General features: G+C 46.9%; 5 protein-coding genes, 1 long non-coding RNA gene and 2 pseudogenes across 7 annotated transcripts; 6 read left to right on the top strand and 2 right to left on the bottom strand.

Annotated features, from left to right (window-relative positions):
• Positions 1-18,664: 18,664 nt before the first annotated feature.
• Positions 18,665-21,332, top strand: LOC125545152 (trans-cinnamate 4-monooxygenase). The gene is made up of 3 exons (XM_048709031.2): positions 18,665-19,567; positions 19,753-19,889; positions 20,458-21,332. Exons 1-3 carry the CDS (start codon positions 18,783-18,785, stop codon positions 21,054-21,056), a joined length of 1,521 nt encoding a protein of 506 aa, XP_048564988.1. The 5' UTR covers positions 18,665-18,782; the 3' UTR covers positions 21,057-21,332.
• A 3,657-nt stretch (positions 21,333-24,989) lies between these two features.
• LOC147980568 (uncharacterized) lies at positions 24,990-25,436 on the top strand. The gene has a single exon (XM_087515663.1). The coding sequence runs from the start codon at positions 24,990-24,992 to the stop codon at positions 25,434-25,436; it is 447 nt and encodes a 148-aa protein (XP_087371789.1).
• A 12,209-nt stretch (positions 25,437-37,645) lies between these two features.
• On the top strand, positions 37,646-49,487 carry CTEXP (kinase family with ARM repeat domain-containing protein). Its single transcript, XM_048709029.2, has 21 exons — positions 37,646-38,092; positions 38,616-38,714; positions 39,068-39,219; positions 39,862-39,934; positions 41,142-41,264; positions 41,457-41,565; positions 43,279-43,358; positions 43,511-43,592; positions 43,725-43,864; positions 43,981-44,091; positions 44,204-44,320; positions 44,398-44,487; positions 44,737-44,790; positions 44,893-44,967; positions 45,457-45,532; positions 45,630-45,729; positions 46,347-46,416; positions 46,952-47,025; positions 48,223-48,332; positions 48,516-48,764; positions 48,879-49,487. Exons 1-21 carry the CDS (start codon positions 37,670-37,672, stop codon positions 49,241-49,243), a joined length of 2,772 nt encoding a protein of 923 aa, XP_048564986.2. The 5' UTR covers positions 37,646-37,669; the 3' UTR covers positions 49,244-49,487.
• Positions 49,488-50,022: 535 nt separating this feature from the next.
• Positions 50,023-52,875, bottom strand: LOC125545151 (putative pentatricopeptide repeat-containing protein At3g11460, mitochondrial). The gene has a single exon (XM_048709030.2). The coding sequence runs from the start codon at positions 52,827-52,829 to the stop codon at positions 50,691-50,693; it is 2,139 nt and encodes a 712-aa protein (XP_048564987.2). The 5' UTR covers positions 52,830-52,875; the 3' UTR covers positions 50,023-50,690.
• Positions 52,876-52,912: 37 nt separating this feature from the next.
• LOC125545149 (uncharacterized) lies at positions 52,913-55,089 on the top strand. Its single transcript, XR_007299919.2, has 3 exons — positions 52,913-53,137; positions 53,209-53,551; positions 54,761-55,089. It is a non-coding gene; the product is annotated as an uncharacterized LOC125545149 (long non-coding RNA).
• A 10,594-nt stretch (positions 55,090-65,683) lies between these two features.
• Positions 65,684-67,077, top strand: LOC147980567 (uncharacterized; annotated as a pseudogene).
• A 24,306-nt stretch (positions 67,078-91,383) lies between these two features.
• LOC125546979 (putative pentatricopeptide repeat-containing protein At3g11460, mitochondrial) lies at positions 91,384-238,105 on the bottom strand (annotated as a pseudogene).
• An 11,091-nt stretch (positions 238,106-249,196) lies between these two features.
• On the top strand, positions 249,197-251,817 carry LOC125545135 (uncharacterized). Of its 2 annotated transcripts, none has more exons than XM_087513392.1 (3): positions 249,197-249,360; positions 249,633-249,980; positions 251,211-251,817. In XM_087513392.1, the coding sequence occupies exons 2-3, from the start codon at positions 249,641-249,643 to the stop codon at positions 251,273-251,275; spliced, it is 405 nt and encodes a 134-aa protein (XP_087369518.1). In that variant the 5' UTR covers positions 249,197-249,360; positions 249,633-249,640; the 3' UTR covers positions 251,276-251,817. The 2 variants fall into 2 exon arrangements, with proteins under 2 accessions (XP_087369518.1, XP_048564969.2); XM_048709012.2 differs by having other exon boundaries at positions 249,207-249,360; positions 249,638-249,980.
• Positions 251,818-288,358: the final 36,541 nt, after the last annotated feature.

Raw genomic sequence — 288,358 nt, 5'->3', positions numbered from 1 at the left:
AGTAGAAAAAGGGTTAAACGTGAAGCACATTAGTGCCGGTTTGAATTAGAGCCGGCACTAATGTGTACATTAGTGCCGATTCGTGGCGGCGATCAATAGTACCGGTTCGTGGCGAACCTTTAGTACCGGTTCATGCCACGAACCGGTACTAAAGAGGCTGCATCAGCCTGCGGTCAGGCTATGGCCCCACCATCACCATTTAGTGCCGGTTCTTACCACGAACCGGTACTAATGAGGTTATGGCAAGCTGTTTTTAGTCCCACCTCGCCAAGAGAGAGGCAGTATGAGCGGTTTATAAGCCGTGAGTGCACAGACAATGACGAAGAGTTGCAATGCTCACCTACATGTTGATTAGCTTCAAGTCTTGCGGAATAGCATAGATTGCACTAAGCTATGTGCAGTGCAGTCTACACTATTCCGAATGGCTTGAAGCAAATTAACCAGCATTGCACCTCTTTTTTATTTTTAATAACTTATTTAAACTCCGGACTTCTTTTGTGTTCAGTATGCAGCATTTAAAGCGACCTCATCAATTTCCAACATGTTCTGACATCATTTGTTATTTTTCGGTCATTTACCTAATTGTTTAGAGAGCTAAATGACCGTGAAATTGAAAATCACTACAAAATGAATTCTGAAAATGTTGAAACTTGGCATGGTATCATCATATCACCCGCATAGCGTGCGCGAAAGAGTAGAGAGGGTCACGGCAAAAACTGGACGCACTTCGTGTACAAACTGGACAAACTCTTTCCGAGTATCAGGGTTTCGGAGTCCGGAGTGGGTACTAATGTGCATCCCACCAATCAGGAAGAATCACACGGATCGTGTGTTTCTTTCTAGCTCTTGCGAGTCGTTGGATCAAGGGTGTGTTTCTTCCTAGCTCATGTGAGTCGTTGGATCGAAACTACCACAATCACTTTGTGAGCCAGACGACCCTATATATAGCTAGCCCACCTCTCGCCTTCCTTGCATAAGTCTTTCAGTTCATCGACTACATACATCTACCAGTTCATCGACTGCATACATCTACCAGTTCATCGACTGAATACAAATCATTCGGATTCGTCATCATACGTCCAACCGTGCATTTGATATGCATATATATGCATCACGAGCCACGGTTGGGCTGTATGATGACGATACCGATTGGTTTGTTCTAGATCCGACATAAAAGGTTTGATACAACTTCTTTTTTGTGACATAAGAGCTATCTCTCCTCCTACCTATTTTAGTTACACAACTACCTATTTGTGCCAAATTTTCACTTTTGCTGTTTCTCTTGCATCATAAGCATCCATGTTAACTGGACTTACAAGTAATGCAATTTAACCAAACTATCTTGTGATCTTCGCCAAGAGAGAGGCAGTATGAGCGGTTTATAAGCCGTGAGTGCACAGACAATGACGAAGAGTTGCAATGCTCACCTACATGTTGATTAGCTTCAAGCCTTGCGGAATAGCATAGATTGCACTGAGCTATGTGCAGTGCAGTCTACACTATTCCGAATGGCTTGAAGCAAATTAACCAGCATTGCACCTCTTTTTTATTTTTAATAACTTATTTAAACTCCGGACTTCTTTTGTGTTCAGTATGCAGCATTTAAAGCGGCGTCATCAATTTCCAACATGTTCTGACATCATTTGTTGTTTTTCGGTCATTTACCTAATTGTTTAGAGAGCTAAATGACCGTGAAATTGAAAATCATTACAAAATGAATCCTGAAAATGTTGAAACTTGGCATGGTATCATCATATCACCCGCATAGCATGCGCGAAAGAGTAGAGAGGGTCACGGCAAAAACTGGACGCACTTCGTGTACAAATTGGACAAACTCTTTCCGAGTATCAGGGTTTCGGACTATACAAAAATAAATAATGCAGAAAATAAAAAAAACTATACAAAAAAATTACTCAAAAATAAATAGAAGAAAATAAATAATGCAGAAAAGAAAAAACTATATAAAAACTACTCAAAAATAAATAAAAGAAAATAAGTAATGCAGAAAAGAAAAAACTATATAACAAATTTGTTGGCACACTGCCCTATGGGTCTACCAGACCTAGGGTGTGCAAATGCAGGCCCAGAAGGGTCAGCAGACTCACAGGGCAGCGTGGCATAATTAATTAGGCCCAGAAGCCTGCTATATAGAGGAGTTCAAAGAGGTAGCCGCGGTTGGGTTTATAAACCAGTGCGGCTGCCCTTCGCCGGGCGAGGTGGGACTAAACTTTGGGGTGGCAGCGCAAGGCCTTTAGTACCGGTTGGTGGCTCCAACCGGTACTAAAGGCCCCCCTTTAGTACCGGTTGATGGCTCCAACCGGTACTAAAAGCCTTCGTTTCCTGCCGCTTGGCCTGGCGAAAATAGGCCTTTAGTACCGGTTGGAGCCACCAACCGGTACTAAAGGCCCATCCTATATATATAGCTCTTACGAAAATTTCAGTTTCATCCCCACTTCGTCTCCAACCTCCGCCGCGCGCGCCGTTCGATCCCGTCGTCGCCGCCCGTCGTCCGTCGTCATCGTCGCTGTCCCCGCCGCCGCCCGTCGTCGTCGTCGTCTCGCGCTGCCGCCCCGAACGCCGCCGCCGTCCGTCGCCATCGCCGCGGCCGTACGTCTCTCTCTCGCTCCCGCACACACATACACACACATACATACACACACACACCGGCGCCCCCGCTCGTACGTACGGGGCGGCGGCGTACGGGGCCGCACACACACACACATATACCACACACACACGCATACACACACATACACACATACGTACACACATATACGTATATATACACACACATGCATACACACACACATACACACACACACATTTTTTTACTTATTTTCTGTTTTTTTAGAAAAGTTAATTAGATGATCGAATGTTAGATTAATGTCGAATGTTAGATGAATTAGCTAGCTAGATAGAAAAATTGTCGAACTAGAGATTAGAACTAGTTGAATAATTAATATAACTAGTTTATTTTCAGTAAGAAAATTTAGGTATATGAGATTAGAACTAGTGGAATAATTAATATAACTAGTTTATTTTTAGTAAGAAAATTTAGGTATATGAGATTAGAACTAGTTGAATAATTAATATAACTAGTTTATTTTAGTAAGAAAATTTAGATATATGAGATTTGATGATCTAATTAAAATATTATTTGTTAATGAGTTTTTCTGTTTATTTAATTTTTTATATATTTTGAGTTTATATAAATGTTAGATTAATGTCGAATGTTAGATGAATTAGATAGAAAAGTTAAATATATAGTAATGTCAATTGAATATATAGTTAGATATATTAATGTCAAATGTTAGATGAATATATATTTGGCTAGATATAGGTGTTTAATGTTTCACCTATATGAACATAAGAAATGTCATCTGACGACGAAAAAGATTTTATTTTGTGCGAACACTGTGAAGACCAGCGCGGCCTGTGCAACCAAAATTTCCTTGTTGATGGTAGGCGCTTCAGTATCAAGCTGGATGAGACATTCGAAGTTGATACAGTAAGTCACTTTGTCAATTATTATTTGAATGCAAAACTTATGCTTCATTTGCTTCAACTTATAATTTTAAATTTTCACTATTCTATTAGCGCATCCCCTGCAATGCAAGAATTTTTGTCTTGGATAAGATAGGTTTTAGTGCTATAGATGATATGGAGTTAAAGAGAGTTTACTTGAAGACGGAGCATGGGTATACTTTCAACGTCAAATTATATAATGGAGACACATACACCCATTTTGAATGCAAAACTTGGCAAGCACTATGCAAGGCTTATGCATTTGAGCCTGATATGGTTATCACCTTTGATATTCGTCCGAAAGATAATATTGAAGGTAATATAGACATCTGGGTCGATGTGCAAACGCCTCCAGTTCTACCATTTGATGAGTTTTTCTCAACCATGCATGCATATGTTTATGTCTTTCATACAGTTTATTCAAAAATAGTTGACAACTAATTTGTATTGTCAGCTTATTTCGGTTCAAGCAAACATGTCCGGCGCTTGGTAGACAGGACCTACTACTGCCCCGGGGCTCAACTAAACTGCGAGGAGATAAGTCATTATGTTTCATGGCTTGAGGATCTTAATACTGTCAAGACAAATTTTTTCCCTAAACTTAGAAATGTTAGTACTCAAAACGTGCGACCAATGGTGATCGTATTGAACTACGGTCACATCTATAATCAAAAGATGGTAAGATTTTAAATATTTGTCCTTAATTAGTGCATCTTTTACATACATTATTTTTGAAGCTAAACTTTCATTGCTTAGTATATTAATTACTATACGATGTTGTTCAACAGGGACTTCCGATGACAATTGTGCCTCAGTGGATCGAGACAAAAGGTCGCATGTCAATGGTTAGCTTACGACCAAGATTTCCTACATTGCACATGAGTGCATTCAGGATTTCTGAAAGCGAAGAATGCTTAATAGTGAAAGATTGGAGCAAAATTGTTAACGATCGCAGAGAAGTACTAGGGGGCAGTAAGGTGAAGCGCAACCCAAGATTAGGAGACAGATTCATCTGCATGCTCCAGTATGATGAATCAGGAGAGCTATACATGTTCTATGCTATTCTACCTGAGAGGGAGCAGCAGGATCAGTAGCTACTAGTTCATGCTCTTAATTAGTACTTGTCTCATGTCCGTGTCCTGAACTTCGATCTTGGTGACGATTATGTTGAACTTGATGATATCTTTGCTTCTGTTACAAAGTGAATGTTTCCTCTTTAAGCTAGCCAGCATTGATGATGATTAGATAGCTAGCGCGGTAATGACTATGATGATTAAATAGTGGTAATTAGAAGACTACGATGATTTTTAGTTAGCTAGAGTTTATTTATTTATTAATATGCAATGATGATGATGATGATGATGGCGACTACAACTCATTATAACGTAAAACAATCCTAAATTAAATTGATAACACAAATTTAATTAAAAAATACAAAATAAAACAAAAACCCACAATCATTTAGTACCGGTTGGTGTTACCAACCGGTACTAAAGGGCTCCCGGCCCCCGGAGCTGGCTCGTGCCACGTGGTTCCCCTTTAGCACCGGTTCGTGCTGAACCGGTACTAAAGGGGGGGGCCTTTAGTGCCGAAACGTTAGTGCCGGTTCCATAACCGGCACTAAAGGCTCTTACAAACCGGTACTAATGGCCCGTTTTCTACTAGTGCCATCCTCCCCAAGGCATCTAGGAGGTGCCTTCCCCTTTTAGGACTCTTCCTTTCCCTCATCTCTTGGCGCATGGGCCTCTTGGGGCTGGTGCCCTTGGCCCATATAGGCCAAGGCGCACACTCCTACAGCCCATGTGGCCCCCCGGGGCAGGTGGACCCCCTTGGTGGACCCCCGGACCCCTTTCGGCACTCCCGGTACAATACCAATAATGCGCGAAACCTTTCCGGTGACCAAAACAAGACTTCCCATATATAATTCTTCACCTCCGGACCATTCCGGAACTCCTCGTGACGTCCGAGATCTCATCCGGGACTCCAAACAACATTCGGGTTACTGCATATACATATCCCTACAACACTAGCGTCACCGAACCTTAAGTGTGTAGACCCTACGGGTTCGGGAGACATGTGGACATGACCGTGATCGCTCTCCGGTCAATAACCAACAGCGGGATCTGGATACCCATGTTGGCTCCCACATGCTCCTCGATGATCTCATCGGATGAACCACGATGTCGAGGATTCAAGCAACCTCGTATACAATTCCCTTCGTCAATCGGTATGTTACTTGCCCGAGATTCGATCGTCGGTATCCTAATACCTCGTTCAATCTCGTTACCGGCAAGTCACTTTACTCGTACCGTACTGCATGATCCCGTGACCAGACACTTGGTCACTTTGAGCTCATAATGATGATGCATTACCGAGTGGGCCCAGTGATACCTCTCCGTCATACGGAGTGACAAATCCCAGTCTTGATCCGTGTCAACCCAACAGACACTTTCGGAGATACCCGTAGTATACCTTTATAGTCACCCAGTTACGTTGTGACATTTGGTATACCCAAAGCACTCCTACGGTATCCGGGAGTTACACGATCTCATGGTCTAAGGAAAAGATACTTGACATTGGAAAACTCTAGCAAACGAACTATACGATCTTGTGCTATGTTTAGGATTGGGTCTTGTCCATCACATCATTCTCCTAATGATGTGATCTCATTATCAATGACATCCAATGTCCATAGTCAGGAAACCATGACTATCTGTTGATCAACGAGCTAGTCAACTAGAGGCTTACTAGGGACATGTTGGTGTCTATTATTCACACATGTATTACGATTTCCGGATAACACAATTATAGCATGAATAAAGACAATTATCATAAATAAGGAAATATAATAATAATGCTTTTATTATTGCCTCTAGGGCATATTTCCAACAGTCTCCCACTTGCACTAGAGTCAATAATCTAGTTACATTGTGATGAATCGAACACCCATGGAATTCTGGTGTTGATCATGTTTTGCTCTAGGGAGAGGTTTAGTCAACGGATCTGCTACATTCAGGTCCATATGTACTTTACAAATATCTATGTCTCCATCTTGAACATTTTCACGAATGGAGTTGAAGCGACGCTTGATGTGCCTGGTCTTCTTGTGAAACCTGGGCTCCTTGGCAAGTGCAATAGCTCCAGTGTTGTCACAGAAGAGTTTGATTGGCCCCGACGCATTGGGTATGACTCCTAGGTCGGTGATGAACTCCTTCACCCAAATTGCTTCATGCGATGCCTCCGAGGCTGCCATGTACTCCGCTTCACATGTAGATCCCGCCACGACGCTCTGCTTGCAACTGCACCAACTTACTGCCCCACCATTCAAAATATACACGTATCCGGTTTGTGACTTAGAGTCATCCAGATCTGTGTCGAAGCTAGCGTCGACGTAACCTTTTACGACGAGCTCTTCGTCACCTCCATAAACGAGAAACATTTCCTTAGTCCTTTTCAGGTACTTCAGGATATTCTTGACCGCTGCCCAGTGTTCCTTGCCGGGATTACTTTGGTACCTTCCTAACAAACTTACGGCAAGGTTTACATCAGGTCTGGTAGACAGCATGGCATACATAATAGACCCTATGGCTGAGGCAAAGGGGATGACACTCATCTCTTCTATATCTTCTGCCGTGGTCGGACATTGAGCTGGGCTCAATTTCACACCTTGCAATACAGGCAAGAACCCCTTCTTAGACTGATCCATATTGAACTTCTTCAATATCTTGTCAAGGTATGTGCTTTGTGAAATACCTATGAGGCGTCTTGATCTATCTCTGTAGATCTTGATGCCTAATATATAAGCAGCTTCTCCAAGGTCCTTCATTGAAAAACTCTTATTCAAGTAGGCCTTAATGCTGTCCAAAAGTTCTATATCATTTCCCATCAAAAGTATGTCATCTACATATAATATGAGAAATGCTACAGAGCTCCCACTCACTTTCTTGTAAACGCAGGCTTCTCCATAAGTCTGCGTAAACCCAAACGCTTTGATCATCTCATCAAAGCGAATGTTCCAACTCCGAGATGCTTGCACCAGCCCATAAATCGAGCGTTGGAGCTTGCACACCTTGTCAGCATATTTAGGATCGACAAAACCTTCCGGCTGCATCATATACAATTCTTCCTTAAGGAAACCATTAAGGAATGCCGTTTTGACGTCCATTTGCATATCTCATAATCGTAGAATGCGGCAATTGCTAACATGATTCGGACGGACTTTAGCTTCGCTACCGGTGAGAAAGTCTCATCGTAGTCAACCCCTTGAACTTGTCGATAACCCTTAGCGACAAGCCGAGCTTTATAGATGGTCACATTACCATCCGCGTCTGTCTTCTTCTTAAAAATCCATTTATTTTTTATGGCTCGCCGCTCTACGGGCAAGTCAGTCAAAGTCCATACTTCGTTTTCATACATGGATCCTATCTCGGATTTTATGGCTTCCAGCCATTTGTCGGAATCCGGGCCCGCCATCGCTTCTTCATAGTTCGAAGGTTCACCGTTGTCTAACAACATGATTTCCAAGACAGGGTTGCCGTACCAATCTGGTGCGGAACGTGTCCTTGTGGACCTTCGAATTTCAGTAGGAGCTTGATCAGAAGTATCCTGATCATCATCATTAACTTCCTCTCTAGTCGGTGCAGGCACCTCAGGAACATTTTCTTGAGTTGCGCCATTTTCCGGTTCAAGAGGTAATACTTCATCAAGTTCTACTTTCCTCCCACTTACTTCTTTCGAGAGAAACTCCTTCTCTAGAAAGGATCCATTCTTGGCAACAAAGATCTTGCCTTCGGATCTGAGGTAGAAGGTATACCCAATAGTTTCTTTAGGGTATCCTATGAAGACGCATTTTTCCGACTTGGGTTTGAGCTTTTCAGGTTGAAGTTTCTTGACATAAGCATCGCATCCCCAAACTTTTAGAAACGACAGCTTAGGTTTCTTCCCAAACCATAATTCATACGGTGTCGTCTCAACGGATTTCGACGGAGCCCTATTTAAAGTGAATGTGGCAGTCTCTAAAGCATAGCCCCAAAAAGATAGCGGTAAATCGGTAAGAGACATCATAGATCGCACCATATCTAATAGAGTGCGATTACGACGTTCGGACACACCATTACGCTGAGGTGTTCCAGGCGGCGTGAGTTGTGAAACTATTCCACATTTTCTTAAGTGTGTGCCAAACTCGTGACTCAAGTATTCTCCTCCACGATCTGATCGCAGGAACTTGATTTTCCTGTCACGTTGATTCTCAACCTCACTCTGAAATTCCTTGAACTTTTCAAAGGTCTCAAACTTGTGTTTCATTAAATAGATATACCCATATCTACTCAAGTCATCAGTGAGGGTGAGAACATAACGATAGCCACCGCGAGCCTCAACACTCATTGGACCGCACACATCAGTATGTATGATTTCCAATAAGTTGGTTGCTCGCTCCATTGTTCCTGAGAACGGAGTCTTGGTCATTTTACCCATGAGGCATGGTTCGCACGTGTCAAATGATTCGTAATCAAGAGACTCTAAAAGTCCATCAGCATGGAGCTTCTTCATGCGTTTGATACCTATGTGACCAAGGCGGCAGTGCCACAAGTATGTGGGACTATCATTATCAATCTTACATCTTTTGGTACTCACACTATGAACATGTGTAGCATTACGCTCGAGATTCATTAAGAATAAACCATTCACCATCGGAGCATGACCATAAAACATATCTCTCATATAAATAGAACAACCATTATTCTCGGATTTAAATGAGTAGCCATCTCGAATTAAACGAGATCCTGATACAATGTTCATGCTCAAAGCTGGCACTAAATAACAATTATTAAGGTTTAAAACTAATTCCGAAGGTAAATGTAGAGGTAGCGTGCCGACGGCGATCACATTGACCTTGGAACCATTCCCGACGCGCATCGTCACCTCGTCCTTCGCCAGTCTCCGCTTATTCCGCAGCTCCTGTTTTGAGTTACAAATGTGAGCAACCGCACCGGTATTAAATACCCAGGAGCTACTACGAGTACTGGTAAGGTACACATCAATTACATGTATATCACATATACCTTTCGTTTTGCCGGCCTTCTTGTCCGCTAAGTATTTGGGGCAGTTCCGCTTCTAGTGACCACTTTCCTTGCAATAAAAGCACTCAGTCTCGGGCTTGGGTCCATTCTTTGGCTTCTTCCCGGCAGCTTGCTTGCCGGGCGCGGCAACTCCCTTGCCGTCCTTCTTAAAAGCTTTCTTTCCCTTGCCCTTCTTGAACTTAGTGGTTTTATTCACCATCAACACTTGATGTTCCTTTTTGACTTCTACCTCTGCTGATTTCAGCATTGCAAATACTTCAGGAATGGTCTTTTCCATCCCCTGCATATTGAAGTTCATCACAAAGCTCTTGTAGCTCGGTGGAAGCGACTGAAGAATTCTGTCAATGACCGCGTCATCCGGAAGATTAACTCCCAGCTGAGTCAAGCGATTATGCAACCTAGACATAGTGAGTATGTGCTCACTGACAGAACTGTTTTCCTCCATCTTACAGCTGAAGAACTTGTCGGAGACTTGATATCTCTCGACCCGGGCATGAGCTTGGAAAACCATTTTCAGCTCTTCAACATCTCATATGCTCCGTGTCTCTCAAAACGCTTTTGGAGCCCCGGCTCTAAGCTGTAAAGCATGCCGCACTGAACGAGGGAGTAGTCATCGGTACGTGCCTGCCAAGCGTTCATAACGTCTTGTTCTGCAGGGAGAACAGGTGCGTCACCTAGCGGTGCTTGTAGGACATAATCTTTCTTGGCAGCTATGAGGATGATCCTCAGGTTCCGGACCCAGTCCGTGTAGTTGCTGCCATCGTCTTTCAGCTTGGTTTTCTCTAGGAACGCGTTGAAGTTGAGGACCACGTTGGCCATTTGATCTATAGTACATATTGTAAAAAATTTAGACTAAATTCATGATAATTAAGTTCATCTAATCAAATTATTCAATGAACTCCCACTTAGATAGACATCCCTTCAGTAATCTAAGTATAACATGATCCGAGTTAACTAGGCCGTGTCCGATCATCACGTGAGACGGACTAGTCAACATCGGTGAACATCTTCATGTTGATCGTATCTTCTATACGACTCATGCTCGACCTTTCGGTCTTCTGTGTTCCGAGGCCATGTCTGCACATGCTAGGCTCGTCAAGTCAACCTAAGTGTTTGCATGTGTAAATCTGTCTTACACCCGTTGTATGTGAACGTTGGAATCTAACACCCGATCATCACGTGGTGCTTCGAAACAACGAACTGTCGCAACGGTGCACAGTTAGGGGGAACACTTTCTTGAAATTATTTTGAGGGATCATCTTATTTACTACCGTCGTTCTAAGTAAACAAGATGCAAAAACATGATAAACATCACATGCAATCAAATAATAATAGTGACATGATATGGCCAATATCACATAGCTCCTTTGATCTCCATCTTGGGGCTCCATGATCATCTTGTCACCGGCATGACACCATGATCTCCATCATCATGATCTCCATCATCGTGTCTCCATGAAGTTGCTCGGCAACTATTACTTCTACTACTACGGCTAACGCGTTTAGCAATAAAGTAAAGTAATTTACATGGCGTTTCTCAATGACACGCAGGTCATACAAAAAATAAAGACAACTCCTATGGCTCTTGTCGGTTGTCATACTCATCGACATGCAAGTCGTGATTCCTATTACAATAGCATGAACATCTCATACATCACATATATATCATTCATCATTCATCACAACTTTGTCCATATCACATCACAGAACACTTGCTGCAAAAACAAGTTAGACGTCCTCTAATTGTTGTTGCAAGTTTTACGTGGCTGCAATAGGGTTCTAGCAAGAACGTTTTCTTACCTACGTGAAAGCCACAACGTGATTTGTCAACTTCTATTTACCCTTCATAAGGACCCTTTTCATCGAATCCGCTCCAACTAAAGTGGGAGAGACAGACACCCGCCAGCCACCTTATGCAACTTGTGCATGTTAGTCGGTGGAACCGGTCTCACGTAAGCGTACGTGTAAGGTTGGTCCGCGCCGCTTCATCCCACAATACCGTTGAAGCAAGATAAGACTATTAGCAGCAAGAAAGTTGACAACATCAACGCCCACAACAAATTGTGTTCTACTCGTGCAAGAGAACTACGCATAGACCTAGCTCTGATCCCACTGTTGGGGAACGTTGCAGAAAGCAAAAAAATTCCTACGGTTTCACCAAGATCCATCTAGGAGTTCATCTAGCAACGAGTGATCGGATTGCATCTACATACCTTTGTAGATAACGCGCGGAAGCGTTCAAAGAACGGGGATGAGGAAGGCATACTCGACGTGATCCAAATCACCGGAGATCCTAGCGCCGAACGGACGGCACCTCCGTGTTCAACACACGTACGGTCAGCATGACGTCTCCTCCTTCTTGATCCAACAAGGGGAAGGAGAGGTTGAGGAAGATGGCTCCAGCAGCAGCATGACGGCGTGGTGGTGGTGGAGCTGCAGTACTCCGTCAGGGCTTCGCCAAGCTCTACGAAGGAGGAGGAGGTGTTGGAGAGGGAGAGGGAGGCGCCAGGGCTTTTTTGTGGCTGCCCTCCCTTCCCCCCACTATATATAGGGCCAAGGGAGAGGGGGGGCGCAGCCTTGGCCCTTCCTCCAAGGAAGGGTGCGGCCAGGGAGGAGTCCATCCTCCCCAAGGCACCTAGGAGGTGCCTTCCCCTTTTAGGACTCTTCCTTTCCCTCATCTCTTGGCGCATGGGCCTCTTGGGGCTGGTGCCCTTGGCCCATATAGGCCAAGGCGCACACCCCTACAGCCCATGTTCCCCCCCGGAGCAGGTGGACCCCCTTGGTGGACCCCCGGACCCCTTTCGGCACTCCCGGTACAATACCGATAATGCGCGAAACCTTTCCGGTGACCAAAACAAGACTTCCCATATATAATTCTTCACCTCCGGACCATTCCGGAACTCCTCGTGACGTCCGGGATCTCATCCGGGACTCCGAACAACATTCGGGTTACTGCATATACATATGCCTACAACCCTAGCGTCACCGAATCTTAAGTGTGTAGACCCTACGGGTTCGGGAGACATGTAGACATGACCGTGATCGCTCTCCGGTCAATAACCAACAGCGGGATCTGGATACCCATGTTGGCTCCCACATGCTCCTCGATGATCTCATTGGATGAACCACGATGTCGAGGATTCAAGCAACCCCGTATACAATTCCCTTCGTCAATCGGTATGTTACTTGCCCGAGATTCGATCGTCGGTATCCCAATACCTCGTTCAATCTCGTTACCGGCAAGTCACTTTACTCGTACCGTACTGCATGATCCCGTGACCAGACACTTGGTCACTTTGAGCTCATAATGATGATGCATTACCGAGTGGGCCCAGTGATACCTCTCCGTCATACGGAGTGACAAATCCCAGTCTTGATCCGTGTCAACCCAACAGACACTTTCGGAGATGCCCGTAGTATACCTTTATAGTCACCCAGTTACGTTGTGACGTTTGGTATACCCAAAGCACTCCTACGGTATCCGGGAGTTACACGATCTCATGGTCTAAGGAAAAGATACTTGACATTGGAAAACTCTAGCAAACGAACTATACGATCTTGTGCTATGTTTAGGATTGGGTCTTGTCCATCACATCATTCTCCTAATGATGTGATCTCGTTATCAATGACATCCAATGTCCATAGTCAGGAAACCATGACTATCTGTTGATCAACGAGCTAGTCAACTAGAGGCTTACTAGGGACATGTTGGTGTCTATTATTCACACATGTATTACGATTTCCGGATAACACAATTATAGCATGAATAAAGACAATTATCATGAATAAGGAAATATAATAATAATGCTTTTATTATTGCCTCTAGGGCATATTTCCAACACAATGCAAGCTGCGGGGAAAGAAAAGTTGAGATGTGATATCTTCAGACCAAGAACTACAGTTACAGGTTCAGATTTGCTTCAAATCATTTAGGCGCAACCAAAAATACCGAGATTAAATGTTCGCTTGTAGCCCTTGATGAATCTCTGGATCTTCTCGTTGAAATCGAAGTCGGGGTTCCAGATCAGGGACCCATACCCGAAGACCCGCACCACCATCTTGTTGTTTGTTTCCCCTGCAGACAACAACAAACTGAGCGCACAAGAAGCCATTCCCCTTCCTCGAATAATAATGTCAACATCGCCCCCAAACCAAAAGCCCCAAAACAGTTCAACAAAATCCCCCCAAAAAGGTACGGGTAGGGGTAGGTGGATTCGGTTACCTAGCACACCAGAAAGAATGCCGCTGGTGGGTCGGCGGCGCGCGGGGAGGAGCATGATGGGGATTTGGCTCCTCTTACCTCACCCGCGTCTCCTCTCCTCCGCCTGCAGTCTTCTCTCGTCGGATGGATAGATAGGGGTTTCTGGTCGGAGAGGGGGGAGAAGAAGACAGTGGCCTTCTCTCATCTCCTCCGCCATGGTATCCTCTCCCCGGTTCACGCCCACGCCCATCGGCTCCCTTGCGGCGCTCGTCCTTGCTGCCCGCGCCGCAGCCGTGGCCACGCCCTACCAAGATGATACAACAATAAGAAGCCAGGGGGTGAATCATTATCCTTTAGCATGGACACCATGATGTTTTAGCGTCTTGTCATTGCATTTAATAGGAAAGAACCTTCTTAGCAAAGGTGCATTGCTATTACCTTCGGCGGAGCGAATATTGCCACTGAACAACACTCATGGTGCAAGATAGAAATATTATTAAACGGTAAGCTAGTTCAAGTGATCATGAATAGCAAGGGAAACGGCGTGTTTTATCACTGATATTATATAGTTGAAATCTCAGTGCACATCACATATATATTTTCTAGCAATACCAAGCTTGATCTCAAATAGAACATATCCACATTACCCTCAGGATAACTGAACAACAATACCTGACTGTGGGTCACCCAGTTGAATCCATCCATCTTGGCACCAAAATTGAAAGTTCCAGGTAGCTCCAGCTTGCCAAATAAAAACAGAATGATTATGATTTATGCACCTAGGTGATATCCCTCTGCAGATCATGATCGTTATACTGTACCTGTTGCCAACTTTGCTAGCCACATCATAGAAATTAACACCTAAAGGGTTGAAGCACAAAATATTCAGTACTTACTATGAGTAAAGGAAAATCATAAGAAATTATATCTATGGACTTGCAAAGACAATCAAGAGCAACGGCTGATGTGAAAGCTTACACTGGGTGTATATACGACTCATCTTTTTCCACCAAATTGTCAGTGATAGCACAAACATTTGTAATTTGGAACTAACTGGACAGAAAAATAGGATGCAAATTTATGTCCTCTTGCATGAAACATATTGTTACAGCTGCAAAAATCATGTCATGGAATAGAAGCTACCATTAATCATGTTAGTGCAAGAGGCCACAAACATGCTACCTAGATACACCCTTTGGATCACCCTGGTAGCAGCCAAGCCCTCTGCCATTCCGCCAGAAGGAGATGAGATTCTTATATCTTTTATGCTTCTGAAAAAATATATAAAAGGCCAACAGATCAAACCATCATATATATGACCATTTCAGTTTCAATAATTTATTGATTCTCTTAAAATTAAATGATGTCTCGTCATCTTGTGTTTGCTTAAATATATAATTAATAGCCAGGGATTAGAGGCGGGATGTATAAAAAAATTAAAGCTTGGCTCTTGCACAGTCATTACCAATTGCATGGACAGCAGTGGACAGAAAGCTAGATAAGCAGGATGCCGCTTTGCAAGCTTACTCGTGCATCAATGAACCGTTGAAGAAGTGAAATCTATCCACATACCCAGGTCGCAAGCTTACTCGTGCATCAATGAACCATTGAAGAAGTGAAATCTATCCACATACCTAGGTCGCAAGCTTACTCCTGCATCAATGAACCGTTGAAGAAGTGAAAACTATCCACATACCCAGGTCGCTTTGCAAGCTTACTCGTGCATCAATAAACCGTTGAAGAAATGAAATATATACACATACCAAGGTCTATGACAGGAGCCTAGAGAGGCCATCTAGTACTGTCACCAAGGGGAGATCACTTCTTGTCGAGATCGATTGAGCCTCTTCTCGAGCTCCCGGGTCCCGATGTGTCCTGTCTTCCTCAATCTCACTGCACCATTTCTCTCCCCTTGCGGCATCCTCTCTGCTGCATAAATCATATATTGCATTTGCAGCAATATAAATGCCATTCTCAGTACTCCACGGCTTACAGTAGTAAAATATCTAGCTGATTCTCTATGGTTCATTTACTTGAGAACTGCTGACAGAATTGAATACTAGAGAGTAGCTAAAATCGAAAGAAGAGAAGGAACAAGGATGTACACGCCTGCTGGAAAGTACCTAAAACTGAAAGAAGAAAAGGAGCATGGATGTACGCACATGTTAGGCTCCCTCTTCCCCAAGCTCGCACCTGCACCTTCTTCTCTCTACCTCTCCTCCTCCCTGAATCTTCCTCTTTCTCTCTTTTCTACCAGGGAAAACTAAAGCCCCACCATGGCTTGGAGCTCTCCCTGCCAGCCATGGAGACCCGCCTCTACCTGCAAGGAATTCACGCCGCCGCACCAGATCACTCCGTCTCACGCGCCCGTCCGCCGTCGCTCAGGTCCGGGGAGCTCCTGCCTAGGTCGCTGGATCCCTCGATCCGGCCTTCATCGTCGTCACCGACGACCCCCGCCTGGATACCTCGCTCGGTGAGCCCCGCCTCGCCGCCCGCCTTCAGATCAACCAGATCCGTGGAGAAGGCCGAGGTGAGCTCCTCCATGGAACCGACAGCATCGGTTGTGGCCACGGCCAGATCCGTGGAGAACGACGACGGGAGGTCGGGGAGGAAGAAGAACGGTGACGGTGGAGGTCTCCCTTTGTCGATCTAGGAGGAGATCGATGGAGGTTGAGGGTTGGCGGCAGCGATGGAGAGGAGGGCATCGATGGTGGCCATGGCCGAATCACGGAGGAGGGGCGGCGATGGTGACGTCTTGTGGAGGAGGACGGAGAGGGCAACGGCGTCGTCGTGAGGTGGAGAGCCAGATCGGGGATTGGGGTGCGGCGGCGGGTGCAGCTGGAGGCGGGGAGACGAGGGGTAGCTAGGAGGCTGGAGGCGGGGAGGGACGGAGCCACGTTCGTGCGGGCAAGCGCATCGAGCGCATCGAGGGCACGAGGGATCGATCCCAGGGACGAAAAAAAAACAGAGGTGGGAGGATGACGAAAATAAACCAGCAAAAATAAACCGTCTCGGCTGAGCGGGAGGTGGGAGCAAGTACCAAAGAAGTACCAAAAAAGACCGGATGAGGTGGGACGAAAATAAAATCCGAAACGCGACCTATCAACTGAGACATTAGGAGTAGAGAAAAGCTAAAAAAAAAAAGCTTGCAGGATAGATGCACCAAACATGCGGGGGAAATGGTCAAAAATCAACTCCCTAAACCTCACCTACCCAGAGCACCACCAGCGAATCCTGCGTTTTTTCTCTCCGCTCAACAAACACCCCGAAGACATTGCGGCCGCAGAAGCCTCGACGCAAGCGCACGCCTGCGCACCCGCCACACCCACCCTTCAAAGTTCAGACCACCCATTGCGCAGGAGCGCCATGAGATCAGACACTGCCTGCGGGCCGCGGTCCCCGACTCACCTAACGCCGTCACCACTCGTGGTTCTTTTGCACGTGCTCTGTTGGACAAAGTCAAACAATGTTTTACGTCCGTGCTGCTCTTTGTTATTTAATCGAATCGTTTCTTAAACATTGAATGATTATAACGTAGACATACACACTCACATCATCACACACGTGCACTCACACACTACCATTGAAGACCGGATCATATTTTTTTAACACAGTACAAACGCAAACGCTCATATTATTTTAAGATTTTATGACAGGAACGTCTTTTTTCATTAAACGTGCATCGTCGAAAATTCTGAAATAAATTCACGATAAAAAATGAGAACCATGATTTAAACCCCGATGAGCTGAGTATATCACTGTCCTCCTAATCATCCAACCACGAGTTGGTTTGCGACCGAATCAAAGTTGCAGGGTATCGAGATTGATGAAGCCATCACATGCGTCTTACTAACGACGTTGTTGTTTCTTACCGAAAAATATTTTGTATTCCCTCCGTCCACAAATATAATATGTTTTAACCTTTTTTTAAAACAAATGTATATAGAAAAAATTAGGCCTTTTTTGGTTCATAGAATAGGATTATCATAGGAATAGGAATTTTGTAGGAAATGAGATGGCATGTATCCCAAATCCTATGAGTAGGAATAGGAAATGAGATGTCATTTGGTTGACACCAAAGGAATTTTTCCATTGAGTCTAGGCTCATTTTTATTTTTTTATGAAAAGTGAAGGATAGAAACCAATCCTATGTAGGAATAGGAATCTATTCCTATGAACCAAAGGGCTCTAAAGAAAAAAATCTTATAAGAATCCTATCCTCTAGAATTCTTATGAAATTCCTCCAAACCAAAGGAGGCCTTAGTGTGTTTGTTCGATCATTGCAGTTTGTATGTAGTCTATGCTGAAATATTTAAAACATCTCATATTTACATGTGAAGGGAGTATTAGTGAAACGCCAAAACATTGAACTAGGGCTTGATTCCTAGTGGGTTGAAAGTATCATTGCACTTCAACCATTCAATCACTTTGATTACCTATTGGTCTGTTTGTACATAATCGTGGTAGCTATTTTTCATATTTTTTAGGAAGTGTCGAACATATGTGCGTTATATAGTTCCACTTCCCCGCAAAAAAGAAAATGTTTTGACTACACCAATTATACGCACTGCTCCTTCCGCACTAAATTAGACTTAGTACAAAGTTGTATTAAATCTGTGATAAAATTAATATGGATCGGCGGGAGTCGCACCTTTTCCCTTGTCAACACCGACAGGAGAAGGCAGAGGCGAAAGTGAGTAGGAGTGATCTCGACCAAGAAAGGACGGCCTCGCCTCTCCTCTCCTCTCCTCTCCTCTCACCAAACTCACTCCGTCTGCCTCCCTACCTACCCGCCGCCGTCAACTCTAACGGCGGCCGGCTACTCCAACTCTGCCGCGCCCGTCCTTATTTAAGCGCACGGTGGCACGGTCATCCCCCAGGGACAAAACACAACAACCCAACCGCAACCGTTCCAGAGCGCCAACACACAACAGAGCGGCAGCAGTTCCCGGGCCGTTCCCGCCCCGGCCGGCGCCATGGACTTCGTCTTCGTGGAGAAGCTCCTCGTGGGCCTCCTCGCGGCCGTGGTGGGCGCCATCGTCGTGTCCAAGATCCGGGGCCGCAAGCTGCGGCTGCCGCCGGGCCCCTTCCCGGTGCCCATCTTCGGCAACTGGCTGCAGGTCGGCGACGACCTGAACCACCGCAACCTGGCGGCGATGGCGCGCAAGTTCGGCGAGGTCTTCCTCCTCCGCATGGGCCAGCGCAACCTGGTGGTGGTCTCCTCCCCGCCGCTGGCCCGCGAGGTGCTCCACACGCAGGGCGTGGAGTTCGGGTCCCGCACCCGCAACGTGGTGTTCGACATCTTCACCGGCGAGGGCCAGGACATGGTGTTCACCGTGTACGGCGACCACTGGCGCAAGATGCGGCGCATCATGACCGTGCCCTTCTTCACCAACAAGGTGGTGCAGCAGTACCGGCCCGGGTGGGAGGCCGAGGCGGCCTTCGTGGTGGACAACGTCCGCGCCGACCCCAGGGCCGCCACCGACGGCGTCGTGCTCCGCCGCCACCTGCAGCTCATGATGTACAACAACATGTACCGCATCATGTTCGACCGGCGGTTCGAGAGCATGGACGACCCGCTGTTCCTCCGCCTCCGGGCGCTCAACGGCGAGCGCAGCCGCCTCGCGCAGAGCTTCGAGTACAACTACGGCGACTTCATCCCCGTCCTCCGCCCCTTCCTCCGCGGCTACCTCCGGCTCTGCAAGGAGGTCAAGGAGACCCGCCTCAAGCTCTTCAAGGATTACTTCCTGGACGAGAGGAAGTAAGCTCTCCACTAGTCTTAATTAATTGAGACATCTTTCTTGATCCATGTCTTCCTAACTTTCCATGATTAGCTGGGCCATTTGGCTGAAAGCGAAAGGCCAACCATGAGAAATCATGGGGATGGCATGATAGATTTGCTGATATGTTGAGGCCCCTTGTGCGTGCCTGCTTGTGTGTGTGCAGGAAGCTGGTGAGCACCAAGGCCGTGGAAGACAACGGTGGGCTCAAGTGCGCCATTGATCACATCCTGGAGGCGGAGCAGAAGGGGGAGATCAACGAGGACAACGTCCTCTACATCATCGAGAACATCAACGTCGCAGGTACGCTTAAATTTCTCTTCATTTCTTTTATTTCTGGCAGAGATTGCGTTGCATTGGCATTTTCGTTTGTGAGATAGCAACACTGTACCATCGCGTCACATCTGTGGTTGGAGTATAGTGCTGTCCTAGAAGGTTGGTGAAGTGTCTGGTCCAGAAGCACCAGGACTATAGAGGCATTTGTCAGTTGTCACTGTACACCTGGTCAAAAATACTCGCCTAACCTCAATTCGGTGTTCCAAACTACACCGGCCTTTTTTTCTCCGGAACTTACTACACCAACCTAAATAGCACCGGCACCAAACCCTGTACTGTACCAGTCGCTTCTTCAGCAGTAGTGCCACCAATTATCTATCTATCGGGGAACAGCTAGCAGGCACCACTCTCCCAGAGTGGTCTTCGATTGGCCCTCGTGGATTTGGCCCCATCCCTTCCAGGGGGCCGCCCTCGTGGAGGACGGTCAGACCGACGGCAATGCACCACCATGTCCGTGAAACTATGTCGTGCTATGAGTGTTGAATTGATCGGCTGTTGAAAATGATCTCTGACGTGTTGCCTGTGAACCATGCAGCGATCGAGACGACGCTGTGGTCGATCGAGTGGGGGCTGGCGGAGCTGGTGAACCACCCGGAGATCCAGCAGAAGCTGCGGGACGAGATGGACGCGGTGCTGGGCGTCGGGCACCAGATCACGGAGCCGGACACGCACAAGCTCCCCTACCTGCAGGCGGTGATCAAGGAGACGCTGCGGCTGCGCATGGCCATCCCGCTGCTGGTGCCCCACATGAACCTCCACGACGCCAAGCTCGCCGGCTACAACATCCCCGCCGAGAGCAAGATCCTCGTCAACGCCTGGTTCCTCGCCAACAACCCCGAGCAGTGGAAGCGGCCCGACGAGTTCCGGCCGGAGCGCTTCCTGGAGGAGGAGAAGCACGTGGAGGCCAACGGCAACGACTTCAGGTACCTGCCCTTCGGCGTCGGCCGCCGGAGCTGCCCCGGCATCATCCTCGCGCTGCCCATCCTCGGCATCACCATCGGCCGCCTCGTCCAGAACTTCGTGCTCACGCCGCCGCCCGGCCAGGACAAGCTTGACACGACTGAGAAGGGTGGCCAGTTCAGCCTCCACATCCTCAAGCACTCCACCATCGTCGCCAAGCCCAGAGTGTTCTAAGCAGTCCCGTACCGGACGTACGTGCTCTGGAGTTTGGACTTCCAGCATTTTGGTTCGGTGTTGTACTTTCATGATTGTTCGCTCGTCCTAAGTATACTTGATTATAGTATCTGTCACAGAGTAGACGCACGTTTCGTTAATGTTATCCGCAAGGAACAGAGGAGCTGAAGAAATGTCGAACGGGGAGGAAAAGACTGGACGATTTCCATCAGATGTACTCCTGATGCTGCCATAAATTAAATCCTCAAAATATTGATGATTTTTTCACAAACGAAATGATCCTCCATTTGTTTCTTGTAAATTTGTGGACTCATTTTGTAACGACCACTTGTGTGGAAAACTCGCCATGGGAAGCAACGCCTTTCGTTTTCCTCAAAAATTCCATAGTACTGACTATTTCTGCATTGCAAATTGCTTTCGGTTCAAGCAAAGCTATTGAAGGCATAGGTTGCATTGGTTGTGATGCTTCAGTTTCCACTAACTCTACCTTTTTGCTTCTGCTTGTTCCCCAATTGGTTGTTGCACCAAACTTTTGGTGCTTAACCAAGCCAATCTGGTCTAGGATCGATAGGATATAAAGTCCGTCTATATAGACTAGGCGTCATGAAAAGTTAAGTGCCAAATCTACCATTCGGTTTTCTAAAATCAAACTGTCTAAAATAGATGAATTATGCTATCATTTTTTTAAAAGAATCACATTTCTTTTTTTTATCTCTACTCCTATAAAAAGCTGAGATGATGATGATAGTATGTCTGTCATCCTTCATTTACAACTGTTCGATTTGCATCCAACGCATCTAAGACAAACTATATCAGTTTTGCAAAAAGACCCCACACCCCACTCCTTCTTTATAGATAACCCCTTGCCTCTCAGCTCGTCTAGCCATCTCATGAAAAAATAAGAAGGATCTAGAGAGGTCGCTGCTCTGGTGTTGTCTGCCCTCAACGCCTCTCATGCCTTCTCTTAGGCCGCATTGCCGACCACCACCATGACTCCATCCTCCTCGCCATCTTCTTCGCCCCCTTTCAAGTCATCCTGAGTTACATTCATGGCGGTCTAAAAAAAATAAACAAATCTATACTTGAAAAATATTTTTAAAGATCATTTTTTTACAAAGCACAATAAGTGTTATTTCTTCATGAAGTTTTGATGCAGGTTGAACACTTGAACGCTTTTGTTTGCAAAAGATATTTTTTTATCTATTTTCCCTGCATTTACTCTTGACCCGGATGCATGTGAGCTCTAGAGAAGAATGAATGTCTGAAGAAACCTATCAATATTTGTTAAACATGAGATGAACCGGATCAATGCATTTCGGTGTTACGTGCAATGCACGGGCATCTTACTAGTGGTATGAAAACATTACAATTTGTGTAGGAGTTCTTGTACGAAAAGAAAGAAGGTAGATTAACTATATGAAAATCATAACCATTCACTTAAACCCCCAAATATTTTAAAATGGCAATGCTTAACCCCTTAGTCTCTGCTTGGATTGGGTGCAAATTTTGTGTGCATCCAAGCAGTAGATATTTTAGCAGTAGTTTTCCTAAGAACATACAAATTTACAACTCCAGTCAATCACCCCAGTATTTGAAATCCTCTAGTTATTCAAATCCAATTATTCACCTTCTTTATGAGAATGATCTCATACGTCTACTTATAGTAAAAAGTGACAATTGTTGATGGTGGCGCGAGGGTTGTGTATTGACATGTGACTATTTATAGTATTGAAATGCTTGTGTGGTTATATGGTGCATATGCTCCAACAAAATCACCTACAAAATTTAAATAAACTACTAAAACTTGTCTTCAAAAAAGACAGAAGTAAACTTGCCTCACCGCTGTATAATAGTATAAAAATGTTAAGTACGTGTAGCATAAATTGCTGGTGTATCATCACGATCATCAAGAGCAAAAATAGTTGAAGAAAATATCTGTGGACTTCTCATTATCCTTTTTTTATAAATATTGTTTAGCATTGTCTCACTGGATTATATATGTTCTATATTATGGACTTTAGATGTCAAATCCTTACAAAAATGGTTGGATGGCACCTCTGTTTTTTCCTCAAACATTTGTGATAGGTGGAATAGATAATCCAATCTATTTAGTGCACCAAAAAATTCAGACATGGAAAGTTCATAACCACTGGACCCAATAATTCCATCGTTACTGGACAAGGTGCTCACGGTACCCATAATTGTTATACACGAATAGGAGATGTCCGAGACAAATGAAAAAAGAGAACCACCTCTTCATATTGTACTAAAATAGTTATGGACAATTTTATGCACTAAGTTTCAAATCCCGATGTTCATAGATAAAAGACATACACCCGACTTTATATTAATAAAGCCACCAGAAACCAAACAAAAGGTTCATACAACCCACATAAACAACCAGCTAGGCAAGTTAACGTAGTCAGTACAGAGGGGACAACCGCCAACGGGAGTTTAGGGCACAGAACAACTAACATATGAGACAACAAAAAAGAATAAGCAGAACACCGCGACCCTCCTAGGTATGTTGAGCTTGATCCCCACTCGAGATAGAGTTCGCCGTAGCCCTTATACGGCAGACCAGCAGCTCCGCGACATCCTTATCGCCCTCCTTAGTCAATGATTTCCACTGCCGCAAAAGAATTGACATTTTGAAAATGCAATTAGGCGACTTGACTGGAAAGCAGTGCTCAATGGTAAACTTGTTCATGATAGTCCATAGGACCGAACACATGGCCCAAAAACAAACCAAAATAGATGTTTATGCTGTCAAAGGCCTAAGATCATTGAACGATGAAGGGGCCCAATACACACCCACCCACGATGAGGTGCAACTCCAAAACAAGCTAGCCAGAGGGCAACGGAAAATAATATGATCAGAATCTTCACGAGCCCCACACAACGTACAAAACTCAGAGCCTGGCCCATTACGTACAAGGAGGGGAAGGAAGGAGGAAGGGGAGAGAACTATGTAGACATGACCGAGATACATCTCCGGTCAATAACCAATAGCGGAACATGGATGCTCATATTAGTTCCTACATATTCTACGAAGATCTTTATCGGTCAAACCGCATAACAACATATGTTGTTCCCTTTGTCATCGGTATGTTACTTGCCCGAGATTCGATCGTCGGTATCATCATACCTAGTTCAATCTCATTACCAGCAAGTCTCTTTACTTGTTCCGTAATGCATCATCCCGCAACTAACTCATTAGTCATATTACTTGCATGGCTTATAGTGATGTGTATTACCGAGAGGGCCCAGAGATACCTCTCCGACAATCGGAGTGACAAATCCTAATCTTGATCTATGCCAACTCAACAAACACCATAGGAGACACCTGTAGAGCATCTTTATAATCACCCAGTTACGTTGTGACATTTGATAGCACACAAGGTGTTCATCCGGTATTCGGGAGTTGCATAATCTCATAGTTATAGGAACATGTATAAGTCATGAAGAAAGCAATAACAATAAATCATAGTGCTAAGCTAACGGATGGGTCTTGTTCATCACATCATTCTCTAATGATGTGATCCCGTTCATTAAATGACAACACATGTCTATGGCTAGGAAACTTAACCATCTTTGATTAACGAGCTAGTCAAGTAGAGGCATACTAGGGACACTCTGTCTGTCTATGTATTCACACATGTATTAAGTTTCCGGTTAATACAATTCTAGCATGAATAATAAACATTTATCATGATATAAGGAAATATAAATAGCAACTTTATTATTGCCTCTAGGGCATATTTCCTTCATCTACATGCCTAGAGTCCCTGTATAAGTTCTGCAAAGCTGTTATTGCTGTGTTTGGCCGTATGCCTAGAGTCCCTGTATAAGTTCTGCAAAGCTGTTATTGCTGTGTTTGGCCGTGAGTACTTGAGAGAGACGACAGCTGAAGATACAACCCGTTTGTTGGCGATGAATGCCAGCAGGGACTTCCTAGGGATGCTTGGCAGCATAGACTACATGCACCAGGAGTGGAAGAACTGCCCTTCTGCTTGGCAAGGGCAGTATAAGGGCCATGTCAGGGCTTGCATTGTCATACTAGAGGCCGTGGCGTCTCAAGATATCTGGATTTGGCACTCTTTCTTTGGCATGGCTGGATCACGCAATGATATCAATGTGCTTCAGCGCTCGCCGGTGTTTGGTAGGCTTACCAAAGGCAACAGCCCACCGGTGAACTTTACTGTCAACGGCCACAACTATGACAAAGGATACTACCTGAGTGACGGTATCTATCCTCAGTGGACCACTATTGTCAAGACAATACCCAACCCTGTCGGAGAGAAGAGGAAAAGATTTGCCCAAGAGCAAGAGAGTGCTAGGAAGGATGTCGAGCGTGCCTTTGGTGTTTTGCAATCTTGATGTGGCATCATTCGGTATCCTGCTAATACCTGCAGCACGCAGAAACTTGGGAGGTGATGACTGCTTGTGTGATCATGCACAATATGATCGTAGAAGACGAGTGTCCGGAACGTCTGTACGATCAAGGGTTTCAATTTCAGGGTGAGAATGTTGTGCGTGAGCATGGAGTAGCGGCAACGTTTGAACAGTTCACCCAATTTTATCATGACATGTGATACGTCTTCGTCGTATATACTTTTCCAAAAACTTTTGCCCTTGTTTTGGACTCTAACTTGCGTGATTTGAATGGAACTAACCCGGACTGACGCTGTTTTCAGCAGAATTACCATGGTGTTATTTATGTGCAGAAACAAACATTCTCGGAATGACCTGAAACTTCACGGAGCAACTTTTTGGAAAATACAAAAAATACCTGCAAAAGATAAAGACCATGGGGCCCACCACCTGTCCATGAGGGGTGGGGGCGCGCCCCCTACCTCGTGGGCCCCCTGGAGCTCCTCCGACTCCAACTCCAACTCTATATATTGTGTTTCGGGGAGAAAAAAATCAGAGAGAAGAATTCATCGCGTTTTACGATACGAAGCCGCCGCCAAGCCCTAAAACCTCTTGGGAGGGCTGATCTGGAGTCCGTTCGGGGCTCCGGAGAGGGGAATCCGTCGCCATCGTCATCATCAACCATCCTCCATCACCAATTTCATGATACTCACCGCCGTGCGTGAGTAATTTCATCGTAGGCTTGCTGGACGGTGCTGGGTTGTATGAGATCTATCATGTAATCGAGTTAGTTTTGTTAGGGTTTGATCCCTAGTATCCACTATGTTCTGACATTGATATTGCTATGACTTTGCTATGCTTAATGCTTGCCACTAGGGCCCGAGTGCCATGATTTCAGATCTGAACCTATTATGTTTTCATCAATATATAAGAGTTCTTGATCCTATCTTGCAAGTCTATAGTCACCTATTATGTGTTATGATCCGTTAACCCCGAAGTGACAATAATCGGGATACTTACCGGTGATGACCGTAGTTTGAGGAGTTCATGTATTCACTATGTGTTAATGCTTTGTTCCGGTACTCTATTAAAAGGAGGCATTAATATCCCTTAGTTTCCGTAAGGACCCCGCTGCCACTGGAGGGTAGGACAAAAGATGTCATGCAAGTTATTTTCCATAAGCACGTATGACTATATTCGGAATACATGCCTACATTACATTGATGAACTGGAGCTAGTTCTGTGTCACCCTAGGTTATGACTGTTACATGATGAACCGCATCCGGCATAATTCTCTATTACCGATCCATTGCCTACGAGCTTTCCATATATTGTTCTTCGCTTATTTACTTTCCCATTGCTATTGCTATCATCACTACAAAATACCAAAAACATTACTTTTACTACTGTTACCTTTTGCTACCGTTACCACTACTATCATATTACTTTGCTACTAAATACTTTGCTGCAGATACTAAGTTTACAGGTGTGGTTGAATTGACAACTCAGCTGCTAATACTTGAGAATATTCTTTGGCTCCCCTTGTGTCGAATCAATAAATTTGGGTTGAATACTTTACCCTCGAAAACTGTTGCGATCCCCTATACTTGTGGGTTATCAAGACTATTTTCTGGCGCCGTTGCCGGGGAGCATAGCTCTATTCTTTGAGTCACTTGGGATTTATATCTGCTTATCATTATGAAGAACTTGAAAGATCCGAGAACTAAGATTTATCCCTCAACTACGAGGGGAGGTAAGGAACTGCTATCTAGCTCTGCACTTGATTCACCTTCTGTTTTAAGTAAGCTTGCGACACCTAAACCTACTTCTGCTATTCGTTCTTATATGTCGCATGTTATTGATGATGCCACTTCTGCTATGCATGATACTTATGATGAAACTACTTCTATGCTTGATACTACTGTGCCACTTGGTGAATTTCTTGACGAACAACTTGCTAGGGCTAGAGAGATTGAAAATATTGAATCTGATAATACTGATGAAATTGATGATGAAGACTTTACTGTTATTCCTGAGGGTTATGTTTTTGATAAAGAAGCTTCTTTAGCTATTTTAGCTTGCAAAGATAGATACAAACTCAAGAGGTTATTAGCTAAATGGAATAAGCAATCTCTAAATGCTAGAATGAAACCTGACCCTGCTTTTGCTACTTCACCTATCTGTGTTACTGATAAGGATTATGAATTCTCTGTTGATCCTGATATAATTACTTTGGCTGAATCTGATCATTTTCATGGCTATGAATCTGAAACTATTGTGGCACATCTTACTAAATTAAATGATATAACCACCCTGTTCACTAATGATGAGAGAACTCATTACTTTTATATCCTTAAAATATTTTCGTTCTCATTAAAGGGTGATGCTAAGATATGGTTTAATTCTCTTGATCCTGGTTGTGTGCGTAGTCCCCAGGATATGATTTATTACTTCTCTGCTAAATATTTCCTTGCTCATAAGAAACAAGCTGCTTTAAGGGATATATATAATTTTGCGCAAATTGAAGAAGAGAGTCTCAGCTTGGGGGAGGCTTCTCCAATTACTTAATGCTTTGCCTGATCATCCTCTTAAGAAAAATGAAATACTTGATATCTTTTATAATGGACTAACCGATGCCTCCAGAGATTACTTGGATAGTTGTGCTGGTTCTGTTTTCAGGGAAAGAACACCGGATGAAGCTGAAATTCTATTGAATAATATGTTGACAAATGAAAATAATTGGACACCTCCGGAGCCAATTCCTAAACCAACTCCGAAGAAGAGGGGTATTCTATTTCTCAGTCCTGAAGATATGCAAGAGGCAAAGAAATCTATGAAAGAAAAAGGTATTAAAGCTGAAGATATTAAGAATTTACCTCCTATTGAAGAAATACATGGTCTTAATTTACCGCCTGTTGAAGAAACATATGATCTTAATCCATTACCTATTGAAGAAACTTATGGTCTTGATAACCCGACACAGGTAGTAAAGGTAAATTCTCTCTATAGATATGATAAAGCTGAAATCCCATTTACTAAGTTTGCTAGCCCATGCTTAGATGAGTTTGATAAATTTATGGTTAAGCAAGAAGATTTTAATGCTTATTTTGGTAGACAATTGAAATACAATTCAAATATGCTTGAACACTTGGGTGATTATATGGCTAATGTCAAAGGTGAACTTAAACTTATTAATAAACATGCTTCTATGGTTACAACTCAAGTAGGACAAGTACTTAAAGCTCAAAATGATTTGCTCAATGAATTGAATAGTAAGGATAATGATAATGTTGTTAGAATTATGACTAGAGGTGGTAGAATGACTCAGGAACCTTTGTATCCTGAAGGCCACCCTAAGAGAATTGAGCAAGATTCTCAGAGAAATAATGTAGATGCACCTAGTCCTTCTAAAAAGAAAAAAAGAAAAATGATAGGACTTTGCATGCTTCTAGTGAACCTGTTATTGAACCACCTGAGAATCCAAATGATATTTCTATTTCTGATGCTGAAACACAATCTGTAATGAACCTGAAACTAGTGATAATGTTAATAATAATGTTCATGATGATGCTCAACCTAGTAATGATAATGATATAGAAATTGAACCTGCTGTTGATCTTGATAACCCACAATCAAAGAATCAACGTTATGATAAGAAAGACTTTGTTGCTAGGAAACATGGTAAAGAAAGAGAACCATGGGTTCAGAAACCCATGCCTTTTCCTCCCAAACCATCCAAGAAAAAGGATGATGAGGATTTTGAGCGCTTTGCTGAAATGATTAGACCTATCTTTTTGCGTATGCGATTAATTGATATGCTCAAAATGAATCCTTATGCTAAGTATATGAAAGATATTGTTACAAATAAAAGAAAGATACCGGAAGCTGAAATTTCCACTGGGCTTGCTAATTATACTTTTAAGGGTGGAATACCAAAGAAACTTGGAGATCCCGGTGTACCAACTATACCATGCTCCATTAAAAGAAACTATGTTAAAACTGCTTTATGTGATCCTGGAGCCGGTGTTAGTGTTATGCCTCTCTCTTTATATCGTAGACTTGATTTGAATAAGTTGACACCTACTGAAATATCTTTGCAAATGGCTGATAAATCAACTGCTATACCTGTCGGTATTTGTGAGGATGTGCCTGTTGTAGTTGCAAACGTTACTATTTTAACAGACTTTGTTATTCTTGATATTCCCGAGGACGATAGTATGTCTATTATTCTTGGAAGACCCTTTTTGAATACTGCAGGGGCTATTATTGATTGCACTAAAGGCAATATCACTTTTCATATTAATGGTAATGAGCACATGGTACACTTTCCGAGGAAACAACCTCAAGTTCATAGTATCAACTTTATTGGAAAAATTCCATCGATTATATTTGGAGGTTTTGAATTTCCTCTTCCTACTGTCAAGAAGAAATATGATATTCTTATTATTGGGGATGTGCATATCCCCGTTGAGGTAACATAGTGCTATTCGAAATTTCTCCGGTTCCATGTTATTCGGAATGAATTCGTTAACAAGACTTGATCAACCTTGTTAGTGGATTCCTTTTGGTGAGCATGAGATGGATGAAACTAGAAGGCACAACCTTCTGTACCCCACTTTTACTTTTTGTTATTTATATCAAATAAAATAAAAATAGTATTTTTCTGTCTGTTATCTGATTATCCATGCAATATAAAAATACCCCGAAAATAAAAGTTTTCCAAATGCCCTGAAATTTAAATATGATTTTTTCTGGAATATTTGAGAATATTTGGCACTCAGAACACAACAGGGGGGTCAACCACCCGCCCACGAGGGTGGAGGGCGCGCCCCCGTGCCTCGTGGGCCCACGATGGCCCTCCTCCACTTATCCTTTCACCCACACACTTCTTCTTCCTCCCCCAAACACGAATATCCAGTTCATACCCGAGTCCAAGCTCGTTTTGCCGCCATTTTCGATCTCCTTGCTCAAAGCACCTCTCACAAACTGCTTGGGGAGATTGTTCCTTGGTATGTGACTCCTTCATTGGTCAAATTAGTTTTTGTTCTAGAGCTTTATTCATTGCAAATTTTTGCTGCTTAGGTGACCCTGTTCTTGAGCTTGCATGTCAAATTTATATGGTCAAAAGTAGTTTTGATGCATGATATAGGCCCTAGGCACTTGTAGGAGTAGTTGCTATCAATATTATTGAGTTTGGTTTACTTTTATTTTGAAGTTACTAAAAATTTTAAAATTTTTCAGAAAATGATGAAGAGACTTTTGAGGGGCTCATCGAGCCGAAGCTCAAAGGAAAAGGCACCGAAGCCTAAGTATAATCTGCCTCGCACCGCGGAGGTTCGGTTGTGTGAATGACCTTCCGATGATTTCTTGAGAGCAGCCGGGATTTATGAAGATTTTCATGAATTGGCTAAGAATGCAGGCCTCACCGCTTTCCTCCACGACCAATGCGATCAGTATCTCTTACTCACAAATATCTTTGTGCAAAATTTTCATTTCCATTCTAGGAGCTCACCACCTACGGTGGAGTTTAATTTATATGATGAGCATAAGGAGATGTCACTTTATGATTTTTGTCGGGTTTGTTTAGTCCCTTTTGAGGGCAAGACAGATGAACCACATTGCGAGGATGTGGATGAGTTTATTGATACTATCACTATAGGGGAAACAAGGAAGGTTTCCGATGCACGAATCACTAGCATACATTTTCCTGTTTTACGCTATTTTGCATTATTTGCTAGCCGTTGTTTAATTGGTCGCGGAAACTGTGGAAACCTTAGTGTCCCTGATATTATTATTTTGCTCCACGGTTTATATGGTGATAACTCTGTTAGTATGGGCGGCATTATTGCTAAACGGTTAAGTCTGAACCGTACCAAGGGCCCCATCTTTGGAGGCATCTATGCTTCACGCCTAGCTGCACATTTTAACATACCTATTAGGCATTATGAGAAGGAAGAAAAAGTGTTGCCTCGTGTTTATTTAGATTACAAAAGTATGGTGGCACATGATTTTATTGTTAAGAATAGGGAAGGAGAGCTTAAATACAAATTGTTATTTGATAAACATCATCCCGAGACTATTACCCTGCCCGCTCCTTCTTTGTTTGATTTATCTGCAGGCCAGTACCTTGTTCCGTTAAAGGCTATTCACGCCTACCGGAACCCTGCACCAGCTATGGAGCCAGAGCCGGAACCACCAGTCGATCCTTCACGACAGTCTAATTACCAGTGGGATCCGGAGATGATTGCCAACCAGTGGCAATCGGAGTCTTCTTCTTCTTCGCAGTATGACCCCAACTATTATTATGGATATCCGCCAGGCTAGCTGTGGCCATAGACCAACTTAGGCCAAAAGCCTAAACTTGGGGGAGTACGTATTTCCCACCGATATTACATTTATGCTCATACACTCATTGCTAGATGTCGGTGCTCATACTTTTTTATTGTATCATCCATGCTAGTTTATTTTCTTTTTATGCTTTCTTTTTGTGTGTTTAATAAACCTTAAGAAAAAAATCAAAAAAATTAGTTGTAACTTTTAATTAGTTTACTTTTCATGCTTGTAGTAGTAATTAAAAAGAAAACCCAAAAAGATTTCATGTTCTTCTTTTACTTGGGAGCTCTTCCGTGTAAATAGTTTTATTTCTTTTCTTTTTTGGGGGGGTCGATAGGAGAAGACCTTAATTAAATTGTTGAAGTGGCTCTTGTATGCATAATTGTTGATCTGACAAAAGAGCCCATATTGCCTTGTCTTCTCCTGTTTATCGAATGCTTGCAGATTCCAGCTTAGTCCAATGCACGTGCACTATTATTATTATTCACATCATTCGGTCGTGCAAGTGAAAGGCAATTATGATGATATATGATGGACTGACTGAGATGAGAAGAGTTGGTATGAACTCGACCTCTTTTGTTTTTGTAAATATGATTAGTTCATCGTTCCCTATTCAGCTTATTATGAATAAACATGTTTGCAATGACAACTAGAGATTATAGTTTCTTGTGCCATGCTTGATTAGCTATGAGTTATAATGGTTTACCTTGCATGCCAACATGCTTAAAATGGTTATGATGTGGTATGATAGGGTGGTATCCTCCTCTGAATGATTTAAGTGACTTGACTTGGCGCATGTTCACGCATATAGTTGAAACAAAATCAACATAGCCTTCACGATATTTATGTTCATGGTGGATTATATCCTACTCATGCTTGCATTCGGTGTTGATTAATTTTAATGCATGTTCATGACTGTTGTCGCTCTCTAGCTGGTCGCTTCCCAGTCTTTTGCTAGCCTTCACCTGTACTAAGCGGGAATACTGCTTGTGCATCCAACTCCATAAACCCCAAAGTTATTCCATATGAGTCCACCATACCTACCTATATATGGTATCTACCTACCATTTCAAGTAAATTTGTATGTGTCAAACTTTAAACCTTTAAATAAATATCCTGTTTTGTATGCTCGAATAGCTCATTTATCAACTAGGTTTGTCCGTATCTTCCATGTTAGGTGGGTTATTCTCAAGAGGAGTGGACTCCGCTCCTCACTCACGAGAAAGTGGCTGGTCACCGGGATGCCCAGTCTCATGCTTTATGCAAACTAAATCAAAATAATTGCAAACAAAACTCCCCTGGGACTCTTGTTAGTTGGAGGCACTCGCTATTTCGAGCAAACCATGGATTGATGCTTGTTGGTGGAAGGGGGAGTATAAACTTTACCATTCTGTTTGGTAACCGCCTATTATATGTGTAGCATGGAAGATATCGCTATCTCTTGGTTGTTATGTTGACAATGAAAGTATACCGCTCAAAATATTATTCACCTCTATTTCAAAACCGAGCTCTGGCACCTCTACAAATCCCCGCTTCCCTCTGCGAAGGGCCTATCTATTTACTTTTATGCTGAGTCATCCTCCTCTTATTAAAAAGCACCAGTTGGAGAGCACCGTGATACGTCTCTGTCATATCTACTTTTCCAAACACTTTTGCCCTTGTTTTGGACTCTGACTTGTATGATTTGAATGGAACTAATCCGGACTGACGCTGTTTTCAGCAGAATTACCATGGTGTTGTTTTATGTGCAGAAAACAAATATTCTCGGAATGACCTGAAACTTCACGGAACATCTTACAAAAAACAATAAAAAAATCGTTGCCAAAGATGAAGACCGGGGGGCCCATACCCTTCTCACGAGGGTGGGGGGCGCTCCCCCCTAGGGCACGCCCCCTACCTCGTGGGCCCCCTGTTGCGTCTCCGACTCCAACTCCACCTTCATATATTGAGTTTTGATGAGAAAAAAATCAGAGAGAAGAACTCATCGCGTTTTACGATACGGAGCCGCCGCCAAGCCCTAAAACCTCTCGGGAGGGCTGATCTGGAGTCCGTTCGGGGCTCCGGAGAGGGGGATTCGTCGCCGTCGTCATCGTCAACCATCCTCCATCACCAATTTCATGATGCTCACCGTCATGCGTGAGTAATTACATCGTAGGCTTGCTGGACGGTGATGGGTTGGAAGAGATTTATCATGTAATCGAGTTAGTTTTGTTAGGGTTTGATCCCTAGTATCCATTATGTTCTGAGATTGATGTTGCTATGACTTTGCTATGCTTAATGCTTGTCACTAGGGCCCGAGTGCCATGATTTCAGATCTGAACCTATTATGTTTTCATGAGTATATGTGAGTTCTTGATCCTATCTTGCAAGTCTATAGTCACCTATTATGTGTTATGATCCGGCAACCCTGAAGTGACAATAATCGAGACCACTCCCGGTGATGACCATAGTTTGAGGAGTTCATGTATTCACTATGTGCTAATGCTTTGTTCCGGTTCTCTATTAAAAGGAGGCCTTAATATCCCTTAGTTTCCAATAGGACCCCGCTGCCACGGGAGGGTAGGACAAAAGATGTCATGCAAATGCTTTTCCATAAGCACGTATGACTATATACGGAATACATGCCTACATTACATTGATGAATTGGAGCTAGTTCTGTGTCACCCTATGTTATGACTGTTACATGATGAACCGCATCCGGCATAATTATCCATCACTGATCCGGTGCCTACGAGTTTTCCATATACTGGTTCTCGCTTATTTACTTTCCCGCTGCTACTGTTACAATCACTACAAAATACCAAAAACATTACTTTTGCTGTCTTTACTTTTGTTGCTGCTACTACCACTATCATATTACTTTGCTACTAAACACTTTGCTACAGATACTAAGTTTCCAGGTGTGGTTGAATTGACAACTCAACTGCTAATACTTGAGAATATTCTTTGGCTCCCCTTGTGTCGAATCAATAAATTTGGGTTGAATACTCTACCCTCGAAAGCTGTTGCGATCCCCTATACTTGTGGGTTATCACACCGCTGTCATTTGCATTCATTATTGTTAGTTTACATCGAGTATGACTTGACTGGATCTCTTTTACCATGAATTACAATTTCCAGACAGCCCTTGATCTTCAGGGGTGCTCTGCATTTATGTTTTGCGGTCTCAGAAAGGGCTAACGAGATACCATCTTGTTATATCATATTATGGTTGTTTTGAGAAAGTGTTGTCATCCGAGATTTATTATTATTGCTCGCTAGTTGATTATGCTATTGATATGAGTAACTTGAGACCTAAGCGTTATTGCGAATGTGGTTAGTTATAATCTTTGCTGAAAACATGAATGCTGGCTTTACATATTTACAAGAACAAGAGCAAACAGAGTTTGTAAAAGTTTTTCTTTATCACTTTCAGTTTGTCAACTGAATTGCTTGAGGACAATCAAAGATTTAAGCTTGGGGGAGTTGATACGTCTCCATCGTATCTACTTTTCCAAACACTTTTGCCCTTGTTTTGGACTCTAACTTGCATGATTTGGATGGAACTAACCCGGACTGACGCTGTTTTCAGCAGAATTATCATGGTGTTATTTATGTGTAGAAATAAACGTTATCGGAATGACCTGAAACTTCACGAAGCAATTTTTGAAAAATATAAAAAATACCTGCAAAAGATGAAGGCTAGGGGCCCCACCACCTTTCCATGAGGGTTGGGGGCGCGCCTGCCCCCTAGTGCGCGCCCCCTACCTCGTGACCCCCCTGGAGCTCCTCCGACTCCAACTCCAACTCCATATATTGTGTTTCGGGGAGAAAAAAAATCAGAGAGAAGAATTCATCGCGTTTTACGATACAGAGCCGCCGCCAAGCCCTAAAACCTCTCGGGAGGGCTGATCTGGAGTCCGTTCGGGGCTCCGGAGAGGGGAATCCGTCGCCATCATCATCATCAACCATCCTCCATCACCAATTTCATGATGCTCACCGCCGTGCGTGAGTAATTTCATCGTAGGCTTGCTGGACGGTGATGGGTTGGATGAGATCTATCATGTAATCGAGTTAGTTTTGTTAGGGTTTGATCCCTAGTATCCATTATGTTCTGAGATTGATGTTGCTATGATTTTGCTATGCTTAATGCTTGTCACTAGTGCCTGAGTGCCATGATTTCAGATCTGAACCTATTATGTTCTCATGAGTATATGTGAGTTCTTGATCCTATCTTGCAAGTCTATAGTCACCTACTATGTGTTATGATCCGGCAACCCCGAAGTGACAATAATCGGGACCACTCCCGGTGATGACCGTAGTTTGAGGAGTTCATGTATTCACTATGTGTTAATGCTTTGTTCCGGTACTCTATTAAAAGGAGGCATTAATATCCCTTAGTTTCCGTAAGGACCCCGCTGCCACGGGAGGGTAGGACAAAAGATGTCATGCAAGTTATTTTCCATAAGCACGTATGACTATATTCGGAATACATGCCTACATTACATTGATGAACTGAGCTAGTTCTGTATCACCCTAAGTTATGACTGTTACATGATGAACTGCATCTGGCATAATTCTCCATTACCGATCCATTGCCTACGAGCTTTCCATATATTGTTCTTTGCTTATTTACTTTTCCGTTGCTATTGCTATCATCATTACAAAATACCAAAAACATTACTTTTATTACTGTTACCTTTTGCTACCGTTACCACTACTATCATATTACTTTGCTACTAAATACTTTGCTGCAGATACTAACTTTCCAGGTGTGGTTGAATTGACAACTCAGCTGATAATACTTGAGAATATTCTTTGGCTTCCCTTGTGTCGAATCAATAAATTTGGGTTGAATACTTACCCTCGAAAACTGTTGCGATCCCCTATATTTGTGGGTTATCAACATGCGTGATTGAGAAACTCATGTGCAACTGCAAAATGATTTGGTTGAACATATGTAGGCTCATATTGGCAACCAATAAATGTATTTTTTATTCGTTTGCAAACCTATGTGAGACATTTTTTATTTGTATTCGGCTTGTAAAACTATGCTATTTTATTCAGTTCAAACTATATTATTTGACTATATGTTTTCATCAATGCAAAAATTGAGCGGCCAGCCGGCCGCGCCGGCACATATGGGTCGGTGCGTTGGTCGCGCTGCCGACCCATATCTAAAACAGGGCGGACACCGGGCGGACGGCTGATCCAAACGAACAAAAAGCGAACGAAATCGCCGTCCGTTTGGGTCGTCTCATTGGAGTTGCTCTTTCACTTTTTTTCTCTCGAAACTCTAAAATGCCTTACACCAATCACGTAGTTGGTAAGTATTACTCCCTCCGTTCTAAATCATTTGTTTTGGATTTGTCTAGATATGGATGTATCTAGATTCATTTTAGTGCTAGATACATCCGTATTTAGACAAATCTAAGAGAGTTGTGCTATGCACACGACATTCTTTGGACGATGCACGGACGATAAAAAAATCCGGCCGGACATATGCATGATTGAACAGGGCGCTGGCCGCAGGATTTAGATGTCGTGCATAGATCGGCCAGTTGTATCGTGCATGCAGCAGTTTCGAATGTAAGACAAGTAATTTGGAACGGAGTACCTCCGCAACATATTACAAGACGTTTTCAGAGTAAAAAAATACAGATTACGCAATTTGACATGGAAAGAATTATACTACCTCCGTCTAGGTAAATAAGTCACTCGCGTGGTTCTAGGTCATCGATTTGAGGAATTAAATATGTGTTATATGTCATAAAAAGTATATCACTAGATTTTTACAATGATGTAGTTTCTAAATACATATTTTTTATCATATATAATACATATTTAGATAGTTAAATCGTCAACCTAAAACTACGCGAATGACTTATTCATCAAGACGGAGGTAGTACTAATCGCATCCTGTAAGCATGAGCTGTCATCCTGCCTGTCAACCAATCACAGTTGGAGATTCTGACAGGCAAAGGGGGGATATGCAAAACACCGCACCCATCTTCGCCCCCTTGCAGGTAGGTCCCCACGTGCCGTTTCCCCCTCCCCGTCTACCTCCCTGGAAGCGGCCTCCACCCCGTCGTCCTCCCCGGATCTACCCCGACGCCTCCTCCTCGCCCTCCCGCACAGCCACCCACCGCCGGGGGGAGGCGACCGAGGGAGCCCAGTCGTCACCCGGAGAATCGAGGGGGAACGCGCCGAGGGAGCAGAGCAAAATGTTCAAGTTCCTCAAGGACGTGGTCGCGGGATCCGGATCGGGCCTCAAGGACTTCCCCTACACCATCGGCGAGCCCCACGCCTCCGCCTGGGGCTCCTGGACGCACCACCGCGGCGCCTCCAAGGTACTTCACGCCCGCGTCCTCCCCGCCTCCTGCCTCCCGACCGGGGCTGGGCCGATTGGATCCCCCGTAGGGCATGCGAGCTTCTCGATGTCGTGCTGAACTGACGATCCGGGAGCTGGAGCTGATTGCGTGCGCTTTTCTACGGGGATTCTAGCCTGGGCTTTCGGTGCTTCGAGGCCTCGTACGCGCTGGACCGTGTATGCGCCTGTGCTCTGTAACAGTGTCAGGGCAGGGTACAGTTTTCTAGTTCGTGTTAGGCTGGTGCTAGCTTCGGCAACGCTGTAGGAAGTCAAATGGCTGAGTTCAGTGCCCTTAGGAAGTAGAATTCGTGGATCCAGTGCTTAGTTGATAATCTCGGTTAGTGGATGGTTGAACTTGAAATGGATGCATAATTTGTGGAGGCCCCCCATTATGATCCAATGTATTGAAGTGTGAAACGTTTGTGCACAATGTTACCACTAACCACCCATGTTATTTTCACGTCATTCTGTTTCCAACATAACCGTTCCCTTGTCTTCTCCAGGACGATGGATCGCCTGTGTCTATTTTCTCATTGTCAGGGAGCAACCCTCAGGACAGGCACATGGTTGCTGGTCGTAATGGGGTTAAGAGATTACGGACGGTAAGTTTCTCATTTTTATCTGCAAGATTATTGATAACTAGGAGTGCTATTACTGCGACATATTAGAGCAAAGTGAGTGGTGGTAAACAATTGGTCTTAAAAACATTATGGCCAACACAAAAGTTGGGAAACAACTGTAGACATCATATGTTTAATAATGGTGCTATATCTCAGCTTTGCAAACATGATTTTCTAATATACTTAGAGGGAAACAACTGTAGACATCATATATTTAATAATGGCGCTATATCTCAGTATTGCAAACATGATTTTCTAATATACTTCAGTCAATGTTTATCATTTTTGTATTGGCACCTGCTAAGTGCTAAGTCAGAGTGTTGTTCGTAATGCAGGTGCGCCATCCAAATATATTATCCTTTCTTCACAGTACAGAAGCAGAAGTTCCTGATGGACCTGCTATAAAACACACAATATATATAGTCACAGAGCCTGTTACACCACTTTCTGAAAAAATCAAAGAGCTGAACCTGGGAGGTACACAGAGGTACAATGCGCTTCTCTTGTCTTCTCATGTTTAACAAAACTTGGCATGCATGTGCATACATTGTCTACACCGAGGCTAGTTAAAGCTGAGTGATATGATTTGTGGTAACTAGATTATATGTGATCCACACTAACTGAACAATGATTCCATAACGCTGAGGATCTGTAATAACATTTCTGTGTGAAAATATCTAATAACCAGGTTTGGATCTGCTGGTAGGGAAACCAGTGGTGTTGTGTCTGAGAAGTGCAGAGATAAAGAGTTCTTATCATCATATATGTGTTCACTGTGGTGCTACCTGGCAACCAGTGCTCGTCTTGGACTGTTCACACACCCAGTAGTTATCACATGACCTAACCAACTTGATTATGCGGCCTAATCGGCAATTGCACTGATAGGGGCACACAGTCACTGTATATGAATGGGTATACTTCATAGTAGACAGCAGTTTATAGAGCATGGTACTACACAAATTTTAGTCAAGAGTCATTGCTATGTTGGCTTACTGTGCCGTTGCCACCCATTTCTTGAGATCAAATTTTTGCAGTTGGCTGGCTATCTTCTTTTGTCCCCAAGATTTTATTCCATTTTTATTTTCATTTTTGTTCAGTAAACTTTATTCTCATCAGTAAGTTGTTCCAGAGATGAGTATTTTGCTTGGGGTCTTCATCAGATATCAAAAGCTGTGAGCTTTCTCAACAATGATTGCAAGCTCGTAAGTTCCTGCCTTAATATGGAACCTTATATTCTATTTATTTTCCATGCAAGCTGTTTATTAAAAAAATCTTTATTTGTTGCTATCTGATATCCGCTTATAGATTTGATTACTGCTAATGGTTGCTGGATTGCTGCTTGCTCATTATATCATTCTATTTTGTTCCAGACACTAAAGCAAATTTTATATGTATATTGTGCCAATCAATTTGTCGCATCATGCTTGAAGCCCAAGCCATTTTCAGAACTTCTTTGTTTATTGGGTTCTATAGCTTTCGAAATAGAGCTTTTTCTAGTTATTACGTGGCTGCCGCTTGAGCATACAGACTTTTTTCACCGGAACAACTTATTTTTTGTGAGATACTTAATTTATTTATCTTTTTTGTAGTTAAAAAAGGCGTGCCTAGGCTCTAGACAATACCAAAGAAAAGCGCAAGGCTATGGCAAACCACACAATTAACGCCTAGCTCTTTTAAAAAAAAGTTTCATCCTTTTTAAAAGATTAATGTGGGACATATAACTTTGGCATTAGATCATGCGTTCAACCTAACACCAAAGTCTTGCAAGCCTTACATTCCAAACCCTTGCTGCAGATGAGGCCAAAGTTAAAAAAGGCACGCCTAAGCGAGCGCTTAAGTGCGCCTAGGCTCTAGGTGCTAGCAAAACGCCAGCGCATAACTGCGCTTAATCTGCGCATAAGCATGCGCTTTTGTCAAAAAAGGGCAAGGCGGTGGCAAAACGCACAATTAACGCCTAGCACTTTTTTGAAGTATGGATGAGGCCAAGTATTATTGCACTGTCAAACGGCTTATACTGTGTTACTTCATTGATCATTTGATTTCTGCTTTACATTACTCCTTTACCAGGCACTGCCTTTTTGAGAGGTTCTCACGAATCATAAAATGCCATGTTTCTCTTGCTTTACTGCAATTTATATTTATGTCTGTGAACTGTGTCAAGCCAACCTTGTTAGTTGACATTACTTGTTGACAGATACTTAGAGGATCTATATAATGCACATGTAGTAGATATTACTTGTTGAATGTGCAGAGATGTCTTGGTGACGGTAAAATCATGCTGGAGGATGTTTTTTGGGGTCATATTTGACCTTATATTGTGATAATTCATAATTTTATTGTTGAAATTAACAAGTACTGTCAGTATTTCAGTCTTAAATGAGCTGATTGCTGTCCCTTTATCAATTTCAGGTTCATGGAAATGTGTGCTTGGCTAGTGTAGTTGTTACTCAAACTCTGGACTGGAAGCTTCATGCTTTTGATGTTCTCTCAGAATTCGATGCCAATAACGAAATCGCCGGTAGCCCCATGTTGGTAATGCCTCTCAATCGACACCTTTATTTATGCTAGTCAGATGTAGCACTACATGCAGCTATGTTTTGGTACTGTTTAAACCAGCTTTTATGTCAAGCTCGGAAATTCAGAAATATATATTATTTTCCGTGATTACATCATATAGATGTTTGAACCTATGTCAAGATCTTCTCTTTTTATGTTCATCTGCAGCAATTTGAATGGTTAGTCGGAGCGCAGTACAAGCCACTGGAGCTGACAAAGTCAGATTGGGCTTCAATTAGAAAATCACCTCCGTGGGCAATTGATTCATGGGGATTGGGTGAGCTGACCTAACTCACTGCATTCTAATAGGGTTCCCTTTCCTCAATTGCATTCTTATGTGGCGATTCTGTTTATTCTTCCTGTTTAAGAATGGGGAAAAACTTCTTTTTCAAACGGTTCTTACCACTACCAGTTGCGCACTCGCTCTTCTTTACTTAACCTATTGAAGTTGTTCAGTTATTTCGTAATGGGTGTTTTCTCTGTGCGTGAATGCATGGAAGTCTTTCATGGTAATTTTAGAGAAAATTCCTTATTTGACACTACCTTAAAATGCGGTTCCTTATTTGACCCTGAAGAAACTTTTCTTCCCTATTTAACATGCAGTCTAAATTTCTTTCCTTACGTGACATCGCCGTCGGTTTCGTTACACTGTTCCGTAAAAAAAATTTAGATGGACCAAAATACCCCAATCCTAGTCGCTAGCCCACATCAAGCAAAAGAAAATATCCCGATCCCGATCTAGCCGTCCCTCTCGTCTTTGTTGCTTGACGTGTTTTTGTGCTTGTCGCTTTGAGAAAGCTAAGTCCAGTTGCATTTTTTTAATGCAAGTTACACATACATTACGTACCCTGGCCGATTACATCGTGCAACAGTCTACGTATTTGATCATGTAGCTAGCTAACCTTGCAGATGTAGAGGTCTGGAGCAGTTCCCGCTGACGTCTCATCGACTCATACATATATCTGAACGTCCGCGCGTCAGTTCCGAATACCCGTATATATACCGGCGGCCTGGCCGGCGCGTATTATACTTCTCCGAATACCCGAATACTTGACTAATGCATGCATGCACCAGTATAGTCTGGACTGGTCGTGGCGTGTTAAATATGGTTGAGTTCTACTATGTACATGCACGTATACGCAACGGAGCTCGTAGACGGGATTTTATATCTATATCTTTCCATGAAGATCGGAACAAACGCTCGCGTTCTGCCTATCTTCCTTCACTATAAATACAGAGGCACAACCGCACAAGGCCATTCGCAGGACTCACGCACGGTCAGAGAGGGGAACCATACATCGTTCACAACATCAATCCATTCGCCAACGCCCACACCCATCCAGCACTCGCATCTCGCGGAGGCGTTCGGCAGCGTCGGAGTCCTCGGAGCACAGTACATCCAACCACCATCCGCTCAACACCAACACCGACGGCCGTCTCGTATGAGCACCAACACCAATTTTTTGGATTGAAATCAGTTCATTGACCAAATTATGGGGTCTCAATTGGTCATTTAACACGACCAAATATGTAACATAACTGTAGATATTGTCATGTACAGATTTTTGGTCACCTTATGCACCAGGGGTAAAAAGGTCTTTTCACGTCTGTCTTTAACACCGTTAGTGAACAAAATGCACTAGAGTGTCATATTGGGAAAGAAATTTAGAGCAGATGTCAAACAGGGAAGACAAATTTCTTCAGGGCCGAATAGGGAACCACATTTTAAGGTAGTGTCAATTAAGGAATTCTCTCGTAATTTTACCCAGTTTGAATTCTAGACCAAGTCAAAGGTGAGATTGACCAAAAAACTTGTCAAGTCTAAACTAAGAAAATCAGATGATATTAACTCTTCTATGTGGTGATACTTCTGTTTGGTGCAACATCCCTCTTGTTTCTTCAATGTTGCTCCTTATGCACAATGAAATAATGAGAACATATGACACAAGGTACCTTTCACTAAAAGGACAACATATGTCACTCATTGCAGGGTGTTTAATTCATGAGCTCTTTTCTGGTGGAAAGTTGAGCAGGACAGAGGACCTTCGCAACATTGCTTCAATCCCGAAGGTTAGCTTGCATGACTGTGTGCTGGGGTTTGGTTTGTTCTTGAGCTATCTTGTGAACACATCACATTCTCCATTGTCTGTACCGTAGAACATCATTTTGACATGGTTCCTCTGGCTTTTAATGTTATTGATTTCGTTTTCGTTTTGTTGCAGTCTCTGCTTCCAGATTACCAGAAGCTCTTAAGTTCTACACCTTCTCGTAGAATGAATCCTTCAAAACTTATTGACAACAGCGGCAAGTTCAATAGTTTTCCCTTTTTATTCAAGCACTATTGTTTTCATTTTCTCTGTCTTTCTTTTATTAACGTCCATCTTCTTCAGCCTTTGTTCTTAATGCTGTAATTAACGATTTGGCTTTTAATTTCAGAGTTTTTCCAGAACAAGTTGGTAGAGACCATCCAGTTCATGGAAGTTCTTAATTTAAAGGACAGTGTTGAGAAAGATAGCTTTTTCCGGAAACTTCCAAATATAGCAGAACAACTTCCCCGTGAGATAGTTCTGAAAAAGGTACCGTGAAACTCCCAGTTAGAACCCATGAGGCCTGAGTTTGGACTGTGTTTATTTCCTGTGCAACTAACTGGAGTTCCCTGTTTATGTTCATATCTTGTCTACTTTGTGAATAGTTGCTCCCTGTGTTGGCATCTGCTCTTGAATTTGGTTCTGCTGCTGCTCCAGCCTTGACTGTGCTGTTAAAGATGGGCTCCTGGCTTCCAGCTGATCAGTTTAGTACTAAGGTTTGTCATCAATTATTTTGCTTTTGCTCAATATATATTTTGGTTCTTTGACCATCCAGTAAAGATGGTTTGTGGGCTTGTCACTCATGTTGAGAATACTGGCCCTTTTCAGGTTTTGCCAACTATTGTGAAGCTTTTTGCCTCGAATGACCGAGCTATCCGAGTTAGTCTTTTGCAGCACATAGATCAGTTTGGAGAGTCATTGGCATCACAAACAGTTGATGAGCAAGTATGCGGTCTATTTTTATATGGTCATATGTTTGTTTCTGAGTGTTCACATTTGACAGGATAATTCTGGATTTGCAGGTTTTTCCTCATGTTGCCACTGGGTTCTCTGATACTTCTTCTTTGCTCCGTGAACTGACACTGAAGTCGATGCTTGTATTGGCACCAAAAGTGAGTTGCACGTACTTCCATGCTGGGCCTAAGTTTTATTTGACTAGCTCTACCATTTTAGGTTTAGTTCATTTCAAGATTTTGGAACTATAACCATTCTTGCTTCGGAATTTTGATTTTTGTTGTCCCTTTAGTCATAATTGTGGTTTTAAAGAACAATCCAGGGACTTCAGTTTGTTCCATGGTACTCCTCTATTACATGAGATTTTCTTTTGTCTTTTGTGCTAATTGGCTGATCTGTTACTGTAGTTATCTCAGCGTACAATCTCAGGATCTCTCTTGAAGTATCTCTCTAAGCTTCAGGTGATGTTTCATTCTAGTTAAATTTGGTTTCAACCCAGTGATGCCTTGTTGGATATGAGAAGGGTTGTACAGTTGAGTAAAGGCATTGTTGTTTGTCTTCAGGTCGATGAAGAACCTGCAATCCGGACAAACACTACAATTCTTCTTGGGAATATTTCAACTTACATGAATGATGGGGTTTGTTCCAAAGATGCTCTACCTTTTTCGTTGCTGTTATTGCTAGTTTTCCTTTGAAGTGTTGCTTAGATATGCTGCACTAGTGATGCTGCGGAATTCTAGATGTGCCAATTGGCATATTTGGGGAGATCTTGACCATGATTATTTTTAAGTCTTGAATCCTAGATATTCTCCATGAGTAAGGTTCTATTTTTTGTTGAAAACTAGCTGGTTGCTGGCGGCAAACACATACAATAATGAATGAAGACCAGAAGAAAATAGTACTAGTTGGCTGGAAATACCAGAAAATTAGTTGGGTGCACGATTTGTCACAAAATGGGAAGATAATAACAATGTCTAGGGGCAAGCTTAAAATCTTCTCTTGTTTGATTGTGCAATGCAAGTGCAACTTCTGCCTTTTCTTCTGTGGCCTGGATATGGACTTCATTTGATTGTTTTACAGTTCCACCTTATTTATAATCTTTGTTAATGCGGCTCTAATTTTTGCAGACTAGGAAGCGAGTATTGATCAATGCATTCACAGTCCGTGCATTACGTGATACCTTCCCGCCTGCTCGAGCAGCTGGTACATTAACCTGAGCAGATGTGTTGTTGTACTATTGATAGAGCATTCTTCCACTGATTATTGTGACAAAGTATGAATCATTATTTTGCCTTGACAGGAATCATGGCACTGAGTGTCACTAGTTCATACTACGAAATGACAGAGATAGCAACCCGTATACTGCCTAACATTGTTGTCCTTACATTTGACCCAGACAGGTAAGTTAGAACCTTTAGCTCTAGCTGTCTCTAGTTTGTCATTGCTGAAATAGAAGACTGTGCTGGCCTAATCACTACTGCCTCCAGTTGTTACATATGTTGTTTTTAGACATGTTTGCCAAATACCATGTTGTGGTTTATTAGTGTTGTTTATTATGAGACTGTCCCTAATCACTCCCTTTAGCTGGAATTGCACTCTTACAGACTAGCACTCTTACAATACTGCCCCTACCTAACTCCCTTTTGTTTGAACTGCACTCACAATAAAGTGATAGTTTCCCCCTTTTAGCATTGCGTTTAGGGGCTTTAAGCCAGTTTTATGGATTACATTCTTTAATATAGCATCAAAATTAAAAAGCAACATAGGCATTTATCCCATCCATCGACTGAGGAAAACAGCTGTATTACACTTGTAAACTCACCTAATTTTATTATTGATGCAAATTCGAGCTCCCAAATTCCGTCTGAGTGGATGTTGCGTCCTATTTTAACAACCAAAGTGGTCAATGCCAAGATGGCAAAATGTGATGTGCATCACGTTAAAGCCTTCTTCATTTGTTCTTACTTTACTTTCTTGACTTGGTCTTTCAGCTAATCCATTCTTATTTTATTTATAGTGATGTGAGGACCAAGGCTTTCCAGGCTACTGACCAATTCTTGCAAATAGCAAAACAACATCATGAAAAGGTAGCATATCTAGTTTATCTGCCTACTATAAATCGACTGTTTTATTACACTAGCTATGAATTGTGGCACAATATGCTGGCTGTTAACTTAGTGTTGCAACATGTCCTTTTGTTTTCTTTATTCCAAATCTAATATGTACGTGTGCTATTTGTTTTTGTTACTTTGAAACCCACTTTTTAAAATTTCAAAATAGAAAGAACACATATGCTCAGGTGTACAAAATCCACGTCGTATGCATGTTTATTATCATTAACTCTTTCTTACATTTATTATTTCCTTGATCTGCCCGGATGTTGGCTGGTGAATGTACCAGATCTAGTAAAATAGAGGGAGTAGTAATGATACTTTAGTACTGTTGAGTTACTGCATCCTAGCCTAATTGTTCCAAAAATACATTCATGTATATATATAATTGCTGTGATAAGCATCTCTGCTGTGATGTTGCTAATACAACATATGTACCTCTACCCTTTTGTTTTATCAATGTTGCTCTTCTTATATTGTGATTATTTTTTTGCTTTGTTGTGTTTTATAGCTTAACACAGGAGACAACAGGGCAGCCGAAGGTACTGGTGTTCAGTTAAAGCCTGGAAATGCTAGTTTACTTGGGTAAGTTGTCATATGTTCCAATCATCATACACAAGCTCGCTTATGTCTTTCAAGGTCCTGCATGTACTGCAAACTAGAGTTTTCCTAACTAAGCTCGTTTTAAAACAGTATCTCTACTTGAATGCTTAGAATTGTGTCTAGAATGTGTTTAGAAATTAAAACAATCTTAGACTTCAAGATTTCTTATCTATTTGAAAACAAAAGTTTTGGACATATTAATATCAAACTGAACTTTCATAAACAAAGGAAACATCCAAAAAAATAATTGATTGTGGGAACCATGCTGTAAGCTATCGCTATCTCAGCTCCTCAAAAGGAAAAAAAATGCCTCTATACTATTTTACCAACAGGAAGGAAAAAAGAGGTTCTATCTTATTTATGTTAGGCCAACAGTGTATATGCACTTGCGATTTGAGATTAGATATATTAGTGATGCATAGTGTTGTCCACTTTTGCTGTGGTCATAACTACATGTACACTATCAAATGGCGCTTGATTCATGGCTGCAGCACACCATTTTTTTTTTGTTATTTCTCCCTCTACTTGTGCTGATGCTTAAGCGGTTGGTGAATGTAGTTATTTAGTACTCCATCTGTTCACTATTATAAGATGTTTTGGATATTTCAGTATGGACTACATACGGACTGAAATGAGTGAACAAACACACGAAAATGCGTCTATATACATCCGACTCCGAAAGAAAGTTACTCCCTCTGATCCGAATTAAATGATGCAGCCTCTATACAATGTCCATTTTACGTTGTATAGAGGCCGCGTCAATTAATTCGGATCGGAGGGAGTAGAACATCTTATAATAGGGAACAGAGGGAGTATACATATCAACTCATGTAGCAGATGCTGCTGACTATGTCTGATGCTAGCATGCTTGCTAGGAAACACCCACTTCTTAAGGCAACCGTGTCAATTTTGCGCTGCATTGTGCTGTGGGATCTAATAACGTCCATTAACCTTTGAAAACTAGGACACTGATAATTTTCTTGCTTGAAACTAACTAGTTACTGTATACAAGAGCAGAAACTTAGCTAGTTCCCTTTTTACTTAGCCAAATGAAGCCTGAATGATGTATGCGTCTACACTTGTACTGGAGCTATCTTTACGCCTTTTCAGTTTATCTTTAGAATTTTCTGGTTTTGTATGCAATTGATTTATTACTTACTAGAAAGCGTACATATACAGGTGGGCCATGAGTTCTATTACTCAGAAGGGAAAACCTTCCGACCATGGCCCAGTATCTACTGCAAATGCCAGTAACTCTCAAGTTTCAGCACCCCCCAGTACCACCTCAGGTATTATTCATTTTCTAAATTTCTTAAATCCTCGGGAGCTTTGATCTCAGTTTTCATCACTTCCATAAACCTGGAGGGCTTATGAAGGTGACAAGGTGTAATTTTGTGGGATGAGGATTAACAGAAGTTATAGATGTGTTACATTGCTTGTGAATCCTTATGTTGGGTATTATATTGTCACAGCTACTCACTCTGCCCCAGCAGCATATGCACCAGCAGCCGCTTCCAACTCTTTTGATCAAACTGCACCAGCATCAGCAAGCTCATCTATGGATGGATGGGGTGAGCTCGAGAACGGTAACCAGGAAGAGAATGGTAGTGATAACGAAGGATGGGATGATGTAGATCCATTTGAAGAGAAGTCACCGCCATCTCTTCTTTCTAACATACAAGCTGCCCAGAAACGTCCGGTGGTGCAACCGAAGCAACCAAGTAAGTTTTACATTTCTGTCGTGGTGCATTTGTATCTCAAGGAAGGACATATGCATCTCTGTTAAAACACTTATTTGCTAATTTATTTTCTCAATTCAAAAATTTCAACCATAGTTCCAAGTTCATCGAGATCAAATCAGCCAGCGGCACCAAAAGCAGAGGAGGATGCTCTATGGGGCCCTACGGCTGTTCCAGCACCCAAAATCGCACCGAAGTCTGCAGGCATCAAACCCTCGGTATCGCACAATGATGATGATGATCTCTGGGGTTCAATAGCTGCACCTCAGCCAAAATCATCTGGGAAGGCTTTGAAGCCTGCAGCAGCGAATAATGACGACCTATGGGGTGCCATTGCAGCACCCCCGCCGGCAACCAAAGCTAGGCCTCTGGCGTCATCCAGTAGGGGTCGAGGAGCAAAGCCAGCACAACCAAAACTTGGTGCTCAAAGAATAGGAAGGACCTCCTCAACTGGCATGTAGAGTGCCATGATACAGTTGTTGTACAAGGATGCAACTTTTTCTCCTTTTCTTTTGTCCTTGATGTGTCTAGGAGATCCTCTTTGTAAACTAGCCCAATCATTTATACGACATGAACATTGCTTGAACTCTGCCCGTTGTATAATATCACAATTGTGTAATATGGTGGTAGCTCAGGAAATTTATGTACATCACAGGTACAGTGCTTGAACTGTGCCATCAATATATGATTTTGCCTTTGTTTTCCTGGGCTTAGATTTGTTTGGACGAACCAGACAAGGTTTCTACTACAGATCTTCCAAATGATCGTCTGGATTCATCTAAGAATAGTTCTAAAATTTTGGTGTTGCATGTCGATAGACTGTGACCAGGATTGTGCAATTTTATGATGATATGTACTCCTGTCAGCAGCTACCACCGTTGGTTTCTATGATGAACTGGGGATGAACATGCAGCTCTAGCTTCCATGTTGGAAAACCGCCCGAAACCATCACCAGCCTGTTGCAAGCAACCACATATCTCAGCTTATAACACAGCATGAAATTGTTCACCGTATTAAGATGCATACTCAGCAACAATTTGTTGGTTAGGAAATTGTTTGCAGTAGCTATCAGTAAGCGCAGCACCTACTAGCACCCAGTAGGTGCTGTTGCAACAAAGCATAGACCACACTGAGCTCAACCAACGACGGACTGTATATCGAAACCTGACGCCGCTGCTTTCCTGGTGTGCCTGATCTTGTTATCCTGGCAACCATCAGTGCACTAGAATGGCAAAAATAGTGGATAGCAACATGACTGCAACGATTCCAATGACAAGAATACAAAATTGTCTACAAAATCGACTCACACCAGTGGAATCAATAAAACTCTAAAATTGGCGCGCGCATGAAACATAAAGCTCAGCATCATGGTCATTTTTTTCCTTTGCCCTTCCATCAACCCTTTCCTGATGCAAAAGATGGCGGTTCATTCTTTATATTTGACTAAACAACCGACCTGAACCATGCCAACGATGCAGAACATGCTGATCATCGCTGGTGTACTCTGAACCACATCTGGTAAAAAAATCTGGCATTGTCTCAAACAGGGCCGGGTAATTCCTCGTAGAAGGTCCAAGGGCGTGGGTGGAGCATCGCATTTCCACAAGCAATTGCATGAGGGGCAATGCCAATTGATCAGGAGTAGACTGCAAGCCTCGATAAAGCTCACACTTTGTTCTACTGGCTGTCCAGCACCAGGATAACCATCCATGAACCGGGCTCGATCTGAGAGTACTGGTCAACCTAACAGCGAGTCCATCATGCCCGCTGTTGATCCAGCCCTCCACTTTTCTCGTAGCTAGAGTGGAAGGACAGTAGTAGCATAGTCACCAAGCCTGTTCCAGTGCAGTGAGCACTGAAGATCCGGAGTGAAATATTCCTTTCTCCTAACAGGGAGCACCAAATTCTTCACCAGTAGTCTTTGCAGGAGCATGCTCCACCTTCGAAGCGATGGAAGCGGCTCGCGTCCCTGACGAGAAATGCCCGGTTGGCAATTGCAGAGACCGCCTTCAGGAAAGAGTGGCAGTCCCCACATACCCTTAGGTTCTTGATCACCACAATCTCACTGTCATCAGTGTTCAGCATACCGAAGGCCACAGCGAGCTTCTCACTGTGAAAGCCGATCAACGGCGCAGCCATCTTCCCAGAGTACCCCTCGTCCACTCTGCCTTGCCCAGTTTCCACAGTGCCATCTGTTTTCTCCGTCACCATTTGTTCAAGCTTAATCACGAGCTCGTAAATCCTCTTTGCCTGCGGATGTGAGTGGTCGTCAGCCATGAAGAGATGAACCCTCCCCTTGTGTTCGACATAGCTGCACCCAGGCTCCTTCTTGAGCCCACGCTCCCTCATCATCGCACGTACCCTCACCACACCCTCCAGTTGTCCTGTGTCTGTGTATATGTTTGCCATGAGCACATAGTAGCCGACATTGCTCGGTTCGAGCTTGATGACATGCTCGAAAGCCTCCTCCCCTATCTCCACATTCTTATGTATCTTGCACGCCCCAAGAAGGGCACCCCACACCGCACCGTCGGCTGGCATGGGCATTGAGGAGATGAGTTCTTGTGCCTCCTTGAGACGGCCGGCCCGTCCAAGGAGGTCCACCATGCAGGTGTAGTGCTCCAGTGTAGGCCGCAACTGGTATGTACTCTCCATTGCTGAGAAGTACTTGCGCCCCTCCTCGTACATTCCAGCGTGGCTGCACGCCGACAAGAGGCCGACCATTGCGACATTATCTGGCCGGATGCCTTCTGACACCATCGCCTGGAAGAGATTTACAGCAACATCGCCATGCCCGTGCATGCCGTACCCAGTGATCAGTGCCGTCCAAGACACAATGCTCTTCCTGGGCATTTCGTTGAACAGCCGCTGTGCCTGGGGCAAATTGCCGCAGCGTGCATGGAAGTTGATGAGAGAGTTGCAGAGCTGCATGTTGGCACGGAAGCCTGGGAGTCTCTCTTGCATGTAGCGTTCGACACCCAGGCCTACACCGCGCGCTCCAAGGTGGGCACACGAGGAGAGCACGCTCACGAGCGTCACGGCGTCTGGCTCCACGCCGCCGCCATCGTGGCCACGCATGCGGCTGTAGAGATCAAGGGCGTCCACTGCGAGGCCATTCTGCGCGTGGGCTGAGAGCACGGCGTTCCACGAGACGATGTCACGGGAGGTCAATGGCATCTCGTCAAACACCTGCCGGGCAAGGCCAGCGCCGCGGCGCGCGTATGCTGATATGAGGCAGTTGGCCACGTTTGTCTGGGCGGCCAGCCCTGCTTTCCCCACGAGGGCATGGAGCTGCGGCACGACGCTCTGAGGAGCGGCGGGGAGCAGCGTCATCAGCGTGACGGCATCGAAGGGGGCGCTGGCCGCCCGCATGCGGCGGAAGAGGGCGAAGCAGGCGGCCGGGAGCGCGTGCAGCGCGCATCCGGAGATGAGGGAGTTGAAGGCTGTGCGGAGCGTGGTGGGAGGCGTGGACGCGAGGGGCATTTCGTCGAGGAGTTGGTGGGCGCGCGGGAGGAGGCCGAGGCGGGAGTAGGAGGAGAGCAGCGAGGAGAGGAGGTAGGCGTCGGAGGAAGGGAGCAGGCCGCGCTTGCAACCGAGTGCCTGTATCTGGGCGACGCCGGAGACCAGGGATAGCGCCGTGCAGGAGATGACCGCGGCTGGTAGCGCAAGGGCGTGCGGCGGCGGCGAGGGGTCGCCGTCGCGGAGCAGGGCCAGGACCTCCCGGTGCCGGCCGAGGCGCGACAAGGTGCGCACGCGGGCGCTCCATGGCTCCGTGCCGTTAGCGTCGCCTGCTAAGGCGGCGGCGGTGGAGGTCGCCGCGGAGGTGGAAGGCTCCGTGGTCATCTTTAGCCAGCACAAGCCGGGAGTTTTTTTTTTGTTTTGAGTAAATTTTGAGGGGACGAGATTATCCCGGCCTAGTTGCGAAACGGTGCCTCCCTCCGAGGGCCCAGGTCGCTGGTTAGCTCTTGGCGGCCCAACAAGGCCCAGGTCGCCTAAACACGTGATTCCCTTTATGTTTTGGCTCTCGTCGGCTCTAGAACAGCGCATTTTCTCCAACCTCAGCAACTCCTCGCGCCGCCGCCGCCGCCTCCTCCACGCCGGCCTCCCAAGGCATGCCACCCCCCCTCCCGTCCTCCCCATCCCGCCGCCGCTGTCGCCTCCCGATCCGATCCGCCCAGCCCCTCCTCCCATCCCGCCCAGCCCCGCCGCCTAAGTATGTGTTACAATCTATAACAACTCTGGTTATGCAGGTTGCGACGATGGCGCTGCTAACCAATGTTTCTGTGGATCAAATGGAACAGCTCAATGAGGGTTTTGCCTCTGGATTGGACGTCCTTCAGCAAGCTCTGCATACCGTATGTCGGACTCTTCCACTCTATATTCTTACTTTTTGTCCACTCTATGCTTAATTTGTTTCTGGTTTCAGATCAACAAGCTCGTTGAAGCGGCACAAGAGTGGCCGACGAGTGGCCGACGTTACAGCTCCAACAGCTGACGGAGAAGCTTGAAAGAGAAGCCCATTCCAGAGCTGACTTGGAGAAGGAGCTTGACAAGGAGAGGAAGACCAAGGCTCTTGTGGAGGAGGAGGTTGACAAGGAGAGGAAGGCCAAGGCTCTTGTGGAGGAGGAGGTTGACAAGGAGAGGAAGGCCAAGGCCACGTACAAGCAGCAGATAGCAAAGAACCAAACTGAAGCGAAGAAAAGGAAGAGTGATATGGCCACTATCTGAAGCAGACAACAGCCGCATCCAGCAACAATTAAAAGCAGCAGGTTAAAACAATTATTTTGACTCGTACGTGTTTTTTTTCTGTAGTGCTTAATTTTTATAGGATGTAGTTTAGCTTCACACATTTGCTACTATTGCAAGTATCCACATGGGCGTGCTTAGGCTTTTGGCAAAATCTACTTTCTGATGAACTGTGAAGTGCTGAATACTTGTCAAGCATGTTGTTTTATTTTAGTGAGAAGCAACTGACATGCCTTGCTATCTTTGGACTGCATGTATATGACTTTTTTCCTGAAGATGTTCCATTGGCTGTGCGTAATTGTTATAGGATGTAGTTTAGCTGAGTAAAAATGTACAGAGAGATGTACAGCCATAGTCCGATTCTGGGTGAGTAAACAAATATGTCCAGTCCTACAATCACATACTGTGTTATCACCATGGCACTTGTTATTTGTGACCTCTAGTACAGAGAGTTTTATGTGCTGTATTTTTTTGAATGATCACAAATTATCCCAGTTAAGACAAGTTATATATTTCAGAATAACAACAAGTTATATAATTCAGAATAATTGCGCTCAAACTCCATTGGGGCCGATCCTGCTTCTCTACCACGGGATTCGGTTGGTGTGTAGAAGAATTGGCCTTGAGGAGCTTTTAGCAACTGCAGACAAGTTAACATCTGCCCTTTTGAAACTTGTAACACCCGCGGATCTGCGGTATTGTTCGTTGGCCACTTGAGTGGCCACTTGACTCGAACGAGCGGCCAAGCTGAGAGTAGAAACTGCATCTTGGCAGGAAACTTCTTCCTGTATCAACCATGAAGTGATAAGAGAAGCAAACAGCCACAAGTAATGGTAGCTTAATATATTCTGGACCACATGTTCTGTTTACTTAACAAAGATTCTCTGCTCAAGAGGGGGTGGAAAGGGCCCAAAGAATGTGTATTGTGTGGTAAAGATGAATCTGTAGACCATTTGTTTTTTTTCATGCTCTGCTGCCTCTCTTCTGTGGAGTTTAATTAAATGTGCCTTTATCTTTGATCTATGCCCAGTTCAGGTGTGAAATGTTTTGGCAGGTGGATTAAAACTTTTGCTAAAAATGATCAGAAACTTGCTATGGTTGGCGTGGGTGCTTTGATGTGGACTGTTTGGAAATGTCGCAATGCCGTTATATTTGATGGCAAAAAACGTAATGATCCTATGAATCTTGTTCAGTCTATGACATACTGGATTACTTCTTGGTCTATTTTACAGACAAAGGACCAAGCAAGAAAAATGCTGGAGCTGGGGTCAAGACTTCTCGAACAGGTGGCAAGTGAGGTTTACAGGGCATCACAAGGATGGAGGATCAACGACGCGAGGATTCAAGCCTGAGGCTGCTTTGGTGGTGTGGATTTGTCTCCACAGGCGCTGATCTCCTTGTAATAGGTCTAGTCTGCTTGTTGATGCCTGTTTTGCTTAGGTGACACTCCTGTTGTGCGCTCCCTAGTGGTGGCTTTTGTTTAGAGGGCTTAACTCCTGCGTTGGATCTTATTACTTTCGGCTTTGTTAGTTAGCTGTTTGCTGCGTTTTTTGTTTGTGTATTTAGTTCTCATGACTTGCAGTTTTGTCAGGGGTTGGGTGTGACATATGCCAAGAGATGACTTATCATGATGGGAGCGAGTAGAACGTCGCCGGTGCCCGGAAGCGGGATGAGGCGTAGACACGAACGTCGGCGTACTTTACACAGGTTCGGGGCTCTCCTAAGAGATAACACCCCTAGTCCTCTTCTGTGGGGTCTCCGCATGATCACTAAGGCACTAGTGAGTACAATGGTGCTCCTCGAGCTGTATGCTAGAGGTAGAAGAAAGCAGGGTTAGCTCTCTCCTCTCTCTATGTGTGAGTCTAGGTCTAACAGGTTGGGAACCCTTTGCATGGGTGCCCTGGGGGGTTTATATAGGCCTACCCCCCCAGGGGTACAATGGTAATCTGGCCGGGTGTAGGACCCGGCTGTCAGTGTCTCCTGTCGCCGGCTTCTCCGTCGGCCGCTGGGGCCCGCCGACTGGTCTGGTGCGGAGCCGACAGGCCGCCTCTGCCGCTCGCGGGTCTGGCCGGCTGCTTGTTACTGTAGTCGTAATGCTAATGACGTATGCTTGGTCGGGGGGGGGGGGGTGGGCGTGGCTACAGTCCCGCCGTCTGGTGGGAGATCACTGAAGCCACATCGTGTCTCCTCTGGTTAATGGCGCGCGAACTTCGAGGGAAGAGGGGGTCGCCTGCTAGAGGCCGGCCTCCCTCGGGTCCGACTGATCAGGCTCTGTCGCCTTCCGGTCTCTCGCTGCCTGGTAGGGCCCGCCGCCTGCAGGCCGTACCGACAGGCCGTCGTGGGAGCAGGGCTCCGCCTGACAGGGGTGACGTAAGGGTGGAGCGGTAATAGTGAAGGAAATATGCCCTAGAGGCAATAATAAAGTTATTATTTATTTCCTTATATCATGATAAATGTTTATTATTCATGCTAGAATTGTATTAACCGGAAACATAATACATGTGTGAATACATAGACAAACTTAGTGTCACTAGTATGCCTCTACTTGACTAGCTCGTTAATCAAAGATGGTTATGTTTCCTAACCATGAACAAAGTGTTGTTATTTGATTAACGAGGTCACATCATTAGTTGAATGATCTGATTGACATGACCCATTCCATTAGCTTAGCACCCGATCGTTTAGTATGTTGCTATTGCTTTCTTCATGACTTATACATGTTCCTATGACTATGAGATTATGCAACTCTCGTTTGCCGGAGGAACACTTTGTGTGCTACCAAACGTCACAACGTAACTGGGTGATTATAAATGAGCTCTACAGGTGTCTCCAATGGTAGATGTTGGGTTGGCGTATTTCGAGAATAGGATTTGTCACTCCGATTGTCGAAGAGGTATCTCTGGGCCCTCTCGGTAATGCACATCACATAAGCCTTGCAAGCATTGCAACTAATGAGTTAGTTGCGGGATGATGTATTACGGAACGAGTAAAGAGACTTGCCAGTAACGAGATTGAACTAGGTATTGGATACTGACGATCGAATCTTGGGCAAGTAACATACCGATGACAAAGGGAACAACGTATGTTGTTATGCGGTCTGACCGATAAAGATCTTCGTAGAATATGTAGGAGCCAATATGGGCATCCAGGTCCCGCTATTGGTTATTGACCGGAGACGTGTCTCGGTCATGTCTACATTGTTCTCGAACCGTAGGGTCCGCACGCTTAACGTTACGATGACAGTTATTATGAGTTTATGCATTTTGATGTACCGAAGATTGTTCGGAGTCCCGGATGTGATCATGGACATGACGAGGAGTCTCGAAATGGTCGAGACATAAAGATTGATATATTGGAAGCCTATGTTTGGATATCGGAAGTGTTCCGGGTGAAATCGGGATTTTACCGGAGTACCGGGAGGTTACCGGAACCCCCCGGGAGCTATATGGGCCTTAGTGGGCTTTAGTGGAAAGGAGAAAGGGGCAGCCCAAGGTGGGCCGCGCGCCTCCCCCCTCCCCTAGTCCTATTAGGACAAGGAGAGGTGGCCGGCCCCCTCTCTCTCTTTCCCCCCTCGAGGAATCCTATTCCAACTAGGATTGGGGGGGGGGGGGGAATCCTACTCCCAGAGGGAGTAGGACTCCCTTGGCGCGCCCTCCTTGGCCGGCCGCCCCCTCCCCCTTGGCTCCTTTATATACGGAGGCAGGGGGGCACCCTAGAACACACAAGTTGATCCTTGAGATCGTTCCTTAGCCATGTGCGGTGCCCCCTGCCACCATATTCCACCTCGATTATATTGTAGCGGTACTTAGGCGAAGCCCTGCGATGGTAGAACATCAAGATCGTCACCACGCCGTCGTGCTGACGGAACTCCTCCCCGACGCTTTGCTGGATCGGAGCCCGGGGATCGTCATCGAGCTGTACGTGTGCTAAGAACTCGGAGGTGCCGGAGTAACGGTGCTTGGATCGGTCGGATCGGGAAGACGTACGACTACTTCCTCTACGTTGCGTCAACGCTTTCGCAGTCGGTCTGCGTGGGTACGTAGACAACACTCTCCCCTCTCGTTGCTATGCATCACCATGATCTTGCGTGTGCGTAGGAAAATTTTGAAATTACTACGTTCCCCAACAGTGGCATCAGAGCCTAGGTTTTATATGTTGATGTTATATGCACGAGTAGAACACAAGTGAGTTGTGGGCGATATAAGTCATACTGCCTACCAGCATGTCATACTTTGGTTCAGCGGTATTGTTGGACGAGACGACCCGGACCAACATTACGCGTACGCTTACGCGAGATCGGTTTCCCCGACGTGCTTTGCACATAGGTGGCTTGCGGGCGACTGTCTCTCCAACTTTAGTTGAACCGAGTATGGCTACGCCCGGTCCTTGCGAAGGTTAAAACGGAGTCAAATTGACAAACTATCGTTGTGGTTTTGATGCGTAAGTGAGATTGGTTCTTGCTTAAGCCCGTAGCAGCCACGTAAAACTTGCAACAACAAAGTAGAGGACGTCTAACTTGTTTTTGCAGGGCATGTTGTGATGTGATATGGTCAAGGCATGATGATGAATTTTATTGTATGAGATGATCATGTTTTGTAACCGAGTTATCGGCAACTGGCAGGAGCCATATGGTTGTCGCTTTATTGTATGCAATGCAATCGCGATGTAATGCTTTACTTTATCACTAAGCGGTAGCGATAGTCGTGGAAGCATAAGATTGGCGAGAGGACAACGATGCTACGATGGAGATCAAGGTGTCGCGCCGGTGACGATAGTGATCATGACGGTGCTTCGGAGATGGAGATCACAGGCACAAGATGATGATGGCCATATCATATCACTTATATTGATTGCATGTGATGTTTATCTTTTATGCATCTTATCTTGCTTTGATTGACGGTAGCATTATAAGATGATCTCTCAATAAATTATCAAGAAGTGTTCTCCCTGAGTATGCACCGTTGCCAAAGTTCGTCGTGCCCAGACACCACGTGATGATCGGGTGTGATAAGCTCTACGTCCATCTACAACGGGTGCAAGCCAGTTTTTGCACACGCAGAATACTCAGGTTAAACTTGACGAGCCTAGCATATGCAGATATGGCCTCAGAACACGGAGACCGAAAGGTCGAGCGTGAATCATATAGTAGATATGATCAACATAACGATGTTCACCATTGAAAACTACTCCATCTCACGTGATGATCGGTTATGGTTTAGTTGATTTGGATCACGTGATCACTTAGAGGATTAGAGGGATGTCTATCTAAGTGGGAGTTCTTAAGTAATTTGATTAATTGAACTTAAACTTATCATGAACTTAGTACCTGATAGTATCTTGCTTGTTTATGTTGGTTGTAGATAGATGGCTCGTGCTGTTGTTCCGTTAAATTTTAATGCGTTCCTTGAGAAAGCAAAGTTGAAAGATGATGGTAGCAATTACACGGACTGGGTCCGTAACTTGAGGATTATCCTCATTGCTGCTCAGAAGAATTACGTCCTAGAAGCACCGCTAGGTGCCAGGCCTGCTGCTGGAGCAACACCAGATGTTATGAACGTCTGGCAGAGCAAAGCTGATGACTACTCGATAGTTCAGTATGCCATGCTTTACGGCTTAGAATCGGGACTTCAACGACGTTTTGAACGTCATGGAGCATATGAGATGTTCCAGGAGTTGAAGTTAATATTTCAAGCAAATGCCCGGATTGAGAGATATGAAGTCTCCAATAAGTTCTATAGCTGCAAGATGGAGGAGAACAGTTCTGTCAGTGAGCATATACTCAAAATGTCTGGGTATAATAATCACTTGATTCAGATGGGAGTTAATCTTCCAGATGATTGCGTCATTGACAGAATTCTCCAATCACTGCCACCGAGCTACAAGAGCTTCATGATGAACTATAATATGCAAGGGATGAACAAGACTATTCCCGAGCTCTTCGCAATGCTGAAAGCTGCGGAGGTAGAAATCAAGAAGGAGCATCAAGTGTTGATGGTTAACAAGACCACTAGTTTCAAGAAAAAGGGCAAAGGGAAGAAGAAAGGGGAACTTCAAGAAGAACGGCAAGCAAGTTGCTGCTCAGGAGAAGAAACCCAAGTCCGGACCTAAGCCTGAAACTGAGTGCTTCTACTGCAAGCAGACTGGTCACTGGAAGCGGAACTGCCCCAAGTATTTGGCGGATAAGAAGGATGGCAAGGTGAACAAAGGTATATGTGATATACATGTTATTGATGTGTACCTTACTAGAGCTCGTAGTAGCACCTGGGTATTTGATACTGGTTCAGTTGCTAATATTTGCAACTCGAAACAGGGACTACGGATTAAGCGAACACCGGCGAAGGACGAGGTGACGATGCGCGTGGAAAATGGTTCCAAAGTCGATGTGATCGCGGTCGGCACGCTACCTCTACATCTATCTTCGGGATTAGTATTAGACCTAAATAATTGTTATTTGGTGCCTGCGTTGAGCATGAATATTATATCTGGATCTTGTTTGATGCGAGACGGTTATTCATTTAAATCAGAGAATAATGGTTGTTCTATTTATATGAGTAATATCTTTTATGGCCATGCACCTTTGAAGAGTGGTCTATTTTTGATGAATCTCGATAGTAGTGATACACATATTCATAATGTTGAAGCCAAAAGATGCAGAGTTGATAATGATAGTGCAACTTATTTGTGGCACTGCCGTTTAGGTCATATCGGTGTAAAACGCATGAAGAAACTCCATACTGATGGGCTTTTGGAACCACTTGATTATGAATCACTTGGTACTTGCGAACCGTGCCTCATGGGCAAGATGACTAAAACACCGTTCTCTGGTACTATGGAGAGAGCAACAGATTTGTTGGAAATCATACATACAGATGTATGTGGTCCGATGAATATTGAGGCTCGTGGCGGATATCGTTATTTTCTCACCTTCACAGATGATTTAAGCAGATATGGGTATATCTACTTAATGAAACATAAGTCTGAAACATTTGAAAAGTTCAAAGAATTTCAGAGTGAAGTTGAAAATCATCGTAACAAGAAAATAAAGTTTCTACGATCTGATCGTGGAGGAGAATATTTGAGTTACGAGTTTGGTGTACATTTGAAAAATTGTGGAATAGTTTCGCAACTCACGCCACCCGGAACACCACAGCGTAATGGTGTGTCCGAACGTCGTAATCGTACTTTATTAGATATGGTGCGATCTATGATGTCTCTTACAGATTTACCACTATCATTTTGGGGTTATGCTCTAGAGACGGCCGCATTCACGTTAAATAGGGCACCATCAAAATCCGTTGAGACGACGCCTTATGAACTATGGTTTGGCAAGAAACCAAAGTTGTCGTTTCTTAAAGTTTGGGGCTGCGATGCTTATGTGAAAAAGCTTCAACCTGATGAGCTCGAACCCAAATCGGAGAAATGTGTCTTCATAGGATACCCAAAGGAGACTGTTGGGTACACCTTCTATCACAGATCCGAAGGCAAGACATTCGTTGCTAAGAATGGATCCTTTCTAGAGAAGGAGTTTCTCTCGAAAGAAGTGAGTGGGAGGAAAGTAGAACTTGACGAGGTAACTGTACCTGCTCCCTTATTGGAAAGTAGTACTTCACAGAAAACTGTTTCAGTGACACCTACACCAGTTAGTGAGGAAGCTAATGATGATGATCATGAAACTTTAGATCAAGATACTACTGAACCTCGTAGATCAACCAGAGTGAGATCCGCACCAGAGTGGTACGGTAATCCTGTTCTGGAAGTCATGCTACTACATCATGATGAACCTACGAACTATGAAGAAGCGATGGTGAGCCCAGATTCCGCAAAATGGCTTGAAGCCATGAAATCTGAGATGGGATCCATGTATGAGAACAAAGTATGGACTTTGGTTGTCTTGCCCGATGATCGGCAAGCAATTGAGAATAAATGGATCTTCAAGAAGAAGACTGACGCTGACGGTAATATTACTGTCTATAAAGCTCGACTTGTCGCAAAAGGTTTTCGACAAGTTCAAGGGATTGACTACGATGAGACCTTCTCACCCGTAGCGATGCTTAAGTCTGTCCGAATCATGTTAGCAATTGCCGCATTTTATGATTATGAAATTTGGCAGATGGATGTCAAAACTGCATTCCTGAATGGATTTCTGGAAGAAGAGTTGTATATGATGCAACCAGAAGGTTTTGTCGATCCAAAGGGAGCTAACAAAGTATGCAAGCTCCAGCGATCCATTTATGGACTGGTGCAAGCCTCTCGGAGTTGGAATAAACGTTTTGATAGTGTGATCAAAGCATTTGGTTTTATACAGACTTTTGGAGAAGCCTGTATTTACAAGAAAGTGAGTGGGAGCTCTGTAGCATTTCTGATATTATATCTAGATGACATATTACTGATTGGAAATGATATAGAATTTCTGGATAGCATAAAGGGATACTTGAATAAGAGTTTTTCAATGAAAGACCTCGGTGAAGCTGCTTATATATTAGGCATTAAGATCTATAGAGATAGATCAAGATGCCTAATTGGACTTTCACAAAGCACATACCTTGACAAAGTTTTGAAGAAGTTCAAAATGGATCAAGCAAAGAAAGGGTTCTTGCCTGTGTTACAAGGTGTGAAATTGAGTAAGACTCAAAGCCCGACCACTGCAGAAGATAGAGAGAAAATGAAAGATGTTCCCTATGCTTCAGCCATAGGCTCTATCATGTATGCAATGCTGTGTACCAGACCTGATGTGTGCCTTGCTATAAGTTTAGCAGGGAGGTACCAAAGTAATCCAGGAATGGATCACTGGACAGCGGTCAAGAACATCCTGAAATACCTGAAAAGGACTAAGGATATGTTTCTCATATATGGAGGTGACAAAGAGCTCACCGTAAGAGGTTACGTTGATGCAAGCTTTGACACTGATCCGGACGATTCTAAATCACAAACCGGATACGTGTTTACATTAAACGGTGGAGCTGTCAGTTGGTGCAGTTCTAAACAAAGCGTCGTAGCGGGATCTACATGTGAAGCAGAGTACATAGCTGCTTCGGAAGCAGCGAACGAAGGAGTCTGGATGAAGGAGTTCATATCCGATCTAGGTGTCATACCTAGTGTATCGGGTCCAATGAAAATCTTTTGTGACAATAATGGTGCAATTGCCTTGGCAAAGGAATCCAGATTTCACAAGAGGACCAAGCACATCAAGAGACGCTTCAATTCCATCCGGGATCTAGTCCAGGTGGGAGACATAGAGATTTGCAAGATACATACGGATCTGAATGTTGCAGACCCGTTGACTAAGCCTCTTCCACGAGCAAAACATGATCAGCACCAAGGCTCCATGGGTGTTAGAATCATTACTGTGTAATCTAGATTATTGACTCTAGTGCAAGTGGGAGACTGAAGGAAATATGCCCTAGAGGCAATAATAAAGTTATTATTTATTTCCTTATATCATGATAAATGTTTATTATTCATGCTAGAATTGTATTAACCGGAAACATAATACATGTGTGAATACATAGACAAACTTAGTGTCACTAGTATGCCTCTACTTGACTAGCTCGTTAATCAAAGATGGTTATGTTTCCTAACCATGAACAAAGTGTTGTTATTTGATTAACGAGGTCACATCATTAGTTGAATGATCTGATTGACATGACCCATTCCATTAGCTTAGCACCCGATCGTTTAGTATGTTGCTATTGCTTTCTTCATGACTTATACATGTTCCTATGACTATGAGATTATGCAACTCCCGTTTGCCGGAGGAACACTTTGTGTGCTACCAAACGTCACAACGTAACTGGGTGATTATAAAGGAGCTCTACAGGTGTCTCCAATGGTAGATGTTGGGTTGGCGTATTTCGAGAATAGGATTTGTCACTCCGATTGTCGGAGAGGTATCTCTGGGCCCTCTCGGTAATGCACATCACATAAGCCTTGCAAGCATTGCAACTAATGAGTTAGTTGCGGGATGATGTATTACGGAACGAGTAAAGAGACTTGCCAGTAACGAGATTGAACTAGGTATTGGATACCGATGATCGAATCTCGGGCAAGTAACATACCGATGACAAAGGGAACAACGTATGTTGTTATGCGGTCTGACCGATAAAGATCTTCGTAGAATATGTAGGAGCCAATATGGGCATCCAGGTCCCGCTATTGGTTATTGACCGGAGACGTGTCTCGGTCATGTCTACATTGTTCTCGAACCGTAGGGTCCGCACGCTTAACGTTACGATGACAGTTATTATGAGTTTATGCATTTTGATGTACCGAAGATTGTTCGGAGTCCCGGATGTGATCATGGACATGACGAGGAGTCTCGAAATGGTCAAGACATAAAGATTGATATATTGGAAGCCTATGTTTGGATATCGGAAGTGTTCCGGGTGAAATCGGGATTTTACCGGAGTACCGGGAGGTTACCGGAACCCCCCGGGAGCTATATGGGCCTTAGTGGGCTTTAGTGGAAAGGAGAAAGGGGCAGCCCAAGGTGGGCCGCGCGCCTCCCCCCTCCCCTAGTCCTATTAGGACAAGGAGAGGTGGCCGGCCCCCTCTCTCTCTTTCCCCCCTCGAGGAATCCTATTCCAACTAGGATTGGGGGGGGGGGAATCCTACTCCCAGAGGGAGTAGGACTCCCTTGGCGCGCCCTCCTTGTCCGGCCGCCCCCTCCCCCTTGGCTCCTTTATATACGGAGGCAGGGGGCACCCTAGAACACACAAGTTGATCCTTGAGATCGTTCCTTAGCCGTGTGCGGTGCCCCCTGCCACCATATTCCACCTCGATTATATTGTAGCGGTGCTTAGGCGAAGCCCTGCGACGGTAGAACATCAAGATCGTCACCACGCCGTCGTGCTGACGGAACTCCTCCACGACGTTTGCTGGATCGGAGCCCGGGGATCGTCATCGAGCTGTACGTGTGCTAAGAACTCGGAGGTGCCGGAGTAACGGTGCTTGGATCGGTCGGATCGGGAAGACGTACGACCACTTCCTCTACGTTGCGTCAACGCTTCCGCAGTCGGTCTGCGTGGGTACGTAGACAACACTCTCCCCTCTCGTTGCTATGCATCACCATGATCTTGCGTGTGCGTAGGAAAATTTTGAAATTACTACGTTCCCCAACAAATAGTGCCATGCTGTGCGGAGATCTTCGCCTGTACGGGGCACTGTGGCCGCGCCTTGCCCTGGATATGGGGGTGATGGGCTATACTGTAGCCACACCCTGTCTTGTCTTCTTAATGGGGGTGCAGACTTTGAGGACGTCATGGGCCGCCTGCTAGGAGCTGGCCTCTCTGGAGGCCGCCTGCTAGGAGTCGGCCCGTCTTGAGGCCGTCTTCTGGTGCTTGTCCGTCTTCTGGCAGCCGGCCGCATGAGCCAGCCGGCCACCAGAAGGCGGCGCTTTATCCTTGATGCTTGAGGGGCGCAGCCGGCCCCGATGTCTTGAAATGGTCAGGGACCTGGGTTAGGCTACCCGTGGCCCATTACTCCGACAGTAGTCCCCGAAGCTGGTGAGGCGTCGCGGCTGATAAGTCAAGGTGCCTCAGCAGTTTCCTTCTCCGAGTGCTCTTGTTGAATGCTTTGTCCGTCTCCTGGTATGCAGCCTACTGGGAGCCGACCGCGACCAGGCGGGCTCATCTGATAATTTTTGAAACACCAAGGCGGGAACCAGGTGGCATGCTTGCTAGGCCTCTAGGCCCGCCGCCCGCTGCGAGCACGCCACACGGCACCAACTAGCCGGGTCAGCCTGCCAGCCCACGCGCATGATGGGACGCGACAGCAGGCTGGGCCCGCCATTACTGGGCCTCGGCACGCGAGCGGATCCGCTGCGGCCGAGGCGTGCGGTTGCGATTCTATGCGGAGTTACTGCGCGCAATAATCTCGGGGTCGTGGGTGCAGTTTATCCCACGATCCCACTCCCCGCCCCCTCGGCTTCGTAGCCCAGGGGCTATAAGTAGGGGGAGGAGGGAGAGCGACAGAGCACGCGCGCCCTCCTCTCCCTTTGCCATTTCCATCCTTCTCCTCCTCTTGCTGCCGCCACACTCCTACGCTTTGCCGAAGCACTGCCATAGCTCGTCGCCGTCGATCTCCTCCGCCCCAAACCTCTTGCTTTGCCGCGGTCTTTGCCCCACCGCCGCGCCATCTCTCCGTCCAGCCTGAAATCCATGGCGCGCGAACGGGGAGGGGATTGGGACGGCTCGCTTGTGATCGATGACCATCTCGCCTTCCTTCGCGCCACACGGCGGCTGCCCGGCGCGGGCTTCGTCAAGGTGCGCGTGCCACCGAAGAAGGAGATCTCGCCGGCGCCGACAGGAGGCGAGCGGGTTATCTTCCGCTTGCACTTCCTCCGCAGCTTCGGCCTGCCGGCAAGTGGGTTCCTCCGTTCCTTCCTCGACTTCTATCATCTCCAACCTCATCATCTGACGCCCAACACCGTGACATTGCTGTCCGCCTTCGTCACGATGTGTGAGGGCTACCTCGGCATCCTCCCCACCATCGAGTTGTGGGGAGCGTTCTTCTACACCAAATTGGGCACCTCTGCCAAGGAGAAGGCGGCCCAGTGCGGCGCCTTCGTCGAGGTGCACCGTCCGTCTGCGAAGAATGCCTTCCCCGCCATCAAGCTGTCACAGTCAGTCAAACTGTGGCATAAATCATATTTTTACATGGAGAATGTCGACTCGACCATCGACTTCATCAACCTGCCGCCCTACGAAGCCGGCCCTCCGGCCGAACCTCGGGCCAACTGGGGCTACAAGCCGAAGCCCATGTCGGCCGACGCCATCGCCGCCGTCAACCGGCTCTGGGTGCTTACTGATGAGGAAGGCCTCAAGGCGTCCAACCTGCTGGTCGCGTTCGTCGTGCGCCGGGTTCTCCCGCTCCAAGGCCGGCCTCATCTGATCTGTCGGATGAGCGGGCACCGCGACCCAAACCGGATGTGTATGAGGGACATGCCGACCGCCGAGGTTGCCCGTATGGTGAACGAGATCTCCGACCTCAAGCCGTCGGAAGGGTCTTGGCGGTTCGGCAAGCGGCCATACTGTCGCGCCAACCCGCCGCCTGCTGTAAGTTCTTCAACTCTTTCCTTTTTAGTACTTGCCTTGGTTCTGGTCTTGAATAGTCGGTCCTTTGAACGCAGATGTACATGTCTCCGGCGACGGCCGCCGTTGTGGGGCCGGGTGGAGGCTACCAGCCGAACCGAGAGGTGAGCGACGTGGACGACCCCGACTTGGGGGCGACCGCCCTGGAAGACGACACCATAGACGGCGGCGATGTAGCAGGCGGCTCCAAAGAAGGAGGCGGCCTCGAGACCTGGCCCAATGATGATGATGATGAGGACGAGCCGCGCCATGCGCGAGGCACCTGCAAGGCGGACGTGGGCCCCCCCACCGAGCCGGTTGCTCAGGGAGGCACGCGCAAGCGTAAACAAGGCGCCGTCTTGTTCGGCAGCGTGATGAAGAAGACCAAGAACCCGACCGCCGCGACCAGGCAGAAGGAGGCCGCCGCGAAGGCGGCCAAGTTCTAGAAGCTTCCGAAGGCGCCTCCTATGGTGTCGGCGTAAGTGTCATTTCCTTGTGCTTTCTTTTCTTGTTGGTTCCGCCCGAGCTTCCTTGCTTTATTTTTCTTGACTTAGGGCCCCGCTCTCTCTTGAGAAGTCGGCCGCCGCCTCCGTCATTGGGTCGGCGGAGACCTCTACCACCACCCGGCGAATCGACCCTGCAGCCGACCTCCCGGAGGCGCAGGAATGAAACGCGTAGGAGGCGCGCGAGGAGCAGGAAGCCGCCCGCAGGGAGAAGGCGGAGGCGGACAAGGCGGAGGCTGAGGCCGATGCCGCGGTGAAGAAGCCGCGCACCGTCAGGCACCGATATTCGTCGTTCCCTTGAACTCCGAAGCCGCCACCACTAGAGTTCACGACGCCGACTGGGGGAGCCGGTGACGAGCATCCGGTCATGGAGAGGGAAGGCGGCGATGTCGTCATGCCGCATGTAGTCGTGCCTCCGCCGCCGCCGTCTGGAGGAGCGCGGGACAAACAGCCGGCTGCCCCGCTGGTGCCGCCAACCAGAAACGAGGTGGTGACGGGCCCGACTCCTGAGGCCCGCACACCATCACGCCGTCGAGGTGCGAAGGCGGCTTCGACGCCACGACCGCTGGAAGCCGGCGCTGCGAGCTCGTCCGTCCCGGATGCCGAAGCAACCAGCGCCACACCTGCTGAGTGGGTGCGTGGAGGCGGGACAGGCGCCCTAAACCAGGCGATCCTAGACGTCCAGGCCAAACTCCGAGCCGAGGCCACCGCTCTTCAACAGTGCAACAGGGCATTCTTGGACTCGCGAGCGGCCATTCGGGTATGTTTCTTGCTTCTTCATCTTTGATTCTTGCATTTCTCTGTGGGAGCGCGCCAGTGCACCCACTGGGTGTAGCCCTCGAGTTTTGGGCCGGCTGCTGAGCAGGCGGCTCGGAACTTTAATCGGCAAATTCTGAGTGCTAACTTTATCTGCTATCTTCATTATAGGACTATCATAACCTTCGCGCGATCACCTTCAACTCCAACGTCCGAGAGCTGGACCGACGCACCGCCGACTTGTCGGAAAGCCGGAGTAAGTCCTTATTTTCTTTCTCTGCGGGGCGCGCCAGCGCACCCGCGGGCTGTAGCCCCCGAGATTTGGGCCGACTGCTGAGCAGTCGGGCCGGATCTCCCTAGCAACTGCACTTTCTTTTTTGTTGACTATTGATAACTTCTTTCTCTGCGAGGCACGATAGTGCACCCGCGGGCTGTAGCCACCGAGATTCGGGACGACTGCTGAGCAGTCAGGCCGGATCTCCCCGACAATTGCACTTCTTCTTTGTTGATTGTTGACGTCTTTTCTTTTCTATATTCCTGCAGAGGCCAACGCTGCCCTACAACAGTAGCTGGGTGAGACCAACACCGCGTTGCGCGCCAAGGCGGCGGAGTGCAATGAGCTGGCTCAAGAGCGTGACCGACTGGACAAGCAACTTACGGAGCAGGTGAAGCTTCTCCAGAAGGCTCGAAAGAAGGCGAAGGCGAAAGAGTCCAGTCTCCTCGCCGAGTTCGAGACCTAACGCTCCACCTGGACCGACAAGGAGGCGCTGCTGAAATCCGGCTTTGGCAGGATTGAAGACATAGTTGATGGTAAGCTTTCTTCTTTTTCTTTCTTTGAGCCGCCGACTGCCAATCGAGGCGGTTTCTAGCTTACGACTTCTGATTTCTTTTGCTTTCTGCCTGAGCAGACTTCTTTCTTGGCCACTCTGACGCCGCCAACCAGGCTATTGAGGCTTATCGTGAAGAACGGAGGGCGGAAGGCGTGCAGATCGCTGCCGACGCCCCCCGGACCCTTAGCGAATAGCTTCTCAGCATCCAGGCCCGCCTTCCACCGGCTCATCGGATGCTGCACCGTATTTAGCTTGCCGGGGCCCAAGCGATCTCCGCCCTTTGGCCGGACATGCCGGCTCCGTGCACTCCCAGTCGGACTGCCGACTGGCTGGAGGTGGCGGCCAGCCGACTTGAGGCTTGGAAGGGTTCCTCGGCCCGGGCTGGAGGGCGCCGGGCCTTGGAGTTCGTCAAGGCATGGTATCCTGGGCTAAATCTAGCCTAGTTGACCACGTTTCGACAGGAGGCCCAGGAGGAACCGGTGGCGGTGGAGCGCGACTTGTCAGGCGGGCAGCGGCGATCGCCGAGTACACCAACACCAGCATCTTCATTCCTGAGCTGGCTGAGAACGGTGCCGAGGCGCCACCAGAGTGGTTCGGGCTGAACGCAGAGGATGACGAAGACTCAGCCGAGATGATCGACTCCAGTGACGAGAGCTGGCCGTGCCTCAAACAATGAGCCGCGCTCGAGTGCGCCGACTGCTGCTGGAGGCGACCAAGCGGAGACTGACCAGCCGTCCACTCCACCAACCGGCACTACCGACTCCGCCAGCCAGCCGGACCCCTCTGCTGCTCCCTAGGCCGCCGACTTATCTTTATTTTTCCTGCTTTATCAGTCTCGACAAACTTTGTTAAATTTGCACAATTCCACCCGCGGGGTGTATTTCAAACTCTGTTGAATGCTGGCCAAGGGCCTTTTGACATGTAAATATTCTTCCACACAAGTTGTGCTTTTGCCGAGCTCTGACTTTTCTTGCTTTCTGCTCCTTGGCTTTTTTCCTTTGCCGCCCTCCCTTGGCTGCCGTCTTGCCAGCCAAACAGCCACTCTGCGGACTGCGGCTGGGTCAAGTACTTAGCTACTTTCGGGAGAGCAAGTACTTAGCCGACTAGAGCATTAGCAAGTTAAGTAGAAGCCAGCCGACCGGCTGCTCAGCAGCCGGTCGATGAGGCGGGATGCCGGCCTGGACTATGTGCGTGATTTTCTATCCTTAGCCATTTTTTGTGTGGACACCCTTTCTGCAACTCCTGCCCACCGGACAGTCGCTCTGCGAGCTGTGGCTTATGGCAGGAGAAGGTTTGGGTGCCAACACACTACTTGTTCGACTGCAGGAACCACCACATAGTACAAGGCGGCGAGCCCCTGGGCCGACTGGTCGAACCCGGTGCCAGGCGGAATAATGAAATGACACATTTATAGGCATAATACTTATCATATAGATAAAAGAGGGTAGCCCTCGAGATCTTCTCGGGGGACCCGGAGTCTTCTACTTAATACAAAAGGTAGCGTGGTACGTACTGCATCAACTGTAAAATCTTCGAAGGAGGTTTGCATTCCACGGCCACTCTGTCTCCTTGCCGGAGTCGTCTCTCTTGCGTGCTTTGGGCTTCTGAGCATCGATCAGGTAGTAGGAGTCGTTGCCCAAAACTTTGCTGATGATGAAGGGGCCTTCCCAAGGTGCCGAGAGCTTGTGCTAGCCGGATGTTCGCTGGATTAGCCGGAGCACAAGGTCTCCCTCTTGGAAAGATCTTGGCTTGACCTTCCGATTGTAGTATTGGCGTAGACTCTGCTGGTAGATGGTGGACTGGCTGAGTGCCAACAGCCGGCCCTCTTCCAGCAGATCGACACCGTCTTCCCGTGCTTCTTTTGCCTCCTCCTCAGTGTACATGGTGACTCGAGGGGAGTAGAATTCTATGTCCGTCGGGATAACGGCTTCGGCACCGTAGACGAGGAAGAAAGGCATGAAGCCGGTTGACTTGTTTGGAGTTGTGCGCAGGCTCCAGAGGATGGTCGACAGCTCATCGAGCCAACAACCGGCTGAACGCTCCAGAGGCTCGACCAGTCGGGGCTTGATGCCGGACAAAATGAGGCCTTTTGCTCGCTCCACCTGGCTGTTTGACCGCGGATGAGCAACGGACGCTAAGTCCAGTCGGATGCCCTGCGTTGCGCAGAAACGAGCCAAGGCGCCCTTGGCGAAGTTTGTGCCGTTGTTAGTGATGATGCTGTGTGGTATGCCATACCGGGTGGTGATGTCTGCGATGAAAGTCACAGCAGTCGGGCCATTCAACTTCTTGATTGGTTTTGCTTCTATCCACTTGGTGAACTTGTCCACGACGACAAGCAGATGAGTCATGCCGCCGCGTGCTGTCTTGAATGGTCCCACCATGCCCAGCCCCCAGACGGCAAAGGGACAGGCAATGGGGATGGTCTTGAGTGCAGAAGCTGGCAGATGTGGCTTGGAGCAGAACTTCTAGCACCCCTTACATTTCTGGACCAAGTCATTGGCATCTTCTAGAGGAGTCGGCCAGAAAAAACCATGGCGGAAAGCTTTGGCAACAAGTGATCTTAAAGCCGCGTGGTGACCACACTCGCCTTGGTGGATATCTTTGAGGATTGCTTGGCCTTTCTCCGGCTCCACGCGGCGCTGGTACACACCAGTGACACAGCGCCTTACAAGTTCTCTGTTGACAATGGTGTATGCTGCTGCTCGATGTTGCACTTGTCGGGCCGAGATTTCATCAGTCGGCAGCTCCTTGTTTACCAGAAAGTTGAGGATGGGCTGCGCCCATGAAGGTGCTGCTATTTCTTTGACTGCTAGAACTGCTACTTGCACGAGGGCGGTTGGGCTGGGAGGCAGCGGGTTGGAGTCAGCTGCCGCTTGCTGTGTCGATGAAGTCCCCGGGCTGACTGCTGCAGCCCCGGGCCAGGTTCTGAAGTCTCCGGGCCGGGTGCGACTGCTGCAGTCCCCGGGCCGCCTGTCAAAGTCCCCGGGCCGACTGCTGGGATCCTCCAGTCGGATCCGACTGCTTCGGGAGGAGCCGGCACGAAGATGGAGTCTGACTCTAGTGATGGCTTGACAGACGGCTTGAGGAGGCGTTGTAGGGCGATGCCGACTGGTATTGCTTGTCGGGTGGAGCTGATCCGTGCCAAGGCATCGGCTTGCTCATTGTCATTTCATGGCACATGGAGGAACTCGCACCCTTCAAAGTATCCACTGAGTTGCTGGGCGAGGAAGCGGTAGCTTGCCATGTTTGCATCCTTGGCGTCCCAGTCGCCTGACGACTGCTGGACCACCAAGTCGGAGTCACCATAGCACAGGATCCGGCGAATGCCGAGTTCCTTGGCAAGCCGGAGCCCGTGTATGAGTGCTTCATATTCAGCTATGTTGTTGGAGGCGGCAAAATGAATTTTCAACACATATCCGAGTTTGTCGCCTTTGGGAGAGGTAAGGATGATGCCGGCTCCCAAACCGGTGCGCATCTTGGAACCATCAAAATGCATCCGCCAATGGGTGGAGTCCGGTGTTGGCGGCAGGTACTAGGTCTCGGCCCACTCGACGAGGAAGTCGGCCAGTGCTTGGGACTTGATGGCGGTACGAGGTTGGTAGTAAATGGTGTAGGGGGCCAAATCTATGGCCCGTTTGGCCACTCGGCCCGAAGCGTCTCGGCTTCCAATGATCTCGGCAAGTGGAGCAGTGCAGACAACAGTGATTGGGTGCTCTTGAAAGTACGGCTTCAGCTTCTTGGCGGCGAAATGCACGCCGTAGCACATCTTCTAATAGTGGGGGTAGTTCTGCTTGGAGACGGACAATACTTCACTCAGGTAATACACCGGCCTCTGGACTGGTAGTGCTTTGCTGTCTTCTTTGCGCTCCACAACTATGACTGTGCTGACCACCCGGCTGGTGGTGGCGATGTAGAGAAGCATGGGCTCCTTAGCAGTCGAAGCCGCCAGGACAGGCGGAGTGGTCAACACCTTCTTGAGCTGGAGAAAAGCTTCGCCCGCCTTGTCATTCCACTCGAAAAAGTGGTCTTCTTCATGAGCTGGTACAGGGGAAGAGCCTTCTCGCACAGCCGACTGACGAAACGGCTGATGGATGCCAAGCAGCCGGTGAATTTTTGCACATCCAACAGTCGGGTGGGTACCTTCATCCTCTCGATGGCCTTGATCTTCACAGGGTTGCACTCTATGCCGCGCTGAGACCAGGAAACCAAGAAGCTGGCCGATTGGTACTCCAAAGACTCATTTCTCCGGGTTGAGCTTGATTTGAAAGCGACGCAAGTTTTCAAAGGTTTCCTTGAGGTCCTCTAGCAGAGTGCCACGCTTCTCCGTCTTCACCACAATGTCATCCACATAGACGTGGGCGTTCTTGCCAAGTTGCTTGAGGAGACACTTCTGCATGCAACACTGAAACATGGCGCCGACATTCCTCAAGCCGAACATCATGGTCGGGTAGCAGAAGGCTCCGAATGGTGTGATGAAGGCGGTCTTGAGCCTGTCGGCCGGGTTCAGCTTGATCTGGTGATACCCTGAGTATGCATCCAAAAAACTCAACAACTCGCATCCGGCTGTGGAGTCTATCACTTGGTCAATTCTTGGCAAAGCAAATGGATCTTTTGGGCAAGCTTTGTTGAGGCTGGTATAATCAATACACATGCGCCACTGCTTATTTTTCTTCAGCACAAGGACTGGGTTGGCTAACCACTCTGGGAAGAACACTTCCATAATGAAGCCGGCTGCTAGAAGCTGGGCTATCTCTTCTCCAACGACTCTCCTCTTCTCTTCTGACAGGCGGCGCAAGGGCTGCTTGACCGGCTTGGCATCAGGTCGGACATGTCACTTGTGCTCGGCGAAATCCGTCGGAACACCCGGCATGTCCTTAGGAGACCATGCAAAGATGTCCCGATTCTCATGGAGGAAATCAACGAGCTCGCTTTCCTATTTGCTGTCGAGGTTTGCACCTATGACAACGTGCCTTTCCGAGTGCTCCGGGTCCAAGGGTATCTTCTTTGTTTCTTTTGCCGGCTTGAACGAGCCCTCAGCTTCCAACTCCTTGGGGTTTGGCGACATTTCCGGCTGCTTGCCTGCCATTGCCACAACCCGGTCAAGGAGCCGCTTCTCTGCTGCAATCACGAGGGACTCGGCTAGCCGGCTGCTGTCTGCTGCACAAGTGGATGACTTCTTGTAGTCCCCGACCATGGTTAGGATTCCCTTGGTACTTGGCATCTTCATCTTGAGGTAAGCGTAGTGGGGGACCGCCATGAACTTGGCCAGAGCAAGCCGGCCAAGTAGCACATGATAGGGGCTCTCAAGGTCCACCACCTCAAACCAGACTGGCTCTCGGCGGAAGTGATCTTTGTCTCCAAAGAGGACGCCTATCTGGATCTTGCCGATTGGTGAGCAGGAAAGGCCAGGGACTATGCCATGGAATACAGTTCGGCTAGGCTGAAGCTGCCTCTGCTTGATTCCCAACTTTTCCATAGTGTCACGGTATAGGATGTTGATGCTGCTGCCGCCATCTATCAGCACTCGGGAGAAACGAGCAGCCCGCCTCTCTGACACGAAGGTGGCTTCCAATACCAGGGCATAAGAATTAGGATAGGGCATCACCTCTGGGTGGTCAGCCCTGCTCCAACTGATAGGCTTCTCAGACCAATGCATGAACTCGGGGGTCTCTGATGCTACCGCATGTACTTCTTGTTGCCGCTGCCGTCTGTTGTGCTTATCGTCGGCCACGCTGGTGAACACGACATAAGCTCCATGCTCTTTAGGATATTCATCTTTTATTGCGCCGACTAGCCGAACTGCCGGCTGCTGGGGAGGAGGAGGCGGCGGGCCGGCAGGCGGAGGAGGCAGGAGTCCATCGCCCTTAGCGATCCTGGTGAGCCAGTGGAACTTCCGAGTGATGTGATTGGACGGCTTCGCACCGCTGTGAAACTTGCAGGGTCCATCGAGAGTCTGCTCGTATGAGAAGGAAGCCAGCCAGTTGGGCTTGCCACCCTTCTGACGCTTGGGAGGAGGTTGCCCTTCCGGCTGCTGGTCTTCGATTGTCGCCACCTGCCGGCTTGTAGGAGCCGGCTGTGGCGCCTTGCGCTTGTTGTTGTTTTGCTGCTGCCGCCGACTGGTGTCACCAGCTGGGGTCCGAGGAGCTTGAGGAGCCACTTTGCCGGATGCATCAACTTGAATCTCCGAGGAGTCGGCCGTGGCATATTTGTCCGCTATGATTAGCAACTTGTCGAGGGTGGTCGGCTCGTCGCAGAGAAGCTTGTGCTTGAGCAGAGTGCCTTCTCTGCACCTGGCTGTGAAGTACTCAATAGCCTGCACCTCGTGCACGCCTTCGCAGGAGTTGCGCAGCTCAGCCCAGCGCGTAAGGTAGTCACGAGTCGACTCGTTGGGGCCTTGGACGCATAAGGAGAGCTGACGAGGCTTGGGTGGCCGCTTGTACGTGCTGGTGAAGTTGCGGATGAAGGCTTCGGTGAAATCAACCCAGCTGTTGATGATGTGGGGCTTCAGGCTATTCAGCCATGTCCGGGCGGTGCCTTGGAGCATGAGCGGAACATACTTCATGGCAACGCGCTTGTTGCCGTTTGTGATGCTGACGGCTGTGGAGTAGTCGACCAGCTAGTCTTCCGGCTTCACGGAGCCGGTGTACTTGGGCGTATCAGTTGGGAGTGTGAACCCTTTGGGGAAGGGCTCGTCACGGATGTGGGGGCCGAAACAGGGCAGGCCCAGCGCGTCTTCTTCCTCTAGTGCCAGGGATCGGTTGAGGCGATCGATCTGGTGGCGGGCGTCATTTTCTCCGACTCCTTCTCGGGGACCAAGGCGGTCGCCGAGTGTCGGGTGATCAACAGGTGGCGGAGAAACGCGCCCGTCTCCGTGCTGGGGAGGCTGGTAGTCGCCTGGTCGTTCCACCGCTCACGGGCGACCGTCTCGGTCGCGCTCGATGGTGATGTACGTCCGGCTGCGGCTTGCAGCCGGCTCCTTGTCTCATCGTCCGCGGGCGCCGCCAGTCGGCGTCCGGGAGGTCACGCCATGCTCTCGGCGAGGCGGCTGATTCTTATCTTGCAAGACGGGTTCTACCACTCGGCGGACGACCTCTTGCTGAGTAGTAGCCGCGTCAAGGAGCTGCTGCACTCGCTCCATCATGCAGCGACGCTCATCGCCCTCCAAGTGCTCCAGCTCTGCTGTCGCCGCCTGGGCGGCTCGTATGTTCTCCTGAGGCGTGGCATAAGTCGGGCGATCGGCCCCCAACATGCTGGCGATGGAAGCCCCGCGTTGCCGAACGACGCCTATGCGACTGGGCTCGCCAGCAGCCGGCGTGCCACCGATGGTGCAGTCGACCTCGCGCTGATAGGCCTCGGAAAGGTGTCTCATCATGGCCAGCTTCTGGGCGCTATCATAGAGCGCCTTGCAATGCGCCTTCAGCGCCTCGCCGTCGGCGTCTTCGGGTATGGGTGCGGCCAGGTCCCGCAATGCCGTCTGCATCGGATCCTGGCCACCTCCGCCAGAGTGCCCGCCATGGCTGATGACAAGCACTTCCATGACGGTGCTTCCACCACATTCCGCGCGAGGAAGCGGTTCGTCGTAGACCACCATGTTGGTGGGGAATGCGTCGAGCGACGCCGTGTCGGAATCGACAAGCATCGGGTCGGTAGAACCAACCGACTCCAAGTCCACAGCCGGCTCGCTAGCGACGTGGAGCTGGTCGAGGAGGCTGACGAGGCGGCTCTTGGGGCCATCTGTGCCCGCGTCAGATATGGGCTCGTCGGAGAGGCGAATCTCGCCAACAAGATCGGTGAGGAAGCTCGGCGTGCAGGCGAACTCCGCACCGCGTAGCGCATCGGCGCAGACACCGTCTGGTGAGCCGGGCTGGCTGCGCTCGCCAGGAAGGAACAAGGTTCCCGTCCAGAACAGGTCTCCGAACGACGGTGCACCTCGCCCCACGATGGGCGCCAAATGTCGGGGGTTGGGTGCGACATATGCCAAGGGATGGCTGTCGGTGTCAAAACCGGCGGATCTCGGGTAGGGGGTCCCGAACTGTGCGTCTAGGATCGATGGTAATAGGAGACGGGGGACACGATGTTTACCCAGGTTCGGGCCCTCTCTATGGAGGTAATACCCTACTTCCTGCTTGATTGATCTTGATGAATATGAGTGTTACAAGAGTTGATCTACCACGAGATCGTAATGGCTAAACCCTAGAAGTCTAACCTATGAGTATATGGTAATGAATCTGTCCTATCCGGACTATGTTCTCCGGTTTATATAGACACCGGAGAGATCTAGGGTTACATGAGGTCGGTTACATAAGAGGGAATCTTCATAGTCGGTAGCTTAGCTTGCCTCCCACGCTAAGGAGAGCCTAATCCGGACACGGGTATAGTCTTCGGTCTTCGTGTCTTCACAGCCCATCAGTCCGGCCCATGGATAACAGGCCGGACGCCTGAGGACCCCTTAGTCCAGGACTCCCTCAGTAGCCCCCGAACCAGGCTTCAATGATGATATGTTCGGCGCTCGAATTGTCTTCGGCATTGCAAGGCGGGTTCCCTTCTTTAAGTAATGTATCCGGTCGTCGACTCAATATCGTTCCCCTCGGCTTCTGCGCGCTAATAACTTTGTCTTCCACGTGTCGAACCAATGCGGAAAGTCGGGGCATTTTTGCAAACAACACCTCGTCCACACAAGGCGAAACGCCTATTTAATGAAATTGGATCTTAGATCCAGGCGATATCGCGCCGAGAAAATCCCCAGAAACTGCCAGGAGAAGCCATTCCAACATGGCTAGCATTCCCAATTACTCCTCCCGCTCCAGCCCAAAGAGAAGCGAGTGGGAGAAGTGTTCTGTGAATAATAGTCAGCTAGCAAAGCTGCAAACGCAGGGATCTCTTCCTCCCGCGGATCTGGTCCCTGTCCGAGCAGGGTTGGTCTCCTTCAATGATGTGACTCAGGCGAAGGACTCCCCCAATCCGTCCGGGGGGGAGCGAGTGTGCCTGGTCCCCTATCTGATAAGAGGCGTCGGATTTCCAGTCCACCCGTTCCTCCGAGGGCTTCTGGAGTATTATGGCCTTCAGCTGCATAACTTCACTCCCGCCTCTATCCTGCACATCGCAGGTTATGTTGCTTTATGCGAGCTATTTTTGGGTGTTGAAGCCCATTTCAAACTGTGGAGAAAATTATTCTGTCTTGTCCCTCGCAACCATGAGGGGTCAATATTCGAAGTGGGCGGAGCCGAAGTGTGGCGCATCGCCGATACCGGATACCCGTCTGGCACACCAAGGAAGGCATCTGAAGAATGGCTTTCCGAGTGGTTCTACATCGAGGATGTTGTGCTTCCCGATCCAGTTCGAAAGGGTCTCCCTGAATTTGCAAGCGTTCCGCTAAAGAAACGCCATAGTTGGCGCCCCCGGAGCCTTGAGGAGGATGACAGTGCGGAGGTTCGTCAACTCTTGGGCGAGATAAAGACACTCGCCCGGTCCAGATTAACAATGGTTGAGGTAATGGCGACCTCCATCACATGTGGGGTTCAGCCACTTCAATACAGAGGGCTCCCAATGTGGCACTACAACAGGGAGGACGATGCTTCCCGCTGCGGTCGAAAAGGTCCGGGCACCCTCGCCGCTCTGGCCAAAATACTAGCCGAGCTGTTCAAAGGGGAGGAAGAGGAATTTCTTCGGATCAATTGTAGAGATGGATATTCTATGTATAATCCTCCCAGTTGGGTAAGCCCCAATCCTTCTGCTCTACTCATTTCGCTTCCCGGATTACCTTTGACAAATTTCTAATCTGCTTATAACAACATTGGCGAAGAATCACCGAGGGGTTTTACAACCCCGCCCCACAGCCTGAGGACCACAACCGGGAGCTGGATCCCGGGTTCGAAGAAGATCCGGATATATTCGTGGTACTCGCGGAAGGGGTGTTTTACCAGGTGAGCTACGATGGCACGGAAGTAGCCATTATTGCCGATTACCCTGGTCTTCTTCCTGCTTCCCACCTAAGTCATTGAGAAAAACCTCTCTCGAAAGGGCTCCCTTGCACTGCCTCACCGTCGCACTGTCTCGTACTCCACAGGGGAGATGTTCGGTGCGTCATACTACTCCAGTGGTGCCTCCGGTGCCGAGCAAGGCTTCTAAAAGGAAGGTCGGTGAAGTCACAACCGGTCCCTCATCAAAGAGGTAAGGATTTAAGGGTATACTTCTATAGTTACATCCAACTGTAACTTGTACGCTTGTTTGACACCAGGAAAAAGGTTCACCAGACTAAACCCGAGGGTCCGGCCAGCCGTACTCCTCGCGCCCGGGATTTAGACCCCGTTGGAAAGGCGGGAGCCAACATAGGAACAGTGACGGACTGTCCTTCAGACGAGGGTTCGGAGAATATGTCTATTACCAACTCGGAAGTGGAGAGCGCCATGAATCATCGGCGCTGTAGGGCTGTTTTACGAGACCCTAAGTTTTCGGAAGAGGCATTTAATGCCTTCAGCTCGGCCGATGCGTACATCCGAACTGCTCGAAACGGGCTTAGTAGAGCCACAAAGCAGTATTTAACAGATGTGCGGGTAAGTTTTCTTTTTCTGAAATAGGATAGCCATGTGCCAGTAGCCCCCAGGACTGAAAGCAGTTGGTACAACTAATTTGAGGACCGTTATATCGCCAGGTTCTTACCGAGAAGAACGACCTACTAGCCCAAGAGCTGGAACAGTGTCGGGCGCAGTTAAATGCTGCTACCACCGAACTGGAAAATTTGAAGAAGTCATCCACTGGTAACGTTCCCCTTTATTGAGGAATAGTGAATGTATACCAACTGTGCTAATACTGCCACTGACCGCATAATAGGGTCGCTTGATCAATTTGAGAAAGAGTTGAAGACCGCCCAAGAGGGAGAAAGAGAGGCGAAGAGGCAACACGCCGCGGGCGAACGTGTGCTGACCCACGTCAGGGACGAGAAAAACAAGCTGCAGGATTCCAACACCAAGTTGGGTGAAGAATTGAAGGATGTGCGGGCCCAGCTATCCGACTCCGTAAAGGAGAACTTGAAACTGTGGGATGGCATGTTCAGTATGTTTCCGAACTTGTTTGTTTTTAATAGTTCGGAGAGAAATGAAACTGATATAGCCATGCTTGCAGGTATATTAACGGGCCGTCCTGAAGAGGAGGTGTCCGAATCATCGAGTGATCTACTGCAGAAGCTGTCGCAAGTGCATGAACAAGCGCGACTAGCAATGCGGAGTGTTGCCAAGGCTCTATGGCCATCCGCCTCCCCTCCAGGAAGTATGGAGGAGCTTGTAGAGCGGTTCAAGGGAGCGGCGGCGTATCCGGCTATGGAACATATCGGCCTGTCGAGAGGGTGCGCGAGAGGCGTGGGCCATGGTGAAGACTCGGTATACCAAGCTTGATCCTAATCACATGGCATGTGTCGGACCGGTAGGGCCGAATGGGGAAGAAATTCCCATTAGTTTAGTGTATGACCAAGTAGAGGTGGCCGCCAAATATTCCCAACAGGATTGTAAGTTAGATCGCCTGTTGGACGGTATAGAGGAGGAAGTGTTTGAGTCCAAGTGACTATGTACTTTCCTCACCGTGTGGAATTCTAGCTGAATTGTATATCATTTGTCATGGCAGACCTTTTCGCTTCAACCTCCGAACTCAAGGGTACGGAGTGTTTCCGGATACCCTCACGACCGAATAGGCCGGGCATGCATGGAAAACTAGGCGTAGGGGTCATAATTGCTTGAACAGACAAGTTGTATTCTGCTAGTTATGTTATATTACATTTGAGTCGTAAGAAACAACTTCCAGAGAGAATAGTTCCGTTAAGGGTTCCTTTCCCTGGGTGTGCATGCATTAGTAGACATGTCCGAATTGTGATGTGAAAAATCACAGTATTTATAACTTCTGGGGGTTCACAATAGAGTGAGTGCAAAAGAGATTTTTCATCCACCGACCGAATATTCCCTTAAGAACGCTAGCTGTCAGCTTCACCCAGTTTGAGGTACACATCCGGATGACCCGGCAGTAACAATAGCAGAGGTGCTCCCTTTACCACCTAGCCAAACAATTGGGAACGTAGGGGTAAGCACATGAGCCAGGCAACCCAGCTTGGCCAAAACTTAAGTCATATCGATGCATAATGGCGAAGAAAAGACATGCGGGAAAGCGCGCATGTGTGATGAGCTTGATGCTCGGAAAATAATATTAACAAGCTTCTGTTAAAGAAGCCCCCAGGTATAATGGGCGTACATACGTAAAGATGTGTACATCAGCAGTGTGCTGTCAAATCGAATGAGTCCTTTAAAGCGAGAAAAATTGTGTAAAAGGGAGAAAGAGCAATGGAAACTATAGGGGAGAAGGAGACTAACAAAGAGTTCGGCGCTAGGCATAGAACCTTCGGAGTCTGGCCGCGTTCCATGGGTTCGGCTTTAGGCGATTGTCTGATGCGTCACGAAGGTGGTACGCTCCTCCGGTGAGAACTTCGTCGATTATGAAGGAACCCTCCCATTTGGGCTTGAGTTTGTCCTTTTTCTTCTCCGGTAAGCGTAGAACTAGTTCGCCTACATTGTAAGTCTTGGCCCGTACCTCTCTGCTTTGATACCTTCGAGCCTGCTGTTGATAAAATGCTGAACGGGCTTTGGTGATGTCGCGCTCTTCCTCCAGGGCATCTAGGCTGTCCTGCCGATCCAACTTGGCCTCTTTCCCTTCGTACATACACACTCGAGGTGAGTCATGTATAATATCACAGGGCAACACGGCCTCCGCACCATACACCATGAAAAAAGGTGTGTATCCGGTGGTACGGTTGGGCGTGGTCCGCAGTCCCCAGAGTACGGAGTCGAGCTCATCGACCCAGTGCTTGTTTGATTCTATCAAAGAACGCACTAGTCTGGGTTTGATGCCGCTCATAATGAGACCATTGGCTCGTTCGACTTGACCATTTGTTTGCGGGTGGTAGACAGAGGCGTAATCGAGCTTAATGCCTAGATTAGCGCACCAGGTTTTCACCTCATCGGCTGTGAAATTCGAACCGTTATCGGTGATGATGCTATGCGGTACGCCGTAACGGTGTACCACATCGGATATGAATGCAATCACCGGTCCGGACTCGGCCGTTTTAACCAGTCTAGCCTCTATCCACTTAGTGAATTTGTCCACCATGACCAACAGATATTTTTTCTTATGGCTTCCCCCTTTAAGGGGTCCGACCATGTCCAAGCCCCAGACCGCAAAGGTCCATGTAATGGGGATTGTTTGTAGGGCAGTTGGGGGCATATGGGTTTGGTTGGCAAAGAGTTGCCATCCAACACAGCATTGGACGAGGTCCTGTGCGTCCGCCCGGGCCGTAGGCCAGTAAAATCCTATACGGAAGGCCTTGCTGACAAGTGCCCGGGCTGCGGCATGGTGTCTGCCGAGACCGGCGTGAATTTCTGCCAAGAGCTGCCGCCCCTCCTCCTCGGAGATACACCTTTGAAGGACTCCGGTAGTGCTTTTCTTGTAGAGCTCTCCTTCGTGAAATTTATAGGCCTTCGAACGCCGGACTATGCGGCGAGCCTCGTTCTGATCTTCTGGGAGCTCCTTCCTATTAAAGTAGGCCAAGAATGGTTCGGTCCACGGGTAATTACTGCCATGATGAGGTGGGCCGATGGTGTTACTTCGGTGGTTGAGCCTCTGATGATGTCGGCGTGTTCGTTATCCGAGTTTGTGTTCGGAACGGGACTGTCGTTGCTGTCTCCCCCTTGCCATACCACGGATGGCTTAAAGAGCCTTTCGAGGAAGATGTTAGGTGGGACAGGGTCGCGCTTAGCGCCGATGCGAGCAAGGACGTCTGCCGCCTGGTTACTTTCGCGGGCGATGTGATGAAATTCGAGTCCCTCAAACCGAGCTGACATCTTCAAAATGGCATTGCGATAAGCTGCCATCTTTGGATCTTTGGAGTTGAAGTCTCCATTTATTTGGGATATTGCGAGGTTTGAGTCCCCATGCACCTCTAGGCGTTGTATGCCCATTGGTACGACCATCCGGAGGCCATGTAGCAAGGCCTCGTATTCGGCTGCATTGTTGGAGTCTGTGTATAATATTTGGAGTACGTACTGGACGATGTCTCTTGTGGGGGACGTTAATACAACGCTCGCCCCTAGCCCTGCCAACATCTTGGAGCCATCAAAATGCATCACCCAGTTGGAATACATGCCATACTCTTTAGGGAGTTCGGCTTCTGTCCATTCGGCGACGAAGTCGGCCAGTACATGGGATTTGATGGCTCTACGTGGTTTGTACGTGATGTCGAATGACAGGAGCTCAATGACCCATTTGGCAATCCGGCCTGTTGCATCCCGGTTGTTAATTATATCATTGAGGGGCACTTCGGAGGCCACTGTGATAGAGCACTCCTGAAAGTAGTGTCGCAATTTTCGGGATGCCATGAAGACTGCATATGCTATTTTTTGATAATGAGGGTACTGGGATTTGCATGGTGTGAGGATGGATACGTAGTATACCGGCTTCTGGAGCAGAAATTTGTGTCCGTCCTGTTCTCGTTCGACGACGAGTACGACGCTCACCACCTGGTGTGTATAAGAGCATTGGCTCGCCGGCGTTTGGTGCAGCCAGGATTGGGTTGCTTGCCAGAAGGGCTTTTATTTCTTCTAGTCCGGCCATCGCCGTGTCTGTCCACTCGAAGTTGTCGGTGTGCCGTAGAAGGCGGTAGAGCGGCAACGCCTTTTCTCCCAACCTGGAGATGAAGCGGCTTAAAGTTGCCACGCACCCAGTGAGTTTTTGGACCTGCTTGAGTTCGGTCGGCGTGGCCAGTTGTGATAGAGCTCGGATTTTGGCTGGATTTGCTTCAATTCCTCTATTGGAAACGATGAAGCCCAATAGTTTACCAGCGGGGATGCCGAAGATGCACTTTTCCGGGTTAAGCTTGATGTCGTATGTGCGGAGGTTGTCGAATGTGAGACGCAAGTCGTCTATTAGTGTTTCGACGTGTCTGGTTTTGATGATGACGTCATCCATGTAGGCCTCCACTACTTTGCTGATCTGTTTCTTGAGGCATGTTTGGATCATGCACTGGTAGGTGGCGCCAGCGTTCTTGAGCCCGAAAGGCATGGTGTTGAAGCAAAACGGCCCATATGGTGCAATGAATGCTGTTGCGGCTTGATCGGACTCCTTCATTTTGATTTGATGGTATCCGGAATATGCATCAAGGAAGCATAGCGAGTCATGACCTGCGGTGGCATCAATGATTTGATCAACGCGGGGAAGAGGGAAGGGATCCTTAGGGCAGGCCTTGTTAAGCTCTTTGAAATCGACGCATAGGCGCCAGGATTTATCCTTCTTTGGTACCATTACCAAGTTTGCCAGCCAATCCGGATGTTTAATGTCTTTGATGAATCCGGCCTCGATGAGTTTGGCTAGCTCCTCCCCCATAGCTTGTTGTTTGGGTTCGGAAAAGCGCCGCAGAGCTTGCTTGACCGGCTTATATCCCTTTAGTATGTTGAGGCTATGTTCAGTCAACTCGCGCGAGATTCCTGGCATATCGGAAGGATGCCAGGCGAATATATCCTAGTTTTTGCGCAGGAAGTCCTGTAGTGCGGCGTCGACTGCAGGGCTGAGCTGTGCTCCGATAGACGCTATCTTCTTCGGGTCTGTTGGATGGACCTGAAATTTGACTATTTCTTCTGCTGGTTTGAAGGAAGTGGATTTGGGTCATTTGTCCAGGATCACATCGTCCTTATCCACGGTGGAGCATAGTGCTCTTAGTTCTTTGGCCGCAAGGGCCTCAGCCATTGCCTCAAGGGCCAAGGATGCGGTTTTATTCTCGGCGCGGAGGGCTATGTCCGGGTCGCTAACGAGGGTGATTATTCCATTAGGCCCAGGCATTTTTAGCTTCATATACCCATAATGAGGTATGGCTTGAAAGCGCGTGAAGGCCTATCTCCCTAATAGGGCGTGGTACCCGCTGTTGAAAGGGGCCGCCTGGCAAGTTATTTCTTCGGGCCGATAATTCTCCAGCGTGCCGAACACCACATCAAGTGTAATTTTTCCTGCACACCGAGCTTCCCGGCTGGGAATGATACCTCGGAAGGTTGTGCTGCTTTTCTTGATACGGCTCCTGTCTATGTCCATCTTGTGGAGCATGTCCTCGTAAATGAGGTTTAGTGCGCTGCCGCCGTCCATGAGGACTTTTGTAAGTCGAATGCCATCCACGATGGGACTAAGGACTAGGGCGGCTGGCGCTCGGACTGTTCTGTATTTAGGTTCGTTACTTGCGTTGAAGGTTATGGCCGTGTCATTCCAGGGGTCGATTGCAGCGACCTGGCAAACTTCGGTGAGATTGCGCAGGGCCCTTTTACGCTTGTTGTTTGAAGTGAATGTCTCGAAGACTGCCAATACTCTATTTTCATTGTTTGCTGGAGGGTGTTGTTCCGGATTGTCCTTGATAAGGATGTCCTCGCCGCTCTTGGCTACCTGCCGAAGTATCCAACATGCTCTAAGGCTGTGGGTCGCCACGGTATCCGGCGTCGTGTGTATTTTGCATGGGCCATTGAGCCATCCCTCCAGAACGGTGCCGTGCAACGGAATAGGTTTATGTTTTTTGACTGTTCGGTTAGGCGTGCCACAGGGGCGCGTCCTTTTTGCCTTTAAGGGGAGCCGGGATGGTTCCCAGCCAGCTGCCTGAGTTTTCCAGGCGCTTTCCATCATGCTGTACTTTTGTACGATGGCTGCTAGGTCGGCGAACTTTTGTATCCGGCGGCGATTGATGGCGTTAAGGATGCCTTCGTCCGTGCAGTTGTTGCAGAATGCTGCTATCGCGTCTTTGTTGCGGCAGCATTTTACCTTGTTTTTGACAAGGAGGAATCTGCCCAGAAGTGGTGGACCGTTTCCTGAGGCTGTTGTTTGATGCTTCTGAGAGCATCTATGTCCGGGTGGGTGGGTGGAATTGAATCCTAACCCTGACCTGGTTTTGGATCCGGAGTTTGGAGGTCTACCGGGGCGGATAGTTTGGGCTCCGAGATATCGACTGATTTTTTCAGCTCGTCATCCGACTTTATGTTCGAAGGATGAGATATGACTTTATGCCGAAAAGTATCCGGCTCTTCAAGATCGGCGATCCGAACATAGTTCGTCTTCAATATAGTGGAAGAGTTGTTCTTCTCCTCGACTACCGCTATATGATGGGTGATCGGTGGAGTTTTAATTTCTCTCTGGTCGGGTTTAAGCCCGACCCGATCGTAGTCTGTAGCGACCCCCAAGGCGGCCATGCGATCTAGGAGTTCGTTCAACGACGACGACTCCACTGGATCCATGCGGGCGGAGTATTTGGGATCAACGCGAAGGTGATTTTTGATGACTTGAGAGGTCATCACCGGCTTAAGGGCCGAGTCGGCAGTCATGACGAAACCGCCGAGACGGAGGGTTTGACCTGGGGTCAGGGCTCCTCCGGAGATGATATTATCCTTGACAACAAGGCGAGCCATCGACCCTCTTAGTGACGGCACAGAGGAACTCTCAATAAAAGCACCAATGTCGGTGTCAAAACTGGCGGATCTCGGGTAGGGGATCCCGAACTGTGCGTCTAGGATCGATGGTAACAGGAGACGGGGGACACGATGTTTACCCAGGTTCGGGCCCTCTCTATGGAGCTAATACCCTACTTCATGCTTGATTGATCTTGATGAATATGAGTGTTACAAGAGTTGATCTACCACGAGATCGTAATGGCTAAACCCTAGAAGTCTAGCCTATGAGTATATGGTAATGAATCTGTCCTATCCGGACTATGCTCTGCGGTTTATATAGACACCGGAGAGATCTAGGGTTACATGAGGTCGGTTACATAAGAGGGAATCTTCATAGTCGGTAGCTTAGCTTGCCTCCCACGCCAAGGAGAGCCTAATCCGTACACGGATATAATCTTCGGTCTTCGTGTCTTCATAGCCCATCAGTCCGGCCCATGGATAATAGGCCGGACGCCCGAGGACCCCTTAGTCCAGGACTCCCTCAATGGCTTATCATGGTGGGAGCGAGTAGAACGTCGCCGGTGCCCGGAAGCGGGATGAGGCGTAGACACGAACACTGGCGTACTTTACCCAGGTTCGGGACTCTCCTAGGAGATAACACCCCTAGTCCTGCTCTGCGGGGTCTCCGCATGATCACTAAGGCACTAGTGAGTACAATGGTGCTCCTTGAGCTGTATGCTAGAGGTAGAAGAAAGCAGGGCTAGCTCTCTCCTCTCTCTATGTGTGAGCCTAGGTCTAACAGGTTGGGAACCCTTTGCATGGGTGCCCTGGGGGGTTTATATAGGCCTACCCCCAGGGGTACAATGGTAATATGGCCGGGTGTAGGACCCGGCTGTTAGTATCTCCTATCGCCGGCTTCTTCGCCGGCCGCTGGGGCCCGCCGCCTGGTGGGCTTTGCCGACTGGTCTGGTGCGGAGCCGACAGGCCGCCTCCGCCGCTTGCGGGTCTGGCCGGCTGCTTGTTACTGTAGCCGTAATGCTAATGACATATGCTTGGTCAGGGGGGGCGTGGCTACAGTCCCGCCGTCTGGTAGGAGATCACTGTAGCCACACCGTGTCTCCTCTGGTTAATGGCATGCAGACTCTGAGGGAAGAGGGGGTCGCCTGCTAGAGGCCGGCCTCCCTCGGGTCCGACTGATCAGGCTCTGTCGCCTTCCAGTCTCTTGCTGCCTGGTAGGGCCTGCCGCCTGCAGGCCGTACCAATAGGCCATCGTGGGAGCAGGGCTCCGCCTGACAGGGATGACGTCAAGGGTGGAGCGGTAACAGTGCTGCGCCATGCGGAGATCTTCGCCTGTACGGGGCACTGTGGCCGCGCTGTGCCCTGGATATGGGGGTGATGGGCTATACTGTAGCCACACCCTGTCTTGTCTTCTTAATGGGGGCGCAGACTTTAAGGACATCGTGGGCCGCCTGCTAGGAGCCGGCCTCTTTGGAGGCCGCCTGCTAGGAGTCGGCCCGTCTTGAGGCCGTCTTCTGGTGCTTGGCCGTCTTCTGGCAGCCGACCGCATGAGGCAGCCGGCCACAAGAAGGCAACGCTTTATCCTTGATGCTTGAGGGGCGCAGCCGGCCCCGATGTCTTGAAATGTTCAGGGACCTCGGTTAGGCTACCTGTGGCCCATTACTCTGACAAGCTTGCTGCTTGGGGTTATCCCTTAATGGAATTTGGAGGGGGAAACCCTTCTTTGATAAAAAAACTTACTAGCACCTAAGAATTTATTAGATCTGAATATACAAAGATTCACCCTAAACCCCTACTGGCCAAGAAGGTGCTGTTATATATAAATTAAAATAATGATCCCAACTTTATTTTTCTAGCAACTTGAGCACTTTGCCATACATACATATTGAGCTCTGCAAGGTTGGTAGTCAAGGAACAAGAGTATGGCAACCTAATAAGGTGTAATAAAGTTCAATTGACCTTTATTTTTCTAGCAACTTGAACACTTTGTATTTTTGCATAGGCACAATCATATATCAAACTAACAATGTATACATAAGTCACATGGACACAACAGTAATCACAATTGAAACATCTACAAACATGTGCAAAAGTATTACTCATTAACATGTACAGTTGATTCACCATGGCTGCCATGGGAGGACCTTGGGGAATAAGCAAGGGAGTTTAGGGTTGATGCCGTCGGAGAGGGGTACTCGGGGGCTCAGCTGGGGTCCGTCGATGTCACGACCGACATTTGGTTGTAACTGTGAGCAGCTTCCTTTTCTCGTTTTTCTGGAGTTGGGCTGACCGGGCTTCACATTTTTACACTACGAGCGGGTTGAGCTTCTTGAATCCAACGTCTACTACCAAAAATGTTCAGTACAACTTCACATCTGAAATCTGAGAAGTTAGAAGCGGGAGGAGATCAGAACAGGCCCGTAGTTAGTTGCATCTTCCTTGCATAATCCGCATTGATGTGCTTATGGTCCATATTTTTGGTGATCACCCATCTATTTTTTGATGAACTGTGAAGTGTTGGTGTAATGCTATTGTGGCATGTGGCTGATACTGTAGTTTCATTTTGCAGGAGGCAAGGCCAACTGAGGGCCAAGCTCCTTACCCTGGTGGCGTCGGCGGTGGCCCTGGTGCTTGGCATTTGAGCTACATAGCCTTAGATTGCTTAGTAATCTACTTAAGACTCAAAATTGTAGAGGATCTACCTATTTTCCAGTATCAGATTTGAACATGGCTGTCCTAATATATGTTGACTCGCTGTTGCTAGTTTTTATGTGCTCATGCTCATCCTTAGGTGTCGAGTTTTTTAAGGCTGTTAATGTTTGTGGTTGAAGGGCCTAGAACAGTATATCCATGCTGATGTTTGCAGGATACAATCATCTAGTTGGAACACACAGTAGGGTTGTCTAACAGAATTGCTATCGACTGAGTTTACTCCGCATCCAACCGTGCTACCCTATTTAGAGGAGCGGACAAAAGCAGCGGAGGTGACGCGTCCACCGGTGGGAATGAGAAGGCGCCCTCCCATGGAGCAGTGACGTGTCCACCGGTGGGAACGAGAAGGCGCCCTCCCATGGAGCAGTGACGCGTCCACCGATGGGAACAGAAGGCGCCCTCCCATGGAGCAGGAGGCGAGGCGCGTGAGCAGGCCAAGCGCTCGCCCGCTTCCTCCTCAAGACAGGCATCAAGGCGGACATCATCACCTTCAACAAATGATTCAAGGCCAGGCTTTGGATGTGCTGCTCCATGGGATGCTAGACGACCTGCGTAATGTCTTCTTTTCCAAAGATCAGTATGGGAAAAACCCTGTGGACGATCATAGAGAGCTACCAAACCCCCGATTCCCCACTTTTCAAAAATATACCTTCTCTTTTGCCCACCTAGCAACAAGGTTTAAAGATGTTCAGCATGTGACACAAGGAGGTTTCTTCACTAAAGAAAGTATGTCCAAGAAAAGTGAAAGCTACAACATACAGTAATCAGGTAACACGATTATGAATTACTTGAACAAATAATGTAATTCCAAAAACCGCCAACCTTTAGGCAAGTCAAATTATTTGTTACCGACAAAAGGGTCGTGCTATCAAACGACAAACTTTATGCATGGTAGACTGATAGTTTAGTATGCTAACGAACCACTAGATAACAAGATAGGCACCCTACACAAGAAGCCACCCATCTAGACTGAAACAAGAAAAAAAACGGATTCCACACAACAAATGACCCATCCTGTATGACAAGAAAGGACATAGGAAAGCAAGCTAGGGGAGAAGGTATTGATTGCTTTATCACCCACTTAATTGGAAGAGTTCTTCCCCATGGAAAACATAGATAACTTTTGCACTGGTGCGTCCGGCGTGCGCACTCGGGAGGAGCACGCAGTGAGCCACCCACCACTTGGAGCCGCGTCCTGAAGTAACCAAACGGCTTTTCTGTGCCATTGAAAAGTGCATTGTTTCTGGTTCTGTTCCATGGGCTAAACGATCTGGCCATGGTTTCCATCCTCCCGCCGCACCATGCTAGGTCAGTTCCAAAATTCCAATCTGCTATTCAGGTTGAACAGCGCATAAGAAAGTGGACGATGAATTCGAGTGTTGCGTGCAATTTGGACGAGTGAAACTGAGGGACCAATGGTGGGGATTTGATGAATAAACAACGTGCCATGCCCAGGAAACTGGACGACCGATTCGACAAGTGCACCTATAGACCTGTACTCTGAGGAAATCTACCGAACAGCTAATGGTCACCATCGGAGACAGGAATGCACCGATCGATCAGTACTAGGGCTGTCGCGCGTCACGTGCACAATGACCTGAATCAAGTGGGTACCTTCGGCTCCGGGGGTTGAATCAGGGAGTGCGCGATGGTATTCGTCAATGTGTCTCCCTCGGGTGCATCGAGGATGCCTCAAAATTTTCAAAAACGTGGGGGAGAATGCAGAGCACGGACCGAACACAAACTCCAGAGTCGTAGAACCAAACCGCGAACAGAAAATAGCAAAGTGGAACGAATTGTACTCCTAGTAATTTGTCGTGAAAAACGTCAGGGATGATGCAGAGGTGGTGGGGGAGGGAGGAGCGGCAAAGCGGGGCCGAGCTGACCTTGTCGGGCTGGAGGTAGACCTTGTTGCGGAAGAGGAGCACGACGCCGGCCTCGTCGAGCCCGCCGGTCAAAATTTTCCTTTGCTGATGCAAAAGATGGCGGTTCATTCTTTATATGACTAACCAACCAAGATGAACCATGCCAATGATTCGGAACATGCTGACCGCTGCTGATCTACTCTGAACCACATTTGGTAAAAAAATCTGACATTGTCACACCATTGTCTCAAACAGGGCCGGGTAATTCCTTTGTAGAAAGTCCAAGGGCGTGGGTGGAGCATTGCATTTCCACAAGCAATTGCATTAGGGGCAATGCCAATTGATCAGGAGTAGAATGCAAGCCTAGAGAAAGTTTGATGTTTGTTCTATTGGCTGTCCAGCACAAGGATAACCATCCATGAATCGGTCCGCACCTCGGATTCTGCAAAACAAATGGGAGCCTGATCTTCAGGGAGTTAAGAAGTTCGATCTGAGAGTACTGGTCAACCTAACAGCGAGCTCATTATGCCCTGCTGTTGATCCAGCCCTCCACTTTTCTCATAGCTGGAGTGGAAGCATAGTCACCAAGCCTGTTACAATGAGTACTGAAGATGTGGACTGAATTCTTCCTTCTCCTAACAATGAGCACCAAGTATTTCACCAGTAGTCTTTGCAGGAGCATGCTCCACCTTCGAAGCGATGGAAGCGACTCGCGTCCCTTAGGTTCTTGATCACCACAATCTCACTATCATCAGTGTTCAGGAAAGCCGATCAACGACGCAACCAACTTCTCGGAGTGTCCCTTGTCCACTCTACCTTGCCCCATTTCCGCAGTGCCATATGTTTTCTCCTTCACCATTTGTTCAAGCCTAATCACGAGCTTGTAAATCCTATTTGCCTGTGGATGTGAGTGGTCATCAACCATGAATAGATGTACTCTCCCCTTGTGTTCGACATAGCTGCACCCAGGCTCCTTCTTGAGCCCACGCTCCCTCATCATCGCCCACACCCTCACTACACCATCCGGTTGTCCCGTGTCTATGTATATGTTCGCCATGAGCACATAGTAGCCCACATTGCTCGGTTCAAGCTTGATGACATGCTCGAAAGCCTCCTCCCCTATCTCCACATTCTTATGTATCTTGCATGCCCCAAGAACATTAGTAGGAAAAGGTCCATTTATCCCGGTTCATAAGGTCCATTTGTCTCGGTTGGGGAATCAGGACTAAAGGGTCGGTACTAAAGCCCAAAACCTTTAGTATTGGTTCGCCCATGAACCGGGACAAATGAGTCCAAAGATCCATCAACATGGAGCTTCTTCATGCGTTTTATACCAACATGACTCAAATGGCAGTGCCACAAGTACGTGGTACTATCATTACTATCTTATATCTTTTGGCATGAACATGTGTATCACTACGATCGAGATTCAATAAACCATTCATTTTAGGTGCAAGACCATTGAAGGTATTATTCAAATAAACAGAGTAACCATTATTCTCCTTAAATGAATAACCGTGTGGCGATAAACATAATCCAATCATGTCTATGCTCAATGCAAACACCAAATAACAATTATTTCGGTTTAACACCAATCCCGATGGTAGAGGGAGTGTGCGATGTTTGATCACATCAACCTTGGAAACACTTCCAACACATATCGTCATGTCACCTTTAGCTAGTCTCCGCAGCCTTTTATTTCAAGTTACTAATGCTTAGCAACTGAACCGGTATTTATTACCCTGGTGTTACTAGGAGTACTAGTAAAGTACACAATAATATGACGTATATCCAAAATACTTCTGTCGACCTTGCCAGCCTTCTCATCTACCAAGTATCTAGGGTAGTTCTGCTTCAGTGACCGTTCCCCTCATTATAGAAGCACTTAGTCTCGGGTTTGGTTCAACCTTGGGTTTCTTCACTAGAGCAGCAACTGATTTGCCGTCTCATGAAGTATCCCTTCTTTCCCTTGCCCTTCTTGAAACTAGTGGTTTAACCATCAACAATTGATGCTCCTACTTGATTTCTACTTTCGCGGTGTCAAACATCGCGAGTTGCTCAAGGATCATCATGTCTATCCCTAATATGCTATAGTTCATCACGAAGCTCCAATAGCTTGGTGGCAGTGACTATGGAGAACCATCACTATCTCATCTGGAAGATTAACTCCCACTCGATTCAAGCGATTGCAGTACTCAGACAATCTGAGCACATGCTCAACGATTGAGTTTTTCTCCCTTAGTTTGCAGGCTTAAGAAACTTGTCAGAGGTTCTCATACCTCTTGACGTGGGCACTAGTCTGAAATTCCAATTTCAGTCTTTGGAACATCTCATATGTTCTGCGACATTTCAAAAACGTCTTTGGTGCCACAATTCTAAACCGTTAGTATTACGTAACGAACTATCATGTAGTCATCAAAACATGTATGTCAGATGTTTCCCAACATCTACAGACGACGCTCAAGGTTCAACACACTAAGCGGTGCATTAAGGACATAACCCTTCCATGCAGCAATGAGGACAGTCCTTAGTTCACGAACCCAGTCCGCATAATTGCTACTGTCAACTCTCAACTAAATTTTCTCTAGGAACATATGTAAAACAGTAGAACCAAAGCGTGAGCTACAACATAATTTGCAAAGACCTTTTGACTATGTTCATGATAATTAAGTTCATCTAATCAAATTATTCAATGAACTCCCACTTAGATAGACATCCCTCTAGTCATCTAAGTGATACATGATCCGAGTCAACTAGGCCGTGTCCGATCAACACGTGAGACGAACTAGTCATCATCGGTCAACATCTTCATGTTGATCGTATCCACTATACGACTCATGTTCAACCTTTCGGTCTTCCGTGTTCCGAGGCCATGTCTGTACATGCTAGGCTCGTCAAGTTAACCTAAGTGTATTGCGTGTGTAAATCTGGCTTACACCCGTTGTATGCGAACGTTAGAACCTATCACACCTGATCATTACGTGGTGCTTCGGAACAACGGACCTTAGCAACGGTGCACAGTTAGGGGGAACACTTTCTTGAAATTATTTCGAGGGATCATCTTATTTATGCTACCGTCGTTCTAAGCAAATAAGATGTAAACATGACAAACATCACATGCAAATCATAAAGTGACATGATATGGCCAATATCATCTTGCGCCTTTGATCTCCATCTTCGAGGCGCGGCATGAACACCATCGTCATCGGCATGACACCATGATCTCCATCATCATGATTTCCATCATCGTGTCTTCATGAAGTTGCCTCACCAACTATTACTTCTACTACTATGGCTAACGGTTCGCAATAAAGTAAAGTAATTACATGGCGTTTTCATTGACACGCAGGTCATAAATAAATTAAGACAACTCCTATGGCTCCTGCCAGTTGTCATACTCATCGACATACAAGTCGTGATTCCTATTACAAGAACATGATCAATCTCATACATCACATATATCATTCATCACATCCTTTTGGCCATATCACATCACATAGCATACCCTGCAAAAACAAGTTAGACGTCCTCTAATTGTTGTTGCATGTTTTACGTGGCTGCTATGGGTTTCTAGCAAGAACGTTTCTTACCTATGCAAAACCACAACGGTGATATGCCAATTGCTATTTACCCTTCATAAGGACCCTTTTCATCGAATCTGATCCGACTAAAGTGGGAGAGACAGACACCCGCCAGCCACCTTATGCATCAAGTGCATGTCAGTCGGTGGAACCTGTCTCACGTAAGTGTACGTGTAAGGTCGGTCCGGGCCGCTTCATCCCACAATGCCGCCGAATCAAGATAAGACTAGTAACGACAAGCAAATTGAACAAATCATCGCCCACAACTACTTTGTGTTCTACTCGTGCATAGAATCTACACATAGACCTAGCTCACGATGCCACTGTTGGGGATCGTAGCAGAAATTTAAAATTTTCTACGCATCACCAAGATCAATCTATGGAGTAATCTAGCAACGAGGGGAAGGGGAGTGCATCTACATACCCTTGTAGATCGCTAAGCGGAAGCGTTACTAGAACGCACATGAGGTAGTCGTACTCGTAGCGATTCAGATCGCGGTCAATTCCGATCTAAGCGCCGAACAACGGCGCCTCCGCGTTCAACACACGCGCAGCCCGGTGACGTCTCCCATGCCTTGATCCAGCAAGGAGAGAGGGAGAGGTTGGGGAAGACTCTGTCCAGCAGCAGCACGACGGCGTGGTGGTGGAGGAGCGCGGTACTGCAGCAGGGCTTCGCCAAGCACTACGAGAGACGAGGAGGGAGAGAGGTAGGGTTGCGCCTTGGGAGAGAGAGACTCGTGTGTTGTGCAGCCCCAAAAACTCCACTATATATAGGGGCAAGGGCAATGGGAGGCGCCCTAGGGTTTCCCCTAGGGGGGCGACGGCCAGGGAAGATGGGATCTCCCCCTTGGGTGACTTGGCCCCCTAGCCAGGAGGTGGGAACCCTAGATGGGGCGCCCCAAACCCATGGTCACGTGGGAATAGGTGAGGGGGGCGCACAGCCCCTTAATGGGCTGGTTTGCCCCCTTCCCTTGGCCCATGAAGCCCCCCAACACTTGCCGGGGCTCCCGAAACACCTTTCGGTCATGCTGGTCATCACCCAGTACCTCTGGAACACTTCTGGACTCCAAAACACTTCGTACAATATATCAATCTTCACCTCCGGACCATTCCGGAACTCCTCGTGATGTCCGGGATCTCATCCGGGACTCCGAACAACATACGGTAACCGCGTACATACTTTCCCTATAACCCTAGCGTCATCGAACCTTAAGTGTGTAGACCCTACGGGCTCGGGAATAATGCAGACATGACCGAGACATCTCTTTGGTCAATAACCAACAGCGGGATCTGGATACCCATGTTGGCTCCCACATGTTCCACGATGATCTCATCGGATGAACCACGATGTCAAGGATTCAGTCAATCCCGTATACAATTCCCTTTGTCTACCGGTATAGTACTTGCCCGAGATTCGATCGTCGGTATCCCAATACCTTCTTCAATCTCATTACCGGCAAGTCTCTTTACTCGTTCCGTAACACATCATCCCGTGATCAACTCCTTGTTCACATTGTGCACATTATGATGATGTCCTACCGAGTGGGCCCAGAGATACCTCTCGGTTTACACGAAGTGACAAATCCCAGTCTCGATTCGTGCCAACCCAACAGACACTTTCGGAGATACCCGTAGTGCACCTTTATAGCCACCCAGTTACGTTGTGGCGTTTGGTACACCCAAAGCATTCCTACGGTATTCGGGAGTTGCACAATCTCATGGTCTAAGGAAATGATACTTGACATTAGAAAAGCTTTAGCAGACGAAGTATACGATCTTGTGCTAGGCTTAGGATTGGGTCTTGTCCATCACATCATTCTCCTAATGATGTGATCCCGTAATCAACGGCATCCAATGTCCATGGTTAGGAAACCGTAACCATCTATTGATCAACGAGCTAGTCATCTAGAGGCTTACTAGGGACATGGTGTTGTCTATGTATCCACACATATATTATGGTTTCCGGTTGATACAATTATAGCATGAACAATAGAAAATTATCATGAACATGGAAATACAACAATAACCATTTTATTATTGCCTCTAGGGAATATTTCCATAGTCTCCCACTTGCACTAGAGTCAATAATCTAGTTCACATCACTATGTGATTGCTATGAATCCAACACCCATGGGGTTTGTTCATATCTTGCTTGTGAGAGAGGTTTATTAGTCAATGAGTCTGAACCTTTCAGATCCATGTGTGCTTTACAAATCTCTATGTCATCTTGTAGATGCAGCTACCACGCGCTACTTGGAGCTATTCCAAATAACTGTTCTACTATACGAATCCGGTTTACTACTCAGAGTCATCTGGATTAGTGTCAAAGTTTGCATCGACGTAACCCTTTACGATGAACTCTTTTACCACCTCCATAATCGAGAAAATTCCTTAGTCCACTAGTTACTAAGGATAAGTTTGACCGCTGTCGTGTGATCCATTCCTGGATCACTCTTGTACCCCTTGACTGACTCATGGCAAGGCACACTCCAGGTGCGGTACACAACATAACATACTTTAGAGCCTACGTCTAAAGCATAGGGGACGACCTTTGTCCTTTCTCTCTCTTCTGCCATGGTCAGGTCTTGAGTCTTACTCAATATTCACACCTTGTAACACAGCTAAGAACTCCTTCTTTGCTGATCTATTTTGAACTCCTTCAAAATCTTGTCACGGTATGTATTCATTCGAAAGTACTATTAAGTGTTTTTGATCTATCCTTATAGATTTTGATGCTCAATGTTCAAGTAGCTTAATCCAGATTTTCCATTGAAAAACACTTTTCAAATAACCCTACATGCTTTCCAGAAATTCTACATCATTTCTAATCAACAATATGTTAACAACATATACTCATCAAAAATTCTATAGTGCTCCCACTCACTTCTTTGGAAATACAAGTTTCTCATAAACTTTGTATAAACCCAAAATCTTTGATCATCTCATCAATGCGTACATTCCAACTCCGAGATGCTTACTCCAGTCCTTAGAAGGATTGCTGGAGCTTTGCATACTTGTTAGCATCTTTCAGGATTGACAAAACCTTCTGGTTGTATCACATACAACCTTTCCTCAAGAAAAATGTCGAGGAAACAATGTCTTTTTACATCCTATCTGCAAGATTTCATAAATAATGCAGTAACTGCTAACATAATTCCAACAGACTCTTAGCATCGCTACGAGTGAGAAAGTCTCATCATAGTCAACTCCTTGAACTTGTCGGGAAACATCTTAACGACAAGTCGAGCTTTCTTAATGGTGACACTTACCATCATTGTCTGTCTTCCTTTTAAAATCCATCTGCACCCAACAGCCTTACGACCATCAAGTGGTTCTTTCAAAGTCTATACTTTCTTTTATACATGGATCCTCTCTCGGATTTTATGGCCTCGAGCCATTCTTCGGAATCTGGGCCCACCATCACTTCTCCATAGCTCGTAGGTTCATTGTTGTCTAGCAACATGACTTCCAAGACATGATTACGTACCACTTTGAAGTAGTATGTGTCGGCGTTCTGGGAACGGGGGTCCCCAGACTTGCCTGCCTGCGGCCTGCGGCGTGGCTCAAAGGGGGGGCCCAGCACGGCCCATCTTCATCAACACAGACCCAAGACCCTTGCAAGGGGCCAAGCCTCGCGGGGCGGACGACACGGAGCTTCCTCAGGCACGGCCTCGTCAGGCTGGCTCGCGAGGAGGCGGAGAGATCAAGGCGGGGTACCTCACGAGGTGCCCGTGACGCAAGCCATGACGACCAAAGGCGCCAGGCGGGCGCCAGCCGTGCAATGTCCTCCTTTCCCCTTTGGTGCAAAGGGGGCAAGCGCAGCCGCGGAGTACCGAGGCATCAGGCAAAGGTTGCCATTTCGGTGCAACAAGATCAAGACCAGGAGGACTGCAAGACGGAGGTCATCATGGAGCCCAAGACGGCGTCACCACCAGAGCTTTGTGCAGGCGAAGACTACTTTTGTCAGGATAGCTGGTACTAGCTGTCCCCCTTCAAATTAGCCCGCCATTGTTGGATCCCTTCCCGCTCGATATTTGGGAAGAGGACCAGGGCCTCTATAAGTAGGACTAGCCACCATAGTAGGAAAGGGGGGGATCGAATCGGAGAGAGAATCGAGAGAGAGAGAGAGAGAGAAGGGTGACTGAACTCCTCCAAGCAGTTCATCGCCCCAGCCAAGAACAGACCCTCGCGAGGCTGTTCTTCCTTGTATTGCTCATCATCATCATCAGCCCAAGAGGCAATCCACCACACCACACACTGGAGTAGGGTATTACACCACAACGGTGGCCCGAACCAGTATAAACCCTGTGTCTCTTGTGTTGTTCTTTCCATAGCTTAGATCTTAGCGAGGCGGAGGGGTGCAGGTAGGTAGGAGGCAAAATCTCCGCGCGCACCCCAGTGTTCGAACCTCAAGGGTTTGCCGGAACCCGAAATCTGACATTTGGCGCGCCAGGTAGGGGTGCGCCGGAATTCGTCTTCCACCACTCCGTTCTCCTCCGACCATCGCGTCCATGTCTGACGCTCGTCGGGCCCGCGCCGAGCGCCGGGTCGCTCTCGCTTCCCGCGTCGCCCAGACGGCTCCTGTTGGCGGGCGTCCTCGCCGTTCCCTTCACCTGCCGTCAACGCCGCCACCGGCCCGGCGGGGGACGAGCAGCAAGCGTCGTCTCAGCATCCGTCCGTGCGGCAAGACGGCCGCACCGCCACTCCCTCGCTCACCCCAGCTGGTTCTTCGTCCCGCGCGCTCCGCGCACCCATGGAGGCTCGAGCTGCGCTCATCGCGACAAACGAGCTCCTGCGCTACCGTCCCGTCGACAGCATCTACAAAGAATGGCTCGACCGCGTCGCCGAGCTCGTCCGCGCCGCAGGGGGCTCTCCTGCGCCATCCGTTCCGCTGCACCGCACCCCGCCCCGCGCGGGCGACGAGGCTCCGGCGGCGCCCCGGCCGCCTCCTCCTCAAGAATGTGCCATGGCTCCAAGGCGCGTGGCCCCTGGGCGGAACCCGCTCCGTCAGGTGCCAGCGTGGCAAGAGCAGAGCTGCCAAGAAGTCCCTTGCCCGCAAGAAGCTGCCCGAGCGCTCCCTGCTCCAGCACGTCGCGACCATGATCCTGCTCCCGCACGTCAAGACCCCGTGCTGCTCCCAGCTGCAGCGCGTGGGGACATGCAAGAACAAGCTCTCCGTCACCCAAGGCCTCCCGTGGCCACAGCAGGCTGCCGTGCCTTCACCACCGAGCTACGCAGCGTCGCGTGGCCCGGCAAGTTCAAGTCAGACCTGCCTCCTCGTTACGACGGCACGGCCGACCCTACGGAGTTCCTCCAGCTCTATGAGCTAGGCATCGAAGCTGCCAACGGAGACGAGAAGGTCATGGCGAACTGGTTTCCCATGGCGCTCAAGGATGGGGCCCGCACCTGGCTCCTGAGCCTGGCTCCAGGCACGATCTCCTCCTGGGACGAGATGCGCACCCGCTTCATCGCCAACTTCCAAGGTACTCGCGACCGGCCACCCGCCGTGAGCGACATGTGCCGCATCAAGCAACAACCCGGAGAGACCCTGCAGAAGTACATCCAGCGCTTCAACAACGCTTGCCTCAAGATTCCCAAGGTGACTGAGGAGGCCATCATCCCAGCCTTCTCCGATGGCGTGCACGATGTCAAGATGAAGGAGGAGCTGGCGATGCATGAAGACCTATGCACTTCCTTCGAGTTGTTCAACTTGGAAACCAAGTGCACCAGGGCTGAGGAAGGGCGTCTCTCCCTCCTCGAGCTGCCTGCCGCAGACCCAGAAGAGAAGAAGCCCAAGGCCAAGGATGTGAAGCGCAAGGGGGCTGCCGTGCTCGCGGCAGAACCAGACACCAAGCGGGGCAGAGATCAGCCCGAACCTTCCAAGGGCAGTCGGTACTGTGTGTACCACGACCTCCACACCCACAACACCAACGAATGTCAAGAGCTCCGAGCCGTGCGAGAAGGAAGGATCGGCCGTCGCCCCGACCGCGGTGACCGGGGCTATGGTCGAGGAGGAGGAAGGAACACAGGACGCTGGGAAGACCGCGCCCCGCGCCAAGGGTGGCGTGATCAACCTCGCAAGGATCGCTGGCAAGACCCGCCTCGCGAGGGAGACTGGAGGGATCAACCTCGCGAGGATCGCCCACAAGGCAACGCAGGCCTCCCTCCGCTGCCGCTGCAGCCAAGGAGAAACGAGGACCGCCATCAGGATGAGGGGGCTGGGGGCTTTGAGGAGCCACGCGCGATCGCCTGCATCCTGGGCGGAGCTCAAGCCCCAGCTTCTCAACGCATCTTCAAGCAGTTCGCCCGCGAAGTGAATGCAGTCCTCCCCAAGCTCGAAGCCACGCGCCCTCTTAGGTGGTCGGCGTGCGCCATCACGTTCAGCTCAGCAGATCAGCTCAAGTGTGTGGCTACAGCTGAAGTCCTCCCGATGCTTTGTTCCCCAATCATCAGCAATGTGGTGGTCACCAGGACCCTCATCGACGGCGGGGCAGGGCTCAATGTCCTGTCCGTGGAAACATTCAACAATCTCCAAGTGCCCTACAGCCAACTTCAGCCAACCAAGCCTTTCTCCGGAGTCACCGACGGCTCCACGGTCCCGATTGGGCAGGTCCGCCTCCCTGTCACCTTCGGGGCACGCGACAACTACCGCACCGAGCTCATCGACTTCAATGTCGCTCACATTCGCCTGCCGTACAACGCCATCCTTGGGTACCCAGCGCTGGCCAAGTTCATGGCCGTAACTCACCACGGCTACAACGTCCTCAAGATGCCAGGAAGTGGTGGAGTCATCACGGTGCCCTGTGAAGAGAAGGACGCGGTGTGTTCCCTGGAGCGAGCCTTTCAGGCCGCGTCACTGGAAGACCCAAATCGCGGAAGCAGGAGGCTTCCCGTGACCGCCCCCAAGAAGAAGAAGACATCGTCCGGCCTGACCCCTCAGGAGGCAGGCCCCTCTGAGCCCGCGCCTGCCCAGGGGGAACCTCCTTCCATTGCATAGGAAAGCGCACTCGGCGCCCTCCTCAGGCAGGGCTCGGGGGCTCTCCCCTGGAGGGCCACCGACCTGGCTAGGGTCACGAGGGAGGCGCTTGGGCACCACATGGAGGCGTGTTTTGAAGCACGTTTCCCTCAAGAAGGAGTAAGGCAAGGAGAGCCAGACCCTCAGGAGTTCGTCGGCAAGGCCATTCGGGAGCTACAGGAGTCAAGAGTCATGAAAGGTGGCCGCCGCCTACCAGCAGTGGCTCCCCATCCAGGCGAGGATGGTGGGCTGCGCGTCTGCATCGACATACCAGGGCTCAATCGAGTCGCCTCTCTGGAGCGCCTCTGGCCCTCGCGAGTGGGGCGCTGCAAAGGTCCACCCCACAGCTACGTTCGCATGCCTTACAGCTTGCCGAACGCGGCTGCCACGTACCAGCGCCTCATGAGGGGCATCATGGAGGCTCAAGAGGCCAGGCGTTCCGCAGCCCTGGCGGAGATGGAGATGGTCCGCGAGGAGCCACCAGCACCTCCGGGGCCTCCCGAGGCCCTTGGGCCTGGGGGCTCGTGAGGATCGGCTTCCGCAGCCCACCGAGTCTGCTACACCAACACTCCTTCATCCTCAACATCATCAGGTGACATCTTTCAAGTTTCACTTTCAGCTGGGAGCGCCCCCCAGGGCTGCATTATTCCCAGGTCGCGTGGGTCCGTCCCTGCGGCATGTACCCCTTTCATTTCATGTTGTTAGCTTACCTTGTTGGGGGCGCCCCTCGGGCTGCATCATCCCCAAGTCACTCGGGTCAGACCCAGCGGCATGTATCCCTTTTGCGTTTATTTCCGGTTATGCGTACCATGCTTGATTATTTGATGCCGGTCCACGGCACCTCTTCTTCTCCATGCCGACCACTTGCACGTTAAAGGGGGGGGGGGTACCTGAGCATCGCGACTCAGGGCTCTTATTGGCTCTCCAGCCCTCACCCTCTGGCCTTGTCCACGGCATCGCGACCTGGCATACCAGCGACGGCTGAGACCAGCTCGAGGGCCGGGACCCGAGGACGTAGAGTACCGGCATCTAACCAAATTTGCAGGAACACATCACAAGATAAGGCTCAGTGCCAGGCGCAACCCGCCTAGAGGTAGGGCCCCGTGAGTCCCGCGCTGGCTCATGGGTGCCCAGATACACCTCGCCAGGCCCTACCGTGCCAGCCACGTGTTAGGGAGGGGCTGTACACGCCCCGGGGGCTCCTCCCGGAGGGGGGCCCCCTCCCACGTACCCGTGGAAGCACCATGCTCCGCGCTGGCTGACGACACCTGCCGAGGAGCGACTATGCCCGTACACATACGGAAGTGCTATGCTCCGCGCTGGTGATAAACAACTGAGGGTGGCCCCCGGGCCACATCAACTTCAGGGAGCCTAGAGCTTAGTGTCTAGCCTCATCGTAACGCCTCCCCTCGGGAGTGCCGCGCGAGGGGGCTGGGCACGGGGGCTGCGCCTGGGTCACGCCCAGACGCACGCCGCCCAGCCAGACCCCCCCGGGCCTGGTTGGTCGCGCGTCTCTCCCCGAGCGGAGCCAAGGTACGAAGGCCGTTTGAGCGTCAAGGGGGACTCCTGAGCATCATGACTCAGGAGCCTAAATGGTCACGTAGCCCCTCACTCCTTAGTTCCAAAAGGCTAACGACGGTTGAGGTATGCGCGCGGCCGGGCTCTGCAGACGTAGAACGGTAGATCCACCCACATCACACCTCCCTACTTGCTGTTCGTGCGCCAAGGGGGACTCCTGAGCATCGCGACTCAGGAGCCTAACTTGTCACGTAGCCCCTCACTCCTTGGCCCCGTCCTGGTTTCCGGTCGGGACTAACGCTGGGTGAGGTATGCGCGGGGCCGGGCTCTGCCGGTGTAGAACATAAGCAAGTAGGAAGGAAAAGCGCAAATTTCAAGGAATTCAAAAGCAAATATTACAGTCCACACTGTTATCTCAATGCCAAACGCAAGTTTAAATGCCTCCCCGAGGCATGATACATGTGCAGGAATTAAAGGCAGGACAGGAGCCACGACGGAGTCACTTGTCGGCGGTGGAGCAGCGCGGAGTGGGTTCGCCTCATGGAGCAGTGGGGTCGGCAGCGCCTTGCTTCGGCTTGGTGATGAAGGCCCGGAACTTCCCCAGCAGAGCCTCCGCGCGACCCTTCACGGCCTCGGCAGCGGCAGCGGCACGCTCGCCGCTTACTGGCTCCAGCAGGCTGTCGAGGTCGACGCCGGGATCGCGAAGGTAGATGTGGGTGAGGACCCGCGTCAGCGCTGCAGAAGACAGGACATGCGCCTCGGCCTCGGCCGTGGGGCCAAGGCCAAGGGCGACATCTTCAAGAGCGCGAACCAGGAAGGGAAGCAGCTTGGCGGGGCCGTCCTCGGCGCTAGCTAGCGGGCTCTCCAGGCCGCTGTCGTAAAGCGTCCTCAGCAAGGAGCGAGCCTTCGCCTCCATCTCCGTGAAGGCCACGCAGTCCTCGGCAAGAACCTGGGCCTTGTCGTTCAGCTCGACCTTCCTCGCCCCCAACTCCTGCTCCAGTGCGGCTAGGCGGTCGCGACGCTTCCTGAGCTTAACCTCCCTCTCCTTGACGGCCGCCTCACGAGCCTTCATGCCTTCTTCCTGCTCTTGGCGAAGGCGGACCTCTTTCGCGAGCTGGTCCCGCAGGCCTTGCAGCTCGTCCTCCAGCGCCTTGCAGCGACCAAGGACGCCGACCACCTCCCCCAGGGCTGCGTCAAGAGCAGCCTTCGCCTCAAGGACGGCCTGCTTCTCCTCATCGCAAGCCGTCAAGGCCTGGACTAGCGCCGCCCGAATCAAAGCGTCGGAGCGAACCCATCCTGAAGCCAGCTCCAAGCGCCCGGCCACCAAGCGAGGGTCGGCGCCAAGAAGATCTTGCCGCAGTCGGTCCAGCTCAGCAGCAGCACGATCCAGAACGGCAGGAGGAGTCGGAGAGACAGCAGCCGGTGGAGTAGGAGGAGAAGGCGGCAGCGCGGCCACAACATCCTGAGGCAGAGCCTGCTGCGCCCCAACGGCTGTAGTGGCGGCAGCAGGCAAAGGCACCTCAGGAGTCACTTAGGCCATGGGGGCTGAGCTCGCCCCAGCCGGCTCAGCCAGGCCTCGCAAGGACGACCGGGCAGGAGAAGCCCGTGCGTCGCTGTCACCTTCCTTCACAGGCAGAGGTGCTGTCACGGATGGAACCTCAGGAGTTCCCTTCGGCTTCTTTGCTGCGGGCGCCAGCCTATCCAAGAGATGCGGACGTCAAGCCTCAGAAGCAGAACAAGAAATAAAGACAAGAATCAAGCGCTTACAGGTCATCGCCAGTGAGCTCAAGCGGCCTCTGGCCAAATTTGAAGCCTGAAAGCCAGCTGGAAGGGTCAACCTCGGGAAGCTTGGAAGCAGAAGGCGCGTCTGCGGTCCGCCTCGGGGCCGGGGCAGACCCGCAGGAGATCAGCCTGGTCCTGTCCCTCTTCAGGATCGGGGACAAGCTCCCGCCGTCCTGCTCGTCATCATCCTCATCATCATCGCTCGGAGAGAGGCGGAGAACGTGGGACCTGCGCCGGGGAGGGGCGCCCTCGACTCTCCGTCAGTCGCCTCGGAGTCAGGCCCTTTTTCCCGCTCCCCTCCTTCCTCCTCTTCGCTGGAGTCGTCGTAGGACACGTCCACCGATTCCCCGGGAGTTTCCATGGGCACGGGCCTGTCCCCGTTCAAGACAGGCATGGACTCCACTACCTGCTCCCAGTCGTCGCGGAGGAACAAGGGCGCAGGAGCACCCTCCAACCTCGCCACATCGCCCCCGACCAGGGATTGGAGGACCGCAGCCAGATCTCCGTCGGCCAAGGCCGCGGGGCTCGGATGGGGCCTCCACATCGGAAGTGAGTACTGTCGAAGCGGAGCCAGCTGGTGCTCCAAGAATTCCCTCAGCATCGACGCGCCGGTCAGCTTCGCCGCCGCCATGTTGGCCGGCCTCAGATCCGCGTCCATCTTCTCCAACACCAGCTTCGCGCGGGGGTCCGCGAGCTCCACTCGACCCCAATCGCTGGAGCTCGTGGGTTGCTCCGTGGGCAAGATCAGCCGAGGGTGGATGCGCCTAGCATCTGCCAAGACCCACTTGCTCCTGAAGCCCTCAATCCTTTTCCCGGGGTTCGAAATGGCAATGGCGCCACCGTACGCGATGAAGCTCGCACAGAAGCAGGACCGCGAGAGGTCCAGAGGTAGAAGTAGTGGCGCAGCAAGGCCACTGAGGGCTACACCCCTACGTGAGCCTCGCAGTAATAGGCAAAGATTGCCAGGAGAAGGACGGAGTTGGGGTGGAGGTGCAGAGCCTATAGCTTATAATGGCGGAGGACAGAGAAGAAGAACTCGGAGAAGGGAGGCACCAGGCCAGCAGCAATGGCGCTTACAAAGAATGGATAGAAGGTGCTCCCTTGACCCTCGGGGGTGGCGGAGCCGGCCTTGAACACCTTCGCCCCGTCGATGCCCCGCGCCGCCGCCATCCGGCGCAACCGGGCGAGGCTCGCCTCCGACACGTTCGGCGAGTCTAGGGCAGACGAGTACCAAGCTACGGCCGGGGACTGACGAGGCGCCATGGCTTCCTAGGTCACGTGGTCGGAGTAGATCTGGAAATTTTGGAGGAAGGAAGGAGAGGCGCAAGAAAGGGGATCTGAGCAGCAACCGGAGAAAGCAGAAAGCAAGGCCCAGGCAGATGCCGCTCCTTTATCAACTCGCGCGGTTGCTGAGGCGCTCACGTCCAATCAACCGCCACGCAGCGCCCAAGGCCGCAGGCTGTTAGGGCCCACGACGCTTCGCTCTTGCCCTTCCGCCTCCCTGCTCGGCCAAGTCCGGGCGCGCCTTGGGCCCGGGGGCTACTGTCGGTGTTCTGGGAACGGGGGTCCCCAGACTTGCCTGCCTACGGCCTGCGGCGTGGCTCAAAGGGGGGGCCCAGCACGGCCCATCTTCATCAACACAGACCCAAGACCCTCGCGAGGGGCCAAGCCTCGTGGGGCGGACGACACGGAGCTTCCTCAGGCACGGCCTCATCAGGCTGGCTCGTGAGGAGGCGGAGAGATCAAGGCAGGGTACCTCACGAGGTGCCCGTGACGCAAGCCATGACGACCAAAGGCGCCAGGCGGGCGCCAACCGTGCAGTGTCCTCCTTTCCCCTTTGGTGCAAAGGGGGCAAGTGCAGCCGCGGAGTACCGAGGCATCAGGCAGAGGTTGCCATTTCGGTGCAACAAGATCAAGACCAGGAGGACTGCAAGACGGAGGTCATCATGGAGCCCAAGACGGCGTCACCACTAGAGCTTTGTGCAGCCGAAGACTACTTTTGTCAGGATAGCTGGTACTAGCTGTCCCCCTTCAAATTAGCCCGCCATTGTTGGCTCCCTTCCCGCTCGATATTTGGGAAGAGGACCAGGGCCTCTATAAATAGGACTATCCACCATAGTAGGAAAGGGGGGATCGAATCGGAGAGAGAATAGAGAGAGAGAGAAGGGTGACTGAACTCCTCCTAGCAGTTCATCGCCCCAGCCAAGAACAGACCCTCGCGAGGCTATTCTTCCTTGTATTGCTCATCATCATCATCCCAAGAGGCAATCCATCACACCACACACTGGAGTAGGGTATTACACCACAACGGTGGCCCGAACCAGTATAAACCCTGTGTCTCTTGTGCTGTTCTTTCCATAGCTTAGATCTTAGCGAGGCGGAGGGGTGCAGGTAGGTAGGAGGCGAAATCTCCGCGCGCACCCCAGTGTTCGAACCTCAAGGGTCTGCCGGAACCCGAAATCCGACAGTATGCATCCTTGTCGACCTATGAGGTTTGGTAGTGACTTGATCCAAAGTTTCATGATCACTACCATAAGCTTCCACTTCAATTGGTGTAGTTTCCACAGGAACAACTTCCTGTGCGCTGCTACACACTAGTTGAAGTGACGGTTCAATAACCTCATCAAGTTTCCACCATCCTCCCACTCAATTCTTTTGAGAGAAACTTTTCCTCGAGAAAGGACCCGTTTCTAGAAACAATCACTTTTGCTTCCGAATCTGAAATAGGAGGTATACCCAACTATTTTTGGGTATTCTATGAAGATGCATTTATCCGCTTTGGGTTCGAGCTTATCAGCCTGAAACTTTTTCACATAAGCATCGCAGCCCCAAACTTTTAAGAAACGACAGCTTAGGTTTCTCTAAACCATAGTTCATACGGTGTCGTCTCAACGGAATTGTGTGGTGCCCTATTTAAAGTGAGTGCAGTTGTCTCTAATGCCTAACCCATAAACGATAGTGGTAATTCGATAAGAGACATCATGGTATGCACCATATCCAATAGGGTGCAGTTGTGATGTTCGGACACACCATCACACTATGGTGGTCCAGGAGGTATTAGTTGTGAAACAATTTCCACAATGTCTTAATTGTGTGCCAAACTCGTAACTCAGATATTCATCTCTATGATCATATCATAGACATTTTATCATCTTGTCACGATGATCTTCAACTTCACTCTAAAATTACTTAAACCTTTCAATAATTCAGACTTGTGTTTCATCAAGTAAATATACTCATCATCTACTCAAATCATCTGTGAAGTAAGAACATAACGATATCCACTGCGTGCCTCATCACTCATTGGACTGCACTCAAAATGTATTACTTCCAACAAGTTGCTTTCTTGTTCCATCTTACTGAAAATGAGGCCTTTCAGTCATCTTGCCCATGTGGTACGATTTGCATGTCTCAAGTGATTCAAAATCAAGTGAGTCCAAATGATCCATCTACATGGAGTTTCTTCATGCATATCTACCAATAGACAAGGTTCGCATGCCTCAATCTTTTCAAAAACGAGTGAGTCCAAAGATCCATCAACATGGAGCTTCTTCATGCGTTTTATACCAACATGACTCAAATGGCAGTGCCACAAGTACGTGGTACTATCATTACTATCTTATATCTTTTGGCATGAACATGTGTATCACTACGATCGAGATTCAATAAACCATTCATTTTAGGTGCAAGACCATTGAAGGTATTATTCAAATAAACAGAGTAACCATTATTCTCCTTAAATGAATAACCGTGTGGTGATAAACATAATCCAATCATGTCTATGCTCAACGCAAACACCAAATAACAATTATTTCGGTTTAACACCAATCCCGATGGTAGAGGGAGCGTGCGATGTTTGATCACATCAACCTTGGAAACACTTCCAACACATATCGTCATCTCACCTTTAGCTAGTCTCCGCAGCCTTTTATTTTGAGTTACTAACGCTTAGCAACCGAACCAGTATTTATTACCCTGGTGCTACTAGGAGTACTAGTAAAGTACACAATAATATGACGTATATCCGAAATACTTCTGTCGACCTTGCCAGCCTTCTCATCTACCAAGTATCGAGGGTAGTTCTGCTTCAGTGACCATTCCCCTCATTATAGAAGCACTTAGTCTCGGGTTTGGTTCAACCTTGGGTTTCTTCACTAGAGCAGCAACTGATTTGCCGTCTCATGAAGTATCCCTTCTTTCCCTTGCCCTTCTTGAAACTAGTGGTTTAACCATCAACAATTGATGCTCCTACTTGATTTCTACTTTCGTGGTGTCAAACATCGCGAGTTGCTCAAGGATCATCATGTCTATCCCTGATATGCTATAGTTCATCACGAAGCTCCAATAGCTTGGTGGCAGTGACTATGGAGAACCATCACTATCTCATCTGGAAGATTAACTCCCACTCGATTCAAGCGATTGCAGTACTCAGACAATCTAAGCACATGCTCAACGATTGAGTTTTTCTCCCTTAGTTTGCAGGCTTAAGAAACTTGTCAGAGGTTCTCATACCTCTTAACGTGGGCACTAGTCAGTCTTTGGAACATCTCATATGTTCTGCGACGTTTCAAAAACGTCTTTGGTGCCACAATTCTAAACCGTTAGTATTACGTACTGAACTATCACGTAGTCATCAAAACGTGTATGTCAGATGTTTCCCAACATCTACAGACGACGCTCGAGGTTCAACACACTGAGCGGTGCATTAAGGACATAACCCTTCTATGCAGCAATGAGGACAATCCCTAGTTCACGGACCCAGTCCGCATAATTGCTACTGTCAACTCTCAACTAAAATTTCTCTAGGAACATATCTAAAACAGTAGAACCAAAGCGTGAGCTACGACATAATTTGCAAAGACCTTTTGACTATGTTCATGATAATTAAGTTCATCTAATCAAATTATTCAATGAACTCCCACTTAGATAGACATCCCTCTAGTCATCTAAGTGATACATGATCCGAGTCAACTAGGCCGTGTCCGATCATCACGTGAGACGGACTAGTCATCATCGGTCAACATCTTCATGTTGATCGTATCCACTATACGACTCATGTTCGACCTTTCGGTCTTCCGTGTTCCGAGGCCATGTCTGTACATGCTAGGCTCGTCAAGTTAACCTAAGTGTATTGCGTGTGTAAATCTGGCTTACACCCGTTGTATGCGAACGTTAGAACCTATCACACCTGATCATCACGTGGTGCTTCGGAACAACGGACCTTAGCAACGGTGCACAGTTAGGGGGAACACTTTCTTGAAATTATTTCGAGGGATCATCTTATTTATGCTACCGTCGTTCTAAGAAAATAAGATGTAAACATGACAAACATCACATGCAAATCATAAAGTGACATGATATGGCCAATATCATCTTGCGCCTTTGATCTCCATCTTCGAGGCGCGGCGTGAACACCATCGTCACCGGCATGACACCATGATCTCCATCATCATGATCTCCATCATCGTGTCTTCATGAAGTTGCCTCGCCAACTATTACTTCTACTACTATGGCTAATGGTTCACAATAAAGTAAAGTAATTACATGGTGTTTTCATTGACACGTAGGTCATAAATAAATTAAGACAACTCCTATGGCTCCTGCCAGTTGTCATACTCATCGACATGCAAGTCGTGATTCCTATTACAAGAACATGGTTAATCTCATACATCACATATATCATTCATCACATCCTTTTGGCCATATCACATCACATAGCATACCCTGCAAAAACAAGTTAGACGTCCTCTAATTGTTGTTGCATGTTTTACGTGGCTGCTATGGGTTTCTAGCAAGAACGTTTCTTACCTACACAAAACCACAACGGTGATATGCCAAATGCTATTTACCCTTCATAAGGACCCATTTCATCGAATCTGATCCGACTAAAGTGGGAGAGACAGACACCCGCCAACCACCTTATGCATCAAGTGCATGCCAGTCGGTGGAACCTGTCTCACGTAAGTGTACGTGTAAGGTCGGTCCGGGCCGCTTCATCCCACAATGCCGCCGAATCAAGATAAGACTAGTAACGACAAGCAAATTGAACAAATCATCGCCCACAACTACTTTGTGTTCTACTCGTGCATAGAATCTACACATAGACCTAGCTCATGATGCCACTATTGGGGATCGTAGCAGAAATTTAAAATTTTCTACGCATCACCAAGATCAATCTATGGAGTAATCTAGCAACAAGGGGAAGGGGATTGCATCTACATACCCTTGTAGATCGCTAAGCGAAAGCGTTACTAGAACGCAGATGAGGTAGTCGTACTCGTAGCGATTCAGATCACGGTCAATTCCGATCTAAGCGCCGAACAACGGCGCCTCCGCGTTCAACACACGTGCAGCCCGGTGACGTCTCCCATGCCTTGATCTAGCAAGGAGAGAGGGAGAGGTTGGGGAAGACTCCGTCCAGCAGCAGCACGACGGCGTGGTGGTGGAGGAGGAGCACGGTACTCCAGCAGGGCTTCGCCAAGCACTACGAGAGATGAGGAGGGAGAGAGGTAGGGTTGCGCATTGGGAGAGAGAGACTCATGTGTTGTGCAGCCCCAAAACCTCCACTATATATAGGGGCAAGGGCAAGGGGAGGCGCCCTAGGGTTTCCCCTAGGGGGGGGGGCGGTGGCCAGGGCAGATGGGATCTCCCCCTTGGGTGACTTGGCCCCCAAGCCAGGAGGTGGGAACCCTAGATGGGGCGCCCCAAACCCCCTGGTCACGTGGGAATAGGTGAGGGGGGGGGGGGGGGCGCACAGCCCCTTAGTGGGCTGGTTTGCCCCCTTCCCTTGGCCCATGAAGCCCCCCAACACTTGCCGGGGCTCCGGAAACACCTTTCGGGGCCAGTTCTTTTGGCAACATAAAAAATAAGCCGCCTCCTCCCCAGCTTTTTCCATAAGCCGTCTCTCTTATTTATTGAGGCTTCTAAACTAGTTAGGGAATAAATAATTTAGAAGTCTCAAAAAAATTTGGGGCGGCTTATTTTTTAAGCTGGGCAGAGGCAGCTTATTTTTTAAGCCGCCCAAAAGAACTGGCCCTCGGTCATGCTGGTCATCACCCAGTACCTCCGGAACACTTCCGGACTCCAAAACACCTCGTCCAATATATCAATCTTCACCTCTGGACCATTCCGGAACTCCTCGTGACATCCAGGGTCTCATCCAGGACTCCGAACAAATTTCGGTAACCGCGTACATACTTTCCCTATAACACTAGCGTCATCAAACCTTAAGTGTGTAGACCCTATAGGCTCGGGAATAATGCAGACATGACCGAGACATCTCTCTGGTCAATAACCAACAGCGGGATCTGGATACCCATGTTGGCTCCCACATGTTCCACGATGATCTCATCGGATGAACCACGATGTCAAGGATTCAGTCAATCCCGTATACAATTCCCTTTGTCTACCAGTATAGTACTTGCCTGAGATTCGATCGTTGGTATCCCGATACCTTGTTCAATCTCGTTACCGGCAAGTCTCTTTACTCGTTCCGTAACACATCATTCCGTGATCAACTCCTTGGTCACATTGTGCACATTATGATGATGTCCTGCCGAGTGGGCCTAGAGATACCTCTCCGTTTACACGGAGTGACAAATCCCAGTCTCGATTCGTGCCAACCCAACAGACACTTTTGGAGATACCCGTAGTGCACCTTTATAGCCACCCAGTTACGTTGTGGCGTTTGGTACGCCCAAAGCATTCCTATGGTATTCGGGAGTTGCACAATCTCATGGCTAAGGAAATGATACTTGACATTAGAAAAGCTTTAGCAGACGAACTATACGATCTTGTGCTAGGCTTAGGATTGGGTCTTGTCCATCACATCTTTCTCCTAATGATGTGATCCCGTTATCAACGACATCCAATGTCCATGGTCTGGAAACCATAACCATCTATTAATCAACGAGCTAGTCAACTAGAGGCTTACTAGGTTCATGGTGTTGTCTATGTATCCACACATGTATTATGGTTTCCGGTTAATACAATTATAGCATGAACAATAGATAATTATCATGAACAAGGAAATACAACAATAACCATTTTATTATTGCCTCTAGGGCATATTTCCAACAAGATCACATCCGGAGCTTGCAGTAACAGTCATCCAATGCTTCTTGATCATGTTGTCTCTGGTGTTTAGCCGGCCCCAAAAAGCTAACCAGAGGAAGGTTTTGTGCTTAAAGGGGATTAATGCATCCCAGACCCAATCATGGAAGGTACAAGAAACACCACGGAAGGTCAATAGATGGTAGAAGTAGCCCGTGCTGATTTTCTTATCAAAAACTAAGGGAGTACGCCTGTCCTCGTACGAACTGTTGGGAGCTAGAGAAGCAATAAGATGATGCAGCAGCAGTAGCTCGCGCTCAGCAGAGTGGAAGAGATTGGGGTGGAGTTGTATTGACCAAGCACCATCCGAGAACTGCGAGCTGACCGAGCAGCAATGGTTCCTGGCAAAGGATTATAGAACAGGTAGCAGCAAGAAGAGCCTGGCTGCTTCAACCCAATGATCATGCCAGAAGGAAATAAGCTTGCCCGAGCCCTGAGTGCATCGAGTTTATGACCATGGGGATATGATCCTTGAAACCATGCCACATGGCAGTATCTTTGCTGGAAGCCCCAAGAGGTATAGCTGTCTGCAATACTGCAGAGCGAACCACTGGTAGCAAAGAATGTCAGAGTGCTGCAGGATCTTGGAGAGGAACTTGCATAGCATTGCCTGGTTATGGGCTTGCAGATTTCTCACCCCTAGGCCTCCATTTTGTTGGTGGAGCATGACCTTGTCCCAAGCTACAAGGCACTGGCCCCCCTTAACTTTGTTCTTACCCTGCCAAAGAAAAGCACGCAGCAGGCTTTCCAAAGAGCTGAGCGACTCCTTAGGCCATGGGAAGCAGGACATAAAGTAGCTAGGTATGCCGGCGAGCACAGAGTTGACGAGTATGAGCCTCCCTCCAAGAGATAAGAAAGTGGCCAACCAGCCCGAGAGCCTACGGTCAACTTTGTGAATAACTGGCATCAACATCCCATGAGTGATCTTATTCAGTGACAGAGGCAGTCCAAGATACGTGCATGGGGTGGAGGAGATAGGACAACCAAGCAAATGGGCGATCTCAGAGGCCACAGTTGCATCCACAGAGACAGGCACTAACGTGCTCTTGTGAAAATTGATGGTTAAACCTAAGAAGGCCGAAAAGGAGGTCAGGATGTCCTTGATAATTGTGGCATACTCGAGACCCCCCTTGAAGATCATCAATGTGTCGTCCGCGTACTGCAGCACCGAGAAGAAGCGATCAGTGCCAAGCGGATGCTGCAGGGTCCCGTTTTGATAGTACAAACAACACAGCCTTTGTAACACATCTGCCACCAGGATGAAGAGATAAGGTGACAGAGAGTCACCCTGTCGGAAGCCAGGCTTAGCAAGAGTGGGGGGGGGGCAGCTCGCCATTGATCATGACCCTTGAGCATCCGGAAGAGAGGAGGTTGGAGACCCACTGCCTCTAGGGTTGGGGAAAGCCCCTTGCTTCCATGACTAGCTTCAGGCAGTCCCAACTAACACTATTGAAGGCCTTATGGAAGTCCAACTTCAGAGCAATGACTGGCAGCTTTCTTTTGTGAGCACATTATATTAACTCAACAGCCAGCGCAAAATTCTCAACAATGGAGCGACCTTTCAGAAACCCAGACTGCAGAAAATGCACTAAGGCCGAAATCTGCCACTGTAGCTGATTTGCCATGACTTTGGAAGCTAGATTGGGCATGCTATGAACCAAAGAGATGGGTCTGTAGTCCTTTATCTCCATGGGCATATCCTTTTTGGGTAGCAAAGTGATGTAGGTAGTATTGATACCATCAAGGTTGACATTGTTACTGTGCAGGTCTTTGAAGAATCTGATTAAGTCATCCTTAAGGAGATGTTTGAAAACCCTGTAGAACTCATTGGTAAATTCGTCTAGTCCTGGGCTCCTATTATTTGGAGCTTTGGTGATAGCCTCAACAATCTCAGCCCAGGAGAAAGGAACTGCAAGCCCAGAAAGATCCATAGGTGTGTAGAAGGAGCTGAGTTGTACTATTGGCAAAGAAACAACCGACTGTCCCAAAACCGCAGAAAAATACTCAGTTGCAATGCCAAGCTTCTGGCCGTTCTAGTAGTACTCGACCCCATTGTGGAGTAGGACTTTAACCTTATTACGACAGGCTTGGCAGTTGGCTGTTGCGTGGAAGAACTTGCAATTTTCATCCCCGGATACACACCACCTCACTTTCGCCCTGCGACGCCAAATCACGGTTTGCCATAAGATCAACTGCTCTGCCTTGGCTGAAGCGACTTCCCTAAGAACAGTTTCCAAACAAGACAGTTGCCTCCTCTCCTCCACGGCATTGAGGAAGCAAACAACATGTTTGTTGTTTTCAATCAGCACACGAAGACAAGTTTTGCATCGGTTCCATTGTCGTAGGGCCGCCCGCAGCCGCCTCATCTTAAAGTTGATAAGGGTAGCAGGGGAGGAGATGTGTCTGAGCCCTCTATTCCAGCAACTGATAATGATCTCTCTTGACTCTTCCATTTCCAACCAGTGGTTTTCCATGCGAAAGAACTTGCTCTTGGGAGTGTCAGCAGAGAAATGAAGCAGGATCGAAGCATGATCCGAGGTAATAGAAGGCGGGCAGGAGGCTGCAGTCTACATAAAGATTAGACCCTAGGCAGCATTAACAAGAGCACGATCTAGACGAACCAAAGTTGGTGAGCTTCGTGTTGGGGAACGCAGTAATTTCAAAAAAAATCCTACGCACACGCAAGATCCATCTAGGTGATGCATAGCAACGAGAGGGGAGAGTGTTGTCTACGTACCCTCGTAGACCGAAACCAGAATTGTTTTGACAACGCGGTTGATGTAGTCGTACGTCTTCATGATCTGACAGATCCTAGTACCGAAAGTACGACACCTCCGCGATCTGCACACGTTCAGCTCGGTGACATCCCACGAACTCTTGATCCAGCTGAGTGTCGAGGGAGAGCTTCGTCAGCTCGACGGCGTGATGACGGTGATGACGAAGTTACCGATGCAGGGCTTTGCCCAAGCACTACAACGATATGACCGAGGTGGAATCCGTGAACGGGGGCACCGCACACGGCTAAGACAACTATCAACTTGTGTGTCTATGGGGTGCCCCCTCCCCCGTATATAAAGGAGCGGAGGAGGGGGAGGGCCGGCCCTCTCATGGCGCGCCCCAAGGGGAGTCCTACTCCCACCGGGAGTAGGATTCCCCACTTCCCTAGTTGGAGTAGGAGAGGAAGGAAGGAGGAGAGAGGGAGAAGGAAAGGGGGCGCCGCCCCCCCTTCCCTAGTCCAATTAGGACCCAAGGGGGAGGGGGCGCGCGGCCTGCCCTAGCAGCCCCTCTCTCTCCACTAAGGCCCATATGGCCCATTATACTCCCCGGGGGGTTCCGGTAACCGCCCGATACTCCGGTAAATGCCCGAACTCACCCGGAACCATTCCGAAGTCCAAACATAGTCGTCCAATATATAAATCTTTATGTCTCGACCATTTCGAGACTCGTCGTCATGTCCGTGATCAAATCCGGGACTCTAAACAACCTTCGGTACATCAAAACACATAAACTCATAATACCGATCGTCACCGAACGTTAAGCGTGCGGACCCTACAGGTTTGAGAACTATGTAGACATGACCGGGACTCATCTCCGGTCAATAACCAATAGCGGAACCTGATGCTCATATTGGTTCCTACATATTCTACGAAGATCTTTATCGGTCAAACCGCATAACAACATACATTTGTTCCCTTTGTCATCGGTATGTTACTTGCCCGAGATTCGATTGTCGGTATCTCAATACCTAGTTCAATATCGTTACTGACAAGTCTCTTTACTCGTTCCGTAATGCATCATCCCGCAACTAACTCATTAGTGACATTGCTTGCAAGGCTTATAGTGATGTGCATTACCGAGAGGGCCCAGAGATACCTCTCCGATACACGGAGTGACAAATCCTAATCTCGATATATGCCAACGCAACAAACACCTTCGGAGACACCTGTAGAGCATCTTTATAATCACCCAGTTACGTTGTGACGTTTGATAGCACACAAAGTGTTCCTCCGGTATTCAGGGGTTGCATAATCTCATAGTCAGAGGAACATGTATAAGTCATGAAGAAAGTAGTAACAATGAAACTGAAACGATCATAATGCTAAGCTAACGAATGGGTCTTGTCCATAACATCATTCTCTAATGATGTGATCCCGTTCATCAAATGACAACACATGTCTATGGCTAGGAAACTTAACCATCTTTGATTAATGAGCTAGTCAAGTAGAGGCATACTAGGGACACTGTGTTTGTCTATGTATTCACACATGTACTAAGTTTCTGGTTAATAAAATTCTAGCATGAATAATAAGCATTTATCATGAAATAAGGAAATAAATAATAACTTTATTATTGACTCTAGGGTATATTTCCTTCAGTCTCCCACTTGCACTAGAGTCAATAATCTAGTTCACATCGCTATGTGATTTAACACCAATAGTTCACTTCACCATGTGATTAACACCCATAGTTCACATCGCCATGTGACCAACACTCAAAGTGTTTACTAGAGTCGGTAATCTAGTTCACATCGCCATGTGATTAACACCCAAAGAGTACTAAGGTGTGATCATGTTTTGCTAGTGAGAGAAGTTTAGTCAACGAGTCTGCCAAATTCAGATCCGTATGTATTTTGCAAATTTCTATGTCTACAATGCTCCCACGGAGCTACTTTAGATAATTGCTCCCACTTTCAATATGTATCCGAATTGTGACTTGGAGTCGTCCAGATCGGTGTCAAAGCTTGCATCGACGTAACTCTTTACGACGAACTCTTTATCACCTCCATAACCGAGAAATATTTCCTTAGTTCTCTAAGGATAATTTTGACCGCTGTCTAGTGATCTACTCCTAGATCAAAATTGTACTCCCTTGCCAAACTCAGGGCAGGGTATACAATAGGTTTAGTACACAGCATGGCATACTTTATAGAACCTATGGCTGAGGCATAGGAAATGACTTTCATTCTCTCTCTATCTTCTGCCGTGGTCGGGCTTTGAGTCTTACTCAACTTTACACCTTGCAACACAGGCAAGAACTCTTTCTTTGACTGTTCCATTTTGAACTACTTCAAAAACTTGTCAAGGTATGTACTCATTGAAAAAACTTATCAAGCGCCTTGATCTATCTCTATAGATCTTGATGCTCAATATGTAAGCTGCTTCACCGAGGTCTTTCTTTGAAAAAATCCTGTCAAACACTCCTTTATGCTTTCCAGAAAATTCTACATCATTTCCGATTGACAATATGTCATTCACATATACTTATCAGAAAGGCTGTAGTGCTCCCACTCACTTTCTTGTAAATACAGGCCTCACCGCAAGTCTGTATAAAACTATATGCTTTGATCAACTTATCAAAGCATATATTCCAACTCCGAGATGCTTGCACCAGTCCATAGATGAATCACTGGAGCTTGCATATTTTGTTAGCACCTTTAGGATTGAAAAAACCTTCTGGTTGCATCATATACAACTCTTCTTTAATAAATCCATTAAGGAATGTAGTTTTTGTTTATCCATTTGCCAGATATCATAAAATGCGGCAATTGCTAACATGATTTGGACAGACTTAAGCATCGCTACGAGTGAGAAAAACTCATCGTAGTCAACACCTTGAACTTGTCGAAAACCTTTCGCGACAAGTCGAGCTTTGTAGATAGTAACACTACCATCAGCGTCCGTCTTCCTCTTGAAGATCCATTTATTCTCAATGACTTGCCGATCATCAGGCAATTCCACCAAAGTCCATACTTTGTTTTCATACATGGATCCTATCTCAGATTTCATGGCCTTAAACCATTTTGTGGAATCTGGGCTCATCATCGCTTCCTCATAGTTCATAGGTTCGTCATGGTCTAGTAACATGACTTCCAGAACCGGATTACCGTACCACTCTGGTGCGGAACGTACTATGGTTAACCTACGAGGTTCGGTAGTAAATTGATCTGAAGTTTCATGATCATCATCATTAACTTCCTCACTAATTGGTGTAGGAATCACTGGAACTGATTTCTGTGATGAACTACTTTCCAATTCGGGAGAAGGTACAATTACCTCATCAAGTTCTACTTTCCTCCCACTCACTTATTTCTAGAGAAACTTCTTCTCTAGAAAGAACCCATTCTTAGCAACAAAGATCTTGCCTTCGGATCTGTGATAGAAGGTGTACCCAACATTTTCTTTTGGGTATCCTATGAAGACGCACTTCTCCGATTTGGGTTCGAGCTTATCAGGTTGAAAATTTTCCACATAAGCATCGCAACCCCAAACTTTAAGAAATGACAACTTAGGTTTCTAGCCAAACCATAGTTCATACGGTGTCGTCTCAACGGATTAGACGGTGCCCTATTTAACGTGAATGTAGCTGTCTCTAATGCATAACCCCAAAACGATAGTGGTAAATTGGTAAGAGACATCATAGGTTGCACTGTATCCAATAAAGTACGGTTGTGACATTCAGACACACCATTATGCTGTGGTGTTCCAGGTGGCATGAGTTTGTGAAACTATTCCACATTGTTTTAATTGAAGACCAAACTCGTAACTCAAATATTCGTCTCCCCGATCAGATCGTAGAAACTTTATTTTCTTGTTACGATGATTTTCCACTTCACTCTAAATTCTTTGAACTTTTCAAATGTTTTAGACTTATGTTTCATCAAGTAGATATACCCATATCTACTCAAATCATCTGTGAAGGTGAGAAAATAACGATACCCGCCGCGAGCCTCAACACTTATCGGACCGCATACATCAGTATGTATTATTTCCAATAAGTCAGTTGCTCGCTCCATTGTTCTGGACAACAGAGTCTTATTCATCTTGCCCATGAGGCATGGTTCGCAAGCATCAAGTGATTAATAATCAAGTGATTCCAAAAGCCCACCAACATGGAGTTTCTTCATGCGCTTTACACCAATATGACCTAAACGGCAGTGCCACAAATAAGTTGCACTATCATTATTAACTTTGCATCTTTTGGCTTCAATATTATGAATATGTGTATCACTACGATCGAGATTCGATAAACCATTTATATTGAGTGTATGACCATAGAAGGTTTTATTCATGTAAATAGAACAACAATTATTCTTTGACTTAAATGAGTAACCGTATTGCAATAAACATGATCCAATCATATTCATGCTCAACGCAAACACCAAATAACATTTATTTTATCTTTAACACTAATCCCGAAGGTAAAGGGAGTGTACGATGGTGATCTTATCAACCTTGGAATCACTGCCAACACACATCATCACCTCGCCCTTAACTAGTCTTTGTTTGTTTTGCAACTCATGTTTCGAGTTACTACTCTTAGCAACTGAACCAGTATCAAATACCGAGGGGTTGCTATAAACACTAGTAAAGTACACATCAATAAAATGTATATCCAAATATCCAATATACCATTGTTCACTATGCCATCCTTCTTATCCACCAAGTATCTAGGGCAGTTCCACTTCCAGTGACCATTTCCTTTGCAGTAGAAGCACTCAGTTTCAGGCTTGGGTCTAGCTTTGGGCTTCTTCATGGGAGTGGCAACTTGCTTGCCATTCTTCTTGAAGTTCCCTTTCTTTCCCTTTGCCCTTTTCTTGAAACTAGTGGTCTTGTTAACCATCAACAATTGATGCTCTTTCTTTATTTCTACCTTCACCGATTTCAGTATCATGAAGAGCTCGGGAATCATTTTCATTATCCCTTGCATATTATAGTTCATCACGAAGTTCTAGTAACTTGGTGATAGTGACTAGAGAACTTTGTCAATTGATATCTTATCTGGAAGGTTAACTCCCACTTGATTCAAGAAATTGTAGTACCCAGACAATCTGAGCACATGCTCACTGGTTGAGCTATTCTCCTCCATCTTGCAAAGTACTATCAGAGGTCTCATACCTCTGGACACGGGCATGAGTATGAAATACCAATTTCAACTCTTGGAACATCTTATATGCTTTGTGGCGTTTAAAACATTTTTGAAGTCCCGATTCTAAGTGTAAGTGCATCTAGTGCCACCCCTAGTTGGTTTTGGAGTATTGACAACAAACCTGGTTGAGGGACTAATGTGTTTGTGAGAATTGTAGGATAACACAGGTAGAAGTCCCTCATTGATTCGGTTTTCCTACCGGAGATGACCCCTAAAAATGTATGAAGACATTGAAGTCAAAGGTGGCATGTGAAGACAATCACATTGAAGACTATGACAAGAGAAGACATCGAGTGAAGACTATGGAGCGCGAAGACTTAGTTGTTTCGTCATTCTTTTTCTTCTTTGTTGAGTCATAGGAACCACCGTACTGTTAAGTGGGGTCCAAGTGAACCAGTCAGAATGAATGAAGTGATGCTTAACCAAAAATCCTATGTCTTCGAGCGAAGACAATGAGAGCAAATCTTATCTAGAGTTGGATAAGTCAGCTTTGCTTGTAGCCCAAGTAAAGTTGCCATGTGTGTTTGAAATCTGACCGTTGGAACACGTGTCAGTTCCTTAGTGACTCGGGGTCATTTCGGACAAATCAGGTCGGGTTGCCTAGTGGCTATAAATAGCCCACCCCCTACAACCATAAACGGTTGGCTGCTCAGAGTTAGTGTACGGCTTTTGTCGTTTGAGAGCAACCCACCTCAACGCCTTTGAGAGAGAATTCCTTGCGAGGATAAAGCCCTAAACACCCAGAGCCAAAGAGTGTTAGGCATCACTTAAGTCTTCGTGTCTGTGTGACCTGAAGACTTATTACACTTGAGGACTATGAATCCTCCAGCCGGTTAGGCGTCGCGTTCTGAGCATCCAAGAGTCATTGTGGATCGCCGGTGAATGAAGTCTGTGAAGGTTTGGAAGTCTACCTTGAAGACTTACCAGAGTGATTGGGAGAGGACTGGGTGTCCTTAGCTCAAGGGGAATAAGGTGAAGACACGGTCTTCTGAGTTGAATCTCAGCCTCCCTAACCAGACGTACAGTTGTCACAGCAACTAGAACTGGTCCAACAAATCATTGTCTTCAACGAGTCACTGGTTTCATCCTTCCCATTCCTTTACTTACTGTTGGCTCTAGTGAAGTCATTGTATGATTGCATTATCGTTTGTCTTCACTGAGTAACCACTTGTTCTAATTGGCTTCAGACTATCTTCCTACCTGATCTATACTGCCTAGCTGCTATTAGTCGTTGTGCTTTCACTTCATTGAATACTTGACTATGGCCTGCTTAGTGTAGTCTACCTTCCGCTGCACAATAATAGGTTTATTTCTATCGTTTGTCTTCGAAACTTCCATGTTTTGAAGACTTCCATAAAAATCGCCTATTCACCCCCTCTAGTCGATCACTAGCACTTTCAATTGGTATCAGAGCGAGGTACTCCCTTGTTCTGTGTGATTCGATTTAACCACCTGGAGTTTTAGCTATGTCGACTGCAGGGATAATCAAAGTCTCCGCTGCGTGCCCAATCTTTGATGGAACTGAATATCCCTACTGGAAGAATAAGATGCGCATGCATCTTGAAGCCATTGACGTTGACCTATGGTATGTCGTCAAGAATGGCGTTCCCAAGGCTGGCGAAGGTGTCACTGCTGCTGATGTCAAGAAGTTCGTTCAACTGGACTCCACTGCTAAGAACATCATCTGTGGTCACCTGACCAAAGGACAATATGGCCGTGTGAGTGCTTTGGAAACATCTAAGCTAGTCTGGGACTAGCTCTCCAAGGTCAATGAAGGCGTCTGAACCCAGAGAGATCAGAGAATCAATGTCCTTCGCAACCTCTTCAACCGCTTCAAGAGAAACGACAATGAGAATGTCCAGCTCACGTTTGATCGACTCACTGACATCACAAATGAGCTTCAAGCCCTCGGCGCTACTGAGATCACCAAGAATGAAGTCGTCAAGACACTCCTGAGATCACTTGATAGCTCGTTTGACGCCCTAGCCCTGATGATTCAAGAATGTCCTGACTTCAAGACACTCGATCCATCTGACATACTTGAGAGGCTCAACACACATGAGTTTCAGCTTTCTGAGAAAAGAGATATCTACGGTCCCAACTATGGGCGAACTCGTGCCTTGAAGGCAAAAGCTGTCTCCTCATCTGAAGAAGAATCTGACAGCAGTTCTGATGATCCTGAAGACATTGGAAAGGAGCTTGCTATGCTTGTGAAGAAGTTCCAAAAATTCACCAAGAAGAAAGGCCTCAGAAAGTCTTCACGATCAAGCTCAAGGAATGATGAAGCTTCTGCTCATGACTACAAGAAGAGAAAATGTCACAAGTGCAAGAAACCTGGCCACTACATCTCTGAGTGTCCGCAGTGGGACAATGAGAACAACAACAAGAAGAAGAGCAAGGAGTATGATTCTGACGACAAGAAGAAGAAGAAATACTCAAAGTCTTCTTCCAAGTCTTCCTCAAAGTCTTCATCACACAAGAAGAGCTCATCTGGCAAGGCTCGTGCGTTTGTTGGCAAGGAAATGGATTCAGAAGAGGAGTCCGCTTCTGAGGAGGCGGAGGTGGAGTCTGAGGAGGAGTCCGATTCTGGCGTTGCAAGTCTGGCTACAACATACGTTGCCAAGTCCATCTTCAACACCGAAGACAATGACTTCATCACCGACACCGATGCAAATGACAATGACTACTCCGCTCCCACCTAATGCTTCATGGCACACGGTGCCAAGGTAAACACACGCACTACTCACTATCAAACATCCAGTGAAGATGACTCTGATTGTGGTTCCAAACCCAGCTACAAAACACTTGCTAAAATTGCAACTGAACAACAGAAAGCTATGGAACATATTCAAAAACTATTAGACAAAAGCGATGACCTATTAGACGCTGAAATGGCTCGATCTCAGTCCTTAATTGAAGACATAAAAAATCTTCATGTTAAGTATGAGGAACTTGAAAGTCGTCATGAAACGCTCTCAACAACTCATGAAAAGCTTTCCTATGATTATCTTCAAAGGAAGCAAGATCTTGAGAAATTGAGAGCGGCTCATGAAGATCTTCAAAACGAAAACGAGTCACTTCGCGCCAAACAGATCAGTTCCGCTCAGGAAGGATTTGAACCACCATGTCTTAAATGCATTGAGCGTGACAACGCTACTTCTGTTGCTGGGTGTTCTACTGCTGCTAGTATTGCAATATCTTCAACTTTTGATGTGGTAACTAACCCCTCTGCTGAGGATACCACTGCTATTGCTGATGAAAATGCAAGGTTGAAGACATTGCTTGAAACAGGGATGTACAAAAGTCTCAAAGGGCATCAGACACTATGTGATGTTCTAAAAAATCAGATCCTGAACCGAAACCCTAGGAAAGAGGGTCTTGGGTTCGAAAGGAAAATGAATGCTGATGGCTCTTACTGGAAACCTGAGCAGTACCCCAAAACCACATGGGTTGCTACAAAGGAACCCTCAGTGGATCCATCCACCCTGTCAGTCTTCAATTGTGCTAATCCCATTGTTATTGATGAATCCTTTGATGCAAACTATAAACTGTTTAAGAATCAGAATGATGAAGTGTTTGCCAGGTATATTGGTACTAACTGCAGGAATGGGCCACCTATGAAGAAAGTCTGGGTGCCGAAAAGGTTGTTGGAGAATCTTCCTGTGAATGTCGTCATCACACCACAAGTGAAGAAGACAAACCCCAGACCATAGGCTTCATATGGTCCAAAGGCTTCATATAGACAAAGGACTCACCTGAGTCGCACTAATGCAAATATTTTGCAGGGAAGCCATACTCAGGCCTATGAATATGAGCATGTTTCATCAAACCGCCATGTTCATAAGACCAAGAACTACTCTGCTTATTCTTATGAGTACTATTGTCCACCTGCAAGACTTTTTGCTAGGGATCCAAAGCCAAAGTTCTCAGATGCTGCACTTAGACTCATTGCTTCGAAGCCACCCTTGAAAATGTGGGTGGCTAAGAAAGCTTAACTCTCTTTTGCAGGGAAAGGTCTCCAGCCGAGAATCAAATTTGTCTGAAGCTATTGCTGGGGACCTTAAACATATTGTAGGGCGCAAGATCAAATGCCCAAATGGTGTTATTATGTATTTTGTTCCTGAGTCGCTTGCTACTTGCCCTATCAGTCCTAACCTCGATCTAAGCTTTCATAATCCACTTGCTCGTCAAATGTTTATGCTTCACAATTCTCTTCGTGAAGCCTATCCCCCTAACTGCACTGTAGGGTGCGACACCAGCTGCATCAGAATGGATTATTGATAGTGGGTGTACTAATCACATGACTGGCAAGCGAAGTCTTCTCATGGACTCAACTTTACGTCCATCTGACAAAAGTCACATCACATTTGCTGACACAGGTAAAAGCAAGGTATTGGGTCTAGGTAGAGTTGCAATCTCAAGGGATCAACACATGGATAAAGTAATGCTTGTTGAATCCCTTGGTTTCAACTTAATGTCTGTCTCAATGCTTTGTGATTTAAACATGATTGTGATATTTGGAAAATATCGTTGCCTTGTTCTAATGGAGTCTGACAAGTCTCTAGTCTTTGAAGGGTATCGGAAAGATGATTTGTACGTGGTAGATTTCTCAGCACGACCACAACTAGCCGTATGTCTTCTAGCAAAAGCTTCTGAATGCTGGCTCTGGCATCGGAGGCTAGGGCATGCTGGCATGAGGAACTTGCACACTCTTGCAAGGAAGAAGCATGTCATAGGCATCGAGGGCGTCAAGTTCAAGAAGGATCACTTATGCGGTGCCTGTGAAGCTGGAAAGATGACGAGGGCCAAGTGATGACCCACAAGTACAGGGGATCTATCGTAGTCCTTTCGATAAGTAAGAGTGTCGAACCCACGAGGAACAGAAGGAAATGATAAGCGGTTTTCAGCAAGGTATTCTCTACAAGTACTGAAATAAGTGGTAACAGATAGTTTTGTGATAAGGTAAATTGTAACAAGCAACAAGTAACAAAAGTAAATAAAGTGCAGCAAGGTGGCCCAATCCTTTTGTAGCAAAGGACAAGCCGGAACAAACTCTTATATAAGGAAAAGTGCTCCCGAGGACACATGGGAATATCATCAAGCTAGTTTTCATCACGTTCATATGATTCGCGTTCGATACTTTGATAATTTGATATGTGGGTGGACCGGTGCTTGGGTGTTGTTCTTACTTGAACAAGCATCCCACTTATGATTAACCTCTATTGCAAGCATCCGCAACTACAACAAAAGTATTAAGGTAAACCAAACCATAGCATCAAACACGTGGATCCAAATTAGCCCCTTACGAAGCAACGCATAAACTAGGGTTTAAGCTTCTGTCACTCTAGCAACCCATCATCTACTTATTACTTCCCAATGCCTTCCTCTAGGCCCAAATAATGGTGAAGTGTTATGTAGTCGACGTTCACATAACACCACTAGAGGCTAGACAACATACATCTTATCAAAATATCAAACGAATACCAAATTCACATGACTACTAATAGCAAGACTTCTCCCTTGTCCTCGGGAACAAATGTAATTACTCACAAAGCATATTCATGTTCATAATCAGAGGGGTAATAATATGCATATAGGATCTGAACATATGATCTTCCACCAAATAAACCAACTAGCATCAACTACAAGGAGTAATCAACACTACTAGCAACCTACTAGCACCAATCCCGAATTTTCAGACAAGAATTGGATAAAAGAGATGAACTAGGGTTTGGAGATGAGATGGTGCTGGTGAAGATGTTGATGGAGATTGCCCTCTCCCGATGAGAGGAGCGTTGGTGATGACGATGGTGATGATTTCCCCCTCCCGGAGGGAAGTATCCCCGGCAGAACATCTCTGTCGGAGTTCTAGATTGGTTCCGCCAAGGTTCCGCCTCGTGGCGGCGGAGTCTCGTCCCGAAAAGTTCCCTCTGATTTTTTTCTCATCGAAAGACTTCATATAGGAGAAGATGGACGTCGGAGAGCCACCAGGGGGCCCACGAGGTAGGGGGGCGCGGGGCGCCCCCACCCTCGTGAGCAGGGTGTGGGCCCCCTGGCCTTCATCTTTGGCGAGGATTTTTCTTTATTTATTTTAAGATGTTCCGTGGAGTTTCAGGACTTTTGGAGTTGAGCAGATTAGGTCTCTAATATTTGCTCCTTTTCCAGCCCAGAATTCCAGCTGCCGGCATTCTCCCTCCTTATGTAAACCTTGTAAAATAAGAGAGAATAGCCATAAGTATTGTGACATAAAGTGAAATAATAGTCCATAATGCAATAAATATCGATATAAAAGCATGATGCAAAATGGACGTATCAACTCCCCCAAGCTTAGACCTCGCTTGTCCTCAAGCGAAAAGCCGACAACAATAAATATGTCCTCATGTTTAGAGGTAGAGGCGTCGATAAAAATAAAATACGGACATGAAGGCATCATGATATTCTCATAACAACAACATATATAGATTTTGTCATATGATTACTTATGTTCAAGTGATGATCTATTCACAATGCAAAAGTATAAATCATAAACCTTATTGGGCTCCGACAAACTATAATCTCAGTCATTGAAGCAATTGCAATTTATCATAACATCGGAAAGAGTCTATGTCAGAGCTAAAAAGCAAGTCCACATACTCAACTATCATTTCGTCCTCCATAATTGCTAACACTCACGCAATACTTGTGGTTACGGAGTTTAATTCGGACACGGAGAAAGATAGGGGCTTATAGTTTTGCCCCACAACCTTTTACCTCAAGGGTAATGTCAACAATAATGGTTCATGCTCCCCTACATCCAATTAGATATATATATCCTGTTCTTTCCAACATGCTGAGCTTGCCAAAGGATAAAATGAAAAAGAAAAGGTGAAGATCACCATGACTCTTGCATAAGGTAGAAGACCATAATAAAAGATAGGCCCTTCGCAGAGGGAAGCAGAGGTTGCCATGCGCTTTTATGGTTGGATGCACAAAATCTCAATGCGAAAGAACGTCACTTTATATTGCCCCTTGTGATATGAACCTTTATTATGTAGTCTGTCGCTTTTATTACTTCCACATCACAAGATCGTATAAAGCTTATTTCTCCCACACCAATCAATCATACATATTTAGAGAAAATTTTATTGCTTTGCACCGATGACAACTTACTTGAGGGATCTTACTCAATCCATAGGTAGATATGGTGGACTCTCATGGCAAAACTGGTTTAAGGGTATTTGGAAGCACAAGTAGTATTTATACTTGGTGCTGAGAATTTGGCTAGCATGAGGGGGAAATGCAAGCTCAACAAGTTAGAGGATCCATGAGAACATACTTTATCTCAGATATAAGAAAGACATAACTCATTACATTGTCTTCCTTGTCCAACATCAACTCTTTAGCATGTCATATTTTAATGAGTGCTCCCAATCATAAAAGATGTCAATGATAATATATCTATATGTGAAAACCTCTCTTTCCTTATTACTTCCTATTAATTGCAACAATGACCAAAGCTATGTCTGCCAACTCCCAACAACTTTTAATCATCATAGTCTTTCTATGTGAAGTCATTACTCTCAATAAGATCAATATGGACTTTTGTTTCTTTTTATTCTTTTCTTCTTCTTTTATTCACCCCAGATCATGGCAAAATAATCAAGCCCTTGACTCAACACTAATCTTTATTATATATAACTCACGGACTCGATTACATAGAGAGATCAAAAAGCAAAACTCAAAACTAGATCATGCCATAAACTTTATTCTACTAGATCAAGATACTACTAATAGGATCGAACTAAGAAAAAATGGTAAAGATAGGAGTTGTGATTGTGATACGATACCGGGGCACCTCCCCCAAGCTTGGCAGTTGCCAAGGGGAGTGCCCATACCCATGTGATTATATCTCCTTGGTTGGTGAAGAAGGTGGAGGTGATGTTGGCTTAGTTGATGGCTGAGGCTTCTCCCTTAATTTGCGCTTGAGGACGGCATTTTGATCCCTCAGATCATCAATCTCCCGCTCCAGGGTTAATATCTTTTTGCATAGGTCCTGCTTATTTTCCTGCAAGAGACGAAAAGGGATAAACTCGAACTTGGGTTTCTTTACCCTATCAGGGAGACTTGACTTTTTGAACTCCACGTGCATGTCCCCAGGTTGAGGTAATGGTGCTTCATCTTCATCTGAGCTCGTTTCCTCCTTCCCCTTGGGTTCATAGTCCTCTTCTTCCTCCGTGGTCCATCCATCGTGTTCCACATCTCCATAGACCTTGGGATTTTCTAAGTAATCATCCACATAGCTTTCTCCTTCCAAATCCTGGGAAGACATGTTGATTTGATCTGCAACAGGACAGCTCGAAACGAAAACAGAGGATATTTGCGTGATACGGGAGTCAAAACCTTCGGGAGAATATATAATGATTTTTTATCGACCAAAATACGTATCGTGCAAGAAAACGGAGTCTGGAAGGCACACGAGGTGCTCACGAGGTAGGGGGCGCGCCTAGAGGGGTAGGGCGCGCCCACCACCCTCGTGGGGCCCTCGTGTCCTTCCCGGACTACTACTTATTTTTCGATTTTTCTAAATATTCCAAAACAGAGAAATATTGCTTTAAAAATTGTTTTGGAGTCGGTTTACTTACCGTACCACATACCTATTCCTTTTCGGAGTATGAAACGTTCCGGAAAGTGTCCCTTATGTATTCCTCCGGGGTTATGGTTTCAATAATATTGGTTTCAACATTTATGGGATTACCTGAGATATAATGTTTGATTCTTTGACCGTTTACCACCTTCGGATTTGTGCCCTCGAAGTTGTTGATCTTTATGGCACCGGAACGATAGACCTCTTCGATAACATAGGGGCCTTCCCATTTAGAGAGAAGTTTTCCTGCAAAAAATCTTAAACGAGAGTTGTATTGCAATACATAATCACCTACATTAAACTTATGCTTTTGTATCCTTTTATCATGCCATCTTTTAACTTTTTCTTTAAGCAACTTGGCATTTTCATAAGCTTGGGTTCTCCATTCATCAAGTGAGCTAATATCAAATAACCTCTTGTCACCGGCAAGTTTAAAATCATAGTTGAGCTATTTAATAGCCCAATACGCCTTATGTTCTAGTTCGAGAGGTAAGTGACATGCTTTTCCATAAACCATTTTATACAGAGACATACCCATAGGATTTTTGTATGCAGTTCTATAAGCCCACAATGCATCATCAAGTTTTTTGGACCAATTCTTTCTAGACCTATTAACAGTCTTTTGCAAAATTAATTTGAGCTCTCTATTGCTCAACTCTACTTGACCACTAGACTGAGGGTGATAAGGAGATGCAATTCTATGATTAACATCATATTTAGCAAGCATTTTACGGAAAGCACCATGAATAAAGTGTGAACCACCATCAGTCATTAAATATCTAGGGACTCCAAACCTCGGAAAAATAACTTCTTTAAGCATTTTAATAGAAGTGTTATGATCAACACTACTAGTTGGAATAGCTTCTACCCACTTAGTAACGTAATCAACAGCCACTAGAATATGTGTGTATCCATTAGAGGCAGGAAAAGGTCCCATATAATCAAAGCCCCAAACATCAAATGGTTCAATAACAAGAGAATAATTCATAGGCATTTCTTGACGTCTACTAATATTACCAATTCTTTGACATCAATCACAAGACAAGACAAACTTACGGGCATCCTTGAAGAGAGTAGGCCAATAAAAACTAGATTGCAATACCTTATGTGCAGTTCTATCTCTAGTGTGGTATCCTCCATAAGCCTCGGAGTGACACTTGAGTAGGATCTGTTCCTGTTCATGCTCAAGTACACAACGTATAATAACACCATCTACTCCTTCTTTATAAAGATGTGGGTCATCCCAAAAGTAATGTCTCAAGTCATAGAAAACTTTTTCTTTTGCTGGTAGGTGAAGCTAGGTGGTATAAACTTAGCAACAATATAATTAGCATAATCAACATACCATGGAGTACTACGAGAAGTACTTATAACATTTAATTGTTCATCAGGAAAGCTATCATTAATAGGTAGTGGGTCATCAAGAACATTCTCTAACCTAGACAAGTTGTCTGCAACGGGGTTCTCAGCTCCCTTTCTATCAACAATATGCAAATCAAATTCTTGTAGCAAGAGAACCCATATAATAAGTCTAGGTTTAGCATATTTCTTTTCCATAAGATAGTAGCATGATCAGTGTGAATAGTTACTTTAGAATCAACAATATAAGGTCTGAACTTATCACAAGCAAATACAACTGCTAAAAGCTCTTTTTCAGTAGTAGCATAATTTCTTTGAGCATTGTCTAGAGTCTTACTAGCATAATAAATAACATTTAATTTCTTATCAACTCTTTGCCCTAGAACAACACCTACAGCATAATCACTAGCATCATACATAATTTCAAAGGGTAAATTCCAATCAGGTGGCTGAACAACAGGTGTAGAGACTAATGCTTTCTTAAGTATTTCAAATGCTTCTACACAATCATCATCAAAGACAAATGGTATATCTTTTTGCAATAAATTAGTTAGAGGCCGAGAAATTTTTGAGAAGTCCTTAATGAACCTCCTGTAAAATCCGGCGCGACCAAGGGAACTTCTTATACCTTTGATGTCCTTGGGACATGGCATCTTTTCAATAGCATCGACCTTGGCTTTATCAACTTCAATACCTCTTTCAGAAACTTTGTGCCCCAAGACAATACCTTCGTTAACCATAAAGTGGCACTTTTCCCAATTCAAGACAAGATTAGTTTCTTCACATCTCTGCAAAACTTGATCAAGATTGCTCAAGCAATCATCAAAAGAGGAACCATAGACGGAAAAATCATCCATGAAAATCTCACAAATCTTTTCACAAAAGTCAGAGAATATAGCCATCATGCATCTTTGAAAGGTAGCAGGTGCATTACATAAACCAAAAGGCATACTTCTATAAGCAAAAGTACCAAAAGGGCATGTAAAAGTAGTCTTTGATTGATCACTAGCCGACACAGGTATTTGAGAGAAATCAGAATAACCATCTAGAAAGAAATAGTGTGTATGTTTGCATAATCTTTCTAGCATTTGATCAATAAAAGGTAAGGGGTAATGATCTTTCTTAGTAGCTTTATTTAATTTTCGGAAATCAATTACCATCCTATAACCTGTGATAATTCTTTGTGGAATCAATTCATCTTTATCATTAGGAATAACAGTAATACCTCCCTTCTTAGGGACACAATGGACATGACTTACCCACTGACTATCAGCAACGGGATAAATTATACCCGCCTCCAGAAGCTTGAGTATTTCTTTTCTTACCACTTCTTTCATTTTATGATTCAGACGTCGTTGAGGATCACGAACTGGTTTGGCATCTGCTTCCAAATTTATTTTATGTTGACATAGAGTGGGACTAATGCCCTTAAGATCATCAAGAGTATATCCAATAGCAGCACGGTGCTTCTTCAGAGTTTTCAATAATATTTCTTCTTCATGCTCTGTAAGGTTAGCACTAATAATAACATAATATATCTTCTTTTCATCAAGATAAGTATATTTAAGATTATCAGGCAACGGTTTAAGCTCAAACACGGGATCACCCTTGCGTGGAGGAGGATCCCCTAAAATTTCAACAGGCAAATTGTGTTGCAGAATAGGTTCCTGTTTAAAGAATACTTCATCTATTTCCCTTCTTTCATTCATGAACATATCATTTTCATAGTCTAGCAAATAGTGTTCTAAAGGATCACTAGGAGGTACGGCAATAGAAGCAAGACCAATAATCTCATCCTTACTAGGTAATTCTTCCTCACGATGTTGTTTACTAAATTTAGAGAAATTAAACTCATGAACCATATCATCCAAGCCAATAGTAACAACATTCTTTTCGCAATCTATCCTAGCATTAACAGTGTTCAAGAAGGGTCTACCAAATATAATGGGACAAAAGCTATCTTGCGGAGAAGTAAGAACAAGAAAATCAGCAGGATATTTAGTTTTCCCACACAAGACTTCAACATCTCTAACAATTACAATTGGTGAAATAGTATCTCTATTGGCAAGTTTAATTGTGACATCAATACCTTCTAACTCAGCAGGTGCAATTTCATTCTTAATTTCTTCGTATAAAGTATGCGGTATAACACTAGCACTCGCACCCATATCACATAAGCCATGATAACAATGATCTCCTATTTTAACAGAAATAACAGGCATGCCTACCACAGGTCTATGTTTATCTTTAGCATAAGGTTTAGCAATTCAAGCAGTTTCACCTTCGAACTGAATAACATGCCCATCAATATTATCAGACAAGAGATCATTAACAATAGCAATATTAGGTTCTACTTTAACTTGCTCAGGAGGTGTATAAGTTCTAATATTGCTTTTACGAACAACAGTTGAAGCTTTAGCATGATCCTTTATTCTAACAGGGAAAGGTGGTTTCTCAACATAAGAAGTAGGAACAATATGATCATTATAAGTGACAGTCTTTTCTTCAAATTTAATAGGTGTAGCTACTTTTACTTCTATGGGAGGATGATATTTAAACCACTTCTCCTTAGGGAGATCAACATAAGTAGCAAAAGATTCACAGAAAGAAGCTACTATCTCAGAGTCAAGTCCATATTTAGTGCTAAACTTACGGAAAATATCGGTATCCATAAAAGATTTAACACAATCAAACTTAGGTGTCATACCTGACTCCTTACCTTCGTCGAGGTGCCAATCTTCAGACTTGTGTTTAATTCTATCCAATAAATTCCATCTGAATTCAATAGTCTTCATCATAAAAGAGCCAGCACAAGAAGTATCGAGCATGGTTTGATTATTATGAGAAAGCCGAGCATAAAAACTTTGCATAATTATTTCTCTCGAGAGCTCATGATTGGGGAATGAATATAACATTGATTTAAGCCTCCCCCAAGCTTGAGTGATGCTTTCTCCTCCGCGAAGCCAGAAATTATATATGTAATTGCGATCACGATGAACAAGATGCATAGGGTAATACTTTTTATGAAATTCCAATTTCAATATTTTATAGTTCCATGGTCTCATATCATCACATAGCCTATACCATATCAATGTGTCTCCCTTCAAAGATAAAGGGAAGACCTTCTTCTTAGCAACATCATCGGGTATACCTGCAAGTTTAAATAATCCACAAACTTCATCCACATATATTAAATGCTCATCAGGATGCTTTGTTCCATCTCCTGTAAAAGGGTTACCTAGCAGTTTTTCCATCATACCCGAAGGAAATTCAAAAGGAGTTTCATTTTCAATAGGTTTAGTAGGTTGAGGAGCAACTCTTTGCTCTACTGGACAGGGTGAAGATACCCCGAACAAGCCCCTCAGAGAATTACTTTCCATAGTAACAAGTGACAGTAAATTTCAGCACACTATATAAATTTTTCCTTACCAAAGGCGCTACACTCCCCGGCAACGGCGCCAGAAAAGAGTCTTGATGACCCACAAGTATTGGGGATCTATCATAGTCCTTTCGATAAGTAAGAGTGTCGAACCCACGAGGAGCAGAAGGAAATGATAAGCGATTTTTAGCAAGGTATTCTCTGCAAGTACTGAAATAAGTGGTAACAGATTGTTTTGTGATAAGGTAAATTGTAACGAGCAACAAGTAACAAAAGTAAATAAAGTGCAGCAAGGTGGCCCAATCCTTTTTGTAGCAAAGGACAAGCCGGAACAAACTCTTATATAAGGAAAAGCGCTCCTGAGGACACATGGGAATATCATCGAGCTAGTTTTCATCACGTTCATATGATTCGCGTTTGATACTTTGATAATTTGATATGTGGGTGGACCGGTGCTTGGGTGTTGTTCTTACTTGAACAAGCATCCCACTTATGATTAACCTCTATTGCAAGCATCCGCAACTACAACAAAAGTATTGAGGTAAACCTAACCATAGCATGAAACATGTGGATCCAAATTAGCCCCTTACGAAGCAATGCATAAACTAGGGTTTAAGCTTCTGTCACTCTAGCAACCCATCATCTACTTATTACTTCCGAAATGTAATTACTCACAAAGCATATTCATGTGGCCGACGTTCACATAACACCACTAGAGGCTAGACAACATACATCTTATCAAAATATCAAACGAATACCAAATTCACATGACTACTAATAGCAAGACTTCTCCCTTGTCCTCAGGAACAAACGTAATTACTCACAAAGCATATTCATGTTCATAATCAGAGGGGTAATAATATGCATATAGGATATGAACATATGATCTTCCACCAAATAAACCAACTAGCATCAACTACAAGGAGTAATCAACACTACTAGCAACCTACTAGCACCAATCCCGGACTTTGAGACAAGAATTGGATAAAAGAGATGAACTAGGGTTTGGAGATGAGATGGTGCTGGTGAAGATGTTGATGGAGATTGCCCTCTCCCGATGAGAGGAGCGTTGGTGATGACGATGGTGATGATTTCCCCCTCCCAGAGGGAAGTATCCCCGGCAGAATAGCTCTGCCGGAGCTCTAGAGTGGTTCCGCCTCGTGGCGGCGGAGTCTCGTCCCGAAAAGTTCCCTCTGATTTTTTTCTCATCGGAAGACTTCATATAGGAGAATATGGACGCCGGAGAGCCACCAGGGGGCCCACGAGGTAGGGGGCGCGCCCTAGGGCGGGCGCTGCCACCCTTGTGAGCAGGGTGTGAGCCCCCTGGCCTTCATCTTTGGCGAGGATTTTTCTTTATTTATTTTAAGATGTTCCGTGGAGTTTCAGGAATTTTGGAGTTGCGTAGATTAGGTCTCTAATATTTGCTCCTTTTCCAGCCCAGAATTCCAACTGCCGGCATTCTCCCTCCTTATGTAAACCTTGTAAAATAAGAGAGAATAGCCATAAGTATTGTGACATAAAGTGAAATAACAGTCCATAATGCAATAAATATCGATATAAAAGCATGATGCAAAATGGACGTATCACCAAGCATCCGTCGAAGACAATCATGACAACGACTCAACCCTTCGAACTGCTCCACATGGACCTTTTCGGTCCCACTCATTACTCAACTCTTACTACTACTGCTTGTCTTTATGGCTTTGTCATTGTTGATGATTATTCAAGATATACTTGGGTGCATATAATCCTCTACAAGACTGAAGTGCAGGATGTCTTCAGATGCTTCGCCAATCGAGCCATGAACAACTATGGCGTCAAGATCAAGAACATCAGAAGTGACAATGGCACTAAATTCAAGAACACTGGCCTAGACACTTATCTTGATACTTTGGGCATCACACATGAATTCTCAGCTCCATACACGCTGCAGCAGAATAGCGTCATGGAATGCAAGAACAGAACACTTATTGAGATGGCCCGGATGATGCTTGATGAATACAAGACTCCAAGAAAGTTCTGGCCTGAAGCCATTGATACTGCATGCCATATCATCAACCGTGTTTATCTTCACAAGCTTCTGAACAAGACATCCTATGAACTCCTTACTGGCAAGAAGCCAAATGTCAGTTACTTCAGAGTATTTGGTGCCAGGTGCTGGATCAAGGATCCACATCACACTTCAAAATTTGCACCGAAAGCACATGAAGGTTTTATGCTTGGATATGGAAAGGATTCGCACTCCTACAGGGTCTTCAACCTCTTTCACTATAAAGTGGTTGAAACTGTGGATATGCGGTTCGATGAGACTAACGGCTCGCAAAGAGAGCACCTGCCAAATGTGCTAGATGAAGTTCCATCCAGTGAATCAATCAAACTTATGGGAACTAGAGAAATCATACCATCTGAAGCTCAGCCTGAAGAGGAACTTGTCATCTCTGCACCTGATCAACCTGAAGACAATGCTCAGCCTGAAGACAATCCTTCTAACAATGACAATGATCAGCAAGAGCAAAATCTTCGTCCTGTTCATCCTCGTGTTGCAAATGAAGTACAGATTGATAGGATAATTGATAACATCAATGCACCAGGTCCACTCACTCGTTCAAGGGCAACACAGCTAGCAAACTTCTGTGGGCACTTCGCATTCGTCTCAATATCTGAACCCAAGAAAGTTGATGAAGCCTTCATGGAACGTGAATGGATTCAAGCTATGCAAGAAGAGCTTCAACAGTTTGAGCTGAATAATGTATGGGAACTGGTTAAGCGTCCTGATCCTCGTAAACACAATATAATAGGCACTAAATGGATATATCGCAACAAGCAAGATGAGCATGGTCAAGTTGTCAGAAACAAAGCTTGTCTCGTTACTCAAGGATATACTCAAGTTGAAGGGATTGACTTCGATGAAACATTTGCTCCCGTGGCTAGGCTTGAAGCTATACGCATACTGCTGGCCTATGCAAATTATCATAACATTCTTCTGTATCAAATGGATGTGAAGAGCGCTTTTCTCAATGGCAAGATTGAAGAAGAAGTGTATCTTGCACAACCGCCTGGCTTTGAAGATCCAAAACATCCTGACATGGTGTACAATCTCAACAAGGCACTGTATGGCCTCAAACAAGCCCCTCGGGCTTGGTATGACACACTCAAAGACTTCCTAAAGAGCAAAGGCTTCAAACCTGGTTCCCTGGATCCCACTCTCTTCACGAAGACATATGATAGTGAACTGTTTGTGTGCCAAATATATGTGGATGACATTATCTTCGGCTGCACTAATCATAAATACAGTGAAAAGTTTGGATATATGATGCAAGAGCAATATCAGATGTCCATGATGGGTGAGCTGAAGTTCTTCCTTGGTCTTCAAATACATCAGCAACGCAATGATATCTTCATATCTCAAGAGAAATACCTCAAAGATTGCCTGAAGAAATTTGGAATGCAAGACTGCAAAGGCTACATGACGCCAATGCCAGCCAAACACCATCTGGGTCCCGACGACAATGGTAAAGAGTTCGATCAAAAGGTATACCGCTCCATGATTGGTTCTTTGCTTTATTTATGTGCATCTAGGCCAGATATCATGCTTATTGTTTGCATGTGTGCCCGGTTCCAAGCGGCACCAAAGGAATCGCATCACTTAGCTGTGAAGCGAATTCTTAGATATTTGGCTCACACCCCAACACTAGGATTATGGTATCCAAAGGGCTCAGAGTTTGATCTAGTTGGATTCTCGGATGCTGATTATGCTGGTGACAAGGTGGATCGCAAGTCTACATCAGGCACATGTCATTTTATGGGACAATCGCTTGTATGTTGGTCTTCAAAGAAGCAGAACTGTGTATCTCTTTCCACTGCTGAATCTAAATACATTGCTGCTGGATCTTGCTGCGCTCAGCTTCTATGGATGAAGCAAACACTCAACGACTATGGCATTCATCTGAAGCATGTGGCACTCTACTGCGACAACAAAAGTGCCATCAAGAATTCCAACAACCCAGTTCAGCACTCGAAGACAAAGCACATTGAAATTCGTCATCACTTTCTGAGAGATCATGTTATGAAGGAAGATATTGATATCATACACGTCAACACTGAAGAGCAATTGGCAGATATCTTCACCAAGCCCTTGGATGAGAAGAGGTTTTGCAAGTTACGGTGTGAGCTAAATATCTTGGAATCCTCAAATGTCCTGTGATCAGGCACACATCCTAACACTTAAGCATGTTGATGACTTAGATGTGCAACACACGAAGTAAAGTATATCTTCAATCAACGAAGACTTACATTCTGAGTGTGAATATATTAATGTGGAATTTGACTTCGGAGCGCCACGATAATTGTGCGCCGTGTCTGGGTCTAATATTTCCTATACGGTGGGTAACGCCACCACCAATTTTTTTCCCTTTGAAGTGTTTTACTCATGGCGTTACATTTGCAAAGTCTTCGCATTTTGTGTGTCTTCAATGTTAAAATGTCTTCATGTTTATCTTCAACATACTGATTTGGTTTCTGTCCTCTACAACATTCACTTATAGCTATGGCTTCTTGCTGAATCTTTTGAACTAAGTGAATGTGATCGGACCCTAACCCCTCCATGCTTCTTTCCTAAGTCTATCTATCCAAATCATATGCATTCTATTGACACTGTCAAAATGTCTTCTCTGCATCCTTGTCAGCAGAAGACACAGAGACAAACATTAATCCATTTTCAATGCTAAATCCTTTCACCTGAAACCCGGAGAAGTGGGAACGACCACCCAACAATCCAGGCGTGCATGGGGACATGGAACAACCTCCGATGTGTTGCATGATGGCCACCTGTCCTTCAGATGAGAATCGCCAGGGGCACCTGTGTAATAACACTATGCCGTCCCTATCCCTATAAATACACGCCTCACCATAGTCATTATCCCTTCTTCCACTCTCGCAAAAACCCTAGCGCCACCGCTAGCCCTCGACGACGCTGGCGACGAAGCGCTTCGCTGCCGCGACCTCACCGACGCCGTCTTCACGCCGGCAGCGGACATCGTCTTCTCCGCCATCGCTGTAGGTGTCCTCCGTCGCCAAGTTAGGGCACGGAAGATCGAACTGCTCGGCCTCCTCTCCCATTCCGTCTAGCAGTTCTTCGTGTGGTAAATAAAACCTCCTTTTTACGGCCCCTTTGATCCTATAGATTCATCACTTTCTACCACAAGCAGTTTCTATTCACACAAGTTGAATCTATTTCATACTGCATATCATAATATGCCTAGTATGTTCACTTATGCTTCACAAAGTAGTTAGATTCCTCACTTGTACTTATTCGTGGATTCGTACAAATCTGGAACCAACTGTCTATCTATGAGTGAATGTCTTCGCACTATGAGGTCAATGTCTTCTAAACGGATTTATCTTCAAAATCTTCTGAGAATGCATATGACCTCTTCCCCTTTCCTCGCACCTTAATGCTGTCACAGGTACATGTCCGTGGGAGAATCCCTTGGTTCTCATAGTCTGCATTCATTTGCAGAATTCTTACAGGATCATATAAATTCTCTTGAAGCCAGTTCCTGTCTGACCAGTAGACGGAAGACTTTGACAGTGTTGAAGCCTTTCAGTTTAAACTTCATGGCACCAGAAAAATCTGCAAGGAAGGGTGGCATACAACGTCGTGGCAACACCTCAAGAGATTTTCCTCCTGACCTCTATGAGTTGTACAAGACAGATCCGTAGGAGGACTACAATCAGCGAAAAACTTGAATCCAATGGATTCAAAGATATTGGGCATAACAGTGGTTCAAGTACAGGTTCTTAACCCAGGAGTACGCTGAGAAGAATGCCATCAAGCGACCGTGGGGAGACATCCTATACAAAAATCTTCAACCCAGGTCCAGAGCTGAAGCCATTTGTAACACCCCGGATATAACTTTCCCAATTTGTACTCCAACTCTTGCCGTTTCCGGCGTTAAGTTATATTTATTTCTCGGGTTCGGGTCTTTGCCTCCGTGTGTTGTTTTCGTTTTCATGCATCTCATATCATGTCATCATGTGCATTGCATTTGCATACGTGTTCATCTCATGCATCCGAGCATTTTTCCCGTTGTCCGTTTTGCATTCCGGCGCTTCGTTCTCCTCCGGTGGCCATTCCTAGCTTTCTTTCGTGTGTGGGGATTAAACATTTCCGGATTGGACCGAGACTTGTCATGCGGCCTTGGTTTACTACCCGTAGACCGCCTGTCAAGTTTCGTATCATTTGGACTTCGTTTGATACTCCAACGGTTAACCGAGGGACCGAAAAGGCCTCGTGTGTGTTGCAGCCCAACACCCCTCCAATTTGGCCCCAAACCCACCAAACTCTGCTCCATGTCCTAGAGCGTTTGATCACGATCGCGTGGCCGAAAACCGCACCTCATTTGGACTCTCCTAGCTCTACTTATGCCTATTTATACCCCCTCCATTCGGATCTTCTTCCCCGTCCAAACCCTAGTCTAAAAAAAATCCAGATCCGCGCCGACGGACGTGTCCGCCCCCGGCCGGACAGCGTCCGCCGCCGCAGCCCGCCACTCGCCGCGCGCCACGTGGCACGGACCACATCGCCACCGCCGCCGGGCCCGAAGCCCGCGCCCGGCCCCCGCGCCGCCCGAGCGGGCCACTTCCCCGCCGCCTCGCGCCTCCCTTCTTCCCCGACTCCGGCTCGACCCCGCCGCCACCGGACTTCGTCGCCGCCGCGGGGCACGCCGCCGCCCGAGCCGGAGGTCGCCGCCGCCCGAGCCGGAGGTCGCCGCCGCCCCGCCGAGCTCCAACGCCGCCGCCCGCGAAGGCCACCGCCTCCCCGGGCCAGATCTAGATCCAAACTCCTCCTCGGTTGACTTTTCTTCTCCTAACCCTGATTTTTATGCCTACTTTGACCGCCCGTAACTTTGCATCCGTCGCTCCGTTTTGGACATATGATATATAGAAATGTTCGTCTCGACGAGTACATCATTTCATTCCATTGCATCATTTTCATTTGAGCTCATCTTGATGCCCAAAATGCTGTTAGAAGGAGGCTTCATGAGTTAATTGTCAGATCTGCTAGTTCATCTTAGACTGTTGTCATTTTCGCCATGATTATTGTGTGCATGCTATGCCTGTGAGTCCTTCATATGTTTTGTTAAGGATTTTGTCTTCTTTCCATAGGTGCAACCCATGAATTTTTAGGATGTGTGTGGTGACTTGTGCAAGCTTGCAAAGTGAGGCACCCGGTAAATCTGTTTTCAGGGACTTAGTTGTTTTCACTAAGTCTGGGATATTTTAGTTCATGATGCCATATGTTCAGCTTGTTTCCTAATGATCCGTGCCTCTTTTGAGGATCATCAGTAAGGGACTTTTGTTATTCATGTTATGCTCTATCCATCCATGTCTTTGTTTGCAATTATGGAGCACCATAGCTCGAGTCAATCGAGCTCTATTTTTGCTTCGTGGTGAATCTGGGCAGATCGTCAACTCGTTTGCGATTTTGCCGGCGTTGTTGTAGTTGATCCGTGTATGCTATGCCATTGTTCTTGCCATGTCTAGCTTGTATTTTGTGCCTTCTTAATGGCTGTATGCTTGCCTTGCCATGAATTGCACCGTGGTGAGTGCATCGAGCTCGTTTACATGCCTTCGTGAGTTATATTTCAGCATGTCTCAGTTTTCACTAAGTCTGAAAACTGATTGTGTTTTATGCTATGTTCGTGTGCCCGTTAATATATTTTGTGATCCCTTTTGGCCCCAGGTCACTTTGGGACTTTTGTAAATATTGTTGAGTAGCTCCATGCCATGTTCTTACTTGTCATGTTCAGGTCATGTATCATGTTGTTTTGCTGCTCCGAAGAGAGCATCGTCATCTGAAATTTCAGACAAGTGTTAATTTCACTAAGTCTGGAATCTGTTTTGCATTTGCGTTTTTGCCATGCTTGTTTGAACCTCTTAATGGATGATTTGGCCGTGGCTCAGTGCTAGTCTTTTGTTAAGCATCTTGTGGGCATCCCTGCCATGTATTTTGTTGTCATGTTTGGTGGCTGTAGCATGTTCATTTCGTTACATTTAGTTGCCTACTTGCTGTAAATCGCAGACCGGTGTCATATCTTAAAACGCTTGCCATTTCCAAACCGTAACTCCGATTCCAATGATCTTTATATCGTTTTCAAGCGATTTCATCCCCTCTATCCAGTGGCACCCTTGGAATTCCAAGTTGAGGCCAGGTTCATGCATTTACTGATATATCTTGCATTTTGCATCCCGCATCGCATCCCGCATAGCATATCATCATTTCATCATATTGCTTGATCTTGCACGTGGTTGATTGTATCCTTGTTGCTTGTTTGTCTTGTTGGGTAGAGCCGGGAGACGAGTTCGCTACCGAGGAGCCCGTTGAGTTTGCTTGTGAGGATCCAGTCAACTCTGACAACTGTGCAGGCAAGATGATCATACCCTCGAAATCACTACTATCTTTGCTATGCTAGTTTGCTCGCTCTTGCTTTGCCAATGCTACGATGCCTACCTTTTTCTTGTCAGCCTCCCAATTGCCATGTCAAACCTCTAACCCACCATGTCCTAGCAAACTGTTGATTGGCTATGTTACCGCTTCGCTCAGCCCCTCTTATAGCGTTGCTAGTTGCAGGTGAAGATTGGAGCCGTTCCTTGTTGGAACATTTATTTACTTGTTGGGATATCATTATATTGCTATGCTATCTTAATGCATCTATATACTTGGTAAAGGGTGGAAGGCTCGGCCTCTCGCCTAGTGTTTTGTTCCACTCTTGCCGCCCTAGTTTCCGTCATATCGGTGTTATGTTCCCGGATTTGCGTTCCTTACGCGGTTGGGTTATAATGGGAACCCCTTGATAGTTCGCCTTGATTAAAGCTTTTCCAGCAATGCCCAACATTGGTCTTACCATTTGCCACCTAGCCTTTTTTCCTTCCCTTGGGTTCTGCAGACTCAAGGGTCATCTTATTTTAACCCCCCCGGGCCAGTGCTCCTCTGAGTGTTGGTCCAAACTAGAGTCCTGTGCAGCGCCCCCTCGGGGAAACTCGAGGTTTGGTTTTAGTTGTATGGAGCGCTCATCTGAGTGTGCCCTGAGAAAGAGATATGTGCAGCTCCTATCGGGATTTGTCGGCACATTCGGGCGGTGTTGCTGGTCTTGTTTTAACCTGTCGAATCGTCTTGTTGTACCGGGTTACCGAGTCTGATCGGTGTGTCTCGGGTGGAGGTCTATTCCTTCGTTGACCGTGAGAGCTTGTCATGGGCTAAGTTGGGACTCCCCTGCAGGGATTGAACTTTCGAAAGCCGTGCCCGCGGTTATGGGCAGATGGGAATTTGTTAATGTCCGGTTGTAGATAACTTAAACCTTAATTAATTGAAATGAATCAACTGAGTGTGTTGCCGTGATGGCCTCTTCTCGGCGGAGTCCGGGAAGTGGACACGACGTTGGAGTTATGCTTGCGCAGGTTGTTCCTCTAGATTCTCGCTCGCGCTTTGCCTCCTCTTCTCGCTCTCTTTCGCGTATAAGATAGCCACCATATATGCTAGTCGCTTGCTGCAGCTCCACATATATTTGCCTCATCCATTCCATAAGCTTAAATAGTTTTGATCGCGAGGGTGCGAGATTGCTGAGTCCCTGTGGCTCACAGATACTATAATTCCAGACGCAGGTCCAGGTGATTCCGCTCCAGGTGACGAGTACGAGTTCAAGTGGGAGTTCAACGAGGACTCTCAGCGTTATTATGTTTCCTTTCCCGATGATCAGTAGTGGTGCCTAGTTGGGGTTCGATTCGGGGCCTTGTCGCATGTTGGGTTCTTTTCCATTTTGGCGCCGTAGTCGGTCCATGAGTGTCTGTTTGATGGATGTTATTTATGTACTCTGATGTGACGTGGCGAGTGTAAGCCAACTATGCATCTCCCCCTTTTATTATGTATTACGTGGGATGTTGTAATGATTGCCCGACTTGCGACATTGCTTTCAATGCGGTTATGTCTCTAAGTCATGCCTCGACACGTGGGAGCTATAGCCGCATCGAGGGTGTTACAAGTTGGTATCAGAGCCTTCCCCGACCTTAGGAGCCCCATTGTTTGATCGTTTTTAGCAGCCGAGTTGTGTCTGGAAAAATGTTTGAGTCTTTAGGAATTATATATCGGAGAGCTTAGGAATTCTTTTACTTCCCAGTCTCCTCATCGCTCTGGTAAGGCATCCTGACGTAGAGTTTTGACTCTTCTCTTCTCAAATTTCACTAAATTTTTTTTTTAGGATCACGCGAGTATCTTGGATTTGTTCCGATGGATTATGATGGGAATACTGTCTTGGTGCCTCCTGTCAGGGGTTTAGTGGAAGTGTCCCGGGGAGTTGAGCTCTGAGGTGTTGTCATCATAATTTTATCGTTGCAATTCTGGAATACTTGAGATATGTTCGCCGACATCGAAAATCTCTTTTATGCAGTTCATTGGTGAGATAACCTCGACGCCACCCAGTACTGGGGCGGGAGTTCGGGAGTATCGCCATAACTTGTATAACGGATGCTTTTCGAAGGTTGAGGTAGATGGTTTCCAAAGTTTTCTTGGTTATGTGTTGAAGGATGGATACAGCTGGATGTAGGATTTGCTAGTTTGGGTGAGATATTATGCTTCCCATGTATCCCCAACACCTAATTGCATAACCGGAAAGGTTCGGGAGTTCCATAGGTGGGAACTCTAGTAGCTCTAGTTCTTCTTCCACGGATATTGGTTTGAGATTGGGATTTCTTACCGATTATTCGTTCTTGCTCCGTACCTTGTTGATTTATTTCTCTACCTTAATTCTACGTGGCTTCTCAATTTATGGATATGTGACCATTTGAAGAGCAATGCATTCGTTCATTTTGTTCGGATGTGAAGACTATATGTTGCAATTTTCATTCCGTTGGATTCAGCTTCAATATTTATCTGTCAATGTGCTAATGGTGGTCAACCTCTTCAGGATGGCTCCTCCAACGCGCACGACTCCGAATCCTGATCCGCCACCACCTCCACCTCCTCCAGAGGCATGGCAAGCTGTGATGGCCGCAACCAATGCAAACACTCAGCTGATCATGCAAATTCTCCAAGAGCGCAATCAAGGCAGTCAAGGGAATCAAGGCAGCAATCAGAGTCACTTTGCTACACTCAACCAGTTCCTTGCTAACGGGCCAAAGACTTTCAGTAATTGTGTTGAGGCAGCCGATGCTGACGATTGGCTTGTGGATCTGTGTAAGCATTTCGAGTGCAGCAACGTCAGGTCTGAGGACTTTGTGAAGTTCGCTTCCTTCCAACTCAAAGATCAAGCTGCAGAATGGTTCCAGCAGTACAAGGATTCCAGAGGTGGACGTGTTATCACTTGGGATGATTTCCGTCGAGATTTCCGAGCTCATCACATTCCGCGGAGCGTGGTTGAAAGCAAGCGTGAGGAATTCCCTAATCTGAAGCAAGGCTCTTTGTCTGTCTATGACTACAACAAATTGTTCCAGAAGCTTGCCCGCTTTGCCAAGCAGGACGTGCCTGATGAGAAGAGCATGATATATCAGTTCAGGGGTGGTCTCAGAGAAGATATTCAGCTCGCTCTTGTTCTCTTTGAGCCTTTGAGATACGATGAGTTCTACAACATGGCACTGAAGCAAAAGGCTGCTCAGTTGAGGTGTGATGCTTCCAGGAAGCGAGTCAGAGATGTTACTCCTTCTTCCTCTACTCAAGTGGCCAAGCAGCAGAAGTTCTGGCTTCCTCCTCCTCCATTCCGTCAGCCGTATCAGCAGAAGAGAAAATGTGGCAGTGGTTCTTCCCACCCACCCAACCTAGGCTTTCAGAACAAGACTTCGTCTCAAGCTCCAAGATCGAGTGCTCCGTATCACCGTCCGCTTTCAGAGGTCACGTGCAACAAGTGCCAACAGAAGGGTCACTATGCCAACAAGTGTTTCAACCAGAGGCGTCTTCCTCCTCCTCCTCCTGTGAGATCGGCAAGTACAGCTGTGGTCAAGCATAACCCCAAGTTCGCCAAGGTCAATATGGTGAATGCAGCTCAGGCAGAGGACTCGTCAGATGTGATCATGGGTAACCTTCCTGTTAATGATATTCCTGCAAAAGTTCTTTTTGACACGGGTGCATCGCATTGCTTCATTTCCAAACCTTTTGCATCAAAGTATGAGTGTGATTATCAGTATCTGCAAAGTTCCTTGCAAATTGTGTCACCGGGCAAGCAGATGACAGCTAACACCTGCGTCCCTGAGGTTACTATCACATTGGGTGACTACAAGTTCCTTTCTTCCCCAATTGTTCTCGGTAACTCGGATATTGATCTTATTCTCGGAATGGATTGGCTTTCTAAGCACAAGGCACATCTTGATTGTGTAGCCAGACAGATCCAATTGACTCATTCGTCTGAGGACGTAATTATCTTTGCCACTCGGGATAATACTATCCGTCTGTTTTCTCTCAATGAGAAGGGTGAATTGGATGCCATCTCGCAAATTCCAGTCGTTTGTGAATATCAAGACATCTTTCCAGAAGAGCTTCCAGGAATGCCTCTGCACCGGCCAGTTGAATTCGTTATTGAACTTGAGCCTGGCACGGAACCTGTGTGCAAACGCCCTTACAAGCTCGGGCCTGAAGTGTTGAAGGAGTTGAAGAAGCAACTCGATGAGCAAGAAAGATTGGGTCTCATCCGGCCTAGTACTTCTCCGCGGGGTTGTGGTGTTCTTTTTGTGAAGAAGAAGGATGGAACGGACCGACTTTGTGTTGATTACCGTCCGATGAACAAGAAGACCATCAAGAACAAATACCCACTTCCCAACATTAATGAGCTGTTCGAACAACTCAAAGGTGCCCAAGTATTCTCCAAGCTTGGTCTCCGTATGGGTTATCACCAGATTCGCATTCGTGAAGAAGATATTCCCAAGACAGCATTCAGAACAAGCTTTGGTTCATATGAATACACTGTCATGTCTTTTGCCTCGCCAACGCTCCTCCGACGTTCTCTTGCATGATGAACTTCATCTTCAACGCCTACACCAATGACTTCGTTTTGGTCTATCTCGATGACATTCTGGTTTTCTCCAAGAACAAGGAAGATCATGCCAAGCACTTGCGTTTGGTTCTCGATAAGCTCAGGGAACATCAGTTCTACGCCAAGTTCTCCAAGTGTGAATTTTGGCTCGATGAGGTTCTTTATCTTGGTCATATCATCTCTGCCAAGGGCATTTCCGTGAATCCCAAGAAGGTATCCGCAATTGTGAATTGGGAACCTCCTCAGAATGTGAAGCAACTCCGCAGTTTTCTCGGTCTCGCAAGCTATTGCCGAAGATTCGTTGAAAACTTTTCCAAGATCGCGAAGCCTCTCTCAAATCTTCTTCAGAAGCACGTCAAGTATGTTTGGTCTCCAGAGTGTGATATTGCTTTCAACACTTTGAAAGAGAAATTGATCACTGCTCCAGTTTTGACTCCACCTGACGAATCCAAGCCGTACGAGGTCTTTTGTGATGCCTCTCTCCAAGGTCTTGGCGCAGTTTTGATGCAAGAGAAGAAAGTTGTTGCTTATACATCTCGCCAGTTGAAGCCTAATGAGAAGAACTACCCCACTCATGATCTCGAGTTGGCGACAGTTGTGCATGCTCTTTTGACTTGGAGACATCTTCTATTGGGAAAAAAGTGGACATTTTCACCGATCACAAGAGTCTCAAGTACATCTTCACTCAGCCTAATCTCAACCTAAGGCAAACTCGGTGGGTCGAAATGATTCAAGAGTATAATCCGAGTATTGAGTATACTCCAGGCAAGGCCAATGTGATTGCTGACGCTTTGAGCAGAAAGGCCTATTGCAACAGTCTGATTCTCAAGCCTTATCAACCCGAGCTTTGTGAAGCTTTCCGCAACTTAATCTGCAAGTTGTTCCTCAAGGTTTCCTCGCCAACCTTCAAGTCTCTCCTACCTTAGAAGACCAGATTCGCCAAGCCCAGCTTCTTGATGCTATGGTGAAAAAGGTGAAGATTGGGATTGCCAAGAGTCAGTCCAAGTACAAGTGCTACCGCCTTGATGACAAGGACACTCTCTTCTTCGAGGATCGTATTGTTGTGCCCAAAGGTGAACTTCGTAAAGTGATCATGAACGAGGCTCACAATTCTCTCCTCTCCATCCACCCTGGGAGCACGAAGATGTATCAGGACCTCAAGCAAGCTTATTGGTGGACTCGAATGAAGTGCGAGATCGCTCAATTCGTGAATGAATGTGATGTCTGCAGAAGAGTGAAGGCAGAACACCAAAGGCCAGCTGGTCTCCTCCAACCTCTTGCCATTCCAGAATGGAAGTTTGACCACATTGAGATGGACTTCGTGACTGGGTTTCCAAAGTCCAAGCGTGGCAATGATGCTATATTTGTTGTCATCGACAAGCTCACCAAAGTGGCTCACTTTCTTCCTATCAAAGAGTCGATCACTGCAGCTCAATTGGCGGAACTCTATACCTCTCGCATTGTCTATCTGCACGGTATTCCTCAAGTGATCTCTTCAGACCGTGGCAGCATCTTTACCTCCAAGTTTTGGGATTCTTTCCAGAAGTCCATGGGCACCAACATCCGCTTCAGCACTGCTTTCCATCCTCAAACAAGCGGTCAAGTCGAGCGTGTCAACCAGATTCTTGAAGATATGCTCAGGGCTTGTGTGATCTCCTTCGGCATGAAGTGGGAGGATTGTCTTCCTTATGCTGAATTCTCATACAACAACAGCTTTCAAGCAAGTTCGGGCAAGGCCCCTTTTGAAATTCTGTATGGCAGGAAGTGCCGTACCCCTCTCAACTGGTCTGAAACCGGTGAACGTCAGCTGCTGGGTAATGACTTAATCATAGAAGCAGAAGAAATGTGAAAAGTCATTCGTGATAACCTCAAAGCAGCCCAATCCCGCCAAAAGAGCTACTATGATAGCAAGCACCGTGATTTGGCTTTCGAGATCGGAGATCATGTTTACCTCCGTGTCTCTCCTATGAAAGGTACTCGTCGCTTCGGTATCAAAGGGAAGCTTGCCCCTAGATACGTGGGACCTTTCAAGATTGTCAGCAAGAGAGGCGACCTCGCCTATCAACTCGAGCTTCCTTCAAACTTTGCAAATGTTCATGATGTGTTCCATGTCTCTCAGCTTCGAAAGTGCTTCAAGACTCCTGACCGCACCGTCAACTTCGAGGACATTGAGCTCCAAGAAGATCTCTCCTATCGTGAGCACCCAGTTGCTATTCTTGAAGAGACTGAACGCAAGACTCGCAACAAGTCAATCAAATTTCTCAAAGTCAAGTGGTCTCACCATTCCGACCGTGAAGCTACCTGGGAACGCGAGGACCACCTCCATTCTAAGTACCCGGAGTTCTTTCAGTCCTAGATCTCGGGACGAGATCTTTTCGTAGTGGTGGAGTGTTGTAACACCCCGGATATAACTTTCCCAATTTGTACTCCAACTCTTGCCGTTTCCGGCGTTAAGTTATATTTATTTCTCGGGTTCGGGTCTTTGCCTCCGTGTGTTGTTTTCGTTTTCATGCATCTCATATCATGTCATCATGTGCATTGCATTTGCATACGTGTTCATCTCATGCATCCGAGCATTTTCCCCGTTGTCCGTTTTGCATTCCGGCGCTTCATTCTCCTCCGGTGGCCATTCCTAGCTTTCTTTCGTGTGTGGGGATTAAACATTTCCGGATTGGACCGAGACTTGTCATGCGGCCTTGGTTTACTACCCGTAGACCGCCTGTCAAGTTTCGTATCATTTGGACTTCGTTTGATACTCCAACGGTTAACCGAGGGACCGAAAAGGCCTCGTGTGTGTTGCAGCCCAACACCCCTCCAATTTGGCCCCAAATCCACCAAACTCTGCTCCATGTCCTAGAGCGTTTGATCACGATCGCGTGGCCGAAAACCGCACCTCATTTGGACTCTCCTAGCTCTACTTATGCCTATTTATACCCCCTCCATTCGGATCTTCTTCCCCGTCCAAACCCTAGTCTAAAAAAAATCCAGATCCGCGCCGACGGACGTGTCCGCCCCCGGCCGGACAGCGTCCGCCGCCGCAGCCCGCCACTCGCCGCGCGCCATGTGGCACGGACCACATCGCCACCGCCGCCGGGCCCGAAGCCCGCGCCCGGCCCCCGCGCCGCCCGAGCGGGCCACTTCCCCGCCGCCTCGCGCCTCCCTTCTTCCCTGACACCGGCTCGACCCCGCCGCCACCGGACTTCGTCGCCGCCGCGGGGCACGCCGCCGCCCGAGCCGGAGGTCGCCGCCGCCCGAGCCGGAGGTCGCCGCCGCCCCGCCGAGCTCCAACGCCGCCGCCCGCGAAGGCCACCGCCTCCCCGACGCCGGCCACCGCCTCCCCGGCTCCGGCGAGCTCTCCGGCCGGTCATCCTCGATCCCCGTGCCCCGGCGTGAACAGTGCTCCCGGGCCAGATCTAGATCCAAACTCCTCCTCGGTTGACTTTTCTTCTCCTAACCCTGATTTTTATGCCTACTTTGACCGCCCGTAACTTTGCATCCGTCGCTCCGTTTTGGACATATGATATATAGAAATGTTCGTCTCGACGAGTACATCATTTCATTCCATTGCATCATTTTCATTTGAGCTCATCTTGATGCCCAAAATGCTGTTAGAAGGAGGCTTCGTGAGTTAATTGTCAGATCTGCTAGTTCATCTTAGACTGTTGTCATTTTCGCCATGATTATTGTGTGCATGCTATGCCTGTGAGTCCTTCATATGTTTTGTTAAGGATTTTGTCTTCTTTCCATAGGTGCAACCCATGAATTTTTAGGATGTGTGTGGTGACTTGTGCAAGCTTGCAAAGTGAGGCACCCGGTAAATCTGTTTTCAGGGACTTAGTTGTTTTCACTAAGTCTGGGATATTTTAGTTCATGATGCCATATGTTCAGCTTGTTTCCTAATGATCCGTGCCTCTTTTGAGGATCATCAGTAAGGGACTTTTGTTATTCATGTTATGCTCTATCCATCCATGTCTTTGTTTGCAATTATGGAGCACCATAGCTCGAGTCAATCGAGCTCTACTTTTGCTTCGTGGTGAATCTGGGCAGATCGTCAACTCGTTTGCGATTTTGCCGGCGTTGTTGTAGTTGATCCGTGTATGCTATGCCATTGTTCTTGCCATGTCTAGCTTGTATTTTGTGCCTTCTTAATGGCTGTATGCTTGCCTTGCCATGAATTGCACCGTGGTGAGTGCATCGAGCTCGTTTACATGCCTTCGTGAGTTATATTTCAGCATGTCTCAGTTTTCACTAAGTCTGAAAACTGATTGTGTTTTATGCTATGTTCGTGTGCCCGTTAATATATTTTGTGATCCCTTTTGGCCCCAGGTCACTTTGGGACTTTTGTAAATATTGTTGAGTAGCTCCATGCCATGTTCTTACTTGTCATGTTCAGGTCATGTATCATGTTGTTTTGCTGCTCCGAAGAGAGCATCGTCATCTGAAATTTCAGACAAGTGTTAATTTCACTAAGTCTGGAATCTGTTTTGCATTTGCGTTTTTGCCATGCTTGTTTGAACCTCTTAATGGATGATTTGGCCGTGGCTCAGTGCTAGTCTTTTGTTAAGCATCTTGTGGGCATCCCTGCCATGTATTTTGTTGTCATGTTTGGTGGCTGTAGCATGTTCATTTCGTTACATTTAGTTGCCTACTTGCTGTAAATCGCAGACCGGTGTCATATCTTAAAACGCTTGCCATTTCCAAACCGTAACTCCGATTCCAATGATCTTTATATCGTTTTCAAGCGATTTCATCCCCTCTATCCAGTGGCACCCTTGTAATTCCAAGTTGAGGCCAGGTTCATGCATTTACTGATATATCTTGCATTTTGCATCCCGCATCGCATCCCGCATAGCATATCATCATTTCATCATATTGCTTGATCTTGCACATGGTTGATTGTATCCTTGTTGCTTGTTTGTCTTGTTGGGTAGAGCCGGGAGACGAGTTCGCTACCGAGGAGCCCGTTGAGTTTTCTTGTGAGGATCCAGTCAACTCTGACAACTGTGCAGGCAAGATGATCATACCCTCGAAATCACTACTATCTTTGCTATGCTAGTTTGCTCGCTCTTGCTTTGCCAATGCTACAATGCCTACCTTTTGCTTGTCAGCCTCCCAATTGCCATGTCAAACCTCTAACCCACCATGTCCTAGCAAACCGTTGATTGGCTATGTTACCGCTTCGCTCAGCCCCTCTTATAGCGTTGCTAGTTGCAGGTGAAGATTGGAGCCGTTCCTTGTTGGAACATTTATTTACTTGTTGGGATATCATTATATTGCTATGCTATCTTAATGCATCTATATACTTGGTAAAGGGTGGAAGGCTCGGCCTCTCGCCTAGTGTTTTGTTCCACTCTTGCCGCCCTAGTTTCCATCATATCGGTGTTATGTTCCTGGATTTGCGTTCCTTACGCGGTTGGGTTATAATGGGAACCCCTTGATAGTTCGCCTTGATTAAAGCTTTTCCAGCAATGCCCAACATTGGTCTTACCATTTGCCACCTAGCCTTTTTTCCTTCCCTTGGGTTCTGCAGACTCAAGGGTCATCTTATTTTAACCCCCCCGGGCCAGTGCTCCTCTGAGTGTTGGTCCAAACTAGAGTCCTGTGCAGCGCCCCCTCGGGGAAACTCGAGGTTTGGTTTTAGTTGTATGGAGCGCTCATCTGAGTGTGCCCTGAGAAAGAGATATGTGCAGCTCCTATCAGGATTTGTCGGCACATTCGGGTGGTGTTGCTGGTCTTGTTTTAACCTGTCGAATCGTCTTGTTGTACCGGGTTACCGAGTCTGATCGGTGTGTCTCGGGTGGAGGTCTATTCCTTTGTTGACCGTGAGAGCTTGTCATGGGCTAAGTTGGGACTCCCCTGCAGGGATTGAACTTTCGAAAGCCGTGCCCGCGGTTATGGGCAGATGGGAATTTGTTAATGTTCGGTTGTAGATAACTTAAACCTTAATTAATTAAAATGAATCAACTGAGTGTGTTGCCGTGATGGCCTCTTCTCGGCGGATTCCGGGAAGTGGACACGACGTTGGAGTTATACTTGCGCAGGTTGTTCCTCTAGATTCTTGCTCGCGCTTTGCCTCCTCTTCTCGCTCTCTTTCGCGTATAAGATAGCCACCATATATGCTAGTCGCTTGCTGCAGCTCCACATATATTTGCCTCATCCATTCCATAAGCTTAAATAGTTTTGATCGCGAGGGTGCGAGATTGCTGAGTCCCTGTGGCTCACAGATACTATAATTCCAGACGCAGGTCCAGGTGATTCCGCTCCAGGTGACGAGTACGAGTTCAAGTGGGAGTTCAACGAGGACTCACAGCATTATTATGTTTCCTTTACCGATGATCAGTAGTGGTGCCTAGTTGGGGTTCGATTCGGGGCCTTGTCGCATGTTGGGTTCTTTTCCATTTTGGCGCCGTAGTCGGGCCATGAGTGTCTGTTTGATGGATGTTATTTATGTACTCTGATGTGACGTGGCGAGTGTAAGCCAACTATGTATCTCCCCCTTTTATTATGTATTACATGGGATCTTGTAATGATTGCCCGACTTGCGACATTGCTTTCAATGCGGTTATGTCTCTAAGTCGTGCCTCGACACGTGGGAGCTATAGCCGCATCGAGGGCGTTACACCATTGAACAAGGCTTCTATCCTTGTATGGTCCGTGGACCACAGCCTGTAGATGCGGACCCATCGTCACTGCTATGGTGTCGTGATGACAATCTGTTCAAGCGCAACCTTCAGTTTGCCAGGAACTCGGCCAAAGAAAACAAGAAGTCGCGAGGCTTAGACTTCAACCCAGGTCCCTCTGCTCCTCGTGCCGATGGCTCACGTGAAGCTGAACCCAATCTTGTTGGGCCCTTCTACAACCTGGAAGGTCTCATCACTCATATTATGGTTCAAGGGGCAGTCGTGGATCAACCTGCAGACGATGCTGAATCTGATGAAGCGCCTGCACCATCGAAGCCAAAGAAGCTGAAAAAGCCTAAAGCTTCAAAGCCTGCCCCTGCACCAAAGGTCTCACGGGCGAAGCCTCTGGCCACTGCACCTCCTGAACTCAGTATGCAGTCTGAAGATTTGTCACGCATCTCCAAGCCCTCCAAAGTGAAGATGCCCTTGCAACCCACTAGCCAAGCACTGACCGCTGCTGCTATTCTGCACAATGACACCATTGATCTGTCCAGCGACGACGATCTTGGCGATGATGCTCTTGAGCAGTTGATCAAGAGCAAGCAAGAGGCAGAAATCTTCAATGACCTTCCTCTCTTTGATGTTGAAATCATCAACACATTCATTGATGAGTGGTTTGACAGTCCAAATGTCAGCTTTGATGATCTTCAGCTTCCCATTGGCCTCAGCGTTGCCTTCCACGGAGCCATTGCTGCTGAGCTGGCTCTAGCTCAGAAGATTGTTGAACTGAAGCATAAGATAGATTATTAAAAGGCTTAGTTCAAGAAGCACATGGCCAAGCTCAATGTTGAAGACATTCAGAACTTCCAGACCATGATGCATGAGCTTAAGGAAGCATTCCGAACCAAACGCGAAGAAGCCAAAGGTTCTCGTGAGCGCATGAAGGATCTTGCTGCTCAATGTGTCCAAGGATACAATGAGGCTGAAAAGCGCAAGGCCTTGGGGCGACCAGGAATCGACCCCAGAATGGCAGCCAAGAAGAAGAAGAAGCCAGCTGTGGCAGAACCCGAAGCACCAAGGCAGGAAGTACATCCAATTGTCTTCCCAGCCAGTATGATAGGCTCGAAGCCTAAGGTCCCCATAGTGGCTTCAGAACTGAAGAAAACAAGGGCTGCTGAAGCTGAAGCCAGAAAGCGCAAAACCAAGGGCACCACTGATGATGCTCCTCCAACTAAGAAACGCAAAACCAAGAAGAGAGATCGGGCCGCTCCCACAGAGCCCCTTGAGGCCGAGCCAATCTTAGTGGCTCGTCCTATGTCTGAAAATCAAGAACGCCAAGTGGTAATTCATGAGCCTGCTTCTCCAGAGGCTCCTGAAGCTGAAGACAATTCAGCTGTTGACTCCACCGCAGCTGAAGACATTGGTCCTCACGACAATGTTGAAGATGATGAAGTCCTTCCTCAGATCGAGCACCAATTGGTATCATCGCCTGTGCTCACGCACAACGAACTCATCAGCATTGGTCGTCCTCTGACGCCAACTGCTCAGGATGCATCGTGGGCTGATCACCCACAACGACAAGACACTCCAAGCTCTCCCCAACCGCAAGCTACCCCACCAGTGCAAGAAGACGATGACTTTGAGGCCCAGCGTACTCCATCTTCGCAAGCGTCGCCAGCATTACGCAGGCTTCGCAAAGGACCAAGGCCCCAAGTCACTCCCACTATGCACGTGTCTGGGTCCGAAGCCAAAATTGCTGAAGATATTCCGGCTGCATCAGCCAATGAAGAAGAAGCACCAAGAGTTGAAAGAGTTGCTACACCCCCGTCCCACCAAGATGTTGTTCTCGAGGAGAACATGTCCGACCCTCCAGCTCCTGAAGTGGAGGTTAACAACCCTGAGGTGGCCACCAACATCACCGTTGAAGCCAATGACGTTGTCATGGCTGAAGCTAATACGGTGCCTAAAGCTACTATGGTGCCAGAAGTGCAAGCATCTGAAGCCACTGCAGCACCCGAAGTCAATGCTGAAGCACCTGAGGTACAAGCACCTGAAACCAATGTGGCCCCTGAAGCCCAGGAAGACAATGCCAATGCTCCTGTTCCCCCTCCAAGACCTCATACAATTGAGCTGGCATTTTATCATGGTCAGCCTGTTATGGTCCGCTGGACCATTCTGGTTCCTCCACCTGCTACGGGTCCACAATTTGAATATCCTGTCAAGCACAGACCTCAAGTCCAAAAGCCCAAGCCAAGACTTCCACGATTCCCAGGCACTGCCACTTCACCTGGGGTCTTCAATGTGAATGGCTTCGTGGCACATAACACCTTCTTCAATAGCTCCAAAAACCCTTATACCAGACCTTGCATTTCATCAGATCGGTTCTGGAGCTATCAGCAGTGCAGCTACTATTCCTGCGTCCTATACAATCAAGAGCGCATATTTCCACATATGTGCCTCGACTCTGAAGCTATAGCTGGCCTGCCCTGCCTTGAAGAAGCGTTGGATTGCTTCAGAGATGCTGGACTGATGTAATTTGTCACAGATAAGGAACACTGGAATGAAGAGCTTCTGCTACAGTTCTATGCAACTCTTCACATTCGAGGCTACAACAGGGATCCAAAGACTTGGGTCCTTGAGTGGATGACAGGCAATGTCCATCATGAAGCTAAAGCTCTTGATATCACTGAGCTCACAGGCCTGCCCACTCCTGGTGAATACTATGGACCAGGTTGTCAACAACACCAAAATGCCTTGGAAAGCTTCTTTCAGAAGCCAGAACCCAACATGAGTCAAATGCTGAGCATGATGAAGCCTCTGCCTCACGATGCTGAATACCCATCTGAGTTCTTTGTTGAAGACCTAGAGTACCTGCCTCGCACCATTTACCATATCATCAGGAAGACTCTATGGCCTGTCAAAGGACATTCATCTGCAGCAAAGCTTGAAGGAGCAATGAAGATTTTGGTTTTCTATATCTTCAATGGCATCAGCTTCAATGCTCAAGACTTCTTCATCAGGCAGTTGGCTGCATCTGGCTCCGACATTTTTGGGTTGAAATTCTATGCTCCATGGGTCATGCGTCTTATCAAGCGTCACTCCGCCTTCAACTATCAGCCGTCTGCGCGCAATCATCTCATATTCTTGCCAGAGGTTGATCTGTCAGTTGAAGCTATTTACCCAGAGCCGGCTAAGGATCCCATTTATCTTCACAATGTTGATCACCAAAGCTTCACCCAGCCTATTGAAGGAGTTCCGCCAGTTTCTCGTGTTTATTCTCTTGCTGGTAACACACGTGCCCCTCGCGCTCAAACTGATGCCACTGGTAGCACCATTGCGCAAAGGCCTCGAAGGCGATCTCGTGTCCTAAATGACCGAGAGCTTCTCGTCGCGCTGCATCAGAAATAGGACAAACATCACGACTGGCTTAAGCTTCAGATGCAAAGCCTCTTGGTGGATGTCAACCGCATTCACAATCTTGCCACCAAGAATGCCTTTGTCACTCATGAAACCTGTCGGAGGTCGTGGAAGAGTTTGACCTTACTTAGTGCTGAAGCTGATCTGCAAGACGATGGCTTCACCGAACGGTTCAAGTTTGACTCAACTCCTCCCAGAAATGCTCACTTGCGTCAGACTCCCTCACTTGAAGACTCTGACTACTCATCCTCAGCTGCGACAGTGAATGCCAGAGTCATCGATGACCAAGATGATGCAACTTCACCTCCTCCAACTTCAGCGCGTGTCAACACTACACCAAGTTCTTCTGCACCACCGGACCTCAACGACGACCCTGCTGCCTCACCTGCACCTCATGGGAACTTGTAGGCGCTCTATGTCTTCAAACCTTTTTGGTCCTTACTGACAAAAGGGGGAGAAGCATATGAGTTGATAGTCTTCAAGCGGGTCCATATGGGTGGTTGCTTTACTTTTTGCTACCTTTTCCAAGTGCTTACAACTCTCGTTTTCGATACATTTGGTTCTTTGAGTTGTAACACTTAAACTCGATGGTCGTCTGCTACTTATTTGCTATTCTGTGATGCGATGATAAATTCCGCATGTGCGATGATAAATTCCGCACTTAGATCATTTTGCAGACGTCGATTTTGCATTATGCATGTCATTATCTTCGTTACATCATATCATGCATGATGAATTGTCATCATAGATTGAAGAGGATCTCCACAAGTACAACCTGCCATGTGCATTTGCATTCCAAGAGCAAATTACTTATATGCACATCTTCAGGGGGAGCCTTTGCAACTTATGAAGACAATACCCTATCCTTTACAATTTCACATATTTTATTCCCCGTTGAAAACTTCAACCAGTTTGTCATCAATCACCAAAAAGGGGGAGATTGTAAGTGCATCTAGTGCCACCCCTAGTTGGTTTTGGAGTATTGACGACAAACCTGGTTGAGGGACTAATGTGTTTGTGAGAATTGTAAATCGCCTATTCACCCCCTCTAGTCGATCACTAGCACTTCCACTAAGCCGTAAAGCATGGTGCACTAAACTATCAAGTAGTCATCATACCGAGCTTGTCTAACGTTCATAACGTCTGCAACTGCTCCTGCAATAGGTCTATCACCTAGCGGTGCATCAAGGACATAATTCTTTTGTGCAGCAATGAGGATAATCCTCAGATCATGGACCAAGTCCGCATCATTGCTACTATCATCTTTCAACTTGAACATATCAGAAATAAATGGGGAGCTACATCGCGAGCTATTGATCGACAACATAGTTATGCAAATACTATCAGGACTAAGTTGATGATAAATTAAAGTTCAACTAATCATATTACTTAAGAACTCCCACTTAGATAGACATCCCTCTAGTCATCTAAATGATCACGCGATCCATATCAACTAAACCATGTCTGATCATCATGTGAGATGGAGTAGTTTTCAATGGTGAACATCACTATGTTGATCATATCTACTATATGATTCACGCTCGACGTTTCGGTCTCAGTGTTCCACGGCCATATCTGCATATACTAGGCTCGTCAAGTTTAACTCGAGTATTCTGCGTGTGCAAAACTGGCTTGCACCTATTGTATTTGAATGTAGAGCTTATCACACCCGATCATCACGTGGCATCTCAACACGACGAACTATCGTAGCAGTGCATACTCAGGGAAAATACTTATACCTTAAAATTTTAGTGTGGGATCATCTTATAATGCTACCGTCGTACTAAGAAAAATAAGATGCATAAAATATAAACATCACATGCAATCAAAATATGTGACATGATATGGCCATGATCATCTTGTGCCTTTGATCTCCATCTCCAAAGTACCGTCATTATCTCTATCGTCACCGGCATGACACCATGATCTCCATCATCTTGACCTCTATCAACGTGTCGTCACATGGTCGTCTCGCCAACTATTGCTCTTGCAACTATTGCTATCACATAGCGATAAAGTAAAGCAATTATTTGGCGCTTGCATCTTATGCAATAAAGAGACAACCATAACTTCAATAAAACATGATCATCTCATACTACAACTAATATCTCACCACGTCTTGACCATATCACATCACAACAAGCCCTGCAAAAACAAGTTAGACGTCCTCTACTTTGTTGTTGGAAGTTTTACATGGCTGCTACGGGATTAGCAAGAATCATTCTAACCTACGCATCAAAACCACAACAATTTTTCGTCAAGTGTGCTGTTTTAACCTTCAACAAGGACCGGGCCTAGTCACACTTGATTCAACTAAAGTTGGAGAAACAGACACCCACTAGCCACCTGTGTGCGAAGCACGACGGTAGAACCAGTCTCATGAACACGGTCATGTAATGTTGGTCTGGGCCACTTCATCCAACAATACCGCCGAAACAAAGTATGCCATGCTGGTAAGTAGTATGACTATTATCGCCCACAACTCTTTGTGTTCTACTTGTGCATAGAACATCTACGCATAGACCTGGCTCGGATGCCACTGTTGGGGAATGCAGTAATTTCAAAAAAATTCCAACGCACACGCAAGATCCATCTAGGTGATGCATAGCAACGAGAGGGGAGAGTGTTGTCTACGTACCCTCATAGACCGAAAGTGGAAGCGTTATGACAACGCGGTTGATGTAGTTTTACGTCTTCACGATCCGACCGATCCTAGTACTGAAAGTATGGCACCTCCGCGATCTGCACACGTTCAGCTCAGTGACATCCCACGAACTCTCGATCTAGCTGAGTGTCGAGGGAGAGCTTCGTCAGCACGACAACGTGATGATGGTGATGATGAAGTTACCGACGCAGGGCTTCGTCTAAGCACTACAATGATATGACCGAGGGGGAATCTGTGGAGGGGGGCACCGCACACGGCTAAGACAACTATCAACTTGTGTGTATATGGGGTGCCCCCTCCCCCGTATATAAAGGAGTGGAGGAGGGGGAGGGCCGGCCCTCTCATGGCGCGCCCCAAGGGGAGTCCTACTCCCACCGGGAGTAAGATTTCCCCCTTCCCTAGTTGGAGTAGGGGAGGAAGGAAGGAGGAGAGAGGGAGAAGGAAAGGGGGGCGCCGCCCCCCCTTCCCTAGTCCAATTCAGACCCAAGGGGGAGGGGCCACGCGGCCTGTCCTGGCAGCCCCTCTCTCTCCACTAGGGCCCATATGGCCCATTATACTCCCCACGGGGTTCCAGTAACCGCCCGGTACTCCTGTAAATGCCCGAACTCACCCGGAACCATTCTGAAGTCCAAACATAGTCGTGCAATATATCAATCTTTATGTATCGACCATTTCGAGACTCCTCGTCATGTCCGTGATCAAATCCGGGACTTAGAACAACCTTCGGTACATCAAAACACATACACTCATAATAACGATCGTCACCGAACGTTAAGCATGCAGACCCTACGGGTTCGAGAACTTTGTAGACATACCGAGACTCATCTCTGGTCAATAACCAATAGTGGAACCTGGATGCTCATACTGGTTCCTACATATTCTATGAAGATCTTTATCGGTCAGACCACATAACAACATACGTTTGTTCCCTTTGTCATCGGTATGTTACTTGCCCGAGATTCGATCGTTGGTATCTCAATACCTAGTTCAATCTCATTATTGGCAAGTCTCTTTACTCGTTCTAATGCATCATCCTGCAACTAACTCATTAGTCACATTGCTTGCAAGGCTTATAGTGATGTGCATTACCGAGAGGGGCCAGAGATACCTCTCTGATACACGGAGTGACAAATCCTAATCTTGATATATGCCAACTCAACAAACACCTTCGGAGACACCTGTAGAGCATCTTTATAATCACCCAGTTATGTTATGACATTTGATAGCACACAAAGTGTTCCTCCAGTATTCGAGAGTTGCATAATCTCATAGCCAGAGGAACATGTATAAGTCATGAAGAAAGGAGTAGCAATGAAACTGGAACAACCATAATGCTAAGCTAACGAATGGGTCTTGTCCATCACATCATTCTCTAATGATGTGATCCCGTTCATCAAATGACAACACATGTTTATGGCTAGGAAACCTAACCATCTTTGATTAACGAGCTAGTTAAGTAGAGGCATACTAGGGACACTGTGTTTGTCTATGTATTCACACATGTACTAAGTTTCCGGTTAATACAATTCTAGCATGAATAATAAGCATTTATCATGAAATAATGAAATAAATAATAACTTTATTATTGCCTCTAGGGCATATTTCCCGCACTTCGCTTGTTGGACCAGGTAAACAACTTGTTCTCAATTGGGATGTCGTCCAGGCCTTGCTCTCTGATCCAAGAATTGAAATGTTCCATAGTAGTCCAACAAATCCGGCCCCTTGATTTCTCGTGTGAGAATATGTACATGTTGAAGTCTCCCAAAACGACCCATGGTGTGTCGGAATCAGCTGCCACTTCAGAAACTGCCTCAAAATACACAGACGGCTCAATGCTCAGACAGGGAGCATACACAGCAGTGAGCAAGAACTGACATTTAGTTTCAGTAGAACCCAACTTGACCGTAACATGGTATCTGTGCTCAGCAACAACTTGCCCAGTAACAATTGAGGAGTCCCACGCCACCAGGATTCCCCAGAGGTGCCTTCAGAAAGAGTAACAACGTGATCTATGAATTTCATGGGGAGGGACGATCTCAACTTGAACGGAGTGAGGGAGGCCTGCTTCGTTTCCTGCAAACACACGACACTAGGACAACAAGAAGTTATGGCATCATGGACGAGCGAACATTTATCGTCATCACTGAGGCCGCGGACATTCCAGCTTAGTATCTTCATAGAGAAACATTGTGCATGCAACCCAAGAGGAAGAGCAAGCGAAGCATAAGAATGCTAGAAGAAACATGGGGCAGAAAGCAAACATGATATCTCTGGTTGGAAAGGAAACAGACTCGATACATATTAGAGCAGTACAGACTGAAGCAGGTAGCCACAGCCACTACAAAGACAGCAGGCACACGACTACGAATCGACTGCAAACCCTGGACTAGATAAGATGAAACACTAACAGACATAGATGACATCAAAACGGTGGTCTCAGGCATCGACCACCATGCACAACTGACAGCAGAGGAGTTATGCATTTGGTGTGTCTAGCATGCGCATAGAGGAAGCAAAGGAAGTGCTGACACAAGGGGAGGCAGACGCCTCACCCAAGGCGGTAGAGTCCGCGCGGGTCCTGGCTTGATCGAGGATGGCCGAGGCATTGAGGTCGCAGCCTTGGGCGATCAGCTTGAGCTTGCTCCTCGTGAGTGGAGTCGGGGTCGCAAGCAGAGGCAGCTCCAGGAGGCCGACTGTCGGTTCTATATCTGGTGTATCTCGTAGTAGGGGTCCTAAGCTAGGCGTCTTGGAGAAACGGTAACACGAACATAGGATTTTACCCAGGTTCGGGCTCTCTTGAAGAGATAATACCCTACGTCCTGCTTTTGATTGTATTGATATGGGTGTAGTACAGAGTACATGTATCTACCACGAGATTGTTCTAATGAATATTAGATGATCTATTGACTAGCCTGGCCTCGGTTTATATAACACACCGAAGGCCTAGGGTTTAGAGGAGTCCTTGTCTTGGGCGCCAAGTCTTGTGGAATCCTCCTTGTATGCGTCATGGGCTGCCCGAAGTGGCCCATGAGTGAACCGCCATGGGGGTCCTCGGCCCGATACACCTGTTCAGGAGACGACGTGTTGAGTACCCCCTAGTCCAGGACACCGTTAGTAGCCCCCTGAACCAGCCTTCAAGTTGGGGACGCTCCTTGATTCTTCTGAACTGTTCTTCATCTTCAGTTGTCAGTCTTGAAAACTGATTCAACAAATCTTCTCATCTTCGATCTTGAGGATCGCTGAAGTGAATCCGAAGAGTTTACACGTCGGGTATCCGAAGAGCCCCTTTAAGTTCTCAGCCTTTATCAATGCCTTGTTATTTTTATGCCACACCTCGGGTTTGAAATTGTTCCCGTGTGGCGGTGTCCTCTTGCATCCGAGCTCTAATGCCAGACTGTATTCGAGCTATCTTTTGCAGCCGTGCACCAACGCCGGACTGCTTCCGAGCTCAAACGCTAGGATGTATCCGAGCTCCAGCACCGGAATGTATCCGGGATCCAACGCCGGAATGTATCCGAGGTGTGATAGATTACCTCGGTCTTGAAAAAGTTAAAAGGGTTCAACCAAGCTTAATGCCAGAGATTCCCTCTATGGATTTAATTCCGATTTGTGCAATTTATTCTCTGACGAGATGTATAGCCAATAGCCCTCAAGGTGTGTGTCGGCCAAAAATCCAAGACGCACATTAGAGGAGATAGTGATCGGCGGACGGGCCCTTGAGAGAGGGTCCTGAGAAGTCACCGTAATATATTAGCTTGATGCCGGATAAGTCCCAGATGGTACCTATTGTTATCCAAAGATACGTTTGCCCATAGTTCGATCAAGCCAAACACTGATCACTTTGAATTTTCTATATTGAATAGGCAATGCAGTAGCCCCCGAGACACTGGTCAGGTGGCAACACCAGATTAGGGGCTCGATGTGCCCTTGTGATATTAGCAAATGATAAGCCCAAAGCCCAGTAGCCCCGAGCCTTAATGTGGCCACGGGTAGCCAAATTAAGGATCGATATCCGGAGTAAAATCACAAATTATGTGTAATGATTCTATGTATCCAAGTACTTTACATCATTAATGCTTGGATCCGCATTGTACCAAACTTTGTTGACCGACCATCGGCTTCAACCTCCTCGGGTAGTAGCCAGGGAGTGTTTGTCCCACTTCATAAAGCCTTTATGAGGGCAAAGATTTACGACAAATAAGGCAATACGGCCATACGGTTTTATAAACAAAGCTATGCAGAGAGATATGTTATATTACTATTAACGTAAGAAACATCTTCCAAAGAAAATAGTCCCGCCATCGGTTCCTTTCTTTGGGTTGTCATGCTGACCATGATGAAAACTCACCTCCGATCAATGTGGGAGGAAAATTTTGAGGATTTAGTTCGGGGAAAGTTCCTGAACTCTAAGGTCTGAATGGACCAAAATTTTCACTTCCGTCATTGCCGACCAATTATATCCGTTAAGATTACTAGCTTTCGGCTTCACCCAGTCTAAGGTACTAACCCGGATGACCCGGTAGTAACAATCACGGAGGTGCTCCCTATTGGAAATATGCCCTATAGGCAATAATAAAATGGTTATTATTATATTTCCTTGTTCATGATAATTGTCTATTGTTCATGCTATAAATGTGTTATCCGGAAATCGTAATACATGTGTGAATACATAGACCACAACATGTCCCAAGTGAGCCTCTAGTTGACTAGATCATTGATCAATAGATGGTTACGGTTTCCTGACCATGGACATTGGATGTCTTGATAACGGGATCACATTAGTAGGAGAATGATGTGATGGACAAGACCCAATCCTAAACATAGCACAAGATCGTGTAGTTCGTGTGCTAAAGCTTTTCTAATGTCAAGTATCATTTCCTTAGACCATGATATTGTGCAACTCCCGGATACCGTAGGAATGCTTTGGGTGTGCCAAACGTCACAACGTAACTGGGTGGCTATAAAGGCACACTACGGGTATCTCCGAAAGTGTCTGTTGGGTTGGCACAAATCGAGACTGGGATTTGTCACTCCATGTGATGGAGAGGTATCTCTGGGCCCACTCGGTAAGACATCATCATAATGAGCTCAATGTGACCAAGGAGTTGATCACGGGATGATGTGTTACAGAACGAGTAAAGAGACTTGCCAGTAACGAGATTGAACAAGGTATAGGGATACCGACGATCGAATCTCGGGCAAGTATCATACCGATAGACAAAGGGAATTGTATACGTGATTGATTGAATCCTCGACATCATGGAACATGTGGGAGTCAACATGGGTATCCAGATCCCGCTGTTGGTTATTGACCGGAGAGATGTCTCGGTCATGTCTACATGCCTCCCGAACTCGTAGGGTCTACACACTTAAGGTTCGATGACGCTAGGGTTATAGGGAAAGTTTGTATGTGCTTACCGAATGTTGTTCGGAGTCCCGGATGAGACCCCGGATGTCACGAGGAGTTCCAGAATGGTCCGGAGGTAAAGAATAATATATAGGGAGTGAGGTTTTGGCCACCGGAAGTATTTTGGGCGTTACCGGTAATGTACCGGGACCACCGGAAGGGTTCTGGGGGTCCACCGGGAGGGGCCACCAGCCCTGGAGGCTTGCATGGACCGAGAGTGGGAAGGGACCAGCCCCTGAGTTGTTGGAAATATGCCCTAGAGACAATAATAAAATGGTTATTATTATATTTCTTTGTTCATGATAATTGTCTATTTTTCATGCTATAATTGTGTTATCGAGGAATCGTAATACATGTGTGAATACATAGACTACAACACGTCCCTAGTGAGCCTCTAGTTGACTAGCTCGTTGATCAAAAGATAGTCATGGTTTCCTGACTATGGACATTGGATGTCATTGATAACGGGATCACATCATTAGGAGAATGATGTGATGGACAAGACCCAATCCTAAGCTTAGCTCAAAGATCGTGTAGTTCGTTTGTTGTAGCTTTTTTGAATGTCAAGTATCATTTCCTTAGACCATGAGATTGTGCAACTCCCGGATACCGTAGGAGTGCCTTGGGTGTGCCAAATGTCACAACGTAACTGGGTGACTATAAAGGGACATTGCAGGTATCTCCGAAAGTGTCTGTTGGGTTGGCACGAATCGAGACTGGGATTTGTCACTCCGTATGACGGAGAGGTATCTCTGGGCCCACTCGGTAATGCATCATCATAATGAGCTCAATGTGATCAAGTGATTGATCACGGGATCATGCATTACGGTACGAGTAAAGTGACTTGCCGGTAACGAGACTGAACAAGGTATTGGGATACCGACGATCGAGTCTCGGGCCAGTAACGTATCGATTGACAAAGGGAATTGTATACGGATTGATTGAATCTCGACATCATGGTTCATCCGATGAGATAATCGTGGAGCATGTGGGAGCCAACATGGGTATCCAGATCCCGCTGTTGGTTATTGACCAGAGAGGCTTCCCGGTCATGTCTGCATGTCTCCCGAACCCGTAGGGTCTACAGACTTAAGGTTCGGTGACGCTAGGGTTGTAGAGATATTAGCACATGGTAACCCGAAAGTTGTTCGGAGTCCCGGATGAGATCCTGGACATCACGAGGAGTTTCAAAATGGTCCGGAGGTAAAGATTCATATATAGGAAGTCCAGTTTCGGCCATCGGGAAGGTTTCGAGGGTCACCGGTATTGTACCGGGACCACCGGAAGGGTCCCGGGGGTCCACTGGGTGGGGCCACCTATCCCGGAGGGCCCCATGGGCTGAAGTGGGAGGGGAACCAGCCCCTAGTGGGCTGGTGCGCCCACCCCTTGGGCCTCCCCCTGCGCCTAGGGTTAGAAACCCTAGGGGTGGGGGCGCCACCCTTGCCTTGGGGGGCAAGGCACCCCCTTGGCCGCCGCCCCCCTATGATATTGGATCTCCTAGGGCCGGCGCCCCCCCTAGCCACCCTATATATAGTGGGGGGAAGGGAGGGCTGCGCACCCAAGCCCCTGGCCTCTCCCTCTCCCTCCCGTGACACTCCTCCGTCTCCCAGCGCTTGGCGAAGCCCTGCCGAGATCACCGTTGCTTCCACCACCACGCCGTCGTGCTGCTGGATCTTCATCAACCTCTCCTTCCCCCTTGCTGGATCAAGAAGGAGGAGACGTCTCCCAACCGTACGTGTGTTGAACGCGGAGGTGCCGTCCGTTCGGCACTTGGTCATCAGTGATTTGAATCACGTCGAGTACGACTCCATCAACCCCGTTCTCTTGAACGCTTCCGCTCGTGATCTTGGTGATGCACTCCTCTTTCCCTTGTTGCTAGATGACTCCATAGATTGATCTTGGTGATGCGTCGAAAATTTTAAAAATTCAGCTACGTTCCCCATCAGTGCTATCAGAGCTAGGTCTATGCGTAGTTACTATGCACGAGTAGAACACAAAGTAGTTGTGGGCGTTGATATTGTCAATTTGCTTGTCGTTACTAGTCTTATCTTGATTCGGCGGCATTGTGGGATGAAGCGTCCTGGACCAACCTTACACGTACGCTTACGTGAGACCGGTTCCACCGACTGACATGCACTAGTTGCATAAGGTGGCTGGTGGGTGTCTGTCTCTCCCACTTTAGTCGGATCGGATTCGATGAACAGGGTCCGTATGAAGGGTAAATAGAAATTGGAAATTCACGTTGTGGTTTTGGCGTAGGTAAGAAACGTTCTTGCTAGAAACCTATAGCAGCCACGTAAAAACTTGCAACAACAATTAGAGGACGTCTAACTTGTTTTTGCAGCAAGTGTTTTGTGATGTGATATGGCCAAAGGTTGTGATGAATGATGAATGATATGTGTGATGTATGAGATTGATCATGTTCTTGTAATAGGAATCACAACTTGCATGTCGATGAGTATGACAACCGGCAGGAGCCATAGGAGTTGTATTTATTTATTTATGACCTGCATGTCAACATAAACGTCATGTAATTACTTTACTTTATTGCTAAAGCGTTAGCCATAGTAGTAGAAGTAATAGATGACGAGACAACTTCAAGAAGACATGATGATGGAGATCATGATGATGGAGATCATGGTGTCATGCCGGTGACAACGATGATCATGGAGCCCTGAAGATGGAGATCAAAGGAGCAAATGATATTGGCCATATCATGTCACTATTTGATTGCATGTGATGTTTATCATGTTTTACATCTTATTTGCTTAGAACAATGGTAGCTTAAATAAGATGATCCCTCATAATAATTTCAAGAAAGTGTTCCCCCTAACTGTGCACCGTTGCGAAGGTTCGTTGTTTCGAAGCACCACGTGATGATCGGGTGTGATAGATTCTAACGTTCGAATACAACGGGTGTAAGCCAGATTTACACACGCAATACACTTAGGTTGACTTGACGAGCCTAGCATGTACAGACATGGCCTCGGAACACAGAAGACCGAAAGGTCGAGCATGAGTCATATAGAAGATACGATCAACATGAAGATGTTCACCGATGTTGACTAGTCCGTCTCACGTGATGATCGGACACGGCCTAGTTAACTCGGATCATGTTATACTTAGATGACTGGAGGGATGTCTATCTGAGTGGGAGTTCATTTAATAATTTGATTAGATGAACTTAATTGTCATGAACTTAGTCTAAAATCTTTACAATATGTCTTGTAGATCAAATGGCCCATGTTGTCCTCAACTTCAACGCGTTCCTAGAGAAAACCAAGCTGAAAGACGATGGCAGCAACTATACAGACTGGGTCCGGAACCTGAGGATCATCCTCATAGCTGCCAAGAAAGATTATGTCCTAGAAGCACCGCTAGGTGACGCACCCGTCCCACAGAACCAAGACGTTATGAACGCTTGGCAGACACGTGCTGATGATTACTCCCTCCTTCAGTGCGGCATGCTTTACAGCTTAGAACCGGGGCTCCAAAAGCGTTTTGAGAGACACGGAGCATATGAGATGTTCGAAGAGCTGAAAATGGTTTTTCAAGCTCATGCCCGGGTCGAGAGATATGAAGTCTCCGACAAGTTCTTCAGCTGTAAGATGGAGGAAAATAGTTTTGTCAGTGAGCACATACTCAAAATGTCTGGGTTGCATAACCGCTTGACTCAGCTGGGAGTTAATCTCCCGGATGACGCGGTCATTGACAGAATCCTTCAGTCGCTTCCACTGAGCTACAAGAGCTTTGTGATGAACTTCAATATGCAGGGGATGGAAAAGACCATTCCTGAAGTATTTGCAATGCTGAAATCAGCAGAGGTAGAAGTCAAAAAGGAACATCAAGTGTTGATGGTGAATAAAACCACTAAGTTCAAGAAAGGCAAGGGTAAGAAGAACTTCAAGAAGGACGGCAAGGGAGTTGCCGCGCCCTGTAAGCAAGCTGCCGGGAAGAAGCCAAAGAATGGACCCAAGCCTGAGACTGAGTGCTTTTATTGCAAGGGAAGTCGTCACTGGAAGTGGAACTGCCCCAAATACTTAGCGGACAAGAAGGCTGGCATCACGAAAGGTATATGTGATATACATGTAATTGATGTGTACCTTACTAGTACTCGTAGTAGCTCCTGGGTATTTGATACCGGTGCGGTTGCTCACATTTGTAACTCAAAGCAGGAGCTGCGGAATAAACGGAGACTGGCGAAGGACGAGGTGACGATGCGCGTCGGGAATGGTCCCAAGGTCGATGTGATCGCCGTCGGCACACTACCTCTACATTTACCTACGGGATTAGTTTTAAACCTCAATAATTGTTATTTAGTGCCAGCTTTGAGCATGAACATTTTATCATGATCTCGTTTAATACGAGATAGCTACTCATTTAAATCCGAGAATAATGGTTGTTCTATTTATATGAGAGATATGTTTTATGGTCATGCTCCGATGGTGAATGGTTTATTCTTAATGAATCTCGAGCGTAATGCTACACATATTCATAGTGTGAATACCAAAAGATGTAAGGTTGATAATGATAGTCCCACATACTTGTGGCACTGCCGCCTTGGTCACATAGGTGTCAAACGCATGAAGAAGCTCCATGCAGATGGACTTTTAGAGTCTCTTGATTACGAATCATTTGACACGTGCGAACCATGCCTCATGGGTAAAATGACCAAGACTCCGTTCTCAGGAACAATGGAGCGAGCAACCAACTTGTTGGAAATCATACATACTGATGTGTGTGGTCCAATGAGTGTTGAGGCTCGCGGTGGCTATCGTTATGTTCTCACCCTCACTGATGACTTGAGTAGATATGGGTATGTCTACTTAATGAAACACAAGTCTGAGACCTTTGAAAAGTTCAAGGAATTTCAGAGTGAGGTTGAGAATCAACGTGACAGGAAGATGAAGTTCTTGCGATCAGGTCATGGGGGAGAATACTTGAGTCACGAATTTGGCACACACTTAAGAAAACGTGGAATAGTTTCACAACTCACGCCGCCTGGAACACCTCAGCGTAATGGTGTGTCCGAACGTCGTAATCGCACTCTATTGGATATGGTGCGATCTATGATGTCTCTTACCGATTTACCGTTGTCATTTTGGGGCTATGCTTTAGAGACTGCCGCATTCACTTTAAATTGGGCTCCGTCGAAATCCGTTGAGACGACACCGTATGAATTATGGTTTGGGAAGAAACCTAAGCTGAGACGACACCGTATGAATTATGGTTTGGGAAGAAACCTAAGCTGTCGTTTCTAAAAGTTTGGGGATGCGATGCTTATGTCAAGAAACTTCAACCTGAAAAGCTCGAACCCAAGTCGGAAAAATGCGTCTTCATAGGATACCCTAAAGAAACTGTTGGGTATACCTTCTACCTCAGACCCGAAGGCAAGATCTTTGTTGCCAAGAATGGGTCCTTTCTAGAGAAAGAGTTTCTCTCTAAAGAAATAAGTGGGAGGAAGGTAGAACTTGATGAAGTATTACCTCTTGAACCATCAAGGCCCAAGGCACAACTAGGAGGAGAGGGGGGAAACCCTAGGTGCAGATGGGCCTAAAGGCCCACCCTAGGGCACGCCCCCCTCTCTCCCCCTCTTGGCCGCCCCCTCCAATCCCATCTAGGGCTGCCGCACCCCCTAGGGTGGGAACCCTAGAGGGGGCGTAGCCACCTCCCCTCCTCCTATATATAGTGGGGGTTTTGGGGGTTGCAAAAGACACGAGTCTCTCTCTCTTGGCGCAGCCCTATCTCTCCACATCCTCGTACTTCGTAGTGCTTGGAGAAGCCCTACTGGAAACCACGCTATTCCACCACCACCACGCCGTCGTGCTGCTGCTGGAGTTGTATTCCCCAACCTCTCCCTCCTCCTTGCTGGATCAAGGCGCAGGAGACGTCACCGGGCTGCACATGTGTTGAACGCGGAGGCGCCGTTGTTCGGTGCGTAGATCGGAATCGACCATGATCTGAATCGCTGCGTCTACGACTCCTCCAACCGCGTTCTTGTAACGCTTCCGCATCGCGATCTTCAAGCATATGAAGATGCACTCTCCTCTCTTGTTGCTAGTCTCTCCATAGATTGATCTTGGTGATGCGTAGAAATTTTTTGATTTCTGCAACGATCCCCAACAGTGGTATCAGAGCTAGGTCTATGCGTAGTTTCTATGCACGAGTAGAACACAAGTTGTTGTGGGCGTCGATTTTGTGAATTTACTTGCCATTACTAGTCTTATATTGATTCGGTGGCATCGTGGGATGAAGTGGCCCGGACTGACCTTACACGTATGCTTACGTGAGACATGGTCCACCGACTGACATGCACTAGTTGCATAAGGTGGCTAGCGGGTGTCTGTCTCTCCCACTTTAGTCGGACCGGATTCGATGAAAAGGGTCCTTATGAAGGGTAAATAGCAATTGGCATATCACGTTGTGGTTTTGGCATAGGTAAGAAACGTTCTTGCTAGAAACCTATAGCAACCACGTAAAAACTTGCAACAGAAATTAGAGGACGTCTAACTTGTTCTTGCAGCATATGTCGTGTGATTTGATATGGACAAATGGATGTGATGAATGATATATGTGATGTATGAGATTGATCATGTTCTTGCAATAGGAATCATGACTTGCATGTCGATGAGTATGACAACCGACAGGAGCCATAGGAGTTGCCTTAATTTATTGTATGACCTGCGTGTCAATGAAAACGCCATGTAATTACTTTACTTTATTGCTAACTGTTAGCCATAGTAGTAGAAGTAATAGTTGGTGAGACAACTTCATGAAGACACGATGATGGAGATCATGGTGTCATGCCGGTGACTATGATGATCATGGCGTGCTGAAGATGGAGATCAAAAGGAGCAAAATGATAATGGCCATATCATGTCACTATTTGATCGCATGTGATGTTTGTCATGTTTACATCTTATTGCTTAGAACGACGGTAGCATAAATAAGATGATCCCTCGCTAAAATTTCAAGAAAGTGTTCCCCCTAACTGTGCACCGTTGTGAAGGTTCGTTGTTTCGAAGCACCACGTGATGGTCGGGTGTGATAGATTCTAACGTTCGAATACAACGGGTGTAAGCCAGATTTACACATGCAAAACACTTAGGTTGACTTGATGAGCCTAGCATGTACAGACATGGCCTCAGAACACGAGAGACCGAAAGGTCGAACATGAGTCGTATAGTAGATACGATCAACATGGAGATGTTCACCGTTGATGACTAGTCCATCTGACGTGATGATCGGACACGGCTTAGTCGATTCGGATCATGTATCACTTAGATGACTAGAGGGATGTGTATCTGAGTGGGAGTTCATTAAATAATTTGATTAGATGAACTTAATTATCATGAACATAGTCTAAAAATCTTTGCAATATGTCTTGTAGATCAAATGGCCCACGCTAATGTTGCCCTCAACTTCAACGTGTTCCTAGTGAAAACCAAGCTAAAAGACGATGGTAGCAACTATACGGACTGGGTCCGGAACTTGAGGATCATCCTCATAGCTGCCAAGAAAGCATATGTCCTTGAAGCACCGTTAGGTGATGCACCCATTTTCCCATCAACTCAAGACGTTATGAATGCCTGGCAGTCGCGTAGTGATGACTACTCCCTGATTCAGTGCGGCATGCTTTACAGCTTAGAACCGAGACTCCAAAAGCGTTTTGAGTTGCACAGAGCATATTAGATGTTCCAAGAGCTGAAAATGGTTTTCCAAGCTCATGCCCGGGTCAAGAGATATGAAGTCTCCGACAAGTTCTACAGCTGTAAGATGGAGGAAAACAATTCTGTCAGTGAGCATATACTCACTATGTCCGGGTTACACAACCGTTTGTCTCAGTTGGGAGTTAATCTCCCAGATGACTCAGTCATTGACAAGATCCTCCAGTCGCTCCCACCTGGCTACAAGAGCTTTGTGATGAACTACAATATGCAAGGGATGGAGAAGTCCATTCCTGAGTTATATTCAATGCTGAAATCAACGGAGGTGGAGATGAAAAAGGAACATCAAGTGTTGATGGTGAATAAGACCACTAGTTTCAAGAAGGGCAAGGGTAAGAAGAACTTCAAGAAGGACGGCAAGGCAGTTGCCGCGCCCGGTTAATCAGTTGCCGGGAAGAAGCCAAAGAATGGACCCAAGCCCGAGACTCGGTGCTTTTATTGCAAGGGAAATGGTCACTGGAAGCGGAACTGCCCCAAGTACTTAGCGAATAAGAAGGCCGTCAATACCAAAGGTATATATGATATACATGTTATTGATGTGTACCTTACCAGCACTCGTAGTAGCTCCTGGGTATTTGATACCGGTGCGGTTGCTCATATTTGTAACTCAAAACAGGAGCTGCGGAATAAGCGGAGACTGGCGAAGGACGAGGTGACGATGCGCGTCGGGAATGGTTCCAAGGTCGATGTGATCGCCGTCGGCAGGCTACCTCTACATTTACCTACGGGATTAGTTTTAAACCTCAATAATTGTTATTTAGTGCCAGCTTTGAGCATGAACATTGTATCTGGATCTCGTTTAATGCAAGATGGCTACTCATTTAAATCTGACAATAATGGTTGTTCTATTTATATGAGAGATGTGTTTTATGGTCATGCCCCGCTGGTCAATGGTTTATTCTTATTGAATCTCGAACGTGATGTTACACATATTCATAGTGTGAATGCCAAAATATGTAAGGTTGATAATGATAGTCCCACATACTTGTGGCACTGCTGCCTTGGTCACATTGGTGTCAAACACATGAAGAAACTCCATGCAGATGGACTTTTGGAGTCTCTTGATTATGAATCATTTGAGACGTGCGAACCATGCCTCATGGGCAAAATGACCAAGACTCCGTTCTCCAGAACAATGGAGCGAGCAACCAACTTATTGGAAATCATACATACTGACGTGTGCGGTCCAATGAGCGTTGAGGCTCGCGGTGGCTATCGTTATGTTCTTACCCTCACTGATGACTTAAGTAGATATGGATATGTCTACTTAATGAAACACAAGTCTGAGACCTTTGAAAAGTTCAAGGAATTTCAGAGTGAGGTAGAGAATCAACGTGACAGGAAAATAAAGTTCTTACGATCAAATCGCGGGGGAGAATATTTGAGTCACGACTTTGGCACGCACTTAAGGAAATGTGGAATTGTTTCACAAATCACGCCGCCTGGAACACCTCAGGGTAATGGTGTGTCCGAACGTTGTAATCGCACTCTATTGAATATGGTGCGATCTATGATGTCTCTTACCGATCTACCGCTATCATTTTGGGGTTATGCTTTAGAGACTACCGCATTCACTTTAAATAGGGCTCCGTCGAAATCCGTTGAGACGACACCATATGAATTATGCTTTGGAAAGAAACCTAAGCTGTCGTTTCTGAAAGTTTGGGGATGCGATGCTTATGTCAAGAAACTTCAACCTAAAAAGCTCGAACCCAAGTCGGAAAAATGCGTCTTCATAGGATACCCTAAGGAAACTATTGGGTATACCTTCTACCTCAGATCCGAAGGCAAGATCTTTGTTGCCAAGAATGGATCCTTTCTAGAGAAAGAGTTTCTCTCGAAAGAAGTAAGTGGGAGGAAAGTAGAACTTGATGAGGTACTTCCTCTTGAGGAAGTTAATGATGATGATCATGAAACTTCGGATCAAGGTACTACTGAACTTCGTAGGTCCACGAGGACACGTTCTGCACCAGAGTGGTAGGGCAACCCTGTCCTGGAAATCATGTTGTTAGACAACGGTGAACCTTCGAACTATGATGAAGAGATGGCGGGCCAAGATTCCAACAAATGGCTTGAAGCAATGAAATCCAACATAGGATCCATGTATGAAAACAAAGTATGGACTTTGACAGACTTGTCCGATGATCGGCGAGCCATAGAAAATAAATGGATCTTTAAGAAGAAGACAGACGCGGATGGTAATGTGACCATCTATAAGGCTCGGCTTGTCGCTAAGGGTTATCGACAAGTTAAAAGGGTTGACTACGATGAGACCTTCTCACCCGTAGCAAAGCTGAAGCCCGTCTGAATCATGTTAGCGATTGCCGCATTCTATGATTATGAGATATGGCAAATGGACGTCAAAACGGCATTCCTTAATGGTTTCCTTAAGGAAGAATTGTATATGATGCAGCCGGAAGGTTTTGTCGATCCTAAGAATGCTGACAAGGTATGCAAGCTCCAGCACTCAATCTATGGGCTGGTGCAAGCATCTCGGAGTTGGAACATTCGCTATGATGAGATGATCAAAGCGTTTGGGTTTAGGCAGACTTATGGAGAAGCCCGTGTTTACAAGAAAGTGAGTGGGAGCTCTGTAGCATTTCTCATATTATATGTGGATGACATACTATTGATGGGAAATGATATAGAATTTTTGGAAAGCATAAAGGCCTACTTGAATAAGTGTTTTTCAATGAAGGACCTTGGAGAAGCTGCTTACATATTAGGCATCAAGATCTTTAGAGATAGATCGAGACGCCTCATTGGTCTTTCACAAAGCACATACCTTGACAATATATTGAAGAAGTTCAATATGGATCAGTCCAAGAAGGGGTTCTTGTCTGTATTGCAAGGTGTGAGATTGAGCATGGCTCAATGCCCGACCACGGCAGAAGATAGAGAAAAGATGTGTGTCATCCCCTATGCCTCGGCCATAGGGTCTATTATGTATACCATGCTGTGTACCAGACCTAATGTGAACCTTGTCGTAAGTTTGGTAGGAAGGTACCAAAGTAATCCCGGCATGGAACACTGGACATCGGTCAAGAATATCCGGAAGTACCTGAAAAGGACTAAGGATATGTTTCTCGTTTATGGAGGTGACGACGAGCTCGTCGTAAAGGGTTACGTCGATGCTAGCTTCAACACAGATCTGGATGACTCCAAGTCACAAACCGGATAAGTGTATATTTTGAATGGTGGGGCAGTCAGCTGCTGCAGTTGCAAGCAAAGCGTCATGGTGGGATCTACATGTGAAGCAGAGTACATGGCGGCCTCGGAGGCAGGACATGAAGCAATCTAGACGAAGGAGGTCATTACCGACCTAGGAGTTATTCCCAATGCGTCGGGCCCGATGACTCTCTTCTGTGACAACACTAGAGCTATTGCCCTTGCCAAGGAGCCCAAGTTTCACAAGAAGACCGGGCATATCAAGCGTCGCTTCAACTCCATTCGTGAAAATATTCAAGATGGAGACATGGATATTTGTAAAGTGCATACGAACCTGAATGTCACAGATCCGGTGACTAAACCTCTTCCACGAGCAAAGCATGATCATGTTGGGTTTCGTAGTAATTTCAAAAAATTTCCTACGCTCACGCAAGATCATGTGATGCATAGCAACGAGGGGGAGAGTGTTGTCTACGTACCCAACGCAGACCGACTGCGGAAGCGATGACACGACGTAGAGGAAGTAGTCGTACGTCTTCACGATCCAACCGATCAAGCACCGAAACTACGGCACCTCCGAGTTTGAGCACACGTTCAGCTCGATGACGATCCCCGGACTCCGATCCAGCAAAGTGTCGGGGAAGAGTTCCGTCAGCACGACGGCGTGGTGACGATCTTGATGAACTACAGCAGCAGGGCTTCGCCTAAACTCCGCTACAGTATTATCGAGGTATATGGTGGCAGGGGGCACCGCACACGGCTAAGGAATAGATCACGTGGATCAACTTGTGTGTCTAGAGGTGTCCCCTGCCTCCGTATATAAAGGAGGAGAGGAGGGGAGGCTGGCCGGCCAAGGGAGGAGGCGCAGGAGAGTCCTACTCCCTCTGGGAGTAGGATTCCCCCTGCAATCCTAGTCCAACTAGGATTCCTCGGAGGGGAAGGGAGAGAGGGGGGCCGGCCACCTTCTCCTAGTCCTAATAGGACTAGGGGAGGGGGAAGAGGCGCAGCCACCTTGGGCTGCCCCTTTCTCCTTTCCACTAAGGCCCATGAAGGCCCATATGGCTCCCGGGGGGTTCCGGTAACCCTCCCGGTAACCCGGTAAAATCCTGATTTCACCCGGAACACTTCCGATGTCCAAACATAGGCTTCCAATATATCAATCTTTACGTCTCGACCATTTCGAGACTCCTCGTCATGTCCGTGGTCACATCCGGGACTCCGAACAACCTTCGGTACATCAAAATGCATAAACTCATAATATAACTATCATCGTAACCTTAAGCGTGCGGACCCTACGGGTTCGAGAACAATGTAGACATGACCGAGACACGTCTCCGGTCAATAACCAATAGCAGGACCTGGATGCCCATATTGGCTCCTACATATTCTACGAAGATCTTTATCGGTCAGACCGCATAACAACATACGTTGTTCCCTTTGTCATCGGTATGTTACTTGCCCGAGATTCGATCGTCGGTATCCAATACCTAGTTCAATCTCGTTACCGGCAAGTCTCTTTACTCGTTCTGTAATACATCATCTCACAACTAACATATTAGTTGCAATGTTTGCAAGGCTTATGTGATGTGTATTACCGAGAGGGCCCAGAGATACCTCTCCGACAATCGGAGTGACAAATCCTAATCTCGAAATACCCCAACCCAACATCTACCTTTGGAGACACCTGTAATGCTCCTTTATAATCACTCAGTTACGTTGTGACGTTTGGTAGCACCCAAAGTGTTCCTCAGGCAAACGGGAGTTGCATAATCTCATAGTCATAGGAACATGTATAAGTCATGAAGAAAGCAGTAGCAACATACTAAACGATCGTGTGCTAAGCTAATGGAATGGGTCATGTCAATCAGATCATTCAACTAATGATGTGACCTCGTTAATCAAATAACAACTCATTGTTCATGGTTAGGAAACATAACCATCTTTGATTAACGAGCTAGTCAAGTAGAGGCATACTAGTGACACTTTGTTTGTCTATGTATTCACACATGTATTATGTTTCTGGTTAATACAATTCTAGCATGAATAATAAACATTTATCATGATTATAAGGAAATAAATAATAACTTTATTATTGCCTCTAGGGCATATTTCCTTCAGTCTCCCACTTGCACTAGAGTCAATAATCTAGATTACACTGTAATGATTCTAACACCCATGGAGCTTTGGTGCTGATCATGTTTTGCTCGTGGAAGAGGCTTAGTCAACGGGTCTGCAATATTCAGATGCGTATGTATCTTGCAAATCTCTATGTCTCCCACCTGGACTAGATCCCGGATGGAGTTGAAGCGTCTCTTGATGTGTTTAGTCCTTTTGTGAAATCTGGATTCCTTTGCCAAGGCAATTGCACCAGTATTGTCACAAAAGATTTTCATTGGACCCGATGCATTAGGTATGACACCTAGATCGGATATGAACTCCTTCATCCAGACTCCTTCGTTTGCTGCTTCCGAAGCAGCTATGTACTCCGCTTCACATGTAGATCCCGCTACGACGCTTTGTTTAGAACTGCACCAACTGACAGCTCCACCGTTTAATGTAAACACGTATCCGGTTTGCGATTTAGAATCGTCCGGATCAGTGTCAAAGCTTGCATCAACGTAACCTTTTACGGTGAGCTCTTTGTCACCTCCATATACGAGAAACATATCCTTAGTCCTTTTCAGGTATCTAAGGATGTTCTTGACCGCTGTCCAGTGATCCACTCCTGGATTACTTTGGTACCTCCCTGCTAAACTTATAGCAAGGCACACATCAGGTCTGGTACACAGCATCGCATACATGATAGATCCTATGGCTGATGCATAGGGAACATCTTTCATATTCTCTCTATCTTCTGCAGTGGTCGGGCATTGAGTCTTACTCAACTTCACACCTTGTAACACAGGCAAGAACCCTTTCTTTGCTTGATCCATTTTGAACTTCTTCAAAATTTTGTCAAGGTATGTGCTTTGTGAAAGTCCAATTAAGCGTCTTGATCTATCTCTATAGATCTTAATGCCTAATATGTAAGCAGCTTCACCGAGGTCTTTCATTGAAAAACTTTTATTCAAGTATCCCTTTATGCTATCCAGAAATTCTATATCATTTCCAATCAGCTATATGTCATCCACATATAATATCAGAAATGCTACAGAGCTCCCACTCACTTTCTTGTAAATACAGGCTTCTCCGAAAGTCTGTATAAAACCAAATGCTTTGATCACACTATCAAAGCGTTTATTCCAACTCCGAGAGGCTTGCACCAGTCCATAAATGGATCGCTGGAGCTTGCACACTTTGTTAGCTCCCTTCGGATCGACAAAACCTTCCGGTTGCATCATATACAACTCTTCTTCCAGAAATCCATTCAGGAATGCAGTTTTGACATCCATCTGCCAAATTTCATAATCATAAAATGCGGCAATCGCTAACATGATTCGGACGGACTTAAGCATCGCTACGGGTGAGAAGGTCTCATCGTAGTCAATCCCTTGAACTTGCCGAAAACCTTTTGCAACAAGTCGAGCTTTGTAGACAGTAACATTACCATCAGCGTCAGTCTTCTTCTTAAAGATCCATTTATTTTCAATTGCTTGCCGATCATCGGGCAAGTCAACCAAAGTCCATACTTTGTTCTCATACATGGATCCCATATCAGATTTCATGGCTTCAAGCCACTTTGCGGAATCTGGGCTCACCATCGCTTCTTCATAGTTCGTAGGTTCATCATGATCTAGTAGCATGACTTCCAGAACAGGATTACCGTACCACTCTGGTGCGGATCTTACTCTGGTTGATCTACGAGGTTCAGTAGTTTCTTGATCTGAAGTTTCATGATCATTATCACTGGCTTCCTCACTGACTGGTGTAGGTGTCACTGAAACAGTTTTCTGTGATGAACTACTTTCCAGTAAGGGAGCCGGTACAGTTACCTCGTCAAGTTCTACTTTCCTCCCACTCACTTCTTTCGAGAGAAACTCCTTCTCTAGAAAGGATCCATTCTTAGCAATGAATGTCTTGTCTTCGGATCTGTGATAGAAGGTGTACCCAATAGTTTCCTTTGGGTATCCTATGAAGACACATTTCTCCGATTTGGGTTCGAGCTTATCAGGTTGAAGCTTTTTCACATAAGCATCGCAGCCCCAAACTTTAAGAAACGACAACTTTGGTTTCTTGCCAAACCACAGTTCATAAAGCGTCGTCTCAACGGATTTTGATGGTGCCCTATTTAACGTGAATGCGGCCGTCTCTAGAGCATAACCCCAAAACGATAGCGGTATATCAGTAAGAGACATCATAGATCGCACCATATCTAGTAAAGTACGATTACGACGTTCGGACACACCATTACACTGTGGTGTTCCGGGTGGCGTGAGTTGCGGAACTATTCCACAGTTTTTCAAATGTACACCAAACTCGTAACTCAAATATTCTCCTCCACGATCAGATCATAGAAACTTTATTTTCTTGTTACGATGATTTTCAACTTCACTCTGAAATTCTTTGAACTTTTCAAATGTTTCAGACTTATGTTTCATTAAGTAGACATACCCATATCTTCTTAAATCATCTGTGAAGGTGAGAAAATAACGATATCCGCCACGAGCCTCAATATTCATCGGACCGCACACATCGGTATGTATGATTTCCAACAAATCTGTTGCTCTCTCCATAGTCCCGGAGAACGGTGTTTTGGTCATTTTGCCCATGAGGCACGGTTCGCAAGTACCAAGCGATTCATAATCAAGTGGTTCCAAAAGTCCATGAGTATGGAGTTTCTTCATGCGCTTTACACCGATATGACCTAAACGACAGTGCCACAAATAAGTTGCACTTTCATTATCAACTCTGCATCTTTTGGTTTCAACATTATGAATATGTGTATTACTACTATCGAGATCCAATAAGAATAGACCACTCTTCAAGGGTGCATGACCATAAAAGATATTACTCATATAAATAGAACAACCATTATTCTCTGATTTAAATGAATAACCGTCTCGCATTAAACAAGATCCAGATATAATGTTCATGCTCAACGCTGGCACCAAATAACAATTATTTAGGTCTAATATTAATCCCGAAGGTAGATGTAGAGGTAGCGTGCCGACTGCGATCACATCGACTTTGGAACCGTTTCCCACGCGCATCGTCACCTCGTCCTTTGCCAGTGCCCGCTTATTCCGTAGTCCCTGTTTCGAGTTGCAAATATTAGCAACAGAACCAGTATCAAATACCCAGGTGCTACTACGAGCTCTAGTAAGGTACACATCAATAACATGTATATCACATATACCTTTGTTCACCTTGCCATCCTTCTTATCCGCCAAATACTTGGGGCAGTTCCGCTTCCAGTGACCAGTCTGCTTGCAGTAGAAGCACTCAGTTTCAGGCTTAAGTCCAGACTTGGGTTTCTTCTCTTGAGCAGCAACTTGCTTGCTGTTCTTCTTGAAGTTCCCCTTCTTATTCCCTTTGCCCTTTTTCTTGAAACTAGTGGTTTTGTTAACCATCAACACTTGATGCTCCTTCTTGATTTCTACCTCCGCAGCTTTCAGCATTGCGAAGAGCTCGGGAATAGTCTTGTTCATCCCTTGCATATTATAGTTCATCACGAAGCTCTTGTAGCTTGGTGGCAGTGATTGGAGAATTCTGTCGATGACGCAATCATCCGGAAGATTAACTCCCAATTGAATCAAGTGATTATTATACCCAGACATTTTGAGTATATGCTCACTGACAGAACTGTTCTCCTCCATCTTGCAGCTATAGAACTTATTGGAGACTTCATATCTCTCAATCCGGGCATTTGCTTGAAATATTAACTTCAACTCCTGGAACATCTCATATGCTCCATGACGTTCAAAACGTCGTTGAAGTCCCGATTCTAAGCCGTAAAGCATGGCACACTGAACTATCGAGTAGTCATCAGCTTTGCTCTACCAGACGTTCATAACATCTGGCGTTGCTCCAGCAGCTGGCCTGGCACCCAGCGGTGCTTCCAGGACGTAATTCTTCTGAGCAGCAATGAGGATAATCCTCAAGTTACGGACCGAGTCCGTGTAATTTCTACCATCATCTTTCAACTTTGCTTTCTCAAGGAACGCATTAAAATTCAACGGAACAATAGCACGAGCCATCTATCTACAATCAATATAAACAAGCAAGATACTATCAGGTACTAAGTTCATGATAAATTTAAGTTCAATTAATCATATTACTTAAGAACTCCCACTTAGATAGACATCCCTCTAATCTTCTAAGTGATTACGTGATCCAAATAAACTAAACCATGACCGATCATCACGTGAGATGGAGTAGTTTTCAATGGTGAACATCGTTTATGTTGATCATATCTACTATATGATTCACGCTCGACCTTTCGGTCTCCGTGTTCCGAGGCCATATCTGCATATGCTAGGCTCGTCAAGTTTAACCTGAGTATTCTGCGTGTGCAAAAACTGGCTTGCACCCGTTGTATATGGACGTAGAGCTTATCACACCCGATCATCACGTGGTGTCTGGGCACGACGAACTTTGGCAACGGTGCATACTCAGGGAGAACACTTGTTGATAATTTAGTGAGAGATCATCTTATAATGCTACCGTCAATCAAAGCAAGATAAGATGCATAAAAAGATAAACATCACATGCAATCAATATAAGTGATATGATATGGCCATCATCATCTTGTGCTTGTGATCTCCATCTCCGAAGCACCGTCATGATCACCATCGTCACCGGCGCGACACCTTGATCTCCATCGTAGCATCGTTGTCGTCTCGCCAATCTTATGCTTCCACGACTATCACTACCGTTTAGTAATATTACATCGCGATTGCATTGCATACAATAAAACGACAACCATATGGCTCCTGCCAGTTGCCGATAACTTGGTTACAAAACATGATCATCTCATACAATAAAATTCAGCATCATGCCTTGACCATATCACATCACAACATGCCCTGCAAAAACAAGTTAGACGTCCTCTACTTTGTTGTTGCATGTTTTACGTGGCTGCTACGGGCTTAAGTAAGAACCAATCTCACCTACGCATCAAAACCACAACGATAGTTTGTCAAATAGACTCCGTTTTAACCTTCTCAAGGGCCGGGCGTAGCCATACTTGGTTCAACTAAAGTTGGAGAGACAGTCGCCCGCAAGCCATCTATGTGCAAAGCACGTCGAGGGAACCGGTCTCGCGTAAGCATACGCGTAAGGTTGGTCCGGGTCGTCTCGTCCAACAATACCGCCGAACCAAAGTATGACATGCTGGTAGGCAGTATGACTTGTATCGTCCACAACTCACTTGTGTTCTACTCGTGCATATAACATCAACATAAATAACCTAGGCTCGGATGCCACTGTTGGGTTTCATAGTAATTTCAAAAAAATTCCTACGCTCACGCAAGATCATGTGATGCATAGCAACGAGGGGGAGAGTGTTGTCTACGTACCCAACGCAGACCGACTGCGGAAGCGATGACACGACATAGAGGAAGTAGTCGTACGTCTTCACGATCCAACCGATCAAGCACCGAAACTACGGCACCTCCGAGTTCGAGCACACGTTCAGCTCGATGACGATCCCCGGACTCCGATCCAGCAAAGTGTCGGGGAAGAGTTCCGTCAGCACGACGGCGTGGTGACGATCTTGATGAACTACAGCAGCAGGGCTTCGCCTAAACTCCGCTACAGTATTATCGAGGTATATGGTGGCAGGGGGCACCGCACACGGCTAAGGAATAGATCACGTGGATCAACTTGTGTGTCTAGAGGTGTCCCCTGCCTCCGTATATAAAGGAGGAGAGGAGGGGAGGCTGGCCGGCCAAGGGAGGAGGCGCAGGAGAGTCCTACTCCCTCTGGGAGTAGGATTCCCCCTCCAATCCTAGTCCAACTAGGATTCCTCGGAGGGGAAGGGAGAGAGGGGGGCCGGCCACCTTCTCCTAGTCCTAATAGGACTAGGGGAGGGGGAAGAGGCGCAGCCACCTTGGGCTGCCCCTTTCTCATTTCCACTAAGGCCCATGAAGGCCCATATGGCTCCCGGGGGGTTCCGGTAACCCTCCCGGTAACCCGGTAAAATCCCGATTTCACCCGGAACACTTCCGATGTCCAAACATAGGCTTCCAATATATCAATCTTTACGTCTCGGCCATTTCGAGACTCCTCGTCATGTCCGTGATCACATCCGGGACTCCGAACAACCTTCGGTACATCAAAATGCATAAACTCATAATATAACTATCATCGTAACCTTAAGCGTGCGGACCCTACGGGTTCGAGAACAATGTAGACATGACCGAGACACGTCTCCGGTCAATAACCAATAGCGGGACCTGGATGCCCATATTGGCTCCTACATATTCTACGAAGATCTTTATCGGTCAGACCGCATAACAACATACGTTGTTCCCTTTGTCATCGGTATGTTACTTGCCCGAGATTCGATCGTCGGTATCCAATACCTAGTTCAATCTCGTTACCGGCAAGTCTCTTTACTCGTTCTGTAATACATCATCTCACAACTAACATATTAGTTGCAATGCTTGCAAGGCTTATGTGATGTGTATTACCGAGAGGGCCCAAAGATACCTCTCCGACAATCGGAGTGACAAATCCTAATCTCGAAATACGCCAACCCAACATCTACCTTTGGAGACACCTGTAATGCTCCTTTATAATCACTCAGTTACTTTGTGACGTTTGGTAGCACCCAAAGTGTTCCTCAGGCAAACGGGAGTTGCATAATCTCATAGTCATAGGAACATGTATAAGTCATGAAGAAAGCAGTAGCAACATACTAAACGATCGTGTGCTAAGCTAATGGAATGGGTCATGTCAATCAGATCATTCAACTAATGATGTGACCTCGTTAATCAAATAACAACTCATTGTTCATGGTTAGGAAACATAACCATCTTTGATTAACGAGCTAGTCAAGTAGAGGCATACTAGTGACACTTTGTTTGTCTATGTATTCACACATGTATTATGTTTCCGGTTAATACAATTCTAGCATGAATAATAAACATTTATCATGATTATAAGGAAATAAATAATAACTTTATTATTGCCTCTAGGGCATATTTCCTTCAGATCAACACCAGAACTCTACGGGCATTCGATTCATCACAATGTAACTAGATTATTGACTCTAGTGCAAGTGGGAGAATGTTGGAAATATGCCCTAGAGGCAATAATAAAATGGTTATTATTATATTTCCTTGTTCATGATATTTTTCTATTGTTCATGCTATAATTGTGTTATCCGAAAATCGTAATACATGTGTGAATACATAGACCACAACATGTCCCTAGTGAGCCTCTAGTTGACTAGCTCGTTGATCAATAGATGGTTACGATTTCCTGACCATGGACATTGGATGTCATTGATAAAGGGATCGCATCATTAGGAGAATGATGTGATGGACAAGACCCAATCCTAAGCATAGCACAAGATCGTGTAGTTCGTCTGCTAAAGCTTTTCTAATGTCAAGTATCATTTCCTTAGACCATGAGATTGTTCAACTCTCGGATACCGTAGGAATGCTTTGGGTGTGCCAAACGTCACAAGTAACTGGGTGGCTATAAAGGCACACTACGGGTATCTCCGAAAGTGTCTGTTGGGTTGGCACGAATCGAGACTGGGATTTGTCTCTCCGTGTGACGGAGAGGTATCTCTGGGCCCACTCGGTAAGACATCATCATAATGAGCTCAATGTGACCAAGGAGTTGATCATGGGATGATGTGTTACGGAACGAGTAAAGAGACTTGCCGGTAACGAGATTGAACAAGGTATAGGGATACCGACGATCGAATCTCGAGCAAGTATCATACTGGTAGATAAAGGGAATTGCATACGGGATTGGTTGAATCCTCGACATCGTGGTTCATCCAATAAGATCATCGTGGAACATGTGGGAGCCAACATGGGTATCCAGATCCCCCTGTTGGTTATTGACCGAAGAGATGTCTCGGTCATGTCTACATGCCTCCCGAACCCGTAGGGTCTACACACTTAAGGTTCGATGACGCTAGGGTTATAGGGAAAGTTTGTATGTGGTTACCGAATGTTGTTCGGAGTCCCGGATGAGATCCCGGACGTCACGAGGAGTTCCGGAATGGTTCGGAGGTAAAGAATAATATATAGGGAGTGAGGTTTTGGCCACTTAAAGTATTTCGGGCGTCACCGGTAATGTACCGGGACCACCGAAAGGGTTCTCGGGGTCCACCGGGAGGGGCCACCAGCCCCGGAGGCTTGCATGGGCCAAGAGTGGGAAGGGACCAGCCCCTAAGTGGGCTGGTGGGCCTCCCACCAAGGCCCATGGCGCGGCTAGGAGGAGAGGGGGGAAACCCTAGGCGCATATGGGCCTAAAGGCCCACCCTAGGGCGCGCCCCCTCTCTCCCTCTCTTGGCCGCCCCCTCCAATCCCATCTAGGGCTGCCGCACCCCCTAGGGTGGGTACCCTAGAGGGGGCGCAGCCACCTCCCCTCCTCCTATATATAGTGGGGGTTTGGGGGCTGCAAAAGACACGAGTTTCTCTCTCTCTCTCTCTCTATCTCTCTCTCTCTCTCTCGGCGCAACCCAACCTCTCCACATCCTCGTCCTTCGTAGTGCTTGGTGAAGCCCTGCTGGAAACCACGCTGCTCCACCACCACCACGCCGTCGTGCTGCTGCTGGAGTTGTCTTACCCAACCTCTCCCTCCTCCTTGCTGGATCAAGGCGTGGGAGACGTCACCGGGCTGCACGTGTGTTGAACGCGGAGGCACCATTGTTCGGCGCTTAGATCGGAATCAACCGCGATCTGAATCAATGCGTGTACGACTCCTCCAACCGCGTTCTTGTAACGCTTCCGCATCGCGATCTTCAAGGGTATGAAGATGCACTCTCCTCTCTTGTTGCTAGTCTCTCCATAGATTTTATCTTGGTGATGCGTAGAAATTTTTTGATTTCTGCAACGATCCCAAACAGTGGTATGAGAGCTAGGTCTATGCATAGTTTCTATGCACGAGTAGAACACAAATTGTTGTGGGCGTCAATTTTGTAAATTTACTTGTCGTTACTAGTCTTATCGTGATTCGGCGGCATCGTGGGATGAAGCGGCCCAGACCGACCTTACACGTACGCTTACGTGAGACAGGTTCCACTGACTGACATGCACTAGTTGCATAAGGTGGCTAGCGGGTGTTTGTCTCTCCCACTTTTGTCGGATCGGATTTGATGAAAAGGGCCTTATGAAGGGTAAATAGCAATTGGCATATCACGTTGTGGTTTTGGCGTAGGTAAGAACGTTCTTGCTAGAAACCTATAGCAGCCACATAAAAACTTGCAAGAACAATTAGAGGACATCTAACTTGTTCTTGCAGCATATGCAGTGTGATGTGATATGGGCAAAAGGATGTGATTAATGATATATGTGATGTATGAGATTGATCATGTTCTTGTAATAGAAATCATGACTTGCATGTCGATGAGTATGACAATCGGCAGGAGCCATAGGAGTTGTCTTAATTTATTGTATGACCTGTGTGTAAATGATAACGCCATGTAATTACTTCACTTTATAGCTAACCGTTAGCCATAGCAGTAGAAGTAACAGTTGGCGAGACAACTTCATGAAGACACGATGATGGAGATCATGGTGTCATGCCGGTGACGATGATGATCATGGCGCCCCGAAGATGGAGATCAAAAGGAGCAAAATGATATCGGCCATATCATGTCACTATTTGATTGCATGTGATGTTTGTCATGTTTACATCTTATGTGCTTAGAACGACGGTAGCATAAATAAGATGATCCCTCGCTAAAATTTCAAGAAAGTGTTTCCCCTAACTGTGCACCATTTCGAAGGTTCGTTGTTTCGAAGCACCACATGATGATCAGGTGTGATAGATTCTAACGTTCGAATACAACGGGTGTAAGCCAGATTTACACATGCAAAACACTTAGGTTGACTTGACGAGCCTAGCATGTACAGACATGGCCTCGGAACATGAGAGACCGAAAGGTCGAACATGAGTCGTATAGTAGATACGATCAATATGGAGATGTTCACCGTTGATGACTAGTCCGTCTCACGTGATGATCGGACACGGCTTAGTCGATTCGGATCATGTATCACTTAGATGACTAGAGGGATGTCTATCTAAGTGGGAGTTCATTAAATAACTTGATTAGATGAACTTAATTATCATGAACATAGTCTAAAATTCTTTGCAATATGTCTTGTAGATCAAATGGCCCACGCTAATGTTGCCCTCAACTTCAACGCATTCCTAGAGAAAACCAAGCTGAAAGACGATGGTAGCAACTATACGGACTGGGTCCGGAACTTGAGGATCATCCTCATAGCTGCCAAGAAAGCATATATCCTTGAAGCACCGTTAGGTGATGCACCCATTTTCCCAGCATTGTTGCCGACCATCGGTTCCTTTCTTTGGGTTGTCATGCTGACCATGATGAAACCTCACCTCCAATCAATGTGGGAGGAAAATACTAAGGATTTGGTTCGGGGAAAGTTCCCAAACTCTAAGGTCTGAATGGACCAAAATTTTCACTTCCGTCGTTGCCGACCAAATATATCTTTTAAGATTGCTAGCTTTCGGCTTCACCCAGTCTGAGGTACTAACCCGGATGACCTGGTAGTAACAATCACAAAGGTGCTCCCTTTACCGCCTAGCCGAACAATCGGGAACATAGGGGCAAGCACAGGAGCCATGCAACCCAGCTTGGACAAAACCTTAAGTCAAAGTAATGCATATTTATGGCTTTATAACAATGATTGCGAAAGGGAATGTTTGTATAATAAATACAACCGCTGATGAGATATGTTTATTTTGACTCCATTACGATCGTTTATCATTGGAAAGTGGCCCATCATTGGCTTCCACACCCTTGTAGATGCTATGCGGGGTGTTTCCGCAGTAACAAAACAACCCTTAGCCGACGTCTCAGTGCCCAAAGGCGGTTGTGTTAGCGGAAACGACGAAATTAGATATGCGGGCTTTATAACTTTCACTTAGTCATCGGAGCTTTAAACTGGGGAAGCTAGCTACGAGCCCCCGGTTAGTATTCGGCATCGACCGAAGTCTAGCCATTAACACTTCGGCCAATGTTATGAACGGCCCATCGTTTATCACGGGGTAATCGGTATCGATCTATAGTTTGACACTATCATCGGATCGCTGAACAGTTTTCGCCCATTGTGACAGTTAGTTTTTGGCTTTCTCCACTGAGGTGCTTAACCATTCGAGCTGGAAGCACAATCACAGTGATTCTCCCTTTGCACACCTAGCCGAACAAAGCGGGACATAGGAGGCAAGCACAGGAGCCGGGCAACCCAACTATTGACCAAAGACACAATTCGAAACCGATGCATATATAGCAATATCTGAGAATGTTTTTGCCGAATCTCTAAAGGTCTCTAGTGCTGCACTGCGAGACTTATGCTGGAGACACATCAATAGTTTAAAAGTGCCATAGGCTTGGAAAACCAAAAAACTTCAGTAAAAACTTGACGTCCGAACTAGATCAAGTGTTTGGTGCCAATCCGAGAATTGGTCTTAAAAAATGTGCTTCTGTCATGCTTTAACATGACACATCCTATCTCAAGACTTCAAGCGGGCCAGCCTACAGCTTCATCCTCCTATCCCGAAGGCGGAGTACTTCTCGTTAGGCCTGTTTAGCAAACTAAACTCTAGCGGCTTTGAGAGAGAAATTAGGCTCCCCGGCTATTGACCACACACTCGTGTCGAAGAAAGGAGTGATAAAAAAAGCAACGACTAAGAAGAAGAAGAATTATTATAAAACATCTCACACAATTTAAGAGCCCCCAGTTAACATGGGAAAGGAAGTGTTTTTAACAACCAATGTTTTTGTTTAACATAAATAGAGTGCATGGTCAAACCGAACAAAAATTAATCATTAAAACAAATTGAGCATGAAAGCGACTCAGCTGGTTAATGTGCTCGGCATTTGATGACGCGGTCCGAGCTTGGTGCGGGACAAGGTCGCTGCCACCAAGCCGGTCCCGAGGTGGTGGAGCAAAGAGCTCGGCACTCCGAAGTGGTGACATAGCACAGCCAATGTGGCGAGGTGGAACCCCCAGTCCGATCGAGGCGACGGAGCCGGCCAGCAGTATGACGCCGAAGCCCCCGACATGGGTTAATGAAGTGATGTCGAAGCCCCTTGTCAGCCGAGGTGACATGGTACGTCAGTATGCCGAGGTGACAGCGCTGCCCAACCCGGATCCTTTATCTGTGCACAGAAAATAGTGCAAGCCGGAGATAATAGTAATGATAATAAAATAAAATAAAAAATTCACGGCATAATAAATAATTTATGCAAAATGAGTAATAGAAATATGGCCTGTGTGCCGAACATTCAAAGAGGTAGAGCTCTCTCAGCGATGCCGAACCGAACATGTTGGTATGGCAATTCGACGAATAAGGTGATCACGCGAGCCGATTTACGTCGATTGGGACGTGACCACGTGACGTAGTCGAAGTAGATTACCTACACATATAAAATAGTGCGGTCCAAAAATAATAATATAAATATAAAAATCCTCGCATAATAAATTTACGTCAAATAATTTATTTAAAGAGATGTGGCCTGGTGCCGAAGTCAATGTCGATGCAGGGCATCGGCGTGATGTGGTAAAAGCGTGACAAAGCCCGAATTCACAGGTCGATCCGAGTTTCGGATGCGGCGTTCGCCGAACTGTGTACGGAAATTGACCGAACCACCAAGCGACCATCGTTAATGCGGTCACCATTTGACATACCTGTGTGTAGAGAATGAAACAGACCAGAGTAATAATTCCTCAGAAAAAATAAACCCACGTAAGCAAAAATTGCAAGGATTAATAGCACCTGAGGATCTTAATAAAGAAAGGAAGGATTGATCTCCCTATGGGTTGCCGAGGACCAACATTCATGCCGGGCCGCCTGTACTGCTCCGTATGTGTAGTATTTGCTGGTGCGAACTCCTCGCTGGATCACCACAGGTTGTCCACAAGATAGCCAGGTTGGAGCGGCGTGGAGGAGCTTTCTTAGTGATGAGCGGTACTTCCCAAAACGAGTTTGCACAATGATAAGGCCTTGAAAATCAGGAAACAATTAGCATCAAGCATGCAGTACGTATCCGAAGACAGACTGCTTATTAAAGTAGTATATTTCCTCAAGGCTTATAATTAAATAAGAAAGAAATAGAGAGAAAAGTTCAATCTCCCTCATGATCTCCTAGTGCACGCAGCAATTTTGGAGAGAAAAGTAGGCTTTGGATAGTCTGTCAGGTGAAGTTGCAGCCACGCCCTTGAAGTAGGAACGCCAGATTTGACTTCTTCGTCCACTGCCAAACAAAATTGATTTCTCCGAAAACCAGCAATATGTGTTGCTGTGTGGACGCAGCCGTACTTAGATCAGAATCAATCTCGGACGAACCTGCTAAATAAAACAGCGAACCAAGAACAATAATTTTCAAAGAATTTGATCTGTGGAATAGATCAAGCTGGAAAAAAAATATTTATGCGAAATAAATTATTAAAATAGGTGTGGCCTGGCGCGAGGCCGATGTCAACACAGGCATCGACGCGACGAGATAACAAGATCCAAATTCACGGGGTCGCTCAAGTGGCGGACACGATGCGCGTGGGACAACAACAACATATCGGATCGCCCTGTAGCATAAACTGGATTGCAAAACCTACAAAACCAGACATCGTGGACCAGCAGAAAACACTCTTTGGAGTATTATTGATATACGTACATGAAAAATAACTAGAACAACTGCACCTGATGATTTATCCGATGATATGTGAACTAGTACTGTAGCAGACAAGACAGGGACGCATCAAGGCTTTGTCCGGCCAAACCGACTTCCAGGACGGCCGATCTAAGAGAAAAAGTACTGCTTGTACTGTAGTAGCACATCTTAGTACTTTACGTGGAGTGTAACACGTGTATCAACTAGTACTTGGATTGTAGTACTAGCACATGCACCATCAATTTTTAGGTGACGAAGGGTAGCCGTCCCATCAGACATGGGATTCCTTCAAACTGCTCCATTGATCATGAGAGCTTTTGGCTGGGCCTGCCAGCGTCCGCACGCACGCCTCCTACCGCCCCTGACCAAGACATGCATATATTGAATCGACCTAGACAAATCGTCATCAGACAACTGCATGTTGCTAATCCCGATGTATTGACTGCGGTTCTTCCTGTCTGTTTCAATCTAGAACACATCTGCGAAGAAAATTATGCAGACCGACAAAGAATAATTTGCAAGAAATTGATATATACAACACAGATCTAACTGAAAAAATATCACCTGATCATCCCATCGATCCGTGACGAACACCTAGCAGGCTTTCAATGAAAGCACTAATGTGGGTTCTATATCCGGCGTATCTCGTAGTAGGGGTCATAAACTAGGCGTCTTGGTGCAACGGTAACACGGACACAGGATTTTACCCAGGTTCGGGCTCTCTTGAAGAGATAATACCCTACGTTCTGCTTTTGATTGTATTGATATGGGTGTAGTACAGAGTAAACGAGATTGTTCTAATTAATATTAGATGATCTATTGACTAGCCTGGCCTCGGTTTATATAACACACTGGAGGCCTAGGGTTTAGAGGAGTTGTTGTCTTAGGCGCCAAGTCTTGTGGAATCCTACTTGTATGCATCATTGGCTGCCCGAAGTGGCCCATGAGTGAACCGCCATGGGGGTCCTCGGCCTGATACACCTGTTCAGGAGACGACGTGTTGAGTACCCCCTAGTCCAGGACACCTTCACCGGCCACAACTGGTACCTTGGCCCTAGCCTTCTTGCGTCGGTAGGAGGAGCCCGGACGCCGAGAGGGGCCGTTGCTGGAGCTGGAGCCAGACTCCATCTCCTTGCGCTTGGCGGCACACTCCACCGGGCTCACCTGAACCCCGTCATAGGCCTTCTGAATGCGTCGGTTGCGCCGCGGGGACGAGGCAGCAGGCGGTGTCACCGCCACTAGAGTGGCCACCGGACTAGAGGCGATCCCGTCGTTCTCCACCAGAGGTAGGTCCGACTCCCGCAGATCCAAGTTGAGATCCAGCGTGGCCGGAGCACCTAGTAGGACAGCAACAAAACCAGGGGTGGGAGGAATGAGCCGCAGCACGGCCTTGGAGGCGATGAAGTCATGTACTGTAGGCTCGCGCGGCGGGTCGCGACAACTACAGATGACGGTGGCCACATGCGGGGGGGGGGGGGGGAACGCCGCACAAGCGCCATGTATGAGGTCAGTGGCAACCACTGGAGAAGGCTGGTCAGTGGGGAGGATCCCAGGCTCAGCCCTAGGAATATAGTGGAGAGGCCAGGTGCAGATGGGTCGGGTAGTAAGGATCTAATGGGCTTGAAGGTGTGCCTGGGCTGGGAACTGGGCCGCAGGAGGGAGGGTGTTGGGATCCATGGAGGAAAGCAGCGGGCCAGCCGTTGGGAGAATGCTGGCAGGCTCATTGGGCTTGGGCGGGTAGCGGGCCTCAACAAAGGGGAGCAAGGGCAGAGTGCGCGGATAGAGCCCACCACCCACCTCCTTGGGCCAGAATTTGAAAAGCAGGGATCGACAGCTTTCCCGCGCAAGCTCCTCCGTGAGATAATTGAAGCAAGGGAAAAACCCGTCACCCACGGTCACCAGCTGCACTGGAATGAGCCCGGTGATCGCCCGACAATTGGTGAGATCCAGCGTGAAGGAGAAGCATAGCGAGTCGATGTCGAACGAGACCGTGACGCGTGGAGTGCGCATGTCGGCCGCCAACAACGAGGAGTGGAGGCAGAGGCGGAGCTCGTCCTCATGTAGAATCTGGGCCACCGATGGAGAAGAGAAGGTGGCGCCTTTGATGAGCTTAGGCTTAGCGGAGAGTTTGAGCATGGTGAGGCAGTCATCCATCATGGCCATCTACGCGTGCAGAAAAGCACGGAAGGCCCGGTCTGCCATTCCTTCCTCCGACGCGTAAGGTGCGGAAGAACGAGTGAGAGCGCAACCGCGGCGCGGCGATGCGGCAGAATGCGCGCTGCTCCCACCCCCGCTCCCGACGAAGCGCGGCAAGGCGCCCGGCCGCGGCTCGCCCACACCCCCCTCCTCACGATGGCGAGGCGGCGCAGTGGGTGCGCCGAGCGATCGGGCGACGTCCCAGATCTCATTGATGATCACGTCGGCATAGGTGCCATTGCCGTCGACGTGGTGGAAGGTGAGGTAGTGAGGGATGTGGTGGAGCGCTTCCACCTTAACCAGGACGAAGATGCTCGAGAACTCGCTGCCATGGAGACATGCATGCTCGAGGCCAAACAAGCTGGCGAATCCAGCAACACTCGCCGCCACCCCGCGCCGGTTCCACAGCTCCAGAGGCATCTTCTCGAGAGACAAGCTCACAACATGGCGGTAGGCAAAGGAGAAGGCGTTGTCACCGGTGTTGTGTGGCAGGATCCAAACGGTGCGACCCCCCAGAGCGAGAGGGCTGGCACGGAGGGCTGCAACCTTCTCGGACTCCCACTGGAAGATCACGAAGGCAGTCCCCACAGTGGCATCAGCAAAGCGCACCGCCGTGATGCTAAGGTGGTGACGGGAAACGCGCTTGAGCCAAGGCAAGAAGGCAGCTTTTGGGGGGTGATGTTGACGAGGCAAACGAGGGAGTTTTGGTCCGGCACCATGGGGTAGTGCACATCCAGGGAGGAGGGGCGGCCGTGCGAAACAGGCTCCATGAGAGGGGAGGGCGGGCTAGTGGAGCTGTGAGGAGGAGCGACTGCGCCAGAGGAAGAAGGCTGGTCGAGGGCGAGGAGTGGGGTGAGCGGGTGGGTTTGGTCTGGTACTTAAGGCCGGGGCGGAGCGGCTAGAAGGAGAGTGAAGGAAACGGAGATGGCACTAATAGCTAGAATGCCCAACTAAGCGGCACGTCCAGCAAACAGCCAGATCCCGGCAATCACGGTGGCGGTGACTGCAGGCGAGGCATCGGAAGCAGCGCCGGGACAGGTCTTTAGGCCTTCCAAATCGAAAAAGGCGAGTTGGTGTAGTACCCAAGGTTGCAGGAGGTGGGTATGGTGAATCCGCATTAGATAGCAGCACCTCCCTGTAACTGGGACACCAGGCATAGTCAGAGGAGAGGAAGGGGAGCCGGGGGCGGCAGCCAAAGCATTGCCAAAATCCATGGAGGAATCCGAGCGTCGAATAGCAGCGGGTTGGTCACTAGGAGGCGGTGCCAACAAAAGGCCAGGATTAGGGGAGGAAGGGCTAGCATGCAACTGATTGCATGCGGGCGCGCAGCTGCATGCGCGAGGGCACGAACCGTGCAAAGCGACGACGGGATCCCCAGAAATCTGGCCATGCGGGGCGTGCGCTATCGATTGACTGCCAACCTGGCGCAGATGAGACGAGCACAAGGGGCGTGGCCCAAGGATAGAAGGCAAGAGAGCGTTAGCCTGCCAGGTCCGGCCACGCGCGTCAGGGCGGCTAGACAAGACACCACGACACGAAGAAGGCTCCAAGGCGAAAAGTGACATACTAACAGAAAGGAAGCCAGAGTTCCAGGGTTCACAGAGCACGATATCCTTGGCGATGTACTCATGTGCGACCTGGAAGAGGAAGGTGCCACGCTGGCGCGTTTGAACGTGATAGCCATTGGCCCATCCCCCAAACCAACTGACCAAGAGCGAAGTGAAGAGAGCGGCACACCGTCGATGAGGACTGTAGTGAGCACGCCGGCATGCCGGCAGCGTCCGACGATAGCCTCCACCGTACCACACCCATACTTGGCCAACATAGCATCTTCGAACTCGGAACCATCCATAGACCAAGCCAGGAAACAAAGCTGGGAGGGAAACTAGGGCTAGAGCGAAGGAAGCAAGCTGAACGATAGGAAGCCAGGCGAGGGGTGCAACAAAGGGCGAGGAAAGCAGGGGGGATCGGGTTGCAGCACAAGCTCACTCTAAAGAAGAAACCAACCTGTAGTCTTATGTACCTTACCGGCAAGGGCCGACGTGCAGCTGTCGCACGGACCAGAACTCCGGGCACGGGCTATCCGACGAAGTAGTGTCGTAGGGCAGTGGTGCATCAACAGCCAAGAAGACCGCCAACGCAAGGAGGCCACTACCGGCAGGAAAACCAGCAGCGCAAGGTTGGGCGGCGGCGACTGCGAGGGAGGCCGCCGCGGCCGGAGTGACCAACGGCTGCGAGGGTGGCCGCCGCGGCTGGAGTGACCAACGGCGCAGGATGAGCGGCTAGAGTGACCAATGGCCACGATGGTGGCCGTCATGGCCGGAGTGACCAGCGGCGCAGGAGCCCTACCTAGCTAGCTCTCTCGACCCTTCCCCAGTGTGAATAGTTCAAATAAACAAGATTGTGAAGAAGAAAGGGGACCAAAGTTGAACAAAGTTGATTACTTGATATCAGAAAATGAACAAAGTTGCCGATATGGTGCGATAATGATCGATTGAACTTACTTCTCGAGCATTTTAGTCATGTCCGCATACTCCTCGGGATCTTTTCGTCTCGAGTCTAAGACGGATACTAGTTCCTACTCAAGCTTAATCTCTAGGAGAATATAGTGGAACCTGCGCACGCATGCATAACTCATCAATTACATTACTATAACCTCGAGTAATAAGGGAAACCGAATATGCACAAGACAGTAACACTCACTTGAAGTTTTAAGGAAAGAGTATTTTATATTTGTTTTGATTTATTACCAACGATTGTAGCAAGTTGGTCTCTGTTTCTTTGGTCTGAAATGTAACCGTAAATTCATCTATGAGATTTGTGTTAATGAACCCAATATCATAGATTTATGCTTTTCTGCATTCGACAATCTTCAATCTACATAATATTGTGAGGATAATTATATATACATGCAATGAAAGAGCTAAGCTATATATAGAGACTTAATGACAGAAGTAGTACTTACAGACAGTAGCAAGTGACCGTTAATTTATCGAGGGCCTTTTGATTGAAAAACTGGAAGAAATCCTCAAATAGAACAAACAACAGATCAATTCCAATGAGGTCGTGCTCCTCTTTAACTCTCAGTGCCAAAGTATCCTTCCTAGACTCTCTGCAGGTTTTCATGTACCAATCATGGAATCTTCGCATCATCGTTGTTAGAGGAGGACTTCCATCTTTGAAGAGAGGCTTCCCGTACTGGTATCTGAATTCGTCCACCTCCACTATATCAAAATGTGCATCGTCGGGCATGTAATCTGCAGTATTGGTACCGGGCAAGATCCCCGGATGATTAGCAACGATATCGCTAGACACCTTGAGCGGGGGGCACGATTGGTTCGCTTGTTCGCCGAGCTGGGGAATTTTTTCCCACTTCTTCGTTCTGCTAACCTTCGATCACTCCAAGTACTTCCCGACCGCTCCGCTTTGATATATTACCTTTCAATAATGCGCTCATAGTTGGTTTTCGGCGGAGACGGTGGTGTTTTCTTCAGGGCATCGATAGTGCGTTTTGCTTTCACGGGATCTATCTTCTCCAGAGAAGGTGGATGCCTCATAGCTCTTCGTGTTTCAAAGAAGTCATTCATATGGGCTTTACAGATCTCCGCGTTTTCCTCCTCAGTCATCTCGTATGGTAACCTATCTAGAGGCTTGAGAGATGGACCGAATCTGTATTGCCTCCCGGCTCTGGTTGTACTGCTAGACGCCGGAGCAGACGGAGCGGCTGCGGCTATCTTCTTTCCTTGCTTACGAGGCGGAGAAGAAGGAGGCAGAGTGCTAGGATGTGCCGGAGCAGCCGGAGCGGCGGCGGCTCTCTTCCGCCCTTGCTGACGAGGCGGAGGAGGAGGCGGGCTGCTCGGACACGCCGGAGCAGGCAGAGAAGGAGGCGTAGTGCCGCCACGCGCCGGAGCAGCCAGAGAAGGAGGCAGAGTGCCCTGATCACTCATCGAAGGAGGAGGCGGAGTGCCCTGGCACGCCGGAGGAGGAGGAGGCGGAGGTGTCCAGTTCGGAAGGTTGATGAGCTCCTTCCTCCATAGACATGGAGTCTTTAGAGCAAGACCCAGCTGAGTCTCCCCATCACCGGTAGGGTGGTCAAGCTCGAGCTCCTCAAATCCCTCCGTTATTTCATCGACCATCACAATGGCATAGCCTTGTGGAATCAGCCGGCAATGAAAATTTGCGCTGGGTTCAGGAGGTGCAACAGAGCCGACAACCGCCTTGACTTTGAGGTGCTGCCATCGCGTCATAAGGTGGCAATCTTGAGACTCCATGATAGCATCCATGGGGTAGTTGGGAGCCGTGAAGTCAGGCTCCTGAAGCAGCTCGGTGGAAGCCGTGCTGCTTTTCCGCTGAGATGGTGGGGTAGCTTCTGGGGTAGCTTCAGCAGGTCGCTTGCTGTGAACTGCTTGTTCCTCTAGTGCTTGTACCCTTGTGTGCAGCTTTTGCAGTTCGGTCTGCTCCACTTTCCTCCTCCTCTCCCGGGTTTTGTAACCGCTTGCACCAGGAAACCCAGCCTTCCACGAAACGGAGCCTGGCGTGCCTCGTGTCTATACAGGGTGCTCAGGATTCTCGAGGGCCTGTGTGAGCTCGTCGTTCTCTCTGTCGGGAACGAACGTCCCTTGCTGCGCTGCGGCGATATACTCCTTAAGCTTCATGACGGGTAATTCCAGTTGCTGGTTCGTCCAAACGCACTTCCCTGCTTCAGGGTCCAACATTCCCCCAACCCCGAAGAACCAAATCCTTGAACGGTCTGGCCAATGCAATGTCTCTGGTTTGATCCCTTTATCAAGCAGGTCATTCTCAGCCTTGTCCCACAATGGTCGGGCTTTGAGGTAGCCACCTGACCCCATGCGATGGTGAAGCTCCTTCTTTGCAGCATTTTTCTTGTTTGTCGTTGACATCTTCTTACTCTTCTCCGATGTCTTGTGGGCCACAAATGCGTCCCAATGATCTCTTATCTTCTCAAATCGACCGGTGAATTCTGGAGTCTTCCCTTTGTCGACAAACATTGATTTCAACTCATTCTTCCACCTCCTGAATAGATCTGCCATATTCTTAAGAGCATGAGCCTTGACCAATGGCTCTATAACTAGCTTCTCCGGATCCTCCTCTGGTGGTAGGGTGAAATTTGCCTTCAGCGCGGTCCAAAGATCATCTTTTTGCCTATCGTTGTCATAAGACACCTGAGGGTATTCATTCTTAGGCTTATACTATTGGGGGATGCTGATCCGGATCATGTCCCTAACAAGAACCCCGCACTGAGCATAAAATGCTTCCTTGGTCCGGACTGGTTCAATCGGTTGGCCATCGCCCATGATTGCTGTGATCGTGAACCTTTCATCCTGGCGCAACCTTTTCTTTGGGCCTCGTCTCGTTACCGAAGTTTGGCTCGATCCGAAGGGCTAGAAAAGAAGAAAGAAGAGAGTTAATATGTGTACATACCAAAACAATTAATGCATCAATTAGCTAGTCAGCACAGGCTTAATTAATATATATATACCTGGCCGAACTCCGTTCGGTCATCGGAGCCATCATCACGGTCTCTTTTTTCCACCGGCATTTGGTCACCGGAGCCATCATGATCATGTCCTTCCTCCTCCATTGTTCGATCACCGGAGCCTGCTTCACCCTCTCCTTCCAGACCATCGGTCTCGTTGAGAAACGTTAAGACTACATCAGCTCCTTCGCGGATGATGTCCCCCAACAACTCTTCTTCTTCTAAGTCCCTTTGATGATCCATAGTTCTGCAAATATTACAACATGGCAATTAATATACAAACATGACAGATGGATATATTAGTGGCAAACGTAGACCTAGCTAGCTAATCACAACAAGGAATCATATTAGTGGCCTCAACGCTTCTATGGTTTGGGGTGGCCTCGGCAGCGCTTCTAGGGTTTGGGGTGGCCTTGACGACAACGCTCTTTTAACTTGGTAAATTTTTTGTGGCCTCGGCAACGCTTCTAGGGTTTGGGCCGGACCGCCTCTCTCATGATTGTCCGACGTCCGGACCGACAAGGGATTTAACAAAATGGCGCCATTCTAGATGTGCAGAAAATGGTCCATATTTTTCCTGATCTCATCTACTGTCGGATGTGGGGTTCCGGCAAACCCTTAAGGTTCGAACACTCGGGTGTGCGCGAAGTCTTTCCCTCCTACCGATCTACGCTCTAGCTCGCTAAGATCTTGCGGACGAACTCGACGAACTCGCAACACAGAAAGACGTGGGGTTTATACTGGTTCGGGCCACCGATGTGGTGTAATACCCTACTCCAGTGTGGTGGTGGTGGATTGCCTCTCGGGCTGATGATGGACAGTACAAGGGAAGAATAGCCTCCTAAGGTTGAGGTGTTCTTGTGCGTATGAACTTGTGGTGTGAGGGTTCTATCTCTTGCCGATCCGATCAACCTGCCTCTACTGTGGTGGCTAGTCCTATTTATAGAGGCCCTAGTCCTCTTCCCAAATATCGAGCGGGAAGGGAGCCAACAACGACAGGCAAATTTCAAGGGGAACAGCTAGTACAAGCTATCCTGACAAAAGCGGTCTTCGCCTGCGAAAAGCTCTGGGGTGACGCCGTCTTGGGCTCCACAATGACCTCCGCCTTGTCGTCCTCCTGGTCTTGGTCTCGTTGCACCATTATGGAAACCTTTGCCTGATGCCTCGGTACTCTTCGCCTGCGCTGGCCTTCTTAGCACGAAAGAGGAAATGGGGACGTTGTGCGCACTAGCGCCTGCCTGGCACCCGCCTGGCACCGTTCGTCATGGCTCACGTCATGAGAGCCTCGTGAGGTTTGCCCCGCCTTGATATCTCCGCTCCTCATGAGCCTGCTTGGCTAGGCCACTCCAGAGGAGGTCTTGCGTCGTCCGCCTTGCGAGGCTTGGACCCTCGCGAGGGTCTTGGATGCCTTATTGACGAAGATGGGCCGCATGGCCTGCTGCTTAGCCACGTTGTGGGCCGCAGGCAGGCAAGTCTGGGGACCCCCGTTCCCAGAACGCCGATAGTAGCCCCGGGCCCAAGGTGCGCTCGGGCTTGGCTTTGCGGCGAAGCCAATGGTCAAGTTCGGAGCACCGCGGGCCCCAAAAGCCTGCGGCCTCGGTCGACGCGTGGCGGTTGATTGGACGTGGGCGTCTCCGCTTCCCCATGCTGCCTCGGCAACTACATGACTTGACAAGTCCCTGTGACATGCAAGGAAAACCATCATTACCTGCGATCATGGGAGATGTCGGTTGGCCTTCTCTTGCTATAAATGGAGAGGGGACGGAGCCCCCGTTGCCCATCTCTTCCTCGCTTGCTCGCTCCTCTGCTCCATCGCTCGCAGCGCTGACAACAATAGCGCCCATCAGAAGGTTTTCCGCTGAAGAGAAAGGGAAAGCTCCCCATGACAATCCGGGGCCACTTCCGCGGAAGAGGTCGATCCATCGCCGTGACGAAGCGGCGATGCAAGTGGTGACGAGGCCTTGGTGCGAGCAGCCTCCACCGGGGTACCCGCTACCCTTGTATTCCCGAGATGAGGGCTCGGGAGGTAGGAGCGACGAGCAACGCCGCCCACGCCGCGTGCCGTTGCCCCTGGGGTCCACGCGGCTGACTCCTCGCGCGAGTTGGTGATGTGGGCGCCGATGCCACCAAGCTCCTGGATCCGCTTCCCGCGGTTCTTCTCCGACGTGATGCCACCGAGGGGGCCGCTCGAGCTCTAGCTGCAGCATGCTGACTGCAGTGCTTCGGCGACCAAAGCGGAGATCGAAGCGGTCCCCACCGGCAAGATCTTCATGACTCGTGTTTGTGGCGAGGTCGCGCGGGTCTGCCGTGCGAGGGGAGCCCTCGCGATCCACTTTGAGTACGAAGACGCCTCCACGCTCTCCTTCAAGGTTTACGACACCGAGGGCCGCCGCCTGGAGTGCTGCCCTGGAGAGGAGCGCCGGGCTGTCGTGCGCTCCGATCATGGCTGCTCCAACAGCACCAGCAGTTATTGGGAGTCCGGCAGCTCTCCCGAGCTTTACGAGACTCCGGAGACGAGCGACGACAGCTACGTCCCCCCGAGCTCTCGCCGCGCTCGGAGCAGGGTTGCGGCTTTCGGCCGCCGCCGCCGCTGATCTGGATGGGGTTGGCGCCGGCCTCCCGCGGCCCACTGTTGATGATGGCATCCGCCACGGGAGGGTGTAGATAGGATTCCCCTTAGTATTAGCTTTTGTTTCCTACGAAGGATCATGAACCACCCCGTGGGGGCATGTAAGGGTCTGTAATGTCTTTGGTGCTTATCTTCCTTGTTATGAAAACTTGGTGAGTGCATGTCTCGTTAAAACTTGGCCCCTCCTTTCTTTCCTCGCGATGGCTTGTTGCTCTACGCTAACAGGCCCTGGTCCCCAAGCAGGCTACAGCCGTCGCTGGTATGCCAGGTCGCGTGCCGTGGTCAAGGCCAGGAGGTGTGCGGCCCGAGGTCCAGTAAGAGCCCCTGAGGCGCGATGCTCAGGAGGTCCCCCTTAGCGCTCAAGCAGCCATGGTAAGGCAAGAAAGGAAAAAGACTTGGCCGCAATGTGGCTGCGGCACGGCGTAAGTGACCATTAGGCTCAGATATTTAGCCGATCCTAGGGTGAAACTTATCTTGCTCACTTCGTGGCGATTCCTGATGTTGCGCTAGGGCTGCGCGCCAATTCATGCGGCATAGCCAGGTCGGCCCATTCGAGTTCCCCCCTCATGCTCTCCTTAGTGCTCTACGTCCTCAGGTCCTGGCCCTTGAGCGAGCTCAGCCGCCGCTGGTATGCCAGGTCGCGATGCCGTGGTCAAGGCCAGGGGGTGAGGGATGGAGAGCCAGTAAGAGCACCTGAGTCACGATGCTCAGGAGCCCCCCTTTTAATGCGCAAGCGAATCGCACAAGGGAAAAGGAGACTCATGGTGCCGTCTGCTATCCTTCCCTTGGGACCCCTGTGAACAGGCACAAGAAGAAACACGGTTGACCGTTACAGCCGTTGGCCTGCCGCTGCTTGCTCTGGGTGAGGTGAAGGCACCGAGGGCTTGGTGAGGTGACGTGCACGGTGCATGCCGCGAGGCAGAGCTCGACCACTCAGATTTGTCGGTCGTGGCAGGGACGGACCCATGCACCAGCGCCGTGCCTGTGTGAAGGCCCTGGGGAGGCGATGATCGAGCAGGCAACAGCCGTTGGCATGTTAAGCATAAAGAGCATATCGACTTGGATAAATGCAGGAAGATACATGCCACTGGGTCTGGCCCAAGCGGCTTGGGGATGATGCAGCCCGAGGGGCGCCCCCAGCATGGTAAGCTAAAGACTTAAGCAAAAGGGATACTTGCCACAGGGATGGACCCGTGTGGCCTGGGAATAATGCAGCCCGAGGGCGCTCCCAGCTTAAGCGAACTTGGAAGATGTCACCTGGTTCTGTAGCCGAAGTAGAGTTGGTGCAGCTGAAGCCACGCGTTGAAGGGACGGCTCCTCATGAGCCTCCGGGGCCCTAAGACCCGGGAGGCTTCGGGGGTTCAGGAGGTTCCCTGAAGACCGTCTCCATCTCCTCTAGAACGGCGTGGAACCTGGCCTCCTGAGCCGCCAGGACTCGTCGCACGTTGCACCGATAGGCTAATGCCACGCTCGGCAAGCTGAGGGGCATGCGTACGTGGCTGTGTGGTGGGCCCTCGCAGTGGCCCACACGCGATGGCCAGAAACACTCCTGAGATGCGGCCCTGTTGAGCCCTGGGACGTCGACGCAGAAACGCTGCCCGACATCCTCGCCTGGATGGGGAGCTGCGCCTTGTGAGCGACTATGGCCGCGCATGGCTCTTGCTTCTTGCAGTTCCTGGGTGGTCTTGGTGATGAACTCCTGGGTGGTGGGAACTCCTTGCCCTATGCTCTCCTGAGGAAAGTGTGTCGTGAGGCACGCTTCCAAGCGGTGCCCAAGCGCCTCCCTCGTCAGGCCGGCAAGGTCTGAGGCTCTCCAGGAGAGAGCCCCCGAGCCCTGCCTGAGGAGGGCGCCGGGCGCGCTTTCCTATGCGGTGGAGGGAGACGCCCCTGGAGCGAGCGCTGATCCTGACGAGGCTCCTGCCGCGACGCCATCCTCCTGAGGCCCTGTGCGGCGCGGCAGCCTCTTCTTGGGGATAGTCTCTGGAGGGCCTTCACTTCTGCTGTCGGGGTCGCCGATTGCTGCGGCTTGAAAGGCGCGCTCGAGGGAGCACACCGCATCCCTCTCTTCACATGGGACCATGATGATTCCACCGCTTCCTTGCATCTTGAGAACGTTGTAGCCGTGGTGAGTGACTGCCACGAACTTGGCCAGGGCTGGATACCTGAGGATGGCATTGTATGGCAGGCGGATGTGCGCGACGTCAAAGTTGATGAGCTCAGTGCGGTAGTTCTTGCGCTCCCCGAAGGTGACAAGCAGGCGGACTTTCCCTATCGGTGTGGTGGAACCGTCAGTCAGTCCTGAGAAAGGCTTGGTTGGCTGGAGCTGCTCATAGGGCACTTGGAGGTTGTCGAACGTGTCGACGGATAGGACGTTGAGCCCTGCGCCGCCATCGATGAGATTCTTGGTGACTTGCACATTGCTGATGACTGGGGAGCACAACATAGGGAGTGCGCCAGCGGTGGCTGCGCACTTGAGCTGGTCCGCCGAGTTGAAGGTGATGGCGCATTGGGACCACCTGAGCGGGCGCGTGGTCTCGAGCTTGGGGAGCACCGCGTTCACCTTGTGAGCGAACTGTTTGAAGATGCGCTGAGAGGCTGGGGCCTGAGCGCCGCCCAAGATGCAAGCGATCGCACACGGCTCCTGGAAGCTCCCAGCCCCTTCGTCCTGGTGGTGGTCGTCGTTCCTTCTTGGTGGCGGCAACGGGGGAAGACCGGCGTTGCCCTGGGGGCGATCCTCACGAGGCGGGTCCCTCCAAGCGCCCTCGTGAAGTTGGTCCTGCCAGCGGTCCTCACGAGGCCGGTCGCGCCACTCCTTGCGCGGGCCACGGTCGTCCCAGCGTCCGCCTCCGCGGCCGTATCCCCGGTCGTTGTGCTCGGAGCGTCCTTCTTGTATGGCTCTGAGCTCTTGGCAGTCGCTGGTGTTGTGGGTCTTCAGGTTGTGGAAGGCAGAACAGTCGGCCGTTCTTGGACGACTCAGGCTGATCTCTGCCTCGCTTGGTGTCGGGCTCCGCTACGAGCACTACTGCCTCTTTGCGCTTCACGTCCTTGGCCTTGGCCTTCTTCTCCTCCACTCCTGCAGCTGGCAGCTCAAGGAGAGAGAGACGCCCCTCCTCCCTTGGTCGCCAGGTTGAACAGCTCCTGAGATGTGCAAAGCTCCTCGTGGATAGCCAACTCTTCCTTCATCTTGACTTCATGGACGCCGTCTGAGAACGCGGAGATGATGGCTTCGTCCGTGACCTTGGGGATCTTGAGGCGGGTGTTGTTGAAGCGCTGGATGTACTTCCGGAGGGTTTCTCCTGGCTGTTGCTTGATGCGGCGTAGATTGCCCGCGGCCAGTGGGCGGTCACGAGTGCCCTGGAAGTTGGCGACAAAGCGGTCGCGCATCTCGTCCCAGGAGGAGATCGAGCCATGTTGCAGGTTCAGGAGCCAGGAGCGGGCCCATCCTTGAGAGCCATGGGAAACCAGTTCGCCATGACTTTTTCGTCGCCGTTGGCCGCTTCGATGCTCAGCTCATAGAGCTGCAGGAACTCCGCAGGGTCGGCGCTGTCATCGTAGCGAGGAGGCAGGTCTGGCTTGAACTTGCCTGGCCAGGCAATGCTACACAGTTCGGGGGTGAAGGCGCGGCAGCCGGCCATGGTCGCCGGGGCCCGCTTCTGAGGCGGAGCTTGATCTTGGCGGGGTCCACGCTGCGCCACCGCAGGCGGCACGCGGTCTTGACGAGGTGGCGCGGGGAGCGCCGATGCAGCTTCTCGTGGCCGCGGGATTTCTTGGCAGCTTCTTTCTTCACGCGCTGGCGCCGGGCGCGGTGGATCACGCCGCGGAGGCGCGCGCCTTGGTGCCAAGGCACCATCTTGGGGTTGAGGCGGTGGAGGCATGCCATGGGCCCCGTCGCACGCGTCTGGTTGAGGGGGAGGCAGAGAGTGGGACGGCGCCGGAGATCCCCCTGCGGCGCGGACGAGCTCGGCAACGTGGTCGAGCCACTCCTCATAGAGGTCGTCGACGGGGCGGTAACGCAGGAGCTCGTTTGCCACGATGAGCGCGGCTCGTGCCTCCATGGGAGCGCGGTGCGCGTGAGACGAAGAGCCAGCAGGGGTGAGTGACGGAGTAGCGGTGCGGCCGTCCTGCCACACCGAAGGATGCAGCGAGGACGCCTGCTGCTCGTTCCCCGTCGGGCCGGTGGCAGCGTTGACGGCGGGAGACGGAGAGCGATGAGGTGGCCCGCCTACGGAGGCCGTCTGAGCGACGCAGGTGGAGAGGGTAGCCCGATGCTCAGCTCGAGCACGGCGAGCGTCCGCCATGGAAGTGACGGAGTGATGGAGCAACGAACCGACGGAAGGGGAAACTACGGCGCACCCCTACCTGGCGCGCCAAATGTCGGATGTGGGGTTCCGGCAAACCCTTAAGGTTCGAACACTGGGGTGGGTGCGAAGTCTTTCCCTCCTACCGATCTACGCTCTAGCTCGCTAAGATCTTGCGGACGAACTCGACTTACTCGCAAGACAGAAAGACACGCGGTTTATACTGGTTCGGGCCACCGATGTGGTGTAATACCCTACTCCAGTGTGGTGGTGGTGGATTGCCTCTCGGGCTGATGATGAACAGTACAAGGGAAGAACAGCCTCCTGAGGTTGAGGTGTTCTTGTGCGTATGAACTTGTGGCGTGAGGGTTCTATCTCTTGCCGATCTGATCAACCTGCCTCTACTTTGGTGGCTAGTCCTATTTATAGAGGCCCTGGTCCTCTTCCCAAATGTCGAGTGGGAAGGGAGCCAACAATGGCGGGCAAATTTGAAGGGGAACAACTAGTACAAGCTATCCTGACAGAAGCGGTCTTCGCTTGCGAAAAGCTCTGGGTGACGCCGTCTTGGGCTCCACATTGACCTCCGCCTTGCCGTCCTCCTGGTCTTGGTCTCGTTGCACTAATATGGCAACCTTTGCCTGATGCCTCGGTACTCTTCCCTGCGCTGGCCTTCTTAGCACCAAAGAGGAAATGGGGACACTGTGCACACTAGCGCCCGCCTGGCACCCGCCTGGCACCGTTCATCATGGCTCATGTCACGAGAGCCTCGTGAGGTTTGCCCCGCCTTGATATCTCCGCTCCTCGTGAGCCTGCCTACCTAGGCCACTCCAGAGGAGGTCTTGCGTTGTCCGCCTCGCGAGGCTTGGACCCTCGCGAGGGTCTTGGATGCCTTGTTAACGAAGATGGGCCGCACGGCCTGCTGCTTAGCCACACTGTGGGCCGCAGGCAGGCAAGTCTGGGGACCCCCATTCCCAGAACGCCGACATCTAGCCTTCTATATGTCATGTTGTCTAGTGTCAAAGAATTCAAGAAAACCATGACTTCATCATTAGACGGAAATGACAGGTGCATAATGGTACGAAGCTCTTCAAAGTTGTTTTGGAATGGAGTTCCCGATAGAATAATTTGCCTTTTGGTATAAAGTTCAGCAAGAGCCTTTCGAATATCTCTATTTGGAAGGCCTTTACTGAAATTCATACCAAAAGGAGAATTATTCTATCAGGAACTCCGTTCCAAAACAACTTTGAAGAGCTTCGTAGCATCATACGCCTGTTACTTCCAGTTAATGATGAAGCCATGGATTTCTTCAATACTTTGATAGACAACGTGACATATAGAAGAATATATATATATATATATATGAGATCAGGAAAAAATTGGATCAACTTGTGCACACCCATAATGGGGGCATTCTTGATAAATCTGGACCCTCGACCCCTCAACTTTGACTGGGTGTACATCAAGGAAAATGAAGAACACTATCCTGGAGTCTATGATAGTTTCAAGGCATGTGGAGTTGAGAAGTTTGTGGCTCAGAAGCTCACAAAGTGGAATGATGAGCTTATTATGCAGTTCTACTCCACAACTCATTTCTACCTAGATGGAAAAATTGTCTGGATGTCTGAAGGTACTAGGTACCAGTCAATAGTTGAAGAATGGGCTCAATTGATCAATGCCGCAGAAGAACAAGAAGATGACTTGGATGTTTATGCCAAGAAGAAGAAGGATCACAACTCCATGGCTAGCATGTACAAGGAGATTCCTGATGCAGATCTTGAGACTCACCAATTTGGTTCTATGAAACACTTGCTGTCAGGCCTGCCTACAAAAGGTAGTATTATTGTGGCTAATTTTTGTCGGGTCTATCCCCATTCTCCGGACTGTGTCCTGATATATCAGATTTAGACTACTGCCGCCGTCCATAAGGACTCGTGTGAGATGGTATCCATTTATTATTGGTCCAGCACCAAGGCAGCCGATCCGTCGTGCTGGATGCTTGTTAGGTGATCCTTGCAATCAAAAGTGATCGGGCAGGCCAACCAGGGTTTGAACTTGGGGGTGACGGGCTCTACGGCTCGGGTGTCTCGGAGTGCATGTTTGCTTCTCCTCTTTGTCAGGTGGATCATGTTTACCGTTTTGACCTCTGGTGGGAATTTTTTATATCCCCTAGTGCTTTGCTGGGGAGGCCCATCCTCGTCTTCGCTTGGTGTATTCCGCCCCTTGTGTTTGGCGTTTAGCTTACTGGCTTGCTTGAAGACCTAGCATTCTCTATGGGTGTGATTTGCATGTTTATCGGGGGTGCAGTGAATCTGACATAGTTTGTCTAGAATCTTATTTAGGCCGGACAGTCCATCTCTGCTGCCTTTAGAAGGCTTTTTCCGTTGACCTGGTCGAGGGCCCCTGAATCCGGCGTTTACCGCTGTATTGTCTGGGTTGTGTTCTATATTTCGATGCTTGCTTTTACTGCATCGTGGTTTTCCGTTGCCATCCCTGACTTCGGATGTGCTTGGGTCGCTGGTGCTACTGTGGGCCAACCAACTATCTTCGCCCGCGCAAAAGCGGGTCATGAGGCTTGTCAGGGCTGCCAATGTTCTTGGCTTTTCTTTGCCAAGGTGTCTGGCGAGCCATTCGTCTCGGACGCTGTGCTTGAAAGCTGCTAAGGCTTCGACGTCCGGACAGTCGACGATTTGGTTCTTCTTAGTGAGAGACATGTTCCAAAGCATTCAGGCTGACTCTCCGGGCTGTTGAATTATATGGCTTAAATCGTCTGCATCCAGAGGTCGGACATAGGTCCCTTGAAAATTAGCCCGAAAAGCATCCTCGAGCTCCTCCCAACTTCCAATGGAGTTTTCGGGAGGCTTTTTAGCCAGTGCCGAGCTGGTCCTTTAAGCTTGAGGGGCTAGTACTTGATGGCATGGAGATCGTCTCCGCGAGCCATATGGATATGGAGGATAAAGTCCTCAATCCAGACCCCAGGGTCTATGGTCCCATTGTATGCCTCTATGTTCACTGGTTTGAATCCTTCTGGAAATTCATGGTCCAGCACCTCATCGGTGAAACATAGGGGGTGTGCGGCACCCCTGTATTTAGATTTATCAAGGCGTTCGGACGGTTGTGGTATTCGGTTTTGATACTGTGCCGTAGCGCGCTTCCTAGATCCATAGATGGATCTGGTCATACTGGATTTTTGGCGCAAGTCCTCACGTAGGCTGTGTGTTGACTTATGTGCGGCCCTGTTAGCCGCTCTATCGCAGCCACGGGGTGGTTGATCCGACCAGTTGGCCATTTTGTTTTTTGGCTGTGTGGGCTCTACGGCCTCGTCGTCGAATTCGGGCAATAGCTTGCTCTTTGGATAGCTATTTGCGTGGTAATTTCCACCATGCATTTCTTCGTTGTCGAGCACTTTGTTCCATCTACTGTTGAGCGTATTTTGTACGGCCTTGAGCCTTTGCTTCTGTTTCTTCAGACTCCTCGTTGTGGCAATAAACCTTCTGCGGAGGTTCTCTTGTTCCAAGTGCTTTTCCGGGATGATGTGCACATCTTCGTCCGGACTATTTTCCTCCTCGGAGGGAGTTTTATCAGCTTTATCCTCGGCGTCACCATGTTCGTACATCGGATCCGTACTATGTTCACCGTTCGCGGCTTCATTTTGCTTTGCCGCTGGGTTAGTGTGGTCGTCGTTTCCTCTGGAGTCGACCGGGGTGTTATTTTCTCCTTCGTTGTTATCGCTGTTTTTGCCGAGGCGAGACTTAGAGCGGCGCCTACATCGACGCTTTGTTTTCTTCTCGATGGAGCTGTTCTTCACTGCTTCTTTCCGTTCCTCGTCATTGTTTTCTTTTGGTGTATCCACCATGTATATGTCATGTGATGAAGTGGCGGTCCAGCGCCCTGTGGGCGGTGGTTCCTGTTCGTCTCCTTCATCGTCGTCCATACCATCGATGTCTTCGGAGTCGAAGTCGAGCATGTCGGTTAAATCGTCGATAGTGGCTACTAATTTGGTTGTGGGTGGGCAGCAAGTTTCTTCGTCGTCCGCATCCCATTCTAGCCAGACATAATTCGGCCAAGGTTCCCCTGACAAGGAGAGGGACCTTAATGAATTTAGCATGTCGCCGAAAGGCGAGTGCTGGAAGATATCCGCGGAGGTAAACTCCATGATCGGTGCGCGATCAGATTCGATAGACGCGGACGTGGGCGGCTTAGAGTCCGTGGCCGGAGACAAATCCAGTGGTTCGGTGTCACGGCTATTGTGAGGGGTGAAGTCAGTATCCGGCTCTATCGCCGCTGAGAGTACGGCCTCCATGGCGGGGTCTATCCTCCCGTCCTTGGATGGCACAATTTGCTCCGGATTGAAGGCCGGAGTAGTTGCCGGTGCGATCTCCCGAACACTGTCCGATGGCAGAGCTATATCATGCTCGTCGTGATCGTGTGGCGCACCTGGCATGGGCTCGAATCCGTCGAAGATCAAGTCTCCACGGATGTCGGCAGTGTAATTCAAGTTCCCGAACCTGACCTGGTGGCCAGGGGCGTAGCTCTCAATCTGCTCCAGATGGCTAAGCGAGTTAGCCCGCAGAGCAAAGCCGCCGAATACGAAGATCTGTCCAGGGAGGAAAACCTCACCCTGGACCGCATCGTTACCGATGATCGAAGGAGCCACCAGGCCTTATGATGACGACACAGCGGAACTCTCAATGAAAGCACCAATGTCGGTGTCAAAACCGGTGGATCTTGGGTAGAGGGTCCCGAACTGTGTGTCTAAGGTGGATGGTAACAGGAGGCGGGGGACACAATGTTTACCCAGGTTCAGGCCCTCTCGATGGAGGTAATACCCTACTTCCTGCTTGATTGATCTTGATGATATGAGTATTACAAGAGTTGATCTACCACGAGATCGTAGAGGCTAAACCCTAGAAGCTAGCCTATGGTATGATTGTTGTTGTCCTACGGACTAAACCCTCCGGTTTATATAGACACCGAAGGGGGCTGGGGTTACACCGAGTCGGTTACAATGGGAGGAGATCTACATATCCGTATTGCCAAGCTTGCCTTCCACGCCAAGGAGAGTCCCATCCGGACATGGGACGAATTCTTCAATCTTGTATCTTCACAGTCCAACAGTCCGGCCAAAGGATATAGTCCGGCTGTCCGGATACCCCCTAATCCAGGATTCCCTCACCCGCCGTTTGGGCTATTGTGTGTATTGGCTTGCAAGGTGAATTCTTTGATGGGAGAGAACCGAACCGTGAAGCTACCACAGAAGAGTTTAAGATTCTGCAATACAATGCTCAAGCTTGTGATATCCTCTTCAACGGATTGTGCCTCGAAGAATTCAACAAAATCAGCCGTCTTGAGAATGCAAAGGAAATTAGGGATACTTTGATTGATATGCATGAAGGTACTGACTCCTTCAAGGAATCCAAGTTGGATGTGCTTCAAAGTCAGCTTGACAAGTTCAAAATGAAGGATGGTGAAGGTGTCGCTGAAATGTACTCTAGGCTTGCTCTTATCACAAATGAGATCGCCGGCTTAGGAAGTGAAGAGATGACCGACAAATTCATCATCAAGAAGATCCTAAGAGCTTTGGACGGAAAATATGATACCGTATGCATATTGATCCAAATGATGCCCAATTACAAAGATCTCAAGCCAACGGAAGTCATTGGAAGAATTGTTGCTCATGAGATGTCACTCAAGGATAAGGAGGAGCTCCATAACAAGTCAAGTGGTGCTTACAAAGCCTAATGTGAAGCTCCCACATCATCAAGTGAGAAACAAACATTCAATGAAGAATTGAGCCTAATGGTGAAGAACTTCAACAAGTTCTACAAGAATAGAAGCAAAGAAAGAAGTTCCAAGTCAAGGTCCTACAATGACAAAAGATCCTCTAGTGGAGAGAGAAATTGCTACAATTGTGGAAGACCCGGACACTATTCCAATGAGTGTACGGCACCCTACAAGAGAAGAGAAGATTGTCCAAAAAGAAGAAGTAGAAGAGAAGAATCACCATCAAGAGAGAGAAGGAGTAGAGATGATCGTTACGAACGAAGAACATCCCGAAGAAGCAAGGATTCGTAAAGGAAGGACAAGTCATCAAGGAGCTACACAAACTGAAGACATCAAGCTCATGTTGGTGAATGGGTATCCGGCTCCGACTCTGACAATCACTCCGAGAGAAGCTATCACTCCGACTCCGAATATACTCAAGATGAAGGTGTTGCCGGTCTAGCACTTGTGTCAACCAACTGCTACGGCATATTTGATTCACCAAATGAAGGACTTGGAAGATGCTTCATGGCTAAAGGCCCAGAGGTATCACACACCAAGTATGTTGATTTTAATAGTGATGAAGATGACTTGTTAGGTGATGATGATTTACTTGTTGACAACTCTAGTGATGAATACTATGATGAAATGTCAATTAATCATGCTAATCAAGATAAGACGAATGACAATGATAAGGAGAAGATTGAGTTTCTAACTAAAGAACTAAACACTCTTAAATTAGCTCATGAAACTATCTTAGGAGATCATCGAGAACTTTTGAGGACTCATGAGAAATTACGTTTTGAAAAGCTCAACCTTGAGCAAGAGCATGAGTTCTTGAAGGCAATCAATGATGATCTTCGCAAGAAAAGTTCTTCTTACATTGCCAAGCGTTTACTCTTATCCACTTACGTGCCTCAAGTCAAGTCTAGTAACAAGAACAAGAAAGATTCTTCCTCTAGTAGTAACAATAATCATGTTAAATCCAATGTTGTTGCTTCTAGTAGTTCTCTTGATTCCACTAATGATTCTCTTAGCCAAGTTACACTTGAGCAATAAAATAGCTTATTGAAGGGAATTATAGAGAAAGGTGTTTACAAGAGCCTTGCTGGGAGTAAGCAATTCGAGGAAATTGTACGCAAGCAAGGAAGGCACCGGAAGAACCAAGGTGTTGGTTTTGAACGAAAGTTCAATGCCAATGGAGTTGAGTGGGAAGAAGATCAATAACCCAAGACGAAGTTTGTTCCTCAACAAGAGAAGTATGATCCTACTTCTTTCAAAGGGACACAAGCTCAAGATGATCTTCCACCACAAGACCACAAGCAAAAAGGCAAGGATAAGCTTCAAGAGGAAATTGATGCATTTGAAGAAGCACCTAAGGCCTTGGTCAAGTGGGTTCCCAAGACTACATCAAGTTCTACTTCATCAAGTACAACTACAACTCCGAGGATTCCCATCAAGATGGTGTGGATCCAGAAGAAGAAGAACTAGAGAGTTCTTGAGGGTGACTCCGCCAACATTCTTCACTCTTATCATTTTGGCAAGAACAAGTGCAAACAACTTCCACATCTTGCACTAGTTCGAGGAGTCACAAATCCTCTTATTGGTAAGACAAGGGACAAGGTAACATAATGCTTTCATAGACATCATCTTGTGTGTGCATCACTCTATGTCTATGGATATCCTTGTTTGTTCCTTGTGGGACTAACCCGTGTGGGTATTGAAAGTGCAACTCACTACAAAGGATTGCTCCAAATGATCTACATCAACATTGAGCATCCACATCTTCAACACCTGCATGAAGTCATCATCGACAAAACCCAAGGTTAGTTTATCCCTCCTAGGGGGGATATCACATCTAGGGGGAGATTTACTCTAAGAATTGAGCTAAAGCAACTCTAATGGTGTGAACACAACAAAGCTTTATGTAAAAGTGGTAACCCCACTTGTGCTTAAACGATGAGTATGACCTATGATCAAATGTTCTCATTTGACTCCTAAGTCAATATACTCATATATAGATGACCTAGTCATCGCCAATTGCTTGATAGATTCTAGAATTGGTTGTGCATGCTTTGCCACATATTTCATTTGCCATTTTATTGTGTGAACATGTTGGTAGCATAATTTACTCATTCGAGGACATCCACTTGTTGTTTTGATTGTTTGGTTCCTTTTTTCTTTTGCCAAGTGGATGGAAAAGATTGCCTAAGAACCTTCTCTAGCTATCTATGTTTTTCTCGTCTCAAACTCTATTCATGCTACATCACAAAGTTTGATCAAGTCAGATTCGAACCACTCTGTGTGAGGAGCACTCGGAGTCCCCGATTCGTCATAGACTTAAACTTCCAAAACTTCTTTGTGTGTTTCGGTCTGACCGATTCATCCATTTCGGTCATACCGAGATCACTAAGTCGATCTAGGTTTTCAATCTCGGTGCAACCAATTTGAACTTTTTGGTCACACCGAGTTGCAGTAACTGCTTGCAGTTATGCATCTCGGTGCCACCGAGTTGTTCCACTCGGTCACACCGACAGGGTCAGGCTATATATATCCCCGGGCCAAAATTTGGAAATTTTTCCGAACCCCTTCGCCCGTGCTCAGCCTGCTCTGGCTCCCTGGGTCTTCGGATTGTCTTCCTCATCACCAGCTGCCTCCCGTCGCTGGTCTCCGCCGCCGTCAATGGAGATTGTCTCCGCCGTTGCCGCCGTAGCAGGTCCATCGCCGCACTTAGGGTATGGACTTGATCTTTGTGCTAATCTCACTCCGATTCCTAGCACATTGTTTTGCCATGTATCTTGCCACAATTTAGATCACTCTATCCAACGAAATCACTCCGTAGTTTAGATATGGATTGAAAATTTAGGGTTAGGTTTCCGCCGAAACCATCTCGGACCAACCGAGTTGTTGAAATCGGTTCCACCGATTTGGCTAAGGCCATTGCACATGTGATTCTCGGTCTGACCGAGAATTGCAAATTGGTGTGACCGAGTTTAATTCTTTGTGAAACCCTAGCAGTCTCGGTGCCACCGAACCGTGAGTCGGTCTGACCGAGTTCACCAGTTTAGGTTCCAAAAGCTGCTTCGGTATAACCGAGATTTCAAATCGGTAGATCCGAAATGCTTTATGTGGAAAACTAAAACTAAGTTTTGACTCATTCTTTTGCAAAAACCTCTGCACTTTGTGATGCTCATCCAATCTATCTCATCTATATCTATTCACAGAGTCTGCTATCAGTGTTTGCATCATGTCAGATCAGAGTGACAGTGAGAACAAGTCTGAGGAGCAAGTTCACATGAGTGAGGGCACTAGTCCCTCTAGCAGCTATGATGAAGGCAGCAGGAGCACTCCAAGCAACTTGCCTAAGGCAGCCACAAGGGCCAGGAAGAAGATAACTTCTGATTCTGAGAATGAGGACTATGTGGTTGTTCAGGAAGAAGCCCACCTCAAAGAAGAAAGTTCTAAAACAGGAATATGGCACAGCTGCTGCAACTAAGCCAGGTCTGAAGACCAAGATGCCAACAAGAAGAGAGCCCATGTCTAAAGCAAGGAAAGTTGCCACGGGAGAAACAATGGAGTTCACTCTTGAACCCAAGGAAACTGGAGATGGAAAGAAGAGGAAATAAAGGGTCAAGAAGACCATTGCCAGAGTTATTGGTAAACCTTCAATGATGAGGGATTCAGAAGAAGAGGAAGAGGAAGAGGTTGCTGCACCAGCACCTAAAGCTCAAAAGCTCATGGGAGATGCTATAAGATCAGGGGCTGCTCCATCTAATCCCAAAGAAGCTCCCAAGGCAGCTGCTCCAAAACCCAAAGCTGCACACAAGAGGAGTACCAGGAACATCCCAGCTGTAGAGAAGAACAATGCCCCAGTGCCTGAAGCTGCTATAGAAGAAGATGATGAGTCACATATCTTAAGGAAGTTGAAGCCCAAAATTCCAGATCACAATGATGCTCATCTAGTAGCTGAGAACATGAAAATCAAGAAGGATTCAGGATTGAGACTATGGAGAGAGTCTGATCCATATGCTACCAAGAGAAGGACTGCTGTGGACTATAGATTTCACACTAAGGAATAGCAGGACTTCTATGAGACGATTCTGCTTGACAAGAAGCCCATAGTGTGTGACATGAGATGGGTTGACTGGGAGTACATCAAGGAAAATGAAGAACACTATCCTGGAGTCTATGATAATTTCAAGGCAAGTGGAGTTGATAAGTTTGTGGCTCAGAAGCTCACAAAGTGGAATGATGAGCTTATTATGCAGTTCTACTCCACAGCTCATTTCTACCCAAATGGAAAAATTGTCTGGATGTCTAAAGGTACTAGGTACCAGTCAACAGTTGAAGAATGGGCTCAGTTGATCAATGCCCCAGAAGAACAAGAAGATGACTTGCATGTTTATGCCAAGAAAAAGAAGGATCACAACTCCATGGCTAGCATGTACAAGGAGATTCCTGATGCAGATCTTGAGACTCACCAATTTGGTTCTGTGAAACACTTGCTGTCAGGCCTGCCTACAATCAACTGGATCCTCAGGCACACTCTATTGCCAAAGTCAGGAGATCACAGAATGATCAGAGGACATTCCATCAACTTGCTGCACATATTTGATGTCCCACAAAATTTCAAAGTCATGAGCCTAATTGTGGAAACCATAAAGAGAACAGCTGCAGATCAGAAGAGAAGTTGTGGGTATGTCCCATAGATCCAGCAGCTAATCAACTCCAAGATGGGCACTGGCACATATCTCTTGGACAAGGAACATATGCCCATCTACCCAGACTTTGAGGAAAACACTATGGTCATGGATGAAAATGAACCATTTTCTGTGCAAGCACAAGAAAAGAGGGAGAAGGCAAGGCTGAAAAGGCTGCAAAGATGCCAACCATGGATGAGGCATCTCAGTATCTTTTGAAGAGCAAGCAAGATCAGCTTGGCTACTTGATTGCCTCCACTCTGAGGATTGAGAAGGGATTGGCCACCCTGACTCAAAACCAGGAGAGCTTGGAGAGGATCATGGAGCAGAAGTTCTATGATTTAGATGTGAAGGTCACTGAGATATAGTCAGTTGTTGAGCAACTTCAGGATGATCATGTGAAGGTCACTGAGATATAGTCACTGAGATATAGTCACTTGTTTTTGGTGGTTCAACTTTGTTATTTGCTTGTTTGAGATACTTTATGCTTTTGTGTGATACTTGGATGATCATGTGTTTGATCATATGCTACCTTAATGCTTGTTGGATGACATTATCCTTTTATATTCCCATATGATCATTCACTTTGCTTGGTGATGAGTGCATGTATTTAATTATTATCATTTTGAGCGCTCCACCAAGATGTATGTGACATGGAAGAGTAACCCATGATCCTAACTCACTGTGCATTTGTAGTCCAAAGCAAATCTTAAACTATGCACAAATTTAGGGGGAGCTCTTGCTTTTCGCATACTTCTCAAAGCGACAATGTCTTTCACTCTCATTATCATTTGTTGAAGCTTTGATCTATATGTTGTCATCAATTACCAAAAAGGGGGAGATTGAAAGTGCAACTATCCCTAGGTGGTTTTTGTAATTCCTAACAACATATAGCTCATTGAGCTAATGCTATTTCAAGATTAATATTTCAGGAAAGCTCAACGATTGGCATGGCATGGGTGAGAAAAGTGGACCCCTCAAAATGCTAAGGACAAAAGGATTGGCTCAAGCTCAAAGCTCAAGACTCTACATTTTCTATTTTAGTGATCCAAGATCACATTGAGTCTATAGGAAAAGTCAATACTATCAAGGAGGGATGAGGTGTTGCTTAATGAGGCTCTTGCTCAAAGTGCTTAGTGATATGCTCCAAAGCCCTCAACTACTTTCTCACATCCACATATGACCTAAACCAAAAGTCAAACTCGGCCCCATCGATTCTTTCTATCTGGCGTCACCGACTTCAGATGTCATAGCCACTGCCACAAACCCTAGGCAAATCGGTCTCACCGCTAGGGATCTCGGTCTCACCGAGATGGGATTGTAATCTCTCTGTTTCCCTTTGTAACATTTCGGTCTCACCGAGATGAGCGATCGGTCCCATCAAGATTGCAATGTAAACTCTCTGTTTCCCTTTTGTAACGAGCGAATCGGTCCCACCGAGTTTACCTGACCAACTCTCTGGTTAGCTTATTACCAAAATCAGTCTCACCGAGTTTGTGTAATCAGTCTCACCGAGATTACGTTATGCCCTAACCCTAACCATATCGGTCCTACCGAGTTGCATGTCGGTCCCACCGAAAATCCTAACGGTCACTAGATTTGTTGAATTGGTCCGACCGAGTTTATCAATTCGGTCCCACCGAGTTTGGCAAGTTGTGTGTAACGGTTAGATTTTGTGTGGAGGCTATAAATACCCCTCCACCTCCTCTTCATTCATGGAGAGAGCCATCAGAACGGACCTACACTTCCAACTTGCATTTTCTGAGAGGGAACCACCTACACTTGTGTTGAGGCCAAGATATTCCATTCCTACCATATGAATCTTGATCTCTAGCCTTCCCCAAGTTGCTTTCCACTCAAATCTTCTTTTCACCAAATCCATATCCTGTGAGAGTGAGTTGAGTGTTGGGGAGACTATCATTTGAAGCACAAGGGCAAGGAGTTCATCATCAACACACCATTTGTTACTTCTTGGAGAGTGGTGTCTCCTAGATTGGATAGGTGTCACTTGGAAGCCACCGACAAGATTGTGGATTTGAACCAAGGAGTTTGTAAGGGCAAGGAGATCGCCTACTTCGTGAAGATCTACCGCTAGTGAGGCAAGTCCTTCATGGGCGACGGCCTTGGTGGGATAGACAAGGTTGCTTCTTTGTGGAACCTTCGTGGGTGGAGCCCTCCGTGGACTCGCACAACCGTTACCCTTTGTGGTTTGAAGTCTCCATCAACGTGGATGTACGATAGCACCACCTATCGGAACCACGACAAAAACATCTGTGTCTCCTATTGCGTTTGAATCCTCCAAACCCTTCCCTTTACATTCTTGCAAGTTGCATGCTTTACTTTCCGCTGCTCATATACTCTTTGCATGCTTGCTTGAATTGTGTTAAGATTGCTTGACTTATACAAAGTTGCTAAAATCTGCCAAGAACTAAAATTGGGAAAAGGTTAGGTTTTTCTTTGGTCAAGTAGTCTAATCACCCCCCTCTAGACATACTTTCGATCCTACACCATGTCTTTATCATTAGGCGAAAGTAACAGGCGCATGATGGTACGAAGCTCTCCAAAGTTATTTTGGAACGGAGTCCCAGATAGGATAATTCGCTTTTTGGTACAAAGTTCAGCAAGAGCCTTCCGAATATCGCTATTTGGAAGGCATTTGCTGAAATTCGTACCAAAAGGCGAATTATCCTATCCGGGACTCCGTTCCAAAATAACTTTGGAGAACTTCGTACCATCATGCCCCAGTTACTTCCGGCTCATGATGAATCCATGGATTTCTTCAATACTTTGACACAAGGCAGCCTCTCGACCCCTCGGCAACCCTCGACCCTCGACCCTCGAACCTCGAACCCTCGGCGACCCTCGACCCCTTGGTGACCCTCGACCCTAGTTCCCGACCCTCGCCCCTCAAACCCTCGGCGACCCTCAACCGCTCAGTGACCCTCGACCCTCTACCCTAGTTCCCGACCCTCGACCGCTCGGCGATCCTCGACACCCTCGTTCCTGATAAAAATTAAGAAGAGGAAGAACAAGAAAAAAGAGGAGAAGAAGAAAAAAAAGGAGAAGAAGAAGGAATAGATGAGAAGAAGAAAAAATAGACTATATATTTTTCTTCTTCTCCTCTATTCCTTCTTCTTCTCCTTTTTTTCTTCTTCTTCCTCTTCTTAATTTTTTTCTCCTTTTCTCCCCCCTCATGTCGAAGTTATCGGGGAGGGGGTATATCGACCCCCCCTCATGTCGAAGTTATCTGGGAGGGGGTATATATATCGACCCCCCCCCTCATGTCGAAGTTATCAAGGAGGGGGTATATATATCAACCCCCCCCCCTCTTCTTATTTTTTTTTCTTCTTCCTTCTTCCTCTTTTCTTCTGCTTCTTTTTCTTCTTCTTCCTTCTTCCATCTTCCTTTTTCCTCTCCTTCTTTTTCTTCTTCTTCCTCCTTCCTTTTTCCTCCCCTTATTTTTCTTCTTCTTCCTTCTTCCTCTTTTCTTCTTTTTCCTTATTTCCTTTTTCCTCTCCCCTTCTTTTTCCTCTCCTTCTTTTTCTTCTTCTTCCTTCTTGCCTTTTTCCTCTCCTTCTTTTTCTTCTTCTTCTTCCTCCTTCCTTCTTCCTCTTTTCTTCTTTTTCCTTATTTCCTTTTTCCTCTCCACTAACCACATATATATATATATATAAATTATATATATAAACAAAAAAATCATCACATTATATATATATGAACAAAAATTCATCATAGCTGGGGTGGCGGCGGCCGGCGAGGGCACGGCGACGACGACGGTTGGGGCTGGCCGGTGCAGGGGCGCGGTCGGTCGATCGGCACGCTCAGGGGCGGGGGCAGGGGCGCGCCGGCTCGGGGACGACGTCGGCAATGGCGACGGCGACGACGGGGCACATGCGACGGTGACAGCAGGGGCGGCGGACGGCGTTGGGGCAGCCTGGCGGTGTCGATGTCGTCGGCATCGTCGGGAGCAACTGTGAGGTGATACTGAAAATTTTCACAAGTGTTTGCTTATATACCCAGAGCATTGGTCCCGGTTCGTGGCACGAACCGGGACGAATGCTCACCTTTGGTCCCAGTTCGTGCCACCAACCGGGACCAAAGGTCTCTTTTCAGCAGCCCAAAGGGCGGGAAGCAGAGACCTTTGGTCCCGGTTGGTGGACGAACCGGCACCAAAGGTGAGTATTCGTCCCGGTTCGTGCCACCAACCAGGACCAAAAGTGGGTATTGGTCCTGATTGGTGCCACCAACCGGGGCGAATGGGTGGCACAACAGTGGTGTGGTGGGAGTTTAGTCCTACCTCGCTAGCTGAGAGAGCTCACCAGCTGTTTATAAGGTGCGTTGTGGCACAGGTGCTGAGCTCCTCTCTCATATGCAGGCAGTACTTGCCTACCCTTGTCACTGCCATCTTGGGCCTATTGGGCCTGCGAGCCTGCATCCTGGCCCATCTACAGATGGGTATCTAGTCGTATGCAGGCTGTGTAGCCCAGTAGGTGGCATTTTTTTTAATTTTTTCCAGTATTTTTGTTTTGTTTTTTTCATTATTTATTTTCTTTTGTTTTTTGCTTAATTTTTTAATTCTTTTTGCTTTTAGGCCAGAAAAGTTATAAACTTTCTGTTAGTACCATTAGTTTTCAAATTTGAATAGTTTAAATTTTAATTCTTTGAAATTTGTGTGAATCACTAGTTTGTGATTAACTCTACTATAAAAATAGATTTTGGAGTAATTCTTTTTCCTGCAATTTAATATTATTGTGTTTTATCATTATATTCAAAAACAGATTTTGTTATTTTAGTTTCTAACAAAAAAATCTTTATGATAATTCTTTTTGCTATTAAATTTTCTAACAAAAAAAGTTCTTTATGAAAATTCTTTTTGCTTTTAATGTTTTGAACAGAAAATACTTTGATAATTTCAGTTGCATAAATTCTATATAATTTTAGTTTCAATAATACTAGAGGTTTATAAAAGCTTTTTAGTTGATTCCTTTTGCTATTAGAGTTTCATTAAAGTTCTCTAGTTCATTACTTTTTCTATTAGAGTTTCATTAAAGTTTTCTAGTTCATTCCTTTAGTTTATTACTTTTGCTATTAGAGTTTCATAAAAGTTTTCCAGTTCATTTTTTTATATTAGTTCATTCTTTGAGCTAAATGAGCCTGAAATTGAAAAGCACTTCAAATGAACTTTGAAGAGGTTGAAAATTGGCATGATTTTATCATTTCACCCACATAGCATGTGCTAAAAAGCTGAGAGGGTCACAACAACAACTGGATGCACTTCGTGTACAAAATGGACAATCTCTTTCGAGGTATCAGGGTTTTGGACGAGAACTCATCTATTACAAAGGGATTTCAATTTTTTGAACTTATTTGAACTCCAGACTTTTTGTGTGTTCAAAATGAACCATTCAAAGCCACATCATCAATTTTCAACCCTTTCTGACTTCATCTGTTATTTTTCATGCATTTACTGATTTTTTTTAGCTAAGTGACCCTGAAATTGAAAAACACTTCAAATGAACTTTGAAGAGGTTGAAAATTGGCATGATATCATCATTTCACCCACATAGCATGTGCTAAAAAGTTGAGAGGGTTAAGGCAACAACTGGATGCACTTCGTGTACAAAACGGATAATCTCTCTCGAAGTATGAGGGTTTCGGACAAAAACTCGTCTGTTACAAAGGGATTTCATTTTTTTGAACTTATTTGAATTCCAGACTTTTTGTGTGTTCAAAATGCACCATCCAAAGTCACATCATCAATTTTCAACCCTTTCTGACTTCATTTGTTATTTTTCATGCATTTACTGATTTTTTTTGAGCTATATGACCCTGAAAATGAAAAGCACTACAAATGAACTCTGAAAAGGTTGAAATTTGGCATGGTATCATCATTTCACCCACATAGCATGTGCTCAAAAGTTGAGAGGGTTACGGCAATAACTAGATGCACTCCATGACGTTCAAAACGTCGTTGAAGTCCCGGTTCTAAGCCGTAAAGCATGGCACACTGAACTATCGAGTAGTCATCAGCTTTGCTCTGCCAGACGTTCATAATATCTGGTGTTGCTCCAGCAGCAGGCCTGGCACCTAGCGGTGCTTTCAGGACGTAATTCTTCTGAGCAGCAATGAGGATAATCCTGAAGTTACGGACCCAGTCCGTGTAATTGCTACCATCATCTTTCAACTTTGTTTTCTCAAGGAACGCATTAAAATTTAACGGAACAACAGCACGAGCCATCTATCTACAACCAACATAAACAAGCAAGATACTATTAGGTACTAAGTTCATGATAAGTTTAAGTTCAATTAATCAAATTACTTAAGAACTCCCACTTAGATAGACATCCCTCTAATCCTCTAAGTGATCACGTGATCCAAATCAACTAAACCATGTTCGATCATCACGTGAGATGCAGTAGTTTCAATGGTGAACATAACTCTATTGACCATATCTACTATATGATTCATGCTCGACCTTTAGGTCTCAGTGTTCCGAGGCCATATCTGCATGTGCTAGGCTCGTCAAGTTTAACCTGAGTATTCCGCGTGTGCAACTGTTTTGCACCAGTTGTATTTGAACGTAGAGCCTATCACACCCGATCATCACGTGGTGTCTCAGCACGAAGAACTTTCGCAATGGTGCTTACTCAGGGAGAACACTTGTACCTTGATAATTTAGTGAGAGATCATCTTATAATGCTACCGTCAATCAAAGCAAGATAACATGCATAAAAGATAAACATCACATGCAATCAATATAAGTGATACGATATGGCCATCATCATCTTGTGCTTGTGATCTCCATCTCCGAAGCACCATCATGATCACCATCATCATCGGCGTGACACCTTGATCTCCATCGTAGCATCGTTGTCGTCTCGCCAACTTATGCTTCTACGACTATCGCTACCGCTTAGTGATAAAGTAAAGCATTACAGGGCGTTTGCATTGCATACAATAAAGCGACAACCATATGGCTCCTGCCAGTTGCCGATAACTCGGTTACAAAACATGATCATCTCATACAATAAAATATAGCATCATGCCTTGACCATATCACATCACAACATGCCCTGCAAAAACAAGTTAGACGTCCTCTACTTTGTTGTTGCAAGTTTTACGTGGCTGCTACGGGCTGAGCAAGAACCATTCTTACCAATGCAGCAAAACCACAATGATAGTTTGTGAAGTTAGTGTTGTTTTAACCTTCTCAAGGACCGGGCGTAGACACACTCGGTTCAACTAAAGTTGGAGAAACTGACACCCGCCAGCCACCTATGTGCAAAGCACGTCGGTAGAACCAGTCTGGTGTAAGCGTACGCGTAATGTCGGTCCGGGCTGCTTCATCCAACAATACCGCCGAACCAAAGTATGACATGCTAGTAAGCAGTATGACTTATATCGCCCAGAACTCACTTGTGTTCTACTCGTGCATATAACATCTATGCATAAAACCAGGCTCGGATGCCACTATTGGGTAACGTAGCAATTTCAAAAAAATTCCTACGCACACACAGGATCATGGTGATGCATAGCAACGAGAGGGGAGAATGTTGTCCACGTACCCTCGTAGACCAAAAGTGGAAGCGTTAGCACAACGCGGTTGGTGTAGTCGTACGTCTTCACGATCCGACCGATCAAGTACCGACCGTACGACACCTCCGAGTTCAGCACACGTTCAGCTCGATGACGTCCCTCGAACTCCGATCCAGCCGAGCTTTGAGGGAGAGTTCTGTCAGCACGACGGCGTGGTGACGATGATGATGTTCTACCGATGCAGGGCTTCTCCTAAGCACCGCTATGATATTATCGAGGTGGAATATGGTGGAGGGGGGCACCGCACACGGCTAAGAGCTCCAAGGGATCAATTGTTGTGTCTAGAGGTGCCCCCTACCCCCGTATATAAAGGAGCAAGGGGGGAGAGGCGACCGGCCAGGAGGAGGCGCGCCAGGGAGGAGTCCTACTCCCTCCCTCCTTTCCTAGTTGGAGTAGGAGAAGGGGGAAGGAGGAGGGAGAGGGGAAGGAAAGGGGGGCGCCGCCCCCTCCTTGTCCAATTCGTACTAGAGGGGGAGGGGGCGCGCGGCCTGCCCTGGCCGCCCCTCCTCTTCTCCACTAAGGCTCATCTTGGCCCATTAAACCCCCGTGGGTTCTGGTAACCCCCGGTACTCCGGTAAAATCCCGATTTCACCCGAAACACTTCCGATATCCAAATATAGGCTTCCAATATATCAATCTTTATGTCTCGGCCATTTCGAGACTCCTCGTCATGTCCGTGATCACATTCGGGACTCCGAACTATCTTCGGTACATCAAAACACATAAACTCATAATATAACCGTCATCAAACTTTAAGCGTGCGGACCCTACGGGTTCGAGAACTATGTAGACATGACCGAGACATGTCTCCAGTCAATAACCAATAGCGGAACCTGGATTCTCATATTGGCTCCTACATATTCTACGAAGATCTTTATCGGTCAAACCGCATAACAACATACGTTGTTCCCATTGTCATCGGTATGTTACTTGCCCGAGATTCGATTGTCGGTATCTTAATACCTAGTTCCATCTTGTTACTGGCAAGTCTCTTTACTCGTTCCGTAATACATCATCCCGCAACTAACTCATTAGTTGCAATGCTTTCAAGGCTTATAGTGATGTGTATTACCGAGTGGGCCCAGAGATACCTCTCCGACAATCGGAGTGACAAATCCTAATCTCGAAATACGCTAACCCAACAAGTACCTTCGGAGACACCTGTAGAGCACCTTTATAATCACCCAGTTATGTTGTGACGTTTGGTAGCACACAAAGTGTTCCTCCGGTAAACGGGAGTTGCATAATCTCATAGTCATAGGAACATGTATAAGTCATGAAGAAAGCAATAGCAGAATACTAAACGATCGAGTGCTAAGCTAACGAAATGGGTCAAGTCAATCACATCATTCTCCTAATGATGTGATTCCGTTAATCAAATGACAACTCATGTCAATGGCTAGGAAACATAACCATCTTTGATCAACGAGGTAGTCAAGTAGAGGCATACTAGTGACACTCTGTTTGTCTATGTATTCACACAAGTATTATGTTTCCGGTTAATACAATTCTAGCATGAATAATAAACATTTATCATGATATAAGGAAATAAATAATAACTTTATTATTGCCTCTAGGGCATATTTCCTTCAGACATGTCCTTCACATAGAAAACCTGTGCCACATCATTGGCTAGGACGAATGGTTCGTCTGTGTACCCAATATTGTTCAGATCCACTGTTGTCATTCCGTACTGTGGGTCTACCTATACCCTGCCTCCTGACAGATTGACCCATTTGCACTTAAAGAAAGGGACCTTAAAATCATGTTCATAGTCAAGTTCCCATATGTCCACTATGTAACCATAATATGTGTCCTTTCCCCTATTGGTTGCTGCATCAAAGCGAACACCGTTGTTTTGGTTGGTGCTCTTTTGATCTTGGGCGATTGTGTAAAATGTATTCCCATTTATCTCGTATCCTTTGTAAGTCAATCAGTCGAAGATGGTCCCCTGGACAATGAGTACAGCTCATCAGAAACAGTGTTGTCACCTCTGAGACGCGTTTCCAACCAACTGCCGAAAGTCCTGATGTGTTCACATGTAGTCCAGTCGTCACACTGCTCCGGGTGTTTGGAGCGCAGACTGTTCTTGTGTTCATCGACATACGGGGTCACCAAGTTAGAGTTCTATAGAGATGTGTAGTGTGCTTGAGACCAAGAATGCCCGTCCCTACATATTATTGAGTCCCCTCCAAGCTTGCCTTTTCCAATCAGTCTCCCCTCATACCGCGATTAAGGGAGACCAATCTTCTTAAGGCCATGAATGAAGTCAACACAAAACCCAATGACATCCTTTGTTTGATGGCCCATGGAGATGCTTCCTTCTGGCCTAGCGTGGTTACGGACATATTTCTTTAGGACTCCCATGAACCTCTCAAAGGGGAACATATTGTGTAGAAATACGGGGCCCAGAATGACAATCTCATCGACTAGATGAACTAGGACGTATGTCATGATATTGAAGAAGGATGGTGGGAACACCAGCTCGAAACTGACAAGACATTGCGCCACATCACTCCTTATCCTTGGTAGGATTTCTGGATCGATCACCTTCCGAGAGATTGCATTGAGGAATGCACATAGCTTCACAATGGCTAATCAAACATTTTCCGGTAGAAGCCCCCTCAATGCAACCGGAAGCAGTTGCATCATAATCACGTGGCAGTCATGAGACTTAAGGTTCTGAAACTTTTTCTCGTTCATATTTATTATTCCCTTTATATTCGACGAGAAGCCAGACGGGACCTTCATACTGAGCAGGCATTCAAAGAAGATATCCTTCTCTTCTTTGGTAAGAGCGTAGCTGGCAGGACCTTCATACTGCATTGGAGGCATGCCGTCTTTTGTGCAAACATTGCAGGTCCTCCCGTGCCTCCGGTGTATCTTTTGTCTTCCCAAACACGCCCAAGAAGCCTAGCAGGTTCACACAAAGGTTCTTCATCATGTGCATCACGTCGATTGAATAGCGGACCTCTAGGTCTTTCTAGTAGGGTAGATCCCAAAATATAGATTTCTTCTTCCACATGGGTGCGCGTCCCTCAGCGTCATTCGGAACAGATAGTCCACCGGGACCCTTTCCAAATATTACGTGTAAATCATTGACCATAGCAAGTACGTGATCACCGGTACGCATAGCGGGCTTCTTCTGGTGATATGCCTCGCCTTTGAAATTCTTGCCTTTCTTTCAACATTGATGGTTGGTTGGAAGAAATCGACGATGCCCCAGGTACACATTCTTCCTGCATTTGTCCAGGTATATACTTTCGGTGTCAGATAAACAGTGTGTGCATGCGTGGTATCCCTTGTTTGTCTGTCCTGAAAGGTTACTGAGAGCAGGCCAATCATTGATGGTTACAAACAGCAACGCATGCAGGTCGAATTCCTCCTGTTTGTGCTCATCCCACACATGTACACCATTTCCATTCCACAGCGGTAAAAGCTATTCAACTAATGGCCTTAGGTACACATCAATGTCGTTGCTAGGTTGCTTAGGGCCTTGGATGAGAACTGGCATCATAATGAACTTCCGCTTCATGCACATCCAAGGAGGAAGGTTATACATACATAGAGTCATGGGCCAGGTGCTGTGATTGCTGCTCTGCTCCCCGAAAGGATTAATGCCATCCGCGCTTAAACCAAACCATACGTTTCTTGGGTCACCTGCAAACTCAGCCCGGTACTTTCTCTCGATTTTTCTCCACCGCGACCCGTCAGCAGGTGCTCTCAACTTCCCGTCTTTCTTACAGTCCTCTCTGTGCCATCGCATCAACTTGGCATGCTCTTTGTTTCTGAACATACGTTTCAACCGTGGTATTATAGGAGCATACCACATCACCTTGGCAGGAACCCTCTTCCTGGGGGCTCTCCGTCAACATCACCAGGGTCATCTCGTCTGATCTTATACCGCAATGCCCCGCATACCGGGCATGTGTTCAAATCCTCGTATGCACCGCGGTAGAGGATGCGGTCATTAGGGCATGCATGTATCTTCTGCACCTCCAATCCTAGAGGGCATATGACCTTCTTTGCTGCGTACATACTGTCGGGCAATTCGTTATCATTTGTAAGATTCTTCTTCAATATTTTTATTAGCTTCTCAAATCCTTTGTCAGGCACAACTTTCTCTGCCTTCCACTGCAGCAATTCCAGTACGGTACCGAGCTTTGTGTTGCCATCTTCGCAATTGGGGTACAACCCTTTTTTGTGATCCTCTAACATGTGATCAAACTTCAGCTTCTCCTTTTCACTTTCGCACTGTCTCCTTGCATCAACAATGACCCGGCGGAGATCATCATTGGGCACATCATCTGGTTCCTCTTGATCTTCAGCTTCCCCCATTGCAGCAACACCGTATTCAGGGGGCACATAGTTGTCATCGTCCTCTTCTTCTTCGTTGTCTTCCATCATAATCCCTATTTCTCCGTGCTTGGTCCAAACAATATAGTGTGGCATGAAACCCTTATAAAGCAGGTGGGTGTGAAGGATTTTCTGGTCAGAGTAATACTTCATATTCCCACATATAGGGCATGGACAACACATAAAACCATTCTGCTTGTTTGCCTCAGCCACTTCGAGAAAATTATGCACGCCCTTAATGTACTCGGAGGTGTGTCTGTCACCGTACATCCATTGTCGGTTCATCTGCGTGCATTATATATAATTAAGTGTGTCAAAAACCATTAAAGAACATCATGAATAGATAAGTGACCAAATTAATAGAAGTTCATCATCACATTAAAACGAAAGTACATACATAGTTCTCATTGAACAACATATAGCTCTCCAGAGCATCTAATTAAACCATACATTGAAACTATGTAAAACATTTCAATGCAACAACAAATGCGATCATAATCGCAACCAAGGTAACAATTGATCCAACGGCATAATAATACCAAGCCTTGGTATGAATGGCATATTTTCTAATCTTTCTAATCTTCAAGTGCATTGCATCCATCTTGATCTTGTGAACATCGACGACATCCGCAACATGCAACTCCAATATCATATTCTCCTCCTCAATTTTTTTATTTTTTCCTTCAAGTAATTGTTTTCTTCTTCAACTAAATTTAACCTCTCGACAATAGGGTCAGTTGGAATTTCCGGTTCACATACCTCCTAGATAAATAAAATCTATGTCACGTTGGTCGGCATAATTGTCATAAACAATAAATGAACCAAATAGTTATAAAAGATAATATATACCACATCCGAATCATAGACAGGACGAGGGCCGACGGGGGCGGATACCAAAACCATCGCACTATATAATAACAAACAATAATAAAAGTAAGAAAATTAGACAAGTATCTATCTAATCATACAAGTAAGATTTTTTTATTTTACAAAGAAGATAAGAACAAGAGGCTCACCACGGTGGTGTCGGCGACGAGATCGACGGTGGTGAAGACGGGGACGGGACGTGACGGACCGCTAAGCCTATACAAATCTTGAGGAAAATGGAGCTTGCAGGTCGAGCTTGGAGAGGAGAAAGCTTAAGTAGTGTGGCTCGGGAATTTCATCGAACACCTCATGTGCATAGGAGGTGAGCTAGAGCACAACACACCTCTCCCAAAAAATAGAGCAGTGAGCTGAGCTGAGCGCGCGGACACTGTATATAGGCATCTCATTGGTCCTGGTTCGTGGCTAGAACCGGGACTAAAGGACCCTCTTTGGTCCTGGTTCCAGCAACAAACCGGGACCAATGGTTGTGGGCCAGGAGCGAGGCCCATTGGTCCCGGTTCGTGTATGGAACCGGGACCAATAGGGCTAGATGAACCAGGACCAATGGCCCACGAGGCCCGGCCGGCCCCCTGGCGTCACGAACCGAGACCTATGCCACCATTGGTCCCGGTTCATGAGTGAACCGGGACTAATGGGATTACCCGGCCTGGACCAAAGCCCTGTTTTCTACTAGTGGAAGGGCACCCCACACGACACCGTCGGCTGGCATGGGCATTGAAGAAATGAGTTCTTGCGCCTCCTTGAGACGGTCGGCCCGTCCAAGGAGGTCCACCATGCAGGTGTAGTGCAACAGTATAGGTCGCAACTGGTATGTACTCTCCATTGATGAGAAGTACTTGTGCCCATCCTCGTACATTCCAGCGTGGTTGCACGTCGACAAGAGGCCGACCATTGCGACATTATCTGGTCGGGTGCCTTCTGACACCATCGCCTGGAAGAGATATACAGCAACATCACCATGCCCGTGCATGCCGTACCCAGTGATCAGTGCCGTCCAAGACACAATGCTCTTCCTGGGCATTTCGTTGAACAACCGTTGTGCCTGGGGAAAACTGTTGCAGCATGCATGGAAGTTGATGATAGAGTTGCAGAGCTGCGTGTTGGCACGGAAACCTGGGAGTCTCTCTTGCATGCAGCGTTCGACACCCAGGCCTACACCGCACTCTCCAAGATGGGCACATGAGGGAGCATGCCCACGAGCATCACGACGTCTGGCTCCACGCCGCCGCCATCGTGGCCACACATGTGGTTGTACAGATCAAGGGCGTCCCCTGCGAGGCCATTCTGCGCGTGGGATGACAACACGACATGCTGGAATTTTGTCTATGTTGGGCCAGCCCAATAGCAGTTTCAGAAATTCCTAATAAATCCTAGAGGCCCACACAGCCCATTCGTGCAAGGAAAGAGGTGGAACTAAAGTTTAGTCCCACATTGCTAGTTTAGAGGGAGTTGGACCTCTTTATAAGGGAGGTTCTCTCCCCACATGTATGAGCATGAGCACAAGAGGGACATCCACGCGTGCTCCTCCACCGCCGCCCACCTCTCCACGCCTCGCCTCGTCAAGATGCGCCGCGGGTTGCGGGAATGAGCCGAGCCGAAACCGCACCTCTTTGAGTCCTGTACGGGAGAAGGGTGATAAGGTTTTTGGGGAGCGCTCCACGCGACTACTGACTTCTTCGTCACGAACGCCCCGAACTCCGACGACTTCTTCCCCAACATCGACAACCTTCTCAACGACATGGCTGGCGAGGACACCGACCCCAAGTCCGGTGCTGCTGTCCCGTCCATGTTCTTGCTCTTCCTGTTAGAGGTCCTGCCATAGTTCCTTGTTCTAGTGTTTGCCCTAGATATGTTAAGTTCTATTTCATATATGCAACTTGATCTACTGTCTGCTCTAGATATGTTTGGTTACAGTTCACATATGCAGATGTTATTTACCTTCTCTCTATCAGATCGCATGACTTGTTTTATCTCTGCTATACTAGTCATGCTTTATCTAGTATTTCTGTTAATAAAATCATTCGGTGAATTCCTCATATTTCCAACAATCCAAAAACCTTATTAATAGGCAATTTACCCCGAGTGGTTTTGCTGCTTCCATGAGACCTCCTATGTTTGAGGGTATCCACTACAAGAGGTGGCGCGTGAGAACAGTCTTATGGTTTCAAACCATGAGTTGCTATGACGCCACTCTTGGCAAACCTGAAGGAGAATATGGTGCTCAACAAGAACAAGCTTTTCAGAAAATGGATACCCTGTTTAAGGCTGCTCTCTTGAGTGTTCTTGGTGAGAACATAGTTGATGCTTATGCCTCAATTGATAATGGAAAAGATATGTGGGACGCACTCGAGGCCAAGTTTGGGGTCTCGGATGCCAGTACTGAGCTGTTCATCATGGAGCAATTCTATGATTACAGGATGACTGAAGAGTGCTCTGTGCTCATGAAATACAGTCATTTGCTAGAGAACTTGAGCACTTCAATTGTATGCTACCGGACAAGTTTGTTGCCGGAGGTATCATCAGTAAGCTTCCTCCCACGTGGAGGAACTTTGCTACCTTATTGAAGCATGAGGCAGGAGTTTTCCGTTCCGGATCTCATTGGTACTCTTGATGTGGAAGAAAAGGCGAGAGCAAAGGACAACCATGCTCGAGGTATTGAGGGAGGTTCTAGTGCCAATCTGGTAAAGAAGAAAAACTTCCAGCCCCACAAGTTCAAGAACAAGGGCAAGTTTGATGGTAAAGCAAAGTTTGATGGGAAGAACAAGGCTGTACAGCACACAAACTTCAAGAAGAAGAATGACAAGAAGAAAGGTGTTTGTCATGTGTGTGAAGATCCTGATCATTGGGCTCCTAGTTGTCCTAATCGCTATGACAAGCGTCATCTTGGGAAAGGCGGCAAGACCGCTAATGTTGTCATTGGAGACACTGACATGAAGGATGCTGGGTATGGTATATTTCACACTATTCTTTCAGTATGCCATTCTCCTGATTGGTTAATTGACACGGGTGCTAATGTGCATGTATGCAGTGATATTTCCATGTTCTCGTATTATCAGACCGCAGGGACTTCCACCATGCTGATGGGCAACGGTTCAAGTGCTTTTGTTCGTGGTGTTGGCACAGTCGATCTGAAGTTTACTTCAGGGAAGATCGTGCGGCTGAAGAACGTGCATTATGTCCCCTCCGTCAATAAAAATCTTGTTAGCGGGTCTCTTCTGTGTAGAGATGGCTACAAGCTTGTCTTTGAGTCGAATAAATTTTCAATATCCAAGTATGTAACCTTTGTTGGTAAAGGCTATGAGTCAGGAGGCCTGTTTCGTTTATCCTTGTCAGACGTTTGCAATAAAGTTGTTAATCATGTCTGCAATAATAGTGAATCAAATGTGTGGCATTCACATCTTTGTCATGTTAATTTTGGTTGCATGTCGCGATTAGCAAAGTTGAACTTCATCCCTAGTTTCACCACTGCCAAGGGATCTAAGTGTCAAGTGTGTGTGCAAGCTAAGCAACCTCGTAAGTCTCATACGACTGCAGAAACAAGAAATCTTGCACCACTAGAACTCATACATTCAGATCTTTCTGAAATGAATGGTGTGTTGACAAAAGTTTGAAAGAAATATTTTATGACGTTAATTGATGACTCCACTAGATACTGCCATGTGTATCTTCCGAAATCTAAGGATGAGGCTTTGAACTATTTCAAGATCTATAAAGCGGAAGCGGAAAACCAACTTGATCGAAAGATCAAGAGGCTTAGGTCCGATCATGGTGGAGAGTATTTCTCAAATGAATAGGATTCCTTTTGTGCAGAACATGGTATAATCCATGAGAGGACACCCCCCCTATTCAGCCCAGTCAAATGGGGTGGACGAAAGAAAGAACCGTAGTCTAACTGATTTGGTTAACGCCATGTTAGACACATCGGGTCTCTCCAAGGCATGGTGGGGGGAGGCGATATTGATTGCATGTCATGTCCTAAACCGAGTTCCCACAAAGAACAAAGAGATAACTCCATTTGAGGAATGGGAGAAGAAAAGGTTAAAACTCTCTTATCTATGAACCTGGGGTTGTTTGGCGAAAGTCAATGTGCCAATTCCAAAGAAGCGCAAGCTTGGACCAAAGACTGTGGATTGTGTTTTCCTAGGATATGCTTTTCATAGCATTGGTTATAGATTCTTGGTTGTAAAATCTGAGGTACCTGACATGCATGTCGGTACGATTATGGAGTCGAATGACGCAACTTTCTTTGAAGATATATTTCCCAAGAAGGATATGGCTACCTCATCTAATCAGGAGATGCCTAGTTCATCAAATCAGGAACCAGTTACAATTACTCAACCTGTGATTTCGATAGAACACTTTGAAAATCATGTAGAGGAGAACAATGAAGTTCCTACTAGGAGCAAGAGACAGAGGACTGCAAAGTCCTTTGGTGATGATTTTCTTGTGTATCTCATAGATGATACTCCCAATTCTATTTCAGAGGTCTATGCGTCTGAAGATGCTGACTACTGGAAGGAAGCGGTCCGTAGTGAGATGGATTCCATCTTGGCAAATGAAACTTGGGAGATCACTAATCGTCCTTACAGGTGCAAACCTATAGGGTGCAAATGGGTATTCAAGAAGAAGCTTATGCCTGATGGTACTATTGAAAATACAAGGCACGGCTCATGGCCAAGGGTTATACCCAAAAGGAAGGTGCAGACTTCTTTGATACTTACTCACCTATGGCTCGACTGACCACTATTCGAGTACTACTTTCTCTAGCGGCCTCACATGGTCTTCTCGTTCATCAAATGGATGTTAAGACTGCTTTCCTAAATGGAGAGTTGGATGAGGAAATATATATGGAACAACCAGATGGGTTTGTAGTAGATGGTCAGGAGGGAAAAGTGTGCAAGTTGCTGAAGTCTTTGTATGGACTCAATCAAACACCCAAATAGTGGCATGAGAAGTTTGAAAGAACTTTAACAGCTACAGGCTTTGTTATAAACGAAGCTGATAAATGTGTGTACTATCGCCATGGTGGGGCGAGGGAGTTATCCTTTGTTTGTATGTTGATGACATACTGATTTTCGGAACAAATCTGAAGGTTATTAAGGAGGTCAAGGATTTCCTATCTCGTTGCTTTGAGATGAAGGATTTAGGAGTGGTTGGTGTCATTCTGAACATCAAGTTGTTGAGAGATGATGACGGTGGGATTACATTGCTTCAATCTCACTATGTGGAAAAGATCTTGAGTCGCTTTGGCTACAGTGACTGCAAGCCTTCTCCAACACCATATGATGCTAGTGTGTTGCTTCGAAAGAATCGAAGAATTTCTAGAGACCAATTGAAATATTCTCAGATTATTGGCTTGCTTATGTATTTAACCAGTGCTACAAGACCTGACATCTCTTTTGTTGTTAGCAAACTGAGCCGGTTTGTCTCAAAATCAGGAGATGTGCATTGGAAAGCTCTAGAGAGAGTTTTGCGTTATTTGAAAGGCACTGCGAATTATGGAATTCACTACACTGGGCACCCAAAGGTGCTTGAAGGGTATAGTGACTCAAACTGGATCTTAGATGCTGATGTGATAAAGGCCACGAGCGGATATGTATTCACTCATGGAGGTGGCGTTGTTTCTTGGAAGTCTTGCAAGCAGACCATCTTATCGAGGTCAACAGTGGAAGGAGAACTCACAGCACTAGATACAGCTACGGTCGAAGTGGATTGGCTTCATCATCTCTTGAATGACTTGCCGGTTGTTGAGAAATCTGTACCGGGTATCCTTATGAACTGTGACAATCAAACTGTGATCACGAAAGTGAGCAGCTCAAAGGATAACATGGAGTCATCAAGACACGTTCAGAGAAGGTTAAAGTCTGTCAGGAAAATGAGCAACCCCAGAGTTATTGCATTGGATTATATCCAAACGTCTAAAAATCTGGCAGATCCTTTTACTGAGGGTCTATCACGTAATGTGATAGATAATGCATCAAGGGAGATGGGTATGAGACCCACAATATGAGTTGTTCACAGTGGTAACCTAGTCTATGTGATCGGAGATCCCGTGAATTAGATGTGGAAGACAAGTTGTTGATCAACTGAGAGGAGAGTATCCTTACTATTAACAATACCACTCCATGAAGATGCAATACTCTCCTAATCTGCATGGCTGGTTGATGTATATCTTAATGTGTTCTAATTGGCTCATTGAAGCAAAGATGTTTTCCTGCAGAACATCTTTTGAAGAACACACCTATATGAGTCTGATTGTTAAACGTCGCAATCTATGAGAGTAGGGTTCTCTCTAGTAAACTCATGAAAGGTCTCGGAGTATGACACATAAGCTCCACCCGCGGGGAAGACCCACGGTAGCCACGTATTGGTCAAGGCTTTATGTGAAGCTAGATTTGTAGAAAACTTGTAGTTCAAGGTCCAGTCCACTGTTCAAGTTGCTTACTAGTGTAGCATAGAGTTCTAGGTGGAAGTTCAACTTAACAGTCTCCACTGCAGTACCGGTATATAAAAAAATGTTTTTGGAACCAAAGGCAATTTATGTGCGCCTCTGGGATCTGGTGGGGGATTGTTGGAATTTTGTCTATTTTGGGCCAGCCCAATAGTAGTTTCAGAAATTCCTAATTAGTCCTAGAGGCCCACACAGCCCATTCGTGCAAGGCAAGAGGTGGAACTAAAGTTTAGTCCCACAGTGCTAGTTTAGAGGGAGTTGGACCTCTTTATAAGGGAGGTTCTCTCCCCACATCTATGAGCATGAGAACAAGAGGGACATCCATGCGCGAACCTCCTCCGCCGCCCGCCTTGCCACGCCACGCCTCGTCACGACGCGCCGCGCCGCTGGTTGTGGGAATGAGCCGAGCCGATGTCTAAATTTTTGCCACGCACGACGGGTATATGAACGGTCACATGGGAGCTGAAACGTTTTTGCTGTAGTGGAGATTGATTACGAACGGCGCACCTCTCTGCCTGCTTCCTGTTCGCTTCGTCTCCCTCTGTTGCTTCACCTCCCGTCGCAGCTTGTTCGCCTCTCTCTACTGTGCCTATATAAGAGAGGTTGCTCCTCTCCAGAGAGGCACATCAGAAAGACCATCTCCCTCTCGCCACTAAGTTCCCGAGCACTGCGCTGCTGCTACGTTCTTCCCCATCCCGGCTTGCAGCGTGCACCGCAGGTCGGGACAGTAGGCCTCCGAAAGCGCACCTCTTTGAGTCCAGTACGGGAGAAGGGTGATAAGGTTTTTGGGGAGTGCTCCACGCGACTACTGACTTCTTCGTCACGGACGCCCCAGACTCCGACGACTACTTCCCCGACGATGACTTCTTCGCCGACGTCGACAACCTTCTCGATGACATGGCTGGCGAGGACACCGACCCCAAGTCCAGTGCTTCTGCTGGTGCTGCTGTCCCGTCCATGTTCTTGCTCTTCCTGTTAGAGGTCCTGCCATAGTTCCTTGTTCTAGTGTTTGCCCTAGATATGTTAAGTTCTATTTCATATATGCAACTTGATCTACTGTCTGCTCTAGATATGTTTGGTTACAGTTCACATATGCAGATGTTATTTACCTTCTCTCTATCAGATCACATGACTTGTTTTATCTCTTCTATACTAGTCATGCTTTATCTAGTATTTCTGTTAATAAAATCATTCGATAAATTGCTCATATTTCCAACACGGCGTTCCACGAGACAATGTCATGGGAGGTCAATGGCATCTCGTCAAACACCTGCCGGCCAAGGCCAGCACCGCGGCGCGCGTACGCTGATATGAGGCAGTTGCCCACGTTTGTCTCGGCGGCGAGCCCTGCTTTCCCCGCGAGGGCATGGAGCTGCGACATGACGCTCTGAGGAGCGGCGGGGAGCAGCGTCATGAGTGTGACGACATCAAAGGGGACGCCGGCCGCCCGCATGCGGCGGAAGAGGGCGAAGCAGGCCGCCGGGAGCGCGTGCAGCGCGCATCCAGAGATGAGGGAGTTAAAGGCAGTGCGGCGTGTGGTGGGAGGCGTGGACGCGAGGGGCATTTCATTAAGGAGTTGGTGGGCGCGCGGGAGGAGGCCGAGGCGGGAGTAGGAGGAGAGCAGCGAGGAGAGGAGGTAGGCGTCGGAGGAAGAGAGCAGGCCGCACTTGCAACCGAGTGACTGTATCTGGGCGACGCCGGAGACCAGGGATAGTGTCGTGCAAGAGATTACCGCGGCTGGTAGCGCAAGGGCGTGCGGCAGTGGCGAGGGGTCGCCGTCACGAAGCAGGGCCAGGACCTCCCGATGCCGGGCGAGGCGCGCCAAGGTGTGCACCCGGGAGCTCCATGGCTCCGTGCAATTAGCGTCGCCTGCTAAGGCGTAGGCGGTGGAGGTCGCCACAGAGGTGGAAGGCTCCATGGTCATCTTTAGCCAGCACAAGCCGAGAGCTTTTTTTTAGTAAATTTTGAGGGGACGAGATGATCCCGGCCTAGTTGCGAAATGGTGCCTCCCTCCTAGGGCCCAGGTCGTGGGTTACCTGTTGGCGGCCCAACAGGGTCTCTAGAAATTATGTCCAAATTTTAATGAATTTCGTCATGTTTGATATAATTTGTCTAGTTTATTTAGATCCGATTTGAAATATGTGCGGGCAGTTTTGGATGACCGACTCTTGCATCAGTGCCCACCGACTGTTCCCCACCGGTCCACTGAAGGATAATGTGGGAGATGCCCTTATATAATTATTATAAATGTTTTTTCCGAGGGAAATATAGTTAAACTTTTTCATTTATACAACGTAACCATAAGGAGCACGAGCAGGAGAAAAGAGGGTCCGGAGCGCACACGCGTGCCTAGCCTACTACTCCAGCAAGTACACGGGCGGCTAGTAGAGTCCTAGAGGCCTAGGCGAGCGACCAAAGCGGCGATCCGGACGAACGCTAGCCATCCAATCGCATCTGATCTGGCCTCCTTGACCTAACCGCTCAAGGCGAAAAGGAATTCTATGAGACCAGGTCTCACGGGGTAGCAGGTCACACCCATCCTGATGACACAAATCACAAAGCATCTACCCCACCCTCCACCTGAAATCAGGGGAGGAGAGATTAGATGCTTTGTGATGTGTGAATGTCACGTGTCATCCATCAGGGCGGGTCTCACTTGCTAATCGTGAGACCTGGTCTCATATAATTTTTTTACCAAAATCTAAAAAGTGGCCGCGCGCTAACTGGAGAGAACGAGCGGCCGAGCTTGTTGGGGAACGTAGTAATTTCAAAATTTTCCTACGCACACGCAAGATCATGGTGATGCATAGCAACGAGAGGGGAGAGTGTTGTCTACGTACCCACGCAGACCGACTGCGGAAGTGTTGACGCAACGTAGAGGAAGTAGTCGTACGTCTTCCCGATCCGACCGATCCAAGCACCGTTACTCCGGCACCTCCGAGTTCTTAGCACACGTACAGCTCGATGACGATCCCCGGGCTCCGATCCAGCAAAGCGTCGGGGAGGAGTTCCGTCAGCACGACAGCATGGTGACGATCTTGATGTTCTACCGTCGCAGGGCTTCGCCTAAGCACCGCTACAATATAATCGAGGTGGAATATGGTGGCAGGGGGCACCGCACACGGCTAAGGAACGATCTCAAGGATCAACTTGTGTGTACTAGGGTGCCCCCTGCCTCCGTATATAAAGGAGCCAAGGGGAAGGGGGCGGCCGGCCAAGGAGGGCGCGCCAAGGGAGTCCTACTCCCTCTGGGAGTAGGATTCCCCCCCCAATCCTAGTTGGAATAGGATTCCTCGAGGGGGGAAAGACAGAGAGGGGGCCGGCCACCTCTCCTTGTCCTAATAGGACTAGGGGAGGGGGGAGGCGCGCGGCCCACCTTGGGCTGCCCCTTTCTCCTTTCCACTAAAGCCCACTAAGGCCCATATAGCTCCCGGGGGGGTTCCGGTAACCTCCCGGTACTCCGGTAAAATCCCGATTTCACCCGGAACACTTCCGATATCCAAACATAGGCTTCCAATATATCAATCTTTATGTCTCGACCATTTCAAGACTCCTCGTCATGTCCATGATCACATCCGGGACTTCGAACAATCTTCGGTACATCAAAATGCATAAACTCATAATAACTGTCATCGTAACGTTAAGCGTGCGGACCCTACGGTTCGAGAACAATGTAGACATGACCGAGACACGTCTCCGGTAAATAACCAATAGCGGGACCTGGATGCCCATATTGGCTCCTACATATTCTACGAAGATCTTTATCGGTCAGACCGCATAACAACATACGTTGTTCCCTTTGTCATCGGTATGTTACTTGCCCGAGATTCGATCGTCGGTATCCAATACCTATTTAATCTCGTTACTGGCAAGTCTCTTTACTCGTTTTGTAATACATCATCCTGCAACTAACTCATTAGTTGCAATGCTTGCAAGGCTTATGTGATGTGCATTACCGAGAGGGACCAGAGATACCTCTCCGACAATCGGAGTGACAAATCCTATTCTCGAAATACGCTAACCCAACATCTACCATTGGAGACACCTGTAGAGCTCCTTTATAATCACCCAGTTATGTTGTGACATTTGGTAGCACACAAAGTGTTCCTCCGGCAAACGGGAGTTGCATAATCTCATAGTCATAGGAACATGTATAAGTGATGAAGAAAGCAATAGCAACATACTAAACAATCGGGTGCTAAGCTAATGGAATGGGTCATGTCAATCAGATCATTCAACTAATGATGTGACCTCGTTAATCAAAAACAACACTTTGTTCATGGTTAGGAAACATAACCATCTTTGATTAACGAGCTAGTCAAGTAGAGGCATACTAGTGACACTAAGTTTGTCTATGTATTCACACATGTATTATGTTTCCGGTTAATACAATTCTAGCACGAATAATAAACATTTATCATGATATAAGGAAATAAATAATAACTTTATTATTGCCTCTAGGGCATATTTCCTTCAGTCTCCCACTTGCACTAGAGTCAATAATCTAGATTACACAGTAATGATTCTAACACCCATGGAGCCTTGGTGCTGATCATGTTTTGCTCGTGGAAGAGGCTTAGTCAACGGGTCTGCAACATTCAGATCCGTATGTATCTTGCAAATCTCTATGTCTCCCACCTGGACTAGATCCCGGATGGAATTGAAACGTCTCTTGATGTGCTTGGTCCTCTTGTGAAATCTGGATTCCTTTGCCAAGGCAATTGCACCATTATTGTCACAAAAGATTTTCATTGGACCCGATGCACTAGGTATGACACCTAGATCGGATATGAACTCCTTCATCCAGACTCCTTCGTTGGCTGCTTCCGAAGCAGCTATGTACTCCGCTTCACATGTAGATCCTGCTACGACGCTTTGTTTAGAACTGCACCAACTGACAGCTCCACCGTTTAATGTAAACACGTATCCGGTTTGAGATTTAGAATCGTCCGGATCAGTGTCAAAGCTTGCATCAACGTAACCTCTTACGGTGAGCTCTTTGTCACCTCCATATATGAGAAACATATCCTTAGTCCTTTTTAGGTATTTCAGGATGTTCTTGACCGCTGTCCAATGATCCATTCCTGGATTACTTTGGTACCTCCCTGCTAAACTTATAGCAAGGCACACATCAGGTCTGGTACACAACATTGCATACATGATAGAGCCTATGGCTGAAGCATAGGGAACATCTTTCATTTTCTCTCTATCTTCTGCAGTGGTCGGGCTTTGAGTCTTACTCAATTTCACACCTTGTAACACAGGCAAGAACCCTTTCTTTGCTTGATCCATTTTGAACTTCTTCAAAACTTTGTCAAGGTATGTGCTTTGTGAAAGTCCAATTAGGCGTCTTGATCTATCTCTATAGATCTTAATGCCTAATATATAAGCAGCTTCACCGAGGTCTTTCATTGAAAAACTCTTATTCAAGTATCCCTTTATGCTATCCAGAAATTCTATATCATTTCCAATCAGTAATATGCCATCTACATATAATATCAGAAATGCTACAGAGCTCCCACTCACTTTCTTGTAAATACAGGCTTCTCCAAAAGTCTGTATAAAACCAAATGCTTTGATCACACTGTCAAAACGTTTATTCCAACTTCGAGAGGCTTGCACCAGTCCATAAATGGATCGCTGGAGCTTGCATACTTTGTTAGCTCCCTTTGGATCGACAAAACCTTCTGGTTGCATCATATACAACTCTTCTTCCAGAAATCCATTCAGGAATGCAGTTTTGACATCCATCTGCCAAATTTCATAATCATAAAATGCGGCAATTGCTAACATGATTCGGACAGACTTAAGCATCGCTACGGGTGAGAAGGTCTCATCGTAGTCAATCCCTTGAACTTGTCGAAAACCTTTTGCGACAAGTCGAGCTTTATAGACAGTAATATTACCGTCAGCGTCAGTCTTCTTCTTGAAGATCCATTTATTCTCAATTGCTTGCCGATCATCGGGCAAGTCAACCAAAGTCCATACTTTGTTCTCATACATGGATCCCATCTCAGATTTCATGGCTTCAAGCCATTTTGCGGAATCTGGACTCACCATCGCTTCTTCATAGTTCGTAGGTTCATCATGATCTAGTAGCATGACTTCCAGAACAGGATTACCGTACCACTCTGGTGCGGATCTCACTCTGGTTGATCTACGAGGTTCAGTAGTATCTTGATCTAAAGTTTCATGATCATCATCATTAGCTTCCTCACTAACTGGTGTAGGTGTCACTGAAACAGTTTTCTGTGAGGTACTACTTTCCAATAAGGGAGCAGGTACAGTTACCTTGTCAAGTTCTACTTTCCTCCCACTCACTTCTTTCGAGCGAAACTCCTTCTCTAGAAAGGATCCATTCTTAGCAACGAATGCCTTGCCTTCGGATCTGTGATAGAAGGTGTACCCAACAGTCTCCTTTGGGTATCCTATGAAGACACATTTCTCCGATTTGGGTTCGAGCTTATCAGGTTGAAGCTTTTTCACATAAGCATCGCAGCCCCAAACTTTAAGAAACGACAACTTTGGTTTCTTGCCAAACCATAGTTCATAAGGCGTCGTCTCAACGGATTTTGATGGTGCCCTATTTAACGTGAATGCGGCCGTCTCTAGAGCATAACCCCAAAATGATAGCGGTAAATCTGTAAGAGACATCATAGATCGCACCATATCTAATAAAGTACGATTACGACATTAGGACACACCATTACGCTGTGGTGTTCCGGGTGGCGTGAGTTGCGAAACTATTCCACAATTTTTCAAATGTACACCAAACTCGTAACTCAAATATTCTCCTCCACGATCAGATCGCAGGAATTTTATTTTCCTGTTACGATGATTTTCAACTTCACTCTGAAATTCTTTGAACTTTTCAAATGTTTCAGACTTATGTTTTATTAAGTAGATATACCCATATCTGCTTAAATCATCTGTGAAGGTGAGAAAATAACGATATCCGCCACGAGCCTCAATATTCATCGGACCACATACATCTGTATGTATGATTTCCAACAAATCTGTTGCTCTCTCCATAGTACCGGAGAATGGTGTTTTAGTCATCTTGCCCATGAGGCACGGTTCGCAAGTACCAAGTGATTCATAATCAAGTGGTTCCAAAAGCCCATCAGTATGGAGTTTCTTCATGCGTTTTACACTGATATGACCTAAACGGCAGTGCCACAAATAAGTTGCACTATCATTATCAACTCTGCATCTTTTGGCTTCAACATTATGAATATGTGTATCACTACTATCGAGATTCATCAAAAATAGACCACTCTTCAAAGGTGCATGACCATAAAAGATATTACTCATATAAATAGAACAACCATTATTCTCTGATTTAAATGAATAACAGTCTCGCATCAAACAAGATCCAGATATAATGTTCATGCTCAACGCAGGCACCAAATAACAATTATTTAGGTCTAATACTAATCCCGAAGGTAGATGTAGAGGTAGCATGCCGACCGCGATCACATCGACTTTGGAACCATTTCCCACGCGCATCGTCACCTCGTCCTTCGCTAGTGTTCGCTTAATCCGTAGTCCCTGTTTCGAGTTGCAAATATTAGCAACTGAACCAGTATCAAATACCCAGGTGCTACTACGAGCTCTAGTAAGGTACACATCAATAACATGTATATCACATATACCTTTGTTCACCTTGCCATCCTTCTTATCCGCCAAATACTTGGGGCAGTTCCGCTTCCAGTGACCAGTCTGCTTGCAGTAGAAGCACTCAGTTTCAGGCTTAGATCCAGACTTGGGTTTCTTCTCCTGAGCAGCAACTTGCTTGCCGTTCTTCTTGAAGTTCCCCTTCTTCTTCCCTTTGCCCTTTTTCTTGAAACTAGTGGTCTTGTTAACCATCAACACTTGATGCTCCTTCTTGATTTCTACCTCCACAGCTTTCAGCATTGCGAAGAGCTCGGGAATAGTCTTGTTCATCCCTTGCATATTATAGTTCATCAAGAAGCTCTTGTAGCTCGGTGGCAGTGATTGGAGAATTCTGTCAATGATGCAATCATCTGGAAGATTAACTCCCATCTGAATCAAGTGATTATTATACCCACACATTTTGAGTATATGCTCACTGACAGAACTGTTCTCCTCCATCTTGCAGCTATAGAACTTATTGGAGACTTCATATCTCTCAATCCGGGCATTTGCTTGAAATATTAACTTCAACTCCTGGAACATCTCATATGCTCCATGATGTTCAAAACGTTGTTGAAGTCCCGATTCTAAGCCGTAAAGCATGGCACACTGAACTATCAAGTAGTCATCAGCTTTGCTCTGCCAGACGTTCATAACATCTGGTGTTGCTCCAGCAGCAGGCCTGGCACCTAGCGGTGCTTCCAGGACGTAATTCTTTTGAGAAGCAATGAGGATAATCCTGAAGTTACGGACCCAGTCCGTGTAATTGCTATCATCATCTTTCAACTTTGCTTTCTCAAGGAACGCATTAAAATTTAACGGAACAACAGCACGACCCATCTATCTACAACCAACATAAACAAGCAAGATACTATCAGGTACTAAGTTCATGATAAGTTTAAGTTCAATTAATCAAATTACTTAAGAACTCCCACTTAGATAGACATCCCTCTAATCCTCTAAGTGATCACGTGATCCAAATCAACTAAACCATAACCGATCATCACGTGAGATGGAGTAGTTTTCAATGGTGAACATCGTTATGTTGATCATATCTACTATATGATTCACGCTCGACCTTTCGGTCTCCGTGTTCCGAGGCCATATCTGCATATGCTAGGCTCGTCAAGTTTAACCTGAGTATTCTGCGTGTGCAAAAACTGGCTTGCACCCGTTGTAGATGGACGTAGAGCTTATCACACCCGATCATCACGTGGTGTCTGGGCACGACGAACTTTGGCAACGGTGCATACTCAGGGAGAACACTTCTTGATAATTTAGTGAGAGATCATCTTATAATGCTACCGTCAATCAAAGCAAGATAAGATGCATAAAAGATAAACATCACATGCAATCAATATAAGTGATATGATATGGCCATCATCATCTTGTGCCTGTGATCTCCATCTCCAAAGCACCGTCATGATCACCATCGTCACCAGCGCGACACCTTGATCTCCATCGTAGCATCGTTGTCGTCTCGCCAATCTTATGCTTCCACGACTATCGCTACCGCTTAGTGATAAAGTAAAGCATTACATCGCGATTGCATTGCATACAATAAAGCGACAACCATATGGCTCCCGCCAGTTGCCGATAACTCGGTTACAAAACATGATCATCTCATACAATAAAATTCATCATCATGCCTTGACCATATCACATCACAACATGCCCTGCAAAAACAAGTTAGACGTCCTCTACTTTGTTGTTGCAAGTTTTACGTGGCTGCTACGGGCTTAAGCAAGAACCAATCTCACCTACGCATCAAAACCACAACGATAGTTTGTCAATTTGACTCCGTTTTAACCTTCGCAAGGACCGGGCGTAGCCATACTCGGTTCAACTAAAGTTGGAGAGACAGTCGCCCGCAAGCCACCTATGTGCAAAGCACGTCGGGGGAACCGGTCTCGCGTAAGCGTACGCGTAATGTTGGTCCGGGTCGTCTCGTCCAACAATACCGCTGAACCAAAGTATGACATGCTGGTAGGCAGTATGACTTATATCGCCCACAACTCACTTGTGTTCTACTCGTGCATATAACATCAACATATAAAACCTAGGCTCGGATGCCACTGTTGGGGAACGTAGTAATTTCAAATTTTTCCTACGCACACGCAAGATCATGGTGATGCATAGCAACGAGAGGGGAGAGTGTTGTCTACGTACCCACGCAGACCGACTGCGGAAGTGTTGACGCAACGTAGAGGAAGTAGTCGTACATATTCCCGATCCGACAGATCCAAGCACCGTTACTCCGGCACCTCCGAGTTCTTAGCACACGTACAGCTCGATGACGATCCCCGGGCTCCGATCCAGCAAAGCGTCAGGGAGGAGTTCCGTCAGCACGACGGCGTGGTGACGATCTTCATGTTCTACCGTCGCAGGGCTTCGCCTAAGCACCGCTACAATATAATCGAGGTGGAATATGGTGGCAGGGGGCACCGCACACGGCTAAGGAACGATCTCAAGGATCAACTTGTGTGTACTAGGGTGCCCCTCTGCCTCCGTATATAAAGGAGCCAAGGGGAAGGGGGCGGCCGGCCAAGGAGGGCGCGCCAAGGGAGTCCTACTCCCTCTGGGAGTAGGATTCCCCCCCCCCCCCCAATCCTAGTTGGAATAGGATTCCTCGAGGGGGGAAAGAGAGAGAGGGGGCCGGCCACCTCTCCTTGTCCTTATAGGACTAGGGGAGGGGGGAGGCGCGCGGCCCACCTTGGGTTGCCCCTTTCTCCTTTCCACTAAAGCCCATTAAGGCCCATATAGCTCCCGGGGGGTTCCGGTAACCTCCCGGTACTCCGGTAAAATCCCGATTTCACCCGGAACACTTCCGATATCCAAACATAGGCTTTCAATATATCAATCTTTATGTCTCGACCATTTCGAGACTCCTCGTCATGTCCATGATCACATCCGGGACTCCGAACAATCTTCGGTACATCAAAATGCATAAACTCATAATAACTGTCATCGTAACATTAAGCGTGCGGACCCTACGGTTCGAGAAGACATGACCGAGACACGTCTCCGGTCAATAACCAATAGCGGGACCTGGATGCCCATATTGGCTCCTACATATTCTATGAAGATCTTTATCCATCAGACCGCATAACAACATACGTTGTTCCCTTTGTCATCGGTATGTTACTTGCCCGAGATTCGATCATCGGTATCCAATACCTAGTTCAATCTCGTTACTGGCAAGTCTCTTTACTCGTTCCGTAATCCATCATCCCGCAACTAACTCATTAGTTGCAATGCTTGCAAGGCTTATGTGATGTGCATTACCGAGAGGGCCCAGAGATACCTCTCCGACAATCGGAGTGACAAATCCTATTCTCGAAATACGCCAACCCAACATCTATCATTGGAGACACCTGTAGAGCTCCTTTATAATCACCCAGTTACATTGTGACGTTTGGTAGCACACAAAGTGTTCCTCCGGCAAACGGGAGTTGCATAATCTCATAGTCATAGGAACATGTATAAGTCATGAAGAAAGCAATAGCAACATACTAAACGATCAGGTGCTAAGCTAATGGAATGGGTCATGTCAATCAGATCATTCAACTAATGATGTGACCTCGTTAATCAAATAACAACACTTTGTTCATGGTTAGGAAACATAACCATATTTTATTAACGAGCTAGTCAAGTAGAGGCATACTAGTGACACTAAGTTTGTCTATGTATTCACACATGTATTATGTTTCCGGTTAATACAATTCTAGCATGAATAATAAACATTTATCATGACATAAGGAAATAAATAATAACTTTATTATTGCCTCTAGGGCATATTTCCTTCAGAGCTTTCTTGCCATGCATGGGTTGTATTTTTGTCTGTTAGTGCATGTCGTTATCAGTATTTAATGTATTCATACTGATTAGTCCAATTTGAAAGAAACAGCTTCACGTACAATTATTTTGGTTTTCCAAATTTTTAAAAAACCATATCTTTCAAACCGCGCGTCGGAATTTAGATCCGTCTTCACTATTGAATTCTTTGCGGCGAGATCTTTGAAACTAGATCCCCCATGAGTATGTTTCGACGAAATTTTTTTATGCCAACTTTGGCGCTATATTGTGCAACTTCAGTACTGCTTTGTGCAAGTTTAGTACTGCATGGTGCAATTTTTTTCAAACCCAGTTTTTTGGAGCTGCACCCACAGTAGTGGTAATTGCACACATAGTAGTTCTAGTTGGCACATGCATGGCCACAGAGTTGCAAAATCTGGTCCGCATAGTCGCATATGAATTGTTATAGCTTATAATATAGTCTAGTTGCACACACATTGATGTTTAGTTGGCTTGTAACATAGTCTAGTTGCACACACATTGATATTTAGTTGGCAGGAAGACTAGTTGCACACACATATGCTTAGTTGGCTTGTAATATAGTCTAGTTGCACACACATTGATGTTTAGTTGGCAGGACACTAGTTGCACACGCATTCATATTTAGTTGGCAGGACTAGTTACACACATATACTCAGTTGGCACGTCAATGTATTCTAGTTGCACAATGCAGTACTTTAGTTGCACCATATAGCACAAAAGTTGGATCAAAAAAATTTGTCGAAACATACCCATGCGGGATCTAGTTTCGAAGATCTCGCCGCGATGAATCCAAAGGTGAAAACGGATCTGAATTCCAACGTGTTGTTTAAAAGATATGACTTTTTAAAGATTTAAGAGGCGAAAATAAATGTGTTTTACAGATTAGTCTGTACGTATTTGCTGTACGCATTTAATGCTAACAAAAACATCCACTAACTGACAAAAAAGACACACACTAGGTAATTGCTATTGCGAATCAACGTGTGATTGAGTTGGTTAGGTGGACAGTGGTATCCCCAACCCACCAGGGTTGAAATCCTGGTGCTCGCATTGTTCCTGGATTTATTTCAGGATTTCCGGCGATGCACTTTCAGTGAGAGGAGACGTTCCCGTCGACGACGAGGCGCATACGGTGACTTCGTAAATCTCAAGATGATATGCCGGCTCAGTCTCTCGGAGGTGCTCATAGGGGTAGGGTGTGCGTGTGTGCGTTCATAGGGATGAGTGTATGCGCGTGTATATGAGCGCTTGTGTTTGTACTGATGCTAAAAAAAGTAATTGTTATTTATAGATTATTAAGAACCAAAACTTGCAATTTTAGGCCGGCCGCTCGCAAACTGTAGCGAGCAGCTGGCCGCTCGCTAGACCGGTCCTAATTTTTTTCTCGGTCTTTCTCTCTCTCCTAGTCGGAACTAAATCAAATTAAATTAAATCGAAATCGGTTGGGGATTAGCAGTCGAGATTTCCGGTTGCTTATTTCGTCGGTAATTCCAACTCATATCGCCCCCGATTTGCTGCCCTGCCCTACTAGTACTTGTGCCCGACGTGTCGCCTCTCTCCTTCCCTTCGCTCCCACTTCTCCCCAACCCCTCCAACCCAAACCCATCTCAGCTCGTCCGTCCCCCTTGTCTTCGCCACTGGACACGACCGCAAACCCTAGGCGCCGCCGTCCTCCGAGGCCCCAAGGTACGCCCGCCGCCGACCACCTAGACAGGCCCGCCACGCCGCGCCGTGTGGCGGCTCCGGGCCAGGGTTGTTCCTTCTCGTTTCATTTTCCTGCGCGGGCGGATTTCCCGGCGATTTATTTCTGGGTGGTTCGTTGTGATTGGATCAGGGGAATTAAACGAGGAGGAGGAGATCAGGGGATTTAGGTCTAGCCCCTCCCCCCCCATCCCGCCGCCGCCGTTGCCTCCTGATCCGATCCCCTTCCTCTATGCTTACTTTGTTTCTGGTTTCAGATCAGTTGATGGAGCAGCTTGACCAAGAAGCCCAGTCCAGAGCTCACTTGGAGGAGGAGCTTGTCAAGGAGAGGCAGGCCAACGCTCTTTTGCAGGAGCATCTTCGAAAGAAGAACGAAGATGAAGCCGTGTACAAGCAGCAGATAGCAACTCTCATGCGGAGGAATCAAGCTGAAGAAAAGAAAAGCAAGAGTGACGTGGCCAAGCTCCAAGACGAGATAAGGAAGCTCACTGGTGTTCTTAAGGCTAGGCATGAGGAAGACAAGCTGAGCTGGGAGCGCATTCAAGGCGTCTTGAAGGCTTGGGATGATCGCAAAGCTGCTCGTGAAGCTTCAACTTCTTCTGGTGGTACGTAGTTCCCTTGTGAATCACTTAGGCTGCTGCCAATGCATTGGTGCTTTGATGAGGTGCTAAGCACATTAAATAGCTTAGCAACTATACTCCCCAATGCATAGGTGCTTAGCTTATGGTTGCTAAGCTTGCTTCATTTAATGATTTAACAACTAAAGCTCTTCATGTGTTGGTGGGCTCCTTTCTTTAAAATGTTTTTCCTAGGTTCACGCGCTTAGCATTGGATCTTCCTGGGGTCACCACACTCATCTTTCTCCTCTTAAATAACTTGCCACATCAGATTTTTTGCCTACGTGGAAGGCTTAGCACCTGTACAAGGTGGAGCATTGGGAAGGGCCTTATATATCCCTGGTTAGCTGTGCGTAATTGTTATTATAGAGAAATGTACAGCCATAGTCTGATTCTGGGTGAGTAAAAAAATATGTCCAGTCCTACAACCACATACTGTGTTATCACCATGGCCCTTGTTATTTGTGACCTCTAGTACAGAGAGTTTTATGTGCTTTGTTTTTTGAATGATCGCAAATTATCCCAGTTAAGACAAGTTATATATTCCAGAATAACAACAAGACATATAATTCAGAATAACTGCGCTCAAACTCCATTGGGGCCGATCCTGCTTCTCTACCACGGGATTCGGTTGGTGTGTAGAAGAGTTGGCCTTGAGGAGATTTTAGCAACTGCAGACAAGTTAACATCTGCCCATTTGAAACTTGTAACACTCGTGGATCTGTGGCATTGTTCATTGGCCACTGAGAGTAGAAACTGCATCTTGGCAGGAAACTTCTTCCTGTATCAACCATGAAGTGATAAAAGAAGCAAACAGTCACAAATAATGGTAGCTTAATATATTTTGGACCACATGTTATGTTTACTTAACAAAAGATTCTCTGCTCAAGAGGTGGTGGAAAGGGCCCAAAGAATGTTTTTGTGTGGTAAAGATGAATCTGTAGACCATTTGTTTTTTTTCATGCTCTGTTGCCTCTCTTCTGCGGAGTTTAATTAATTTAATCTTCGATCTGTGCCCAGGTGTGAACTGGTTTGGTAGGTGGATTAAAACTTTTTGCTAAAAATGATCAGAAACTTGCTATGATTGGCGTGGGTTCTTTGATGTGGACTGTTTGGAAATGTCGCAGTGCTGTTATATTTGATGGCAAAAAATGTAATGATCATATGAATCTTGTTCAGTCTATGACATACTGGATTACTTCTTGGTCTATTTTACAGACAAAGGACCAAGCAAGAAGAATGCTGGAGCTGGGGTCAAGACTTCTCGAACAGGTGGCAAGTGAGGTTTACAGGGCATCACAAGGATTTGATAGCAAACAGCTAGTACGTCAAGCCGGAGCCTTCACTCACTCAGCTTGGGTCAGCACCGTATCTCTAATTGGCGGAGACGAACTCCAATCCACCCACTCCATTTGTTTCCCAAGGAGGGTCATCAGCGAGTCCGCTCTCCCCAAGGTAGTTAAAAGGCATAGGTACGCATTCCCCTGCACCAATGTACCGAAGCACTTTACCTTTAATCACTAGATGGGCTCGAGCCAGGGTCCTATTTTCATTCTCCATGACTTCAAAGCTGCTTCTCTTTATCAATGAGGATCAACATTGTGAGGATTCAAGCCTGAGGCTGCTTTGGTGGTGCGGATTTGTCTCCACAGGCGTTGATCTCCTTGTAATAGGTCTAGTCTGCTTGTTGATGCCTGTTTTGCTTAGGTGACACTCCTGTTGTGCGCCTCCCTCCTGTTGGCTTTTGTTTAGAGGGCTTAACTCCTACGTTGGATGCTGGATCTTATTACTTTGGGCTTCGTAAGTTAGCTGTTTGCTGCGTTTTTCATTTGTGTTTGTAGTTCTCATGACTTGCAGCTTGCTGCTTGGTTTCCCTTAATGTAATTCGGAGGGGGAAACCCTTCTTTGATACAAAAAGAACTTACTAGCACTAAGAATTTATCAGATCTGGATGTACAAAAGTTGCACCCTAAACCCCTACCGGCCAAGAAGGTGATGTTATATATAAATTAAAATTATGATGCCCAACTTTATTTTCCTAGCAACTTGAACACTTTGCCATACATACATATTGAGCTCTGCAAGGTTGGTAGTCAAGAAACAAAAGTATGGCAACCTAATAAGGAGTAATAAAGTTCAATTGACCTTTATTTTTCTAGCAACTTGAACACTTTGCCATGCTCGATTTTTCTCTAAGAAAATGCATGTCACTTTGGTACTCATCTATGCAGAAATCATATGAAGCTCATGTGACTTGTGTATGCACAAATCAGAAGCTCATGTAACTTGTGTATACACAAATCAGAAGCTCTTATGAATTGTCTATGCACAGATCATATGAACAGAACAATACACATAACACACTAACTGAACTTTTGCATAGGCACAATCATATATCAAACTAACAATGTATACATAAGTCACATGGACACAGCAATAATCACAATTGAAACATCTGCAAACATGTGCAAAAATATTACCCATTTACATGTACAGTAGATTCACCATGGTTGCCATGGGAGGACCTTGGGGAAGAAGCAACCAGTGTTGAGGTCGACTTTGCAGCTGGTGGGGGTGCAATGTCGGGTGCGGGCGGGGATGCAGCTTCGGGGTGGTGTTCTGGAAGGGAACCGGCAGGGATTGCCTTGTAGATGCCGTGGAGTGGTGAGGAACACTAGATGAAAAAAAATCGTATGTCAGATTTGTTTGGCTACTTCTAGATGCTTCCACTCTAGTGTAGTGTTTCTTTTCTTTTCTTTTCTACCCTACCTGCTGTTTCTAGAGTTCTCTAGTTATAAGTAGCTTATAAGTAGCTGTGAGTAGAATGGTGAATCCTAAGTAATATTTTCTAAAGTATTCCAGTTATAAGTAGATGTATGTGAAGGCTTCCCAAAGCCCTATAAATAGAGGTCCTCACCTCTACTTTGTAACCTAACTATGTACCCACTACCTATAATAGAACTTGTTGTTCTTATCTAAGATCATGGAGTAGATCTTGTGCTCTAGGAGTTCTGGATTGAACTCTTGCTGCCATATCAGCCTACATTCACTACTAGAGCAATATCTAGTGCAGCATGTTGAAGTTGTTCCTTCAACACTTGTGTTGTACACATTGTAGCAGCAAGGTGGAGTTGCTCCTCCACAACCATTGTGCTGTTTCAGGTGGTACCAGAGCCTCGTTGATCCATACTAGTTCTTGTTGTCCTCTTCGAGAGCAAGCTGCAGCAAGCAATGGAGCAATTGGAGAAGAGGATGGATGTTGCAGAACAACAAATCAAAGAGCTGCGTGAAGATCTTAATCGGAGATTTGACCAGCTGGTTTAGATGATAAAAAAGGTGTCCCCTGCTACCAATGAAGGAGATTCATCTAAAGAAGAAGAAGATGTTCATCAAAGAAGAAGGAGAGGTAATCTTGGAGCAAGACCGCCATAACAAAAGGTTGTTCAATGTGCTTCAAGAAGGCCAATTTATGTTGAAGTTTTTGAAGATGAAGAATATGATGATGCCCTTGAAGAACCAAATCTCTACGCATATCGGAGAGCACCCAATCCTACATATGCAAGAGATACATACAAGGATGAAAGCTGAGATCCCAAGTTTTAATGTAAATGTTGATATTGAAGGGTGCCTAGATTGGTTATATGAAGTGGAGACTTTCTTTGAGGTTATGGAGGTTCCGGAAGATCGTAGAGTTCCTCTGGTCGCATACAAGCTGAAAGGAGGAGCCGGTGCATGGTGGCATCGCGTTCAAGAAGAGCGCAGGCTGAGAGGAGAACCTCGTGTGAGAACTCGGAGGTGTCGTACGTTCGGTACTCGATCGATGGAGCGCGAAGAAAGTTCAACTACATCAATCGCGTTGTCAAACTCTTTCGCTTTCGGTCTACGAGGGTACAAGGACATACTCCCCCCTCATTGCTATGCATCTCCATGGATAGATCATTGTGTGTGCGTAGATTTTTTTTTTGTTTTTCATGCAACGTTTCCCAACGTTTGAGCCTCGCAGAAAAGGAATACCATACGGAGTCCAAACGGAATAAAACTTCACGATAATTTTTCTTAGACTAGAAGACACCCAGGGGACTTGGAGTCCAAGTCAGAAGAGCCACAAGGCGGTGGCAAGGGTGGGAGGCGCGCCCTAGGGGGGGTGCCCCTACCTTGTGGGGCCCTCAGGACTCCCCTGACCTACATCTTTCTCCTATAAATTCACATATATTCCAAAACCACCAGAGGCATTCACGAAAACACTTTTTCACCGCCACAACCTTCTGTTCTCGTGAGATCCCATCTTGGGCCTTTCCCGGCATCCTGCAGGAGGGAGAATCGATCACGAAGGGTTTCTACATCAACTCCATTGCCCTTCCGAAAAAGCGTGAGTAGTTTACATCATACCTACGAGTCCATAGCTAGTAGCTAGATGGCTTCTTCTCTCTCTTTGATTCTCAATACCACGTTCTCCTCGATGTTCTTGGAGATCTATCCAATGTAATCTTCTTTTGCGGTGTGTTTGTCGAGATCCGATGAATTGTGGATTTATGATCAGCTTATCTATAAATATTATTTGAATCTTCTCTCAGTTCTTTTATGCATAATTTAATATCTTTGTAATTCTCTTCGAATTATCAATTTGATTTGGCCAATTAGATTGGTTTTCTTACAATGGGAGAGGTGCTTAACTTTGGGTTCAATTTTGCGTGATTTCACCTAGTGACAAAGTAGGGGTAGCGAGACACGTATTGCATTGTTGCCATCAAGAATAAAAAGATGGGGTTTTCACTATATTGCTTAGTTAATTAATAATCCCAAGTGCAAGGAATCATCGTAGCAATTTCCAAAGGTGGAAATGATAAGTATGGAGTGTCGAACCCACAAGGAGCTAAAGGTAAGATCAATATTCTCTCAAGTCCTATCTGCCACTAATACGACTCTACGTACACTGAACGTTTGCTTTCAACTACAAACGAGAAATAAAATTACGTTGTGGGTATGAAGAGGGTAACTTTGCATGATATCAAAAAACTAAAATATAAAAGTAGGTGTTGTTATCATAAAGTTGGAATATAATAATATATATTATAAATAGCGAGTGTGGAATAATGATGGGTCGGTGTGCGGAATTGTCCTAGGCAATTGTTAACAAGATCGGTAATCATTATTGCAATTTCATATGAGGGAGAGGCATAAGCTAACATACTTTCTCTTCTTGGATCATATGCACTTATGATTGGAACTCTAGCAAGCATCCGCAACTACTAAAGATCATTAAGGTAAAACCAACCATAGCATTAAAGTATCAAGTACCCTTTATCTCATATGCAACAACCCCTTACTCGGGTTTAAACTTCTGTCACTCTAGCAACCCACTATAAGCGAATCATTAACGTATTGCAACACCCTATAGCGGGAATCCCCCACGTGTGCGCGGCATGGAAGGCACCATAGGACAACACCAGAGTAAACACATACAACTCAAACCAATATATATATCATCAATCAACCCAAAGGACAAAATAAATCTACTCAAAACATCATAGGATGGGAACACATCATTGTATCATAATATGTGGCCTAAAGCACCATGTTCAAGTAGGGGATTACAGCGGGGTGCGGGAGAGTGGACCGCGTAAAAGAGATGCGGATGGTGATGATGATGGTGATGTTGATGAAGACGATCACCGCGATGATGGTTCTCCGATGGCACTACGGCACCACCGAGAGAGAGGGGGACAGGATCTCCCCCTTGTGCTTCCTCATTCATGGCCTTCCCCCTAGATGGGGAAAGGTTCTCCCTCTAGTTTTGGCCTCCATGGCGATGATGGCCTCTCCGGGATTCTCCTCCATGGCCACCGGTGATGATGGCCCCCTCCGGCAGGGTGCCAGAAAGGGCCTAGATTGGTTTTTCGTGGCTACAGAGGCTTACAGCGGCGGTACTTCCGATCTCTCTTTTGTTCTGGGGTTTTTAGGATTTATAGGAGGGGTTGGCGTCGGTTTCATGTCAGGGGGCCTCACGAGGCGATCACAAGGTCGGAGGGCGTGCCCTAGGGGGGTGGGGGCGCCCTCCACCCTTGTGGTTAGCCTAGGACTCTTCTTCCATATATTTTTCTTCCAGTATTTTATATTTTCTAGAAAAATTCTTTGTTAATTTTCAACTCGTTTCGAGAACTTTTATTTCTGTACAAAAACACCACCAATGTAGTTTTGCTGAAAACAACGTCAGTCTGAGTTAGTTCTAATCAAATCATACCAAAATCATATAGAATTGTTGTAAACATGGCATGAATACTTCATAAATTATAGATACGTCGAAGACGTATCAGCATCCCCAAGCTTAATTCCTGCTCGTTCTCGAGTAGGCAAATGATGAAAGAAATAATTTATGAAGTGTGAATGCTATCAAATGCACAAGTTTGATCAATGAAAGTTCCAAGCACCTTTTCTAGCATTATTCTTTATTATAAATAGTAGCTCATCTTCATAAAACTTCTCATGATCAAGTAACGAGCTATTCACATGTTAAACTATGGACCATAAACTTTCTTGAAAATTAACAAACCATGTTCTTAGTCATCAAACAATTGCAATTCATCTTATTTTCAGGAAGGGTCTATGTAAGAGCTTTGATTTAGCAAATTCCACATACTCAACTATCATTTAATATTTCACAATTGCTAACACTCACGTGATATTTATGGGTTCAAAGTTTCAATCGGACACAGAGAAAGATAGGGGCTTATAGTTTCATCTCCCAACCTTTTACCTCAAGGGTAATGTCAACAATAATACTCTATGAAAACCTACATCCGAGTGGATATAAATATCCGGATCACTCCAACACATAGTGCTTGCCAAAGAAAAAAGTGTAAAAAGGAAAGGTGATGATCACCATGACTCTTGTATAAGGGTAGAAGATAAAAGTAAAAGATAGACCCTTCGCAGAGGGAAGCAGAGGTTGTCATGCGCTTTTATGGTTGGATGCACAGAATCTTAATGCAAAATAATGTCACTTTATGTTGCCGCTTGTGATAAAGACCTTTATTATGCAGTCCGTCGTTTTTATTTATTCCATATCACAAGTTCGTATAAAGCTTATTTACTTCACACTAATAGATCATACATATTTAGAGAGCAATTTTTATTGTTTGCACTGATGAAAACTTATTTGAAGGATCTTACTCAATCCATAGATAGGTATGGTGGACTCTCATGGCAAAACTGGTTTAAGGGATGTTTGGAATTACAAGTAGTATCCCAACTTGGTGCAAAGAATTTGGCTAGCATGATGGGGAAAGGCAATCTCAACATGTTGGATGTTCCATGACAATATAACTTATATTTGGATATAAGAAAACATAACTCATTGTGTTGTCTTCCTTGTACAATGTCAACTTTGTAACATGTCATATTTTAACAAGTGCTCACAATTATAAAAGATGTCCAAGATAGTATATTTATATGTGAAATCTCTCTTTCTTCAATATTCTTTCATGAATTGTCCAAGTGACCGATGTTGAGTTTGCTAACTTTCAATAAATTTTACCACCTATACTTTTTATAAGTGAAGTCATTACTCCCCATGGGATAAGCATATGAATCATATAAAATTTTAGATCTATGATATTCAATTCATTCACCCATTTACTCATAGGATATAAGTGAAGCACGTGAGTAAATGATAAAGTACTCCAAAAAGATATAAGTGAAGGACAATGAGTAGTCAAATAATTAACTAGCCATGGGAGGACTCTCTATTTTTCAAGATTTCAGATCCAATGACTTTATTCAAACAGCAAGTAAAATGAAAATACGCTTCAAACAAAACACATATCATGTGACGAATAAAAATATAGCTCCGAGTAAGGTATACCGATGGTTTTGAAGACGAAATAGGGATGCCTTCCGGGGCATCCCCAAGCTTACGTGCTTGAGTCCTCCTTGAATATTACATTGGGGTGCCTTGGGCATCCCCAAGCTTAGGGTTTTTCCACTCCTTATTCTCCTCGTATCGATATCTCACCCAAAACTTGAAAACTTTAATCACACAAAACTTAACTGGACTTCGTGAGATGGGTTATTATGATAAAGAGTAAATCATTCACTTTGCTACTGTCAAAGGCAAGATTCATAATTGTTCTCACACAATGCCTACTGTACCATTTCATTTCTACAATTTACATTGAGCAATATAAGCCATAGAAACTAGAAAACAAGCAAACTATGCATTGAAAACAGAATCTGCCAGAAATAGAACAGTTTGTAATGATCTGAACAACAACCATACTTCTGCTACTCCAAAAATTCTGAAAAAATAGGAAAACCCAGGAAATTTATATATCAATCCCGTTTAAAAAATTCAGATCAAAATCACGCTTCTGTGATTTATTACAATTCTGGCAATGAGCACAAAAGTTTCTGTTTTTCAGCAAGATCAAATCAAGTATCACCGTAAGCTATCCCAAAAATCTTACTTGGCACTTTATTAAAACAAAAGCTATAAAAAATTATTAATACAGTAGCTTAATCATGTTAGCACACAAAAACAGTAAGGATAAATGTTGGGTTGTCTCCCAACAAGCACTTTTCTTTAATGCCGTTTTAGCTAGGCATGATATTCAAATGATACTCTTCCAAGCCCAATTTCGATAATCATTTTATTTATACTCTAAAAGATATAAGTGAAGTTCATAGAGCATTCTACAAATAATATAAATTTACCAATATCCAAGCTCAAAATATATAAGTTAAGTACACGAAGTATTGTATAAAGTTATACTCAAAAGATTTAAGTGAAGCACAAAGAGCATTCTATAAAGCCATACTCAGAGAATTTAAGTGAAGCACAAAGAGCATTCTACAAATCAATGAAGGGCTATCACATACTAGCATGGATCATAAAGGAAAATAAAGGAAAAATAAACACAAAATACGCATGTCATGTGAACAAAACAAAAACCAAGGTATACCGATAATTGTTTGGAGAAGAAAGATGGGATGCCAATCGGGGCATCTCCAAGCTTAGATGCTTGAGTATCCTTGAAATATTTACTTGGGGTGCCTTGGGCATCCCCAAGCTTGAGCTCTTGCCTCTTCTTATTCTTCTCATATCGGTAACTCCTCGTTCTTTGAACACTTCATCCACACAAAACTTAACAAACAATTTTGTGAGATCCGTTAGTATAATAAAACAAATCACTACCCATAGGTACTGATGAAGCTATGAACCTAGGGTAGGGTCATGGACCAGTCCTAACTGCCCTACCCAAGGACATCTCTAGAAGAAATCATCTTTCAATTGACTTGAAGGTGTCCCACTCGACAGACTTGAAGACACTCGACCAAGAAGCATCACTCGACCGAGACCCAACCACTCAACGGCCAGGAGACCTAAAGGCGCCCCGCACGCTAACGGTCGGTCATTAAGTAGCTTTTATGGTCATCATAGCACTTTATTACTAGCGTTACCAGAAACGCCCTGCCTTAATGTACATTGAACCCTTCGTAACGTGGGCTGGCCGGGTTCCTGGAGCACTCTATATAAGCCACCCCCCTCCTCCGAGACAAGGGTTCGCACCTCTGTAACTCATACACACATAATCCAGTCGACCGCCTCCGGGCACCGAGACGTAGGGCTGTTACTTCCTCCGAGAAGGGCCTGAACTTGTAAACCTTGCGTCTTTACAACCTCTCCATAGCTAAGACCTCGCCTCTCCATACTTACCCCCCTATATCACTGTCAGAGTTAGAACCATGACAGTTGGCGCCCACCGTGGGGCGAGGAGTCTTAGCGCCTAGTTTGAGAAGTTGCGATTTTTTTCCGATCTCCTTGATCATGGTTTCGGGCAGAGCTTTGGTGGAGGGCCGCGAGATCCGTCTCGGCACGCTCACGTTCATCGCCGACGACTCCGCTTGGCTTCCGGAGGCTCCACTCGACGTCGACGCGCTCCCTGTCCGCGGGGCGACGCACTTTCGCGCATGCGTCCGTGGTGTCCTCCTGCGGCAGCCGTCGACCCAGTATCGGTCGGCTCCCGTGGCATCTCCCCACCCTGTTTCTCGTCGACGCAAGCGCTCTGGTCGGTCGAGGCTTCAGAGGTGGGTGAGGCATGCGGTGGCCCGCCAGTCGGCCACCCCACAAGTCGCGGCAATCGAGCCCGATGAATCCCTCTACGGCCTGTTCGACCTGTCGACTAGCTCCACAGAGACCGCATCCGAATGCGACAGCAGTGACCCAGCTGCAGAGGTTCTGATGATCGATGGGCCACACAGTCCTCCCGGTTTCCCCCGCACTGACGGAGGCGCGGATGGGGGCGACCCGTCGCGTCCTCACGAGGAGTATCCACCCGAGCCTCTCACATCGTTGCAGCGGGAGGAACTTCGCCACCGGAACATGGATGCACTCCACACTCCTATCGTTGGAGAAACCCCCGAGGCCCGAGCCTTAGAGGACGCGTGCTTGGCAAACTTGGCTGAGCGCACTCGACTGGAGAACCTCCAGCGAGCACTCGACAAGCATGCGCGACAACGGGTTCCAGAATCCAGTCGACGTCAGCTCTTTCCGCCCCCGCAGGTATATCGTACTCCGATTCAGAATTTGGCGGCTGCGGCTCGTATAGCAGAGTCGATTCAGCCCTCCCAGTCAGAGGCTGGCAGAGGCTTGTTGCAAATCAGAGCGTTGCTCCGGGCAGCGGGAGACCAGAATTCCGCTGTTTCTCAGTCGCGGAACAGGATCCACAGTCGATCCGTTGCAGCAGATACAGTCTAGTCGGCTCACAGCCCAAGATCGCCTCTGAGGCGTGAGGGACGTGGAGACCGGCATGATCAGTGCAGAAGGAATGAGCAGTATGATCACCGATTCGATCGTGATGATCGACGTCGAGTGCCAACCCCTCTCCCGAGGAGTGGATCGTATGTGCCTCAACAGCAGGCGGACAGACGCCCTCATAATGTTGGGCGGGGGATTCTGATCGACCCCAGGGAACCAGGCTTTGATGCGAGATCCATTCTCGTTCAAGGTTTGGTCGACAGGAATAGAGCTCACCGAGAAGGCCACGACAGAGATGCGCCTACCAGTAGCAGAGTACATGTTTCAGGGCCGGAGTGTTTCAGTCGAGCCATCAGAGCCGCTGTAATTCCTCCCAACTTCAGGTTGGCGACTGGAGTTAGTAAGTTCACCGGTGAGTCCAAGCCCGATACTTGGCTCGAAGATTACCGAGTGGCTGTCCAGATTGGCGGTGGGAACGATGAGGTAGCCATGAAGCACCTGCCTCTCATGTTAGAAGGCTCGGCCAGAGCGTGGCTGAATCAGTTAGCACCCAGCAGCATTTACACTTGGGAGGATCTTGTTGGGGAACGTAGCAGAAATTCAAAATTTTCCTACGTGTCACCAAGATCTATCTATGGAGAGACTAGCAACGAGGGGAAGGAGAGGATCTACATACCCTTGTAGATCGCGCGCGGAAGCGTTCAAGAGAACGGGGTTGATGGAGTCGTACTCGTCGTGATTCAAATCACCGATGATCCTAGCGCCGAACGGACGGCACCTCCGCGTTCAACACACGTACGGAACGGAGACGTCTCCCATGCCTTGATCCAGCAAGGAGGAGGGAGAGGTTGATGGAGATCCAGCAGCACGACGGCGTGGTGGAAGTAGCGGGATTCCAACAGGGCTTCGCTAAGCGCTGCGGGAGGAGGTAGATGTGTCACGGGAGGGAGAGGGAGGCGCCAGGCCTTAGATTGGTTTGCTCCTCCTTTTTCCCCACTATATATAGGGCCAAGGGAGAGGGGGAGGCGCAGCCCTTGCCCCTTCCTCCAAGGAAGGGTGCGGCCAAGGGTGGGGAGGAGTCCATCCTCCCCAAGGCACCTCGGAGGTGCCTTCCCCTTTTAGGACTCTCCTCTTTTTCCCATCTCTTGGCGCATGGGCCTCTTGGGGCTGGTGCCCTTGGCCCATATAGGCCAAGGCACACCCCCTACAGCCCATGTGGCCCCCCGGGGCAGGTGGCCCCACCCGGTGGACCCCCGGGACCCTTCCGGTGGTCCCGGTACAATACCGATGACACCGAAACTTGTCCCAATGGCCGAAATAGCACTCCCTATATATAATTCTTTACCTCCGGACCATTCCGGAACTCCTCGTGACGTCCGGGATCTCATCCGGGACTCCGAACAACATTCGGGTTACCGCATACTAATATCTCTACAACCCTAGCGTCACCGAACCTTAAGTGTGTAGACCCTACGGGTTCGGGAGACATGCAGACATGACCAAGACGTTCTCCGGTCAATAACCAACAGCGGGATCTGGATACCCATGATGGCTCCCACATGTTCCACGATGATCTCATCGGATGAACCACGATGTCAAGGACTTAATCAATCCCGTATACAATTCCCTTTGTCTATCGGTACGTTACTTGCCCGAGATTCGATCGTCGGTATACCGATACCTAGTTCAATCTCGTTACCGGCAAGTCTCTTTACTCGTTCCGTAACACATCATCCCGTGATCAACTCCTTGGTCACATTGCGCATATGATGATGTCCTACCGAGTGGGCCCAGAGATACCTCTCCGCTTACACGGAGTGACAAATCCCAGTCTCGATTCGTGCCAACCCAACAGACACTTTCAGAGATACCTGTAATGCACCTTTATAGTCACCCAGTTATGTTGTGACGTTTGATACACCCAAAGCATTCCTACGGTATCCGGGAGTTGCACAATCTCATGGTCTAAGGAAATGATACTTGACATTAGAAAAGCTATAGCATATGAACTACACGATCTAGTGCTATGCTTAGGATTGGGTCTTGTCCATCACATCATTCTCCTAATGATGTGATCCCGTTATCAACGACATCCAATGTCCATGGTTAGGAAACGTAACCATCTATTGATCAACGAGCTAGTCAACTAGAGGCTTACTAGGGACATGGTGTTGTCTATGTATCCACACATGTATCTGAGTTTCCTATTAATACAATTATAGCATGGATAAAGACAATTATCATGAACAAGGAAATATAATAATAACCAATTTATTATTGCCTCTAGGGCATATTTCCAACAGTCTCCCACTTGCACTAGAGTCAATAATCTAGTTCACATCGCCATGTGATTAACACTCACGGGTCACATCGCCATGTGACTAACACCCAAGAGTTCACTAGAGTCAGTAGTCTAGTTCACATCACTATGTGATTAACACTCAATGAGTTTTAGGTTTGATCATGTTGCTTGTGAGAGAGGTTTTAGTCAACGGGTCCGAACCTTTCAGATCCGTGTGTGCTTTACAAATCTCTATGTCATCTCCTAGATGTAGCTACCACGTTCTATTTGGAGCTACTCCAATAACTGTTCTACTTGGAGCTATTCTAAATTGTTGCTCCATTATATGTATCTGGTATCTCTACTCAGAGCTATCCGGATAGGTGTTAAGCTTGCATCGACGTAACCTTTTACGACGAACTCTTTTACCACCTCCATAATCGAGAAAATTCCTTAGTCCACTAGTTACTAAGGATAACTTTGACCGCTGTCCTGTGATCCATACTGGGATCATTCTTGTACCCCTTGACTAACTCATGGCAAGGCACACTTCAGGTGCAGTACACAGCATAGCATACTGTAGAGCCTACGTCTTAAGCATAGGGGACGACTTTCGTCCTTTCTCTCTATTCTGCCATGGTCGAGCTTTAAGTCTTAACTTCATACCTTACAACTCAGGCAAGAACTCCTTCTTTGACTGATCCATCTTGAACAGCTTCAAGATCATGTCAAGGTATGTGCTCATTTGAAAGTACCATTAAGCGTTTTGATCTATCCTTATAGATCTTGATGCTCAATGTTCAAGTAGCTTAATCCTGGCTTTCCATTGAAAAACACTTTCCAAATAACCCTATATGCTTTCCAGAAATTCTACGTCATTTTCGATCAACAATATGTTAAAACATATACTCATCAGAAATTCTATAGTGCTCCCACTCACTTCTTTGGAATTACAAGTTTCTCATAAACTTTGTATACACCCAAAATCTTTGATCATCTCATCAAAGCATACATTCCAACTCCGAGATGCTTACTCCAGTCCTTAGAAGGATTGCTGGAGCTTTGCATACTTATTAGCATCTTTCAGGATTGACAAAACCTTCCGGTTGTATCACATACAACCTTTCCTCAAGAAAATCGTCGAGGAAACAATGTTTTGACATCCTATCTGCAAGATTTCATAAATAATGCAGTAATTGCTAATATAATTCCAACAGACTCTTAGCATCGCTACGAGTGAGAAAATCTCACCGTAGTCAACTCCTTGAACTTGTCGGAAAACATCTTAACGACAAGTCGAGCTTTCTTAACGGTGATACTTACCATCATTGTCCGTCTTCCTTTTAAAATCCATCTACACTCAACAGCCTTACGACCATCGAGCTGTTCTGCCAAAGTCTACACTTTGTTTTCATACATGGATCCTCTCTCGGATTTTATGGTCTCGAGCCATTTATCGGAATCCGGGCCCACCATCGCTTCTCCATAGCTCGTAGGTTCATTGTTGTCTAGCAACATGACTTCCAAGACAGGATTACGTACCACTCTGAAGTAGTACACATCCTTGTCATCCCACGAGGTTTGGGAGTGACTTGATCCGAAGTTTCATGATCACCATCATAAGCTTCCACTTCAATTGGTGTAGGTGCCACAGGAACAACTTCCTGTGCCCTGCCACACACTAGTTGAAGAGACGGTTCAATAACCTCATCAAGTCTCCACCATCCTCCCACTCAATTCTTTCGAGAGAAACTTTTCCTCGAGAAAGGACCTGATTCTAGAAACAATCCCTTGTTGCTTTCGAATCTGAGACAGGAGGTATACCCAACTGTTTTGGGTGTCCTATGAAGATGCATTTATCCGCTTTGGGTTCGAGCTTATCATCCTGAAACTTTTTCACATAAGCGTCGCAGCCCCAAACTTTTAAGAAATGACAGCTTAGGTTTCTCTAAACCATAGTTCATACGGTGTCATCTCATCGGAATTACGTGGTGCCCTATTTAAAGTGAATGTGGTTGTCTCTAATGCTTAACCCATAAACTATTGTGGTAATTCGATAAGAGACATCATGGTATGCATCATATCCAATAGGGTGCAGTTATGATGTTCGGACACACCATCACACTATGGTGTTCCAGGCTGTATTAGTTGTGAAACAATTTCCACAATGTCTTAATTCTGTGCCAAACTCGCAATTTAGATATTCATCTCTATGATCATATCATAGATATTTTTATCCTCTTATCACGACGGTCTTTTAACTTCACCCTGAAATTACTTGAACCTTTCAATAATTCAGACTCGTGATTCATCAAGTAAATGTACTCAACATCTACTCAAACCATCTGTGAAGTAAGAACATAACGATGTCCACTACACGCCTCAGCACTCATTGGACTGCACACATCAAAAATGTATTACTTCCAACAAGTTGCTTTCTTGTTCCATTTTACTGAAAACGAGGCTTTCAGTCATCTTGCCCATGTGGTATGATTTGCATGTCTCAAGCGATTCAAAATCAAGCGAGTACAAAACGGTCCATTTGCATGGAGTTTCTTCATGCATATATACCAATAGACATGGTTCGCATGTCCCAAACTTTTCAAAAACGAGTGAGCCCAAAGATCCATCAACATGGAGCTTCTTCATGCGTTTTATACCGATATGACTTACGTGGCAGTGCCACAAGTAGGTGGTACTATCATTACTATCTTTTGGCATGAACATATGTATCACTACGATCGAGATTCAATAAACCATTCATTTTAGGTGTAAGACCATTGAAGGTATTATTCAAATAAACAGAGTAACCATTATTCTCCTTAAATGAATAACCGTATTGCGATAGACATAATCCAATCATGTCTATGCTCAACACAAACACCAATCTCGATGGTAGAAGGAGCGTGCGACGCTTGATCATATCAACATTGGAAACACTTCCAACACATATCATTAGCTCACCTTTAGCTAGTCTCCGTTTATTCCGTAGCTTTTATTTCGAGTTACTAACACTTAGCAACCGAACCAGTATCTAATACCCTGGTGCTACTAGGAGTACTAGTAAAGTACACATCAACACAATGTATATCCAATATACTTCTATCGACCTTGCCAGCCTTCTAATCTACCAAGTATCTAGGGTAATTCTGCTCCAGTGGCTGTTCCCTTTATTACAGAAGCACTTAGTCTCGGGTTTGGGTTCAACCTTGGGTTTCTTCACTAGAGCAGCAGCTGAATTGCCATTTCATGAAGTATCCCTTCTTGCCCTTGCCCTTCTTGAAACTAGTGGTTTCACTAACCATCAACAATTGATGCTCCTTCTTGATTTCTACTTTCGTGGTGTCAAACATTGCGAATATCTCAAGGATCATCATATATGTCCCTGATATATTATAGTTCATCACGAAGCTCAAGCAGCTTGGTGGTAATGACTTCGGAGAAACATCACTATCTTATCTGGAAGATCAACTCCCACTTGATTCAAATGATTGTTGCACTCAGACAATCTGAGCACAAGCTCAACAATTGAGCTTTTCTCCCTTAGTTTGCCGGCTAAGAAAATCGTCGGAGGTCTTATACCTCTTGACGTGGGCACGATCCTGAAATTCCAATTTCAGCCCTCAAAACATCTCATATGTTTCGTGACGTTTCAAAAACGTCTTTGGTGCCTCAACTCTAAACCGTTTAACTGAACTATCATGTAGTTATCAAAATGTGTATGTCAGATGTTCGCAACATCCACAAACAACGTTCGAGGTTCAGCACACTGAGCGGTGCATTAAGGACATAAGCCTTCTAAGAAGCAATGAGGACAATCCTCAGTCTACGGACCTTGTCCGCATAATTGCTACTATCAACTTTCAACTAAATTTTCTCTAGGAACATATCTAAACAGTAGAACTGAAGCGCGAGCTACGACATAATTTGCAAAGATCTTTTGACTATGTTCAGGATAATTAAGTTCATCTTATGAACTCCCACTTAGATAGACATCCCTCTAGTCATCTAAGTGATTACATGATCCGAGTGAACTAGGCCGTGTCCGATCATCACGTGAGACGAACTAGTCAACGTCGGTGAACATCTTCATGTTGATCGTATCTTCTATACGACTCATGCTCGACCTTTCGGTCTTCTGTGTTCCGAGGCCATGTCTGTACATGCTAGGCTCGTCAAGTTAACCCTAAGTGTTTTTGCTGTGTAAAACTGTCTTACACCCGTTGTATGTGAACGTAAGGATCTATCACACCCGATCATCACGGCGTGCTTCGAAACGACGAACTGTAGCAACGGTGCACAGTTAGGGGAGAACACTTCTTGAAATTTTAATGAGGGATCATCTTATTTACTACCGTCGTTCTAAGCAAATAAGATGTATAAACATGATAAACATCATATGCAATCAAATAATAGTGACATGATATGGCCAATATCATATAGCTCCTTTGATCTCCATCTTGGGGCTCCATGATCATCTTGTCACCGGTATGACACCATGATCTCCATCATCATGATCTCCATCATCGTGTCTTCTTGAAGTTGTCTCGTCATCGACATGCAAGTCGTGATTCCCTTGACAAGAACATGATCAATCTCATACATCACATATATCATTCATCACATCCTTTTGGCCATATCACATCACATAGCATACCCTGCAAAAACAAGTTAGACGTCCTCTAATTGTTGTTTGCATGTTTTATGTGGCTGCTATGGGTTTCTAGCAAGAACGTTTCTTACCTACGCAAAACCACAATGTGATATGCCAATTGCTATTTACCCTTCATAAGGACCCTTTTCATCGAATCCGATCCGACTAAAGTAGGAGAGACAGACACCCGCTAGCCACCTTATGCAACTAGTGCATGTTTGTCGGTGGAACCTGTCTCACGTAAGAGTACGTGTAAGGTTGGTCCGGGCCGCTTCATCCCACAATACCGTCGAATCAAGATAAGACTAGTAACGGCAAGCATATTGAACAAAATCAACGCCCACAACTACTTTGTGTTCTACTCGTGCATAGAATCTACGCAATAGACCTAGCTCATGATGTCACTGTTGGGGAACGTAGCAGAAATTCAAAATTTTCCTACGTGTCACCAAGATCTATCTATGGAGAGACTAGCAACGAGGGGAAGGAGGGGATCTACATACCCTTGTAGATCGCGCGCGGAAGCGTTCAAGAGAACGGGGTTGATGGAGTCGTACTCGTCGTGATTCAAATCACCGATGATCCTAGCGCCGAACGGACGGCACCTCCGCGTTCAACACACGTACGGAACGGAGACGTCTCCCATGCCTTGGTCCAGCAAGGAGGAGGGAGAGGTTGATGGAGATCCAGCAGCACGACGGCGTGGTGGAAGTAGCGGGATTCCAACAGGGCTTCGCTAAGCGCTGCGGGAGGAGGTAGATGTGTCACGGGAGGGAGAGGGAGGCGCCAGGCCTTAGATTGGTTTGCTCCTCCTTTTTCCCCACTATATATAGGGCCAAGGGAGAGGGGGAGGCGCAGCCCTTGCCCCTTCCTCCAAGGAAGGGTGCGGCCAAGGGTGGGGAGGAGTCCATCCTCCCCAAGGCACCTCGGAGGTGCCTTCCCCTTTTAGGACTCTCCTCTTTTTCCCATCTCTTGGCGCATGGGCCTCTTGGGGCTGGTGCCCTTGGCCCATATAGGCCAAGGCACACCCCCTACAGCCCATGTGGCCCCCCGGGGCAGGTGGCCCCACCCGGTGGACCCCCGGGACCCTTCCGGTGGTCCCGGTACAATACCGATGACACCGAAACTTGTCCCAATGGCCGAAATAGCACTCCCTATATATAATTCTTTACCTCCGGACCATTCCGGAACTCCTCGTGACGTCCGGGATCTCATCCGGGACTCCGAACAACATTCGGGTTACCGCATACTAATATCTCTACAACCCTAGCGTCACCGAACCTTAAGTGTGTAGACCCTACGGGTTCGGGAGACATGCAGACATGACCAAGACGTTCTCCGGTCAATAACCAACAGCGGGATCTGGATACCCATGATGGCTCCCACATGTTCCACGATGATCTCATCGGATGAACCACGATGTCAAGGACTTAATCAATCCCGTATACAATTCCCTTTGTCTATCGGTATGTTACTTGCCCGAGATTCGATCGTCGGTATACCGATACCTAGTTCAATCTCGTTACCGGCAAGTCTCTTTACTTGTTCCGTAACACATCATCCCGTGATCAACTCCTTGGTCACATTGCGCATATGATGATGTCCTACCGAGTGGGCCCAGAGATACCTCTCCGCTTACACGGAGTGACAAATCCCAGTCTCGATTCGTGCCAACCCAACAAACACTTTCAGAGATACCTGTAATGCACCTTTATAGTCACCCAGTTACGTTGTGACGTTTGATACACCCAAAGCATTCCTACGGTATCCGGGAGTTGCACAATCTCATGGTCTAAGGAAATGATACTTGACATTAGAAAAACTATAGCATATGAACTACACGATCTAGTGCTATGCTTAGGATTGGGTCTTGTCCATCACATCATTCTCCTAATGATGTGATCCCGTTATCAACGACATCCAATGTCCATGGTTAGGAAACGTAACCATCTATTGATCAACGAGCTAGTCAACTAGAGGCTTACTAGGGACATGGTGTTGTCTATGTATCCACACATGTATCTGAGTTTCCTATTAATACAATTATAGCATGGATAAAGACAATTATCATGAACAAGGAAATATAATAATAACCAATTTATTATTGCCTCTAGGGCATATTTCCAACAGATCTCTCCCGAGTGTTTGTCACCACATTTGAAGGAACATGCAAGCGACCTGCAGGCCTTACGGAATTGCGGTCTTGCATGCAGAAACCGAATGAAACTCTGAGGGATTACATTCAGAGGTGGATCACATTGCATCACGCAGTTGAAAATGTACCAGATCATCAAGCAGTTTGTGCCTTTAAGGAAGGCGTTAAGTACAGAGAATTGAATCTAAAGTTCGGTCGAACCGGAGAGATGTCTCTGAATCGGATGATGGAGATTGCCACCAAATACGCTAATGGTGAAGATGAGGATCGACTCCGGAGTGGCAAGCATAAAGCAGTCGCCCAGGAAACTGGAGGAAATTCCAGTCGGAAACAGAAGCGGAAAGCCGAGCCAGCCGCTCCTGGGGAGGCCCTGGCCGTAACCCAGGGAAAATTTAAGGGAAAACCCAAAGGACCTTGGAACCCCAAGAAAGTTAAAGACCAAGATGGGAATGATATTTTGGATCTACCGTGTCACATCCACACCAAGAAGGATGAAGAGGGTCAACTCATTTACCCAAAGCATACCACTCGACAGTGTCGTCTTCTGATCCAGCAGTTTCAGGGCAAGCAGTCCAAAGACAAGGAAAAGGAGTCGGACAAAATTGAGGACAAGGAAGATAGTGACGATGGGTACCCCTAGGTCAATTCCACCCTGATGATTTTTGCTGATGTTGAGAGCAAAAGTCGACTGAAGGTTATTAACCGTGAGGTGAATATGGTTGCTCCGGCAACACCCAATTATCTGAAGTGGTCCCAGACTGCCATCACATTCGACCGGTCTGATCACCCTACGCACATTGCCATCCCTGGGAGGCAAGCTCTGGTGGTCGACCCAATTGTCGAAGGCACTCGATTGACCAAAGTCCTAATGGATGGAGGCAGCGGTTTGAACATACTGTATGCAGAAACATTGAAAGGGATGGGCATTCCGATGTCCAGGCTCAGCACCAGTAACATGAGTTTCCATGGAGTCATTCCTGGGAAGAAAGCCGAGTCACTCGGCCAAATTGCTCTTGATGTGTTTTTCGGTGATTCCAAGAATTACCGCAAGGAAAAGTTGACTTTTGAAGTTGTGGATTTCCAAAGTGCTTATCACGCTATTTTGGGCAGGCCAGCTTATGCACGCTTCATGGCTCGACCATGTTATGTGTATCTCAAATTGAAGATGCCTGGTCCCAAAGGTGTGATCACTGTTACAGGCAATCGGAAGAAAGCAGAAGAGTGTTTTCAGAAAGGCTCAAAGATCGCTGACGCTCAGATGGCAGTGGTCGAGCTGCAAGAGTATCAGAAGACTCCAGATCCGAGTGAGTTGCTACGAGCTAAGAAGCCTGCTTCAGAATCAGCTTTTTAGTCGTCCGGTGAAACGAAGGCAGTTCACATTCACCCGACCGATCCCAATGCTGCTCCGACTCACATCTCAACGACGGTCGACTCCAAATAGGAAGAAGCGCTCATCCAGTTCCTCCGTGAGAACTGGGACATCTTCGCATGGAAGCCTGCTGACATGCCTGGAGTTCCCAGGGGGCTGGCTGAGCACCGCCTACGAGTCGACCCAAAATTTAAACCTGTGAAAGAACATCTTCGACGGTCCGCCGTCCAGAAGAGGAAGGCCATTGGCGAGGGGGTGGCTCGGCTCTTAGCAGCGGAGTTCATCCGAGAAATTTACCACTCCGAGTGGCTCGCCAATGTTGTCATGGTACCCAAGAAGGACAAGTCACTTCGCATGTGCATTGATTTCAAGCATATCAATCGGGCCTGCCCAAAAGATCATTTCCCTCTCCCTCGCATCGACCAGATAGTCGACTCGACTGCGGGATGTGAGCGTTTGTCTTTCCTAGACGCCTATTTCGGGTACCATCAGATCCGTCTGTACGGGCCCGACGAGATCAAAACAGCTTTCATCACTCCATTCGGGTGCTTCTGTTATGTCACCATGCCGTTTGGCCTCAAGAATGCGGGAGCCACGTTCATGAGGATGATTCAGAAGTGTTTGCTCGCTCAAGTCAGTCGGAATGTGGAGGCATACATGGATGATATTGTGGTCAAGTCACGGAAGGGTTCCGACCTGCTGACTGACCTTGCTGAAACCTTTGCCAACCTCAGGAGGTATGATATCAAGCTCAATCCGTCAAAGTGCATGTTCGGAGTTCCAGGTGGGAAGTTACTCGGTTTTCTCGTTTCCGAACGGGGAATCGACGCCAATCCTGAAAAAATTGGTACTATACTCCGGATGAAACGTCTCGTGTGTGTGCATGACGTCCAGAAGCTTACAGGATGCTTGGCCGCTTTAAGTCGATTCATCTCTCGCCTCGGTGAAAAGGCATTGCCTCTTTACCAACTGATGAAGAAGTCCGACAAGTTCGAGTGGACTCCAGAAGCTGATGCAGCGTTTACAGAGCTCAAAGCTCTGCTCTCCACCCAGCCGGTGCTTGTTTCCCCAATCAGCAAGGAGCCTTTGCTGATTTACATTGCACCCACAGGACAAGTTGTCAGTACAGTACTTACGGTCGAGCGGGAAGAAGAAGGAAAGGCCTTCAAAGTTCAGCGCCCAGTATATTATGTTTCTGAAGTTTTGACTCCTTCAAAGCAAAGATATCCTCATTACCAGAAGCTTGTATATGGGATTTATATGACCACGAAGAAGGTTGCACATTACTTCTCTGATCATTCCATTACAGTCATCAGCGACGCTCCACTATCTGAGATTTTGCACAACAGAGATGCAACTGGTCGAGTGGCCAAATGGGCGATCGAACTTCTTCCCCTAGATATCAAGTTTGAGGCAAATAAAGCTATCAAGTCCCAAGCAATTGCAGATTTTGTCGCCGAGTGGATCGAACAGCAACTTCCGACTCAAGTTCACTCGGAGCACTGGACCATGTTCTTCGATGGATCTAAGATGCTGAATGGTTCCGGTGTTGGGGTAGTGTTGGTTTCCCCCCGAGGAGATAAGCTCAGATATGTTCTCCAGATTCACTTCGATTCCTCTAATAACGAAGCAGAATATGAAGCACTTTTGTATGGGTTGCGCATGGCCATTTCACTCGGCGTCCGTCGCCTCATGGTCTATGGCGACTCAGATTTGGTGGTTAATCAGGTGATGAAAGAATGGGACGTCAGAAGTCCAGCTATGACTGGTTATTGCAATGCGGTGAGAAAGTTAGAGAAGAAATTCGAGGGGTTAGAGCTTCATCACATCCCCCAACTGAAAAATCAAGCGGCTGATGATTTGGCAAAGATAGGCTCCAAGAGAGAAGCCATCCCCAGCAATGTGTTTTTGGAACACATCCACTCGCCATCAGTCCAAGAAGATCCTTTTACAGATGAAGCCCCGCAGCCAAAGAGTGCCACAGATCCGACTGAAGTTGAAATTCCGGCAGTGGTCGACCTAATCATGGAAGTTTTGGCAATCACCCCTGACTGGACGATACCGTACATCACGTATATCCTGAGAAAGGAACTCCCGGAGGACGAAGAAGAGGCTCGTCAGATCGTCCGTCGATCCAAGGCCTTACAGTCGTAAAGGGACAGTTGTATAGAGAAAGCGCGACTGGAGTCGGTCAGAAGTGTATAACACCAGAAGAAGGTCAGATGATCCTTGATGATATCCACTCGGGAACATGTGGCCATCATGCGTCCTCTCAGACCATTGTGGCTAAATCATACCGAGCGGGATTTTACTGGCCAAGAGCGAATTAAATGACAAAAGAGATAGTCGACAAGTGCGAAGGGTGCCAGTTCTACTCCAACATGTCGCACAAGCCTGCATCAGCCCTGAAGACCATCCCACTCATCTGGCCATTCGCTGTTTGGGGAGTGGACATGGTTGGCCCATTGAGAACAGGCAGGAGCGGTTTCACACATGTGCTTGTGGCAGTCGACAAGTTTACCAAATGGATTGAAGCTAAGCCTATCAAGAATCTTGATGCTTGCACTGCTATCAGTTTCGTCAGAGAGTTAACATTTAGATATGGAGTCCCGCATGCATCATCACCGACAATGGGTCAAACTTTGATTCAGACAAGTTTAGACCTTTTTGCGCCTCTCAAGGCACAGAGTCGACTACGCATCGGTTGCCCACCCCCAGTCGAATGGACAGGCAGAAAGGGTAAATGGTCTGATTCTCAAAGGACTAAAGCCTCGACTGATGCGTGATCTCAAGCACGCGGCAGGCGCTTGGGTCGACGAGCTTCCGTCGGTTCTGTGGGGATTGAGGACTACTCCGAATCGGTCGACTGGAAGAACTCCGTTCTTTCTGGTTTACGGAGCGGAAGCAGTCTTGCCGAGTGATCTACTTCACAATGCACCCCGAGTCGAGCTTTATACCGAAGATGAAGCAGAACAAGCCCGGCAAGACGCAGTCGACCTCCTGGAAGAAGAAAGAGAAATGGCTATGACCCGATCAACCATTTATCAGCAAGACTTGCGTCGATTCCATGCCAGAAATGTGAAGGGTCGAGCCTTCCAAGAAGGAGATTTGGTCCTCCGAGTGGATCAACAGAAACCACACAAGCTCGCTCCTACTTGGGAAGGTCCCTTCATCGTCACCAGAGTCCTCCACAATGGAGCATATCACCTTTACAATGTCGATCGCCAGATCGATGAACCACGAGCTTGGAATGCAGAACTGCTCCGCCCCTTTCACACTTGATTTCTCACTCGGATGAGATGTAATAATAAAAAACTTCTGTAGTATGTTTATCAAAGACAAGAGTGTTACAAATCTTCCTATAATTGTTGTTGCTTTTGTTTGCGCGTGAAATCCCCCAGTGGGTGGCTTAGCTTGTAGGATCGAAAGTATGTCTAGAGGGGGGGTGATTAAACTACTTGACCAAATAAAAACTTAACCTTTTCCCAATTTTAGTTCTTGGCAGATTTTAGCTAATTTAGGACAAGTCAAGCAATCATCACACGATTCAAGCAAGCATGCAAAGAGTATATTGGCAGCGAAAAGTAAAGCATGCAACTTGCAAGAATGTAAAGGGAAGGGTTTGGAGGATTCAAACACTATTGGAGACACGGATGTTTTTCCCATGGTTCGGATAGGTGGTGCTATCCTACATCCATGTTGATGGAGACTTCAACCCACGAAGGGTAACGGTTGCGCGAGTCCGCACAGGGCTCCACCCAAGGGTAACGGTTGCGCGAGTCCACACAGGGCTCCACCCACGAAGGGTCCACGAAGAAGCAACCACCCACAAAGGGTCCACGAAGAAGCAACCTTGTCTATCCCACCATGGCCATCGCCCACACAGGACTTGCCTCACTAGCGGTAGATCTTCACGAAGTAGGCGATCTCCTTGCCCTTACAAACTCCTTGGTTCAACTCCACAATCTTGTCGGAGGCTCCCAAGTGACACCTAGCCAATCTAGGAGACACCACTCTCCAAGAAGTAACAAATGGTGTGTAGGTAATGAACTCCTTGCTCTTGTGCTTCAAATGATAGTCTCCCCAACACTCAACTCTCTCTCATAGGATTTGGATTTGGTGGAAAGAGGGTTTGAGTGGAAAGCAACTTGGGAAGGCTATAGATCAAGATTCATATGGTAGGAATGGAATGTCTTAGTCTCAACACATGAGTAGGTGGTTCTCTCTCAGAACATATGAGTTGGAATGGTGTGTGTGTTCTGATAGCTCTCTCCTCAAATGAGAAGAAGGTGGAGGGGTATATATAGCCTCCACACAAAATCCAACCGTTACACAGTTTTCCAATCTCGGTGGGACCGAATCAATAAACTCGGTCAGACCGAAAATGTAAACCTAGTGACCGTTAGTGATTTTCGGTGGGACTGACATGCAACTCGGTAGGACCGATATGGTTAGGGTTTGGGCATAACGTAATCTCGGTGAGACCGATTACACAAACTCGGTGAGACCGAATTTGGTAACTAGCTAACCAGAGAGTTGGTCAGGCAAACTCGGTGGGACCGATTTGCTCTTTCGGTGAGACCGAGTGGAACTCGGTGAGACCGAAAAGTTACAAAGGGGAAACACTGAGTTTACATTGCAATCTCGGTGGGACCGATTCGCTCTTTCGGTGGGACCGAAAAGTTACGAAAGGGAAACAGAGAGTTTGCAACCCCATCTCGGTGAGACCGAGATCCCTATCGGTAGGACCGAATTGCTAGGGTTTGGCAGTGGCTAATGACAAGTGAAACTCGGTGGCGCCGGATAGGAAGAATCGGTAGGACCGAGTTTGGCTTAGGGTTTAGGTCATATGTGGATATGGGAAAGTAGTTGAGGGTTTTGGAGCATATCACTAAGCACATGAAGCAAGAGGCTCATTAAGCAACATCTCATCCCTCCTTGATAGTATTGGCTTTTCCTAAAGACTCAATGTGATCTTGGATCACTAAAATATAAAATGAAGAGTCTTGAGCTTTTGAGCTTGAGCCAATCCTTTGTCCTTAGCATTTTAAGGGTTCCACTTTCACATCCATGCCATGCCAATCATTGAGCTTTCCTGAAATAATCATCTTGGAATAGCATTAGCTCAATGAGCTATATGTTGTTATGAATTACCAAAACCACCTAGGGATAGTTGCACTTTCAATCTCCCCCTTTTTGGTAACTGATGACAGCATATAGATCAAAGCTTCGACAAATGATAATAAGCAGGAAATATATTGTCGCTTTGAGAAGTATGTGATAAGTAAGAGCTCCCCCTAAATTTGTGCATATTTAAAATTTGCTTTGGACTGCAAATGCATAAAGAGTTAGAGTCATGGGTTACTCTTCCATGTCACATACATCTTGGTGGAGCGCTCAAAATGATAAGAATGAAATACATGCACTCATCACCAAGAAAAGTGAATGATCACACAAGATAGATAAGATGATAATATTAAGCAAACATTAAGTGTAGCTTATGATCAAACACATGATCATCAATGTCTCACAAATAATGACGTGGTATCTCAAGCACTCAAAAGCAAACAAGTTCGAAAAACCACCAAATAAAGCAAGAGAGAAAAGCAACACTCTCTCTCTCTCGAAGCCTATGATCTATACATCTTCTCCCCCTTTGGCAACAAGTTACCAAAAAGTTCCTAGAAGATGCATAGTGCTAAATCGACGCTCAGGCTTGATCTTCAGGTGGTCGTGGAGTCCGGATCACTCCAAGGACGAAGGCTTCGGTAGATGCTGAAGTAGTCGCTGGAGTTGGAGCTGAAGTAGATGCTGGAGCTGGTGGAACTGAGGCTGTAGCTGGTGCTGAAGTGGTGGCTCTGGTGTCAGCAACTGGCACGGCAGATGACCTCGGGCCTCGTGGCACTCTGGCAAAGGTATGAGTGGTAGTCCTGCCTCTCCTCTCCTGCATGTCCTCCTGGAGCTGCTCCACTGCAGACTGAACTTCCGTTACCTTGACATCCAAGTCATAGAACTTCTGTTCCATGATTCTCTCTAGGCTCTGCTGATTCTGAGTGAGGGTGGCCAGACTTTGCTCAATCCTCAGCGTGGATGCAATCAAGTAACCAAGCTGCTCTTGTTTAGTCTTCAAGAAATACTCAGATGCCTCCTCTTGAGTAGGCATCTTGGCAGCTTTCTCCTTCCTCGCCTTCTCCTTCTTTGCAAATGCTTGGGCAGATGATGGCTCGTTCTCAGTCATGACAACTTGATTGTCCTCGAAATCTGGACGGATGGGCAGGTGTTCCTTGTCCAACAGATATATGCCCATGCCCATCTTGGAGTTGATGAGCTCCTGAATTTGAGGGGCATATCCGCAGCTCCTCTTTTGATCTGCTGCAGTCCTCTTAATTGTTTCCACTATGAGGCTCATCACCTTGAACTTCTGAGGCACATCAAACACATGTATCAAGTTGATAGCATGGCCTCTGATCATCTTGTGATCTCCAGACTTGGGCAGTAAGGTGTGCCTTAGTATCCAATTGATCGTAGGCAGTCCTGACAGAAGGTAATGCACAGACCCAAATTTGAAGGTGTCAAGAGCTTCATTGGGAATTTCCTTGTACATATTGGACATGGAGTTATGGTCCATCTTCTTCTTGGCATAGATATCCAATTCATCATCTTGCTCCTCTGGGGCATTTATGATCTGTGCCCACTCAGCCACTGTAGATTGGTACCTTGTACCCTCAGACATCCATGTGATCCTCCCATCTGGATAAAAGTGTGCCGTGGAGTAGAATTGCATGATCAGTTCCTCATTCCACTTTGTGAGCTTCTGCCCAACAAAGTCAGCTACTCCACAAGCATGAAAGCTGTCATATACTCCTGGGTAGTGTTCCTCCTTCTCCCTCATGTAGGTCCAGTCAACCCGTCTCATGTCACAGACAATTGGCTTCTTATCTAGCAAAACAGTCTCATAGAAATCCTGCTGCTCCTTGGTGTGAAACCTGTAGTCCACGGTAGTCCTTCTCCTTGAAGCACACGGGTCTGCTTCTCTCCATTTCCTTAGCCCTGAATCTCTCCTGAGCTTCATGTCCTCAGCCACAGGATGAGCATCGTTGTGGTCTGGGATCTTGGGCTTTAGCTTTCTCAGGACATTCTCTTCCTCATCCTCAGCAACAGTCTCAGGCACTGGGGCCTTGTTCTTCTCAGCTGCAGGAATGCTCCTTGTATTCCTCTTTGGTTTTGGCTTGGAGGCAGCTTTGGTCTTAGATGCAGTAGCCCCTGACCTTATGGCATCACCCATTAGCTTGGGTGCCTTGGGCGCTGGTGCAGCTGCCTCTTCTTCCTCTTCCTCTTCCATGATGGAAGCTTTGCCAAGCACTCTAGCCACAATCTTTTTCACCCTTTCCTTTCTTTTCTTGCCTTCTGCAGCAACTGGCTCTTGAGGAGTGGGCTTCTTAGTTGAGGCTCTTGCTTTTGACATGGGCTGCCTGCCTGCTGGCCTTTTGATTTTCAGACCTGGCTTAGTGCCTTGAGCTGGCTCAATTCTCTTGGAAGTGGCCTCTTCCTCTGCCACATAGTCCTCATCTTCGGAATCTGAAGTCCTCTTCTTCCTTTGTCTCGTGGCAGCCTTTGGCAGGTTGCTAGGAGTGCTCCTGCTGCCTTCATCAGAAGAACTTGAGGGACTAGTGCCCTCACTCATCACCACTTGCTGCTCTGACATGTTTTGGCTATCACTTTGATCAGACATGCTGCAAACTGACTGCTGACCCTGTGAATAGATTATAGAAGAGATAGAGTGGATGAGCATCACAAAATGTAGAGATTTTTGCAAAAGAATGATCCAAAAACTGAGTTTTAGTTTCCCACTGAAATCATCTCGGATCTACCGATTTTCAAACTCGGTGATACCGAACCAGTTTTGGAACCTAAACTAGTGAACTCGGTAGGACCGAGTCACAGTTCGGTGGCACCGAGGCTGCTAGGGTTTCACTGAGTTCAAAAATCGGTCACACCGATAAGTAATTCTCGGTCAGACCGAGTCTCACTTGTGCAATGGCATAAGCCAAATCGGTGGGACCGAGTTTTTCAACTCGGTGGGTCTGAGATGGTTTCGGCGGAAACCTAAACCTAGAATTTTCGAATCAAACCTAATCTACGGGCGTTTTGACTGGATAGAAGTTTCTCAAACGTGGCTAGAATCAATATGATCACAATGTGCTAGGAATCAGATTGAGGAATAGCACAAAGATCAAGTCCATACCCTAGTTCGGCGGGGACATGCTACGGCGGCAACGGCAGGGCAGAATTCCCGTTGACGGCGACGGAGACCAGCGACTGGAGGCTGCTGGCGGCGAGAAGACGATCCGGAGACCTCGAGGGCAGAGCAGGCTATCACGCGGGCGAAGGGGTTCGGAGAAATTTCCAAATTTTGCCCGTGACTATATATAGCCCGACCCTATCGGTGTGACCGAGTGGAACAACTCGGTGGCACCGAGATTCATAACTGTGTGCAGTTACTGAAACTCGGTGTGACCGAAAGGTTCAAATCGGTTGCATCGAGATCGAAAACCTAGATCAACTTAATGATCTCGGTAGGACTGAAGGTGGAGTATCGGTCAGACCGAGAATCATAAAGAGGTTTTCGAAGTTTAAGTCTATGACGAATCGGGGACTCCGAGCGCTCCTCACACAGAGTGGTTCGAATCTGACTTGATCAAATTTTGTGATGCAGCATGAATAGAGTTTGAGATGAGAGAAGCATAGATAGCTAGAGGAGGTTCTTAGGCATTCTTGTCCATCCACTTGGCAAAAGAAGATAAAACCAAACAATCAAAACAACAAGTGGATGTCCTCGAATGAGTAAAATATGCACCCAGCATGCTCACACAATAAGATGGCAAATGAAATATGTGGCAAGGCATGCACAACCAATTCTAGCATCTATTAAGCAATTTGCGATGACTAGGTCATCTATATATGAGTATATTGACTTAGGAGTCAAGTGAGAACACTTGATCATAGGTCATACTCATCGTTTAAGCTCAAGTGGGGTTACCACTTTTACATAAAGCATTGTTTTGTTCACATCTTTAGAGTTGCTTTAGCTCAAGTCTTAGAGTAAAGCTCCCCCTAGATGTGATATCCCCCCTAAGAGGGATGAACTAACCTTGGGTTTTGTCGATGATGACTTCATGTAGATATCGAAGATGTGGATGCTCAATGTTGATGTAGATCTCTTGGAGCTATCCATTTGAGTGAATTGCACTTTCAATACCTACATGGGTTAGTCCCACAAGGAACAAGCAAGGATATCCATAGACATAGAGTGATGCACACAAAAGATGATGTCCATGAAAACTTTTAGGTTACCTTGTCCCTTGTCTTACCAACAAGAGGGTTTGTGACTCCTTGAACGAGTGCAAGATGTGGAAGTTGATTGCACTTGTTCTTGCCAAAATGATAAGAGTGAAGTATGTTGGCGGAGTCACCCTCAAGAACTCTCTAGTTCTTCTTTTGGATCCACATCATCTTGATGGGAATCCTTGGAGTTGTAGTCGTACTTGATGAAGTGGAGCTTGAAGTAGTCTTGGGAATCCACTTGACTAAGGTCTTTGGAGCTTCTTCAGATGCATCAATTTCCTCTTGAAGCTTGTCCTTGCCTTTTTGCTTGTAGTCTTGTGGTGGAAGATCATCTTGATCTTGTGTCCCCTTGAAAGAAGTATACTTCTCTTGTTGAGGGACAAACTTTGTCTTGGGGTATTGATCTTCTTCCCACTCAACTCCATTGGCATTGAACTTCCGTTCAAAACCAACACCTTGATTCTTTCGGTGCATTCCTTGCTTGCGCACAATTTCCTCGAATTGCTTACTCCCGGCAAGGCTTTTGTACACTCCTTTCTATATAATTCCCTTCAATAAGCTATTTTCTTGCTCAAGTGTAACTTGGCTAAGAGAATCATTAGTGGAATCAAGAGAACTACTAGAAGCAACAATATTGGATTTAGCATGATCATTGTTACTACTAGAGGAAGAATCTTTCTTGTTAGACTTGACTTGAGGCATGTAAGTGGATAAGAGTAAACGCTTGGCAATGTAAGAAGAACTTTTCTTGCGGAGATCATCATTGATTGCTTTTAAGAACTCATGCTCTTGCTCAAGATTGAGCTTTTCAAAGCGTAATTTCTCATGAGCTCTTAAAAGTTCTCGATGATCTTCGAAGATAGTGTCATGAGCTAACTTAAGAGTTTTTAGTTCTTTAGTTAGAGCCTCAATCTTCTCCTTATCATTGTCATTCGTTTTATTTTGATTAGCATGATTAATTTGTCTTTCATCATAGTATTCATCACTAGAGTTGTCAACAAGCAAATCATCACCTAACAAGTCATCTTCATCACTATTGAAATCAACATACTCGGGGTGTGTTACCGTAGGACCTTTGGCCATGAAGCATCTTCCAATTCCCTCATTTGGTGAGTCAAATATGTCGTAGGAGTTGGTTGACACAAGTGCTAGACCGGCAACACCTTCATCTTGAGTATCTTCGGAGTCGGAGTGATAACTTCTCTCGGAGTGGCTGTCGGAGTCGGAGCCGGATACCCATTCACCAACATGAGCTTGATGTCTTCTTCTTGTGTAGCTCCTTGATGATTTTTCCTTCCTTTCCGAATCCTTGCTTCTCCGTGAGTATCTTCGTTCATAACGATCATCTCTACTCCTTCTCTCTCTTGGTGGTGATTCTTTGCTTCTTCTTCTTGGAGAATCTTCTCTTCTCTTATAGGGAGCCGTACACTCATTGGAATAGTGTCCGGGTCTTCCACAATTGTAGCAGTTTCGCTCTCGACTAGAAGATCTTTTGTCATTGTAGGACCTTGACTTGAAGCTTCTATCTTTGCTTCTACTCTTGTAGAACTTGTTGAAGTTCTTCACCATTAAGCTCAATTCTTCATTGAAGTCTTGTTTCTCACTTGATGATGTAGGGGCTTCACATGAGGCTTTATAGGCACCACTTGATTTGTTGTGAAGTTCCTCTTTATCCTTAAGTGACATCTCATGAGCAACAATTCTTCCAATCACCTCCGTTGGCTTGAGATCTTTGTAATTGGGCATCATTTGGATCAATGTGCACACGGTATCATATTTTCCATCCAAGGCTCTTAGAATCTTCTTGATGATGAATTTATCGGTCATCTCTTCACTTCCTAAGCCGGCAATCTCATTTGTGATGAGAGCAAGCCTAGAGTACATTTCAGCGACACCTTCACCATCCTTCATCTTGAATTTGTCAAGTTGGCTTTGAAGCACATCCAACTTGGATTCCTTGACGGAGTCGGTACCTTCATGCATATCAATCAAAGTGTCCCAAATTTCCTTCGCATTCTCAAGGCGGCTGATTTTGTTGAATTCTTCGGGGCACAATCCGTTGAAGAGAATATCACAAGCTTGAGCATTGTATTGCAACATCTTCAACTCATCCGCGGTAGCTTCACGGTTTGGTTCTCTTCCATCAAAGAAGTCACCTTGCAAACCAACACACACAATAGCCCAAACGGCGGGGTTATGTCCAAGAATATGCATTTTCATTTTATGCTTCCAACTAGCAAAATTAGTACCATCAAAGTAAGGACCTCTACGGTGATAATTTCCCTCGCTAGACGCCATACTCTCCTAGGTTGTGAAACCAAGGCTATGACCACCAAAAGCTATGGAGATCAAGCAAATGGAGACCAAAGCTTTGATACCACTTGTAGGATCGAAAGTATGTCTAGAGGGGGGGGGTGATTAGACTACTTGACCAAATAAAAACTTAACCTTTTCCCAATTTTAGTTCTTGGCAGATTTTAGCTAATTTAGGACAAGTCAAGCAATCATCACACGATTCAAGCAAGCATGCAAAGAGTATATTGGCAGCGGAAAGTAAAGCATGCAACTTGCAAGAATGTAAAGGGAAGGGTTTGGAGGATTCAAACGCTATTGGAGACACGGATGTTTTTCCCGTGGTTCGGATAGGTGGTGCTATCCTACATCCACGTTGATGGAGACTTCAACCCACGAAGGGTAACGGTTGCGCGAGTCCACACAGGGCTCCACCCAAGGGTAACGGTTGCGCAAGTCCACACAGGGCTCCACCCACGAAGGGTCCACGAAGAAGCAACCACCCACAGAGGGTCCACGAAGAAGCAACCTTGTCTATCCCACCATGGCCATCGCCCACACAGGACTTGCCTCACTAGCGGTAGATCTTCACGAAGTAGGCGATCTCCTTGCCCTTACAAACTCCTTGGTTCAACTCCACAATCTTGTCGGAGGCTCCCAAGTGACACCTAGCCAATCTAGGAGACACCACTCTCCAAGAAGTAACAAATGGTGTGTAGGTAATGAACTCCTTGCTCTTGTGCTTCAAATGATAGTCTCCCCAACACTCAACTCTCTCTCATAGGATTTGGATTTGGTGGAAAGAGGGTTTGAGTGGAAAGCAACTTGGGAAGGCTAGAGATCAAGATTCATATGGTAGGAATGGAATGTCTTGGTCTCAACACATGAGTAGGTGGTTCTCTCTCAGAACATATGAGTTGGAATGGTGTGTGTGTTCTGATAGCTCTCTCCTCAAATGAGAAGAAGGTGGAGGGGTATATATAGCCTCCACACAAAATCCAACCGTTACATAGTTTTCCAATCTCGGTGGGACCGAATCAATAAACTCGGTCAGACCGAAAATGTAAACCTAGTGACCGTTAGTGATTTTCGGTGGGACTGACATGCAACTCGGTAGGACCGATATGGTTAGGGTTTGGGCATAACGTAATCTCGGTGAGACCGATTACACAAACTCGGTGACACCGAATTTGGTAACTAGCTAACCAGAGAGTTGGTCAGGCAAACTCGGTGGGACCGATTTGCTCTTTCGGTGAGACCGAAAAGTTACAAAGGGGAAACACTGAGTTTACATTGCAATCTCGGTGGGACCGATTCGCTCTTTCGGTGGGACCGAAAAGTTATGAAAGGGAAACAGAGAGTTTGCAACCCCATCTCGGTGAGACCGAGATCCCTATCGGTAGGACCGAATTGCTAGGGTTTGGCAGTGGCTAATGACAAGTGAAACTCGGTGGCGCCGGATAGGAAGAATCGGTAGGACCGAGTTTGGCTTAGGGTTTAGGTCATATGTGGATATGGGAAAGTAGTTGAGGGTTTTGGAGCATATCACTAAGCACATGAAGCAAGAGGCTCATTAAGCAACACCTCATCCCTCCTTGATAGTATTGGCTTTTACTAAAGACTCAATGTGATCTTGGATCACTAAAATATAAAATGAAGAGTCTTGAGCTTTTGAGCTTGAGCCAATCCTTTGTCCTTAGCATTTTGAGGGTTCCACTTTCACATCCATGCCATGCCAATCATTGAGCTTTCCTGAAATAATCATCTTGGAATAGCATTAGCTCAATGAGCTATATGTTGTTATGAATTACCAAAACCACCTAGGGATAGTTGCAAATCCGTTTCGCCTAAGTTTGTAAAAATCCTACCGAGTGGAGAGCCAGACTCCCACTCGGAGGCTTAGCTTCGAATCCGTTTCGCCTAAGTTTGTAAAAATCCTACCGAGTGGAGAGCCAGACTCCCACTCGGAGGCTTAGCTGTGAATCCGTTTCGCCTAAGTTTGTAAAAATCCTACCGAGTGGAGAGCCAGACTCCCACTCGGGGGCTTAGCTGCAGTCCAGTACTCGCCTAAGTGTTTAAAAATCCTACCGAGTGTCGAGCCAGACTCCCACTCGGGGGCTTAGCTGCAGTCTAGTACTCGCCTAAGTGTTTAAAAATCCTACCGAGTGGCGAGCCAGACTCCCACTCGGGGGCTTAGCTGCAGTCCAGTACTCGCCTAAGTTTGGAAAAAATCCTAGCGAGTGGCTTAGTTGCGAATCCGTTTCGCCTAAGTTTGTAAAAATCCTACCGAGTGGAGAGCCAGACTCCCACTCGGAGGCTTAGCTGCGAATCCGTTTTGCCTAAGTTTGTAAAAATCCTATCGAGTGGAGAGCCAGACTCCCACTCGGAGGCTTAGCTGCGAATCCATTTCGCCTAAGTTTGGAAAAAATCCTACCGAGTGGTGAGCAGACCTCTCACTCGGAGGCTTAGCTGTAGCCCAGTACTCGCCTAAGTGTTTAAAAATCCTACCGAGTGGAGAGAAGACCTCCCACTCGGGGGCTTAGCTGCAGTCCAGTACTCGCCTAAGTTTGGAAAAAATCCTACCGAGTGGAGAGCCAGACTCCCACTCGGAGGCTTAGCTGCGAATCCGTTTCGCCTAAGTTTGTAAAAATCCTACCGAGTGGAGAGCTAGACTCCTACTCGGGGGCTTAGCTGCAGTCCAGTACTCGCTTAAGTGTTTAAAAATCCTACCGAGTGGAGAGCAGACCTCCCACTCGGGGGCTTAGCTGCAGTCTAGTACTCGCCTAAGTTTGGAAAAAATCCTACCGAGTGGAGAGCAGACCTCCCACTTGGAGGCTTAGCTGCAGCCCAGTACTCGCCTAAGTGTTTAAAAATCCTACCGAGTGGAGAGCAGACCTTCCACTCGGGGGCTTAGCTGCAGTCCAGTACTCGCCTAAGTTTGGAAAAAATCCTACCGAGTGGAGATCAGACCTCCCACTCGGAGGCTTAGTTGTAGCCCAGTGCTCGCCTAAGTGTTTAAAAATCCTACCGTGTGGCGAGCCAGACTCCCACTCGGGGGCTTAGCTGCAGTCCAGTACTTGCCTAAGTTTGGAAATAATCCTACCGAGTGGAGAGCAGACCTCCCACTCGGAGGCTTAGCTGCAGCCCAGTGCTCGCCTAAGTGTTTAAAAATCCTACCGAGTGGAGAGCAGACCTCCCACTCAGGGGCTTAGCTACAGCCCAGTGCTCGCCTAAGTACGGAACACATCCCAACCCGCAAGGACGATGAGGTGCAAATCGACTGCTACCTTCCCCTTCGGAGCTGCACCACAAACACAAAGTTATTTCGAGTGAAGAACAAGTCCCACTCGACAGATAATTCATGAAGATATTCAATGATAAATCAAGTTCAGATAAGATCCAAAGGTTCCAGACCACAGATCGAAGTACTCGGGCATGCAGCCCGAAAAAGTTTAACGGTTACAAAAACCACTCGGCATTCCGAGGCAAATTTAAGGTGAGACCTAAGAGTTTGTTCACTCCGCGGGAGGAGGGCTGGCAGGCTCGACAAACTCATCCAGGTCGACGTCGTCGGCTATCCGAGTGGCTGCAGCGATGAAAGTCTCCATAAAGGTTCGAAAGTCATGCTTCTGGGTGTTGGCGACCTTGATTGCTGCCAGCTTGTCTTGTCGCACCTCCTTGCAGTGGACACGAACCAAGGACAGAGCCACATCAGCGCCATACCGAGCAGAAGACTTCTTCCACTCCTGCACTCGGTCAGGGATTCCGTTAAGACGAGTCATCAGAGACTCGAGATCGTTTTGGAGCGTAGCCTCTGGCCAAAGTGCCGGGTTGATCCGTGACATGGCAACCTTCAGTCGAGCCAAGTAGTCCACGACACCATCAATGCGAGATTCCAGTCGGAGCAGATTCATGGCAGTTTCATCTTTCACGGGAGAGTTGATTGGATCCAAACCTGGTTCGATCCGCCCAGTCTCCTCTTCAAAGTTCTGGCAAAACTCTGCATTCACGATCCAAGGATAAGTCAATTTTCATAGACTGAGTCGACACAAAAAAACACCAGTCGGAACTGAATGTGCACCTTCAAGCTTGATGTACAACTTCTTGGCGAGGCTCCTCAAGTAGCTCTCCAGATCGTCCCTCCTGCGAGCGATGCCTTCCATCTTTTCGTTCAGGTTGAGGTTACCCTTCTTCCAACGTGTACACTCCCTGTTGGCTTCATTCAGAGCGGTCTTCAGCTTGGTATTCTCTTCTTCTAACTGGCCGACCGAAGCCAGCTTCTGTACGGCCAGAGCGGTCTTGTCGTCAGCCTCCTTACGGGCAGCAGCCAAGTCCTGATCCTTCTTCGCCAGAGCTTCTCTTAGTTTTTCTGCAAAGAAATGATGATTGATTCGGAAATAGCAGAAGGGTACTCAAGCCTAAAAACTAACCAGTCGACAAAATCGTCTTACCTGCGGCGCCGTCTCTGACCTTTTGCAGCTCTGTCCTGGCCAGCTCCAGATCAAGGTTCAGTTGAATCTGCTGCTTCTCCAAGTCAGCAAAGCGAGCTCCAAGATCGCAAGATTTCTGAAATCAAAGGGGAGAAGTTATCGTTACAGTAAAAAAACAACAAAGGCAATAAATACTAAGACTACGGTCGACTGCCAGCAGTCCACCATAGTTTCGGGGACTACACCCAGTGGGTGCACTTAGCGTGCCCCCACCGGTTCTGATCCCACTCGACCGGCCCACCGAAGTCGAGTCCAAAAAGAAAAAGAGAGAGAAATAAAGTAGAACTCAGACTACAGTCGACTGCTAGCAGTCCACCATAGTCTCGGGGACTACACCCAGTGGGTGCACTTAGCGTGCCCCCACCGGTTCTGATCCCACTCGACCGGCCTGCCGGAGTCGAGTGGAAGAGACAAACTACCAGTTTGGTTTATACATTCGGCAAAATACAAAGACTACAGTACTTCAATCAACGCACCCAATGGGTGTACAGACGCAAAGATTTTCGGAAAGAACCTTCAGATAACCGACTAACCTGAACGTTGCTCTGGAGAGCCGAGCTGGCATCATAGGCGGCTTGGCTGGCGTCCCGCACCATCTTCATCTTCTCCATCATAATGCCCGCCTGGCGTATGGCTTCCCTAGCGGCATTCACCTCGTCCTCTGGGACATGATGGGTCGCAAAAACTGAAGGCGGGTCGACAGGGGCCTGAGTAGTCGAAGAAGAAGGCAAGGCACTCGACAGGGGCTCCGTGAAGGTAACAGAACCCCGATTGACGTCACTAGTGTCCTGAACGACTGGTTCCGCCCTCGGCGTCGACTGTAGCGTATCACTTGCAGGAGCTCGCCTACTCTTCCTCGTCAAAGACCTCTCGGGCTCTTCATCATCATCAGGGAGGTCAATAATGTTGGGAGCTGTGCAAAGTTCAAATTGCCAAAATCACGCCACCCAGTGGGTGCACTATGTAGTTGAATCGACCAAAGAGTATGGCGGAAATCATACCTGGATTAGAAGTGACCGCATCCTCC

The sequence above is a fragment of the Triticum urartu genome, chromosome 3A (assembly GCF_056163025.1).
Source record: "Triticum urartu cultivar PI428250 chromosome 3A, HENAU_Tu73, whole genome shotgun sequence".
In the NCBI taxonomy this organism is placed as follows: domain Eukaryota; kingdom Viridiplantae; phylum Streptophyta; class Magnoliopsida; order Poales; family Poaceae; genus Triticum; species Triticum urartu.
This window is presented reverse-complemented; position numbering and strand designations above follow the sequence as displayed.

Coding starts and splice junctions, on each gene's coding strand:
- LOC147980568 (XM_087515663.1), top strand. CDS start 24,990: ATGAATGCCAGCAGGGACTTCCTAGGGATGCTTGGCAGCATAGACTAC.
- LOC125545135 (XM_087513392.1), top strand. CDS start 249,641: ATGGAGCAGCTTGACCAAGAAGCCCAGTCCAGAGCTCACTTGGAGGAG. Junction 249,981..251,210: donor AGCTTCAACTTCTTCTGGTG/GTACGTAGTTCC, acceptor TCTATTTTACAG/ACAAAGGACCAAGCAAGAAG.
- LOC125545151 (XM_048709030.2), bottom strand. CDS start 52,829: ATGCGCTGTTCTAGAGCCGACGAGAGCCAAAACATAAAGGGAATCACG.
- LOC125545152 (XM_048709031.2), top strand. CDS start 18,783: ATGGACTTCGTCTTCGTGGAGAAGCTCCTCGTGGGCCTCCTCGCGGCC. Junction 19,568..19,752: donor TACTTCCTGGACGAGAGGAA/GTAAGCTCTCCA, acceptor GTGTGTGTGCAG/GAAGCTGGTGAGCACCAAGG. Junction 19,890..20,457: donor CGAGAACATCAACGTCGCAG/GTACGCTTAAAT, acceptor TGAACCATGCAG/CGATCGAGACGACGCTGTGG.
- CTEXP (XM_048709029.2), top strand. CDS start 37,670: ATGAGCTGTCATCCTGCCTGTCAACCAATCACAGTTGGAGATTCTGAC. Junction 39,935..41,141: donor TCAACAATGATTGCAAGCTC/GTAAGTTCCTGC, acceptor TATCAATTTCAG/GTTCATGGAAATGTGTGCTT. Junction 43,359..43,510: donor ACATTGCTTCAATCCCGAAG/GTTAGCTTGCAT, acceptor GTTTTGTTGCAG/TCTCTGCTTCCAGATTACCA.